Here is a 266883-nt window from a genome sequence, read left to right as displayed (position 1 = left end):
CATCCCTCCATGTACTGTTGCAGTGGTCCGTTGCTACTTCCTGATTCCTTCATCTTTAAGGAAGTGGATGGCAAAGCTATGCTAAATTTCTGCTTTTCAAACTGAACATTTCATTAATGTTAAACCTACCCAGTCCACTACTGACTGTAAAGTCTGAGAACTTCTTAGTGGAGGTTCCCTCACCTTAGTCTGAATTGCAATTGTCATGTACATACATGCACACATTATATAGTTTCACACTTTAAAATCAGGATTGATCCTTATATATACACATTATTTCTAGCCCTCATTCACGTAAGTCACATAAACCTAGAACTTGAGAGATATGGCTATTTTACTGCTAAGAGAAACACCTTCAAATACAGTGGGCCCTTGGTATCTGGTGGGATTTGTTTGCAGGCCCCCCCCCCCCACCAACCGCGGATACCAAAATCCATGGATGCTCACGTCCCATTATATACAATGGCATAGTAAGATAGTGTTCCTTATATAAAATGGCAAAATTGGGGTTTGCTTTTGGAATTTATATATTTTAAATAACATTTTCAAATCGTTGATGCTTGAATCCATGGATAAAAAAAATATCTGTGAATATGGATGACTACTGTACACTAAAACTTAAGGGAATACAGGTTGAGTCACCCTTATCCATAATTCCGAAATCCAAATTCCAAAACTGTCCACATGAATGGCTCAGATAGTGACACCTTTGCTTTCTGATGGTTCAATGTACACAAACAGTTTCATGCACAAAATTATTAACAATGTTGTCTATAGTGTATAAGTCAATGCATATAAGATATATATGAAACATAAATGTTCTCATTATGTTTGTGCAAATATTCCAAAATAAATAAATAAATAAATAAATACTCTGTAGCTTGGGGAATATGTTCAGACTATTGGACCTGGACCTGGGACAAGTACAAATATCTACTTATTTATTGAACTAACCATATTACTGTGGGCCACCAATATCTCTCAACAGACTTACCTTACAGGATTATTGTGGGGAATAAAAGGGGAGTGGACGTGTACATTCATAGTGCATTACAAATAAAAGAAAAACAGTATTAACATTTTCACTATGCACAGCCACTTCCAATGATATTCTCATCAGGCTACTATTTGTTTTATATTGTTTTGTTTTATTGTCATATGTTTTTCATTAATGGCAGCAGGCTACAGATCCAAGAAAATGTCACAAGAAGCCCTTCCTCCATCCTCACTTTTGTATCTGCTATTCCCATCCCCTCAGTAGAGTTTACATTGTAGTGGTAAATGGTATTCTTTTCTCATCTACATTTAACTTAGTAGTGCATATCTGTGAGTAAACAGTTCAAATGTCAACAACATACTCCCAAGACAAATACATGTGTAATGAATTCGTCAAAATGTTTTTATCTTTTCTTCAGAATGTTTGGATTCATTTCTCAATACTGAAGATCCACATCAAGCATCTACCTCATTAAGTTTCTATCTGTGCTCTCCTGTTGCCTTATCCCAGGTTCTTTTCCCTTTCAGGTAGCATCATGGCTTTTCAGGGAGCAGAGAACAAGAACAATGAATTGCAATGAATTGCACTGTTTTCCTCTTCCTGTGGGACCTCTACTGCTGTTTTCTTGCCTCCATTACTAAGCTCCTAACTTGCCTCATCCTTGTTATTTCTGGACTCATCTCAAGCTTGTTCTTTACACTTCGCTGCTGCATCTCCTTGCCTTGTGACACTACATCTCCCTATGTTGCACCTTGCCCCATCATGCCTAACTTTCTTGCTCCTTGCACCCTTCCACTTCTATTGTCATTTTCCCTTGCATCACCTCTCTTTCCTCCATCTCCCTTCCTCCATCTAACTCACTTCCAACTGAACTCATCTCACCTCTAGGAATGCACCCTTCCTTCCTAATAGGCCCAGGCAAAAGAAAACTTTGTATGCTTCTCCTAGCTTCCTGTACTCTGCTTTTTGGACAGGTAAGTATAACCCCCACCCCCACCCCCCTTCAAGTCCTGTTATCCAGTTTTCATGTTTCCTTTTTGGTTAGCTCTGGTTGCTGTTTCTGTGTAAATTGGTATTGTGTGTGTGTGTGACTGCACTCTGCATTGAAATAAAAACCAATAATTCACCTAAACCTGGAGTTCTCCTCAGTTATTACTGGCATATACAGGTGCAATCCATTCTAAAGGTTACACACCCTTTCCCAAAGCTAATTTCCCCAACATTTAAAACACCATAGAGATAGGTGGTGGGGACCTTCCAATCCCCCACTTTGATTTGGGTAACAGAGGTGGGATACAGACCGCCCCTTTGGGGTGGCCTGCACCCGCCTCTTTCCCTGATGAATCGGGGCCTCAGCTGCCACAGCGGCAGCCCTGAGGCCCCAATCCGCCACTTTTCCAGGCTGCAGTGAAGTGACAAAAGGCCACTTCCCCGCAGCCTGGAAAGGGGTGTCCTTGGGACTTCAAGCCCCAAGGAAACCCCGACAGTGGTGGGGAAAGGGGCTGCTCGGCCCCTTTCTCTTTGTATCACTGGCGCGGCCGTTTAAAGGCTGCACCAGCGATACTCACGGCCAAAGGATCTCCGAAACGGAGCTCCTTCTGGCGCTGCTGAAAGGGCGCCACAAGCGCCCTTCAGCGGTGCCAAGACGTCACGTCCACGCTGCCCCATTTGGAGGCGGCGCGGCCATGACGTCGCAATGGCGGCGCCCATGTAGAAAGGAAAGGACGCCCCGAGGCAACCCTAGTATGTGTGCAGGCTTTGCGCCGGTCTGTACAGCACCATTGTTGCAATGCAAATGCATTATTCCCTACCTTGGTCTAAATAGTACAAAATGGGAGACCTACCATCTGTCTTCACATCACTTCAGGCTTTTTGTTGCATCAAAGTTGCTCAGGTGCCACACATACATACACCTTTGTGCTCAAGCAAACAGCATTGACATCAGTTAGGAGTGTGTGCCCAAGGTTAAAAGCCTGAAAGTGCTTTATATACAAAATTCAAATTATTTCTGCCTCTGGTTCCACTTGTACCATGATTTCTCTCCCTGCCTGGAGACAGAAGGAAGCACTCCTAACACTGAGTGCAGGGAGGGGAAATCTAGTACAATAGCCTTGGATGCTGGAACATATTACTGTAAATGTGTTCTTGTACAAGCTCTGGAATTCTTGCACCCAAACCAAAAGCTGTAGAAGTATAATAAATCATGGAGTTGTTTAATTTCTTTCTTTTGCACATGGAAATCTGTCTATACTAAGAACTCAATTTTAAATAAAACCGGTGCTAAGCCTTTCTCTCCTGACTGCTCAACTGGAAACAATACACTGCACCAATTCATACATTATTTACTGGGCCATGTTTTGCTAGAGTTTCATATTGTAAGGACTGCCATTTCCTTATTACATTCAAATAGTAAACCATGATGATACACTATCCACCCCCATCTTCCTAAACCAATAAATGTTACACGAGGCTCACATTAAACTAATAACTGTTGGAACAACCATTTCACCTCCAGTGGGAAATCTAACATTGTTTTATATTAATTATGTCTTTTTGCAACTGTGTTATTATAATAAATATATGAATATATCTTTCTGCATGGTTTATTTATATTGACTTTACTCAAAGGAAATAAACGTCGCAAGAGAACACAAGGGGACACTTCCCATTAAGGGAATTGAACGTTGGTTTTGCCCTGCCGTTAAGACTGAGGGTCACCTCAGGTCTCTTAATAATTAAGTTGCTGGCTGTGTTGCATATTATTAATTAAGAATTGTATGTCTGGAACATGTTTCACATGATAGCAACATGGGGACTAGTGTTGCACCCAACAACATCAAAGGGGACAGGCTCTATACAAAGAAAAGAGCCCAATAAAAAGCAACTTTCAAGGACTTCACTACTCATTACTATCTTTAAGCAATTCTTTATAAATTAGGCAGTTACATTGTAGGATACTTTGTTTCTTTGAGTTTTTTGCTGTTTTTAAAGTCAAATCTGAGTTATTGAAGCCAGTGGAAGATTTCATGCAATAAGCTTTCTAGGTTGTTAATTGAGGCGCATTACATACCGCCATAAAGTGGCATACCAGCGGCGATTCTAGGGTTAGGGACTGTGCGGCAACCGAATGGTCCCTAACCCTAGAACATACAGGCAGCATAACAATGGTGGTGCCCTGTGTACACGGGCACCACCATTGTTACGTAAGCGCCGTGTGGCATCTGCACATTGCTGTGTGGCGATTACTTAATGAGTGCGCCAGTGGCGCACTTGTTATGCCACCCTTGCGGCTTAAAAAGAACCTGCTTTCCTTGGGTTCTTTTTCCTCCGCAGGGAAGCCATGTGGTTTGGCAGCTGCGGCTTCCCTCTGGAGGAAAAAAGGCTGCCGGCAGGCCGCCCTTTTCAGGTGATCTGTTTCCAGGCCTGAGACTGCTATTCTAAATACAAGGGAGTTAGCCCCGTTGGCTACAATGCAATTTGCTCCTGAGTAAACATGTACTGGATGTTGTGCTGCATTAAAATGACAAGACTGTGCACACATACTTGGAAGTCAGCTCCCCTGAACACAGTGGGATGCCTGTTTGATTAAACATATAAGAGACTGTTCCTCAAAGTTTCAATCCCATACATTTTTATTGGATTTCAGCATCCTCAGTATATGGGTTAGCTTGGCTCATTTAGCTATTTATAATCCAGCCACTTATTCAGAAACAGAATATTTAGCTATATAGAATAATGCAGATTGTGGGAAGGATTGGGGGGCATACTCCAGTCAGAATAAATCCATAAATACCACTAGATCTTGGGGAAAGGGAAAACCAATATACAGTGGACCCTTGTTATATGCTGGTCTTTGGTTCCAAGATCCCCCATGGGTAACAAAATCCGTGGATGTGCAAGTCCCATTAAATATAATGACATAGCAAAATGGTTTCTCTTATAAAAAATGGAAAATCAAGGTTTGATATTTGAAATTTATACTTTTTTTGAACATTTTCAAACCGTGAGTGCTTCAATCTGTGTATAAAATATCAGTGTATAAGAAGGGTTGACTGTACTTAAACATTCTTGTTTAGGTTAAACAAATCCAGTCATGGTAATACATACCGCTTATGTGTATTTACTTGTTAGAATGTAATATAGAGTTCAACAGGGCTTACTCTCAAGTAGATATGCATAACATCTCAGCTTTAAAATATTTTCAAGATAAATATACAGTGTGGCAAAATTATCAGATAATTCATCTGCATTTTACTATAAAACATGCAATCTCATTTTAAGAACATTCAGCTTTATATTACAGGTAGAATAAACTAATTTCCTATTCGTATCACATTGTGGTATATGCCTTGATAGGCCAAGATATTTTAAAAAGAAATGCAAACATCACATTCACATAAGAAGTTAAAAACACACTACTCTCAAGTAACACAAATAAGCTCTGGAAGTAGAGGGCAAACATACCTGTTTCTAAAATAGAGTCCAGTAGATGCACAGATGTCCCATGGAAAGTTACTGTATCAATTTAGCATGTTAAAACCCTGATGATAGTCATGAAAAACATTTTTATTTATTCTGAGAGAAAGAAGGAGAGAAAAGTGAGGCAGAATAAAGTGAACATACTAGCTACCTGAACTATTCTCCTATGAAAAGAGGCAGCTGTTTTTCTTTCTTCTTTCACATATGGGGTTAAACAGGTCAGTGGGGTCTGGTTACTTTTTGTTACTCTAGTAGCCCATTGGTGATTCCTTCTGAAGGCCCATGAAAGGATGAATAAAACATTAATGAGTATAAAGGTTGCTATAGCATGATAGCTAATGACGCCAAAAATGCATCACATCCCAGTTTGATTATGTTTCATTCTGGGCTCTTTTTGTCTGTCTCTAGCTAACTGAATAGACTTTTTAAAAACTTTGTTCATTTTTCTCTGCTAATATGTGCATAGCATTCATGAGCATTAAAGTCCTCTTTCTTAAGAAAATGAATAGGGAAAATGATTTTATCCACAGAAGACTAGAGAGGAGGGAAGTTTAATTAATAGGGACTTGTATACTTCAAGAAATGATAGAGCTAGGTCCTGGCTCTTCACTGAGACTTAATCCATCAGTGTTCAGAACCTGTCATTTACAATATAAATGAATCAGAACAGGAGCCCACATGACTGTTTCTAGTGCAAGGTACAAAGCTGCACATTGGTGTAATTTGTGCACTACAGGTATGCTTCTAATGCTGGCAGCCTGGGTTGCCATATTTCCTTATTGGCTGGATTTGACCTGATTCTTGACATTCTGGCCAGTAGACCATTACATGGCCTGAATTCCAAGTTTTATTTTTTATTTTTTAAATAAAATATAAGCCTTTCTGGAAGTCAAGTTATGAGGCAAAAAGTACAGCCCTATTGACTGGGACAAAATAAGCCTATGTTTAGCCAATGAGTGAAGTGTCACAGCTTCCATCGGAAAGATTTAAATTTTACAGTGAAAGTCTCCCAGTTCCCCAATAAATGTTGCAGTTCTTGGGGAAAATGTAGTCTGCAGAGAGCAGAGATCGGGGGGGGGGGGGGGTTAAGTGCATAAAAAGCAGCATAGTCTAGCCATAGTACCGAATAAGGAGACAATGCAAGAAAACCAAGTCACAGGGAAAGTAGAGTAAAATATCATAATACCATAATATTAATGTTTAAGGTTAATACCATAATATTAACGTTTAAGACTCTGTTGCTGGGAGAAGTGCTACTTCTGCCTCCATCTCTGAGCCACCTACCATTTCTTTTAAAAAGCGTGAACTGGTCTTTTGCCAAGTCTAGCATTCTCATACACTATACATTCAGATAAATGCTTATATAAATGGTCTCATTTTATATAAATGGTGTAAATGTTTCATGGCTGAAACACTGTAATAGAAAATAAATTCAACAATTAATGTGCATAATTTGCAAATTATAGAGATATATGATACAAAGTTGCATAATATATGGATTGGGCTACCTGGCTTGGGAAACTAGATTATGGTAAGCCTAACTACAATTCACTAGTGCACTTTTCTTTTGTCTATCCACATGCATTTTCATTTATTTATTAATTTCCTTTTAGTCATTTCATCAGTGCCAATGGCAAGTTTCCACTTCCTCTATGGTCACAGTTGGACGTATGGATAAATGCTGTAGCTGAATGGTAAAGTACTATTCATTTATTAATTTATTTGTATTTTTTACAGTGAGAATTTGTGAACCAAAGGTTATAAGCTTTGAAAATCGTATTTCTTGAGAAATTATATTAAAAGTCTGGCACGTTTCATATTTGTTCTATAAAGACAAAATAAATAATAGATTAGGCTACATTGTTGTGCTATATTGTTAATAAATTGTTTTTAAAAGGCTTATATTCTGCCCTTGTTTTCATACCAATTAGAACAGCTAACACAGAATTAAATATTATAAAATTATAGAGCAATAATGTAATAAAAGTAGACAGAGGGGGCTATAGTCAGCTGTTTCTTTGACTCCCTTCATTCCTAAAGCAGTCTAACATGCCTTAACACCACACCTTATTAACCTTTAATAAAAAGGGAGTTAGAAGAGTAATGTTGGTGAAGATTGAAGGAGATTTTTTTTTAAAAAAGGTGGAGATGTGAGAAAACTTGAACAGGTTGCAAGAAGAAATCCCATATTTTAGGAGAGAAACAGTTTCCAGGTGTGTTCAAGTCCCACCATGCCCATGGCACAATAGCATCATTGGCTTTATGGTTCATGGGGGGTGGGATTCCAGATCGGGAGAAGGTAACATTGAAATAAGAAAAGGAGATCTTATGAATGTGCCAATCACAAAATGCTCCTCTGAGATCAATGATGACAATGCCATTTTCTGCAAATTATTATTATTATTATTATTATTATTATTATTATTATTATTATTTATTAATTATTATTATTATTATTATTATTATTATTATTATTAACCTTTATTTATAAAGCGCTGTAAATTTACACAGCGCTGTACATACAATCTTTTTAATTGGATGGTTCCCTGCCCTCAGGCTTACAATCTAAAAAGATACAACACAAAAGGAGAAGGGAATGGTGGAGGGGAAGGGGATGAGGGCCAGCAGTTCTTCTCTACCTCCAAGGCCTGGATCAGGGGAGATGGACTGGAGGGAGGGCTTGGCTTCTTAATGGATGGTTAATCGTCTTCCAGGGAGGCCTGTTGGAGCTAGCCTGCCTCTCTAGTAGGATAATACATATAAAATATATAGCAATACAGGAAATGATTCAATAAAATAGGCAACAAAGAACATCAAATAGCAAGTGACAATTATGCAATGCCTGGGAACGCTACCCTGAACAGGATGGTCTTCAACTCCGTTTTGAAGCTGGTTAAAGAAGTGATGGTTCTTGCTCGCGGGGGAAGAAGGTTCCAGGAGTGAGGGGCAGCGAGTGAAAAGGGCAAATCTGACAGTCTCTTCCAGAAGATAACATTTTAAACAATGAATTAATCAGTGACAACTATACGTATTAAAGGAAGCAATTATTATTCTTTATAGTAATTAATCAATTTCCCAGTTCCTAACAATATCAAATTTATGTTCAACCTAGCATTCCAAACTGTGTTTTGTACACAAAAATGAAGCTCTGTTGCTTTTTAAAAGAAAAAAAAATTGTAAAGGAAAACAATATTTACATAGGAAATGTGATGTAGATTTATATAAGAAATATAATTTGCTTAATTAAATACTTTATTAAAATATATATTTTTTAAAAATCGAAGTTTCCAGGGAATCCCCTAAACATGTTGGGTATGCTTTGATTGAGAGTTCCCGCATGGCAGGGGGTTGGACTGGATGACCCTTGGGGTCTCTTCCAACTCCATTATTCTATGATTTTTTATTTGTTTTTGCTATCACTTTTCAAAAAAATTAAACATATTCTAGAACTGTCAACCAATACCTATTGTGTAATTACATACTGTGGGCCTACAGCTCCCTCTGGTGTCATACCATAGCAAATTACTTATGTCTGATATGCATTTCAGATTAATTTATGAGTGGACATTAATATTCAGTGTGGATCAATAGGGAGAGGAAACAACAATATGTGTTCATGTGTGTATTTGCTTCTCGCTCTCTCCATCCCATAGCTGCAAAATAATATGTTCTAAGTAACATTACCTGTATCATGTTAGATTGTTAGTTTTGGGTTTAACAATGGCTGGCATCCTGTATTGGAGTTATGGATTCATAACCTATGGATCTGCAACTACTTTGTATTAAGGTGTACTACATATTTACATGGTGGCATTATTGCCACTGTTGCAAATGCCTTCTGAATCCCACTTTCAGGGAATTACACTGAGGGATGGAGTCTTGTTCTGCTGTTGTTTGGAGTTCAGCAGAATAATGTTTCCAGCACACTCCCTCCAATGAGCAAGGCTATGGCAATCGGAAGGTGGATCTCTGTCACAATTCCTTGTCACACCACAGATTGCTGGTGGGAGGGGACTGGAAACATTAGTCTGCTACACCCCAATAGAACAGTAGAATAGACCTCCTTTGCATGGTGCAGTGGTTGACTGTTATGGTAAGTTTGGAGCTGGGATCAGGCCAAGAGACAATACATACTTGTACATTTGTAACAAGGGTCCAAAATGCATGGGTCAAAAGTGCCAGCTTCAGGCTGATCTGGGGGCATGACATACAGATGATGCACACCCCTGGATTGGGCCAAAGCTGCACCACAGTTGCCTAAAGTGGCCTGGGGCTGTCAGCAAAAAAAGCACTCCTTGTTGGCAACCAATCTCAGGACCGTGACATCTGGGCTCCCTGGTCCTGCACCAGTCAGGGGATGACCAAGGCTAGAGCGGTCAGAGGCCACACCAAGCAGCCAGTCTGCATGACCCCTAAGTGAGTGATGTAAGACATTGGTCATGTGGGAGGGGGAGCAATGGCTAGTAAAATTATGATTTTTGCCTTTGTAGCAAATACTATTTACTTGTTGCTCTGTCTCATTACTTTCAGGGTGTGTAAAATACTTTCAAGAGCATTTTGAGTGGAAAAATAACAAGCCACATACAAGGGATGCAAAGCTTTGCTTTCGTCATTTTTGCATGCAAGGACAAATGGTATTCATTCCACTTCAGGATAACAGGAAGATCTTTCTGCACTATTCACCAGATATTGCACTTTAAGAAATATTCTGGGAAATATTATAAATATTATTAATGAGAAACATTCTTCTGTACAGAAAGAAACTTAAAGCATATAGATATGCTGCTAGACTGTTTGCTACACAGGAAAATATGCCATTTGAACTGCTTTCTCAAGATAAGGCCATCTTCCAACAGTTCCATTCCTGGCATGAATTCAACAACTGACATACTCCACTTCTCTATAGTCCATCTTGATAGTTGCCTTTCCTGACATCTGACTCCCACCAGCTAGTTGTGTTTTTTAGCTCTTTCAGTGCCGTCACTCTGTTCATGATGATGATCCAAATGTATACATGCTATTTTAATAATCTCTTTGGATTTAATGGCTTGGATCTAGATGGGGGTAGTAGTGGTGGGAATGGGGGCAGTGTGAGTGAGTTTGTGAAACAGAGGACCTGGAATGATATTCACAAAGCCCTAAAAAGTAATATAAACCTGCAGAAAAAGTATATTTCTGTGTTGCTTTTTAAATGGGGAGGGGGAAGAGAAATATTAATTACTATTTATTTCCCTTTGAAATAATGGGTTTCCCAATGCTCAAGAAAACCCTGTGAGAAGATCAGAACCGTGGTGAACGTTCTCAATCAGTTTGCTCAGTCTTTGGAGGAATTATAGTATTTTACAGAAAAATGCACTTGTGTTTTCATACACACAAAAAATGTGTTTCCTGTACAGGAGACAGTATGTTCCTAAAAATATTCACAAAAATATTCCTAGGAACAGAACACACTGTCTCCTGTGGAGGGAAAATATATATATAGGATTGTAATGTGACTGCTTTTAAGAACTCAGTCTTAAACGTGTTTTGAACACCTTTTGTTCCTGTTTGTTCTCAACAACATGCAGAAATGGAGCTATTTCCCAACAGCCTGGAATGAAAGGGCCCAGCTGCCGAGAATGGTTTTGGGTCCCAGTGAATTGTTTTCTCCTAGGCTCTGAGGTCTGCTCATTCTTTCAAGGTCCTTTGAGTCTTTGTGGGGAGGGGAGAACAAATATTATTTATTTATTTATTTATTTATTTATTTATTTCAATGATTTATTAGTCACTGCCAACCACAACCCAAACCATTTATGGTCACCTACCCAGAGACTGCTCCCCTCCTGCATCACATGCCCCTTGGCAGCCTATCTGGGACAACCAGGAGGGGTCAGGAATTGCCCTTGGGAATTGACAATGCACCCACCTCCATTCTCACCATGATCATGTTAACGAACAGGAAGTGCATATATACTGGATTGGGACCACTCTCTACTGCACATCCCTCCAATAGTGTGACTGGGCTGTTGCTGGTTTGCTTGCTCTCTTCTGCTCTTGCCCTTAGCCCTGTCTCCCTGCTCTATGCCCTACCCAGCATACTTTGTGTGTGTATGTATGTTTTTAACAGAATTCTGGAGTTTTGCTAATGCCGTTTTTTTAAAAAAGGTAAAGAAAGTAATCAAAACAACAACAACAACTGGCAGTTCTGGAATAGTGAAGTGGAGGAGAAGAGGAGGAGACATTGACACTATGTGACCATGCAATCCTGGAATGTCCGCAGGATAATTTACCACATTTACTGTGGAGTAGTGATTGGGAGCTTATTGGTGGGTTTTCCCCATTAGTGAGAAGAAAGAGATAATGTTGTATGATAGGTTTTGACAAAGGTGCAATTACTAAACTTTTATGACAATTTAAAAGCCAGGTGTGATAAAGCCTTGGGGGCCAAATTGGCACAGCCCAGGCTGCGGAGTGGGAAAAGCTGCCACTATCACTGCCACTGCTACCACTGCTGCTTCTGCAGCTGTTCCTCATCTTTCTCCAGGACGCTGAGGCTGCAGAGGGCTGACACCTCTGGATCCCTGCTTCAAGCCACCATCACTATCATTGGAGGTCTTGTATTTTATCTGTGGTAGACTTACATTTTATCCACCTACCTATCGCTCCAGTTACTTTCCTACCATTTACTGGTGCTACTGTATCCCTTTGCTCATCTGCATCTTCTCTGGGTTTCACTCCTGCTCTCTCTTGCAGCAAGGTTTGACTTGATAGAAATCTTTAATATTCTATAATCTAGAATTTTGTATATCATTATTATTATTATTTTGAAATTCACTAATTTTACAAGGGATTTCAAAATCATTTGGGAAATAATGATACAGTTGAGACATAATTATATTACTGACAAAGACAAAAACATACACAACAGAATGAGGTCCCAGGCCCTCTTCTAGATGGCTGCAGTTTGTTAACAGCTGTCCCTACCTCTCATTGGCTCTGTCCAAGGGTCAAACTACATGGTATATAATTTAAATATGATCATGCAGCTAAGCCTTCATTTCTATAGTACTCCAGAGTAAGCCGGCATTGATAGTCTTAAATTATATTTTCTTCCCACTGCATTTCAAGTATGGGCCTACTGTTAGTTCAGTATGAAGTGGTATATTAATGAAGCTGTTTGTTTGTTTCTAATTTTTGCAACAGGGTAAACAGCAGATTTGTTCTTGCAAAACTGATTTTCACAAGAAAAAGACTTTTCTTATTATGCTGTATCTTTTTGCTATTTATTTAGTTGTTTATTTTAGTAATCTATATCACAATAATGGGATTCAAGGAAGCTGACAACACATTTAAAAACAATACAAATCAAAGGCAAACAATGGGGCCATTCTGGTCTCCCTAGAGAAGGAATTCTAAAGTCTGGGAGCAGCCACCAAGACGTCCTCTCTCTTGGGAACCAATAAATGAACCAATACAATATAATACAGTCAGTAAAATAGTGTAGTGGCAAATAGTCTCCCAACCAGTGCTCTGTTTCCCTATGCTTTTAAGGAAAAATACATATCTTGAAAGATTCAATCATAGGTTTCCCACATAATGGACAGTTTGACACCCACTGACTCAGTCAGATGACCAGATAAAGAGAGTCCTTTGCTCTATAATCTGAGCAGTTGTACTGACTTGTTAAGTGCCTGAGAAACATATAGATAAAAGTGTGGATGAAAGAATCCAAACATACTTCTCTAAGAAGCAGTTTTCCCATCAGAAAGGCTCATATTTGAACAACATGGAAGGAAACTTTTTTGTCCACACTGTAGATTTCTTTGTTTAGTTCTAAGGGACATTGCTCATGTTATAAGGTTTATCAGAACCAAATTAGGACTTGTGATATCTTCTAATGCCCCCCCTCCTCACATCTATTTGGCACTCTGGACCATGCATTCAAGCAGCTCATTAGACATGGACACATAGGACTTGAATACACCATGTTTAGGCCACATTCTTTGATAAATTGCTGTATAATTTGACTTACAAATAGCTACAGGTATAATAAATATTTCAGACACTTAGTGAACTGTTTATGTCTAACCTTCCCCAGGTATTACTAAGGAGGGAAGAACTAGGAGGGACTCTTTCTGTGTTTTTGCATGATAGCTCACATAACATGGAGAGCTGTGCACACACACATTCCTCATGGCCAACAATGGAAGAATTCAGGGATAAAATGTGCCCAGGAGAATGAAGGGAGGCAGGACTAATGAGACCAGAACATCTCTAATATGGCAGAAAGTCAAAAGCAGCACACGTTTGGGGTACAACAAAACACATACTATAGAGAGGAGGTTGCAGTTGAAACAAATTTAAATTGTTGGTTTTATAGTGCTAAGACAAATGTACTGCTGATGGTATAGGTGCATGAGAATCGTTACACATTATTTTGGATGTATGTGTAGCCCTGTCTGCGTGGGCCAAATAAAACAGCCTCCTGCCATCCTCTTGGCAGGGACACCAGATGACACATGGCCCAGAGGTCAGTTCTGCTGCAAACAGACTGGATGTCTTATGGCCCATTCGGCACCAGAACTGGAGTATACTTCTCTTAAATTGTACTAAAATACCTGCCTGTTTGCTCTGGATCTTCATAGGCAATCCAGAGCCTTCCATTCCAATACTGAGTGGCTGTTTAAAATGCATCCTGGTTCCTGCTGAACTGCCCTGCTCCACACTGAACCACTACTGCTCCAGTTACTTGCTCTGAGGTCAGAACAAGGTGCCCAGCCATGTGACCTGAGAGCAAAATGACCCATGGCAGCAAGGGACACAAAAGGTGGCTCAGTGGAATGCATGTACAAACAGCCATCTAGCACTGGAGCAGAGGGCCCTTGTCATGGATTTGGGTCAGGGCAGTTCTAGGGACAAGCTATCCTGGGCTGCCCCCAGAGTATCCTGGCTAGTGCAGACAGGACCTGTGTGTTATGTGAACAGAGAATTTAAATGTGGGAACAGCTTTATGCTTTAAGACATAGGGGTTACATTCATCCCATTTGGGCTCACCCAATAACATCTGCAGGCCTTTCATTAAAATTCCATTTTAAAAGGTGAAATCCCACTGCTCACATCATGTGGTGCTTCCTTCTCCTGTTCTCCGGATTTGATGAAGACTATGCATAGTGTGAGATGACCTTAAAGGAGGCTGGATGGACATCTGTCGGGGATGCTTTGATTTAGATTTCCTGCATGGCAGGGGTTGGACCGGATGGCCCTTGGGGTCTCTTCCAACTCTTTGATTCTATAATTCTATGAAAGGCTGTTTCTCTTAAGGTCAAAGCAGCTGCAGAAGTTATGGGAGCTTCAGTACTTTGTTTATTCAGACAACAGATATCAACTAACAACAGAACATAACAGAGTTTTGCTATAAAGGAAAACATATCTTAGCTGTAACTTCCTCAGCCAGGTCCTCTCTAGACATATCTGACTCCAACAGTCAACAGCATGGTCAGGGATTATGGGTGTTGTAGGCTAAACATCAAGAGAGGGAAATGGTTGGGAGAAAAGCCTCCCTAACAAATTCTTACTAGACAGTGGAGAAGGTTTTACATATTCAATGTAAAAACGTAGTCTCTGAAGATGTCAGTCGCAGATGCTGGTGAAACGTCAGGAATAAACTCTTCCAGAACATGGCTACATAGCCCGAAAAACTCACAAAAAAGCTATGAAAACATAGTTATCATTACATCCTAGCTCTCTCCTTTAAAGAGAAAGGTCATACATAGCACATAGCTCAATATGCAGATGACACCCAATTCTATTTCTCCTGCCCACCTGATTACAAGGAAGCTGTATCAGTACTGAACCAATGTCACTAATGGATTGGATGAAAAAACCTGAAACTTGATCTAGACAAGACAGAGGTGCTCCTGGTCAATTGAAAGACAGATCTGAGAAAAGCTATGATGTATTTTGGCTGTGCCGGATGGGGTTACATGTCCCTGAAATCTCAGACTCACAGCTTGAGTGTACTCCTGGACTCAGTCCTGAGTCTGGAAGCTCAGGTTTCAGCAGTAGTGCATTTGCGCAGTTAAGAGTAATGCACTACCTGCACTTGTTGTCTGAGAAGCCAGATCTGTGGTAACACATGCCTTGGTTACATCTCATTTGAACTACTGTAACATAGGCCTGATGCAGATGGACAAAAAATGCTATCCTGAGGCCGAAATTAGGGCTTGGGAGAGTGGAGCGACCTCACACTCCTGAGTCTTACCATGCCATAATGGCGTGCCCCCATCTACACAGGGGCCACCATGATGACATATGCATGGTGCAGTGTCCAAATGGTGCCACGCCACATGGATGTCATCAGTGTGCACAAGGGCGCCAATGGTGCAGCACGTGCACCCTAAGGCTCCCACAAGCTGTATCATTTGGTTGCTGCGGCCTCCGTGAGGGGCAGAAAGGTGTGGCATCTCGGTGCTCCTTTTTGCCTGTCTGTATCGGGCATAATCTATGTGGAGGTGCTTTTGGAAGCTATTTGGAAAATTCAGCAGTCTCAAAATGCTGCAGCCAGAATGCTGACTGGATCCAGTTATAGGGAGCTTATAACTCCCTTGTTAAAAATCTTCACTGGCTACCAGTTCATTTCTGGGCAAAATTCAAAGTGCTGGTCATGACCTACAAAGTCCTATAACTATGTGAAAGTCCCTATCTGCCCTATATGAATCTGTCAGTTTTAAGACCCACAGGAGAAGGCTTTCTCTCTGTCCAACCACCATCACAGACTCATTTGATGAGAATATGAGTGAGAGCCTTCTCAATGGCTGCTCCCACCCTCTAGGATTCCCTTCCATGAGAGGCTAGACCAGTGATGGTGAACCTTTTAGAGGCCGAGTGCATAAACTATAACCCAAAACCCACTTATTTATTGCAAAATGCCATGTCCCTCTGCCTTTCTAATAACAAACTCTGGCAAACTCTGTGCTGGGGCGATGGCATGTCTGCCCACAGAGAGGGCTCTGAGTGCCACCTCTGGCACTCGTGCCATAGGTTCGCCATCACTAGGCTAGACTGTCACCCTCCTTGCTTTCCTTTTGCTGGTAGGCAAACACCTTTTTGTTGAAGAAGGATTTTAACGAGTAACTGTTTTCAGGGAGTCTTTTAGTGAGTGTTTGTGTGTGCATATGCTTTATTGTAATTTTAGGGCCCGAACAGGCAGGCCAAAATAAAGCTGCATCGGATCACTTTTGAGGTATGCTGTTTAAATGACACACACATCTTTAGAGACCAGAAGCTGTGCCAAACCTGCACTCCAGCAGCTTTAAAGTGAGCGGAAGCTGCTTTAAAGTCCCACTCCAGGAGAAATATGGCATATAAATAACACAGATAAATAGATGGATAGATAAATGGACAGACAGACAGACATTCTATATCACTTAGGGGCTGTACAGTCTACAGTTGTACAGACCTTGCTAGATCAGGGCCAAGGCAACCGCATGCTGTGGCCATGATCTAGCTTTTCCACGGTGCAAAAAGGGCACCATAGCTGCTGGTACCATGGCATTTCAGCTCTCCTTTGGTGCAGTACATGTACACGCTGCACCAAGGGAGCGCCATGACACCTCCTGCTGTGAGATGGGGTGTGCGGCATCATGCTGGCATGGAAGCAGAGTTGGGGCGCACAGCATGCAGTCGCCATGCCCCCACTCTGCCCCAATGCCAGCGTTTATCGTCAGTCTGTACAGGGCCTTTGAGAGTGCTGAGTTCACTAGTAAGTGGTACAGAAATGTAAATGCTAAATGATAAATAGATAAATGTACAGATACCTAGATTGTACTTCTTTGTATTTTTGCATAGCTTCTGGCAAATGTTTTAGTTTGTAGGTTTGAAATCAATATTTTGTTCTGTTATCTAATCTTTGGTTTTCACTTTAGCTATTAAAGTGGGAAAACAGATACATAGGGAGAACCTGGGAAATGCAGGTGTCTGGCGGTTTAAGACTGCTTTCCGTTATAGCGGTTCTTACATTTTTACATGATCAGATAATTCATGGCCATCACTTTCTTTTGTGTTTACCACCCACATTTGTTTATCACCAACATTTATTACATTAAGAAACTGTGGCTGGAGTCCTGAAAAATTATTTAGTTAAGTATATGTAACTAAATAGCTGATAGCGTGTGTATCAGCTATTTAGTTACATATACTTAACTAAATAATTTTTCTCGGCTTAGTCCCCATCCCCATTGGTGCTACATCCGCACTACAGAAATAATGCAATTTGACACCAAACTGGGAACTGTAGTTTGTTGTGGTACCAGAATGCTTTGACAGAGAAGGCTAAATGGATCACAAAACTATAGTTCCAAGAATTCCATAGCATTGAACCATGGCAGCTAAAGTGATGTCAACCTGGATTATTTCTGCAGTGTGGATGCAGCCTAAGTCATGATTGTGTGTCACAATTGCTACTTCATCCCCAACTTTCTTTACTGGGAATAAACTGCAGGGGGAGAAAGTGGTCTATTCTGTCAGTGATTGAAACATAACTGAATGACATTTCTGTAAGTTTTGAAGGGTTGGGCCAGGAGAAGCTACTTAAGTCTGAAACACAAGCCAAAAGGAATGGTTTTTGTCCGCTTTGAAGACATGGTGTGCAGATGATGCATGCCCCTGGCATGGCTGGAAACTGCTCCGAGGCCACCTAAGGCAGCCCGAAGCCACTGGTAAAAGGAGTGGGGAAAATCCACTCCTTGCCAGTGGCTTATTTGGGCATGTGGCAGTGGCTTGCTTTCAGAATGGGCTGTCCAGTCCTGGGCCCATTGAGGCTCAATTGCAGGTAGAGCAGCTAGAGGTCACTCCAAGCCACCCATCTGTTTAGCCCCTTTGTTAAGTATACTTAACTAAATAACTGACACGATTCTGGCCATTGTTTTCATACAATACACACATATCTGTTTATGTTTGATTATCCCTATGAAAACTGGAAGATTATGGACAGAATTGTCTTAATTTAAAAAAAATGTTTGAGATAGTCAGGGACCACAATTGGAAACTATTTATGTTATATTTGTTTCTTAGACTGCTTTGTATGTTTCCAACAGTTTTAATTCTACTGAGTAGAATTATATTTTCTGATACATAGTAAAAAGAACTTGGAAAATTACTTTTCTGGACTACAATTGCTAGAATGTCTCTGCTATGATGGTGCAGAGATTCCAGAGCTGTAGTCCAAAACGTAACTTCTCTAAGCACTGGAAAAATACTCACTGAGGAAATTCTCATTAAGCGGTAGTCTCATTAGAAGAACTCTGGTTATCTTTAATGCACCATATTGGTGTTATGACTCAATTAACCAATAAAAATAATCTAAATATTGGCCTTTATCCTGGGATAATGGCTTACATTGGATAGATAAATACATGCTATTTCAGAATCATAAAGATACAGGTGGCTAATATTTAGTCTGTGATTTGGCACATGGTGCATTTTTGAGATTTCTGTTTAGCTATTAGAAGCAATTACAATGATTCAGTTGCAGCTATTGAAAAACAAAGAAAATTTGGTCCCTGATGAGGAATGCTTACATAAATAGCTTCACAAGGGCTTGGGGAAGAGTGTCTTTTTCTTTCCCACAAATAATGCCTGTAATGGGAAATATCATTGCATTGTGTCCTAAGTTTGCAGATATGTGTTATGAACCAGCCAGAACAATATTATAGCCTAATAAATGTAAAGTTACCTAACTTTAACTGTGCAATTAAGAGGCATTCTGCACTCACATTTTCCCTTATATCTCTTTATGAAAAATTGCTGGAGGCTCATTGGATTTTAAGTTAAAACTCACCACACAAAGAGGGGCCCAGAATATTCTGGAGGAGCTTTACATCTTGTGGTAGTCTACTTTGTCCCAATTCATCCTGAAGTGAGACATATGGTACAAATTGTTTGCATGTCCTCCTTCTGCTCTTGAAACACATAACTCTCCCTTAAACATATGTCAGACCCCAAATGTGCTTGCATTTGACAGCAAATTTAGATGACCTTTGGTTTCATGACAATCTTATTTCAAATGGCTTGTATTCTCTGTGGGCTCAAAACACGTTAAGATGCTTGTAAAAGTGACTTGTCATGAGCATAAATGATGACCCACTTTTGGAATATCTTGACAACATGAAAAACTGAGGTCTGTACTTGTGATAACAGCAAAGGAATGCCAAAAAACATGTAAGGGGAAAAGTATAAAAAATATGAAATAAAGTTGCTAAAATAATACCCATTTAGAAAGCAATCAGAGCAGCATTTGAAACTCTCAGAGCTACAAACGCCCTATAAACCAGGGCATACATTGAGATCTGTAGAAAAGGGCTTTCTGACAGTCCCATCACCCTCGCAGGTGTGGTTGGTAAGGACTTGGGAGAAAGCTTTCTCTGTGGCTGCTTCCAAGCTGTGTAACTCCCTTCCATGGGAGGTCTAGTTGACCCTCTCCTTCCTGTCTGATGGATGAAGACATTTTTATTTTAGCTCTTGAAGACAATAGATGTGTATGGCTGCATTTTTACCATTGATACAAATTAATTTTCAACTTAGTGTCATTAATTTGTTTGGAAATTAAAATCGCAAGATGTAAGAAAAGTGCATTTACATTGAGAATTCATCTACACATACAGCATGGATAAAAACACTACTGATAATGGTCAAATTTATCTTTGCATCCAACATTTTACCATCCATTACAGATTGAAATCATAAATCTGAATTGTTTTCACCCCTTCTTTGATACCTAACACTTCTTTAGTACAAATTTTTTTTTAGGTACTGACAGTATTTCATGCTCATGTCCTAATTAAGTATCTCTCTTCCAGTCTAACATACTAATGCTCCAATCTGAGCTTTAGCATACCCATAATGCACAAGTGGCTTGCAATTCAGTTTATTACAGTGACGATCTCTACAGCAACAGCAAGGAATGACAATGAAAAATTGTCTTGTGCAAAATGGCAGTGTGGTTTTAAAACAGGACTATGTGAAAGAGAGGGATTTTAAAAGTTTACTGAGTAACAGTAAAGGCTTGATTACTTTTCATGACTAGTATCATTATATAATCCCTTTTAGGTCATCTTTAAACTTTAAACTCTTGGAGTTTAATACAAGAAACTGTGATTATAGTGACAACGTAGTTTTCATACAAAAGGAAGAGAAATTTGAGCAATACATTTATACATTCTGTGAATACCTCAAGTTTTATATATTTTCTGGCACATGCAAAATTTGGCAGTTTCTCAAACATTAGGTGAGAAAATTGTTCTGACAAAGTTTTACTACTTGCAGGAGACAATCCTCTATAGATTTTATATATATTAAGAAGAAAGTACTATTAAAATAAATTATACATGTTTTAATATTATATCTTTAAGATTGATGTCTTAGCCAAGTAGTAAACTCCTGTATCATGGGAAACACCTTTTATTTGAAAGAACAAAGAATCTTATGGTACCTTAAAAAGTGCAAGTTTTATTTTGCTTTTGCTTTCATGGACTGATGCCTACCTCACCAAATCTATTCAGTAACAGAAAATGAAAGGTGATACAAAATAAAACTTTCTACTCTTTAAGTTGTCTTTGTGGGGTTAGTGTTGATGAGCAATAAACACACAAAGACCATCAGAACTTGGAGAGAAATTTGCCACAACCTTTATTGACTACAGCTGAGAAATGTTGGCATAACTTGAGGCAGAGATCCAGGCATCATGTAACCCTCCTGTTACATGATGATCCAACTCCCCAGTCCACTTGCCAGGGAAAGAACTGGTGGGGTGACAGATTCGAAGCCACATGGGTGCACAGCCTCTATGTGGTTTCTGCCATTTGGGAATGAGACTGGCCCCAATGTCCGACCCTGTATACCTGCACTCCCATGGTCCCTTAAGGGAACCCCCTAGAGATTCTGGGTGAGGTTAACTCTCCAGCCTATGAAACTGGATCTTGCATTATGCCACACTGCCACCAGAGGCAGATATTCCATCCCAGCCTCTGCCTCCTGCCACCCTATCTCAGCTATAACCGCTGGTAAATCCCCTAGCAGATCCCGTATGACTTGTATCCTGCCCACAGTTCAACAAGAACAGCCCATATGGGCAGTACAAGGCATTTAAACTGTGTGATATGTCACTGTACTAATACATCTACCCATATGGAAATGTATGGAATGGACAGTACCTTTCATTTGCTTTCTATTTATAAACATATTATACTGATAAAGTATAACAGTGTCTGTAGAATTCGGTGGCTAAAAATAAAGGTTTTAACCACTGTCTTTAAAAATTGAATTTTGCTAATTAATTCTGATAAAGAACAGAATTTGATTTATCATAAATAGTGCAATTTGTGACACATGAACCAAGTTCTGAAATATTTTTCATAAAAATGGTAATTAAAATAGAAAATGAACATGCTACTTTGTAAATAAGTATTTCAAATTGTGTACTGTAATTTCCATCATGCATATATTATGAAATATTCCCAATTCATATGAAAATTAAAATTAGTGGAAGAAATATACTATACCCATTTGTGTATAGAAATTGTACAGCCTTCAGGATATAAGGCTACAGATATTTATTATGCTGTATGAAATAAGACATGTTATTCATTTTTGATTGTTCTAGTAGATAAATATAAGCTAAATGTTGAGATCCCAAGCATATTGTAGGAGTGAATTATTATTGCCTATCATTTGAAGCAGAGAGCAAGGGTGATATTCTCACCCAGGTTGTCTTTATAACTCTGCTGCTATAGATGGAAGAAAGCAAGCTGGCACAAATGAAATGGTTTAAGACACATCAGGAAGAAGGGCCTGCTTTACATTTTAGCTACTGTGAAGTTAGTTGAGTCATTATGCAAAACATTACTTGTTATTTTGAGTCCTTGCTGGGTCAAAGTAAAATATCACAGTTTCCTAAAGTTCTACCAGCCTGTGCATAGACTACTCCCACTTTCTGTCTCCACAGTTTTATAGTGACCTTATCACAACTTTGCTTTTCAGTATCAACTATATCTCTACCTTATTTTATCAATTTATTACTTACACTTCTTTCCCACTTTCTGCTAATGATCTCCAGGTAACATACATAGTTTCTATCTTTTTCATAACTGTGCTCAGAGGTAGTGCATGCACACACAAACACACACTTCATCCAATAGGTTTCATGGCTCAGGTCTAGAATTTGGATCTTCCAAGGCCCAGTCTGTCACTCTAACCATTTTACTACACTGGACTTTCAACTATATCTCTGCCCCTTAATTGTTTCAAAGTCAGTTGTCAAGAGTAGAACTACTGATCTTTCCTCCTAAATCTTCCTTTTCTTGATTAAATTCTGTCTGTTCACAGCATCACTAAGTGTGCTATTGACTAAGTATATGAAGCTTTGATTCCCCCTGGCTCTTTGTTTTTAATTGCTCAGCAGATAACATTGCCTCCTCTGCATAACATTGTGGGAATCCAGCTTTTCTTTTTCATTTGCTGAATTAATACTTTGGTTTTATTCTCTGGTCGTCTCCTAGACAATAATTTTAGGACACGATCTGGGCTTATCTGCCTGGCCTCATGCCGTGATGTTCTGGTGATGTGCTTTCAAGTGGCTGCTCCCATGCTTTGGAACTCCCTCCCTAGAGAGGTCAAGATGGCCCCATCTCTGCTCTTCTTTGAGGGGGCAGGTGAAAACATTTTTGTGCTATCAGGCTTTTTAAATCTGACGAGTGTTGAACTTTTAAATGCTGTGCAAGTCAGACCAAGGTTTGTATATAGCTTTTAATACATTTTAATATTTTTAATGTATAATTTTTTTAAAAAATTGAAAATTAATTGTTTTTTAAAAATTTATATTTATAATGCTTTGTATTGTTTTTAAATTGTACTAGTTTAAATTTTCTGTTAGCTGCCTTGAGTAGAAAGTAGGAATATTGGGAGAATGGCGTGCTTTAAGTAAATTATTATTCAAGTCACCTGCCAATTTATGGCAACCCAACAAATTCCATAGGGTCTTCTTAGGCAAGGAATGCTCAGAGGTAGTTCTGCTGGTTCCTTCCTCTGCAATATAGTCTACAGCACCTGGTATACAGCATGGCAAATTCATACAATGAATCATAATTATTAGCTTATACACCACAGTCTATGCCATAGCAGGTGCAATGTGGCAAGCATATACAAGCAGAGAAGAGGAAATGAAGGAGGGTGGGGAAGAGGTTTGTGTCGGCTGAGTTAGTATTTTCCCTTACTATTACTGCTCTCAGGTTGCAAAGAAAAATAATCTGGAATTCAGTTCCACCCTCCTCAAGTTAATACTTCCACACCTTCCATTGTGCAAATTTGTTTTTTATGCTGTGCAAGTTTTGAGGCTGTTCCCCCTGCATATTTGTTTTGGCAGTAGAAACAGGAAGCAGATGCAATTCTTTGGTTTAAGTGCCTTTTGTCCTTTCTATTGTCTATATTTTGTTCTGTGAAGACCCTCTCCAACAAAATGTCAATATAGTTGTCATTTCCTGAACATTTATATCAGTATGACAGCTGTCTCAGCATGATACAATTTTATGCTGCAGGGCTGCGCATGGAAATATGTCATGATTATGATGTAATCAGGGCTAACTGTATAGGCCTTTTCAGCAGAAATGACATCTTGCCAGAGGCAGGGTTCCAAATTCATTGAGAAAAGACCCCTGTAATTGGTGCCACACTTGTGGTCATATTATTTATATGTGCTAAGTGATGTTATGGATTTTTTTTGGGGGGGGGGATTAAAGTCATATGATCATGTATATCCCATGTTGTACAGGTTATAAAGCAAGGATTTGTTGGAAGGTGAGTGAGAGCTGAGTCTGTCAGGATTAGGAATTAGTTAGTGGGGTAGAGGAGTTGAGTGGATAAGTTAGTCAGAGATAGAGAAGAGTTAGAGTCAGTTAGGATATCAATGAGTAATGTGCTCAACTAGGGAGCTTAACACATTACTAATAAGCCTGATTTACCTCTTCCAAGTTACATTCGAATTTGGGATGCAACCGGGTATTATTTCATGGAGTTTGCCACCGTTGCCGCCTCCCGATTGCATCCAGGCAAAAATCCGGCTAAAATCCTCAGATGGCCAATTTGCAAAGCCAGGAAGCTCCTGAAAGTGAAGATCAGCTGGTTGAAGGGGATTTTAGCTGGATACAGCTCCAGAAATGGGTAAGACTTGCAATAGTAATGTTGTAATCTGGGAACAATTATTTTCCATCTCTTCAAACTTCCAGAAATGTTACATTTCCAAGTAGGCTTCAATTTATGGTGGTGACCCAATGAATGCTCTGTAAGAGACACTGCTATTAACAGCCCTATGTAGGTCCTGTAAACGTTATTGATATTTTTTGTAATCTATACTATCTGCAGAACTCTCCTTCGACAACACATTTCAAATAGCTTGCTTTTCTTCATTCAGCTTTCTTCATTTTCATATCCATATTCATAGAAGTCAGCTTTTACATCTTTGCATAATCATAAATACTTTAATAGTCCTTTATTTGGAATTAAATGACATATCTTTACACTTAAGCTTCTTACCTAAGTCCTTCATAGCTATCCTTTGAATGCTTGTCTTCCGATTCCTTGACTACGGTCTTCATTTTAATGACTCAGGCAAGGGATAGAATTTTTTTAACTATTTGTATGTCTTGATCCTTCACTTTAAAATAATGTAAATCATCATTGGTCTTTATTTTTATTTTGCTGTATCATACAGTATATGCATGTTTCATTAATATTAGCTGGATCGTAATCTGGACTATGGCTTCAATGATATAATTATATTGATTGTTGATATGATTTGGTCAGATTTTGCATTGCAGACTCTGATTACTCTTGCTGCATCATGCCTCACTACTAATGCCATCAGGATTTCTTTTATACTGTTATTTCCAGAGTAGAATCATGTAATTATCTTACTCAAAACGACCCATTCCTCATCCAGTTTCACACTTTTCTTTCACAATGGAGCATATCAATGGTTGAAAATTTTCCACATTGAGTCCAGCATTTCTCCTCCCATTTGTACTGCCCTTTTTATCTTCTGCAGTTGCTGGCTGAGAGTTTTCTCATTCGGGGGTTTCATCTTCCAGCATTGTCTTATCACCTAGCTTTCAAGGTAAAAGACCTTTAGAAGTGGTTTAGCAGTGCTTTTTTTCTTTAAAATAATGACAAAAGGTAAAGTGGCAGTGCTGTTGTCTCTTATAGATCCATCTCCTGTCACTACAATTGCTGCCTAACTTTCCTTTCCATAGTTTCTCCCCTGCCTTCACCTACCAGTTCTTGTCCGTAGCCATTATACCCTCACATATTAGGCTGCACCCACACTGCAGAAATAATCCAGTTTGATGCCACTTTAACTGCCGTGGCTTTGTCCTAGTGCCACAACAAATCACAGTTCCCAGAATCCTATAGCATTCATGGCAGTTAAAGTGGCATCAAGATGGATTATTTCTGCAGTGCAATTGCAGCCATAGTCTGGTATCTTCACTTTGAGTATTCTGTCCTGGGTGACCCTACTAGGAATCTGGTCCCTTGATGGAGACTGCTCTTTCAATGATGTTACTAACAAATTCTGGCACGGTCATAGCGTCTCATTGCATTCATAAAGGCATTTGACAAAACAATCTTTATTTATAACTCCTTTCCCTGTAGCTGTAACTCTAGGCGGCTTATACACTGAAACAAGTACAGCAGCAATAGTAGTCATCGCCAAAGGATGGAAGGTGGAGGAAACTCCTAAAATAAAGGACAGGAAATTTAAAATTGAAGAAGTGAAGAATATGGACAAGCTAACTCACATGATTAATAAAAATAACTGATCCAAAAAACAGAAAAAGAATGGAGTTCATTTGAAGACATTTTATAAGGGGAAATAAAGTAAATGAATTGGACATACTAATCATACTGTTATCATATTGTAAGCTAGGAAAATATAGATAAACATCAAATAAGGCATTGCTTGGAGTTTATACATCAATGAGTTTCTTTAAATAACAGATAATGTATATGTTTATATATAAATTTAACTTGCAGTTTAAAGAGAAAGATATAATAATGCTAAGAATTATTTTTTCATTAAAGAAAGACTAAGGTTTCGTTTAGCCAAGAATCTTTTGAGAAAAAAGGACTATGGAAAGCTATTTTAGCGGACAATTAAAGGCTATGATAGATAAGAAGCCAAATACACAATGGATGGTGTAATTAATATTATTAGGAATTAATGCGAGGTACAGGTAAATGTAACAAATATTTTTTGATTCACGGGAAGACAACAAGGAAGTCTGTCATATATATATATATATATATATATATATGTACACACACATATATAAATATATTCTGAATACCGACAAGATTATTGTATCATATATACACGTTTATACTATTCTTTTAAAAAATGTATATGTTCTATTTTAAAATTAATAATACATTATAATAAAAAGTACAGCACTATATAGTTAAAACTTGGGAGTTTATCACACGGAGGAAATCTTGTACAAAAACAGGGGTTTGTTTGAGAGGGACATAAATATGGCTGAACTTATGCTTTCTGCTTCTGTGCATAGCTTTTGCAAAAAGCAGTGATTTACAGTAGACTCATTGGTGGGTTATAGACTGCCCATTTGGGGCGTTCTGGACCTGCCCCTTTCCCCGGAGTATCGGGGCCTCAGTGGCCAGAATGGCAGCCATTGAGGCCCCGATCCGCCACTTTTCAGGCTGCGTGGAAGCAGCAAAACGCCACTTCCCCGCAGCCTGAAAAGGGGTGTCCCTGGGGCTTCAAGCCCCAAGGACACCCCGCGGTGGTGGGGAGAAGAGAAAGGGGCCGCTTGGCCCCTTTCTCTTTTAGTCCACTGGGCGCAGCCGTCTGAAGGCTGCGCCCAGCAGACTAAACCAGGAAGGAGCTCCGAAACGGAGCTCCTTCCTGCTCCGTGTTCAGGGCGCACTAAGCGCCCTGGCGCGGAGCAAGGACGTCACGTCCGCGCCGCCCCGTCTAGAGGTGGCGCGGCCGTGACGTCCTCACGGTGGCAGCCGTATGGAAGGGCTGCCGCCGTTTAGTGCATGACGAGCACGCACTAGGGTTAGGGCAGTGCGGAAGCACCACCCTTTTGTAACCCTAGTGCATGCTCGTCACGCACTAAAGTGCTGGTCTGAAATGAACTAGAGAATAAAGTGCTTGGGCTACAATGCCCCCCCTTTTTTCCCTGTGTCTTCACCCCCCTTGTGTTTTGCTCTGGACTTTTCGGTCTCCTGTGGCCTTACTTCTGGGCTCCCTTTCAACTGGACTCTTGGGAATTTCCCTTTTCACACAATGTCCTTGTGAAACTAATGCAAACCTGAACAGAAAGTGGAAGGAAAATAGACAAAAGCTGCTCCTTTTTTACTATTGGAAAATCCTCCCGTGTGATAAACTCCAAACAATATGAGTATTGTTTTTTGTGGGTTTTTCAGGCTATGTGGCCATGTTCTAGAAGAGTTTCTTCCTGACGTTTTGCCAGCATCTGTGGCTATGGGCATCTTCAGAGAATGCAGGAAGAAACTCTTCTTGAACATGGCCACGTAGCCTGAAAAACCCACAAAAAACTATGGATGCTGGCCATGAAAGCCTTTGTCTTCACAATATGAGTATTGGTTGGGATTGGTTAAGGCTAGCCTTTGAGAATAAGGTTTCATCTCCAGCAGCAAACAGGCCACTGCCGCTGGCCTTATCCACCGATGGCCTCTCTCCATGACGCTTTCCATTAGTAGTGTGGTGTCATCTGCATGTCTTAAGATTGTCGGTGCTCCTTCCTCCTCTCTCTGAGGCTCCTCTTTCTTCCGAGTCTAAATGCGTTCTCCGTGTGATATTTCCTCCATACAAGTCGAACAGATACGGAGATAGGCTGCAGCCTCGCCTGACCCCTTATTTCCCAACAGCTTCAGCTTAACGCTGTGCGATTTGAAGGCGCAGAAACAATGCTGCGTGTCTACCTCATGCGTGTCTACCTCAAATAAAATGGGGTTACACTGAAGTAGCTTGGAAACAGAATATATTCCAAACACGTTTTCAAATCTCTCCTCCTGCTTTGGGCTCAGGAGAGAAAAACAAGGCAGGCTTAACGCTCAGGAAGGCCGGGGCTTTGGCAAAACGAATAAAGGAATGCCCCAGCTCCTTTGACGCACAGAAGAGGAGGCTGGAAAGTCTTGGGCCTGTCAAGATCTATACCTTTATATATCAATATATATTAATATAGACACACTCACTATCACGGTCCTCCTAACTGCCAAGGAGGCCAAGGCAGTGCAAAATGGAGGATGGAGGACGTGACCAAAATAAAAGCTCAGAGAAATGGAAACTCATGCTCAAAATGGAGGACAGATAAAAAATGGAGGACGTGACCAACATTAAAATAGAGCTCAAAACACAGAGAACTGTGCAGTTCTTTTAATACTAACCACCTTGACACAATTAAATATAATAATAATAATAATAATGTCAATTCATGCTCAAAATGGGGGACATTTTGGTTTTGGAGGACGAGTCCGGGAAAAAGAGGACGGTCCGGTTAACTTTGCGTCACCGACCGCCTCTGTACAGTACTGGTTCCTCACCGCAAAAAAAAGCGGGAGGGAGTGACGTCACCACGCACGGCTGTGTCGCCGCGCATGGCCACGCCCCCACCTATATAACCCCTTCCCCATTCCGCTCACTCACTCCTCCTTACTATGCCTCCTTTGGTGAGTAGGGCGGGGTTGCGCTTATTGTGGAGGAGGAGGAGGAAGAGGCACTGGGCGCGCACGCGCGCGAGGGGCCCTTCTTCTTCCCTCAATTCTCTCTTTCTCAGCTTCCGGAAGCTCCTCCCAACGGCAACGCCCCCCTCCTCCCACGATACTACTATCATCGTTGACGTCATCGCCACCACAACGGCTACCTCTGCTTGGCCACGCCCCTCGCGCGCTCTCGCGCCCAGAAGGGGGAGGAGCCAGGCGGGCGCGCGCTCGCCTCGTGCCGGACAATAGCGGCGCTGCCGCAGCGGCGGGTTGTCTCTCGCTGTCTCTTTTGCCCAAAGCGGGCCTCGGTTCAGGCAGAGCTGTAGGAGCGCAGCGAGGGAGCGGCGATTGCACCGGGCCTCGCCTCGCTTCTCCAGCCGGGCCTGGCTTTTGTGGGCGCCCCGGGAGACGAGGTGGCGGAGGCGAAGGGGGCTGGGGCTGGGGCTGGGGCTGGGGTGGCGGGGGCAGCAGCAGCAGCAGCACCGCCGCCGCCGCCGCCGCCTCTCCCGCTTCCTCCTGGGCCGCCTCCTCCTCCTCCTCCGCCCCGATGGAAGTATGCTACCAGCTGCCGGTGCTGCCCCTGGACCGGCCGGTCCCTCAGCACGTCCTCAGCCGCCGGGGGGCCATCAGCTTCAGCTCCAGCTCCGCGCTCTTCGGCTGCCCAAACCCCAGGCAGCTCTCGCAGGTGAGGAGGCCAAGGAGGGAGGGAGAGAGACACACAAGCATACACACACACACAGACACACACAACATAGACAGACACACAGATACATAAGTATACACAGACACAAACATGCACACAGACATACACAAAACATATACTGTACAGACACACACACACAAACATGTGCACACTCAGATACACAAACACACGCAAAATGTACAGTCACACACATGTACAGACGCATAAACACACACACAAAACATGCAGACACATAAACATTCACAGACATACACAAACATCTGCATACACACAAAACATACACAGGCACATAAACACACACACAGACATACACAGAAAGACAGACCTACAAACGCACACACACAGTACATGGACACATACACAGGCACAAACATTCACTCTGACATATGCAAAGACACACACAAAACATACAGACACATAAACATAGACATATACAAATGCATGCATACACACAAAACATACACAGACACATAAACATTCACATGGACACAAATGCAGACATACAAACATGGACAGAGACAAACACACACAAAACATATTCAGACACATAACCACACACAACATACACAGACATAGACACACACACACACAAAAATCATAGAGACACATAAACTTAGACAAGACACAATACATGCATACATACAAAATACACAGACACATAAACACACGCACAGACACAAACACACACAAACAAAACATATCCAGACACATAACCACATGCACAACATACACAGACACACAAACTCACACATACAACACATGCACACATACAAGCATTCACACAAACATATGCAAAGACACACACACACAAAACATAGACACATAAACACACATGACATACACAGACAGACGCATACTCAAAACATACACAGACACACAGGCATGCAGAGACAGACACATGCAAACTTACACACACACAAACAGGCACATAGACATACAGACAGACACTTCAGTGGCAAAGGGAATGGCTCTGCCTCTGGGGACTGTCAGGCCCTTCTCTTCCATTCTCCATCCACTTCAGGAGTGATGCTGGAGGGGGGCTCTGGTCCATTTGGTGCATTTCTTTACACCAAACTGGGGCAGTGTGTGGTGTGTTGTGTGTGTGGTTGCCAAGATGCTCTGAACCTCTTCTGGGAAAGAGCCTGGGAGCGATTGGGGCTCAGCCGCTTCTGGTCAGGACACCTGCAGTCCTCCTTTTGCTAGTTAGATTTGCCAATGTCAGGGCATCCCAGCACAAGGCAGGCTTTGTATATGTGGGGCTTCTAAAGTTGAAGCGTTAGCACATTATTTATCGCACTGCCAGCTTTAGGCCAGTATGAGAGAGCATTATTTAGCCTCGTTCTTGGGAAATGGGAGCGAGAGGGATGATGAGAGAAGGCTGACTTTCTTGTTGCCAGGGCTCAGCCCCTTTGTGACTGGCAAGGGTCTCCCTTTTTGCTGTCAAAGCAGCCATCCTGAGGAAAAGGTTGGCCTGGTCTTTTTCTTGCACAGAGGGATCCACTGACCCTTTTATGTTCATTTGTTAGAATTGTGTATCATTTATGGTATTTCATTATTTTAGCTTTTGCTGTTTCGAAATAGTTTGGAAACTTAGTCAATAAAGAATCCTTTCACTTTGATGTAGGTCCAAAACACATTGCAGAAATAATCCAGTTTGAGACTGGTTTATCTGCCATGGCTCAGTGCTAGGGAATCTTGGGAATTGTAGTTTATTGTGGCACCAGAGTTCTCTGACAGAGGAAGCTAAATGTCTCACAAAACTACAGTTCCCAGAATTCCTTAGTATTGAGCCAGGGCAATTAAAGCGGTCTCAAACTGGATTATTTCTGCAGTGTGTTTTGGACCTTAGTTTCAGCGAAGTGAGGCCTTTGGCATTTTCAGTATTTTTTCCTGAGTCGTTAGGAGGATTACACAGGTTGCACTTTTGCTAAACTGAAGTATTTTTATAGTTTTTTGTGGGTTTTTGGGCTACATGGCCATGTTCTAGAAGAGTTTCTTCCTGACGTTTTGCCAGCATCTGTGGCTGTGGGCATCTTCAGAGAATGCTTGCCTGGAAAGGACTGGGTATATATATTGTGTGGAAAGGCAGGAGTGATTTGCATGGTCACACACTATATATACCCGACTCCTTTCCAGCCAAGCATTCTCTGAAGATGCCCATAGCCACAGATGCTGGCAAAACATCAGGAAGAAACTCTTCTAGAACATGGCCACATAGCCCAAAAAACCCACAAGAAACTAGGGATGCCGGCCACGAAAGCCTTCGACTTCATATTGAAGTATTTTTGAAAATATTTAATGGGAGAACTCAGTGTTTTGCAAAACCATGGGTAGATTTTCTTGGGCTCAATTGGGTGGTTGCACCAAGTCAATTTTGATGCATCCCTTTATATCCTTTTTCAGCTGCCAACTCTTCTCTGATGGTGATAAGATTTGTTGCATTTTGTTTTAAAAATAAACTCCATGCTCTCCAGCTTATATTAAAGGATTCCAACGTGAATGATAACAGTAACAAATTAAACCATAATAAATGTAGGTAGGCGGTGGAATGTGATAAAATAGATTTTGTTGCCATTTTTGGCGCTCATTGCTTCAAATGTTTTGGAGGACCAGGTTGCCCATCTGTTGTTGCCCTGATAAAGTCTTCCGAGATTTTCCTGCAAATGGTAACAAACTGTTGGATTTGAAGGCATCTGCTTAGAGTAAGAAATAATGTAATTATTTTTTTCCTTGAGTGTTAGTAAATTGTGTTAGTGACAACTTCCTTCAGGAATTGAAGTAATGAGATATTCTCCTAGTTTTGAACATAGCCTTTTTACAGGATGATGTCAACTGTTCCTGCAAGTAAAGAGGGAGGTCTTCTGGTGTGTAATCTTAATCTGAAGTTGTTTTGGAATATGCGTTGGTTATGGAATATTTATTTTGAAGGCGAGTACAGACTGCATCTTAAAATGGTTGACTCAGACTTTGAAGAACTGTAAGAAATAAAAGTGGGCCTTGCTTGTATTTGCTTTGTTGTAGTTTTGTTTACATGCTTAAGACATCTAGTTAGAACAAGCACAGTTTATATTCAGTGATAACCTTCACTGAAGGGGATTCGGAGCACCTGACAGGTAAACATTGTACAGTTCTGCCATTTCTATTTTTAAAAAAAACACAGAAATTTGTTTCAAGGAGTGGGTTTAGTGGTGAAGATGCTAAATGCTTGGTCTGCCTGTCTGCCATTTGTATTATTATTATTATTATTAACCTTTATTTATAAAGTGCTGTAAATTTACACAGCGCTATACATACAATCTTTTTAATTAGACGGTTCCCTGCCCTCATGCTTACAATCTAAAAAGACATGACATAAAAGGAGAAGGGAAAGGTGGTGGGGCTAGTAGGCTAATACATATAAAGTACATAGTAATACAGGAAATGGTTCGATAAAACAGGCATCGAAAGAACATCAAATAGCAAGCAACAATTACGCAATGCCTGGGAATGCTTCTCTGAACAGGATGGTCTTCAACTCCGTTTTGAAGCTGGTTAAAGAAGTGATGGCTCTTGCTCGCGGGGGAAGAAGGTTCCAGGAGTGAGGGGCAGCAAATGAAAAGGGGTGAATCCGAGATGGGGCAGAGGAAATCCTGGGCTGGGACAGCAGACCTTGACTACCAGAACGGAGGGCCCTGGTGGGAAGGTGAGGAGAAAGAAGGTCTGATAAGTAAGGAGGGGCCAGTCCATGGAGGGCTTTAAACGTCAACAGCAGGAGTTTGTACTGAATACGGAAAGGGAGGGGGAGCCAGTGAAGGGATGCCAACACAGGAGAGATGTGGTCAGCGCGGTGGGTGGAAGTGATAATTGTTGAGTTTTAATATGCTGTTAACCGCCTTGATCTCCGGAAAGGCGGTATATAAATAAAATATTATTATTATTATTATTATTATTATTATTATTATGCATGCAGCTGAATGCTGGACAGAGAATAAAGGACGGAGGTGAGAAAGAGGAAGCCCAGCCAGGAGGAAGTTACAGTAATCAAGTCGTATTCCTCAAGTTTTATTTCTTAAACCCACTGAGTGGGAAACAAATGTAGGCAGATAATGTAACTAGGGGAGCCAATGTGGTGTAGTGGTTTGAGCATTGGGCTATTGTTCAAAACACACTGCAGAAATACGGTAATCCAGTTTGAGGATGCTTTAACTGCCCTGGCTCAGTGCTAGGGAATTCTGGGAACTGTAGTTTTGTGAGGCATTTAGCCTTCCTTGTCAGAGAGCTCTCATGCCAAAATAAACAACAATTCCCAGGATTCTCTAGCACTGAGTCAGGGCAGTTAAAGTGGTCTCAGACTGGATTATTTTTGCAGTGTGTTTTGGACCTTTGACTCTGGAGACCAGGGTTTGAATTCCTGCTTGGCCATGGAAGCAAGTCACATTCTCTCAGCCTCAGAGGAAGGCAATAGTAAACCCCTTATGAACAAATTTTACTAAGAATACCCTGTGATAGGGATTTCTTGGGGTTGCCATAAATCAGAAACTACTTGATGGCACACACAACGAAATGTAGGTAGATGGACATTTTAAGCATGCAGGTGGAATCTGGTTTGTAGAAGAGAAGGGTAGTACAGTATACAGAGGAAGTGATTTTCTTCTAAGCCATCTATTCTCTGCTCAAAATTCCACCAAAGCTTGAATTTTCATTGAAGGCATTTGTGGGGGGCTAACAGCAAGGTAGGCCTACATGTCAGTGAAGTGCTTGGTGCGTGACAAAATCATGGTTTTCTATTTGGAGTTCCCCTCTTGAATATTTGGTTGACAGGTTGGTTGAATCTGTGGGTGTGGAACCCATGGATATGGAGGGCCATTGTATTGTTGTATAAGCCCAAATATAATTATGAATACCTGTACAGTACTGTATTATAAGCACATAACAAGACCACAAATGACTTCTACAGTATACAGTACATAGGTTGAATGAAAAGATGGTGCTGTATTGAATAAAAAGCGCCATGTGTACCCAAAACCTTTGTGCAAAGTACCATCTTTTTGTTCAGCCTGTGTACTGTATATTGTAGAAGTTGTTTGTGGTGTTGTCATGCCGGAATCAGTGCCATATTTTTATCCATTGGCTACAGTTGTTTCTCTCCTAGAAACTTGCCAGGTCCAGTAGCCAGTGTTTTGGGGACTGGCACTGCTCCATGGATCACATGTTGATTAGCACTGTCCTAGGCCTCGATAACTCTTTAGCGAGCAATTAGGCAAGTTCTGCTTCCACGAACATTACAACTGACAGTAGTTCTACTGTCTGTTCCATACAGGAATACTTTGAGACTCTGAATCAGGATAATAAACCTCTAATATTGATCTTAAATAAGTTTTACTAGTTCCTTTAGAATATCATTATGTGTATATGGCCGAGTGACTAACAAATAAGCAATTTGTGGGGAAGTTGCTAAATTTTGGAATGTGAAAAAGTCAGCCTAATATATGGCTACTCTAAAATGAATTTCATTGTTGGACATAATTAGAAAATGACCTGAAAACTAAACTACAGTACCATTTTCTTATACAATTCCATGATGTGACCACATCTGGAATATTGTATACAGTTGGTTCACCATACTTATAAAAGGATATTGTGGAACTGGAAAAGGTTTAGAAAAGGGCAGTTATAATGAGCAAGTGGTGGAACAGTATTTGCCATTTGGCTTAGAAAAAACTAATAGAGGCGTATATAGAAGTATGCATGATATGGGGAAAGTAGTTAGGAGGGAGTTTTACACCCTCTCTTGTAATACTAGAACTGAGGGTCATTCACTGAGGGTAAAATGGTTGGCAATTCAGAACAGATAAAATAAAGTGCTTTACATGATGCATAGTTAAACTGTGGAGTTACATGATATAGTTACAGCTGCCAGTTTCAATGGCTTTAAGAGAGCATTAGATAAATTTATGGACAATGTGGCCATCAGTAGTTGCAAATTAGAATGGCTGCAAATCATTTTCATAGGCAGTATGGTGTGCCTTTGTATATCAGATTTGGGGCAAGATGAGATGGAGGGTGCAGCTGTACTCATGTCTTGCTGCAGGGCTTCCCATAGACAACTAATTGGCCTCTATATGAACAGAATGGTAGCCTACATAGCCCTTTGGTCTGATTCAGCATGACAGTTTTTATGTTCTTGTGTGTTGAAAGTCACATTGCAGAGATTTTAGTTTCATTCATTAGGCTGTTGGGTTAACTTTTCTTCTTGTAATTGTACTGGTAATTCGTTTTACCTAAAGGATTTTCAGAAGATACCTAATGTGAACTTATAATAATCAGTTCTGTACAGCTGAAAGAAATAATTAGACTTTTTCAGTAGTTCCACTTTTTATTTTTAATAAAGCATGGTGTTTTCAATGTATTGTAAGGGCTTGCAAGTTAAGGAGAAACCATTGTTACAAGTGTCTCTGGTTTTCTGCTTACAAATTTGTTTGTTTGGTCATTCAGATCATCAGAAGCACTTTATTAGCTGCTGTTTTGAGCGTGGATTGATCGTAAATGTTACTTTCAGAAGCCTTTCTAATTGGCTTGAGTGCCACTCTGAATAGAAGAGTGTATCAACTGATTCCAGTGAATCTTCTGAATTATGTTTTACATTTAGTGCATCAATATCAATTTTATCAACCATTCTTACATGAAAAGTAAAGATTTCATAATGTGTAAGTGTTCATAAACTACCCTGGTATTATTTGAATTGTACGTACACTGATCCCAGATGGTGCCTTGCAAGATCCACTGTTTAAAATAAGTGGACTTCTAGATTTATACTTGTGTATTGACAGTCTTCAAGAAGAATTTCAACCCACTCACAGCTGTGCCAAAGCAGAAGTGAGATGATATAAGCAGAAAAAAGGAGGAGCTAATTTCCACTCACTCTGTTTCCAGAGTTAGATTCACTCCAGAAAGACAGTGTACAAATATATAGAGGAAATGGTTTACTTTGAATCCAAACAGACCATAATATTGGATCAGTTAAAATTGCTTTCATGGTACCTTGATTTTTTTCTTGTCTGAACTGGTCTTTCTTGTAGTCATCTTAATGGGGCACTACATTTGTTTCAGTCTTTCGGGATCAAATTGTCTTGGGTCTTTTCCCCCCTGTTTGTCAGAGCAGATTTATGCTTTGATAGTCTCTCAGTCTTGATTATAGCATTGGCCTAATGTCAGATGTTACAAAGCCTTTATTTGTCTTACCTATGTATCTGCAGAGCTTCACTGTAGCTTTTGTGATCTTCTAAATCTTATATACCACTATCCCTCCCTGCTCCATCCCCGTTTGAAAATACATATGCAATTTGGAGGATACCAGGTTGACAAAGACTGACACAGAGCATTTACAGATATTTATATTTCTACTTAGAGTGCAAAAGCTGTTGTCAGTGTGCCTGTGCATAATTTTGGAGATATGTATGCAAGGTGTTCCCGTGACAGATTAGCACTTCACTGCTAGGCTAACTTGTTTTGGCAATACTCATTAGATACTTCACATTTGAGGGTTCAGCAGATAAATATTCTAACTAAATTAATTTGTATCATACTCTCATTTGCAAACCAAAAAGCTGTACCTGAGTCAAAGCAATAATTAAGGTTGCTTTTTGCTTGAATTGTAAAATATTTAAAATTGTAGCAAATTCACATTGCAGTATGCTGGATATTCTCATGTTTTAATGGAGAGGAACATTCTTGAACTACATATACAATTGCTGCAAGGTCATTTAATAAAAGATAAAAGACCTGGGACCTTCTGCCATTTCTTTTGGTCCCCTTGAAGATCCATGTTTCTGAAACATTGATTAGACCTGTTTGCTGCTGAAGAACATCTGTTTGAAATTTGTTGTTTTGAAAATCAAGGTTATGATTTAAAAATCTGAAAGGAGACCAGTATTTACTTGATTGAATCTGTTGCTCTTGATTAGAATAAAACAAGAGAGTAAGTTATATCAATGTGTGAAAGTATTATTTTCTGATCTTTAGGAGAACTCTACAGTCTTGCATGTTTCTTGCTTATCTTTTCATGAAAATTCCACCCCTAATTCCAAGCATTAACTACTGTATAGCAATAAATCTGTGCTGATTAGTTTTAAGCCAAAGTTAATTATGGTTAATATTAATCCCTGGTGCAGTTGTAATTCTACGCCATGGCTAGTAACGGAAAAGGAGGGTGAAATTTATGTGGGAGGGGGGAGACAGAAATGGAAAGCATATGCAAGCTTTTCCCAGTCTTTTGACTATGGTTGAATTTCAAAAGTTTATGTCAAAACTAGACAGTGAGACTGAACACATGTAAAAAAGGTGACTTTGTAACTTTAACCATGGAATGTCTCTACTGTATTTCTCAGCACTATTCCCCCAAGTATCTTGTAAACAATGGGGTGTTCTAAGTGTTGCTGTTAGAGAGCAGTAATCTCTAAATGCTGCATCTACATTTTTCAGATAATAAAACTGAAACTTTATTCTGAGTTACTAGTGAATTGAAATATGATTGAATTATAGGGGCCACTGTCTTCTGCCTTTCTAGTTTGCAGAAGTTTGGTGTTATCCTCCACACTGACACTTGGCCTAATTTTGGGTAAGTCAGGAAGATGCAATACTGTTTTCAATACAGAGTGACTGCCAGTACAGACAGATGTCCTGTGGGCTGCAAGGACATTGTAGAAATGAACTTCATGGCAGTCAGTTTGCACTGTTAAAACACATGTTAAAATTAGTGCTGAGGGTTCATATAAACTGCTCAGTCTTCATACTGGCTTTTATAATGACATTTTTTTTTAAAAAATTGAATCAAAGAATGCAGTTTTGAATTAAATCTTTTCCTTGATAAGCCTGAAATAGTTACTGATTTTGTTTTGTTTTTTACATAATGTCCACACCATTTTGGCCTGAAAAAATATTTCAGATCTTAGCTGGCATGAGTGCTAATTTCTTTGAGTAAACAATAATGCAGAGATTATTTTAGACATGTTAAAATTCCATTTTCACTCAAATTGGTTTGCATATTGTATGATCTGTTTGTCCAGATAGTTTTTGTTAAAAAAAATCTGTATTTCTTGGGGTAGGCAATTGGATCAGCAGGACTCTTAAGCACATTTCACCCGATTAAAGCAAATGAGGCTTGTGACAGTTAATTTGCCCACTATCAGGCACCTGCATTCCAACAAACCAAATATTAGAATATTAATTTCTAAATTTGTTATGCTTATAGGGAGTTCACTCTTCTTTCTCATCTTGCCACCCCCACACATCAGGAGTAAGACTTGTACCAACTAGTAGGAAGACTGTAAATAACACTAATTCTGTGTCAAATTGATTTTTTAAATTTTTTTAAAAAAATCATTTTTAGTATTCCTTCCCATCACCTCTTTTGGTACCTTTGATAGGACCAACTTCTCTCCTTTGTGACTAGTGTCAGTTACCTTCATAAGAGCTCTGAACATATTTATCCTCCCTTGTCCCACAAATAAACTGTTAATTAGATCATGTTGGTTTTTTTATATATATATGATAGAATTCATTTCTATGAAGCAAATGGAGTTCCTATTCATATAATGAACTGGAAGTCTTAAGTATGGACCTCAATATGTGATTTCATTTCTTATAGTCTGTGAAAGTCATTATATTTTTGATATGCATTTTTAAAACATACTGACATAATACAATTTCTTCTTCAGAACATTAGACTTCTGGGAAATATTAAAACAGTTAGTGTGCTATTTGTCTCATTAGAGATTTGTTACTTAATGAACCAGAACATTAATGGGATTGGAATTTCTGCTTGGCAGGAATTTGTTCTTTTCCCACATGATTTAAAATATGAATTTTTAAAGCACATTTCAGTTAGCTTTTAGAAGCTTCTTTTGCATTTGTTCATGAAGCAACTTAACAGATAATTCCTGTTAATGCATAAAAACAGCACGTAGCTTGTCAAATTATATAGCATTAAATTGTGATAATCTAACCCTGTGGTTCCTAACTTATGGTCTGCAGACCCCTGGTAAGCCCAATGTCCAGATGGACCTCCCCCAACAGCAGAGCAACTGTGTGACAGGAGCCAAGGCAAGGGCACAGGATGGCTGCCTGCCTCTCATGTGGCCACTGTGCTATGGGGAGGGGGTGCGCTGAGCGACAGCAGAGCTCCTTCCCTTATTTTTTGCACCTAAAACCAGGACCTAAGGCAATACCATGGTGGGAGGAGCACTAACCTTTTCTTCCAGACTTTCTCTTCAAACACTGACACCAACAAAAACACTTCATGTCTCCAGCCTTAGGCTGAGGCAATTATACCTCCTTCACAACTCCACCACCATCACTACTACAACTGCTCCCACATTCCTGAATTCAAGTTCCTAAACTTTGTAATTTCCTCCTTCACACTGAAAGGGGGACAGAAGATACATACATTTCTTCACCACACTACCTGAATGTGTGAGTCAGACTTGCTACACTTTCATGGTGTCCATGCTTCCTAAAGTGACATGTTAGGTGTTTGCAAAGTGTTCACACACAGATTTCCCCATTGAAGGATTCTTGCTGGGGAGAAATTGGAAAGGGGGGGGGGGGAAATTTCACTCGTTTTGAAAAATTATTGACAGATACATTGCTATGTATGTAATACATACAAATAACTGCAACTCATAAGAATAAAGTTGGCCTTTTGAAGTGAAGGTGGCATCCTAGGGATAGTATCTTGTTCCTTAAATTGTTGAGAGCCTGCAGGCTGGACAGAACACCTGGAGCGCAATTAAGCAGGATGATGTTGCATCACGTGTTGACATTTACTGCACCTTGAAAGACAAGGAAATGCTGGTATGATTGCTGTTTAGCAGAAGTCCTGAATCTCCTAGTGAGAGAGAGAAAAGAATAGGGAGGGAAGGAGGGACGGGCAGATAGCATGTGTATTATACGAGGTTTATCACTGATTTTCAGTGGTCACATTAAGCACATGCTTCATTCTGTCTCATTTGAAGGAATCGTACATACAGGTGCTTATCATAGTTCTTGTGAGAAATGCTGCAGTTTATTGCTGTATGCAACATGTCTATCCATTTCTTCTTTTTATTTCATTTAGAAATTGCTCTTCCACCATTTGTCCACTGTGGGGCCACAAGATAACTCTTAAAAATTGGGTTTGGGTGAGGAATGGGCCAAATATACAATATTTCCTATATTTCTTTAAAATGTATTTCGTGTGGTTTTGGTCTTCTAAAGTTTGCAGTTGGCAAGTACAGTATGTCACAAATTCATGACGGAAGAAAAAAGTGTTCTGCACTTTTCCTTTGATCATATTGCATCCTAAGAGAGTAGCCATTTGCAAACAAAGTTATAGCATGAGAGAATTGGAAGGAACTCCCAAGGGTCTTGCAGTTCAGCATCCTGCTGTGCACCAATATACCGTGAAGGCATTAATGAAAGATGGCCATACGACCTTTTAAACATCTCCAGTGAAGGAGAGTCCACTACACTTCAACACAGTCTTTTTCACCATCAAACATCTCTAGGTAGATTCATTTTTCTTACAATTTGAATCTATTACAAGTTGAGTCTCCCTTATCTGGAATCCTACAATCCAAAATATTCCAAAAACTGATTTATTTATTTTTTTGTGGCAATGTTGGTGACATCTTTGCTTTCTGATAGTTCAGTATACACAAACTTCCTTTCATTCAAAAAATCATTAAAATATTGTATAAAATTATCTTCAGCCAGTGTGTAGAAAGTGTATACGAAACATAAAGGATTTTTGTGTTTAGACTTGGGATCTATCTCCAAGATACCCCATTATTTACATAGATGAAAATACAGGCGTTCCAAAATAAAAAATAAGTACTTTTAATAAAGAGACTTAGGCCTGTTAGAGACAGCCAAAATAAAGCTGCTTCGAGTCACAGTGGAGGTATGGTGTTTCAATGATGCATACGTCCTAAGAGTCCAGAAGCCACACCAAAGCCACGCTCCATTCCTTAGGGCTGGAGCGTGGCTTTGGTGCGACTTCTGGACTCTTAGGACACATGCATCATTGAAACACCATACCTCCACTGTGTCTCGAAGCAGCTTTATTTTGGCTGGCTGTAACAGGCCCTAATCTGTAGTTTGTCTCTTAGTCTCTGGAGCTGCAGAAACAAACTTGCACTATCTTCTACATGACGTCCCTTCAGGTATTTAAAAGATGACTGTCATGTCATCTCTCAGTCTTCTCCAAACTAAACAGATGCAGCTCCCTAACCTGTTCTTCATAAGGCTTGGTTTCTGATCTCTTACCATCTTGGCTTCCCTCTTCTGGACATATTCTAACTTGCATCCTTCTGTGGTGACATGTTTCAGATAAAACAGAATAGAGTAGTACTCTCATTTCACCTACATTTACTTGCAGCCTAGAACTGCATTAGCTTTTTTGGCTGCTGTGTCACATTGATAATCCATGTTTAGCTTTTTATGTACTAAGACCCTACTGTTACCAAGCCAAATGTTACCATCCTATATTTATGTATTTTATTTTTCTTTCCTAAATATAGTACCTTATATTTATCCTTATTTACATTAATCTTGTTTTGGTCCAGGTTCCAATCTGTTAAAATATTTTTGAAATCTGATCCTGTCTGCTGGAATATTAATTACACCTTCTAATTTGGTATCATCTACAAATCTGATAAGTATGCCCTCTGTTCCAGCATCCAAGTTATTTATAAGGATGTTTCACAACATGAGCCTGGGACAGAACCCTGTGGCATCTAAATAATAACTTATTTATGGGTTGAAAGGAAACCATGAATGAGCAGTCTTTCAGTTTGGTTTGTTAGAAATCCATTCAACAGTAGCAATGTCATTTTATCAATTTTATCAGTTTGTGTACAAGAATATAATGGGGAATCTTTTCAGAAGCCTGGCTGAAATCAAGATGTATTTCATCCACAGCATTCCCTTAATCCACCAAGTTTATAACTCTCTATAGAAAAGAGATATATGATTAGTTTGTGCATTACTCATTTTGAAAAATACGTGCAGGCTCTGAGTAATCACAGCATTCTTTTCTAAGTCCTCACAGCCTGGCTGTTTTAATGATCTAATCCAGAATCTTTCCTGATATTGGTGTCAAGCAGACTAGTTCTGTAATTGCTTGGGTCTTCTTTTCTCCACATTTTGAAAATGAGCATACCATTCTCCGTTCTCTAGTCTGCTGGCACTTCTGTTCTGCTAGAGTTCTCAAAGGCTATTGGTAAAGGCATTGAGATTATGTCTTCGAATTCCTTGAATGGCCTTGGACACTTGAATTTGTTTAGAATAGCTAGATATTCAGTGCTGTTTTTAAAAATGAATAGGTGTTGATGCTAATCCTCATCTGTTTCCCTACAGAGTAGCAGTCACATAGTTATCTGGGAATGTGCTAATATCATGTTGGTGAATTTATGGCATGCAAAGCCATTTTCCATGGCACGTGGAGCGAGGAAGAGGAGGAAAAGGCACGTGCCTGTTCCTTCCCCTCCCAGACCTTCAGCTGCCTCTGGAGAGGTGGCTGAATGCCTGAAAAGGTGCAGGGGGAAGAGGTCCCACCCCAGAAGTCCTGCCCCCATAGGGAGGAAGTCCCGCCCCAGAAGTCCTGTTCCCCTGGAGTTCCTGCCACTGGCAGGGGGTAACATCTGGTGCCAGAAGGCCGTTTAGTTTGGGCACTCAGTGCCTAAAAGGTTTGCCATCACTATGCTAATATGTCACTTTGGGGCCATAAAGTGATAGACCCATTTATTTATTTGTGAAGTGTCATGATGTAAGGTGCTTTACATGGTATAAGAGAAAAGGCCTCTGTCAGTTGGAACTTAAAATCTAAAATTTGACATTGTGATCAGAGGAAGGGGAGGGAAAAAGAAGTAAGCATAAACAGGAAACTGTTTCAGTTAAACAGGCTTAAGCTTAGTCATGGTCTTTGGATGTTTGCATAGATGCACAGGTTGCAAATAAAATATAGGCTTCACGTGGTCTTGTGCAGCACAAATTAATTGAATTCCTCTATTTAAGTATAGTACCAGGAGCATAGAAGAAGGCACTGTATTTGTGGCTAGCAAGTTAGCTTTAGTATAAAGACAAATCTGTGATATATGCTAATGATCTTTTTAGTAACAAATATCAAATGTTGCTTTCTATCTGGGAAGCTATTGGCCCATGTAGCTTAGTATCACTATTTGGTAGCAGTTTTCAAGGGTTTCAGGCAGGGGTCTGTATCATTCTTTCCAGTAGAGGCTAGGGACGAATCCATGACCTTTTGTTTACAAATCATGTGCTGTTCCACTGACATACAGTTTACAGTCTAAGTAGAAATTCAGTTTTCCTCATAATTTGAGCCTTGTCAAACTACTAGTAGTAGAAGTATTAAAACAATGTCCAACTTTTCCTCTCAGGTTAACTATTCAATTTTATTTATAATTTCAAAGCTAGCTGTAGTATTTTTTTATGATATAGTGACATACTGCGGCAATAACTTCTTTGATTATGGGATATAAAAACAGCTCATTGCTGCTGTGATCCACTTTAGGCAATATTATGTGCCTGGTTGCTTTCACCATTGTGATTGTGAAAAAAAAATTCTGTGAACATCTGGAGGTCAGTCTGCCAGAGTTACAATGGCCTGTTACAGACAGCCAAAATAAAGCTGCTTCGAGTCACAATGGAGGTATGGTGTTTCAATGATGCATGCGTCCTAAGAGTCCAGAAGCCACACCAAAGCCATGCTCCAGTCTGGAGCGTGGCTTTGGTGCGACTTCTGGATTCTTAGGACGCATGCATCATTGAAACACCATACCTCCACTGTGACTCGAAGCAGCTTTATTTTGGCTGTCTGTAACAGGCCAATGGGACTCCTGAATATGCATAATTATCTGGTTTGCAAAGTTAACTCTTTAAATACTTTAGCAGAAATCATTAATTAAAATGCATACTCAATCTCTAGTTCCCCTGGCCTCTATTCTTTTTACATCCTTTCTCAGGAATAAAAGATTAAAAGCAAACACACTTGCTCTTTATGTTCAAAATTGTTACCCAGAGAACAGATGAAAAAGTGGTTTGATTGATGAACAGCTATTTCTGCATAGATAAAATGCAAGTGTATACTTTGCACTCATTGCATAGGGATTATGAACAACTGTAGTAGGATTACATCCCTATTGTTTATAGCTCCTTAGGGAAATATATAGGTGGTGATGGTGGTACTATTATTGTTATTTATATGCCACTCCCATACCAAACAATGTTCAAAGTAACCCCATGATTGCACGTTAGTTTCCTCTGCCCTCTGACCTTAACCTTGGTTAAAGACTAAATCAGTACAGACATTAACCAGTTTCTGAACTACAGTTTGAAGTGGCCGACAAATTCTAACCCTGGTCAGAATTAAAAATATGAATGTTTATTATTTTTGTGGTTTGCTGTCAGGTCAATTTTGTTTTACGGCAACCTGTGAATGAGAGACCTCCAAGATCTCTGGTCAGTAACAGCTCTGCTCAGGTTTTGCAAGCTCACTGCCAAGGCTTCTTTGATTGAGTCTATCCACCTGTAATGAATGTTTATACAGTCGGCCTTTGCCTTATGCGGGGGATCCGTTCTGGACCCCCCCCCCCGCATAAGGCGAATTCCACCTATGCTCAAGCCCCATTAGAAACAATGGGGCTCAGGCACGGTGGCACGCATGCCCATTCATTTGAATGGGATGCACCACCCCTTGCTCCCCGCACGCTCCCCGCGGCTTGAGCGCATACGCTCAAGACTGCGTAAAGCACGCCCGTGTATAATATACAGTATATTTTTAAAAACCACATATCCTAGCTTCCACCCCCCCCTTTTTTTTTTTTTACAAATTAACTCAAAGCAGCCAACAAAATGCAAAATCATTAGTTGGAAAAAATACACAAGAGGTTAAATTGACAAATGTGAAGAACAACATAACAGCAGAAACAAGCTTGATTATTATTATTTTTTTAAAAAAGAAACTGCAAATATCCCACAGCAGTTTGACCTTATTTCAATCTCTTGTTGAAAAACTGGATTTTCTTTGCTGCCTAGAACCAATGTGGCTCTGAAATACGGTTAGGTCTGGGGACAGTTGAGGAAATGGTCCATTCATAACACAGCCGTAATGATGTTGCAGCCTGACATTTTTTGTTTTACTTTTATTTGAGAGATAACACAAGTGAAAAGGTTTTCTATATTGAGGAAAACTAATGAGATAATTTATGTCCTTGTGGAAACATTCCCATATGAAGAAAAAGTTGTAAAGGGCTGTGATTTTAGAAAGAACATTCTTTGTTGTAACAAGTGGTTTATAATGGAAATAATGAGATTAAGTTTCATTAAAGAGTAGGAATAAAATATTTTGTTTTTAATTTTCAGAGACGTGGTGCAATTTCCTATGACAGTTCTGATCAAACTGCGCTGTACATTCGCATGCTAGGTAAGTGTGGCCACCTGTTCAAACTCTATAAGTCTGGCTGTCTGATATTGAGTAAATGGTGTACATTTAATGTATTTAACACCTTTGCTGTTTTTATTTCTTCCTTTTCCACTACTTTCCCTCTTCCTTTTCGTTATCATAGTAGTTCTTGGCTCTGCTGATTGGAGTTTTCTTTAAGATATTTAGTGCTGAGTAAATCAAAACATGATGATCACAAAATAGGAGAGTGCAGCCTCCTCAGTCACACTGGGAAAAAAGGAAGGGGTTGGAGGAAAACTCAAATGTTTGGAAAAAAAATAGTAAACTTTATATTGGCTGTATGAATAAAATGTGAGATATGATCACAGAATGAAATTCTTGAATTCCTACTGATCTTGTCTCGCTTTTAAGGTTAGCTCCTGTAGCTGTGTTTCTTGGTTCAAATGGTAATTACAGAAGATAGTTGGTACATATGAGATTAAGAATTTGTTTTGTTTAAAGCTGAGTCTGAGTGACTCATATGAGCAAATATTTGTATAGGAAAGAGTTTCAGCTTAAGTTGTAAACTAAACATTATCATGAGCTAGCAATCTTGAGATAGCGTGACTGCAATAGATAGGAAAAAATGAGTAGGAGGAGTTGCAGTGTAAATTATTCAAATTGCTTTCCATAAATGTTAATCAAACTTAAGAGAAAAATAGGAATTCAGCATTATATTATTCTCCTCTGTAACGTTTAATTAGTAACTTTTGCTCAAGTCATCGACTCATATATGTTTGTCTTCAAGAGCAATGAGTGCTGAAGTCAAATCTTGACTTGCCAGTACTGAAAGTCTTGTAGCAGTCACAGGTGCTGGACAGTCAACTTGAAAAACTCTCCCTTTGTCACCTATCTGAATCTCCCCAACTTAAAAAAGAAATGTAGACTTGCCTCATTGTTAGTTGCTTTCCTATTTTTCCACACTGGAAAGCTGTAGTAGGCCCAGGTAGCTAGTGACCTTCCTTTTTGCTTGCTTTTAAGAGTGACACCAGGATGTGGTCTTATTTCCTGTTGTTGGTCTCTCTATTTTGCAGAATCAGGACAAGGAATTCCCATTTTATTTACTTAAAATAATCTATAAGACACTTTTTTGAGTCATGCTGTCCCAAAGTGACATATGTTATAAAACTTGTAAGATAAAGCAGTAAAATTTAGGCTGTATCAAAGGCATCAGTTCTGTAGCCTTGGGTCTCTTGCATGCTAGTAAATAGTGGCCTTGAAAAGCTTTATAAGACTTGTTTCAGCAATTAAATAGCAGAGGCGAGGCACAATTCCATTGGGAGGATATGCAGAGGTGAGGAACTATAATAGATCAATTACTATCTTTTGTGCCCAATAATTCAACTGTTCTTCTTCATGTTCTCTGTGCCTCACACAATTGGGTACTGCACCTGTGCAGAGACTCCGTTCGTAAGCTGAAAAGCTGAACAGATTGGCAGGAGCCCCGCCTACTCCCATGTACTGAGCATGCCAAGTCCCACCAATCTAGCTCCTCCTTCAGTTCTCTTTCGTCCTCTGCAAGCGAAACATCTCCTTCAGTTTGCTCCTGAACTGAGTAGATTTCTACTGTACGGTAGACTTTTTGTCTTTCTCTTTTTTCCTTTCCCTTACTGTATGAAGGTGTTCTCCCCTTGCCACCTTTTTCAAGACATTGTGCTACCCAATTTCTACCCAGACCCGTGTACACCTCTGGAAAAGACTATGCACATGCTGGACGTTCACCGTGCTTTGGCTTTTTATGTTCAACGTTCTGCGGAGTTCAGATTGACCAACAAGTTGTTTGCTTGTCATGGTGGTTACAGGAGGGGTCACTCTGTTTCTTCACAGAGATTTTCTAAATGGATTGCTCAGACTATTTCTCTGGCTTATGAGTTGGCCAAATGCCCTCTTCCTGTTGGTGTATGTCCTCACTCAACCAGGGCTGTTGCTTCTTCCGTTGCCTTCCTAAGAGGTGTCCCTCTGCCTGATGTCTGTAAGGCAACCACATGGTCTCAGCCTTCCACTTTTGTTCAGCACTATCAGCTTGATTCCTGGTCTCGTCGAGATGCCAGTTTTGGTCGTGCTGTCCTTTCCTCTATTTTGCAGTGACCTTCCCACCTCCTTAGGTTAGCTTTTTAGTCACCCAATTGTGTGAGGCACAGAGACCACGAAGAAGAAGAAGAGGTTACTCACCTGTAACTGGTTCTTCGAGTGGTCATCTGTGCCCTCACACAAATCCCGCCCTACCTCCCTTTGGTCAGATCCCTGCCACGTTTTTGCGGCAGACTTGAACTGAAGGAGGAGCTAGATTGGCAGGACTGGGCATGCTCAGTACATGGGAGTAGGTGGGGCTCCTGCCAATCTGCTCAGCTTTTCAGCTTCTGAATGGCGTCTCTGCTCACATGCATTACCCAATTGTGTGAGGGCACAGATGACCACTCGAAGAACCACAGTTACAAGTGAGTAACCTGTTCATCTTTAAAAGATGGAGTCATGAGCAGGATATCTGAAGCAGATTTCAGCATGTGGACAGAATGATATAGTTAAAGTGATCCTTTTTATATACTGTAAATTAGTCTCAAAATGTTTAGGTTTTTGAACATTCCTAACATATTCCTTTTAATTTGTCTCTGAAGCATATAGACACCCAGTGAATTTGTACTTATCAGCATGTGGTGGTGGTGGTGGTGGGAATTTGCTTCAGTTGAAGCTTCCATTTTTGTAGATAGATTCACTCAAAAATATACCATTTGATGGTAATGTAGATAGCTGAGGCAATGTCTGCCTTATAGATAAGGCTACAACTGGTGAAGCAAACTCAAGACATGAAAACATTCCGGCTTCCATCCAGCCCTCTGGATGACAATTTTCAGGGACTTCATAGATTCTGAAATATGTGGATGGTAGTGTGGAATTCAGTGGCATCCCGCAGGGTTGATGCTGTGGAAAATCTAGGTCCATTTTCAGCAATTTCTGCTAGCAAGTGTCACCTGTCTCAGCTGTAACAGTTGAGGGAGCTGGCAGGTTTGGGGAATCAAAGAGTCTCAGAGGGGCCGAGGCACCTCTTGCCTTCTCTCCGATTCTCTCCTTGCATTTCCCAGGGAAAGGATTGGGGAGGCAAAAGGTCATGGAGGGGCCAAGGTACCTCTTTCCTTCTCCTCCCCATCCTCTCCTTGGGCTGCCCAGGGAAACGATGCAGAGGAGATGGGTCTCGGAGGAACCAAGGCACCTCTTTCCTTTTCCTTCACATGCTCTCTTTGGACTTCCCAGGGAATGGATGGGGAGGAGAAGGGGCAGGGAGCCAGTTAAAGGGACAGGAGGGTGGGAAAAAAGGATTGTACAGCGCTGCTCCTCTTCCCTCCCTCACCCTTCCCTTTAACTGGCATCTAAGTTGGGGGTGGAGTTATTTGCAATTTTTCCATTTTTTCTGGGGTCTCATTCCCCTAACCCCCATGAATATGGAGGGAGGACTGTACTCTAGGGAGCCTTGGAATTGGAGATTGCTGAGCTCGCATACCCTGTGGTCATCTATGGCCTGTCTCTAAATCAAAACATGTTTCTTGGATTTTTTATACAATTACTCTCTTTCGAGATGAGACTGACATTTGAGGTTTTGGAATATTGCCAAGAAAACTTTGCAATAGGTTTGCCATAACTCAGAAATGTCTTGGAGACACATAATAGCAACAGAATTTGAAAACATAATTCTTTCATCCAAAGTACAGACCATTTAAATGCATAGAATTAGATGCAGTTAGTAAAAGAGACCAGTGTATTATAACAGTTTGACTAGGACTCTGGGAGACCATGGAAACCTGTTGGGTAACCTTGCACGAATGATATTCTTTCAGCCTCAGAGGAATAACAAAAGCCTTTCTGAACAAATCTTGCCAAGAAAATCCTGTACAATGGAACCTCGGTATCCGTGGACTGGTCATCTGCGCATTTGAGCATCCACGGACAGCAAGCCCACATTGTCCCCAATAGTGGTGCATGCATGTGGCTGCTCCGCCATTAGGGACAACGGGACTTTGGCTGATGTCCTGTTGTGCCTTATGGCAGCGAGGTTGCATGCTCGCAGCACCATTGGGGACAACAGAATTTGATTATCCACAGATTTTGGTATCTACTGGGGGGTCCATTCTGGACCTCCTGAAGATACTGAGGGCCCAGTGTAATAGGCTTGCCTTATGGTTGTATTAAGTCAAAAACAGCTTGCAGACACACAAGAACAGGAATAGTAAAATAGGCAGTAAATGAGGTCTCCCCCCTCCGTTTTGTAACATGGCACCTTTCCCTGTTTCAGTTTATCTTGGCTTGATATAATGTCAAGCTTTAATTTATATGTGTCAGGAGATAATATGGAATGGTTAAACTTAAAGGTTTGTACTGTCAATATTCTCTTTTCAGAAGCTATACTGTATAGTGAAATTGTTCCACATTTTCCCACTTCTTCACCCCTGCATGTAGAATTTAACAGATGAACTGGGAAATCCTGGACCATATTTAGTATTCTGTAAGATGATTTCCTTTTCCTTTCTTCTCTCTTGCCCCCAGAATGGCTTTGGAATAGCCCTCTATTCCTCTAGAACTGATTTTGGGCTACATTGTGTACCCACAAGTGGAAACCACTGGAAACAATCCCTGTTTATTTCTGTTAATTTGGAGAAGGAGAGGTCAGCCTGAAGCTGATGGAAATTCTTTGATGAAAATACACTGAGACTCAATTGGATTCCACTTTTAATAGGCAAATGCCATTTTATAAAGAAATAATAACTTACAGTATAATATCAGTCTAAAGTTTAGAGTAGGAAGAATGAAAGTTATGCAATGAGCAACTGTCTGTGTTACATAATATAAGTAAAATGTAGAATCACTTTTAAAATGCAAAACATGGAAAAGTAAGATATGTGGGAAAGCATTTAATTCTCTTAATCAAATATTTGCTTTCTAAAGCTAATATTTTCATGTTGTTCAGTTTTGTGATATCAATATGTTATGCAATGCAGGTTGAGTCTCCGGTACCTCAAATGCTTGGGACCAGAAGTGTTTGAATTTTTTTCAGAATTTGGAATGTTTGTGTATACATAATGAGATGTCTTGGAGAAGGAACCTAGTGTAAACACGAAGTTCATTTATGTTTTGCATATACCTTATACACATAGCCTGACAATAATTTTATACATAATACGGTACTTTTAAATAATTTTGTTTGTGAAAGTTTGTGCACACGGAACCATCAGAAAGCAAAGGTATCATTTTCTCAGCCACTCATGTGGACAGTTTTGGATTTTGGAGTATTTCAGATTTTGGAATTTCAGCTAACAGATACTCAATCTGTATGTGAATTGCTTAATAATTCCAAAAACATCAGAGGAAGTAGACTGTAGTCTACGAAAGCTCATGCTACCAACTTCTTTCTTTCAGTTAGTCTCAAAGGTGCTACAAGATGTCTCTACATATTGATTCTACAGCCTAACATGGCTATCTTTGAATTCTTGCTTAATAATTGTTATTCTGGCTACTTGAAATGAGTTTAAAATATTTTCTAGCTTTTCATAAAATGGCATTGTTGCTGCACTTACTTTAGTCTGGTTGTTGGTTTTTTTTATCCATCTCCGTGGAACCCCCTTTTTATAAACCGTTTGTTCTTTTATCCAGTGTTCTTTGGGCACCTCTTTCTTTCTCTCTGTCTCTCTCTCTCTCTTTGATGCTTTAGTGGTGAGTTTTTATGCCACACGTTTTTAATGCCCCAGAGGTCTCTTTTTGGATCTTTAATCCAACCGTTATGAATGAATATTTCAGATTTCAGCACAAATACAAATTGGGAATGAATATTTTCTAAACAAGTCTCAGATATGCCTTCTCTTATAAATAGTACCCAACCAATTGGCATTTTACCTGATTTGCAGATACAGTTGGCCCTTATACATGGCTTTTGTATACATGGATTCAAGCATCCACAGTTTGAAAACGTTCAAAAAAGTATAAATTTCAAATACCAAACCTTGATTTTCCATTCTTGTAAGGGACACCATTTTGCTATGTCATTATATTTAATGGGACTTGAGCATCCACAGATTTTGTTATCCATGGGGCATCGTGGAACCAAACCCCAGCGTATAACAAGGATCCACTTACTTTTAATGGAAATTCATGCTTTATTTATTTGTAACATAAGTGATAATTTACTCAGTATAGCTTAATTGTTTATTTGCTTATACTAAGCCATAATACAGATAAACTATTATTTGTCTTAAAACACAAAGTGAGGCATAAAAAGTTCTTATTGAGGTGTTAATTTTGCTGCTTTGCCATGCCTAAGATATTTGCTATTTTAAATAAGGAGGCAGTGGTTGCTTCTAATTTTAAAGGACAGAGGGTTGGCTCTCCACTGTACTTCAAAATAGTACAGGCATATGTGAACTCAAAGGCTTTCATGGTTGGAATCCATAGTTTTTTATTGGGTTGTCAGGCTATGTGGCCATGTTCTGGAAGAGTTTATTCCTGGTGTTTCGCCAGCATCTGTGGCTGTCATCTTCAGAGATGCCAGCCACAGATGCTGGTGAAACGTCAGGAATAAACTTTTCCAGAACCCAAAAACCCCACAAAAAAGAACAGGCATACTTTGGTTAGTAAAGCCTCTGACAAAGAAGCTCTTTTTACAAAGCCTTTGTTTTTACAGGAACCCAGCCTAGCCCCACCCCCTTCTCTTATCTTCTGTCTAGGTCAATGGTGCTAAAACCTTTTACCCTTGAGACCCCCTTTATATCTACATGCAAATCTTGCACCCCCACCCCTTGACGTAAAATACAAATTAAAATATTTTGTTTATTTAATGTGCATATTTTCATTTGTTCATTCATGTATATTCATATTTTAACATTTTATAAGGAAATAACACTGTTCAAATTTGAACAGTTCTATTAAACTCGGTGCATGTGTAAATTTTACACATAAATAAGTTTGGGAAGAGGAGGAAGAAGAGGGACTAAGGCCTGCAAGTCTCGCAGCACCCCCTTGAGTAGCTCTTGCACTGCCACTCCCCAGGGTTCCCACTCCATGGTATGGAACCACCGTCAAGCTAAAGGTTGGGATTTTGTTTTGTTTTTTGCAGCCTTGGCACTAGGGGGATGGTAAAGGAGGGTTAGAGACAAGACTTTCAGCCTTGGATTTTAGCAGCATATCTGAAGTAAACAATGCAGTAAAACTTGACCTAGGAAAGAATGGGATTCTACTCTAGGTGATTGCTATGTGTGTGTACCTACAACAGGCAAGGTAAACAGATGCCTACAGTATCACCTATTGAGCATGTGTAAAGAGCAAAACAGAATGAAAAGGAGAAAGCAGATTAGTTTGCCTGACCAACTACCCTGGTATGTGGAAAAAGCATATAACGTTATGGAATTCATAAGTACAGTGGAGGCTGATGAAAGAAAAAGAAAATTACCCTAGGATGCATTTTGGAAGAACCTTTCAAGTGATTGCTAGAAGATTAATAATGCTTTTGTTTATTTATGCAAAACGTACCTGGCCTGGTTGTATCATTTTACACGTGCATAATGTTAGTTGTAAATTAAAAGTTTGCTGTAACTGTTGAACTGCTAATCTTTTTTGCTGTGTAGGAGAAACCCATTCATATTACAATGGTCCAAAACAGACTGCAGAAATAATCCAGTACTAGTCTGGATTACCTATCTTGGCTCAATGCTAGAGAATTCTGGGAACTGTAGTTTTGTGAGACATTTAACCTCCTCCTGTCAGAGAGCTCTGGTGTCATAATAAACTGCAGTTCTCAGAATCCTCTAGCACTGAGCCAGGAAGGTTAAAGTTGTTTCAAAACGGGATTATTTTTGCAGTGTGTTTTGGACCAGTGTTTCTGTTAAAGAAGCCAAGCCCAGGAATACATCTATTGCATTAACTGCCGTATACTTGTATTTTCAAAGATCAGTTGTAAAGATAGGCAAAATGAATGAGATGCTTGGCAAATACATGGATGCTCTGGACTCTCTAGTTTGGGGATGCTGAATTCTCTGCATTAATCTTAAATATTTCTATTATGCCACTTTAGAAAACTCTAAATAGTTAATTAATGAAGAAATTGGCAAACTGCATTTTTTAAAAATTAAAATGAAAAATATTAGTATAAATAACTTTGTAGAACCAATTAAAAAATTACCTTAAGTGGGGGGAGGGATAGAACTAGATTTCTAGTAACATAGTGTTTTGTGGCATTGACTTTAAATGCCTTGCTTTTTCATTGGTGACCTTAATATTCAGCGAAAGGAGTCTCAACAAGGTCTTTCCAGAAGATCTTATTGGACAGAAGATTTGGTCATAAAGAATTAACATTGCAATCAGAACCTTCTGAGAACTCTGATAAAGATGTACAGCAATTTTGAAAAAATTAAGGGGAATTTGATGGCCTGGCTGTGTTCAGAAAATGAATGCAGTATAATGTTATCTGATTACTCATGAAAGGACAATATGATTTTATATAACATGATTAGTTCACTAATTTTTGGGAGCACATACCTCTAAGTTTGTTCTAGGGCAGGGGTCGGCAACCTCCGGCCCACGGGCCAGATGTGGCCCGCGGAGGCCTGGCGACCGGCCCCTGGCTGCCGTTGCCGCGGCCGCCTGTCACGGCTTTTTGCCGCTCTGGGCGCCGCCATTTTGGGCGGCAAAATGGCGGTGCCCATAGCGGCCTTTGGGGCTATGGGCGCCGCCATTTTTTTGCCCAAAATGGCGGGGGAGGTCGCGCGAGACTTCGCTGCCATTTTGCCACCCAAAATGGCGGCGCCCAGAGCGGCGAAAAGCCGCGACGGGCGGCCGCGGTGGCAGTGGCGGTGGGCCTCTAGGAGGCCCGCTGCCGTCTCCGGGGCCCAACAGGAGGGCTCCGAGGGCGGCAGGAGGCCTCTGGGGGGCCCGCTGCCGTCGCTGGGGCCCAACAGGAGGGCTCCGAGGGCGGCAGGGGCCCTCTGGGGGGCCTGGTGCCATCACTGGAGCCCTCTAGGAGGGCTCCGAGGGTGGCAGGGGGCCTCTGGGAGCCCTGGTGCCGTCGCTGGGGCCCTCCAGGGGGCCCTCCAGCGCTGCCGGCGCTCCCCAGCTTTTTTGCCGGTCTCTGACGGGGCCTGGGGCCCCGTCAGGGGCCAGCAAAGATGGGGAGGCCTCGCCCCCGGAGAGTGGAAGCTCCGCCCATGGCATGCGGCCCCGCCCCTGGAGGGTGGAAGCTCCACCCCCGGCATGCGGCCCTGCCCCGGAGGGTGGAAGCTCCACCCCCGGCAGGTGGCCCCGCCCTGGAGGGTTGAAGCTCCACCCCTGGCTTCGGCTCCCCAGTTGCCTGAGGGACAGCAACCCGGCCCCCGGCTCAAAAAGGTTGCCTACCCCTGTTCCTAGGGCAAGGGGTCTTTCTGGGCTTATAGTAGTTCTGCTAGTTCTAGTTGGTGAAAGTAGTCCTTTTTGTATTACTTCAACTCAAGGTGTATTTTCTGAAAAGCTTGAACATAAGCATTCCAACTTTGTAACCCAATTTGTGGAATAATTGGAAGGCTGTAGCAATCAAACAGCCACATATTCCCAGAGTCTGTCGCTAAAGGGTTTGGATTTATTAAATGTAGATGAACTCAATTCTTATAAAATTAAAAGATATAGCCATGTTAGTCTGTAGAATCAGTATGTGGAGAGATTTTGTAGCAACTTTCTGATTAACTGAAAGAAATAAATTGGCAGCATGAGCTTTTGTAGACTTCATCCTACTTCCTCATCTTGTAGCACCTCAAAGGTGCTATAAGATCTCTCCATGTATCAATTCTTATAGAATCATAGAATTACAGAGTTGGAAGAGACCAATTTATAGAACTGGTTTGTTATAACAAGCCACAGAAGCTCTTTGGCTTATGGGTTCCTCCATTGGGTGATGGCCCTTCCAGGCTTTTCTTTCCATGTTAAGTTAATGGTAGCTTGTTGAGTTGACTGACCACAGATAAGCTAGCTTATCTTAAATATAGTTAGTTGAAACAAACCTCCTTTACCTTAAAGGAGGTAAGGTGTAAATGGCTAATGTTAATTTCATCATAGTTAAAATTAACCATATTTTAGTATTTGGATATACTATGATTGATCTAAAATGGAAGCAGTAGCTTCTAGTTATCTCATGGCCTTGCTGGGGGGCGGTAGGTGTAAACTCAAAAGTTAGTGGATGCTTGCTCTTGTATTGTTACCACTTGTTTTAGCATCATGTCTGCTGATACAAGCCCTCCACTCTGATACTTAAATTCAAGTCAGATTGGATTCCGCTGGCTTGCTATCAAACCCAATATCAACTACTCGAGATGTCCATCAAGCACCAGCATTGTTTAATATTTATGTTAATTCATTAATAATGGATTTAAGGGATAATGACAACTATATACCCCCTAAATTGGGACCCAGGAAAATATCAGTTCTCATGTATGCAGATGATATTATTTTACTGTCACAATCACAGCAAGGTTTAAGGAGATTATTAAAAGCTTTTAGTCATTTAGTAACTCAAGACAAGCTGAAAATTAATCACAAAAAGACAAAAATACTACTCTTCGCCAATAGGTATAAGAAACATATATGACGAATTGACAGGCAACCTATAGAATAAATGAAGTTCTTCAGATATTTAGGACTAAATTTTTCCTCAACTGGATCTTGGAGTTGTCATTTTGAAAATACAAAAGTAATTGCTATTAATGCAGCCAACTCTGTATTAAGATTTTACTGGAACAGAGGTGGTAAACAATTTCCTCCGGCCATCTAAATTTATGAGGCTAAAGTTATAGCTCAGATGCGTTATGGGGCTGAAATATGGGGGCCTAGGATAAAATCTAACTTGGAGACGGTCCAAAATAATTACCTACGAGTAATCTTAGGTCTGCCCAAAGCAACTGAGACCTCTATCCTTTGGTTGGAAGGGGGACTCCGTACTGTAAAGGATATAACTCAGGTTCAAGCCATTAAATACTGGCTGAAACTCACTAATGAAACAGTCCTTGTATAGATTGTTTTCAAAGAAAAGTTGAAATCTGAAAACAAAACACTTCTATCTTGGAATCAAGAAATTTTACAACTTCTTGATTCATATGGGCTCTCAAAGGACTTGCTGCGCTCTTTAAATTATGATAGAGCTGTAAAATATATGAAGTTCCATATTTTGAAACATGACTTTCAGCTATATTGTACCTCTGTTGGTCTATCAAAATGTGCCCCTTGGTATGCCAAACTCCCTTTCCAAAAAAATTACCCACAATATCTCAATAATATAGTTAATTTAAGAGATATGCCTTCACAGCCCTACATTGTCAGTCAGTGACCACAGCTGTGGTGCTAGGGCGTTATCAAAGGACCATCTGGGAAGAGAGAGTTTGCCCGTGTGGCTCCAACTCAGTTGACGATCTAAGTCATTACTTATTAGAGTGCCCATTTTATAAAGATATAAGAAAAGTTCTCTGAAGATGCCAGCCACATATGCTGGCGAAACGTCAGGAAGAAAATCTTCTAGAACATGGCCACTTAGCCTGAAAAACCCACAAAAAATATAAGAAATGCTTTATACAAAGACTTAGTCTCATATCTGATCACTCTTTTATTAGGGGATACCGAAACAAGCATTTCTGAAAAGGAAGCCTGTTTTGCCTTTAAAGCATCAATTATAAGGAGGAAGCTCTGTAAAGACGATGGCTGGGCTACAGGATAGTTTTGAAGCCCAATTATTTTTGAATATCCTCAGCTCTGCAAACCAATGTTATATAGCTTTAGTGTAGCTGGCCCCTTATGCCTTTTTAGATTCATCTAAGCCCTTGTATTGTTGTTTTTTAAAGACAATGTTTAACTCTGTAATGTAATTTTACAATGTATTTGTTTATATTTATGTTTTATATGAATTACTTTCTGTAATGGTGTACGCTATACAAAATAAACTTATTTACTACTACTAGCATCATGTCAGGATGCAACTGCTGTATACGAATTGATTGCTGAATGTAATGGTGTACGCTATACAAAATAAACTTATTTACTACTACTGAGTTCATTATTTTTAAAGGTAGTTGTACCCAGTCTTCCACAATGATTCTGGAATGCAGGCAAAATTATTTTCTGGGGGAAAAAAATCACCCACACAATCTAAGATGTAAAATAGAATGAAAATATATTCTCAAATACATGTAGTCTTGAGCATTATTATAAAGTTTTTTTCTAAAAGAGCTTTGTAGAGACATAAATTCATAAAAGAAATTGGGCAGATAGAGTTTGAATTTGGTAGAATAAAATCAGTCATTAATCTGTTGACTGGTCCATAGTTCAGTTTAAAACTATAATATTTAGCTTTGAAAATATTTTCATATGGAATGGGCTACAATGTGTTGAGGGCCAGAGGTTTTGCTAGTCTCACATCTGAGTAGGTTTGGACATAATTTGAAACCATAGGTTATTATAGTTTGAATAAGTCAGGGATTACTTCCTCTCAAATAGCAACTATAATATTCATTGCTGTTTAGGCAGCCGAACTAAGGCCAGTTCCGCACGGGCGTAAAGTGTCCCGGGGACGCACTAGGGTTAGGGAAAGTGCATACCTTACCTAACCCTAGTACGTCCCCAGGACGTACAAAATGGCAGCGCCCGTTCCACACGGGGGTTGCCATGACTATGTCACGACCGCGCCGCCTCCAAACGGGGCAGCATGGAAGTGACGTAGTGGGACTGTGCGAGGGCACCTGGGGCACCTTTTCCGCGTCTCCGGAAGGAGCTCTGTTTTGGAACTCCTTCCATGATTTGCGTCGCTGGCGCAGCCTCTACACAGCTGCGCCAGTGACGCAAATGAGAAAGGGGCCGAGCGGCCCCCTTCTCCGTATCCCTGCCGCCATTGGGTGTCCTTGGGGCATGAAGTCCCAAGGACACCCCTTTCCAGGCCTTTTGCTGCTTCCCTGCGGCCTGGAAAGCGGCAGATTGGGGCCTCAGAGGCTGTCGCTGTGGCAGCTGAGGCCCTGATCTGGCAGGGAAAGGGCCAGTCACAGGCCGCCCGAAACGGGCGGTCTGTAACGCGCCTTAGATATGATAATAGTTTATTTATTAGTCAAAATTGGAAATCATGATCACAATGGTTCCCAGTTCTGGTTTGCTGTAAAACTACAGCATGTAATGAGGGGACAAGGAGATGATAAATCTGAGATTTCTTCATGTGACATCAAACCATGGATGGATATAATTTCTAAACTGGTCATACTATAAGTTGTTTAATATAAACATTGTCCTCATGAAAGACAGTTAATTTGAAACAAAGTTTGGATGGTAGATAAGTTAAATTTTACTTTTCTATATGAAATTTTCAGTCTTTTTTAAGCATACTGTTCATTGGTGACAATATTATAAACTGGACTTTTGATATTCTAACTCAAGGATTCTCAAACTTTGGTCCTCCAAGTGTTTTGGACTTCAGCTCCCAGAAGCCCTATTAGCCACCTTGGTCAGCAGTGAGGAATTCTGGGAACTGAAGTCCAAAACATCTGGAGGACCAAAGTTTGGGAATCACTGTTTTAATTGCTGGGAGTTAACATTTAAAGTAATGAATGACTGAATGTGACTCCAAAAACCTACCTTTACAAACTGGCCTGACTGTAATGTTCCCCAAGACAGTGGAGATTGGAACTCAGGGAAATGATGTGAAGTTGAAGGCTTTCATGGCAGGCATCCATAGTTTTTTGTGTGGTTTTTGGGCTATGTGGTCATGTTCTAGAAGAGTTTCTTCTTGACGTTTCGCCAGCATCTGTGGCTGGCATCTTCAGAGAATGCTTGCCTGGACAAAGGTATATGTGTGTGTGTGTGTGTGAGAGAGAGAGAGAGCCTGGAAATGCAGGAATTATTTGCATGTGTATTGTTCTGTTGCTGATGGCAAGCCTCAGGCTGGGAGGCTAATGCAAAAGATGGTTAGTGTCTTGCATTAGCCTCCCAGCCTGAGGCTTGCCATTAGCAACAGAACAATACACATGCAAATCACTCCTGCATTCACAGGCTCACACAGTATGTATGTATGTATGTATGTGTATACACACACAGACACAGACACACACACACACACACACACCTTTTTCCAGGCAAGCATTCTCTGAAGATGCCAGCCACAGATGCTGGCAAAACATCAGGAAGAAACTCTTCTAGAACATGGCCACATAGCCCAAAAACCCCACAAAAAAACTCAGGGAAATGATGTCTCCAGCATGCTCAGGGTTGTTGGCTTCCTTGAGATAAGCAGTTTTGGTAGGTGTAGACCACAAGGAACTGTCCCACTATCTGTTTCCAAGGCACTCTGCAACTGGAAAGATACTGACGATATCATTGTCCAGTGCTTCAATCTCCAGCACCTCAGAAATGCTTTAATTGGGGTACTCTCAGGCTATGAAGTTAGGAGTGGGAGTCTTTGTAGTTACAGTGACAATGCAGGGTCTTGCCCTCTGTGTTGTATTCAGTGGTATCCTTCTCCCAAAGAAACAGACACTGTTGGCTGGCTGAGTTTCCCCATTCCTATCAGTCTCATTTTATCCACCCCAGATCTACTCTAGAGCAGGGCTTCTTAAGCAATTTGATGTGGGGGACTGGCAGGATTTTTCCCTTCAGTGTACCGAGCACAGTACCATATTTGGGCCAGTTGGCTACAAGTGTTTCTATCTTTCCTGGAAACTCTCCATGTCAGTTACCTTGTAGTCTGGTACCAATCTATTGACCTCCACTTGGAGTTGCACTGCTCTAGAAGGTTAGAGGGGGGATTCCCACAGCAGATATTGAGCATTGGAGATCTACCATGCAGAGGAAAAGAAATTCCTTTTGAGCAGGTCCACCTTCTCATCTAACATTGGCTGTAGCTCTATTTATTTGGTAATTTCAGTTAACAACAGTATACTTTTATTCTAATAGAGAGGGGAATTGTTTTAGCTGAAGTGAAGAATACAGTCGGCCCTTTGTGTACACAGAGGTTCCATTCTGGGACTATCCACGTATGCTCCAAGACCACAGATAGGAAGAGTTGACTGTGTATGCATTTTTATCTACCTTTTAAAATAAGTTTTAATATTTTGGTAAGGGTTTGCATAATCAAACAACTGTGCACAAGTAAGTAAACTATTCACAACAGTTGTAATTGTATACATAAGATCATTATAAATAAACTGATCTTGAGCAATGAATGTTATGGTACTAGAGAGCAAAAGAAGTTCCTTTATGTTTACCCATTCCTTTGTCTTACATCATGGTAGTACAGCTTAGCCTTAGTGTATGCAACATGATCTGAGTAGTTATACATGCATTTGGCTGTGTATATAATGAATTTTATGAAGAGCATGCAGATGCATGTTTTAAAAGTCTTCAAACTTGTTTTGAAACTACCTCTGAAATGAAAACTACTGAGTAGGTTCATTGTATGCTTGTTACACTACATGTATAAAGTCTACACCTTGCAACTGTACTCAGTTGCAGTTTTCTCTATAGCTCTTCGACACAGCATGTTTCACTCTTGACCCTATTTCTAGGAGATGTACGAGTAAGAAGTCGGGCAGGATTTGAAACAGAGAGAAGAGGTTCTCATCCATACATTGATTTCCGTATTTTTCACTGTAAGTATTTAAATAATAGCAGAACACTAATGAAGGATTCAATTTATATCGAGCTGCTGGGATTCAAGTAACTGACAGCTAATTGAAAATGGAAATTAATATTTTCCTTGCAAATAAAAAAAAATCTGCTTGAGAAATTACGAAAATACACAACATGCAGAATAATGGTTTATTTTCCTCAACCTATGATACTGACACAAAACTAAATTTTTGTTTTAATACATGAATGAAGGGTTCAGAATTTTCAGTGTGCTATACACTTGAATTAATAAGAAACTGGTCTGATTACAGATTAATCTTATTTAGAAATACCTGTATGTAACATTATCCCAACAGGACCCATGCATCACTAATTTCCTTCTGGTATATTAACTGAAGGAATAAAGTCCATGATAAGTAATTCATCTCATAAGCTATGTTATTGAGTGTTTGATCTCCTTGCTGTATCCTGAATCTAAACAGAATGGGTATTATGTTGTGGTAATTCATTCTAGAGAGCGTGGTTGAATAATTGAAAAGTCTAGCCATAAAGCCCTTTATGGCAAAGCCTTCAGTTTTTACCTATTTTTACTTAGCAGCCTTATTCTCAGAAACTACTGCTATTCAGGAGATTCTCTGAAGTTTAGCTAGACCATTCCCTCCCCTCCCTAAAATCAAGTATGATATCATAAATCTGAAAAGAAAATTACTTCAGTGTTGTCAATGGATTCCTCACATGTGGAGGTTATCAGTTCTAGCAGTTTTGTTTGAAGGACATTTTTTTCTTTCTGTCTTTCTGCCAAGAAGGGAAAAGTATTATGGCAATGAAGGAATGATCTTAGCTTCTTTAGGCAACTGCTGAATTTTGTTTATATGATTGAAGTACTCTGTGGATGTGGCATAATGTTTTCATAATAAAATCAACATGATTCTTCGGAAGGACAAGCTAGACTGACGATCTGTGAGCAGTAACAAAAAATAAGAAAAAACTGGGGAAAACATTTCATATATTCCTCTGTAAGACATCCAAATTCAGCATCTTGGTTCCAGTGATTTTCTTTTGCTTTACCCATGTTCCACAAATACTTTTAAGTGCTTAGATTAGTCTAAAGTAGTCAAAAGAAGCTACATTATGTTTGTAAGGGGTTCCCCCCCACCCCCAGGGAGTACTGTTTTTTAAAAACTTGCTTTAAAAAGACTGCATAAACCATGACAAGATATCCATAAAGGCTTTTTGGGGGAACCTTTATTTGCTGATGCTAATAATCAACTGGGATGGTTCATTTGAAGAGAATTATTTAAATATTCTGCCATTCAATCTCAGTTTGAATGTCCTAATCTGTAGATGCATCAAGATGGTTGCTCATTGCTTGGTTATATTTTGACTTAACAAGTTGAATTATGGACAACAATTTTGTTACTGCCCATACTTCCTTTTTTGCCTTTATATGTGCCAAAATTAAACTAGAAGTACACTAACCCAAATTTTGTTTTTTATTCCACCCGGGAAATTAGGAGCTAGCCTTGGAATAAACCAGCCTTTTAAATGATAGATTGAGGTTGATTTAAGATCTTGGCTTGTTCTAAAGCTTCTCTGATTCAAATGAAACATCAAGACTTCTTGCTTTAATTGGGGTTGGTACAAAGGGGCACAGTACTGGCTATGAAGATGATTGGACTGCTACCTCGGTCACACCATTGCTCACACCAGGGTTGGTCTGGTTGGCTAGGAGGACCCAATGTGTGAAGAGGGCTAGTATTTTGCAGGCTGTTGTCCATGCTTTTCAATGACCCTTTTTTCTACTGTATATAACCCTCATTTAGTAGAGCTGAACCAAGGATGCCTTGGAATCATAGACTGGAATTCATGCATATTATGTCATTTTATTTTGTTCTGGTCTGGTTAGCCCCAGTGTGGAAGCAGTGCTAAACTGGCATTACAACAAACATAGGTGAAAAGGGGAAGAAGGGAACATGTAAATCTACATTATGCTTCTGATCTCCTAAGCAGGGATTAAAGATTTAAAAGCAGAGCTTCACTTCACTTTCCCATCCAGAATAATATTTTTATCAGTCTCTCATGTTGGCAGTGAACAGAAACTACTTTGAAGAGGGTGCTTCATTCATTAACAATGATAAAAAGACCCCTGCTGAATCAGACATTGTAGTCCAAAAATTGATTTTGAGCATTTAGTCCATGAATCTAATTTGAAAAGCCTCTACTTTCTTTGCCTCCAGCAACACAGGCCTTAGATGATAAGGTATTGATTGAAAGTAAAGGAGCTAGGTTAGGTATTTTATCACTTTTAATACCTTTATTCTGACTTATTGAGTGATTATGAGAAACAGTCAGGATCAGGCACAGCTTTCCAAAATTGTCATTTAATTGAGTTTAACAGAGGACTACTCCCCCCCTCCAAATGTGACCCACAACCTGGTCAATGTTAGTTTCATTTAAAAGTAAGGCAGTGTATGAGTATCTATATGGAATGCCAATATTTCCCTTCTAAAATGAATGATAAGCAAGATTTTAGTTTTGTGAGGTATTTAGTTCAAAAGTGCAAGAGTTTTTTCATGCATCCCTGTAAAATAATGGTGTCATTTCTGTGGCCTTGAGGACAACCAGTTTGAGAAAAGGTTGAAGAAATGTCATATTTAAGTCTGTGGCCCAACTACTTGCCTACTGTAAACAGCAGTGCAACCTTTCTCTGGGGTTTTCTTTCACACTTTGTTGCTTACTCCCTGTGCAAAGCAAGACAAGCAAATGGAAGTGAGCAGCTGAGGTAGGCAAAGGGTAAACACTAGTAGAGCCAGTTTTTCTGTCCACATACTTTGGAGTGGGTAGGAATTGAAAAACACTGGTCTGCTGCAGTGCATAAGGGTATAGCTTCTATTCACACCAGAAATCAGCAGTTTAGAAAGCCACTGGGCAAAAGCTTTTCAGAGACTGAGTGACTGAAGTACATCATAGGGGTTATGTGAACTAAGTGGAAAGCGCTGCACTGCCAATGACTTATCCTTAGTCCTTTTAGATGCAGATTTTGCTAGCCCATTTGTTCACAGGAAGCTTAACTAGGAGTGAGGTATGTGTAGCTCTCCAGTCCAGTATTGTACAGTCTAATATTGGATAGCTGTCCAGTAACTTCTGGAGGGTCACATTCTCCACTCCTAATCTCTGCCAAAAAGGAATGTTTCTCTATGGTTTTAGAGAAAGGGATTTGTAAGCCCTTTTTAGAGATGGGAATTTAACCTGGGCTTTTCTGCATTCAAAGCTGGCGATCTCCACTACATTCTGTCTCTTTTTGGTACTGACAGTTACAGAACACAGTATCTACGGAACATTAATAAGCAGAAGGTAAATTTGTCAATGTTCTGTCTTGAATATTACCGTAAGACACTTCCATGACACAAATTGAAATGTTAGAAGAACTTTACCTCTAGCTGCTCTTGGGATGGACAGGATTTCATCTGTATTTCATTATGATGAACAAATGTAAAATTCTCACATTTTATTTCAGTGGAAGGGTAATTCTTGGTATCAGCCTTGTTAGGAGAGTGACTAAAATGGTGAAGTATCTGGAAACCATGCCCTATGAGGAACGACTTAGGGAGGTGGGGATGTTCAGCCTGGAGAAGAGAAGGTTAAAAGAGGTGATATGATAGCCCTGTTTAAATATTGAGGAGGGAGCAAGCTTGTTTTCTGCTGCTCCAGAGACTAGGACCCAGAACAATGAATGCAAGCTCCAGGAAAAGAGATTCCACCTCAACATTAGGAGGAACTTCCTGACAGTAAGGACTGTTCGGCAGTGGAACACACTCCCTCGGAGTGTGGTGGAGTCTCCCTCCTTGGAGGTCTTTAAACAGAGGCTGGATGGCCATCTGTCGAGGATGCTTTGATTTGGATTTCCTGCATGGCAGGGGGTTGGATTGGATCGCCCTTGCGGTCTCTTCCAACTCTATTATTCTATGATTCTGTGATTTATTTATTTAGAATATTTATACCCCACCCTTCAGCCAAAAAGGCTTGCAGAGTGGCTTACAAACTATTAGTTTGACAGTTCCCTCCCTCAGGCTTACAGTCTAAATAAGAGAGGATACACAAGAAAAAGGGGAAGGCTGTGGAGGACAGGGTTAAGTCCAGAAGATGTTGGCTGCTCTTCTCTCTCTCGTAGACCAGGACAGTGGTAGTTGTGATAGAGGGAGGGCCTTCTCTCAGTTGCTGGGTTCAGGCATGATGGAGCTGTACCTGCCTGTTCATATCTTCCTAAGAGGTCACAGCAGTAGCAGTTGGGTTGGAGGGAGGGCCTTTTATCATCAGCTGCAATCAAGGAATGATGGTGCTGTGCCTGCCTGCCTGCGGTTCCCTCCTCAGAGGACAGAGCAATGGCAGTTGTATGGAAAGATGGCCTTTCATCGGTTGCTGGGCCGATTCACGAGGAAGCTGTGCCTGCCTGTTCTTTTCTCTGTCTGAAACCATAGCAGTGGCAGTTGGGATGGAGGGAGGGCCTTTCATCAGAGGCTTGTAAGATGGGATACAGCACTAAAACCACTGGTTAGACTTTGTCAAAGGGAAAAAATGAGATGTTCAGGCTATCAGTTTCTTACATAAACTTTCAGCTTGAGTGCAACCTCTGGTGGTTTACTTTCAGTATGCTTTTAGGGCCTGTTGGATATGGGGAAATAAAAATCAGAACTGCAGTGACATGTATGATAGCCCTGTATCACTAGTGACCTTATAAATAATAACATATATGCTACTTTTGTGATATACTTCACAAACCATTTTTTAAAAGGATTTGGAAGTTTAATATTGTTTGGAAGGTAGAAGCAAATTCACCCTGTAATTAACTGGTCAGAACAAGTTGTGGTTCCTCTTATTTCTCCAGTTTCTTCCTTTAAATCAGTCTGTTACAACATCGAAGAACATGTGCATGTATTTACACACCTACTCCACTCCCACTCTTGCATGATTCAGTCACTCCTTGATAACCCATGACAGCTTAGATTGTAGGAATCTTGGCAGCAGAAGAGAGCTTAATGCCCCCACCATTCTTAGATGAAGTTTCGTAATTTATCTGTGAAATTCACAAGGAGCAAATCCCCAGTGTATAGCTATTTCTTTCACACATATATACTTAAAATTGGACTGAAACCTGTGCTTTACATTTCTACTTTGGTTTTCTTTAAGAAGCAGTTGAAAGGAGAAATAGCTATTTCCATGTTCTGTACTTCATATTCAGTTGTTTGCTCAGAAATTCAGAAAGCCTATAAGCCAGTTGACTAAAGATCAACAAAGCAAGATATTACTAACCTCTGAAGTCCATACTCTGTTCGTCTAAGTCACTGATTCCCAAACTCAGATCCTCCAGATATCCCAGAATTCTTGATAGTTGGCCAAGCTGGGTGGGGCTTCTGAGTGTTGAAGTACAAAACACCTGGAGAACCAATGTTTGGAAACCTCTGGTCTAAGTAGATTAAATGTTACAGCATGGAACCTCTATACTTTAAAGTGTGGCTCTTCTTATGTATGCCTGCTAAAGGAGCTCTTCTCTATGTCCCTCCAGTGGGAGAAATATAGTGTGAGGTTATAGGAGAGGGATGTCTGTGTTGTGGCACCCAAGATACGGAGTTTGGATTGCCTTCCTTGGGAAGCCTTACTGGTAATTATGCTGGCTTTATTCCAGGGTGAAGTTAAAACATGGCTATTTAGCAAAGCCTTTGAGGTCTAACATTTTACCTCAGATCTGTACAGGTATAGTGGGCCCTCCACAGTTGCTAGGGTTAGGGGCACAGGACCCTTGTGAAGGTGGGAAAACTGTAAATAAAAATTAATTTACCAAGTAAATAACTAAATAAAAAATAACTACTTTTTTACTTGAGAGAACACCTCCCTAGGAATCTCTAGGTCCTCCAGTGTAACTCTATGGTCAACATTCACCTGAATCCACCAGAAATTGACTACAGGATCATGGTGGAGGATTTACAAATGGCTAAAAAATTGTTTTCCTAGGAATCTGTAGGTCTTCCATCATGACTTTATGGTCAACTTCTTGCAGAGTCATACTGGAAGGCCTAAAGATTTATTTTTTTTGAGAGAGAACATACTAATCAAATAAATCTGCAAAAATCAAAGGCACAGATGTGGAGGGCTGACTGTATATGGTTTTAAGCATTTTTAATTTGTTTGAATTCTTAAATTGTTTAATATGTTTATAGACTTGAATGATTTCTTACCATTTTATATCTTTGAACTGTTTTTCGGCTTTATCTGTGTACCACTCTGAGATCTTGTGATATATAATGGGATATAAGTATTCTAATAATAAATATAGACTCATAGAATTATAGAGTTGTAAGAGACCTCAAGGGGCACCCAATCCAGTCTCCTGTCATACACAATCAAATTGGTATCCACATGTGAATGTTTAGGCAGATTTAAGCCAACCTGGATGGCAGTGTTCTAAATTAAATCTAGAGGGAGAGAGGAAGAAGGCAAACCTGCCAGTAAACTATTGCAATAATCCAGACAGATGGGAAATCTCAGCAGTCATGGGTGTTCAAAAGATGAAAATTACTGCTGTCATTCTGATGAAGGGGCACAGGAACAGACAGTCATCCAACAGGACTCTGAGGTTCCTGGCAGCTGGAACAGGAGCCACTGGGCAACTCTAAACACAGTGGAGGGAATAAAAGAGGGGCTTCTGGATGGTCAGGCTGAAATACAAAGATCTCCGTTTTTTTTCATATGCAGCTTAAAATAGTGAGTGGTCATCTACCAAGAAACAATCAATTAACAGTCCATCACAGACTTCCACACAGGGGTATCAATTAATTTAAAACTCTGGAAAAAAAGGAAAAAAAGGTGTCATTTGGATGCATCTCAAACTAATTAATGCAGCAGTCCTTTGCTATTGGAACACAAGCCACTCTTTTCTGTGGCTTTTTAAAGAGTTTGTTCTAGAATAAAAGAATGAGAATGTTTCAAGTCTTAGATTCCGAAAACAAAACTGCCTTTTCTTTCTGGTCAGGATCATGTCATCTATAAGTAAAGGTGATAAATTTAGTCCTAGGAAAATTTCAAAATAGTCTCTTAAACAGAAAGTTGAGGAAAGGATGAGAGATTACAGTCTGAAGACAACATACTGTATCTTACTGGCTCTGAATAGCTTTAGCAGGTCAATAACACATTGTCAGGAACATGCTTGAGGTTTGCAAACCACTGTATGAATAGCTAAATGTAAAAGGGGGTTCATACGTAAGTACAGTGAGGCCTTGCCTTATGCGGTGGATCCATTCCGGACCCCCCCCCCACGTAAGGCAAATCCCACATAAGCTCAAGCCCTATTCATTATAATGGAGCTTGTGCGTGCGGCGGTGCAGTATGCGTGCATGCCATTCATTTAATGACGACGCGACTTTTCGTAAACTTGAAGCTGCATATGGTGCGCCTGCATATGGAGCAGGTGCACTGTATGACGAGATTAGAATTCTGCAGTAAAATTCTTCATTTTTTGGTGAAGAATGAAAACACAGACTGCATATAGTTTTTCACACATGAAAAGGTGTACTTATTTGAGAAGCTCTGATAACTGATTTCATTTTCAGCATTTCTACCCAATCTTTCTCTAAAATATGCTGAAGGCTGCAGCCACAACATTTAACAGATTCAGTAGCCAAAATTAGAGAGCCAGTGTAGTTTAGTGGTTTGAGTGTTGGACTATGACTCTGGAGGCAAGGGTTTGAATCTTTACATGGCCATGGAAAACCACTGGGTCACTTCAGGCAATTCACATTCTCTCAGTCTCAGAAGAAGGGAAAGGCAACCCCCACCCCCTTTGAACAAATCTTGCCAAGAAAACACTGTGATAGATTCACTTTAGGTTTTCCATAAGTTGGAAATTATTTTATGGCACACAGGAACAACTAGCCAAAATGAACAGTTCACAATGTGGAAATCAAAAAAACAAAACTGATAGGTAAAACAGAATAAATATCTAGTAAAGAAATCTAGTTGGATTATCATGTTTTCAGTTGCTTTATGTTGGTAATTGTTCCATGTGAGGCTTTAATACTGAGATATTGATATCTTGGCCCTTGGTTTTAAAGTCAATTTTGATGCTAATTGGGTTTTGCAATTAAATGCTGATCATGTAATGAACAATTGCCTGGCAACTGTAGTATGCGGTGTTTCCAAAATTATAATCTTAAAAACTTTTAGAATTGTTCTGATGATTTTAACATTTAAGAATTGAAGGAAGGTGTGATCCTGGCATCTGTTTACAGAAGGGTGAGAAATTGTTTTCATTGGTTCCTCTTCTTGCAAATCCTCACATTTGCTGAATATTTCCTCCAAAGGCCTGGGAGACCTTTCAAAATAGCATGGGGGTTGATGAGGTGGAAATTGGGGTGAAGGAAAATTCACAAACATTTCCTCCCTCCCCTTCTTTTAGTGAAAGGCTGCTGAAAGTTACTTCAGGAGCTAAATTTAAATACTCATCATTACTTTGAGTTATCATATTTTATTTCAGAACTGGTTAGCAGTTTGATACTATACAAAACTGTAAGCTTCAATTCAGAGAGGGGAACATAAAAATCATACTAAAAAATCCATGAAGGGTCAGACCAAGGCCTACCTAGCTCAGCATTCTCTTTCTACAGTATACACCGGATACCTATGGGAAATCTATGAACAGGAACTTGGTGGCACTCCACATCAGGGGTGAGAATAATGAAACCTCCAGATGTTGCGCTGTGAGACCCCAGCAGCCCAAGTGAGCATAGCCAGTGGTGATAAGTTACGGGAGTTGTAGTCCAGTGAGATCTGGAAGGGCAAATGATTCCACCTCGACTCTAGTTGATGATGACCAGTTCCCAGCAGCCTCAGACAGCAAGGCCAATTGTAAGAAATGATGCACATTGTAATTATGCAAAATCTGGAGTGTGACAGCATCCTCACTTCTACCGTAAACATTTTCCTCCTGGATCTTGTTTGTAATGTTTTTAATAGAAGGATTGTGCACCTTAAGGCTCTTTATTTCCCCCTCAGCAAATTCTGAAATTGAAGTTTCTGTGTCTGCAAGAAATATTCGAAGGTTACTGAGTTTCCAGCGGTACTTGAGATCTTCCCGTTTCTTCCGTGGTATTACTCTTCCAAATTCTTCAAACTTTTTAGATGATGATTACAACGGACAAGCTAAGGTTTGTTTATTATATTACATTATAATTTTGCCCTGAACAAAAACAGTACTGTCATGATAAATGTGCAAGTAACTTAAGTGTTCCCCACAAAATGGTAGTATGAATATACTTAAAACATCTGAATGTGACATTTATCTCCTGTATATGCTGATGACAAGATTGCTGCAGTTGTCAGTAAGGATGCTGGTGGTATCTTTGAGCGGTCAAGAACTTTTGTCATTGTGAAGGCAAGATGAATCTGTCTTATTTTATGAACAACAGGTGATGTCAAGTTGTCAAAAAAAATCTTCAGAGATATCTTGAAGTATTGTGAAATATAACATTGGTTCGCTAATTAAGCCAAATAATGTTTGAAATATCCTGACGCTGAGCACCAGAAGAGGCAGTGGCGCATGTGCCCCATTGTTTTCATGGGACTTGAGCATACACAGTATTTCCTTTATGTACCGGGGGGGGGGGGGGAGTCGGGAACGGATCCCCTGCATAAGGGAGGGGCCCACCGTACTTGCAACTTTGTTATATAAATCTATTTAAAATTTTTATTCATTTTCAAGAATTAAAAATGTTTATTTTAAAATTCTCAGCCTAGAATTAAACTGTCTTGTAATTTTTAAAAGTGGACAGCTTTAAAAAAATGAATTACTTCTGAATTTCTGTATGATCTGTGGGAAACCAGGTTTACCATGAATAAGTAATATGCTGCTGCATGCTGCTTGATCATTCACACTTCAAGTGGGAGTGACTTAACAAATTGCAGATTTTTTTTTGTTGCACAAACCCATGTACAGCTGCCACTCTTCCCCTCTGCCCCCCAAACTAGAAAAGAAACCCACAGTTTATTTCAGACTTGTTTCTGGATTTGTTCTCATGTCATGTGACTGTAAGTAGCTTGATTTTTTTTGTCTCCCCAGATATGGATTGTCACAGCATGAGGCTGTGTTCATTCTTTGCCTAAAGATAAATAAAGGCTTTAACACAGGGTTATATGCTTCTACATAGAGCTGCAGAAATTTTTTTACTAGAGTTGCATAACAACAACTCTTCTGTATGAAGTACTCTATTATTCCATGCAAGCGAAACTTGGTTTTATTTTATCTGTTAATTTTTATCTCTCCTTTTCTCTAAGATATGGCATTCAGGATGCCACATGCAGAACAACAATCAGACAAAAACGTACGACTAAAACATAAGAAAAGGCTAAAACACAATTAGAAGTGGTGTCAGGGGAAGAACCTGTTTAAATAAAAATGTCTTTTTACTTGTAGAAAGACAGCAGAAAGGGATGATGCTAGTCTCTTTTAATGGAGAGTTGTAGAATGTGGCCACTAAAAATGCCCTCTCTTAGATGCTTATCAAAAGTGCTTCAAAGGTGGCGGGATCTACAAAAATCTGAATATTTGGTCTCACAAGGGATGATATATAGCCTCTTTGGAAGTCATATGCAGTAGTTTGCATTGTGCTTGGAGACAGACCTTTGAGCAGTGAAGTGTGGTAATGGGCGCCAGTCAGCAATCTGTTTTAAGACTGTGGACCAGTGAATTTCCAAATGGTTTTCAAAAGCAGCCCCTCATAGATTACACTGCAATCTGGGTTGTATAGGGTGGGTGCCTGAGGAACAAATATGGATTGAAAAAAGATAATTACATCTCTGTAACATCCTTTCTAGTATCATGTTTATTATTATTAACCTTTATTTATGAAGCGCTGTAAATTTACACAGCGCTGTACATACAATCTTTTTAGTTAGACGGTTCCCTGCCCTCGGGCTTACAGTCTAAAAAGACATGACACAGAAGGAGAAGGGAGTGGTGGAGGGAAAGGGTAAGAGGTCCAGCGGTTCCTCTCTACCTCCAAGGCCTGGACCAAGGCAGATGGACTGGAGACCCACGGAAGAAAGGATCTTGAGTAAAAGCAAATACGATTAATAAATGGACATATATTTGAACTCACACTTTCCCCTCTTTTCTTTCAGTGTATGCTAGAGAAAGTTGGAACCTGGAATTTTGATATCTTCCTTTTTGACAGGCTAACAAATGGTAAGATCACAGTTTTGTTTTTTTAAACTGATCTTTAAATCAGTTGTTATCTGTGGACACAGTCCCCTGTTCCTACTTTGCTTTGAAGTAGCAGTTTTCCTGAAGCTGTGAATGAGTGATACATGCAACCTTTGACTGCATTGCTTATGACTTCTGCAAACATTCTTCTTCTAATGATTAAGTAGGGTTCATTAGTTAGGTACAGATAACCCATTCGAACTTGTTGTCTCTAAGTATCTTAACTTTCTTCTTTTCTGCATGAAAAATAATTACAAAGTTCTTAAATGGAATCTAGTAATTTGATTGCTGTTTGTCTAATGTAGGGTGCATCTACACTGTAGAAATAATGCTGTTTAACATTCCTTTATCTGCCATGGCTCCATCCTACAGAATCCTGAGATTTGTAGTTTTGTGAGGTACCAGCATGCTTTGGCAGTCATATGGCTAAAGACCTTGTAAAATGACAAATCCTAGGATTACATTGGATGGAGCTGCAGCACTTTAAGTGTGTCACACTGCACTATTTCTACAATGTAGACAAACTCAGAGACTTATATTTGTAGTATAGTGTAGTGAACAACTCTTTTTGTTTGTAAAAAGAAAGTCATATAATTTTAGCAATTTAAAACAGCCAGTGTATTCAAGTACTTTAAATTTGTATGATAGCATATAGAAAAGTAAAAAAAACCCTAAGTTGGCTATTACCTTTTGGGACCATTAAATTGTAAAACTGGTGTGAGTTTTCATGTTCTTCAAAACTCTTCAAGAAAGGAATATTTTTACTTAGAGCATGGTTACTATGATTCTGTTTTAAACATATTGCTAAGTGTTTAATTATTTTAAAACATTTTCATCACACCAAAATAATTGTTGATTGGTTTTATAGAAAGTTATTGCTTATACTGCCTAGAGATTGAGGTTTTTGGGAAAGAGGAGAGGGCTATGGAAAAAGTAGAGTGGTGGTCCATTCCACTAAGGCTGACTTCAGTATGGATAACAAATAAACTAAAAGGTTAGACAGAAGGGATGAATGGGACTGCATATAATCATAGAATCATAGAGTTGGAAGAGACCACAAGGACCATCTAGTCCAACCCCCTGCCATGCAGGAAATTTCAATCAAAGCATCCCCGACAGATGGCCATCCAGCCTCTGTTTAAAGACCTCTAAGGAAGGAGACTCCACCACACTCTGAGGGAGTGTGTTCCACTGTCGAACAGCCCTTACTGTCAGGAACTTCTTCCTAATGTTGAGGTGGAATCTCTTTTCCTGGAGCTTGCATCCGTTGCTCTGGGTCCTAATATCTGGAGATGAGCTGTAGACATGATGTTGCAAGTTTGTATTTAAAGATTTGTTAACTTATCTAGTCAGTGCAAACAGAGTTCATTTATTTTCTGAAGAATGCGTCTGCAACCTTACAGTATTCATATGAGAGAATATTTGATTTTTCCAAAGAAAGTGAGGGATGGGTAGATAAACATTAAATAAAGAAGCTGGAACAGTCACATAAGCAAACAAGCAGTAATGATAGATAGTAGTTAGAAAGACCAACATTTGTCTTCAAATGTAAAAGAAGAAATGCAGAATTATATCTTACAGTTGTACAGTATATTTACTGTGGATAGCTATGGAACTGATTTTCTAGTTTAGCTAGTAGTGGAGTTGCAGCATCTCTATAAATGTCCGGGAATTAGTGCAAGCTGCCACTGTATACTGCTTTTCCTTTCTCAGATTATGGTGTTTGGAGAAAGAGCAGATGTTTTACTAAAATTTAGCAAGAGGATAGAAGCAAGCTAAGAGAATGCTTGAATGACTATGATGGGATTGTCCTGTGTTGGCCAAGCTGGTCTCATCTCTCTTGTACTCCTTCTGACTATAACAGATGGTGCTTGAATATTATTATATAAAAAGTCTACTTCTAATGCTGTGGATATTACTAGGCTTTGCTTGTTTTTTGTAACCTGTGCAATAGAGGCTATTTCTGCCTGTCTGTAACTATTGAAAAAGAAATTGTTTTGTTGTTTTCTGTAATACTGTTTTAAAATATTTTATTAACAATTATACATACCCAAGAGAACTTTTGTTACTATATTTTCAATGAACAAAATAAAATTTGATAAATTTAGAAGCTTATTAATAGTCAAAATTTGCCCCTTTGGCTCACTGGATGAGGCTGAGTCAAGCAAAAGAGTGCCAAACTACTGTGCTTGCTGTAGCCATAAGCTAACACTCTCATACCTGCTCCCTATTTGGCTCACAAAAGTGAATGTTTATTTCACCTTCTGACTATGTCCATAGTTTACAAATGATCTGACACTGCATCTTTTGAAAATCTAAATGGGATGTGCAAAGTGCAGTCATGGGGCTGACTTCAGCCCCAGGGCTGCTTTTGTGCCCCTCTTCCATTTCACTGGCAAAAGAAGATGAATAAATTGCCTATATCTGAATTAAGCCCTACTTAATTATGAAACAAACCAATTTTTCAAAACCAGAAATGGACTTCTGGCCAAATCCAATTTTGATTTGGCTTTTTTGGTAGTGCCACTGGAAGGTCCCAGGGCAGAAAAGTGGCCCCTGAACTTCCTAGAATTGGCCGCTTCTTCCATCTAGATCTATAATATTTTTGGGTATTGAGCCTCTATCTTAAGCCTTGGCTGTATGTGTTACAGTGACAGTTACATTAATAGGGAGTATTCTATCAAAGCTTTGAAATTGTGGGAAAAGAGTACTGTGTTCTAGCTTTCGGTGAATTAATTGTTTTACATTTATCAATATCTATACAGTACCTTTTTGTATGTAATAATTGCAGGTAGTTTCATATTGCCAAGATACAATAGAAAAAGCACTTTTCCTGAAGGTTTGGAATATGTCATTTAAAAGTAATGATGAATTAATTGTTTTGTTAAATTAGATTAACCAAGATATTTTTAAAATGATAGAACTAGCAAAACTAGAATCTGAGTGGGGCTAGGTCCAAAATAGAGAGGCCCAAATTCACGGGCCAAGTAAGGCAGCTTCTGGCCACTTTGGGGGCATGGCATTTACATGACCCACAGCCACAAAGCAGCCAAAAGCTGCTCTGAGGCTGCGCTAAATGGGGAAAAGCCAGCCCCAAAGGAAGTGGATTTTATCCGTTCCTGCTGGTGGCCACTTGGGACTGAGGCGTTGGCCTGCTTTGGGAGGGAGTTGCTGAAGTTGTGGCCTGATTATGGCTGGAGTGGCCTCTGGCCACTCATGGGCTGTGTGCTTTAGCCCATAAAGTTTAAAATTAAATTTTTTTAAAAAAAGATTCTGACCAAAAATTAGCTTTGAATACCAGGGTTAAGTGGTATTCATAGTATTTCTTTTATCCAGGATTATTTTAGGGAAATGGGGCAGGAAAAAAGGAATGAATTTGTTACTGCTGTTGTGATATCATTGGGAATTGGAAATCCCTGATCACCCATAAACCTAATATTTTAAATCTCCCTTCTGTTTATATCTGGTATAAGCTTCTCCCCAGCTGGATAGGTGGAAAAGTATGTGCCGGCTCAGAAGATTGCTGAAATCAGAGAGCATTTTCCTGAGGGAGGTGCAGCACAGACAGGTCCTTAGAATCACCATCATAATAATTGATGCTGTACGTTGATTAAGTTGTCAGTTTAGGAGTTGTCTGATAACAAGCTTTCTGTGGCTTGTTTAGAAATAAAATGTGTGAAAAGAAATATTGTGGCCATACATTATTTCCATATATTCATATAAATGATAAGGACTAATTGTAAGATAGCTAATGGTGTACTTGTCATAGCTTATTTTAATTTTCCTATTCATTATCATATATTTTTAAAGTCCGTAATTGATACATGTTATGTTCTAGTATAGAAATGGTAGCAATATGAAATTATTATGTTACAAAGGAATTGATAAAATGTCAAATGATGTCAAATATTTGAGTTCATTTTGTTGTACTACATGAGTTGGTAGTGCAGATATCATTTAGGGATTATGGTCTAGATATGAAAAGCAGGAAAGATGGATATGAAAGAACCAGATTATCCTATGGGTAAAAGTGAGAGTGATAATTCCTCCACAGCCTCCAGGAATGGATTCTGTGGCTCTGGAGGAAAGGTAAAGTGATGTGGTCTATAAGGACATGCTACTTCACATGTCTAGCCAAAGAATATATAGCTGCCTTTTTTACTTAGCAAAAGTAGGAAGTCAGATTTCTTTTCTTGCAGCCTCATGGTGTGGAACTGTGTGTGCTATATGAAGGACTGAACTTCAAATCAGTATAGTAGAAGTCATTAATCAATTCAGCCACTATGCATTTGGATTAATTGGTTTTTAATATGTAGTTTTTAATCTTATACTGTTTAATCTTGTTTTAAGGGCAGCATTATATATATATGGATGTTAACTTGTTGTACGCCGCTTTGATTGCCTGGCAAAAAGCGGGATAAAAATTTAAAAAAATATTATTTATTATTTTTTAATGCTTCCTACTAAAGAGCTTTCTGTATTTTGTTTCCATTTTGCTTTTAGGAAACAGTCTAGTCACCTTAACCTTCCACTTGTTTAATCTTCATGGACTTATAGAGCACTTCCAACTAGATACAATGAAGCTCCGCAGATTTTTAGGTAAAAAGCTTTCATAAGTTCATTTCAAACACTTCTGGTAAATGAGTTTTGCAATACAAGATTTCAGTAAAAGCTTTCCCAGATATTTAAAATATTGTTCACATGAACAAACAGTCCCTGTGCAGAGGATGAAAGGAACACCCAGACAGTGGACCCATCACCACTTTCAGTTATTTTCTTTTACAAAATGTTGAAAAGAAAATTATAGAACAGAAGCCCTAGAAAATTTGGGAAGGAAGTGGGCATGAAATTGTAGGTATTACTTTACAGGAACAAATATATATTTTAGTGGCTGCAGACCTATTTGCTAGATTTTCGATGCTTTTTGCTTGATCTTGGTACAAGTGAGTGCTCATTCTCAAAAAGATTTATTGAGACATAAACTAAAAACATCTTAAAGGTCACAAAATTCTATTTAGGAGTGGGTGAGAAGAGAGCTTATTGCTTATTACTGATGCTAGCTAGTAGTGTGACCACCTTCTCTCACACCCATGTTTCATGCAGCTCTCCCAGCTGTAATAGAAATACTAATTAAATGGAATCTTGCATTTTTTAGTTATAGATTTGCCTAAAGGCATTTTGTATTTTGGAATTTTCTTGACATAGAATAGCTCTTTGGGTTGGGGGTGAGGAAATCATTTATGCGAACATATGAAGCCAAATGAATTAAGTAACTCTTTATGGTTTAAAGCAAATAATGAAAACCTAACTATAATCAATTACCTTGTTTATAAATCTGCATTTCATATATCATCATTGTCAATGTGTATCTGCTATAGGTTACAGTAATACATCATATGACTAGAGATATTTTTATGTATTGGTGTTCAAAATAAAGAACAGAAATTATTATTTGCCTTGCGGTTCAGTCCTCTCTGTGTGATGTTCTAAGTCAAGAAACCTTCTTGTTATAAGGAAGAGGGCCTAATCAGTAGGCTACATTTTGCCTCTGATAATGTTTCTTTTGGAGAGAAGCTGCAAGGTCTAGAATTTTTTTTTGGTAGCACTAGTGAAGATCAGACATCGCTTGATCTTGGTAGATTTATTTAGGTTACATTTCAGTTACCTTTCTTGATCCAGCTGTTGTACCATAGTCTTAAGTTTTTTAACATTTTTGAGATAGCTTCAGGGTTTAAAATCATAATATGCAAATCTCTTTCCTGATTTATTATTAATCCTGTTCTCCACAAGCATATGTAAGTTTTTAAGAGTACAGTTGGCCCTTCTTATACATGGATTTTTTATACACGGATTCAAGCATCCATGGTTTGAAAATGTTCAAAAAAAGTATAAATTTTAATATCAAACCTTGATTTTCCATTTTTTATAAGGCACACCATTTTGCTATGTCATTATATGTAATGGGACTTGAGCATCCACAGATTTTGTTATCCACGGGGGAGCTTGGAACCAAACCCCAGCGTATAACAAGGGTCCACTGTATTATTAAGGAGACCTGGGACAGGGCACTCACTACTTAAACAGTGGTTTAGCTTGGTCTAGATATTCTACTCTGTAGTATTTCAAATACAAAAACCGTATGAATGATGTGGTTTTATTTAAGAAGATACCTTTAACTGAGGGTGGGCTGTTGCAATAGCATTGCAATGCTGTGGCACAAGAACAGTTGGTTAAATGGAGGGGGTAATGTTCAGATTGTCAATTAGACAAAACAGTATAAGCATCTGATTGGGCAAAGGCCTAGCTTTATATGGTTATTATCTGTTTTTGTGGGGGGAAAAACAGTGAATAGGGTCTCCATACTGTTACGTGCTGCTGCATAGTATGTCAATTCCATAGGAAGATCTTATTTATATTGAAGATCTGCAAATGGAAGGGATAACCTGACATCATACCACTCCTACCTGATGGTGATGCAGCAGTCCTGCTGGCTAGGTGATTGGAGTAATTTGGGTATTTAGTAACATGTAATAAAAATAAAAGTGTAGAAGTAGATTAACATAAGAATCTCTTTCCACTTGTAGTAATGGTCCAAGAAGATTACCACAGTCAAAACCCATATCACAATGCAGTTCATGCTGCTGATGTGACTCAGGCCATGCACTGTTATTTAAAAGAACCCAAGGTAAAAAAAAAGTCATTAAGTATCTTCAGCTATTTATTGCAAAGTATTTGTTCAAAGTCAATTGATAATGGACAGTGACTTTAGTAATAGTTTAGTTCTGATTGTATTGGAGCTGTCCTCCATGGTATAATAGGCTGGTTCGGAAATTCTTTGTGGTGTGGGGGGTTGGTATTTTTTAAACTCCTAATTTTATTGAATAAAAAGTATTCTGCCTTTCTTATTGCTTTGGTATGGTTTTCCCTACAAATTGCATTGTGGCATAAATGCAGTATGATGCTAGTTTCCAACTTGCTAGCATAATGGGACTTCTTCTGTGTTTCCTGCACGCTATTCACAATCTACTTTGGAAAGTTTCCCATTCTTCTAGATTAGGTTTTGAAGGCACACATAGATTGCAGATGACTCACCCTGGCTTTGCTGATGTAAACAGTTCCACTAGTAAAATCACTCTGTTTGATTCTGGCCTCTGAATCCCATAACCTAGCCAAAAATATAAAGTATTGAGGTAATGTGTTGATGCATTAGATAAAATTCAGTTTTTGCTTTTGTTGGTCGAAAATAATGGTGGCCAAATTTCTTGGGACAATCAGTGAATGTTCATGTTTGTTTACTTTACATATTACAGCTTTCCCAATCTCTGACTCCATGGGATATTCTGGTCAGCTTAATTGCAGCTGCCACTCATGATTTGGATCATCCAGGTGTTAATCAGCCTTTCCTTATTAAAACAAACCATTATTTAGCAACTTTATACAAGGTAAGTGGAAGAACATAGTTCTGCTGAAAAACAAAAACAAATATTACAACATTTAGTCTTAGTTGTGATTCATGATTTGTAGAAGGAGAATGGTTTAAGAGCTGACCCCCCCCTCTGTTTTAGCTGTTTACAATATATAATACAATTTACTTAAAATCCAAATACAATAGAGTCTAAAAGATCAAACAGTGGTTAAGCAGCAGCAGATGCATAACAAATCAAGTTTTCCTAATGCCCAACTACTAGCATACCTCTTTCCTACCTAAAAACAGGCACAGAAGAGGCTGCTTAATATTTTGGGACTCTTTCCTGAATAACTTGCTGGTCTTATGTGCTGTGACAGCATGGCACAAAGAATGGCCTTCACAGCAGAATAAAGGTTTTTGCCAGATGCAGGAGGGGGAGAGTGGAGGTTCATAGGAATTCTGATCCCCAAATATTTAGGGCATTAAAGGTTGAAGCCAGAAGCTAGATGTGGTCTGGTAATGAGTGAAGCCAATGAGGAATATATGGAATATGATCTAAATTGGTTTGTACTCTTGAAAATATACTGAAGCAATTGTTTCTGGAACATCTTGAATGGTAGGCCCATATTACAGCTTGAAGTGACATGTGTAAGAATAACAGGAGTGAGATATGCTTTTGAGGAAAGGACACAGTTGGCATACAAGATTATTATGGTCACTGTCCTTATTTAGGAATAGCAAGTTTGGGTTGTGGTCCACCAGCCTGTTTAGTGAAGAAACATTAACACAATTAGTTGTTTATTCAAGAAAACAAGGTCAGGATTTTAGGGATGCTTGATATCAGTAATAACTTTTTAAAATTTATTTTCAGAATACCTCAGTATTAGAAAATCACCATTGGAGATCAGCAGTGGGGTTGTTGAGAGAGTCTGGATTATTTGCACATATGTCACTAGAAAACAGGTAAATATGTGTGTTTTGCTGTCCAGCAGGCTTTCTCTGCGCAGTTCTGTATACATGGCAGAATAAGTATTTCAGCATGGTATGTCAATGAATATTAAGACTTTCCCAGTAATATATTTATTGCAGTTTTGCTTGAAGACATAGCAAAAGTGTAACAGATTGAAATATAACATTGTATAGTTGACTAGGTATGGCTGTAAAATATGCATTTTAAATGTACATTACAATACATTAAAAAGTAGTTGCACTATAAGGTTAAATCCTTGCACTACTGGATTGAGACTTCCTCTTTCTAAGAATCATCAGCTAATAAAACTATACAGATTTCATCAGGATTACAGATTTAGAATTTCTGTTGACTTGAACTTTGTGTAAATGATTCAGAGACATCACACTGTTGTTCCAGTATCACTGACTATACTACATTTCTCTGTCTCTTGTTTTCTGTCCCCATTTTCAGGCAGCTAATGGAAAGCCAGATAGGAGCGCTGATTCTTGCCACTGATATAAGTCGGCAGAATGAGTATCTTTCTCTCTTCCGCACTCATTTGGACAAGGAGGACTTATGCTTAGAACAGGAGAGTCATCGTCATCTTGTACTTCAGGTAAATTTTCTGATTACTTACCATGTATACTCAGCTATAAGTCGACCTCATGCATAAATCAAGGTTAGGTTTTGGGTCAAATAATGGATTTTACCATGACCTGTGGATAGATCGAGGTTAAAACTTGGAGACTCCTTTTGTGTGGATGTGTGCATATGGAAAGAGAGACTCTCATTGAGGCTTTTTGCTTCATTATTTCAGTTTTTGTTTCAGCCAGGCTCTACTACTTGGCTCCAGAAAGAAAGAAACTCCTCTCCACACCTCAATGGGAAATCTGAAAGACCTGCTATCTCATTCCCATAGTGACCAGTAAATAAGTCGACCTGGGATTTTGGGATCAATTTTTGAGCATAAATTTTTAGACTTATAGATGAGTATATATGGTACTTGAAAAGTACAAGAATTGACATTAAAGGTCTGCTGTAAAATAGCTTTTGACTTCCACACATGAACTTGAAGAAGAAGCCTAGTTGTGTTCTCTAGATGTAATTCTTATAAAAACACAGTTTGCCGGTACTGAAAACTAAGGTCTTCCATTTGATTACGGAACAGGTGCAACACAGTGGTAAAGAGTTCCCCTATTCCTGTGTTGGCGAACCTGTGGCACGCGTGCCCCCTCTGGCGTGCAATGTTGTGTCTGAGAGCACATAGCAAGGGAGGCCCGGTTCAGGGAGCTGGAGGTGGCCACAGCAAGTAGGGGCCAGTCCATCTTGTTGCCGCAGCCTGGTTCTCCTGCGGAAAATTGAGCCATGACAAAGAAGGAGGGCGTGTGGCCCTTCTGGCTGGACGCCCTGCTCCCTCTGGCTGGAACTCCTGCCACTGCACCGGGTGATACCAAACCCTGGTACACCACTGGTCTACATAAGTCAGAAATGACTTGAAGGCATACAATCACCACCACCACCGAGTCCCCTGGAGTTCAGCAGGGCTGACTTTTCAGGTGACTGGTGCCACACAAACTGGCTTTCCTTTCCTGTAGAGGCATATAGTTACCAACAGGAAGGTGTCTGGAGTTGTCCCGAGCTGGTTCCCTGAGGCACAGTCCCCTGGGGAATGCCATTTCCTCCTCCTCCTCCTCCTCCCAGAGCCTGGAAAGTTGTGTGGTGGTGGTGTTGTACTCTGAGGTATGTTGAATCGGGTTAGTTTCCCCCCTGAAGACCCCTTTCATGTTGGCTGCCAGGGTTGTGACTGACATGTGGCAAGGAATGTTGCCTTCTTTACCTCAAACACATTTTTACTTGCAGAATTGGTTTTCTGAGCTCTCTCTTAGGCTTCATCCACAAAACAGAAATGATCCTGTTTGACACCACTTTAACTGCCATGGCTCCCTGCTATAGGATTCTGGGAACTGTAGTTTTGTGAGGAGTAATGAGGCCATCCATACTGCAGAAATAATCCGGTTTGACACTAGTTTAATTGCTGTGGCTGCATACTGTGGGATTTAGGGATTTGTTGTTAGTTGTGGCACAAGAGGTTTCTGCAGAGAAGGCTAAATACCTCACTAAACTGCATATCTCTTAATTCCAAAGCATTGAGCCATGGCATTTAAAGCAGTGTCAAACTGCATTAAGTCTCCAGTGCAGTTGTGGCTACATTCTTGCCAAGATATGCTTTTATACTTGCTCTCAAGTTTCCATGTAGTGCAATATAATTGCAGAGGAGACTCACAAGTCTGCGGATAAGGAGGGCCAAGTGTAATGTAGTTGTTACATTACATTCATTTTATTGTTAAAGTCCTGTTTCTAGTTTTCATTCTTAGTCTTGATTGTCACTTATATTGTTCTCTCCTTAACAAAAGGTTTCTATAAGGAAGCACAAATTATAAATTATCTCTTTTTCTTACAAATTATCTCTATTTCTTCTTATTGTTGCTTGCCCCTTTTACAAGGGGCTCTTCTTATATCAGTATGGTAAATCGCTTCAATTTACTGCTTTCCTTAAAGCTAAAAATAAAAGTCGTTGGCAAGGCTAGTACCAATATTGGAATGCACAAACATTGCCTGGCTGCTCTGCAGCTTGTGGTTCCCTTAAATTATTCCACCTCTGTAATAGGTGAAACAAGAGAGAGAGAACCACCAGTGAGCCCCCTCCAAACCCCAAAACCTCATGCTTCACCAGTGTGAGTACAACACCCTGAACCACCTGGTTAGGGTGAAATGCAGTGTGGTGAGTGATAAGTGAAGGTAACCACCTCACAATATTGTTTGCGTCGCTGTCCCAGCCGGAAGTCAATGGCGGTTTGACAAAAGTTTATCCGCTGACACTGTTCAGCTGCCGCTCTGGGAGGATGGTAGGTGGGGGGACGGCTTTATAGGGCCGCCTCCGCCCATGCCTTCACGCCTTGACTTCTGCAATGCGCTCTACATGGGGCTACCCCTGTGCTTGACTCGGAAATTACAGCTGGTTCAAAACATGGCAGCCAGGCTTGTCTCAGGAACATCTAGGAGGGACCACATTACTCCGGTTTTGAGGTCCCTCCACTGGCTGCCTATCAGCTTCCGGGCCCAGTACAAGGTGTTGGTTATCACCTTTAAAGCCCTAAATGGCTTGGGTCCAAGCTATCTCAGGGACCGCCTCCTCCCGTACAGTCCTCCCCGCGCTCTCCGGTCATCTGGGAAGAACTTACTGCAGCCTCTAAAATCTAGGCTTGCGGCGACCTCCCAGAGAGCATTCTCTGCTGTCGCCCCCAAACTCTGGAACGACCTGCCAGATGAGATCCGTCAGTTGACATCATTAGACAGCTTTAAAAAAGCTGTCAAGACGGATCTCTTCCGGCACGCCTTTCCAGATTAACCATCCCGGCCCAGGTTCCCTGATTCCCTCATTCCTCCCGTGGCCCCATCTTAGTGATGGTTGAGGATCAACAGAGGGATATCAGGGGTTTTAGTTTTTAATTGTTGTTTTTATGCTTGATATTGTGTTTTTAATATGTTATACTGTTTAATACTGTCTTAAGGGGGGGAGGGATAAAGTGTTTTTAATTGTTGTATTTTATATTTTACTGTTGTCAACCGCCCAGATTGGTTTCCCATAGGGCGGTATACAAATAATAATAATTATTATTATTATTGTTGTTGTTGTTGCTGCTTTGCAACCTCTTGGGAGGGTGATATAGGAGCGCTGCCTCAGAGAGACACTTCCTCCCACATTACTCCGCCGCCGCTCTGGGAGGATGGTAGGTGGGGGGACAGCTTTATAGGGCCACTTGTGCCTGTGTTGCTCTGCCACCGCTTTGGAGGATGGTATAGGAGCGCTGCCTAAGGGAGACACCTCTGCCTGTGTTACTCCGCCGCTGCTCTCACATTAAATTTATTTTATTGGCTCAATAAATTTAATTGAGATGGACAATTGGGTTTAGGACATACATTTGCTGTTAGGCTATTAAATAGATTTAAGAAATATTAATACACTCGTCTCTCCGCATTTGCGGTTTTGACTTTTGCAGATTTGATTATTCATGGATTTTATTAATATGTTCTCTCTAGGAATCTCTAGGTCCTCCAGCGCAACTCTATGGTAAACTTTAATCAAAAGTCACCCTGAAGGACCTAGAGATTTCTTGAGAGAACACTCCACTAGGCATTTGTAGTTCCTCCAGCGTAATTCAGTGGTCAATGTCTGGCCGATGTTGATTTCAAAGTTGCACTGGAGGACCTAGAGATTCCTAGAGAGGTGTTCTCTCAGGTAAAAACATAGTGGTTTTGTTATTTGCAGTTTTTCTACATCCACAGAAATGTGCCCCTAACCCCAGCGAATGTGGAGAGATAAGTGTATTTTCACAATATTCCAAAATTGCACTAATCTTCTTGAAGAGATTAACTTCTGTTTGACTCCAGCTTGAATGGGTGAATCCCATTCAGCTACTCACATGTTTAGTTGAATTTAGCAGACATTTACAAATAATTAATTGTGTGGAGTTTTGTAGTCTGGCTTGTCACTCATTCTTACTTATCTGCTACGTAAGCTAGAAGGTTTAAAAAGTAATATTTCATGCTATATATTGCAAGGAAAGTGTTGTATGTTGTCTTGCCAAATATTATCAATGACCTTTTTTTCTTTTTGCTAGATGGCATTGAAATGTGCTGATATTTGCAACCCCTGCCGGACTTGGGAACTAAGCAAGCAGTGGAGTGAGAAAGTAACAGAAGAGTTCTTTCACCAAGGCAAGTAGTGAAAAATGAAGTTAGTTCTCCATGAAATATGAACTAAAAATTAAAAATGTATTGTAGATGATCTTAGCTGTTACAAAGAGCGGAATGGTTTGCAAATGCTCCTATCAAACTCTGGAATGTTTCTTGAAATCATTATTCCTAGAAAGATTACAACTTTCCAGAAGATTTGATTTTTCTGCTTCAGTTTTCCTAGATAAAAATCAGTTTCGTATTAACAGCATCAAAAATAACAACAAAGCTGCATGACGTAATTACTTTGCCACTGTGTTTTCCATAAATGATTTAAGCTGCCTGTCAGGTTGAGAAACTAGACTTGCAGTGCAATTCCTATTCTTTGTCCCACAGTTGACAGTACAGTATGTCTAAAATTTTTATACCTCTTAGGATCTTCATTATATTGGCTATTTTCTAAACGATCAAGGGCATTGTTAGCAGTTTTCTACAGCCATTTATCATAGCAACCCTTGGGGATAACAACTTGCCTTTTTTACATTTGATAATTTAAATTGCTAGAAGATATTTGCTTCATGTCTTCTTCTTTCCTCAATTTGACATTGTCTCTTTCTAAATTCATTGATATATTTTAGCAATAAAGGCTTTAAGGCAGGGTGGAAAATTTGTGACCCTCTAAAGTTTGTTCTATTGCAGCTCCCATTGTCTCTCACCATTTCCTAGGTAGCTAAGGCTGATGGGAGTCACAGTCAAGCATCATTTAGAGGGCAACACATTTTCCACCTCTGGTTTAAGACAAGAGATGGGATATTCAGTTCTATAGTTTGCTTGTACTTGTGTTTTGGATCCCCTTCCCTTAAGTTCAGCTGTTTGCAAGATATCCTTGCATACTGTATTATTCCAGTAATGCTACTGGCTATGTCCTGTTTCCTATAATACAGGTATGCCTCAGTTAATGAAGTAGATGTGTTTCTTACAGAAAATGGGGTACCAGAGACAGAAATAACTTGGAAAGAATAGAAATGGATATGCTTCTATACCAGAAAAGAATAGCAATTCCATGTTTCAGGAAATTTTTATACTATATCCATTAGACAATTAGAAGCTCATTTTCAAATGATAGAAATACAAATATTCCAGATTTATTGAACAACTGAAGTTGCAAGTTTCAATGCTGTTGTATATTTTAATCTTTGATTATATTTGTATCTTTATTATTTTTTGGAACCCACCTTGATCTGAAGGGAGAGCTGGGCTAAAAATAAATCATAGTAATAATAATAATAATAATAATAATAATAATAATGATAAGCTACCCTTTTCAGGTTTTTTTGAATGGTTGAGAATTAAAAAAGTATTTTTTTGTAGGAGATGTTGAGAAAAAATATGGCTTGGGTGTGAGTCCACTGTGTGATCGACAGACAGAAACCATTGCAAACATCCAGATTGGTAACTACAGCTCTAAAAATGTTTACAGTTTTTGTTAATGTATCATTTAGAGAAGATAAAGTGTGTGATCACTTCTAAATCTTTTGGGGATTTTTTGAAGCATTTAAGGATGTTTGGATGCAGTTTCCATCAATTTTTTATCTTTTAGTATCTATAAAATGGCAAAATCAGAGCTGTTTTCTCATCTAGCATTTGTATTTCTTTGCCTAGAATGGTTGACGAGGGTTCTACAGGTTACTGTGACTTGACTTGAACAGGGAGACACATTTTTACCACAAATACTTTATTTTTAAGTTGTATACAGGAACTTTTTTTGTGTGTGTGCAAATCAAAACTGTTAAGTTAGGCAACACTGCCTCTTAATGGTTTGAACATGAAAAGTATGCTGCAGGTTCACATGCTGTATTGGCCATTTACTTCAGTCCATTTCTGCACATCTGGTTTGAAGTAACTATAATTTGTTGTGATGTAGAAATAAGACACATTTTTATTACATTGATTCCAGTCAGAACTGGAAACGCACTTTAAACAACATACCGTAGTTGGAAACAAGCTGCTTATCAAGTCATGACAATTAGTCTATTTGGACATCACAGCAAATTATGCTTTCTTCAAAACAGACTGTGCTGGGAGGGATTGACATGCGTATTACAATAGTTTTTAGCTATTTGAAGCAAAACTAATAATAAAAGAATGATGGACCAAAACACACCGTGGCAATAATGTAGTTTGAGAGCAGTTTAATTGCCCTGGTTCAATGCTAGGGAATCCTGGGAATTATAGTTGTGATACCAGACCTTTCTGACAGAGAAGGCTAAATATTTCACAAAACTACAATTTCCAGAATTCCCTAGCATTGAGCCAGAGCAGTTAAAGTGGTCTCAAACTGGATTATTTCTGCAGTGTGGATGCAGCCTATCTTAGGGGCGAAATAGTCCAGCAGAAGGGGCAGCTTGATTGGGCCTGCAGCAACCACACGCAGTGGCCCCAATCCACCTTGAAGTTTCCCAAAAAAGGAGCAACAAATAGCCGCTCCTTTTTCAGGCTACAAAAAGGTGGCTTTTCCGCCAGCACCACGGCCAGAAGCCGGCTTCATGAAGCTCTGGCGGTGTGTAAATGCTGCGTTGTCAGAACATCATAAAGATGTCCCCCTGTAAATGGCTGGGTGGCTTCTGACAGCTTGGGAGCGTCTGGCGTGTAAATGCCGCACTCCTATGTCATCTAGAAGGAGGCACAAAGGGGCGATCCCTCTCACCCTTCAGCCTCCTGGTCAGTATTTTTCCAATTTTCCGATTCCCTCATACAAAATAATTTTCTCAAGGGAATATTCTTATTCACTTGATTCATAATTTCATTGCCACATTTCAATCTATCTTTTTCAATCCTAAATATTTAAGTTTCCAATGTTAGTGGCAGAGTGATATCATAGATTCTTTATCTGATGGTTTTAAAATAGTTCTTTAAAAAAAACTACAAGTTAGTTTTTAATAGAATATAAAAACATTGGTCTACTTCATTATAGATTTTTGTGTCCTGCTGTTGTGTACCTTCCAGTAGTTTCTGAGTTATGGCAACCCTAAGGTTGCTGTAACCTATCATGGAGTTTCCTTGGCAAGCTACCTCTGAGGTTGGGAAAGTGATATACCCAAGATCACCCACTGGGTTTCCATGGCTGATCAGGGATTTGAACCCTGGTCTCCAGAGTCATAATCCCAGCATTCAAATCACTACACCATTTCTGTGTCTGCTCTTCTGAATTGTGAGATCTTAATGGCTAACGCCCTTCTGATTACCAGTTTGTGATAGACAACAACTTAAGACACAATTTCTTTTTAATAACTTACATTTATATTAAAATTCATATTACCATGTTTGTCTTGAAAATGTATACATTTACACAAGTGTTCAGGGAAGTATACAAAAGATTAAAAACTAATTATAACTTCAGTATTGAAAAGTAAAGCTTCAGGTACCTATTTTTTCCTTTGTTGTTCTAACTCCAAGGTACTTTTCCCTCTTTAGGTTTTATTACCTATTTGGTGGAACCATTGTTTGCAGAGTGGGCCCGTTTTTCGAACACCAAGCTGTCTCAAACAATGCTTGGTCATTTAGGACTGAATAAAGCTAGTTGGAAAGGAGTACAGAGAGAGCAATCCAGCAGTGGTGATGATACTGATCCTGCATTTGAGGAAATGGACTCTGATATAGTACCTCAGGAACACTGACTATCCTGACCCCAGGATCCATTCAACAAACTGCCTCTTGCCTGACATCTGCAGAGCAAGGTTTGAGGATACATTTTGTCTGACTGCCAAGGTTTCAGTGTAACCAATGCCAGCATTATTTATTTTCAAGGTTTCCCTTTGATATATCATTTGAACTCAATTTTCAACTACAAGACCTGAACATAGCAATATGTATATGCCTCTCAGTTGGCTTCTGCATGGAACCTTGAATATGCAAATGAGAGAAGTGAACCTTGACTGGGGAAAATGTACAAGATATATTGTTATGTGCCACATTGTTTTATTTTTATTTGTTTTTAGAGGAAGTTTGAAATAAGGCCTTCAAGTCACCACATGACACGGATGATTCCATTCTCTAGGAATTTCTTAAGACTCCATTCAATCCCTGTCCAAAATGTGGAAATGTGAAGTGCCCATACTTGGCTGCCTTGGGCAAGAACTGATGTTTACAAATGTACTTTGAAACTATAGACTCTAAACTAACTTTTCTGCATGGCTGTGGAAGGAACCACTAACTCAAAACGATCAAATCTGAATCTGCAGCTTATTTTCTTCTTAGCAAGAAATTATCTAATGTAAAGCACAGCCAAACTTTACTCCAGTGCAGAAGGGAATGCAATTTTAGCAGGCAGAAATACTGAATTTTGAGGGAAGTGGGTTGGGTTGGGAAGAGAGGAAGTGTCCCAATTGTGTTAAGATTTTGCAGTGGAAACATTTGCATGTTGTTTTCACTATTGTACACTTGAACTGCACATGCAAGTAAAAAAAAAAAAGGTGGAATGACTATGAACACCAGAAACAGCTCAGGGTATTTGCCGATTGAAAATAAAGTGGGATGGGAAGTGTGTCCTTCAGAACAAGGGTACAAATGCCCCTTTCGCTGCAGTGTGTGTGTGTGTGTGTGTATGTGTGGCCGTGTGAGTGAATATTTGGGGGGAGGGGGGAAGGGGATGATGGGACAGATTTGAAAGAAAATTTTCTTTTAATTTATTCTTTTTTAGAATGTGACATTTTCATGAGCAGCCACGGGGGGGAACTAACAGGTTGCTACAGCTGCCTTAAACTATGCACAAAGCTAAGTGACCAAATTTTGTGTTGATTGAAAAAGTGCATTGTTTACTTATTCCTCCCTCTACTGAAATGTTACCCATTATGGGTTTTTTGATGTGAAAAGGAGAAATGTTTTTAAGGACAAATTTTAAGGACTAATTTTTAATCTTCAAGCATTCCTTTTTTTGTAATTTTTTTTAAACATTGTTTTAAGTACTGTAAGCACAACTGTAATCTATTTTGAGAAACTGGTGCTTTCTTTTTGTTCACTTGTATTTTCCTTGTTCTTACTGTAAAGACTGTTTATTCCATTCTGTTTACAGTTTGCAACAGCCATTTTTGGGAGAGAGCTTCAGTGTAAAGCCATTTGTTGAAGGCTTTGCCATACTCATTTTAATGTGCCTGTTGCTGTTAACTTTTGATTAATAATAATAAACAACTTTTCACATTATCTCTTGAGCCTTGCCTTAGACACACAGTAGTTGGAACCACTTTGGTAATAAACATCCTCCCTGTAGCTCCTTTGAGTCTTACTTGACCACATTTTTACAATGCTTCAACCTCACTTTCATAGTAAATGTGTGTGTGTACATGTGCCTTCAAGTTGCCTGTCAACTTATGGCAAGCCCATGAATTTTATAGGGTTATCTTAGTCAAGAAACACTTAGAGATAGTTTTGCCAGTTATTTCCTCTGAAATATAGCCTACATCACCTGGTATTTCTTGGTAGTCTGTCATTCAAGTACTAACCAGGGTGATCCTGCATAGTTCAAGATCATCTGGGATATGTTACCTTTAGGGTACTCAGTAGAAATATTTCAGTGGGTTGTATTCAGTTTCATCCATGAAACTGGATAACCTTTCATCCTGTAGCTCTATGTTTTCCAGAGCAAATGCAGGGGTATGTCAGTGATGAGTACAAGATAATCTCCTGTTGCACAAATTAGAGTTCTTGTGTGATGTTAGATACAACCGAATGCCTTTTCTATTCTTCTCTACCATATTTAAAAATCTAAAACACCAGACAACTTCTTGAAGTCAGCTATACTCTTTCTCCTTCTCCAGATTTGAGGAATACAGACCTTAGTAAGGTCACCAGTTTTAATTCTGGTGATAAGAACTTTTTTGCATTCAGGTCACTGTAGCATAACAGGGCAAAATCCTTAAGGGCTCTGAGCTACAACAGACAAAAAGAAGATGGTTGAGCTTTTGAGTATGTGGGCCCAAATTTAACCCCCATCTTTATTTTGATTTGAAAAAATTTGCCCTTGTATACCTTAACAGCCGGGAAATATTATACACAAATGTGAGACAGAAGGACAAAGGCATTTCTGGTAATCAGTTTTCCTTGTGTGATTCCTGTAGTTGACCAACTAATGTAACCCACCATCCATCTAAATTAGGTAGCATAGGCCCACTTGCTTCCAAATTGTTTGTGACTGCTCAGGTTGGTATGTGGAACAGGTGGGATACAAAGGCACATGAAAGGGTGTTAAGGTGCAATATATGACAGTTGTGCATGTCTTCAAAATGAACCTTGCTGAATTCTTAATACATCTCGCTGTGGGGAAAAGTTTCTCCTGTTACAGGGAAAGTAACAAATACTTGATTAACATTTTTGGTACTGTACTACCACACTATAATGTGTAAATCTGTCCAGGTTGACCTAAAATAGGGTATCCTGTTCAGCCTTATCAGCTGATGAAGCTGGTAGCATGGCAGCTAGCTTTGTAGTCTTGTGCCTTGAATCTAAATGTGCTCTGTGAATGGAAAAGCAAATAGACAATGTTTCTAACATCTTTACCTTACCTCAGTCTTTCCATACTCTAATATCTTTCCAGGGCAGAATTTTAGAGTGTGTAGGAAGGTAGAAGAATCGTCTCCCTACAGTCTGCCAGTCAAAGCATCCCAGGCAAAATTCTGCTTGCATGAGAATATGAGCTTTCAGTATATGCTTCTTTGCACCAGTACAAGGCAAGTTTTAACTTGCCAGTCTTAAAACAGCAAAATAAGGCTCAAGTATGGCTTTGTAGGCCTTTGGTAGAAAGGCTGTGGTATTTGTTATCCTTGAAATTCATTAAAGTACCACGATAGGTTCATTAGAGTAAATGCCATATTAAGCTCTGTTTTGCTTTACCATATGTTGAATGCTGTATCTTAGCATAGCAAGCAAAATTATTGATCTTTTTTATCTTCATGCCCCTTTTGAAGTACATCATTCATCATAAGCCTTGACCCAAAGAGATAACTGGGCATTGCAATTACCACTCAATTAGCTAGTAACACAGGCCTGCAATGAAAAACTCACCCCCACCCCACACCCCCCAGTATTGGAGCTGTTTTTAATGTATTTTTAAGTGCTGAATTTGAAAAACACAGTAACAAATGTCATACTGCACAGTTCTTTCATAGTTTGATATTAATAATTCAGTTGTTGCTCAGCTTTAAGTGAGGATGCTGATGTTCCAGTGTGATTTTATAGTGTTTAAAATGGATTAATAATAATAATAATAATTTATTTATATACCACCTTTCCAAGAAGATCAAAGCGGTTTACAAAATTACATAAAAATACGTAATACATAAACAATTTACATAAGCAAATAAATAACATACCTAAACAGTACATAAGGTATACAAAGTATGTATAACTAAAATACACCCATCATTAAACATTAAACAAAATTACACAAAGTAATATTAAATAAATTCAAATTACAAACATAACATACTACCAAGATAAAAAAATATGAATAATACAAAATACAGTACATAATAACATAATCAACTAACAATAATCAACTCTACCCTAGGGAGAAAAAAATGTTAACAAGTACATAAAATACATAAATACATTATGTATTATGCATTTACATAAGCAAATGCATAATAATACATAACCTATACAAACTAAAATCCCATCCCTCATCCCTTGACTAAAATATAATCATTAAACATTAAACATAAAAATAGAGGTATTTTCCTTTCTCTCAGTCTGGATTCTAGGAGCCTTCTGGCCTCAGCTTCTCTTGCCTCCTCAGTCTCTTCTGCTTGCAGGTTTTATAGCAGAGCAGAAGGGTGGGGCTGGTGGTAAGTGCTGGTCTCATAGCCTTCCGGCCTCAGCTTCTCTTGCCTCTTGTTTCATATCAGCAAATCGAAATGTTTTGATGATCTAATAGACTTTAACCCCTTTCTTGCTCTTTGCACAATCATTTCATTTAGTCACATATAACATAGAAACATCAAAGCAGGTTGTGAAAAAAACTGTACGCGATGGAGCAAATCTGAGGTCATTTTTGGATTTCATAGAATCATAAAATCATAGAGTTGGAAGAGACCACAAGGGCCACCCAGTCCAACCCCCCTGCCATGCAGGAACTCTAAATCATAGCATCCCCGACAGATGACCATCCAACCTTTGTTTAAAACCTCCAAGGAAAGAGACCCCACTACACTCTGAGGGAGTGTGTTCCACCGTCGAACGGCCCTGGAATCTCTTTTCCTGTAGCTTGCATCTATTGTTCTGGGTCCTGTTTACTGGGGTAGCAGAAAACAAGCTTGCTCCCTCCTCAGTATGACATCCCTTCTAATATTTAAACAGGGCTACAGGCTAAACATCCCCAGCTCCCTAAGTCGTTCCTCATAGGGCATGGTTTCCACACCCTTCACCATTTTAGTCGCCCTCCTTTGGACACACTCCAGTTTCTCAACATCCTTTTTGAATTGTGGTGCCCAGAACTGGACACAGTATTCCAGGTGAGGCCTGACCAAAACAGAATACAGTGGCACTATCACTTCTCTTGATCTAGACACTATACTTTTATTGATGCAGCCTAAAATTGCATTGGCCTTTTTAGCTGCCTCATCACACTGTTGACTCATGTTCAACTTGTGGTCTACTTGGACTCCTAGATCCCTTTCACATGTAGTCTCCTTGTGATGATTTAGAATGCCGAATCTCTATAAATCCAGCACATCTTAAAAATGCTTTATCACCCTCAATTGTGTAGGTGTGTAATAAGGTAGGATAATTTTAGGCAGGCTAAATATCAGAACTCTTAGCTAACGTTGAGGTACCTAAAGTGACCATCACCCAATTGTTTTGGAAAGCTGATCCATTCTCCTCGCATTAATAATCACTAAGCACATGTGCTTCCAGAAGCTAAGTAGCTAGGAAAGAATGCCATCATGATCACTTATTGCTGCTTAATCTACAGTCGGCCCTTCTTATACACGGATTTTTTATACATGGATTCAAGCATACACGGTTTGAAAATGTTCCAAAAAAGTATAAATTTACCTTGATGTTCCATTTTTTATTAGGGACACCATTTTGCTATGTCATTATATTTAATGGGACTTGAGCATACACGGATTTTGTTATACACGGGGGATCTTGGAACCAAACCCCAGCGTATAACAAGGGTCCACTGTATAGTCTTAGTTATATATTAAATATGAACAGTGGTAATCAACAACAAATTCTTCTTCAGTAGCTGCAACAGATAAATCTGATCCATTGTACATTAAGAATTATGTTGCAATGTTATTCTAAGAAAAATCATCATGAAGAATGCAGTTACAGAAAAGTACCTCATGAGCTAGATTTTGTACAAGAGCCATCTGAATGTTATGTTGACAGCTTTACAACTGTGATCTTTAACATACTGTTTAGAAACTTAAATTTGCACAGCATGATTGACTATGTAGGTTTTCATGACTGCCTTTAGCTATTTTAAGATATTTTCTTACCTCAGTTTGACAAGTTGAAATGTGTCTTGTGCAGTTTAAAATGAGAAGGACTGATGGTGACAAATAGAGCAAAACTTACTGAAAAGCCACCAACCAAGGAATGTCATAGCTCCATATGCCTTGCTTGAAGACAGCCTTAGCACATAGTGACTAAAGACTATGAAGCTGGCAATGTCAAAGTTAAATTACTGCTGCTGAACACTCAGTAGGTGATTTTAGGTCAGTCAGTGCTTCCCTCCTGCAATACTGGTGACAGCATTTCTTTAATGTTAGGATGAGGACTTCGGTCTTCTGGCGTTGGACCTCCTTCAACAGGAGTGTCAGGGTGGCTGGCCTGATGTGTACTTGATGCTTCTTAGTCAGTGTAGAAGTAGGTCCCATGTAAGACTGCCTGGAGGCAAATCAGTCTGACAAGTGCATGGTATCAGTACCAAAGAGGACTGAAGTGATAGGGTCAATGATCTGTCAGATGAGATTGTTTCCCAAATGCCTGAAAAGTCCCAAACAATCTTAGCTCATACATTAGCTTTTAACCTTGCCTTGGTACTTACAAGTGGCTTAAGTCAAGCACAAAAGGCAAGACAAGCAGCCATTTAACTCTTAGCATTTCACCAGAACTCCTGGTACACTTTAAAAAGTAGCAGGGGCACTATGATCATTGATGAATGACAAAATAATCACCAGACAAACCAAGTTAAACATAGGAAAAGTAAACTCTGAAGTGTTCCTGAGACGTCGCAGCTGCTGCAGAAAAAAAGAGACTGTGGGCTTAGGCAGAAAGTGAACTGGTCGGTCATTTGGAGACTGAGTGGGGCTACCATGAAAATACTTATGTAATACCTCTAGAAGGTTATGAAGATGCAATGTGCAGAATAAACCCTTTGTGTCATTGACAGAGACCAAACAGGAGAATCTATAATTCTTAGGCTACTGGACAACTAGATTCCATGACATCTCAGCACAGTCAGCATGGGAACTATATAACAATTGCATTGTAGGTCTATTAATGGGCTATTGCTTATTTAACATTCCTTTGAGTTCAAGGGGTCCCTGTATTTAGGACTGCAGCCTTAATGCATCAGATAGTTTTAGGTGCTACGAGGGCTGTGGAGTTGGTGTTTGTTGGTGGCTTCAAAATAAAAGCATAATATAACAATACAGTTGCCCTTCTGTTTTCACAGGGGATACATTCTGTACCCCCCCCTGTGAAAATGGAAATCCATTGATATTCAAGTCTTATTGGTTTGAATAGCAGCACGCCCCTACAGGCGCCCCCCCATTTTAAGTCTCTCTGTTTGCCCTTCGCAAGTAAGCGAGTGTAGCCAAGGGTCCGTTTAGGGGAATTTTTATTATTATTGTTATTAGCTCAAATATTGCAAGAGGGCCTGCTACGACGGCCCTTGCAGAATCGTCTCTCGATATGTATACAGAGTAGACCAGAGGATTCCAGTAAATAGAGCTGAGATGGATTTCTAGAATTAATAACCAATTTATTTATAAGGGGAAAAACACATACGATTCACTAGCATACACACACACATACAAGGCTCAGGAAAAGCATAGGTTAGCATGGAATAGGATTTTAGGCATCACTGGGGTGATACGTACCAGAATGTAGACTCCCTCCAGGAATCCAAATGGAATATGATGAGGATGGCATGAGGCTCAGCCATGGAATGACTGGCCAAGAATCAGGAGCCAGGTCAGGGTTCAAGGGGACAGAGCTTCTTCCTGAAGTCCAGACTGGCCCAGTGAACAGGCAAACTTGATGATATTTATAGGCAAAATCTTGCCTCTGGCAAAGGTGCTTGATGGTGAGAACATAGGTGTTTAATTACTTTCTTTTCACCTGGATATCCCTGTCTGATTGTCTTAGTGGTCTTAAGCTGCTCGGACAACAGACCCTGGGAGGGGGCAAAAGCCTCAGGCAAGGCAAACATTTGCTCTTCCTGGTCATATGATAATCCTCTTATGCGACTCTCTAGATATGATGATGTAGGTGCCCCTCAGGGGTGTGTGTACATGTCCTCATGCCTTGCTGGCAATGGTGGACAGGCTATTAGAGTTCATCTAGGGGTCATTAAGGGTTATCATTTATACCAAAATTTATATGGAGCAGCATGGGTAACACAAGGGATGCTGATTCAAAATCTACGCAAACAGAGGGGCTACTGTTTTATACTTAAGCATATTTTATATTCTCTCAATCTAGGTAACTAATGACTCAAGGTGGTGATGAAGTTTCTGGTGCTACCATTTTATTACAGTGAATTTGTTATTAATATAAATTTGCCATTTATGAAGAAGTTGAAGGTTTGGCATACTGACTCCACACACCTGGGTGAACCATGAATTAACCACATATGAGGGAAGCATGTGTGTTAAACTCAAAATGAAAACAATGAAAATAATTCAAGTGTCTGATTTCAATTCTGTATTAGTCATAGGATTGAACACAAGTTTTTGAGGATAACAGCTGACATCAGGGTTTTTTCCCCATGAACAAATTGAAAATAGTCCATAAAACCATATTTTATAAAATGCTTTAAAATGAATGCTTTAAAATGTTTCTGGAACATTTCAGCACTTGACACCTAGATTAAATTCTTAATAGCAATGCATTCTGTTTTACCATATTATAATTCAATCTGTTTAAGAAATATAAATGCTTAAGAGAACAAACCAGAAGACATCAAAAGGAGTTGCATTTCAAAAACACTCAGTTCTGAAAGTAGTATTTTCCCTCTTCCAAAATCAAATTCTTTTCTGATATTTTTCCCAGCTTCTTTTCCCCTCTACTAAAATAGGCAGCAGTTCAAGAGTATTAGTCAAGATGCTGCTACAAATGGTGCATTCCACAAATAGCAAACATGGGGTGTAAAACGTTTCTAACCCAAAGTGCTGGACATTATGTGGGGCTTTGGGCCAGGCAGGTCACCACCTAACAGATTTATTTATTTATAGCTGAGATAGTGAACAGTCATCCCTCCCTTCACATTCTCAGTAAAGATCAACTCCTTTTTCACTTCTAGCGAAAGCATGATGTATGAAACTGGCAAGAAATCAGGGAGGATGGGTTTGGTAGCTGTAGGAAACAATAACCACACCAGGATTTATCACAATAAACTGAAGAACAAAATGCAAGCTGGTGCTGTTCACTTGGTCTTTACAGTCTGATTTCAAGTATCTTTGCAAAGTTTAACATACATTACACTTCACTGGTAACGTTTCATCTGCTCTAGCTTCTCAGATTTTGCTAATGCAAAATATGCAGCATTCTAGATCGCCCATAACAGCATTATTGCCTGGGAAAGAAATCATGATTATTGTTTTTGGTCCTATACGTTGGCTTTTTTTACAGCTTATAAGTTTGCTGCCAATGCAGCTTGTGTTGAAGACTAGGTAAGTCATACTAAATGCTGGAGTCTGCATTGCTGAGCATTAAGTAAGAAACAGCCTGTCTCATTCATAATGAATGAATAAGAGGCAGAGTAGCTTCACAGCACAAGAATGCTAGAGCAGTTACAAGTGAGAAGTCCAAGAAGCTAAAATGAAGTGCAGAAGACTTCTCTTAGATAATTCCAGCCATTACACTGGAGCTATGACTTAAGATAAATACTATCACATTGGTCACAAAAGAGTAAGGATGTTACATCTTGTAAGAGTTTGTACAAATAAATTAGTGTTAACAAACCCAGCATCATATGGACATTTTTCAATGTTTTACCAATGTTCGGCATTTTCTAAGAATGAGTACCAGTGGAACTTAGAGGCACATTTCAACTCAGGTCCATAGAATTAAAGAACTGATATCCTGAGAAAGTCCTTTTGTAGTGCAGCAAATGTTTTCTGCTTAGCAGTTCTCAAATTAGAGTCTTCATTTTTCCTGTAGACTTCAGCATGTGTGGGCCAAACTGAAAAGAAAAATGAAAACATTGAGAATATATTGAGAAAACACTGAGAATAATTTCAAAGACCAGGCTGGTGCCTTCAAGATGTTTTGGGCTAGTTGTCATTTAGGATTAATTGTGCTAGTGTAGTCTCTTGAATCAAATAACCTATAAAATCTGGATGTCATCAGGTTGAGGTATGCTGCTGCATGCTACAGCAATATATGAAATCCAAAAAAACTTCCACATGCTGATCATAAAAGTAAGCTTTAACGGATGAAAATGCTGGTTTATCAAGCAGCATGTTTCTGTATGCTGATTGACCACCCTTACTTGGCTTGTTATACCCCTGGGAGAAACTAAACCAAGGGTTACCAACCTTTGTAGCCCTGAGAGTTGAATAAATAAAAATAAAACTTTAATTTATATCCCGTTTTTTGTTTCCACAATCAAAGCGGTGTACAACCTTTTAAAAAAATACAATATATACAATTCCCCCCCTTAAAAAAGGATTAAACAATTCCATCCATTAAAATTACGGACGATAAAAATCTAAAAACAATACTACAATAATAACGGTGGGCAGAGTCTTTGCTTGTATATGACTGTGGGGGGAGCGTTACATGGTTGGGATCTATTCCGGGAAGGCCTGCTGGAAGAGATCTGTCTTGACAGCTTTCTTGAAGCTCTCATGGTTGGCAATTTAACGGATCTTGTCCGGCAGGCCATTCCATAAAGTGGGAGCGATCGCGGAAAAAGTCCTGTGGGAGGTTGCCATCAATCTGGTCTTTGTGGACTACAACAAATTCCTCCCAGAGGATCTGAGGGTACGGGGCAGATTGTATGGAAGGAGGCAATCCCTTAAGTAGGTTGGGCCCAAGCCATGGAGGGCTTTAAAGGTAATGACCAACACCTTGTACTGTGCCCGGAAACGAATAGGCAGCCAATGGAGTGATTTCAATATAGGTGTAATATGGTCACTCCTAGTTGTTCCTGTAATCTATCTGGCTGCCATATTCTGCACCAGTTGAAGTTTCCGGACTAGGCACAAGGGTAGCCCCATGTAGAGCGCATTGTAAAAATCAAGTCTTGAGGTTACCAGTGCATGTACTACCGTTTCAAGGTCATCCCATTCCAGGAAAGGGCACAGCTGATGTATCAGCCGGAGCTGATAACAGGCACTCTTGACCATTGCATTCACCTGATTTCTCATCTGAAGCGGCGTGTCAAGAAGCACCCCTGAGCTGCGAACACAGTCATTTGAGGGGAGCGTGAACCCCTCTAGGACTGGAGGTTGCAGCCCGATACCTGGTTTGGGGGGCCCTACTGTAAGTACTTCCTTTTTGTCTGGATTCAGCTTGAGCTTGTTTTCCCTCATCCAGTCCATTACTGCTGCAAGACACTGATTGAGGGGAGAAATGCCATCTGTCGTCATTGCTGATGACCGAGACATGGAGAAGTATATTTGGGTGTCATCAGCATACTGATAACACCCTGCTCCATCTCTACGGATGATTTCTCCCAGCGGCTTCATATAGATGTTGAATAACATCGGGGACAGGATGGCGCCCTGAGGGACGCTGCAGTTAAGCTCTGTTTTTGAAGAGCAACTGTCCCCGAGCATCACTCTCTGGAATCTACCTGAGAGGAAGGAATGGAACCACTGCAAAGCAGTGCCTCCAATTCCTCACTCTCTCAGGCGTTCCAAGAGGATGTTGTGGTCTACTGTGTCAAATGCCGCTGAGAGGTCTAATAGCACCAACAGGGTCACGCTTCCTCTGCCGATGCTTAGATGAAGGTCATCAGTTAAGGAAACCAGCAGCCACTCATGTACACACGTTCTGCCGAGATGGTGAGAAGGCTTTAATCCAGTAGTGGACAAAATGTAGCCCCTGGTGGTGCTTTGGCCTCTGAATGATCTCAAGTTGATATGAGGGACAGTGTCATTATCCCCCTGCCCCCAAGAGCCATTTCAGGCCCAGGTAAGGCTTGCTGTTAAAAACATGAAATTTGGGCTGATACTGCAGCATTTTTTTCAAAAAAGAGTGTCAGTTATTAGTGCTGCATGATCAGTTGGGTCAGCTGTTTTATTTTGCCAACAAAGACCATTCCTGGACAAATGGCCCAATGAGACCCCAAAATGTAGTGAAAATCCCCCACACTCCCCAGAGGCCTTTTGGGGGGGCATTCTGTGGCAACAACAATGGTGTTGAGTAATTGTTCTGTGTGCAGCCAGGCCCTCCCAAGTTCTCCGGGGGAGGGGGGGTTATCTTCAAACTCTAGTATCAGACTCTGGTTTAAGTTAAAATAATTCAAGGGAGAATGTGGGCAAGGGGGAGGGGGGTCTACTATTTGCCACTCAGTTTAAAATGATGAGTTGGTTTTAAGTGAACTGCTATTTGGACACAGCACTTACCGGCCTTGCTTCAGATGCTGTGGTCTGCTTTTCACTTTCATTTGGACTGTCACTGCGGTATCGATATGCAAATTTCTTTTTAAGAGCTTCAGCTATTACTGCTGCAGGATCAGTTGGGTCAGTTTTTCTTTTTGTGCTTTCGTCTGGCCTTCAAAATAAGGAAGTAAAACATTGATGTCAAAGAAACTACAATTAACTACATACAAATAGGTTTCATACAAATCTTTGTCTAACTACCATTCTCCTCCCCATCTGACACAAGGGGAGAACCAGCAACAGTCCTTTCCCCCGTTCAAAGCCTTTTTTCTGGTGTAATACCCAGTCACAGAAAATTTGGAGAGGAGTGCTGCCATAGTATTTGCCACCTTAAAGAATAGCTATCTTCCCTTATGGAATTGCCCCAGTATTTTTCTTGGATTAAAGGGACGGAAAAGGCTACTATAATTACCCTAATATGAAAGTGTGTGCCAGACAAAATTTGCTTTGTGACAGACCACTGTTGTTTACTATTAAGACACAGATGAATGGCTGCATCCATCTCTATGCTAAGCCACATTCCAACTGGATGTAATTCCTCATGAACTCCTACAACAGCTGCAGAAAGAAGAAAACAGGCATTCACCTTTTCACTGATCGCAGCTTTACATTGTTCATATCTTTGAGGATATCTAGCATATTTGGTATTTCAGGCTTCTTTGGATCATTATTGATCAGAGTATGACCAGACTTTATTCTTTTTCCTTTGCGTTCCTTAATAAGGTCAATGGCAGTGATACTCTTCTGAAGCGGTGGTGGTGGTGGCAGAGGTGGTGGTGGTGGTGGTACTGCTGCTGAGACAGAAACTGATTCTGCAGAACCGATTCCAGCTGTAACAACATTGCAAACTTAAATAAGCAACAATATCTTTCCTTAGAAAACAACAGCTAACATTTCAAAAGTAACCCCTCAGCACAGCAATGTAGTCTTTTATTAATCACTTTGGCATCTTGCTAAATGCCTGTAAAATCTTAGTACCTCTACTCAATATTATTTCTTCCCCAGTACAAGCAGCTATGGAAAGTGGCTGCTAAACATTTCTTGTAGTGTATTAATGATTTGGTGTTGGAGGAACATGTGACAAAAATCATTCCACTGCATATTGTTGTATAGCAGTTATGTCATTCAACATTATGCAAACAATTCCCTGACTGAGCACCCAGAATAGTATAGATCTAACTCTGAAACTGAGCAGATGACAAATGTACATCATCTTATAGATCTGTCCTCAATAGGGGGGGGGGGAACCTTTGGAAGACTAAAGGATACCCAAATTGCTTGAAACACCATTATCTGGCGAAGGCTTATAGAGATTCAAGAACATTTGCAATTTCTGTCTAAATGGCGTGGATTATGTTGAAAGTCAGTGTGGTTTGAGTTCTGGATTATGACTCTGGAGACCAGGATTCAAATTCCTGCTCAGCCACTGAAACCCACTGGATGACCTTGGACAAGGCATACCCTCTCAGCCTCAGAGGAAGGCAATGACAACCCCCCTCTGAACAAATCTTGTCAAGAAAGCCTTTGCCTTAAGAGTTGCCATAAATCAGAAATGACTTGAAGGCACACAACAACATGAACTGTGTTAAAACTACTATAATAAAAGGAAGAATAATGGAATACATGTGTGACAATCATATCATAAACAAAGAGCTTTCAGTCACCTTATAAAGCAAGCTGTGGTTCTTGGTGAGGCCCTGTAAGACCCCCCCCCCAAAACAAACAAACAAACAAACAAAAAAACCAGGAGGATCCCATCAAATCTTCTCCCAAGAACAAAACAACACTGTTTGGCTTCCAGGTTCACCACACTCCCAATGCCAGGGCAGCAGTAAAACAATAATCCTTGTTGTAATAGCTGGGGGATGAGACAGGGCTCTCCTTCTATCAATTTGCCACAATTCTTTAATTTCAGCAGGCAGGGAATTTTAAATCAAAGCAGGCTAAGACTGCATCTGCACTGCAGAAATAATCCAATTTGATACCACTTTAAGTGCCATGACTCAGTGCTGTGGAATTCTGGAAATTCTAATTTTGTGACATATTTAGCCTTCTGTCAGAGCTCTGGTGCCACCACAATCTACAATTTCCAGAATTCCACAGCACTGAGCCAGTTAAAGTGGTTTCAAACTGATTGTTCTGCAGTGCAGATGCAGCCTTAAATGTGCATGTCTAAATGAGTGTGCATATTCATAGTGCTTAAGAACCTACAACTATAGGATATAGTGATTTTGGCAGTGGTCTCAGACCACAGGCAAACAATTGCACTGAAGTCCTTGCTAGGTGAAAAACAAGGTTTTCCTTTCTTATTGTTCTCTCAGGCCCTATACAGACAGGCCAAAATAAAGCTGCTTCAGGTCACTTTGGAGGTATGGTGTTTCAATGATGCATGAGTCTGGAAGCTGCACCAAAGCTACACTCTAGTCCTTAGGACTGGAGCGTGGCTTTGGTGCGGCTTCTGGACTCTTAGGACACATGTATCATTTAAACAGCATACCTCCAAAATGACTCGAAGCAGATTTATTTTGGCCTGTCTGTATCAGGCCTCAGTATCATCCACTGTCATATGCAGTTGCTGTGAAAAGGTATATTATTAAAAGGGAACAAATAAAACAAAGGAAAACAAATTAAAAATAATTTAATCTGATTTCTATATTTCTTCCCCAAGAGAACTTGTCAGCTCATGTTTAGGGTCACTAATCAGAAGTAAGTAAATTAAAATAATATGGAATTATTTGCCATCAAGGGGGTATTATAACAAAAACGTTTTGAGTTTTCAGATACTGTAATAATAATCAGATAAGTTTAACTTCAGTAGCTATAATGTCAATAGAAGTCTGATAACACAATGAAGTTTCAAGATCACCTTCATTCTGCAGTTTCTACAGCAGCTTAAGAATAAATGAACAGTCTAGTCTATATGTAAGTGGAAACAAGAGCAAGGTGCATGCTGTTTTTTCAACCCGGTGAGATACATCACCATTCTTTCATCACAAGCAAATTAAATAAGAAGTTGACTACCGTAAATCATTTTAATGCTAAGATGCTGCATCAAATCAATAATATCCCCCAGAATGAAGGTTATATAAAGATAACATACATAAAAGTACTTTGGTTATTAAAGGAAAAAAGGAACAATACCTGCCACTGAATTCTGTTTTTCATGCAAGCTTACAATTTTGGCTATTTGTGCTCTTAAACTAGCAAGTTCATTTTCTAATTCACTGATCTTCTGCAAAGCTGTATCATTTGTGGCCACTGCAGTCTTGGAGTCTTCTTGTTTCTGTGATTGTTTTGGTACTTGAAAACTTGGGCCTCTTTCTGAACAGTCTTCATTTCTAGAGAATGATTCAGTTCTGGGCCTGATTTCTGATCTGCAATCAAGAAGAGTATGGATAGCGCTTACTAATGTAAAACCTACTATAAAATAAATTAAGAGGAAAACAATGCTAAGGTTCATTTAGCAACTTTTTACTGAATACATTCTCTAAAATATTTCCACAGCAGTTTTATAAGAGCACCTTTTGACGTGCAGTAGTAAACAATATTTCAAGTGTCATCATCAATGTAAGAACACAGACCTTCAGTCAGGCATGGTCCGAGCAGGGACGTAGCTAGGATTTTAGGAAGCGGGGGTGGGGTGGGGTGGGGTGGGAGGGGTCCAGACTAAGTGCCACCATTATAATGGGGCTTGGGCGCGGCGGCGCAGCAGCACACACCATTCATTTTCTAATAGAAGGCGGGGGGGTCCAGACCCCAAGAACCCCCCCTCCCCCGGCTACGTCCCTGGTCTGAGCTACTTTAGAAAAGTGACATACTGACATTTCCAAGGGTGGAAAAGGCGAGTAGCATCCTGGCAGGTTTCTCCATAGCCACTTCTTGCTTAATGGAACAAAGAATAACCCTAGCCGTCCCACATGCATGCCACTCTCTACTCTCTCTACTAGCAGTTGTATTTCTGGCATCCCAGATACATTACTTTGGGCCTGAATCAGATAACAGATCATGCCTACATAGAGCAACTGAAGTAGCACAAGTGCCTATCTTACATTTTTCATTTTGTGTCCCTACAAGAGCTCTGGTTGCTAAAACTTGTTACTGCCTTCTGAAGCCTATGGAACTGTCATGGTATGCTTTCCTTAGAAACAATACTTAGTAGTATTCAAGTGAATCTAGTTGAATTTAAACACCTTGGTCACAACATGACTTGAAAAAACACAAAGAGAATGACTTGAGAAACAAACCTGAGCCGTGTACAGACTTCACCTTCTTCTTCAGCAACCCATCCTACATCTGCAAGAGAAACTATGCCATCTTCTCTGAGTTGGGTAGAATGACTGCCTTCTGCAGACTGAGAAGTAAGCTAGACAGAGTAGATAATATTAAAAATTAGAGTAGGTTCTTGGGCTTAACAATACCATATTATACTAAATTAATGTTCACATAGGCTTACTTCTGTGGGAGTAGTGGAAGATTATAAACAATGTTCCTTTCATGAAAGAAACAGGTATAAGTTATACCAAGGAACAAGGTTTCAAAGCAGACTGCAGGAGAACTACTGTAATATGTGACATTTAATACCATCAATGAATTAAAGCACGTTGCATAATTTCATAATCAGCTGTTTTCTGATGTCTTGTCACTATATGCAAAAATTTGCAACTAAAATGTGCAAGAACTAACTAGCTGTTAATTGGGAGAGTTAATTAAGCTATTTGTTGTATTAACAAATTTACTAATTTCACTAGATATCTAGCAATTCTTTCTAAAGTGTTGAAAATAGTATTTTCAAGCAAATAAAGGTTCATCTTAAGGAGTCATACTACTAATTTTCTTTCAACACACAGTAGAACTACCTAAGAAATTCCTGGCCTTCTCTCAGAGAATGCTATTCAACTTGCTCTATTGGTAATACTGTATTGAAAAAACAGGGATAAAGGAATTAAGCCCCAAGATATTGCAGGTACAAAACCTAACTACAGAATATAACACATATTAATTTCAGTCTATGACCAGCAAAAAGAGAATAAAACAGGACAGACAAAATGCAAAGCAACATATTAAAATACAATCTTAATCACATTTTAAAATGGGATTAAATATAAAATATTTGTGTTACAATGATTTTAACTACAAATGCAGTTGGTCCTTCATATCCACAGACTCAACCAACCATGACTTTAAAATATTCAGAAAAAAGTAACCCAAAAGGTAAATCTTGCCTTTGCCACTTTATATAAGGGATTCTATTTTACTACACCATTGTATATAATGAGATTTCAACATCCATGGATTTTGGTACCCATGGGGAGAGGGGCGGTCTGGAATCAAATCCTAGCGGATACCAAGGGCCTTCTGTATACATAGCCAACAGATGGATGTGTGTCTATGTGCACTGATTATGATGCTAAAGTATGCATGCATATTTATTATGTTGCCCAAGTATATTTATTTCCAGACATACCTACATACTAGTAGCAGTAGCTGTTGTTAAATGCTGTGATGCTGACCTCAAATTATGGGGATCCTATGAAAGAGAAACCTACAAGTCCTCCTATCCTTAACTACCCTGCTCACGTTTTGCAAACTCAAAGCCATGGCTTCCTTGATTGAGTCTATGTTTCTGGAATGTGGCCTTCCTCTTTTCTTGCTGTCTTCTACCTTACTAAGCATTATTGTCTTTTTCAGTGAGTTATGTATTCTTATGATAAGTCCACAGTACAAAAGTTTCATTTAGGGGCTGTCCACACAGCCCAAAAGACCCATGTTCCCCCCAGCTTTGCATTGTCCAGTTCAGATGATACAGGCAAAAATCCCAGGGGAAGAATTGGGTTCGATCCTGCCAGACCAGACACAAATCTGGTGGATCTGGTTGCATCCTGGGAAAAACAGCTGTTACCCTGGGTTAATTTTTGAAGCCCTCCATCCAAACAGGCAATTACTCTTGAAGGAAAGGTTTATGCAAGCACTGTGACAAGACTAGTGTCCAAAGTACTTGGCAAATACCTTTAATATCTTCCATCTTTTTTATCTTGTCCTAATTATACTCCGAAAGCCAGTGTGGCATAGTGATTTGAGTCTTGGACTACAACTCTGGAGACCAGGGTTTGATTTTCAGCTTGGCCATGAAATCTACTGGGTAAACATGGACAAGTCCCATGCATTCAGCTTCAGGAGAAGGCAATGACAAACCTCCTCTGAACAAATTTTGGCACGAAAACCCCATGATAGGCCTTAGGGTCACCATAAGTCAGAAATGACTTGCAGGCACACAACAGCAACAACCATTATACTCTAGCCTTCTAGTCTCTCACACAATATTAAATCCATAATCCTGTGCCCAATCCCAGTGAACATAGCAGGCTTTACTTCTGAGTAGCTGTGCATATGATTGGTATGACAGTCTCCACAATAGCAAAACAAAGACTGGTAGCAAACTTGTTCTAGTACAATTTAAACTTATTATATAACCTAAAGAAGAAAACAAAATAAATAATAAAATTAAGGCCAATAAAATTAATTCAATCTGTAGCTATTATTGGCAATTAGGCTAAAACATAAACATGCATTAACAGTGTGAACAAGTTTAAAGATAAAAGACAAAAAGACTTACAGCAAGTTCAGTGCATGATCCTTTGATACAATAGTTAAAGCTAGCAAGAAAGAGAAATGGAAAAGTTCCAGTGTAGGAAGAAAGTAGAGAACAGCCAACACATATATGAGTTTGTAGAAAGTACCAAAAGTCGATTCTATTATTGTGTCATAAGAACACTGTCCTGTTCTATTCAGAAAAAAAAAGATTTGAAATCATTTTGGTCTAAAAATCACATTATTTATTTTAGATGGCAACTAAGCAATACCTACACATCAAACTTGCATACTCTCTCCTCTTGCCCCTAACCAATTTGTTGGAAACAGTTTTATGGGTCTACAAATGCTCTTTGTTTTTAGTCTTTGAAGCAGGCTGAAGTGAACCTATTCTGCTATTTCTCCCTGTTCCAAAGGTCACCTCACAGAGAGAACTATCCTCTCTGGTCCTTTTTGTAAGAGGCCTTTGTTTAACCAAGCCACTTTTGTTCATTTTTAACAGAAACATCCAAACCTGACTGGTATTTCCCTGAAGCAGATCAGAAACAGTGTACCAGGTAGATACTAAGGCCTACGGACCAATAAGGAAATATTATTTTACCTTATAAAAAAGATGCAATGCTTATTTTAATGGATCATACAGCATACTGCTGAGTTGCTCAGACTGTTCATTACAAATTAAACTTTATATGTATGACTTGATTCTTACATGTATTATTCTGTCAAAAACAATTGTTATAACCCACATGATTCCAGTAAAATTAAGTGCTACTGTCATATAAGTACAATAGAAACAAAGAGTTCATGACTAATATAATCTTCACTGAAAGATTTTCTCCCTCCCCCTTTCAAATCTGAAGAATGAGTTTTTTACTGTAAAATCATATTAATTAACCATCACTTCAGAAGTGCCTGCTTAGCATTAAAAGGGAACAGTTCTATTTTAAAATTGCCATCAGAAATGCATGCAAAATCAGACCTTTTGATGATCAGTAACACCCATAGTTTGCAAATACTGTGGAATTAACTAAAATCACAGAGACTTGTTTTACAAAAGAATTAAGATCTCAAATTTAATACTGAAGATATAATTTTATATTTTCCTTAAAAAAACCCAAACGGTGCTTCATTTCGAAGAGATATTTCAGATTAACTCATCCATCTTTAAAAAGGACAACTACTACCATTTTCTGTGCACAGATACTTGTTACTCAGGCTCCAGACTATATCTGTTTGCAGTCCTGCTCAGGCATTCTGGGGAGAGAATGTATAGCGCAGAGAATTGGGAAATGGGGTTACACTTATGACTCAACTCTCTCCTTCTAGGATGGTACTGTAGTTGCCAACTGTTAGGCACATTATTCCCTTTTTCAGTTTTCCTTTTCTCAACACACACTTCATAGGCATGCATTGGTTAACAAAGGCTCTTACAAACAAGCTTCTCTTTAAAAAATATTTCTATATACCCAGCCCTTTCCCTCTATGTCATCTATTTAGCTGAAGACCCCACCCCCATTAGTATCAGCATTGGGAGGATAGTGAAGGAGGGCTGCAGAAATACAGAGTTTTGGTGCTGGGTTGCAGCAATGTTTCTGAAAAAATTCAATACATAAAGCCTGAGCTAAGAAAGAGTAGGACTTGACTCTACCCAAATTTAGTACAGCCCTGTATACAACAGGCAAGATAAAATAGCAGCTGCCTCCAAAATCTCTTACCGAGCATGGTGTGAACAACAAAACAGAATTAAAAGGAGAGAGCACATAAGCCTGCCGCACCAGCTATCCCCCCCCCCCCCCCCGCTCATGTTAAAAAACAGTTCTGTGAGGGTGGCCACAAAAATAGAAATCATAAAGAAGTAGAGGTTACCGGGGGGGGGGGGGGAAGAGACAGTCATTACTGGATGCAATTTTTAAGGAAGCCTTCAAGTGGTCTCTAGGGCCTGTTACAGACTGCCAAAATAAAGCTGCTTCGGGTCTCTTTGGAGGTATGCTATTTAAATGATGCATGGGTCCTAAGAGTCCGGAGGTCGCGCCAAAGCCACACTCCATTCCTAAGCACTGGAGTGCAGCTTTGGTACAGCTTCCAGATTCTTAGGGTGCATGCATCATTTAAACAGCATACCTCCAAAGAGACCCGAAGCAGCTTTATTCTGGCAGTCTGTAACAGGCCTAGAAGTCTAAAAATGTCTGTTTACTTAGGCTACACTTATCTGACCCAGCTGTTTCATTTCACATGTGCATGTTGTTAGTTCTGAATAAAAAGTTGAACTGCTCTTTTTTCCCCTAGTGCTGGGACATATCCCTGGTCTTTTCATCTTATTTTTGCCTCTAGTATCAAAGTAACGCCCAGGAACTGAGGTGTACCTGTTAACAGAATTACAGTGCGCCCGCATCATATGCAGCTTCCAGCATATGCCGGAAGTCGTGCTGCCACAGCCCAGAAAGAATGGGGCGCGTGCAGCCATGAGCATGAGCCCCATTGACTTTAATGGGGCTCGAGCATACATGCAATTTCCTTTACGCGCGTGTGTGTGTGTGTGGAATGGATCCCCTGCGTAAGGAAAGGGACCACTGTATACACCCAAGAAGCTGATTCCAGATATGTTTACAAATATTATACCTATCTGAGGAATTTACTGGTATATAGAAACTGCTTCCTTATTTTGGTGGGCTGTTTCGTTTTCAAATTGATATCCAGCTCGGATCTCAAGTTTGCTATTAGAAGAAATAATAACCGTCACATGAGATATTTGGCACTGCCTTCTAATTAACAGGTGCTTAGGCATATCCCAGGCCAGACTAATCATTAATCCAATCAGAACAAAATAATAATAATAATAATAATAATAATAGTATCATCTTACCTGGAACTGAACCCTTGGGCACTGTATCAGAGAGAGGTTGGTGCCTATTTTCCTTACAATACTTCTATTTGGGCCATAAGGTTTACTTGACCAAAGAAGCTGAAAAGGTTAAAAAGGTTACTTTATCATGGCCTTACACTATTTGCTCAGTTTTATAAAAACAATTTATGTATTTATGCACAATCAAATTAAGGCTAAATACACTGACATTAACATTCATAAGTGGATACAAGACCAGAGTTTCAACATGCTGTGAGACCACAACCAAGTCTGGATAGAGACAAAGACAAGACCATCTCTGTTAGAACTTGTACGCATTGTTACTATTCAGAGGTATGTCTTACATTTCACAGGCCTAAAATACAATGGCTAATTCCAACTACAGTAGATCAATGGAAGCAAGACGAATTATTTTAGTATTGGCTTATCAATTCAGTAACCGATTTAGTAGATCTATTTGCTGGATCTTGCAACTAGGTTTAGGCTAAGGGAAATCATGTGACTCTACAAATGTTGCTCAGCTGCAATCCTAAGAAGCATCATCATCAGTTACACTGGCTGGGGCAGTCCAACAAAATCCCAGGGATGCAAAATTTGCAGATATTTTGAAGCCACAGTTAAAACAAAAAAGAAGATATTTTTCCTGTTATTTCCAGGGGAAAACCATAGCCTTTTTTCGGAATTTCTTTTTAAAAATGCAGTATTAGTATTTTTACACACTGTAAGCCAATTTGTTATTTTTGAAACACAAAATGTATTGTGTCTGACCTGGTCTGGCATATCCTTATTATGTTTGGAGTATTAAAAGTACTTCTCATTCAGACAATATTTGCACTTGGAATTTACAATGTAATTGTTTAACATTTGTTAGAAAATGAGCTACGAGATCTTGAACTGTAAGGCAAATGTGAACTGCAAGGAACCTCTCTAGCTCTGTCAGTTTGGTTGGTTCTGCTAATTTGGTTTTACCAATTTATGAGGATCAGGCACCCTCCCCCCCATACCAATTATTGAATAAATAATTAGCATTAGCAAAACAGAGAAAATTATTTTGTCTCTTCCAGTCCAACAATGGGGTGGAACAGACCGCCTCAAAGAGGAGGCTTTAAGTTGCCCCTTCCAAAGGTGGATTCAGGCCACGGCAACCTCACGCTGCAGCCCCAATCCACCTTGAAGCCACCTGAAAAAGAAGAAGCAAAGAACTGCTCCTTTTGGGTGCAGCTAAAAGCCTGTGCAGAAACCAATGCAAAATATAAATACTGTGGCACTGGAACATCTTGAAGAAGGCGCCTGTGTGGGCAGCTGACCAGCTTCAAGATGTCTTGGAGGTGTGCAGCGTATAAATGCCATGCCCCAAGCTGCTGGGAAGCCAGGTTTTAGAGCTGGTCTGTTCTGACTCGATGTCAAGCAGATATAAAACACTTTCTGTCATAAAAGGAACTGAGAATAGGAAATAAAGACCAAGAATTGCAATGATCTGATCCTGTACAGCTTCATATAAAAATCTGCCTACTGTATAGCTTTAAAAAATAATTTTGGGGGAACACCTTGTCCTAAAACATTTTATTTATCACTGTAAAAGCATCCTGTAGGCCACATGATTCCCACTTCTAATTTAAGCCATGCATTTTAGTGGTACCTAAGTACCAGTTTTTGAACCTCTTTTTACTCACTAGGATGAGAAGCTATGCCTATCTTGAGTACAATACTATTGCTTCCAAATGTTTAAATATTTCACTATAAGCATCACACTTACTGATTCCATAGTCAACCCAACTTGTTCTAACATCACTCTGAACAGGTTTATAAGCCAGCAGATCATCTAGAACAACAGAGTCTTCACAAACTTGTCAGTGAACCACCTTAGCTTGTTGGGATGCAGATGTTCCATAGTCACTCTGGGAAAAAACATTTGCAAACAAGAAATGTCCATATGAGACTCTCAAATCATTTAAAAAAAACCCTCTCTCAAATGACACTTATTCAATGTAAAGAAGGGAGGAGTAACTTCTAGTGAGGAATCTCCACTGGCTCCTCAGGGAACTCTGGAGGGTTATACCCCCCCAATCCAATTTTTTAAAACTTGCAATTTACTTCCTAGTTAGAAAATGGCTTCTCCTGGACCTCCCAGGGAGATGGTTGAAAACATGGTGAACTGTTGGAAATTTTATGATTGCATTCTCCTGTTCTTCTTTATTTAGATAGGGATTTCCTCTCTTGCTCTTCTATCATTCTAACATTCTAATTATTAATGGAATTAGAATGTTAGAATGATAGAGGAGGAAGAGAGGAAATCCCTATTTAAATAAAGAAGAACAGGAGAATGCAATCATAAAATTTCCAACAGTTCACCATGTTTTCAACCATCTGCCATATTGTATTTTCCTATATAATTCTAAAAGAAAAAAGAAATAATGCTAATAATCCATTACTATGATTCATTGAAAGTAATGCTCCTCCCCGTTTAAAATATTTAAAATAGATCTCTTCTAAAAAGAAGACCTGCCATTCTACATGTCTTGGGAGCATAATTTTCCTTTGACGCAAGCAGTGTGTTTGCCATACTCCTTTATTTTAGCAGTAGGTTGACATAAGCTTGTGGTCTTCCATAGATTGTACTGTGACTAACAGCACTAGTCAACATAAGCCAATGGTGAGGGGAAGCTTGCAGTCCAACAGCAACTGGAGAGCTCCAAGCTGTAACCTGTTTTAGAAAATTGCATATGATGGAATCGCTACAACACTGTCAAACTGGGAGGCAGCCAGGATCAGGATGTGTATTGCCCACCACTGACTTAAACCAATTACATAAAGAATGTGATCTCGTTCTGTCTTCTCAAATTAAAAAAAAGATGACCTAACCAATTATAAAATTATAATTGCAATAGTGTGTAATAGTATGCAATAGTATGCAAAGGATGTAAGATGGTCATGAACTGAGGTTTTTTAACGTGCCCTAGAATTCTAGTTGCCCATATTTGTTTAAACTACCAAAACTATCCTGAAACCTTTCCATTTTATTTAAACATTTAATATACTTAAGTACTTCTACAAATAATAATGTTGATGTGAAAAAAATTCATGTTAGATGAAGTAACATCTTCTGCTACTCTGTGTGTGTCTGTGTATCACCAACAAACAAAATATCTACTGCTTTCATTTTAGATTTCCTTCATAAACAAGAAAAATGTGCTCATACCAACAGTAGGGATTACTTTGCTACTTAGTGAAATTTCTAAGGTGCATTATGGAAAAAATGAAACAGAACAAAAACTGACATGTTAATATAAATGGAAGTCACTTGGGACATATCAAACAAGAATGTTACAGTTCATACAAGAAAATCCAAAATCCACAAGCAGCAATACCTTTATTGGGTAAACTCCAAAGCATAAAATACATCATGCCAGCTGATGTACAGAAACTCTTTCAGAAATTCAATGTCCTTGCCTAATAAAGGTACAGTTAGGTTCAGGCAGGACAGGGACACCTGGATCTCAAGAGAAGTTACTTTTATGTTGCTAATGGAATAGAAAAGTTATACCTCTTTTTTATTGCTCTTTGTTTCTAGTACTCACATGGCCTACAATGGCAGTGATCTCTGCCTGCACTGAAATCTCTCAATACCTTTTTAATGGACAATGTCTCACATTTTTTTCTTGAAAAAACCAACCAACCCAATAATAACTACCGGTAACATTATTCAGTGGAGCTGTTCCAACAGTATGTACACCAGATAAGCCAAAAAGGGAACAGGCAGTGTTCAACCTGTCTTAGAGACATGCTGGGGATCTGGATTCATTTTTAGTAGCATTTGATATCACTTAGCTGTGGCTGAATGAAGCAAATGATCTAGCTAGAACTGGGAATCGTTTGTTTAAATTTACCAGTTCAGCACATCTCAATTCTTCTTTGCTGAAACATGAGTTTGACACATACACTCTTCTGTTCTCCTGAACTGTTATTTAATTTGGCAAGAGGATTTATTTTCAACTAGATGCCTATAATTATAAAAAATCCCATTCCGACAAGCTTAATGGACGCATTTTAAAGTTTCTAACTCTACCGCAACACAAGATGTAAGGGTTTTGTGTGTGTGTGCGCACCTTTAAGCCATCTGTCGATTTATGATGACCTCATGAATTTCAGAGGATTTTCTTAGGCAAGGAATACTCAGAGGTGGTTTGCCATTTCCTTCCTCTGAAAGATAGTCTACAGCACCTGGTATTCCTTAGTGGTTTACCATCCAAACACTAATCAGGCCTGGTCCTGCTTAGCTTCCAAGTTCAGACAGGATCTGGTGCCTTTAGGGTTAGGCTTAAAAATACATTTAAATAATAATGTGCCTAACATATAATTGTAAAAATATGCAGAGCATTTTCATTTGTGCCACACAACAAATGGACTGCCACAGCACACCTGATCCTTTCACCTGCAAGAGCCATGGAGTTAACCAGGGACTTCCAGCATACAAAACAGGAACTCTACTACTGAACTATGGTGTCTCTCACACAAAGTGCTGTCTGAACTCTGAGGGAACACAGGACCCACATTAACATGTAGAACTAGAACTAAATTATTTTCCTATTTCTAAATATTCATCTCAAAATGCCTGTGTCCACTGACAAAATAATTTCAATTTCTCAAGCATTAAAGCCTTGATATAACTCAATTCTTATAAACAACTTTCACAAGAACAACAGCATAGTAGTATTCTCTCTATAACCTGCTCACACAAAAAAACCCAAACAAAACTATTACCTGCTTTTACATTTTGTTGATACATCAAAAGGACCATTTTGAATTTCTGTGGCCTTTCAAGTTCAAGCTTTTAAAAGAAGGACTGACTTTGCTCAACATAAGTTTGTTTTTCCCCCTCAAGCATAAACAGTCAAATGGGGCAACAGCTTCCATGCCTCAGTATTAATGAGAAAGTCCTGTCAATATTTACCATACTTTCCATTCCTCATGTCTGCCTTTTGTTTACAACCTTAACCCTAAAGTTGATGCCGACTGCAGGAGAAAAGGCCTACACTGTTGTTTGCAACAGATCAGGGAACAATCAGTTAGGAAATAAAACTCTCAAGGTTAGCCACTGCCCCACTGGAAGTACAGAGCAATGTTTCTGAAACAGACAGAAGTCACACAGTGTAACACCAGCAGATATAGAAAAACATGTGAGACTAGTTGCTTAAACTTCCTTATTAAATGTTTGTGCATTTGCTGGCTGGACTGTAATACACAAACTGCATATAGAGGAGAATCAGATAAGGCACCTTTTGATCCTTTTCACGGCTCCTGCTGAAGAGCCAAGCATAACCTGTAACTCAGCAAGGGCTTAGGCCTAACTGGAAAGCAGGCCTTTTTGCCTATGGGTGAGCTCTTAGGCTGCATCCACACTGCAGAAATAATCAGGTTTGACACCACTTTAACTGCCATGACTCAATGCTATGGAATTCTAGGATTTGTAGTCTGGTGCCACAAGAAACTACAAATCCTAGAATTCCATAGCACTGAGCCCTGGCAGTTAAAGTGGTGTCAAACCAGATTATCTCTGCAGTGTGGATGCAGCCGTTTCCATCCTGGGAATGGGAGGTGGGCTCTAGCTACTCAAAACAGAAAACTGCTGCACATGCTCAGAGGAACCCTCATCCCCAGGTCATTTCTAACTTGACTGCCATTGGCAGCCCCAATTACAGCAGACTCATTGAATCAATAGGATTTACACAAGTATGACCATCTGATTCAGTGGGTTTGTTCTGGATGGGAGAAAGCAAGCTTGGTGCACTGGACTACGATTTTGGAGACCAGGGTTCGATTCCCACTCAGCCATGAAACTCACTGGATGATCTTGGGCAAATCACATGCTCTCAGCCTCAGGGGAAGGCAATCAGGTGTCCCTGTCCTGTGTGAAGCACTGCTCCTTTCTTACCTTGAATTTCTCAAGGAGTCTCTGTACATCAGCTTGCAGTACATATTCTATGCTTTGGAGTTGACCCAGTAAACGTATTGATTGCTGGTCGTGGATTTTGTGGTATGGACTGTAACCATTCTTGCTTGATCTGTCCCAAATGACTTCCATTTACTAACATGTCAGATTTTGTTCTGTTTCATTTCCCCCTCAATATTGCATTTTAGAAAGCCGGCCAGGCACAGAGGTTTGAGTGTTGGACTATGAGGTTTTAATAATAAAAAGCATATTAAAAAGTGTTTTCAGCTTTCATTTGGCCATGTCCTCCCTTTTTATCTCTCGAACACCCTCTATTTTGCAGTGTCTTGTCTTCACCCTGGATCATAGACCCAAGGGCCATCCAGTCCAGCCCCCTGCCATGCAGGAACTCACAATCAAAACGCCCCAGACAGATGGCTGCCTAGCCTATCTTTAAAAACCTCCTTCTTGGGCAGGGCGGCCAGACTGAGGTCCTCCTTTTCCAGGACACGTCCTCCATCTTCAGATCCTGTCGAATTTCAAAAGGGCCTCCATTTTGAGAAGGACTAAGAAGCACGACTTTACATTTATAGGAGTGTTTCTAGCTTTTATGTGGCAAGTGCCCTCCATTTTGTCCTCCTCTGAGGTTAGAAGGAGATCAGGGCTGCATCCACACTGGAGAAATAACCCGATTTGGCAGCACTTTAACGTTTTGTCTGGCTTAGGGCTATGGAATTCTGGGAGTTGGAGTTCAACTTCCAACTCCAACTCCCAGAATTCCATAGCCCTGAACCAGACAAAGCGTTAAAGCGCTGCCAAACCGCTTAGCCTTCCTCCCTACTTGGCTTCCCAAAGGCAGAACCGCCACATGGCCGCGGAGGGCCTCAGGGTTCCCACTCACCCGTCCGCCTCTCAGGCGCAACGCTCCTCTCTTTCCCCTTCAGACCCGACCGGCTCATCTTTTCCCTTCTGGCACCGTCTCGCGCAGCAGCAGCAGCCAATCCCGCACCGGCGCCGGCTCTCACTCTGACCAATCAGCGTCGCTCATGGAGAAGGAGGGGCGGGGCCAGGCTTTTAGTATAGTCTTCACGCAACGCTCACATCCGGGACACTGGAAGGTCGTTTGGTCATAGATATAGTAAAGATCATAGATATAGTAAAGTTCAGAGCGTGGAGTTGTGGTTTGAGCGTTGCACTGGGGCATTCCGCACTGCAGAAACAATGCATTGTTTGTTTGTTCAAAGATATAGCCCTGGACCTGGTTAGTCTATGGAATCATAGACTATGATTTGAGACTAAGGTCCAAAACGCACTGCAGAATGAATCAGTTTGAGGCAGTTTTTAACTGCCTTGACTCAGTACTATTAGGGAATTCTGGGAACTGTAGTTTTCTGAGGACATGGGCGACAATCTGCAACGTTTTAACAATAAGTTCCCAACTCCCCTTTCTTCTTGGACTACCAAGATGTAAAGTTACTATATAAAACCCCATGAGACACTGTGAGACATTTAGCCTTCTTTGTCAGAGAGAGCTCTGGTGCCACAAGAAACTACAGTTCCCAGGATTCTCTAGCACTCAGCCAGGGCAGTTAAAGCGGCCTCAAACTGGATTATTTCTGCAATGGGTTTTGGACCTAACTGAAAGAAAGAAGCTGTCACAGCATGAGCTTTCGTGGACTTCTGTGTCCTTCCTCAGTTGCCATTTTGTTTGTTGTTAGTATGCAGAGAGATCTTGTGTAGCCCCTTTGAGGCTAACTGAAAGAAATAAGTATATCTAGAGAGATCCTTGTAGCCACTTTGAGACTAAGGTCCAAAACACACTGCAGAAATAATCCAGCACGAGACTGCTTTAACACCAGAGCTCTCTGACAGAGGAGGCTAAATGTCTCAGAAAACTACAGCTCCCAGAATTCCATAGCACTGAGGCAGGGCAGCTAAAGTGTCAGAGTGGATTATTTCTGTAGTGTGGATGCAGCCTATGACTCTGGAGACAAAGGGTCGAATCAACTGGGCAAGTCACACTCTCTCAGCCCCAGAGGGTGGCAAAGGCCATGGCAAATCCCCTCTGAAGAAACCTGCTAAGGTAAAACAGGTTTGCCTAGAGCTGCCATAATGGAGGCACAACAACTTTGAGGAAGGACTCTATAGTCCTAGGATGACCAAGCTCAAGGTTCTGTCCAGTCTTGCCTCTCCACTCTATGGTTTCAATAACATTTGAGGCGACTCTATGGTTAGGAGAAATGAAGCGATGAAAGGATGTGCTGCAGCGCCACCTGCCGGTGAGGCTCCCTCAATGCAACAGTCGAGGAGGAGAGGTTGGACAAAGTGGAAGGCAGAGTGGGGCAAATGGAAGAGTTTGGTCCCAAACACACTGCAGAAAATCCAGTTTGGGACTGCTTTAAACCCCCCGCGAGTCAATGCTAGGGAATTCTGGGGACTGTAGTTTTTGAGACATTTAGCCTTCTCTGCAGAGAGAGCTCTGGGGCCACAATAAACTACAATTCCCAGGACTCCCTAGCACCGAACCAAGGTGGTTAAAGCAACCTCAAACTGGATTATTTCTGCAGTGTGTTTTGCACCTTTATTACAGCTGGAGTGAGGAGTACAGTTGGCCCTCCGCATTTGCGGCTTTGACTTTTGCAGATTAGGTTATTTGTCGTTTTGATTAATATGTTCTCTCTAGGAATCTCTTAAGCCCTCCAAGCACAATTCTGCTGGCAGCTAAAGGCGAAAGATTTATATGATCTGAAGAGATTTATAGATGCATGCGATCTGGCCAGCACAATAATAATAATAATAATAATAATAATAATAATAATAATAATGTTTTATTTATAGACCGCTATTCCGCAATGATCATAGCAGTGTACAGTAAAAATTGCAATACAAAATTAGCCCCTGCCCACTCCCTCCCTCCCTCCTGGCTGGATGATGACAGTTTTGAATTGAATTGAAATAGTCAAGAACTGGAAGATGGGTAGTTTATCAATGGAGAAATGGTGGCATAAGCTATGGCAGTGATGGTGAACCTTTTGCAGACCGAGTGCCCAAAGTGTAACCCAAAACCCACTTATTTATTGCAAAGTGCCATGTCCCTCTGGCTTTCTAGTAACAAACTCTGTGCTGGGGCAATGTGCCCACAGAGATTGCTATGTGCCACCTCTGGCACGTGTGCCATAGGTTTGCCATCACTGAGCTATGGGAAAGTCTACTAATGGAAAAGTTGTCAGACAGGATGGATAACCTCTATTGTGCTTCTTTTTAGGAAAGATGGTATCCCTTTTTTGGAGCGCATTAACTATCACTCAGGTCAGCTAAAACCACCAGATCAGTGTTTGAATTTCTGGACCTTTATGGAAACCTAATGACAATGATGACTTATACTTATATGGCTGTTTGTTGTAGACCCTCGTGTATCCCTCCTTAGAGGTATTTTGCCTTTATCTCACCTCTGTCTGTTCTATTGCAATTTCTTGCAAATTATAATAAAGTATATATAAAAAAATTCTGCTGGAAGTTGACCACAGAGTTGTGCTGGAGAACTGGACGTTCCTAGAGAATACACTTCTCTAGGCGAGTGGTTCCCAAATCTTGGTCCTCTGAGTGTTTTGAACTTCAGCTCCCATAAGGCCCAGCTAGCTTAGGCAACCTTCTGGAATTATGGGAACTGAAATCCAAAACATCTGGAAGACCCAAATCTGGGAACCACTGCTCTAGGCATTTGTAGGTCCTCCAGCATGATTCTATGATCAACTTCTGGCAGATGTTGACCATAGAGTTGCACTGGAGGACCTGGACATTCCTAGAGAGGTATTATTTTAGGTAAAGATAGTGGCTTTTTATTTGCCCCCCCCCAATTCACGGGGGTCCTTCACCCTTAACCCAGCAAATGTTGAGGGACCACTGTAAATGCTACTAACCTTTGGGGAGGCTGGGGAGAGAAATGTAGCACCCCTCTCCCCAAATGCATTTGCGTCTCAATGGCATCACCGTTCACGAAGCATTGCTGTCCTTTTCGCACTAGGCAATTGTTATAGACTTATATTCCACTTTAACTGCTGTGGCAACATTTTATGGAATCCTAGGATTTGTAATTTGATGATGCATTGGAGCTCTCTCGGCTGTCATTTCTAAATGCTTGTCCCTAAACTGCAAATCTAAGGATTCCATAGAATGTTGACAGAGCAATTAAATGGAAATAAGGAGCTATAATTGTGTAGCATGAAAGGGCAGGTCAATTTCAGCAACCCTCATTTGCTTTATTTGCAGCACTGACAATCCAGCCTTGGGTGCCTTTGAGTGCATGAGAATTGCTGGTCCTGCATGTACTATTTTTGTAAGGAAAAGTACTCAGCAAACCGTTATCACTTCTAGCATCGCAGCAGCCTGTAAAATGACCTATTATGGCTGCAATCCAGTAATATTTGCCTGGGACTAACCCTTCCTCCTTGAACCCCATGCTATTTACTTCTGAGTATATATGGGCAGTTCTACCCTGTGGCTGTATCTGAACTGCAGAAATAATCGTTTGACACCACTTTAATTGCCATGGATGCTGAAACCTGCAGATGGCAAGCCTGCAGATGGCGAGGTCCCACTGAGCACCTAGGTCAGAATCATCCAATTCATTGTATTTATTGGTTTATTTGGAGCATTTATACCCTGCTCTTCAGCCACAAAAGCTCTCAGAGCGGCTGACATATTATTAATTAGACAGTTACCTGCCTTCAGGCTTACAATCTAAAAAGACATGACACAAAAGGAGAAGGGAATGGTAATGGAGAGGACCGGGAACAAATCCAGTAGTTCTTCTTTCCCTTTGAGGCCAAGGCAATGGCAGATGGAGTGGAAGGAGGGTCATCTTATTTCTCTGGTTTAGGCCTGATGGATCTGGGCCTGCCTTTTTCTCCCTCCTTATCTTGCCTTCTACAACATACTAAACCTTCTGGTATCTAACCTCCTCAGTCTTCCAGTCCTTGCATCTCATTCATAACAACAACCCAAAAATATTTTTAATTTTTTAAATTTATTTTTTTATCTTTTTACCTGTATTTTTATCCTTTCAATAAATAATCTGTTTTAATATTCTAACAATTTAATTCTGTTGTAATGCATCACTTTTCTGTTTTTTTACTTATATTGTTTTTTAAATGTTTTGAAGCCACTCTGAGTCCCAGCGCTGGGAAAAGAGCATCATACAAATAAATATTACATATATATATATATATATATATATATACACATACATATATAATCATAATTATTATATTATTTATATAATATAATTTATTATTATAAATATTATTATTATTATATTAACAAAATAATAAATAAAAATAATAAAGTAAATAAATTAAATAAATTATTACTATAAATGTTTGTTTATTATTATATTGTTAACAATTATTATGTTATTGTTATAAATAATAACATATATAAAAATAAATAACATTATTATTGTTGTGAACATTATTTATTTATTATTATATTATTAATTATTATTATATTATTTATATAATATAATAAGCATTATGTTATTATTATAAATAATAATAAATAAAATAATAAAATAAATAAAATTATTCTTGCCATAAACATTATTTATTTGTTCTATATTATTAATAATTGTTATATTATTTATATATATAATATTATTTATTATTACAAATATTATTATAAATAATAACAAAATAAATAAATATGAATAAAATTGTTATTATTACAAACATTATCTATTTATTATTATATTATTTATATAATAGAATAAATTATTTATCTAATAACAAAATTATATTATAGTTATATAATAATAACATTATAAGAACGGAGGTGTCTCATCCACTGGGTCGCCTTGAGTCGGAACAACAACAAGCATTTATTCTTAGACCTAGGGTTCGTAGTTCCCTTCTCCTCTTCCTCCTCCTGTTCCCACAATGCCTTGCGCGGCAGCGTGGGAAAGCCGGCCAATCAGAGGGCGGCGCAAGAACGCGAGCGGCGATTGGTAGAAGCGGCGTCCGGCGGCATCCAATGGGGAGCCAGGAGCAGGCCTAGGCGGCGGGGCGCCTGCTTTGCTGCTCGATGTTGTCGCTGAGGGAGCCAGGTCCCAGCCCAGCCGACCTCTGCACCGCGCCTCCTCCTCCTCCTCCTCCTCGGGCTCCTTCCCCGCGAGGCTGGTGGCAGTGACCAGGAGGCCCTTCCGGGGCCGGCCCTCCTCCTCCTCCTCCTCCTCCCTAAAGCCAGGCGGGTAAGGGGGGACTCTGGACCGGGGAAGAGGGAGGGAAACAGCCCAGTTTGACCCCGCTTTAACTTTCCATGGCAAGTTATGGGACTCTGGAGACTGTGGTTTTGGGAGACATTTAGGCTGCAGAAATAATCTGGGTTGACACTGTTTTAATAACTGTCTTGGCTCCATGTGATGGGATCTTAAGGACTGTGGTTTTGGGAGACATTTAAGATGCATCTGCACTTCAGGAACAATCCCGTTCAAGACTGCTTTAACTCGCTGTGGCTCCATGTTATGAGATCCTGGGGACTGTGGTTTTGTGGGACATTTAGGCTGCATCCACACTCTAGAAACAGTCCAGTTTGACACTGCTTTAACCTGTCATGACTCAGTGCTGCGGGATGTTGGGGGTTGTAGTTTTGTGAGGTGTTTAGGATATATGCAGTTTGACACCACTTTAACTGCCATGGCTCAATGCTATGGGATCCTGGGAACTGTGGTTTGGTGAGACGTTTGCTACAATAAACTACAATTCCCAGAATTCCATAGCACCGAGCCAGGGCAGTTAAAGCAGTCTCAAACAAGATTGTTCCTGTAGTATGGATGCAGTCTGGGTTGACGGTGCTCAATGCTATGGAATTCTGGGGGTTGTAGTTTTGTGAGACATTTAGTCAAGAAAGAACTGGACAAGATCCTAAAGTGTAAAGACATAATTCTCAACATTAAAGTGAGGATCATCCAAGGCCATTGCGTTCCCCATCGCTATGCACAGGGGCCATGCAAAATGCCAATAGAAGGAAGATCGGCTGATTGAAGATGTGGTGCCAGAGAAGAGTGCTGAGGGTATCACAAACAGCCAAGAATAAAAACAGGTGGGTTCTACAACAGATCAAAGCAGAACTATCCCTGGAAGCCAGGATGACTAAATTGAGGCTGTGGTACTTTGGCCACATCATGAGGAAGAATGAATCATTAGAAAAGACAACGATTCTAGGAAAAATGTAAGGCAGGAGAAAGAGGAAGGCCACATGTCAAATGGTTAGACCTGATCAGGGAATGTCTGGGCCTGGGCCTGCTCCTGATCAGAGAAGTTGAGAAGAGAGGGCCTTGGAGAAGTCTCATCCATAGGGTTGCCATGAGTCAAAAGTCAACTTGAAGGCAGTTAACAACAACAACAACAACAACAACAACAACAGGACATTTAGACTTCTCTGTCAGAGAACTCTAGTGCCATGACAAACTACAGTTTGCAGAATTCCATAGCATCAAGTCATGGCAGTTAAAGCGGTGTCAAACTGGATTATTTCTGCAGTGTGGTAAAAGCCAAAGAAGGGGCAAGCTTCTGCTAAGAGAGGAAAGGACCAGAGAGGTGGCCAAGGATAGGGAATAGCCCCCTGACCTCTCCTGTCCTAGTGCTTTAAACCTTTCTCTTTTTCAGCTCTGAGGTTCCAGTGCCTGTCCTTGTAATGACCATGCCACCCTGAGCATCTTTACTCTGAAATAACTCCCACTGGATTCACTGGGTTTACTTATGTAGGATTTCACCTTCAGTCGTTTTAACCCTAAGTCAGTGCTGATTCTTTTGCAGGAGTTGGGAATTGTTCCTTTATTTGAACTACAATTCCCAGCTTGTTTCACAGTCTTTGTGGCTTGGGGATTCTGGGAATTGTCATCCAAAAGGCAGTACTTCCAAGAACGGTTTTTTATTCTCAGACATTGCCCATTAAAGCTATACTGTCAGCCCTCCATATTCACGGATTTTGCATCCATGGATTCGACCATCCACAGCTTGAAAATATTTTTTTAAAAATTAATCCAAAAAACAAACAAACAAGCCATTTTATCTAAGGGACACAATTTTACTACCCCGTTTTGTACAATGGGACTTGAGCATCCATGGATGTTGGTATCCATGACAGTCCTGGAACCAAACCTCAATGGGTACCAAGGGCCCATTGTATATCTGTTTGCGCTGCCAAGGCCCAAAATGTATGTAATGATTAATATTGGTGCAATTCAAACAAATAAAATGTTGAAAAGACCAGCAACATAAATGGATTGTGTGCACTTGGAAACAAGTCCCCAAATGCTCAGTTTAATTTATTTCTGGGGATACATGAAGGATGTTGGAGTGTTTAGTTAATAGTTTGCTCGGTTTTTTTTTTTGGGGGGGGGAGAGAAGAAATAGTTGTGCCTATTTCTAGCTTATAGTTTTTGCATATAATCAGAATACTTCAGAATACTTCACGATCAATTGCTGTTCTTCCAGGTGGACATTGAATAAATATTAATACAACCAGTACATTTCAACTGCATTCCTGTATACATTTACTTGAGAATAATTCCCATTGACATATTGTTCTTTCTGAATAAACATGCCTAGGAAGGTGCTGTGGGATCCTTTCAAGCACTGGAGTAAAACCTATGAACAGTGATTTAGCTGGGAGTATACTGGTTGAGATGAACTGTGTATAATTTTTAAATTCTTTAAATTAAAGTCTTTCTGGAAACGTGTGGTTTCTTCAGTGCTAACATACAGCAGTTGAGAAGCTCTGTCTTTCTCACACTATTATTTTCCAGAACGACTCTTGATTAGATGATGAAACTGTTACCGGCACTAGGATTAATTTATTTTCAGGATATTTATCTTAATATTATTTCCAACAGCAATGGATGCATTTATGATACTCTTTAGGAACAAGTCAGGTTTCAAAGAATCACAAAGCTGTGTCCAGCTATCCATAGAAATTTCTGGCTTATTTACTGCACAAGAGTCCACCTCCCTGTATCAGACCAGTTACATTGAAAAGTTATATCATGACATGGGACTATGTATTTAGAAAGCTGACTGAAGACTTGACAGTATTAAAAATTCAGGGGCAATTCTCTCATTATCTTTTGTACTCCAATATGTGCCCATGCAATGTATATACTGTAGAAGATAGGACTTCTTTTTCTTCTTAAGAAGAGACATGTATCTCAATTGAATAATTCTATATGATTTAATTTGTTAAATTTGTGTGATGATTTGGGGTTGATTTGCAAATAACTTTAATATTTATTTTGTTTTCACTGGATGCAGGGTTGAATTCCCATGCTATGCAAGAAGAATCTTCAAATTTGAACAAACATGTTTAAATAGAAATAAAAAGAAATATCTGATAAAGAATACTGCTGCTGTTGCAATAATATAATTATAATCTTTAAATGCTGGGGAAACTTAAAGTTCTAGCCAGTCTCAGAAAATATTGTCTTATAGATAAGGTTGCCAGCTCAGCCTGTTTTGATAGCTCCAGGACAGTGAGATGTCCAGAAAATTGCCTGGTGTTGGATGAAACTAGTAATCCTTGTAGTAGTAGGTGGTCCAAATGGCTTGCCTGTATAATGTTCTGTGTTAACAAGGTGACAGTGGGTGTGTGTTTTGTAAATACATATATTCCTCATTGAATAACTATTTGCAGAATTGTAAAGTTGGTAGAAATATGGAACATGATCACAATGAATTTTCTTATGTTCTTGGACTGTTCTTCATTTTTGACAAATCCAAAAAGGTCCTCTGAAAACATTAAAGTGAATATGCTTGTACTAAGAATTTAAAAATGCATGAAACCTGTAGAGTTTTTGTAAAGTGCACCTGTAAACGTGTTACTGTGATGAGTTCACTTTATGAAATGATTACAGTTGGTCCTCTGTATCCATGGAGTCACCTGGAAAATACATTTTTGTTAAAATCTAAAAAACAAATTTTGATTTTGCCATTTTATTTAAGGGACAACAATTTACTACATCATTGTATATAACGGGACTGGATTTTGGTGTCCATAGGGGGTCCGGGAACCTAAGCCAGTGGATACCAAGGACCCATTGTATTAAACAGAACTGATTGTTCTGAAAGATCAATCTTATATTTGCCTGCGCTTAGATACCATAAAACTGCATAAGTAAATCTAATATTGTTTAGCTTCATTAACATCTTGATATTACTAATGCCATCTTTCTTACAGCAGAGTCTTATGCATGAGAAGGAAAAATGAACAGCACAATGAACGAGGAACCTGATGCGTTGTCTGTAGTTAACCAGCTGCGGGATCTGGCAGCTGATCCTTTAAATAGAAGAGCGATTGTCCAAGATCAAGGATGTCTACCAGGCCTTATTTTATTTTTGGACCACCCCAACCCTCCAGTTGTCCATTCAGCACTACTAGTAAGTATAATTGATTTCCTTACCTTACAGAATGTTGTGTGGGTTTTCATTGTTACTGATTTACAGTTCATCTATGTAAGCAACATTTCATACTTTAATTTCTAATATTAAATGGTCATTTGCTAGCTTTTAAAACTTTGCCATGCCTTAATGTACCAATTTCAATAAAAAATCAAAACAAAATATCTCAAGTGGAAAGCTCATTTGAAAGAAATGGGGCACAATTTCTTTTTCAAAGTAGGTCGCCTGAATGTGAGAGTTTCAGATGCAGTCAAATGCCTTCTCATAGAACCTTTCAGTTGGTCACTAGGGACAGAGAAACAGGTGAGAAAGTGACTAGAACAATGATGAATAAAAATACACAGTGAACATGGTTAAATACAACTTAGAGTTCGTCTTTGTGTCTATTAGTTTTTTAATGTTACCATTGCATCTTGGTGCGTTACTTCCAGGAGAGCTGTTCCATGAAGGACCTGTTGCAACTGGGTTCTTGAAAAGTTTTTTAGAAGTCAATTGTTATGAAGTTGCTTGACATTCTGTAGACAGAATTACTATGATCTGTACTGGACCTCAATTTTGGCTCATGGTTTTTTGCTCATAGTTTTGAGGATGCTGTCATATTTGCTTATGGAAAGCCTTTCACCTTATTTTCCTAAAGTCATAGATGGAATTAATGTAGCTATTCTTCAGTTGGTTTGTGTGTATACCAGAGGTTTTGAAAATATATTGTTGGGACTACAGCTCCCAGAAACTCCCTAGAGTACATAGGCACTAGAGTATTCAGGAAGTTGTGGTCCCAAAAACTAAGTTTTCCAAGAGCTGGTATGGATTTTTGCCCAGTCTGACTGGTTAAATCTGTCCAGCTGAAAAAGTAATATTTGTTCAAGGCTGAGGTGTTCAATTATTCCTTTTTTATCTATGGTGTGTAAATATGGTGGCTCAGGCCAAAGCATGTCTAGATGTAACTGGCTGTCTATACCCTTCTCAGTTAGAGTTTTGGCCACCTTTTGGGTGAGGAATTGCCTTGTTGGCCCTACTGGATGACATATGCTGGAAAATGGACATGGAAGCTTTTAGGAATGGGCCTGAGGGCCCTATGTTTAGTTGATTCCTCTCATGAAGTAGGAATCAGAAGGTAGTACAAGGACCACTGGACTTTCACATTCTTTGGAATTCTTCAAGGTTTGTTATTTTATTAATTAGCTATATTTATATCCCACCTGTTCTCTAATGAGTTTGAGGTGGTGTACCTGGTTTCCTCATCCACACGTATATCATCACAACAGCAGCCATGAGAGGTATGTCAGTCTGACAGATATCACCCAATGAATCTGATAGCTTAGTAAGGACTAGAACCTGGATCTTCCTTACTGACAAAGGCAGACCACTGATGGCTTACTGACATCCAGTTGATATTGTATTGGGAATTGTACTTTAAAAAATCCAGAAATTTCTGCTGCAAACTTCTGCAGCCAGGTTGTTGATTTGGAACATACTATATGCAATTAGTTTGAGTGGTGGGGCTTGCTAGTGTGATAGTGTTATTCTGACTTATAAAACATCAAGTTTGGTGCTTTAAGGACTGCCTCCTTCTATACAGTCAGCTCTCCATATCCACAGATTCTTTATCCATTGATTCTACCATCCACGGCTTGAAAAATATATATTGTTCTTGTTGTTGGGTGCCTTCACATCATTTCTGACTAATGGGGAGTAATGGAAAGTGAACCTATCACTGTGCTTTCTTGATAAGATTTGTTCAAAGAAGGTCTACCATTACCTTCCCCTGTGGCTGAGAGAATTGCCCAAGGTTACCCAGTGGGTTTCCATGGCTGAGCGGGGATTTGAATCTTGTTCTCCAGAGTTGAAGTCCAACCCTCAAACCACTACACCACACTGGTTCCATTACAATTCAGAAAATATATAAATTCCAAAAAGCAAACCTTGATTTTGCCATTTTATGTAAAGGAAACCATTTTACTACACCATTGTATTTAATGGGACTTGAGCATCCATGGATTTTGTTATCCAGGGGGGTCCTGTAACCAAACCCCAGTGGATACTAAGGGTCCACTATATGCTCTTTCCCATATGTATTGGTCAATGCCTAAATTCCTGTTCAAAATTCCTGGCCAATTGGTCAGCTATCAAGGGCAGGACCCTTTCAGTAGTGGTTCTCACTCTGTGATACAGACTTCCAAGTAGAAACCATCATGCCCTGACATTGTTTTGTTTCAGGTGCCTGATTAAAAACATGGCTGGCTTTTGGCTGAATGTTTTCAGCTGCATAGCAATACCAAGTATATTTCTATACCACTTATCAGTGCTCTTAAGCACTCCCTAAGTGGTTTACAAAGTGTAAGCTAATTATCTCCAACAAGCTGGGTACTCATTTTAGCGACCTACGGAGCCCCGGCTGATAGTGAATTCACAGTCTTGTGGTTTATGCGTGAATGGCTGCAGTACGGGCATTTAACCACTGTGCCACCAGGGCTCTAAGCTACATATGTTCCCCTACAAGGTCTTCTTATACAGGTTGTCATGCCATTCTTATCTGCATGCTGATTGGTTTGTACACTATTGATCTTGTTTTTAAAGTATTCATTTTGAGAGTTAGGTCTATTAGGATATAAGCAACACACATATATATAAATAAATGCAATATATGCTTGTGTTTGACACATTGTGAGAAACCATGGGTTTCATCTGAATTAGTAAACTTTTAAAAATATATTTTTAACATTTTTATTACAAGTTATTACAAGTTTTGAATGATATTAGAGTTTAACAATGTATGTTGAATATTATGGTAGCTTGGGAATGGTGATACATTCCCCCCTTATTATCAGAGAGACAGATCACATGTAAGGACAATACTAGGAGAAGTATCCTTTCCCTGTCTATGTCTGAACTATAAAAATAATGTACAGGTTTACCTAGTTTATAGCAAGCTTATACAACTTGGTCAGTCATTTCACATAAATTTGGGTTTTAAATAATAATTTGCTTTTTAAGATTTAGGTCCTTGCTGTTCTGACTCATAAAATAAAATACAGTGCACCTGCATCATATGCGGGTGTATTATATGCTGCTTTCGGCATATGCTGAAAGCAGCAACGGAAGAAGCGGTGCCGCAAACTGGAAGGAGCAATGGTACGCATGCCCATGGTGCACACGCGCTGCCGCAAGCATGAGCTCCATTACTTCTAATGGGGCTCAAGCATATGCAGAATTTCTTTTACATGGGGGGGGGGTCCAAAACAGATCCCCCATGTAAAAGAAGGGACCACTGTATGTAGCAGGCCCTACGGGAGCTAGATTGGAAATCCATTTTCAACGTCTGGGCTTCTGATTGGTGGAACAGCAGCCTAAACCCTGGATATTTTTCCAAACAGAAACCAATGTAAGACCAATTACAGTAATCATATTATTGTATAAGTATGTTTCATGAAGAATAGCGAGAAGATTAGAAGCAAATATTTAAAAAATTTATTTAGTAGTTCAGAATTTCTAGTAGCATGCACTATTTCCTAATATGTTTGGAGCTTTGAAGTGCCAGTTACTGTTTTGATGGGATTCCAAAAATATTGATAGCAGATTATTACAATTCAGAAATGAAAAAGAATGTAAATTTGTAAAGTAACCCACCACGTGAGTTTATGTGAATTATATAATGTTTTTGCATCTTCAAATAGTATATTTCAGATATTGCAAACAGGTAATTTTGTACAGGATATGCTGGTCAATCCTATACATAAATGTTCTTGAGAAAGCTTATCCCAGCATCAGTGGAGATAGGATTGTAGTACATATCAGTTGTTTGGTATTCCCTAGTGCAGTGCACACCATTGTTATCTGTGGGGTGAATCATTAACTACTGTTAATGATCGTTCACTTTCAGTTGCCCTAATAGATGTCTGCATATTTCTTTGGGTGCTTAAATGTTCGTCATGTTGCACATCAGCTTCACTTGTTCTTGTGAGAACATGCCTCTCGCATTCAGCTGCCAAACATATTATTTTGTGTGAATGAAAAAATAATCGGGGGGTTCCCAAGTGAATTTTGTGTGTGCTACATAGCTCATATGTTAAGTCAGATCATCCCAAACATTAACTACAAATTTGGCAAACATCCCTCCAGCTGTTTATGTTTTATACAGTAATAAAAAGACAAGTCCAAAGGCACATATTTAAATTTTATTTATATAGTTATGTCAGGAAGTGGGCGAACACATACACACACATATATAATTTTTAAATTCAGTTCATTAAACTCTTTCAAACGATGTACCAGCTAGACTCCTGGGACTCCAACAGTGACTTTCATGTATGCCATCTAGCCTACATATTAAATAAGGCCATCACAATAAAATGTATGAAAATCCATCTAGTCACTTTTGTGTGATACAGTAACAGACAAGCAGCTAATTTTATTTGTTTAGCTTATTAATGATTTATGTTAAGAATACTGATTGAAAAAATAACACTGCAGATATTTTGGGTCTACAATGCTATATCAATGCAGTTAGGAAATGAGTAAACATTACTAAGTAGGCAGCTGACTGAACACTGGTGCAAGGTCCTTTGGTATCTGGCTGTTCTTTAAATGCTATATTTACTGCTCAGGTAAAATGTAATGCTAAATAGAATGGTAGAAGACCCAAATTGCTAGTGTGCAGCAAATGCAGTGAAAGTATTCAGACTTTTCATTTTTTAAAAATCATGCAAAAATACCAATCTTTTCGAAAACCTAATGAATACACCCAGAAACACACATTTCATAAAATAGAAATATTGCTTTAGCAGCAAAAATACAAATTGAATACTTAGGGCAGTCTTTATTGACTTTTATCCTATATAAACAAGTCAGTTCTGGAAATGATCTGTTTACTATAATATATAAATCACTTAAAAGTCTGTGAGTAGAATTCCAATAAAATTTGCAGTGCAATCCATGTTTAATCAGAACTTAGTCCCATTACGTTTTCTGACAGGTGGGTATGTATTAGATCACATCGTTTAGCTTTAGACTTTGGGTGCTCAAATTTTTGGCTCTTAAAGGCCCGGTACAGACGGGCATGTTGTAGCGATATTAGGGTTCGATAGGGCTGGGCGTCCAGATGCACCCAGCCCTAATGATGTCACAGGTTTGCATGCCCATCCACACAGCTGGTGCCACAGCTGCGCAGCTGTGGCACTGCATACAGATGCCTGTTGGCAGAAGCAGCATCATAGGGCTGCGTTGCAACACTTATAACGGCGCAAAAAATGAGCTGCCTAGAGCGGCTCCTTTTTGAGTGCGCATCTGTGCAGCCACATGTGGATGCTGCTGCATAGCTGCACAGCAAAGAGGGGCAGCATTTCGCCACCCATGTGTACCGGGCCAAAATCTTACATTTTTGACAGGGAGTAACAAATCTTTCTTTTTCAAGGATAAATGGCTAATTTTAAATATCTATTATAGCACTTTGGAAGTTGAAGTTCTTTCTGAACATGCACACACATACATACCCATCCACCCATATGCGCGCACACACACGCACACACACAGGGAAGGCAATGGCAAAAAATCCCCTCTGAATAAATCTTATTTTATTCATTTATTTATTTATGGTATCTTACCAAATCTTACCAAGAAAGCCACATGAGAGATTTGCCTCAAGGTCGCCATATGTTGGAAACAACTTGGAGGCAAACAACAACAACAACAAACTGACTTCTTTTGGGGGCTCAAAATGAAGCCTGCTTCAAGCATTGTGAGACCAAAAAGACCACAATCCTAAACACATTTACCCAAGATTAAGTCCTATGGACCTGAAAGGGGCTTCCTCCCAAGGAGACACACAGTGGGACCGAGCCCCAAAAGGAGGGCTGTATTCCCCCCAACTCTTCTGCAAAGCTGCAAGTGCTCCTTGAGGGCATTCATCTTTGCCCCCTTTCCTTTCCTTTCAAAATTGCTTTGAGGAGGGGGTGGATGGGGGTCATGGAGGTGGTGGACTGGGTGGCCCTTGCAAGGACTACTCCCAATCAGACCTGCTTGGCCAGGGGGGCTGAGGGGTGGGCGACCCAAAGGGATACAGGGGGTCCAGCCCTAGAGCTCTGGCTCCCTCCCCACTTCCCCCCAAAGAAAGACCAGCTACCCTCTGCCAGAGTGGCCCAAGGGAGCCCAGGGGCACTGTGCATGTCCTCAGGGGCTCCTTCCTTCCTTCCTTCCTTCCTTCCTTCCTTCCTTCCTCTTCATCCATGCCTCGCTACTGCCATCACAAACCTCTAAACAAATTGTGTCAAGAAACCCCCATGATAAGTTTGCCTTAAGGTTGCCATATGTTTGAAATGACTTGAAGGCACACAACAGCAAAGACTACAGTTCCCAGACCCCCAGTTGTGAGGGGCGGGACTTCCTGCCAGCTCCTTATGGCCCTGTTCCCCTGGGGCAAACTGGGCTGAGAAAAGGAACTGGGCCGCATGTGCGCACTCGTGCCCCATCCTCTGCCCTTTCTACTGGTGGCTGCCGTGTCCATGTAAACTGGGCCACTTGCCACTTCTGGCATGCGTGCCATAGGTTCGCCAACACGGTTCTAGGTCTACAAGATGCTTGGACTTTGCTGTGTTAACTTAGTTTATATTTTATACATTTGCTGACAGAGCAATATGAAAAGGCCATCCCTTTGTAATTTTTGTCTCATTATAGAGAGAGTCAACACTGTTTCTTGTAGTGTTACAGGCAAATATATGCCAGATGTCTTTGGAAAGTTAAGCTTACCATTTTTTCATTTCTTTTCTAAGTTTCACAGATGTTACAGTCTACTTTTGAGAGATGAACAAGAAAAAAAAATAGAATAATGGAAATGAGTGTAGATTACTATAACCCACCCTTTCTTACAGGCTCTTCGCTATTTAGCAGAATGTCGTGCCAATAGAGAGAAAATGAAGAGTGAGCTGGGTATGATGCTAAGCTTACAGACAGTTGTACAAAAGTAAGTACACATGCCTTGTGTAGTAATGACACATAATTAATGTTATCATGCATTAATGTTGCTTTAATATACCTTTAAATCAGTCATTGTTTTGAAAATAAAGTGCCCAAGGGGCAAGAGGAGATGAAAAAGAATACCTCAACTGAAATAGTTTGATAATGGTAAATCCAGCCATTGGTGCATGCTAGATTGAATGAATAGAATTTGTTAAGTCAGCATGTATGTAAGTCTCATTCATTCAGTAAGAGTATTCTAGCTGGGCCTAAAACTAGATTTAGCTTCCTGATTCTAGTGGCTCACTGGTAATGAAGTAAGTGGCTAGCTGTAATTCTGAAATCTTTAGAAGAATGTTCTTTTTTTTTTTTTTGGGGGGGGGGTGACTTTTCAGTTCTCCTGGCAGTTAAAGATTTTGTTCTGTTACACAAATGCACTTTAAAGCTGCAGAGACAGCAAAAGAAGACTTGGATGCAACATGTTGTAACTTTGCAGATGGCACCAGGAATATCCTAACAATATAACTGTACATGTATACCTCAGTTAATGAAATGGATGTGTTTCTTGGCATCACTTCTTTAACAGAGGCAGAAATAACATGAGAAAGAGGAGAGTATGTTCCTCCACCAAGGGGGAACAAAAAGGACAGCAGACTTCAACATGATTCAGCAAACTGTGTTTCTCTGGTCCTCTTTCCATCCTCCCACTGTCAGTGCTGCTAAAAATGTTCCATCTAAAGAGAGGATGAGGAGGAAATAAAAACCCTTTCTATAAAGCATTTTCACTCACAGAATCTATGTTAACAGAGGTATACTTTCATGTCATTTGTTTTGAAATAACTCCTGCTGCATTCAGTACGGTTTTAGTCCTGCGTAAATGTGTATAAGATTTCAGTTTAAATGTTTCCAAGTAAGTAGTTGTATTGGTGCTGTGATATTGTGCAAAAATACAGGTGGGTTAGTTTATAGTTTGCAGATAAGTATTCCCATTTTGTGTTCATAGGAAAGTGATTCATGTTGCAAATCAAAGTGTGTTATCATACATAACATTAAACAGCATCATGATGGCTATTTTTGCATGTAAAAAGAAAAATACTGCCAGGGGACTGAGATATCAGTAGCTCTTGATACTGAGTGATGAATTAATGAAAGTTAAATTCCAATTACTTAACTAGAGGCAGCTTTTTTACAAGAATGTCTTGCCTTTGCCAGTGTCATGTTGAACTAAATCCAGCACTCCTTTTTCCAATTTATTACTTGCCTAAGATGATCAGCTCAATTAATATGTATTTAATTGCATGGGAGTCCCTTGCAGGTAGGATAAGACACACAGACTTCAGTAAAACTAACCATCTCCATCAATTTTAATTTCACACAGTGTTAATTGCTTGTAGCTCCCATTAATAATTAAACTTTGAGCATTAGACAAGTTTTAAATAGATGCTGTCTATTTTTTTTAAGTTACTACAAGTATGTGTGTGGTGCAGGAGATAGAGATAGGTCATATAAGAAAACAATTTGAATCTGGAATGTCTTGCTGGCGCATAGTTGCTTAAAATTCTTCCAAAGCATGCTGTCTCTCTGTAACCCAGCTCCAGTTTCTGAAGCTGAAGGACAAGGCAACAGAGAACCCCACCAGTGGGTGGTAGGAATCTCTACTACTATTTTGGATCCAATGACTGGATTACGAAACATAAGCCTGATGAAGTGGTGATGTAGTTCTGAATCCTCTTGGTTATTCCCAACTAGAGGAGACCTGCTGAATCAGTTGTTGAATAAGTGAGTCAACACATGGGTAAATACTATTAATTTACTAGGTCTAGTTAAGACACAACAGGATTCAAGCCATGATTTGCTTTTAAGATTGCACAAAAATATTGGGGGGAACTATAACCCAGGTTGCTCCACTGACTGAAGGAGAATTTGAGACCACCTCCTTGGATCATATATCCCAATTTGTTACCATAAGTCAAAGCTCAATGATCTCATTTTTAAAAATGACAATAACAATTAATAAAGTATCCAAAATGTCAGCACACTTTGTGGTTGATTTTTGAAATTATCCCTGATCCCTTTAAAAGTAGGCTATTAACCAAAAGAAATGGCAGGAAATGGTTGATGCGGGAAACTTGAAAGGCAATCATAACGTTCGCACTTCAGAGCTACCAGAGGATATTGAAGAAAATAATATAGTAGTACCTATTGTTAATAATTAATGGAATTCAGATTGTGCAGCATTGTGATCAGAAAGGATTTTGAAGAGAAAGCCTAGAGATATTCTAGCATGTTCAAATGTAAGAATGTACCTTTTAAAAAAAGAAAAAGTATGGCAGAGATATTAAAGACTTAAAACATAGTAGACAATGTAATCTATTGAAACTTAGAGAAGAAATAATTTAAATCCATGATTAGAATGCTTGATAAGGAGAGCATGTGGTTATTGATTACTGTTGGGGAGACTACATAGAGATCTTGAACTGTAAAAGCATATGTTGATGGTGATGAAAAACTGGACAGTGGGTGCATCTAAACTGATGCTAGTTAAGGGCTGCAGCTCCTTCCTATAGAGCCCTGGGATTTCTAGTTTTCCAAAGTATTTTTAGTCTTCTCTATTATTATTATTATTATTATTATTATTAAACTTTATTTCTAAAGCGCTGTAATTATACACAGCACTGTATAAAGTCGGTAAAATTAAAGAGTATATAAAAGCCTGCCCAAGGCGTACATTTTAAGATAATAACAATTAAAAGAGGAATAGATAAAATTACCATATAGAAAAGAAAATCAAATTAAAAACATCAAATATAAAACAAATCACATCACATCAATTATTATCAGACAGCCAGATGACAATCACAAATTCCCTGAGAACACTTCCCTAAACAATATGGTTTTCAGCTCAGCCTTAAAGCTGGTTAGGGAAGTGATGAGCCGTGCATTCAGAGGACGAAGGTTCCAGGAATGAGGGGCAGCAAGAGAGAAGGGACGGATCCGGGACGGAGCAGAGAAGATCCTGGGTTGAGAGAGGAGACTTTGGCTACCAGAGCGGAGAGTGCGAGTAGGGATGTAGGGAGAGAGAAGATCGGTTAAATAAAGAGGGGCCAGCCCATGCAGGGCTTTAAAGGTGAGTAGCAAAAGTTTGTACCTGATGCGGAAAGGAAAAGGGAGCCAGTGAAGGGAGGACAACAGAGGGGAGACATGATCATAACGGCGAGCGAGTGAAATAATGCGTGCAGCTGAATGCTGAACAGAAATTAATGGGTGGAGATGAGAGAGGGGAAGCCCTGCCAAGAGGAGGTTACAGTAGTCTAGTCGTGAGACCACTAGGGCATGGACCAGTGTCTTTGCGGTAGAAGCTGAGAGATATGGATGGATTTTGACGATATTATAGAGAAAAAAATCTGCAGACTTTGGCTGTAGTCTGGATCTGAGGGATAAATGACAAAGAGGAGTCAAAGATGAAACCAAGACTGCGGGCTTCCTGGACCGGCTGGCTAGAGATGTTATTGACAGAAATAGAAAAGGAGTAGTGAAGGGTGGGCTTAGGAGGGAAAACATGAAGCTCAGTCTTGGACATATTGAGCTTCAGACGCCGATGGTGCATCCAGTGGGAGACAGCTGTTAAACAGGATGACACTTGCTGCTCTAGCTCTGGCGAAAGATTAGGGGTGGAAAGGTACAGTTGGGTATCATCGGCGTACAGATGGTAGGAGAAACCAAAAGAACTGATAAGTTTGCCAAGGGAGAGTGTGTATAAAGAGAACAGAAGGGGACCCAAAACAGAGCCCTGAGGAACTCCAACAGATAAGGGGACAGAAGATGAGGTCTGACCACCCGAGACCACTGAAAAAGATCGATCTGACAAGTAAGATGTGAACCAATCGAGATCAAGGCCCGAGAAACCAAGGTCAGAGAGTACATCTATTAGGAGACAGTGGTCCACGGTGTCGAAGGCCGCAGACAGATCGAGTAGGACAAGGATAGAATAAAGGCCATTCGCCTTGGCCCGCAAAAGATCATTTGAGATCTTAGTAAGGGCCGTCTCTGTGGAGTGCCGTGGGCGAAAACCAGACTGGAAGGGATCCAGAATGGAGTTGGTTTCAAGAAACTCAAGACAGTGTGAATAGACAACTCGTTCCAACACCAACACCAGTACTAAAGAATACTGATGCCTCACCAAACTACAAATCTCAGGGTTTTGCAGAAAGGAGCCATGCCAGTTAAGGTGATATCAAACTGTATTATTTCCACAGTGTAGATGTACTCAACAACAATTATCTGGTTTCTCTTCAAATTGTGTAAATGTATAGCCCTTTTAGAGAGCCAGTGTGGCATAGTGGTTTGAGCGTTGGACTCTGGAGACCAGGGTTGGATTCTTACTCGGCCATATAATCCACTGGGTGACCTCCGGCAAGTCACATGTTCTCAGCCTCAGAGGAAGGCAATGGCAAACCTCCTCTGAACAAATCTTTCCACGAAAGCCCCATGATAGGTTCACCTTTGGATTTCCATCAATCAGAAAGGCACACAGCACACTTTTACCTGCTTTGTTTTATTTTTAGATGTCAAAGCATTTGACACAATTTTTTATAAATACCTGGAAGAAAAAGTGGGAAACATTGCTGATAACAGTACTCATTATATTCTGTTATGGTAGAATAACTTCTTATAATCTGACACTTTGGCTGGAATCCTGTTGGAGCGTTGTGCTGTTGTAAAAATGATGGTACAGGTAATTGCATTTTTCTCAGACGTTGCTTAAGTGCACTCCTGCACAGTCACATGCACACACAGCCCTCTCTTTTAATTTTGACTTGCTGGGCCGGGCACTAATAGATCATTGCACTATGAGTGAGGTTCCGGCCTTGGCGCTTGTTGTGTAGCTGGTTACACAGCTACAGGCCCCAGTGTACTTATGCTGATATATATTTATTCTACTGAAAGTTTATAGGGTCTTGACCCAGATGTGAAGTATTAAGTCTGTGATATGAATAATCACAGATTGATAAGATCAATCACTGATTGATCAGATTCGAGGACAGTGGTGGCTAAATTTTTGCCTTTGAGATCAAAATTGGTATGTGGGTATGGGTTTTTAGTGAGCTCACTTGGGTGAGGGCAGAGCTGATGCTCCTCTTGCTGTTCCCTTCTCAACTGCTATTGAGGGACACTTCTGACATAAGCAGTGGTGAAATAAAGGTTTTCTAAAAACATTCACTTGTGCCACATAAGCATCCTTAGCAGTGTTGTTCCCCATCATGAATTACAGCAAATTCACATACCCTACTGTTCAGCATCTGTGAACAACATGCTTCTCCAGACACTTATATTCTGATATATACACATATTATATACATAGAGAATCATATCAGTAGCATATCTTGGCAGATTTGTCAGGGAGATTTTTCTTGGAGGGATTATCTTTAATGTATAAGAATTAAAAGCCACATTAAAACTGAATTAACTAAGGACCACATAAAACACACACTTAAAAGACTTTAAAAACAATAAATAGCACAGTTTAAAATAATGCCACACTTAACAGCCCCTTTTCAATTTTAAAATCCTGTCTGAATAAAACGTTTTGGCCTTCTGATGGAAGGACGGACAGAATGAGGCCATTCTAGCTTCCCAAGTGGGAGGGGAGTGTTGTAAAGTATAGAGGCATCTGCTAAGAATGCTGCACCAACCCCGGTTGCTACACATTCGGTGCATGACTACGGTGACCAACCATCACAGGCCTGGGGTGGCCTGCTGCAGTGGACTGCCAGCAAGGAGCATTTTTTGTGTGTGTGCTCCTTTTGTGGCTGGGTTTGGGCTACCTTATGCGGCTGCAGCACAGCTTAGGTCTGATCTGGAGGCATGCATCACCTGAATGCCATGCCCCGGATCAGCCTGAAGGTGGCTCTTTTGGCCCATCCATTTCAGGCCACAGTCTGTCAGATAGCCTACCTCAGTGATGGAGAACCTTTTACAGACCGAGTGCCCAAACTGCAACCCGGACCCCACTTATTTATTGCAAAGTGCCACGTCTCTCTGGCTTTCTAGTAAGAAACTCCGGCAAACTCTGTGCTAGGGCAACAGCATGTGTGCCCACAGAGAGGGCTCTGAGTGCCACCTCTGTCACGCGTGCCATAGGTTCGCCATCACTGGCAGGCTTTTAAGAGTTTATTGATCATTACCAATTTACTCTGAATTGCACCCAGAAGCAATGCGAAGTAACCAAGGCATGTGGTACCATGGAGAAATTTGGCATTATGAGGAATGAGTGTGGTTGGTGCAAAAGTTTTAAATGTGCATGGTCACTCCTGGCTACTGTAGAAACCTGGGCCTTCAGGTTCAGGGCAGCATCCAGGTGTATACCCAAACTACAAGCCTATCTCTTCAGGAGGAGTCTAACCCCATGTAGCCCAGGCTGTATCCTATTCCCTTGTCTATCTTTCAACTGACTAGGGTCATCTCTGTCTTGTCTGGATTAAGCTTAAGTTTGTTTACTCATATCCAATCCATTACTGATGCCAGGCACAGATTTACAGAAGAGACAGCTTCCTTGGAGTGAGGTGGAAAGGAGAAATAGAATTGGGTGTCATAAACATACTGATGGCATTGGACCCTAAACCTCTGGGCAGTCTCTCCCAGCAGTTTCATGTGGATATTGAAAAGTATGGGGGACAGAACTGAATCCTGAGGGACCCCACAGGCAAATGGCCAAGGTGTCTCCCAGCACTACTTTTCTGGGTTCACACCTCCAGAAAGGAACAGAGCAGCTGTAAAACTATGCCTCCAAGTCCCATCCCAGTCCAGAAGGATACCATGGTCGATGGAATAGAAAGCTTCTGAGAGGTCCAGTAGAATCAACAGAGTCACACTCCCCCATCTAGTTCCTGGTGTAGGTTGTCCATCAAGGTGACCAAGGCTGTCTGCATCCCATAACTGGGCCTGGAACCAGACTGACATGGATCTAGATAATCCATTTCATCCAGGAATCTGGAGCTGGGAGGTAACCATATCTCTTGTTACCTTGCGTAAAACTGGATTATTGGACACTGACCAATAGTTGCCTATTACATATGGTTCCAGGGAAGGTTCTTTTCAACAAAGTCCTCAAAACTGTCTCCTTGTTGTAAGGAGGTGTTGACAGCTCCCTTCCCCGCTTGGTCAGTTTGCCTGTGGCCTTTCTAATGAGTCAGGAAGGGTAAGGATCACATGGTGGCTCTTGAAGGATCCTGTCCATATCCTCAGGCAGTACTAATAGAAAAGAATCCGTTATTGGACAACCAGAGGCCATGGTTAAACATCAGACTTGGTAGTTGGATGTGGTCTATGTTCTGAAATGTTAAAACACCGTAGTTTTCCATGCAGACTGAAAAGCTGTGGAAGGAAAAATGCTGAAACAAGCTCTTGTGTGTTGCGAAGTTCTTTTTGACAGCTTGCTGGAATAAAAAGCAAAGATAACTCAAGATGCTATTTTAAAAAGAGACAGCATATTTTAATGTGATGTTAGTGTATGTGAGAGATGCCAGACTGACAGTTTTGTGGGTGGAGGTCAGTACCTAAAGGGGAAAATATAGGAGGATTGGCAGTGAACGGCTTTCTTTTTTCTATTTCTTTGTGCCAAAGGGTATGCTGATACCTACCCTAAGGAAAATAATGTTGTTTGGTCCCTCTGTCAGCTAAAGCATTGCTTGTGTCACTAAATGTTTCTTTCCCTAAAATGGCATAAATTTCCATATACTGTAGTACAATAAAAAATTAAATACTTCTTTTACAAACAAAGGAGCCAACTCCTAGCATTCCATCCCATTTCTCCGGCCAAGAAATGGCCTCTCCAGGCATTGATTGTTGAATGTATGAAGGGGCTACAAGAATGTGTGTGATTTGCTTTGCTCCCTTGATGTTTTGCATGTTGGCAGTTTTCCTGAGCTGACATGCAGTTGGCTTGACTCTGGAGTGGGTTGGTATCTTTGTGCATAGGCTTGATGATACAGTGATGAGAATCCTATCCCCATTTTCTAAAGCAGTGGTTCCCAACCTGTGGGTCAGGACCCTTTTGGGGGTCGAATGACCCTTTCACAGGGGTCGCCTAAGACCATCGGAAAACACATATTTGCATGTACCAATGAAAATAATTGCATGGTTGGGGGTCGCCACAGCATGAGGAACTGTATTAAGGGGTCACGGCATTAAAAAGGTTTGGAACCACTGTTCTCAAGGCTATGGGTAGTGTGGCTGTATGGTGCTCCTTTGGAGTCAGGCCGCTGGAGTGGCACACAACATCATGGGCAAATTCAGGGCATGCTTTGTCAGGACACTGCACCCCAACTCCTCCCACAGGCCAGCATTTTGGGTTCATCTGTATAGGGCCTAAGTCTTCATCAGTCTGGGCTCTTTGACTGGTATGGCCATGTCTTCCTGGCTCATGCACCAAGTCCAAACATGCTAGGAAATTTTGCATGGAGGAGGAGTCAAAGCATAGGGCGTTCCACTGTCCAGTGATAATTTGCTTATGCTGTGGCGTTGAAAGGGGCAAGCCTGGAGCTTGGAAGGCATGGATGTTTGCTACTATTATTTCCTAATTTCTGTATTGGAGATATAAGAAAGAACTAATATCCTAGGGAGCCTCATAAAGGTTTTCATGGTTTATATTTGGAAAATGAAATGAACTGGGAAATAAAAATACAATTGTCAATTTTCTTTGCCTTAGGACCACAACACCAGGGGAGACAAAATTGTTAGCTTCTGAGATCTATGATATTCTTCAGTCTTCCAGCATGTCTGACATTGACAATGTGAATGAGATGAATTCTCGACGTCGGAAAGCTCAGTTTTTCCTGGGAAGTACAAATAAACGTGCCAAAACAGTGGTTTTACACATAGATGGCCTTGATGATTCGGTAAGGAATTCTTATGTACTTTTTAATCTACAACCCACATAGGGAATTGATGGTCTGGAAGAGGCAACTGTTTTCTGAAGTGCACCTGAAATGTTAAGAATCCTATACACTAAATGTCATATAAGTAGTAATGTTTATTAAGACTGTTTTACAAACAGCATGTAGGAATTGTTTTTAATTATTAATGAAGCATAGTTTTAATTTTTTCCACTGAACTATGGAAAGATCTTGTGATTTGTCTGTATGGTTGAGTACATTAAATTTCTCCACCTGTACTGAAAATGTTTGTTTATTATTTTGATTGCTTTTGAATGTGGAAGCAAGTAGAACTCCATATTGGAATTGGTGTATCTTTCTAGCTTCAACCAACTGATGAAAGAGTAATTTTTCCTCACTATTTTTTTCTTTTCAGAATGATGAAACATGCAGAATAATTTGTTGTTTTATAGGTTCGGACCTAAGGAAATGTTGGCGTTTCTTACTGGCTTTTCCTGACATCTTTTCTCGTTGTCTGAGATTTCTTTGGCTATCAGACAACCGTTGTGATAATGAGGTCTCAGTGGAGTCTTTATGCATTGTCAGAATAACTTCTATAAATTTATCCTCCATTCCCTTGTAGATAACACCCCAGGGCCATGTTTGCCTTTTTATGGCTGCCAAGCAGCATGTAAGACTGTTTGAACATGTTATCCACAAGTGCCCTTAGGTCTGCATGTTTCAGTTTTGTAGCCATTTTCAATGATCAGACCTAATGTACTGCTACAGTGACATACATTTTTGCCAAGTAAGTATGTTAAAAGAACCAGATTTGATGGTATCCCATCTTCTCTAATGAAGTCATTGATTGTTAATCTAATGAATAATGAGCATATGCACATCTCTCTTCTTCCAGAGTTAACTTTCCTCCTTGCTCTATCTATCTTTCTTCCCTCCCGCCTTCCTTAAGCCAGGTCTAATCAGTTCCAGCAGTCCTGTGCCTATTATGTTTACTGACTGGGTAGTTCATTTGTTTGCCCATCAATGTCTTGTAAGCTTTTCTAAAAGCCAGAAAAATGCTGCCTGTTTCTCTTTTGCCTGCCAGTTTAAATACACATTAAATGCACATTGCTACTGTAAATGTTCTAAGGTCAGCAAATCTTTGGGTTGCTTGTACTGTCTCGTAAACAGAGCTAATGCAGATTCTTGCAATTTCACTCCATTATGTTGAGGTAAAGATGTTCATTCCTAGTAAGCAGTCTTAGAGTATGAAATGCAGACATGCTTGATTTAAAGGACTTCCTTATTGACCTGTGGCTTCTTCAATGTGAAGGGGGTTATACTTCTAGTAAAAGGTTCTTAACATATGTTGTCCTCAACACCATCTTGGTTTCTGGGAAGAAGACATCTACACTTGCATCTTAGTTTTTATGCAAACTTTGACAACATGTTCCTTTAGTCTTCAGAGGAGGATGAAAAACAGTGTTTGTAAATCATTTTTTACTTCCAAGTGTTGGTGCTCAAACTGTAGTTGGCACTTAAGCAATTTAAGATAGAGAGGAATGTTTCCATTTATCCATGAAAGTGTAGCATCTTAAGACTTAACAATATTTTTAATTGTAAAAAATTGAATAATGTTTTTTTCCTTTTCCCTGTTTTTTTTAAGATTCTAGGTATCTGAAAAATCAAAGTAAGCTAATGTAGGTCCACACTGGTTTCCCCTCAAAGTGCAGTAATAGCTGAACATCTGTATTTTGCATTTTACATGGTAACACTTGATGGTCTTTTCATTTGAAAGTTAAATAATTCACACTTTAAGGCAGTCATGGACAAAGTGCAGCCCTCTTGATTTGGCTGAACGGCAGTTCATGTCAGCCTTAGCTGGTGTAGCGAGTAATGACTTGCAGTCCAACAACATCTGAACAGCATCTTTGCCATGCTTTCATTGAGTTTGTGTATTTGGGCTGTCTTAAAACGTAAAACTCATTAGCAGAAATTCCACCACTGCTTCTTCCAATAAACTTCCTCATGAAGTTCATTATTTCTCTATCATCCTGCCAGATTATTGTGCAGCATTTGAAAAGTGGAGCACATAATCTCCAATCCTATTTCATTGGCTTTAGTTGTGTCAGTGTTTTACATAGAGTGCTGGTATGGGCCCTTAAAGCCCTAAACCACTTAGGATCTGATTGTCTCATAATAATCTGCCTGATGCTATATGAGCTTGCCTGATCAGCCTTGCTCGCTTTGCTGTCTATGTGTGATTTCTGGTAGGCAAGCAAAGGAGACAGGGTCTTCTTGGCAGTGACCATGGAAAAGCTTCCTAGTGTAAATTCAGCGGGCTCCTTTTTTACATATTTAGAAAGATGTTGTTATTGTTGTTGTTTTAAAAATGCTAATGGCTGCTGTTCTTGCTGAAGTTTTACTATCACACTGGCTTTTGATATTATAAGTATTGTGTGTGTTTTAACGGATGTATTGTTTTCTTATATTACATAGTATTTTTTCCCTACTCTGCACCAGCTGCTTTAGTTATTTTTTATTAGAAGAAGTAGATATAAACATTATATAAGCTAAACTATTAAAGCAGTGATTCTCAAACTTTGGTCCTCTAGGTGTTTTGGACTTCCACTCCCAGAAGCCCCAGCCAGCTTGGCCAACAGTCAGAAATTCTGGGAACTCAAGTCCAAACATCTGGAAGACCAAAGTTTGGGAACCACTGTATTAAAGTATGACATTAGTATTTTATACACTGCTTTTAGTTTCAGCTCTGGGAAGACAGTAGGATATAACCATCATCATCACCATCATCATTTTTTTATTTAAAAAAAACAAACATCTGCGGACTGAGCATTATGGTAGAAGAAAAAAGTGATGCACAATGTAGACTGAGAATACTTGGGCCTGTTACAGACAGCCAAAATAAAGCTGCTTCGAGTCACAGTGGAGGTATGGTGTTTCAATGATGCATGCGTCCTAAGAGTCCAGAAGTCGCACCAAAGCCATGCTCCAGCCGTAAGGACTGGAGTGCAGCTTTGGTGTGGCTTCTGGACTCTTAGGACGCATGCATCATTCAAACACCATTCCTCCACTGTGACTCGAAGCAGCTTTATTTTGGCTGTCTGTAACAGGCCTTGAGGTCTTTGAAACACGTGTAGTAGGATTTGTTTAGAGAGTTACCTCTCTTGAAATAGTAATCAGACTTCCTAATGATTTAATAGCTTAATGTATGGTTAAAGTCATAGAAAGCTACCGACCAGGATATTGAGTTCTACCCCAACATACACAGTAAACACTTATTCATGGCAAACAACTGCAGTTTCCAATTCCACCAAATTATGATTTGCACACTTCATAGCTTAGCCAGTTTGGCTGTAAAAGCAAACTGCAGTTAACCAATTAACTGTGTATCCAGAAGAGGAGGTGCCTGACACTGATGCTCAATCATGTTATACAAAATAATTTTGGATGTTACTTGTAAACAGAGTAATTGGGCTGATTCAAATGTAGTAGGAAACTATTTTCCCATTTCATGAACAAATCTCAGGTTAGGGTGATCCCTAACTAAGAATGGTGAGATAAGAGGTTTCTTCTTCAAAACAAACCATGGCTCACTTGGATAGTTGTAGTCTAGATGTCCTAGTTTCTAAACGAGGATCATACAGGTCATTTAGGTACCAGAAAACCACACTGCCCCAATGCATGTGAGCCAGCCTGTGTTCTTGATCATTAAGTTGAAATTATTGACAGGGTGTTTATGTTTGTGCACAGGCAGAGTTCAGAATTTAGTGCAAGCTGAGAAGAACTTGTGAATGACCTCAAATCAAGCAAGCAGCTACATTCCAAGCTCAATAGGATTTACTGCTTCTGCAAACAGCAAGCTCTCAGCCAGCCTGACTTGTGTTGAAGTAGTGTTCAACAATCTGGGAATGGGGAATGCTGTGTGAAATTCTCACATTATAGGGGGTGGGCAAAGTGTGACATTGGAGCTGCATCCTATTGCTTGCCCCAGCATCTTTTTTGCCCTCCCCCTGCATCAAAGAAGTCTGGGAATTTGGGAGACAGTCCAGGTTGTCTCAGAGTCAGAAAGGTGGCCCCTGTCCCCAGCATAGTTTCCCATCCTGAGATATGGCCTACCTAAAGTATTTATTCTGAAATAGAAGTCTGCTTGGGCTCCTAAGATATTTGAGGGAGATTCTTATTTTGGTCCCATTACCCTCTGAGGCAGGAGGGTGGGATGGTTGGATTGACTTTCTGAATGATCCTGAGATTCCCCTGCCGGGAGCAAACTGACACTTCCCAGTTGTCCTCCTTCTGGAAGATAAAGACTGTTTAGTTCCTATGGGGTTTTCGTATTTGATTGGTTTCTGAGGAAGGAGTTTTTTAACTGCTGAAAGTTCTACTTTCTTTATCAAAGTGCTTTTAAAATGCCTTTCACTTCATTGTATTTTAGCATTATAACTTTTTAAAAATAAATTCTCTGTATATTTCTCTGCATCTGATTTAATCTTGTGGCAAGCCACTTTGAGACCCCGCTCTAGGAGAAAGGTTTTGATATAAATCAAATAAATGCTTGTGCTAGCTCTCCAAGACAATGTACTGCTTTATTGTCTTGCAGTGTCGTGAATGCATTAAAGCATGCTGGGATAACTCAGAGCAGGTGCAACCAGCACAGTTCAATGTAGTGTTGTTGCACAGTAGGCACTGTCACTTGCTTTAAAGATAACATTTGCTTGTGTGTTTGTGAGCAGACATTTTCCTTTGGAATCAGAGTTCAGTTTGTGCAGTGCAGTGATGTCCATGAGCTGCCACAGATGAGATAGCTGAAGGATACAACAGCTGCTTTGATGCATTCAGTCAGTATGGATACAAGGTGTCTGATAAATAGCAACTTAAACACTAACTGCTCATCAATGAGCATTTCAGTCAGTCAGAACTTAACCACAGGGGACTGTTTAGCTGATCATACGGAGAAAAGCTTTCTTTGCTTTTCAGCACTTTCCCTTCATTATTCACAGTTGATTCCATCCTGGTTGATCTTCAGAATGTAAGCAGAAATGTTATTTTTAAATTCTTCATGGCTAAATTTAGAGCAATACTTCCTCTTCCACTTCTTGTAAAGTAGATCATTGCATTTCATTTTGTTTGCAGTAGTGTTGTCTTACAGGGGGAAATTTTTCATGTACATGTGTCTTTCATATCTAAGGTTATTTACTTAGTTGTTGTACATAATCCATATTTTTTACATTTTAGTCTCGGAGAAACTTGTGTGAAGAGGCCTTGTTGAAAATCAAGGGGGTCATCAGTTTCACGTTTCAGATGGCTGTTCAAAGATGTGTAGTCAGAATCAGATCAGATTTGAAAGCAGAGGTAAGCACCAGGTGTAGCTTGCTGTCATAGTCTTTGGTATTAGGCAGAGCTCTGTTAACCTACTTTTAATCTCTGTTCTTTGTGTTAGGCACTGGCAACAGCAATAGCATCTACCAAAGTTATGAAAGCCCAGCAAGTTGTAAAAGGTGAAAGTGGAGAAGAGGTGAGAGAAGAATCTGTCAGAACTTAAAAAGCATGGTCTTAGTAGTATTGGCATTTAAAAAAAAATAAAAACAATCCATTTATTGATTCCATCGGTAACCCAATTCCTACAGGTAATGGAGTCCCGTGAAGAGAGAGGATCTTCTAATTTAGGGCTGGGGAATCTTATCATCCCAGTACTGTTAAACTACAATGCCCAGTATCTGACTGTTAGCTTTGTGTGGTGATGTTGAATTGCTTTCCTGATTCTGGCTTCTCCATCACTACTCTAATGTTTGTTTTGACTCAGGGCATAGAATAGCTGCATAATGTGGGAAGCAGTGTATGGGGCACTTCTTTTACTTAAATAAGAGAACAGAGAATTTATGCTTATGTTGAACTCCTCATGCTAACTTTTTATGTAAAGCCTGGTAGAAGTTAAAGATCTGGCACAGATTTAGCAATATACAGTTGTGGTTCCAGATAGTAACTTACATAAAACATAATGCAGTACAGTATTTTGAAAACATTACCTAGTATTCTGTTTTTAAGAGAGTTTGCACTAACTGTTTTAAGCGGAAACTTGGGTGAAACTGTCTAAGAAGTTACATAAGTCTCTGTGAGATTTCTATCCCAAACTTCATACAGTATAGGTAAGGAACATAAGAAAGGTCATGCTGGATCATACCACAGACCCCTCTATCTAGTCAAGCATTCTGTGCCCATGGAACAGTTGCCCATGGAAGGCCTAAACAGCAGAACATGTGAACATTTGGTTGTCTTGCATTTCTCAGCAAAAGATATACATAAGCATACTGTCTCTGATACTGGAGGAGATAGAGGACTATCCTGACTAATAAACATTGATAGATTAACCTCTATGAATTTATCTAATTCCTTTTTAAAGCTGCCAGACAGGAATAGGTTAGGGAACAGAATGCTGGGCTGTTTAGGCCTTTAGCTATTCTTATGATGTTGAAGCTGAGGGGATTCGGCACAAATGTCTCAGGTACCTGTTTAGTAGGACAGTTTCCCTAAAGTTTCTGCTTAATATAAAAGGCGAAATCTTGTAAAATGGTGTATCTTATTCTACTTGATTGGAGGAATTGAGTGTGTCTTTTTAAATGAATCTAGAAGGTTGTATTATCTCATGCATCACTCTAAACAACCTGGGCTTTTGTGACTGTTAAAATTCTTAATAGGTTTGGATAGTGTCTTAAACAGCACTTGTGGTAATGTTAGCTCAGTAGCAAGGCTAAATTTTGAAAATCTCTTTATAAAATGTCCTTTCTTCTAATAAATGGGTGTCCCATATTCCTATAAACAGATGCTGGTTCCATTCCAAGATACGCTGGTAGAAGTGGAACAGAACACTGACCTCCCTGAGTATCTGCCAGAAGACGAAAGCCCTTCCAAAGAGCAAGACAAAGCAGTGTCCCGTGTTGGGTCGCATCCAGAAGGTGCAGCCAGCTGGCTGAGCACAGCTGCAAACTTTCTTTCTAGGTCTTTTTATTGGTGACTGCAAATCAAGGCTAAAAGACTGTGTGAACCAACAGGGGGCCAGTTTTCCATTGGTGTGGTGAACTGCCAAGTGCAATTTGCAATAAGTTATCACAACAGATTTTTAGACTACACAAAACATATGCTGTGTTTTACATTTTATTGGACATTTGGCCTTTTGGGCCAGTCAGAAGGATGGAGGCCTCAAATCAAGGTTTGTTCTTTTTCTTGCCCCTACCCCTGCTCTTATATATTTTATTGCCTCCTTTTTTAATATGGGTCCATGATCAACCAAACATTTTTGAGTGTATAAAGCTTTAAGTTAAAATTAATGATAACTACACATAGAGCCCATTCAGCATAAATCTCAGGACATCTGTGCCAGGAAATAATTAGTTTGAGTTTTGCATGGGTTTAAATGCCTTTTTTTCTTCAACTTGCCTTATTTCAGATTATATTTTTCCTCTGGATGGTTGCTCTAGAGGGAATATCCTGATTTCTTTGCCATTTCATTTGGGTTTTTCACCCCAACTTTGTTCAGAGCCAGTGTGTCTATATTCCACTTGTTGCTTTGCAAGGGAATACGTCCAATGAGGTTAATACGTCCTTAGTGTCTTGGAGTCTTCACCCCTTAATTGACAGCCTATTGCCACTCTCAGTCTGAACTTTAGTAATAAGAAATTAAGATGAAAAATATATTTGCATATATTTTACAGTAAATAACTGACTGTAAGAAAATGCTTATTAAGGATGGCCATGATTCTTTAAATATGATCAGAAATAGCTGTTGGAAATTTAGCTTGGTTTAGGAGCTCTGGTGTCAGAATTTGCAATCTGTGCCAGTGATACCTTGTTGCAGATTTTGTCTGTGGTAGAAAGTGTGGTGATGGCCTTGTTTAAAAATTATTTTCAGTCAATGATGAGTACTGAAAAAAACATTGTGTGTGTGTGTGTGTGTGTGTGTGTGTGTGTGTGTGTGTGTTGGGGACTAAAATGCTGAATATGCCATAGTGCCACTGCCCTACATGTCAAACATTGATGGCTTGGTGGAAATTTGACTATTTTCCTTGTTGCCTTTGACAGAGTGCTTTTATATTCCACCTCCTTGTACTGTGGCAGGTGGCATGAGATGTGGAACCGTGTGAAAGCTGGTTGTGGAGCTGGGAATAGTGCAGGAATGTGCCTGATGTCCCCAGGGTAGCGTTGGCAACCTACAAAAGAGGAAGCAATCCACAAAAGTGCACTAACCTGGTCTAGACAACCAACAGACCAACCCATAGCTGCATAGTTGGTTTCATCTCATGGTGATGCAGACATAGTAAATGTTAATAGGTGCCTGGATCACTGCATCTTGTTTCTGCTTAGTTGCCAGAAAGTTTAATACAGGTGAAATTTCAGTAGGTAAATAAATAAATATTAGACAGAGCAATTTAAGTGACTGAAATCTAGGCTGAGATTTTTCTTGATATGTTAGAACAACTCTAATAGTGAGTCTACTATCTTCCATTTTGTGACTCAATCCATACAGATATTGACTACATCAGTGAGTTAAATGTTTTGAGGCACAGCTTTGCCCTTTTGATAGTCTTATCTCTTGTGACTTGCACAACAGCAATTAAGTAGCATCAAGTAATTGTCAGTGTAATGAAAACAACATGCAAAGGAGAGAGGAATGTAAAATACCAGTAATTAGTCAAAGTTCACTTAAATTCAGTGTCCATTTGAAATAACAGAATTTACTTTCAGATTTGTTTTCCCCTCTTTTTTTTAATACTGTATCTAGGGTTTTTGTTTTGAAGTTTACACGCACAGAATACAAGCTTTCTAAGGCATGTATTGTATTAAATATGTATTACTAAGCATATTGCTGTCTAGAATGTTACAATACCAGACGTGTTTGCAAAGCCCCTGTTAGATAGCCATGGACACAATGTTTACTTTTAACATCTCTGTCTCTTTCTCTCTGTGTGTATTTTGCATTGCCGCACACTCACTGCACTACATGACATACCCCTTTGGATATTAATGGTTCAGTACAAAGTAGATATTAAAAACTCATGTATTCAATTTGTAGGTATGCTTTTTTGGTCAGTATTGCAGCTCTCTCATTTGAAGTGTCTGTAAAAGAGCTTTTCAAATACTGTAAAATAAAAGTGAAATATAATGAACCATCACTCTTCTGGTCTTCTAAGGATATTTGCAGGGTATTGGTCTCCTACGCATGAGCTTGTTGCTTTCGGAATGCATAAAGATCAGCATGGTGTCCTGGTTATAACTGGGAGAGCAAGAATTTTCACAGCTGCAGTTGCACCAGGGGGCAGATGTGTATACTGAAATCTGGTCCCTTGCAAAACTGCAAGGGACTTTTGTTTTCTATGGAAGCAGAATCCAAGCTGCCATGACCACAGACCCTACATTCAAAATATACTGCTTGTTAACAGAAACTGAGGCTGTAGATTATAGTGTGTGGTAGATGAGCTTTGATTCAGTTTTGCTGATACAGTTGGCCTTCCATATCCACAGACTCAATCATCCATGGCTTGAAGCTATTCCAAAATATATAAATTCCAAAAAACAAACCTGGATTTTGCCATTTTATGTAAAGGAAATCATTTTACGACACCATTGTATATCATGGGACTTGAGCATCCATGAATTTTGATATCCATGGGGGGTCCTGGAACCAAACTCCAGTGGATACAAAGGGCCCACACTACTACCACATGGTGCTAGGGTATTGCCTCCTTGCCCTACTGTTCTAATTAGGTGCCATGGTTGGCATCAGATTCTCTCTGCTCTTACATTCCCAGTCTGCTCTAGTAAGTTGCTAAAACAAGATGCTTATATGGTTTTGTAAATTTCTAGATGCTTGGTATGCAGGGACTCAATTGTTTTTCCAAAGCTTCTGTTGTTTTTTCTACTCTTACCTGTTATATCATTACCAACCACCCTGTTGGATAGGCATGAAGCCTTGGTTTTTTATCTTTGACTTCCTCACTTCCTTGCTCCCATGGTTAGTCTGTTTCCAACTCATGATACATGTCCCTTTACAACAGTGGTAGGAATTATTTAGTCCTCCGGCTGTTGAACTGCAGCTTCCAGCACCTCACACTAACATAACCAGTCGTTAGGAATTCTGGGAGTTATGATTCACTAACTGGAGGGCTGAACAGTTCCTATCCCTAGTTTTTTTGTGGGTTTTTCGGGCTATGTAGCCATGTTCTAGAAGAGTTTCTTCCTGACATTTCGCCAGCATCTGTGGCTGGCATCTTCAAAGAAGTCCTCTCCCTGATTTCAAAAATTACAGGAATATGGCCTTTCCTCTTGCTCCTTTTAGCAGCCCCCCACTTTCACACTCTAGTAATCTGATCTTTGCTACTATGAGTATCTCCTCTCTCTTATTATGCTGTATTTCACCAAAGTGAGGTGCCTTGCAATGCAAACAGATTTAAGAGGATGCTTTTAACTTGAGTTGTAGTAAAATTAAATAGAATTAAACTCTTCCTTCCTACAGAATGTGAATTCAATAATTATTAGGTGCTATTTGCATTTTTAGACTCTGTCCACATTAAATCCTAAAACATATTTAATGGTGTGTTTAGTTTTGTCCCTCTTGGAAACTCCTTGGGGGCAAATGTTTTTTTCTTGTATTTGATAGTGCTATGTGCTTTGTTAGTATTATATAATTGAGTTTATATTGGTGTTTTCTTGTTACACACACACACACACACACACACACACACACACACACACTCTAAAGCCTCCAGAGGAGGAATTTTATTATACACTGCTGAATGAATTATTTGCCTTGTCATCTGAGTTGAAGAAAAAAATTCACCTTTCTTTGTATGCACAGATAAAGGTGTGCTGTTGTATACTGCTGTTTGTAACTGTACTGATTGATATTTGCTTTTTTAACAGGGGTGATTAGTTTAATTTTTAGTACTGGAAAATAGAAGTGGCTCTCATTATTCATAAGAATGATGGTAACCAGGAGAGAAAGTAATTTATAATTGGTTGAGTGCCTACTTCTCAGGGTTGATATCTAGTCAACATACCTCACAGGTGAAGTGGGTAGGGAGAACCATGTATATTGTCTTGAGATTATTTAGAGCAAGGGTTCCCAACCTATGCTCTGAGGCTCTGCATACACTTCCCAGGTGCTCCGCGGCTGCTTCAGGAAAATGAAAGAAATAAAAATTGAATTAAAGAATAAGAATATATTCTTATATATACTCCTAAACACCTTTAACTTGTAAGACATAGGGTAGGCCTCTTAAGGGCTCTGCCATAGAAATAAGGGCTCAGTAAGTTAAAAAGGTTGGGAACCCTTGATTTAGAGGAAAAAGAGACAATAAAAAACTAAAACAAATGCATAGAAGGTGACAGATAATTTAAAAAATGTATCTAGTGTCTGTGAAATTGAAATTAGAATCTTTTATTCTGAGTATAATTGGAGTTAAGCCCTGGAATGTAGGTTTACATCTTCCATGGTTCATTTATTGAGCTAAAATGGTGATTATGCCTCATCCCAACTTGGTAACAACAACAAGTCCTCATGGATATAGATATAATTCCAGCAGGCAGGTGTCATATTCATGCATGTTTATAACCTGGCATTTTCCTTTATTAGAAATAGAATGTCAATTGAGTGTTGTTGTGTGTCTGCAAGTTGCGTCTGATTTATGGTAACCCTAAGATGTCCTTATCCTGGATTTTTCTTGGCAAGATTTGTTTAGGCGCTTGCCTTTGCGTACCACTGAGGCTGAGAGAGTGTGAGTTTTATGAGATCATCCAATGGGTTTCCATGGCTGAACAGGGATTTGAACCCTAGTTTTCAGAGTCATAATCCAACACTCAAACTGCTACACTATCTTTTTCTATGAACACACTGGCATTTGCAGTGCAGTTGTCTGTTGTGCTGTTAAAAGACATAGCTGTATTTTTTTTACTGTATTTTTGTCCAGGGAGATGAGCAGGTCCTCTTTGGAATTTGTGAATAACATGCAAAATTCTCTTAAGCACAGAACCATTTTGAAAACATAATCCCCCCGTCCCATCCTGTCCCATTCTCTCATCTTCTTTTTACAAAAGGCAGTGAAGCTGCTTCCCAGGTTACATTCTCTGAGCAACTTTTGTAATGATTCCTGTCAAGGATTAGTGCAGCCTTGGATAGTGAAGCAATTGTATAATGGGCTACATAAGTAGTGGAATGAGGTGGTGAGAGTGGACTATACCAGTTTGGATGATAGATGAAGGGACCTCTCATCTGCCTGCTTCTTGTCTATCTGAGGAAAAGGTATAAGGTCTGCAGGTTCCTGCTGGAGTTTAATAAAATAACTTCTGGGATCATCAGTCTCCTAACTTCCTATCCAGTGAGGCCATTGTATTGAAGAATGTAATTCTAAAAGTTTTCAAAAATATAGTTGTCTTCCATAATCCTAAATAATACAGCGTCGCCTCAGGTACTTTATACCACCTTAAGTTTGCTTCTACTTTATTATCCTCCCATGCCATTGGCATTTGTAGGCTGATCTCTTCTGACTGTTTCATTCATCATTTCTTATTTTTTCTGGGCTATGGGAGCCCCATACATTATTCTGATCTTGGATGGACCACTGAGAAAAGCTCCATTTCAGATTATAGAGACAGCTATGGCAAAGATGCTGTCTAGGTATTATTTGGAGGGCCTGTTTCTGATCTAGAAACACAACTGAAGCATTCCAGAAAGATGGATCCAGCTTGCTGTGTGCATTTTCCAGCAGATGAGAGGAAATATCCCATTGTGGGTTGCTCCTTCCATTTGCTCCGATAGACAGATACGGAGTTTGCAGGAATGCCCAGCAGGGGGAGCAATCAGTTTGGAATGAGAAAACAGTAATAGGGTTGCCATAGGTCAGGAACAACTTGAAACCACATAACAACAAATTGGCCTTGAGGAATTACAACTACTTTCTATGTGTACATGCAAGTAAAGCAAGGGCACCCCCGTTAGACTCAGTGGACCTAAGAAAACCCCATGATAGGTTTGCCTTAGGGTTGCCATATGTCGAAAACAGGCATACAACAACAACAATTCCCAGGTAACATCTATAGGTGTTTAGTCTGATTCCCAAAGGAAGATTAAAATGCATAGTATGTAATCATACTATGTAATGTAGGCCAATCCCATCAGGCCTCCCCAAAGGAACTGAGCCCTTCCCAGAAAGCATCTGGCTCCATCCTCCACTCCCTTCCCCTTTTGTGTCATGTCTTCTTAGATTGTAAGCCTGAAGGCAGGGAACCATCTAATTAAAAGATTGTATGTACAGTGCTGTGTAAATTTACAGTGCTATATAAATAAAGCTTAATAATAATAATATATTAGAACAAATTGACTGGAATCTACACAGCTCACATAAAATAATGTTACAGGAACAGTTGCACTTCTTCCAAGGTTGCACAGGGAGGAGGGAAAGGTGACAATGCGAGGGGAGGCCTGTGGGCTCCAAACTGCCTGTTTCCCCAGTGGTATGTCTCACAGGTATGTCTCCGTTTGTCTGTCCTTGGAGCCAAGGGATTCTGGGGAGTGTGACTTGGACAGCTGGTTGTACCATGAATCAAGTGATTTTCCAAGTCCCCGCTACCAGAGTGCTTGGACTCTGGGCCTTCTCCTTCCCTCCCTTAGAAGCAAGGCACTGGAAACAAAGCACACTCAGCTGGCAGTATTCCCCTCCCACACACTGCATCTGCATTGGAGAAATAATCCAGTTTGACACCACTTTAACGGGTATGGCTCAATACTATGGAATTCTGGGAAGGGTAGCTTGTTATTAGGTTATCTAGAGCATGCCGTTGATAGCAAGCCAGTAGACTCCAAGTCATTAGATCTACTTGGGCATCTAGAGATGAGTCTAGGAGTATTCCCAAGTCACACTGTCTTTCATAGAGAGCTTACCCAGTTCCTGGACCCTGAGATCTACCAGTCCAAAGAGTCTCCACTTTATTGGTATTACATTTGTGTTTATTGGATATCTTCGAACCCATTACAGCATCCAGGCACTAAGCCACTATCTGCATGGCAAAAGGTACTTAGATGCAAGCATCTAAAACTTTGTGCAGTTGAAGGCTTTCATGGCCGGCATCCATAGTTTTTTGTGGGTTTTTCAGGCTCTGTGGCCATGTTCTAGAAGAGTTTATTCCTGATGTTTCGCCAGCATCTGTGGCTGGCATCTTTCTGCATTGCATGATTCGTCTGAATTCTTATATTGCTTTGCAGGAATGAACTTGAAACCTAAATGATATTCAAATTGTGTGAGATTATTTTTACACAAAGGTTTTTCTTTGGTTTTGAGTGCAGAGCTATAGCATTACTATTTTAAATGGATATCATTTTAATTATTTTTTCTTGTTGCGTACCCTCAGGACATTTCTGATTTATGGTGACCTGTCTTATGGTGAACCTATAAAGGGGTTTTCTTAGCAAGTTTCTTTGCCATTGTCATCCGCTTTAACTGAAGGAGTGTGACTTTTCCCAGATCACCCACTGGGTAACTAAAAATGCATCCATTTAGTGAATGTGCAGATCACATTCTTTTCGGTTAGATCACAACCCGCTATAACCTAGGCAGAGTTTTCATACCTCTCCTCAAAATACATTTTGCACACAGGAAAGGAGGGAATTCTGTTAAGCATCTTTTAATTCAAAAAGTCACTTTTTGTGTATTCTTTTTAAATAATCTGAAAATCTCATCCCTGTTGTTTTCCAGACTCTACACTAGATGGCAGCATAGAGTTATTGTTTAAATTTCAATATCTGTGGCATACATAATAAGTTTTTGAATTATACTTAGGTTTGATTCTTTGAAGAATTATAGTTCTTCTTCGTGGTCTCTGCGAATCATACAAATGGGTTTCACTGCGCCTGCGCAGTGCTGCTCGGAACCTACTGGAATCACTGGGCAGAGTTTTACTCTGCAACATATTGAAACTTTTTGGCGGTAACTCCGCCCACCCGTTATAAGGCCCCTGCCTTCCCGCTCTTTTCCCCAGTTCCTTTTTTCCGCCGCGCTAGCTGCTTCAGAGGAACCTTCGCTTGCTTTGCTTGCTTGGAATCACTTTCGTTTTGACCATTCTTTGTCTCCTCCTGGTAACTTCGGACCTTCGGACTGTTGACTTCGTTTTCGGATCTCCCATCGACTTGGCGACTTTGAAATGCCTGCGGCTTTCAAGAAGTGCGACATTTGCAAGGGCAAGATGCCCGTTCAGGACCCGCACTCCACCTGCTTGCTTTGCCTTGGTCCAAGCCACGATCCCAAGGCCTGCGCACTCTGCAGATCCCTCTCTTCCCAGGCCCGGAAAAACCGTGAGTCCCGGCTTACTTCGGCGATTGCCCTGGGGAAATTGCAAGAAAGGGGTCCGCGGTCTTCTTCTGTCCCGCCTCTGCCACCCCCCGCTTCATCTTCTCGGGCAAGTGTCTCCAGCGTGGGATCGGGGAGAGCCGCCGTCCCCAGCGTGGTGTGCGTCCCGGCCGGGACTCCTTCCACCACCTCCGATGTGGCCCGTGGCTCCAAACCGCCCAGTGCCACCGACAAACCCTCCAAGCGCCCCCATAAGCCATCGGGGACTGAGGGTACCGAACGGGCCTCCAAGCCAAAGGAGGGATCGGAGTACCCCCGTTCCAAGGAGGCTCCCAAACCGGAGGTCCATCTCGCCTCGCCTTTGTCCTCCAAGGCATCCAAGGGATCACGGCATGCGATGCCTAGCGACCATACCGAACCGGTGCAAGGAACAAGGTCCCCGAGGCCTTCGTCATCGACACCGACTGCTGTCCTCCTGGACCTCCCGGACAACCCTTTCTTCCCATCGGAGGAGACTCCCAAGCCTGGGAAGAAGAGGCACCATGACAAGGCTGACCGTGATCCGGCCCCTAAGAAGGCCAAGCCCTCCAAGGACCGGCCCACCACCGACCCGCTGAGGGCAAAGGACAAGGAGCGCTCCCACTCCAGACAGGCCCGCGCCTCCGCCTTGCCAGCTCCATACCAGGAGCCGACGCCGGTAGACCAGGGGACCCCAGTTACATCCCTGCCTCCCCCGGCCTTGGACTTCATCCACGGGACGGATGACGCCCCTCGCTCTCCTGATCATCGGTCTCCTTCCCATCCGGCGACCGATGATGAAGGTCACTCGGCCCACATACAGGGGATCCCGGACCTCTTCTACGACGTGCAGTCGCGCCGCTACTACATGTCGGTGCCGGAGGGCAGAGCCCTGAGGGAGTTCACCAGACTGAACCCCCACCCCGTAGACCGAGCCGACCCGGCCAGATCGGTTCCCACCGTGTCGGTCTACGAGAGGTCATCATCGCCGCCCCGTAGACGCGAGAGGTCGCCGTCTCCACTCCGTACTCGTGACAGGTCGCCGTCCTCAACCCGCAGACGCTCCCGATCATCAGTGGACTTCGTCCGCCCGAGATCCCAGGTCAGGGTGATGGACCCCCTCTCCTCCGACCTGGATTCTGAGGACGAACCGCTGCCACCTTCGGAGGCACCCTCGGACGAGGATGTCCTCTCGGGTTCGGCCTCCCCTCAGAGGATGCACAACCCAGGGCCGTCTTCGCCGTCGGACGACGTCAGGGCCTTCACAGAGCACGTGGTCAGGATGTCACGGGCCCTCAACATCGAGCTCGCAGCTGCGGAGGACGACGCAGAGGACCCGGTCGAGCGTAGGGTGCATGGACGGGTCCCCACTCCGCCATGCCTTCCTCTCCTCCCCTCTCTCCAGACCATCGTAAAAAGGTCCTGGGATGCTCCGGCCGCCCTATCGGCACCCTCCCGCAAGGTCCAATCCCTCTATAGGGTCGCCCCGGCGAGTTGCTCCTGGTTGGCAGAACACCCCAGACCAAACTCGGCCATTGTGGAGGGGGCCCAGCACAGCTTCGTTCCGAAGCAGGCTACTTCCCCTGTCGACAAAGAGGCAAAGAAGATCGATGGACTGGCAAAAAGGCTTATTCGGCTTCGGCTCTTGGGGTCAAGGCCGCCAACTACACCGCCTGCATGGGGGCCTACATTCAAACCCTCATGGAACGGATCTCTCCCATGGTTCCGGACGTCCCAGATGACATCCAGAGGCAGCTGGTGGAGATCAGAGACGAGGCGCACTCCATCGGAAGCTGGCTAATCACCACTTCCAGGAACATGGCGGACTGCTCCGGGAGGTCCATGTCAGCTGCCATGGCTCTTCGGCGCCACGCGTGGCTCAGGGCCTCCGACCTCAACCCGACGGTTAGAGCGGCCATTGAGGACATGCCGCTCGACGGGACCGGCCTCTTCCACGCCGAGACCGACGACCGCCTGAACCGCAAGTTCAGGATGAAGGCGGCGGCGAAGAAGCACGGCATGTCTTCAGCACCAGCTTCTCCGTTCCGGAAGCGACAGCGCCCGTGGCAGCCGCAAGGTCAGTCACAAGGGATCTTCTCCCGGGACCGACAGCCCCAGCACCAAGGCTCTCAGAGACAGCGCTTCCCTTCGCAGTCTTCCTCCTCCTCTGGCCGTCGCACCTTCCCGCCTCGGTACCGCAAGTCCCGCCGGCAGGATACCGACCAGGGGAAGAAGAGAGCCTGAAAGGACGCAGCGCGCTTCGTCTCCCCTTCACCCCTCTTCTTTATGGACATCTTGAGGCCCTATTTTAACGCCTGGGCCTCTATAACATCGGACTCGTGGGTTCTTAACATCGTCCGTAGGGGTTATGCCCTCGAGTTCCAAGAGCTCCCTCCAACTGGAGCCTTCATGTCCACTCCCCCCTCGGACACCCTTCTCGACGAAGTGCGCACCTTGCTTTGTAAGGGGGCAATCTCCCCTTTACCGCCCGACCAACATCCTCGGGCCTTTTTCTCCAGGTACTTCACCGTACCTAAAGCTGATGGGGGCGTTAGGCCCATCCTGGACTTGAGACAAGTGAACTTGTTTTTGAACTACCGTCGCTTCCGAATGGTAACCATGGCCTCCATTCTGCCTCTCCTCCACCAGGGCCTGTGGTTCGCGACTGTCGACCTGAAGGACGCCTATTTCCACATCGGGATCCGAGAATCCCACCGGAGATTCCTCGCCTTCGCTGTCGGCTCCGACTCGTACCACTACAACGTGCTCCCGTTCGGCTTGGCCACGGCCCCACGAGTCTTCACGAAGTGCATGGCGCCGGTGGTGGCATACCTTCATCAGAAGGGCTTCATGGTTTTTCCCTACCTGGACGACTGGCTGTTTGCAGCCGAATCCCAGGAAGAGCTGCACGAGGCAGTCTCATTCGCCTTGCACCTCTTCGACTCCCTTGGGCTGGTTGTCAACAGGAAAAAGTCCCACTTCACGCCGACCAGACAGGTCAAGTTCATCGGGGCCATCCTCGACTCCGACAACTGCCTAGCCTTCCTTCCTCCGGACCGGTTTCAGGCCCTGGCTACATCCCTCAGGCCGTGCATCTCACACAGAAGGATAAGAGCCAGAGACGTCCAAGTCGCCCTGGGCCACATGGCATCGACGACATTCGTCACCCCCTGGGCAAGACTGCGTCTTCGTCCTCTCCAATCCTGGTTCCTCTCCGTCTTCTCTCCGTTGACGGACCCACCTTCAAAGTGGCTCACGGTACCCAGACCTATAGCCGCTTCCCTCAGATGGTGGCTAGACGGCTCCAACGTCTGCACCGGGATGCCTTTCCATCAGCCTCAGTCACAGCTGACGCTGACAACCGATGCATCCCTGGAGGGATGGGGCGCCCACCTGCTCGACCTTGTCGTCAAGGACAGGTGGTCCGCACAAGACAAGCTCCTCCACATCAACGCTTTGGAGATGCTCGCAGTGGAGAAGGCTTTGAGGGCATTCGAGTTTGCTGTCTCAGGAAGAGTGGTCCTCCTGAGGACGGACAACACCACCGTAATGTACTACATCAACAAGCAAGGTGGTACCAAGTCCAGGACCCTGCTCGACCTCACGCTCCGCATCTGGAACTGGTGCATCCAAAGACGTGTCCTCCTCCAGGCGATTCACCTTCCCGGAGAGGACAACGAGCTGGCAGACCGCCTCAGCAGATCTCCATCGGTGTGCCACGAGTGGAGGCTCCATCCCGAGACGGTCAGCGACCTCTTCGATCGGTGGGGAACCCCCCGGATCGACCTCTTCGCGACCAGCTGGAACAGCCACTGTCCCCAGTTCTGCTCCAGGAAGCGATTCGACGGATCCCTTGGAGACGCATTCGCTTTCCTCTGGACGGGGGAGCTCCTCTACGCCTTCCCTCCGTTCCCTCTCATCGTCAGGGTGGTGTCCAAAATGACAATGGACCGCTCGCAGGCGATCCTGATCACCCCGTGGTGGCCGAGACAACCATGGTTCGCATCCCTTCTCCACCTCTCCGGGAGATGCTTCCTCCGTCTCGACCCGCGTCCGGACCTGCTCTCGATCCAGGACGGACGAATTCTCCACCCGGACATCGAGAGCCTGCCGCTGGTGGCCTGGAAGATCCGGCCCTGACCGCCTTGCCGGAATCGGTTAGGACGGTGATCCTGGCTGCCAGAAAACCTTCCACCCAGCGTTCTTATGCCCTGAAATGGAGGAGATTTTGCCTCTTCCTTGACCAGAAGGACTTGTCTCCTGCACAGGTTTCCACTCCAGTGGTGCTAGAGTTTTTGATGGCGCTTTTGAACGGAGGGCTGTCCCTCACATCCATCAAAGGCTACCTTTCTGCCATTTGTGCAAAATATCAGTTCGGGGGGAGGGTGTCTTTCTTTAAGGATCCCTTGGTGAAGGGCTTTCTGAAGGGTTGTGCCAACCTATATCCTCCTGTGTCGGTACCAACACCGGCTTGGAGCTTGGAGTCGGTACTGTCCGCTCTCCAATCCAAGCCCTTTGAACCCATGGCCTCAGCGGACTTGAGACTGTTGACTTGGAAAACCGCTTTCCTTGTGGCCATCACCTCTGCCCGCCGTGCGGGCGAACTCTGTGCCTTACGGAGGGACGAACCATTCCTGAGGTTCCACAAGGACAAGGTGGTCCTCCGTATGGACATCACCTTCTTGCCAAAGGTGGTGTCTGCTTTCCACATGTGCCAGGACATTGTGTTGCCCACTCTAGCATCCGATCCGACGTCGGACGAGGAGCGACGCCTACACTCCCTTGATGTCAGGAGGGCGCTGGCGTTTTACCTGGACAGAACTGCTGCCTCCAGCCGGTCCGAGAGACTCTTTCAATGCTACTCGGAACCGAAGAAGGGGTTGCCCGTGTCTACGCAGAGGTTCTCCAAATGGGTGGCCAGTACCATCCACCTCTGCTATGAACTGCTGGGCAAACCTCTCCCTGGCAGGGTTCGGTCACATTCCACAAGAGCTGTGGCGGCATCCTCAGCATTCCTGTCTGGGATTCCTTTGGAGGATGTCTGTAAGGCTGCTGTCTGGTCCCAACCTCTCACTTTTATTAAGCATTACAGGTTGGACACCAGGGCCATCCGAGACGCAGCTTTCGGGAGGGCTGTGTTGGTTTCAGGGTTGCATTGATTGCACTACTGATGTATTTGTGTTATACAGTTTACACTGTTTATACTGTTGAATGTTGATTTGCACAACTCCTATGGGATCGGTCTTACATGACCTCTGCTCCCTTCTCAGGTTTAGCAAAGTTGTTGCTATTTTATCTATGCATGAACAAAAAGACTGACTCTTTATGGTTCAGGATGTTTATTTGTAATAAATATACCTTTGGTTTACCATAGCTTTGGTCTCAGGACACTCCCTCCGCCACATACCTAAGCTTGTCAGTCTAAACCCATTTGTATGATTCGCAGAGACCACGAAGAAGAAGGACAGGTTGCTTACCTGTAACAGTATTTCTTCGAGTGGTCATCTGCGAATACATACAAATCCCACCCGTCCGTCCCCTCAGTGTCCTGCTCTCATTGGCTCTCTTCCTTCGCCTGCTTGGCGGAAAAATTGCGGAACTGGGGAAAAGAGCGGGAAGGCAGGGGCCTTATAACGGGTGGGCGGAGTTACCGCCAAAAAGTTTCAATATGTTGCAGAGTAAAACTCTGCCCAGTGATTCCAGTAGGTTCCGAGCAGCACTGCGCAGGCGCAGTGAAACCCATTTGTATGTATTCGCAGATGACCACTCGAAGAAATACTGTTACAGGTAAGCAACCTGTCCTTTACCCTGATATTTTGCAATAAGTAGATTAATCACAGCAAATACTCTTTCTTTCTTTCTTTCTTTCTTTCTTTCTTTTTTGAAGAATGAGCAAATAGATTCTTTATCCTCTTTAAGAATCAATTAGGATGTGAGAGAAGTAGCCATTGGAGCAGCCCTGACAAAGGCTTTGGTGATCCCCTGAAGACTGACAAATGTTGTATGGCATATGTTTTTGTGGACTCTGGTCTCTGAAAGCTTATGGAATAAAATTTGTTTCTCTTCAGGGTGCCACATCATGTTTTGTTTCAGGAATTGATGTTTTCTCTACTTGAGATGATTATCTCATTCATATATATAATGTCCAGTTTTCCTGCGTGTTTGTCTAGGGTCAAAAAATTCTTTTTTACACAAACTTTGAATACAACAAAAGGTGAAAGTGTTGATGAAGGTTTGCCAGTATCTTGAACAAAGATCGTGTGTGTGTGTATAAATATTATAATGTAAATAGCAAGAAACTAAAGATAAATTTGCATATGTTCATAACAAAATTCCAAATGCTTTCTTATAGGTATGTAACCCATATGGTTTATTATGAATACATAAATATTTAACATAGGAGACTTCCATCATTTGATATTGTATGAGAAATCTCAGAAAGATGATTTGATTTTAACTTCTGATAAGAATGATTGTAACAAGTGATTTCTGTTTGGGCCACTGAGGAAGATAGAAAGTGTCAAAATGCATCTGGCTCTTTCATACTGTTAGCTTATTTATAATATTTGTAATCAGGCTTCTGTTATCGTGAAAGTTATTTCTAATTGACCTTCACTTGTACAGAATCTGATGCATTATGTGTCATTTTTTAATAATGTGTTAACAGCAAACTTTATGTATTATGTACTTACAGCAAAGACCATGAATTTTGGACTGGTTGAACTTCTGCAGATTTACCTTTTGTTTGTGTTTACTATCTATGTTTTAAAATATTGTATATTTGTTTTATCTAATACTTCTTGACTCCTTTGGTTCATTGATCTGAATCAAGCTTTTTCCCCCATTTGTCCTCTCCCCAATAATAAGTCTCCATTTGGAAGCATGCAAAATATTTGAGTACTCCAAATGTATTTTATTTTATTTTATTTTATTTATATCCCACTTTTCTCCCAGCCTGGGATTCAAGGCAGTACATAACTCTTAAAAACACAATGCAAAACAAAAACAAACAACATCAACAACAAAATAACCCTCATAATAAAAAAGTTAAAGCAGTCTTAAACAACTTGTATTTTTTAAAATGCAAGATTTTAGAATGGATAGAAAAGGTCATGGAATTAGCTCTTTTAGATAAGCTGTCTAATGTGATGAAAAATAATTCAGTAGAAACATTTAAGAAAACATGCGATGCATTTATAGAACATATTAACTGAAAAAGAGGAGATACCAGTAGTGCTGGATTTGATGTATAAGTTATATTGTGTTTTCCCCCTCTAATTTTATTTGTGGTTAAGAGAGGATTGTTGAGGGTGGATGGGTTGGGAATTAGGAGTAGATAAATAAAGATGAAAAGAAGAATAGCAAGTAGAATTTAATTTGTTAATTTAAAAAGCAGTCAGAGAGAAGTGGGAGATCAATTTTTAGCTTTTATGTGGTTCTTTGTTCTTTGGTTTTTAAGAATATTTGGAGGGCGGGGGTAAAATTTATATATGTGTATGCTTATCTGTTTGTTTGTTAATTCTATGTTTATGTGTTTTAATATTGAATAAAGAAGATGCATTCACAAAATATGCAAGATAAAACACAAGTTGAAACAGTTTTAAAAACACACTTTAAAACATATTAAATTGAAACACAAGACTCCCTCACATTAAAAGTTCCATCTGCCACAACATATTTAAAAGTTTAAATAAAAAAGATCTGTGCTTGCCAGTGGAATGACAGAATAGAGGGGACCAGCCTGCTTTCTCAGAGTAGGAGGCTTCGCAACTTGGAAGCAGCTACTGAGAAGCCTTTCTCCATGTCCTCACTGCCTGTGCCTGTGATGGTGGTCAAACTGAGAGAAAGCCCTCCCCCCCAAATATTTAAGTTCAGGAAGGGTCATACAGTATAGGAAAATACAATCTTTCAGATAGTCTGGACCCAATCTGTGAAGGTCTTTCAGGGTCATAACCAGCCCTGAAATGTATCAGCAGCCAATTTATCTATTTCAGCTGTTTCTGCCCAAGTCTGTAACCTGGCCAAAGCAATTTGAACCTACTGGAGTTTCTGAACAGTTTCCAAAGATGACCCCACATAGAGTGCATTATAATAATCCAAATGGGATGTAATCAAGGTATGTTTCATTGTAGCCAAGTATGATATCTCAAGGAATGGGTACAGCCCAAAAATGGCACAGGTTACCAGGATTGATTTATCCATATTTTTTTACTTAGGTGAATGAGAATTGTGGAAGATCAAGTTGTGTTCATGCACAACTCTGGTGTCTTTCAGTGAACATCTTCCATGGAATACAGCCTTTAGATGCCTGTGGCTGGCAAGTGTGGAGTCACAACAGCACCTCTAGCAAGAGTTTAACCTGATTTGCTCTAAAACCTATTCATTTGTCTTATTAGCAGTCCATGGTTTCCATAGAACTGTTCTCCAGCACTTTATTTCAAACGTTGATTTTCTTCCTGTCTGCTTTCTTTCCTGTTCCTCTCTCACAATTAAATATAGAAATCATAAATACTATGGCTTGGATAATTCTGCTTTGGTATTTAATTATATATTTTTCTACTTGCGGATGTTACCTAATTCCTTCAAAGCTGTTCTTCCAAGTCTTAGACTTGGACTTCTTGGCTATAGTCTCCATTTTGAAGAGACTGAAAAAATAAGAGACTGAGTGTGGACACCAACATTCAGTATGTCTTCAACATCACCTTTGTCTGTAGATAGCAGCAACTCTGCCTGTCCTTCTGCAGTGATAATATTAGCTGATAATGATCTTCTGACATCTTCAAGTCAGGCTGCAGTAAGACAGGCAGGAACAGGATAAGTATTTTGTTTCCTCATCAGTTGGCATCCATATAAATGGCAGTGCCAAAGTCCTTGAAGGAAAGGCAAAGAGATGAACATGTAAGGAGATAATAATGGCATTGCATTGTTTCTAACTAATGCCTTTGGACATTGTAAACTGTTTAATATAATTTCATATCACTGCTAAATTTCCAAACAAGGGAAACACACTTTAAATGAAGAGACTGACAGCATTATAACTATCTGGTAAGGCAAGGAGACTCAAAGGTGTACACTCTAATTCCACTTACTATTTTATTTTATTTCCCCCCTCCCATGGTCTTATTCCATAATATCTAACAGTAACCCTAGTCTGTCTCAGCTTTAGGAGATAACTGTGACCAGATTTTATTCCCCTTGATTTTAATGCATCAGTATTGTCAGTAATGTGACTGTGAAACTTCAGGGTTGGTGTAATGCTCTATTTGTAGAAATGGTTGTTTTGGCTAAATGTCTTGTATGAAGTATTGTATGACCACTCTTGTGACTTCTAGAAATGTTTTTGTCTTTCTTAGTTATAAAAGACTGCAGTAGAACTACACCTTTTCAGCTGGGCTAGACAAGACTGTTCGGCCAACTCAGCATGACTAAAATACCATGCTGGGTTGACCCAACTGTCTCCATCCTGCCTCCTTTTAGTAGCCAGACATGTGCCACAGGACATGTCAGAAACCTGCTGCGAGTTTGGATTTCCTGAGTATTACCCATGATTACAACAGTCCTTTTAAAAAATCAGTAAATTCTGCAGCTTAGTTTTGTTCGTTGTATGAAGAAATATTGTTGACTTATTTGAGGATTTGTTGCCTATCAGTTTTAATGGATGCTACAGGGGTTTCATGCATACCACATAGCTATTTCTTCACCCTTTTAATTGTATACATCTGTATTATTAATGGTGCATTGGTTCTCTTAGTTCAGACATCAAAGTTATAAGATTATTTGTCCAAAGTATAAGATTGTTTTAAGAGCAAACATGATCTACCCCAGTGATGGTGAACCTTTTTTAGGCTGAGTGCCCAGACTGCAACCCAAAACCCACTTATTTATTGCAAAGTGCTGTGTCCCTCTGGCTTTTTAGTAACAAACTCTGGCAAACTCTGTACTGGGGTGATGGCACATGTGCCCACAGAGAGGGCTCTGAGTGCCACCTCTAGCACGCATGCCATAGATTTGCCATCACTGATCTACCCTGTGGAACTCAGTATTCTCCCTCTTTGAAATGACCTCTAAACTTCATGTAGATCAACTTGGAAACAGAGCAATCAGAATCACACTTAATATCAAGAACTTGAGTTTTCCCTTGTTACCACACAGTAAAAATCTACATAGTCAGGTACCCTTGGAAGGCTACAAACATGGTACGAGACTTCTTACCAGTCCTCTTGCTTGCCCTCAACAACTAATAATCGAAGGTAATGATTGTCTTGTTGATAGATGCTCCATTCATATCTATCAGTTAGGAAGGGCATTCCTAAGCCTGAGAGAGGATCTTCTTGGTGGCTGCTCCTAGGCTTTGGAATCTCTGCCTGAAGAGGCAAGACTCTAACTCCCTCCTTGCTGTCCTTCCATTAAAAGGCATAGCATTTTTTGTTTTTTGTTTTGACAAGCCTTTGGGATCTGACTGCTTACAAGAAAACATGATAACATGCTGTACTGTTTTTATTTTGGGTTTTTAAAAGTCTTTTAATTCTATTTGTAGTTCAGTTCTATTTTAACGTTTGGTATGTTTTACTGTTATGTACTTTTGTCTCTATTCCTCCGCCCCCCCCCCCCCCCAAATGCTTGTGAACTGCCTTGAGTTCCAGTGCTGAGAAAAAGGGTGTTGGTGGTGGGGTGGTGACAATATCAGTTTGCAATGTTTTTGTTAAATTCCCTCAAAACGTTATTGACAAATGTCTACAAAATAACCACAACATCCCACACACTGGAACCTAGACCAAGGTCTCATCACACTATTGTGTGTATTGATATAACTATCTTCTAAAGTTTATGTTTATGTTCTAAATATTGTAGGTGTGGATACCTTATAAGCTTAGATCTTGTAATCTTATTTGTTTTCTAACCATCTCAGCATTATATATGAAAATATTGTACATGTAGGTCCTTCTCATCAATCATCTCTCAAGGATAATGTATTATCTTAGAAGTGTACTTGTTGTGTATTTACTGTATGTGCAGATAAATAGTGGTATCTTATTTATTATTTCTATTTTAGGAGGGGTAAGCATGCACCAATTATTTGCAGGCTTTCAGTAGTATAGAACTTTACCATTTTATAAAAAAAATTGAGATTGATAAAAGGTTCATCAGAAGATCCATGTTTCTGAAATATGTACATCACTAGCACTTTTTCTGCTCTGCTCCTGGTAAATTATTGAATATAGGTTTCCTTCCTGTGTTTTTGTTATTGATCATGGCTGCCAGAATCTGCACTTAGATTATTGCAAAGTTTGAAGTTTTACCACAGGTTGTCCAATCACAAAAAACTGTGTGTTTTTTTAGATGAGTCTTCTGTCATGTAATTGTTTTGCCTCAGACGCAGTATTGTATGAGGGTTTATGTGTGTCTATGTAATGTGGTCACTTGTCACACCACTGGTACTATTAAACTCTACTGTTTCCCTGCCCCCCACTGTTTTTCCATTTTTTGTCCTTCCACATAAATTAGATAGATAGATAGATAGATAGATAGATAGATAGATAGATAGATAGATTTTCATCAAGAATGAAAAGATGGAATTGGTGCTCTCTATCAGGAGCATTTCCAAGATATTAAAAACACATTTTCTCTTCATTTTAGAATAGTTGGCTCCTGAATTGAGAGGATGTCAATAATCTCATTTTCTTCTTTCTTCATTTTCTTCAAACTCTGGATATTGGTATGCAGTAAGATGTTTTAATGAGCTTTGACAGTTTACCCCAAATGCCAAGTTAACAAAACATGGTACAGATTTTATGAGAACTCAAAGGTAGGCCAGGTAAGTTGTGTAAGCAGACTTTCAAAGGCTTTAAAGAGTTATTGGCTAACTTCCAATAGGATGAAAGTTCATCTGGAAAATTAAAGAGTACAGCAGGACACAGTGGCTCAATTCTCTAATGAAGCAAAATGAGATGTTAATACTATTGAGTGAGTGGAATGCAAACCTTGGAAAACTTATTTTTTTGGACAACAGCTCCTAGCTAAGAAATGCTAGTTAGGTAGTACAATATGTAATATTCCCAAACTCGGGTTGTATATATATTTATTATTTTATTTTAATGTATTCACCTATTGCCTCTCAGCTCACCCAGGCTGCCCAGATGAGAAACAGTAGACTGAAACATTCTTTTAATAGAGACCAAAACAACATTTTCCTGCTTCATAATGTAAGTAGCAAATCTGCATGAACACTTCCATTATGGGGAGGGGTCCTATACAGCACTGGCACTTCAATAAGTATAAGAATTCTTTTGTGCACTAGCTAGTATGCTACCCTGAGATCTTATGATATAAGCGCGTGCATGTGCACGCACGCACACACACAAATATAAATAATAAATAATCTCATTGAGTGACTTTGGGCCACTTACTCACTCTTAGCCTGGTCTGCCTCACTGGATTGTTGTGAGTCATGTATGCCACTCTGAGCTCCTTGGAGGAAAGGTAGGAGGAATGTACCAAATGTAACAAATAATTAAATGCAATTTTAATATGGAGAAGTGTCTGAATTGCTATTCTCTTAATGTCACATGTAGTACAGACCTGCAACAGGCTTTGGAGTCATGGAACTGAAAGTACCTGTTCTTTAATAACTGCTATAGAAGACCTTCTATAGCAGTTATTCCCAAACTCTGGTCTTTTGGTGCTTTGGACTTCAGTTCTCAGAGGCCTCAGACATCTTGGCCAATGATCTGGGATTCTGGGAGCTAAAGTCCAAAAACACCTGGAAGGTCAAAGTTTGGGAATCACTTTTATAGGGAAGTGAATGGGAAGTTGAACTACAGTTCCTATCATGCCTAGCCAGGATAGCCAGGAGGGATGATAGAATTTTCAGTCCAACAAACCTCTAGAGAACCACATGTTTTGCACCCATATTCTATAACTATTTAATATAAATTAGCCAGTGCCATACAATACAATCTATGAACAATTAAACCGTAGTATTGTAGAAGGACAGAGTTGGATGAATTGCCATGCACAAAATGTGTTTCTGAAACATTTTTCTGCTACAGCTAAAATTTCTTCAACTCAGTCCCTACTGAGAGTGCCTGCAAAGTTTAATATAGCTTATTCAGACAGCTTTCACAACAAGCTGAAGGTGAACCAGCCCAACATAGTTGCTAGTGAAACTGAAATGGAAATAGTTCTTTCCCGATCCTTATTATTGTGCTTAAAGTGCAGAGGAAAGATCTTTCTCTTAGGTTTCATCTAGACTTTTGAAACGTGTTGCAACATGGTGGGTTTCACTGCTGTATTTCAAGAGAGTGTGCCATGCAGGCAGCCACTTGGCCTGGAAAGACTTGAAGACTAGCTAGTCCAATGGCAAATCATTATGAGCTTTGGACCTGAGCTATTTGTTGTTGGAAAACATCTATGGTAATGGGCTAGGCATCTCTTCCTGACACGATTTTCCATTTTGTCAAAACTTGCTCATTTCACCACCTAAAATGGAATTGTCTTAGACCCTTTCTGATACTTATATTTCTGATGCTAGACTTGTGCTGCAACTACTGTTCTCAATAGTGCTTGATATCCTTTCTAAAACATTATCCTTTGGAATAACAAGGTGCCTGTGAAAGTTGCCATTATGTGTAGGCATCATAGAGCTGTACAGGGACCATACAGTGTTGCTCATTCTGCAAAGTAAAGTAAGCCAGCAGCACCGGAAAAATGTGCAAGGAGATGCGAATGTTCCATACTGCCAGAAGGCACAGAGGAAAGTTGTGGGTGTTGTTGATTCTGCTACCAAATATTTTGATACCAATTACAGAGTGGTACAGGCAGGGATGTTTTCAGCACAGCAACGAGACAGAAGTACAAATACTGAGTCAGATCTAAAAAGTGTGGAAAATCACTTGCACCGCAACAGATGTATAACAGAAGACACTTATGTATAGCAGAGAATGAATCAGAGAGGCCAGGCACAACACTGCATTTTATGCAGAGGGTGATGGTTTATGTCTTGCACATGAAGTTGTTGGAATATTTTTGTTTCAATTGCCAGTCTTAAGAGAACCTGTAGGTATTTCCTGTTTCCCATGCTAACATCTGAATAGGCTTTTTAAAAATGAAGCATTTTCCTTATCTTTATGAGTAGAACTTCCTTGGTTGGTCATGTTTGAATCTACAGAAACTGTAGCTATCAGGCCCTTTTCTAAGGTAGATTTTCTTAGTCCATCTATTAATTTAGCTTCATTTGTCCTTGACTCCTTATCATTTTCTTGTTCAACATATCAGTCTTGACTTATGGCATGTTTTAACCCTGGAACTAGCTTTTGTACCACCATAAATTTACTTCTACAAAGGTAACCTATGTCTTGAACTGAACCCTACCTATATTGTATATACTTTTAGTTTGCAAATGCTACCATGTGTGACAAGCAGAGGACATTCACAGGGTAGCTACACTGCAAGGTGACTCAATCAAGGATAGAAATTGGTTTGGGCAGGACAAGGAGTGGTTTCTATCCATGGTATATGTCCCCTGATCTTTCAGGAAAATGTTAATGAGTGCAGTTGTCATGAATAGAATGAAAGAGTGAAACAAAGAACAATTCCACACCGGCTGTCCAAAATTGCACAGCTAGTAAGAAGGACATGGGAAAAAATGGATTAGTTTTTTTTTTCTCCCATTGGAGCTGTTTTTCCCAGCAACATGATGATGTAGCAAAGTACTGGACTGAGAAAACATCTTTCTCCAATGGTGTTTCTCAGATTTCCTTTTCCACTGCAGTGTTTTGTCTATATTTGTTTATAATATTGCAAATTTATCCATCATCATCATCATCATCATCATCATCATCATCATCTTTTTTTATAATGCCCTTTCCACCAAAGAGTAGAACATCAAACACATACTGTATAATTAAAAACAGATGATAAAACACAAGGCCATAAAATGCTAAAATACTAAAATAATATGCTAATATACTAAAACAAACCCCTTGAACAGTTCCACTTAAACCCAGCTATATGGGCTGTGTGGTCCTGTTGCCATTGAGATGTAAGCTGCTGAGCAGAACTGCAGTCTTTCTAAAATCTAAAAGTAGCACCAGCAACTTTCATTATAAGATTTTTGTGCCTGTCATACTTTTTGAAAACTGAATAATCATTTTGGTGTGGAGCTCATGACTGCAGTATATTCAGACAAAAGGGAAAATGGCACCAGCATTTTTCAGGAGGTAAAGTATGTTAGGCTATTGAACAATCAGTGCTTTTGGGGGGAGAGGAGATACCAATAAATAGAGAGAACACTGTTTTGACTCTTTTTTGCCCAACAAAATAATTCTCTATTTTATTTTCAACTATTTATTCAGCCTTGGTGTTCTGCCAGTTTATGATGATTTCTTGAAGTCCCTCTCTGCAGACTGCCTAAGGTGGCTTGCTTTCAATTACATTCTCCCTTGTGAGCCTGATAAACACCACCAGCCTGTTGTATGCCCCAAGAGGTGATTTGTTCAGATTTGGCAAGGTAAATAGTGGCATAGTTGTACATGCATATATACACACCCATATTAATGGATTTATACTCTTGCTGCAAGCAGATTTATTTGGAAACATTCCATTAATTTTAATGCATATTTTCCCATAAGATCCAGTAGCTTCAGTGCCCAAGCTGGAATTTCTTCTGTGAGCAGGGAAAATACTCCAGATTTTCAAAATTACTTGTTGGCTGGGATGTCTTTGGAATGGCAATCCCCCCAAAATAAATTTTATAAGATCATGTGCATCAATGCATATTTGGGCACATCCCACATTGTATGGGATGTCTGAATTTTGACAGTTGTTTATGCACACTAAATCCTTTGTGATAGAAATACATGGAAGAACCCCCATTGCTTGTCTCCAAAAATAGCTGAGCAGTTTGAGTGCTCTGTTCAAACACTCTTCAGCTGTATTCACAGTGAAAAATTATTGATAACATTTTGATCCCATGCTTCTAATCTAGGGAATCTGCTGTTTGGTGTTGTTATAATTTGCATATGTTGGGCTAGGACTCTGGAGACCAGGATTGAAATCCCTGCTTGACCATGGGCAAGCACTGGGCTTGGCTCACTGGGCAAGGTACACTATCTCAGCTTCAAAGGAGGGTTGTGGAAACCCCACTAAGCAAATCTTGCCATTTAGGACAGTCATTGGATGCTCTTCTCAAAGCTGGATGACAGCTGAAGAAACAGGGCCTTTTCAGCTGTGATCCTCTTGGTATGGAACTCTTTTTTAGAGGTTGGTTGCTGCCTTCTCCTCTTATACTCTGCCTTTTCCTGTAAATGGAGACTCAAGGTACTTTATAAATTAAAAGAGCACCTGACAAATTAATACAGTGAGCCAATGGTATCTGCTGGGGTTTGGTTCCAGGACCCCCCATAGATACCAAAATCCATGGATGTTCAAATCTCATTAAATACAGTGACATAGTAAAATAGTGTCCCTTATAGAAAATGGCAAAATCAAGGTTTGCTTTTTGGAATTTATATATTTTTGAATACTTTCAAGCCATGTTTGCTTGAATCTGTGGATAAAGAATCCCTGGATATGGAGGGATGACTGTACTTACAAATTATTAGGCAGCATGAAGTAGCCATCTCAGGCAGTAGAAACTAGCGGTGAAGAGTATTTCTGTGGTGGTGGAGTACTGAGCTGTGTGACTGGTGCATGTTATGCTCAGCCCGTCCTTCACCTATGAACTATCCTGTTGTTATCAGGCATAGTGGAAAAATCTGTCCCATCACCCGCATTTCCCAAAAGGTCATCTTCCAGTCAGATTCCCTGTCAAGAGCTGGCCCTGCCACTTTTCTTAACATGATTGCCATATGTCATCATCTTTTTTTTTTTTTTTTTTTACTTTTCAGGGTGTGGAAAGTGAAGGAGAAGAGGCATTTTCATTGTGCAAAACAAATATACTTACTGTGGCCTTCTGTCTGGAGGAAACATTGGATAACATAAGAATTTTATTGGCCACTGATGAAGACTGTGAGTTGGAATGCGTTTGACTTCTGTTTTTATGAAGAATCTGATGAGACCTTGGGGCATCTATTTTCCTTCGACAAATGATTTATACCTTATAGACCTTCTCCCATATTGCTGTTTATAGTTTGGGCGGTTTAGTTTTAATTTGAAAAATTTATTATTTTAGAAATCTATTTTATTTGTTATATATTGTTACATACACACACACACATACACACATATATTATATGCTTTCTAAATGTGTGGCACTACAGATATAAGTAGAAATGGTTTGGGGATTATAGGAGTTGTAGTCTAAATCATTTGAAGGATGCTGGGTTGAACTGCCTCAAATCCCCACCCCCCCAAAGAGACAGTTGCATTCTTCCTGTCTCTTAAGTGGTTGCCATGTTCTTTATTTTTAGAGATTGAATTGAGCCTCCTAGATGGATGTAAAAAGTTTTGGATTCTTAGTAAAGGGCCCTGCACAAAATGTTGCCTCTTACACAAGTTGTATTAAGCCTCCTTCTCGAGGAGCTGTCAGCCTGAATGCCCTCAAAATTTAGCTTTCACAGTTTTCCATCTGGGTCTTGGATGAAGCCGAAAAACTGTTTCAGATTTGTCTGTTCTTAAGAGAGAAAATTAAAGTCATATACACACACCTGCTAAATTAAAATGTTAACAGTTTTTCCAACAATTCCTTGTCTCCATGCCAAATACTATATATGTGACTACATATGTAACTACATGTCTTCACTAGTGCTTAAAAAGCCTTATTCTGACCCAGTGCTTAGCAGCATGAAATTGCATCCCCAGTATATCATACTCTCCTAGTGTCCCAATTTGGCAGGGACTGTCCTGATTTATCTGACTGTCCCACTTTCTCAGCAGCTTTAAAAATGTCCCAGTTTCATTCTCTGCCTTCCACTTTGTCTCTTTATCTTCAGCTTATTGCAGTTGCTGAAAAATGAGTCCAAAGTAGAAAAGTAGGTTGCACTCAATTAACTCAACAGGGAGGAAGAAGATGGGAGAGGAGACAATCTTGCCCTTCCCAATAGGCTCAGGCAAAAGCAAATTGCTGCAGCCTCTCCTAGCTTGTGTCTTCTTTATCAGTTACTTCTGCCATCTTGACCATGCTGTGATGATGATTGGCCACAGATATCTAGGTTTTCAACTGTGAAATCTTGGCGGATATGGCATAGTGCTTTAAAAAACTTAAAACAAGCAAGAGAGAACAGGAACACATGGGTTTAAAGCAAAATTAAGTATAAAATGCACCCTGTATGTGCATTGTGATTCTCTTGTAAATCGGCACCTGTTGTTAAATACATAAAAATCCAGCATAGTTGCTAATAATAATAATAATAATAATAATAATAATAATGTTTATTTATATACCGCTTTTCCAAATTAGATCAAAGCGGTGTACAACAGGAAGTACAATACAAAGTCAAAATAAAACATAACAGGCCTCTCCCCCCCTCAAGATGGTGGTTGGAAGGAGGGCTCTTAGTCTTTCAGGCCAGGCCTCTCTCCCCCTTAAGATGGTGGTCGATGATCTCTTGAGCACTGCGTAGTTTCATCCTCAATTACAGCTTTCTCGCAGCTATCAAAAAGCTATAACTGAGGAAATTTCTAAATACAATCCAGTGTCAAGAGCAGGCAAACTCTGGCCGTCCATTGTCATAATACCTTCGTTGTTGTTGCATGCCTTCAAGTTGTTTCCAACTTATGGTGACCTATCATGGGTGTTTCTTGGCAAGATTTGTCCAGAGGTTTGCCATTACCTTCCTCTGCAGCTGAGAGAATATGGTTTCATGGGCAAGCTGAGAACTGAACCTGGTCTCCACTCAACCACTATGCCACTCTGGTTCTTTCATAATGCCTTACCATTGGTTAAACTGGCTAGAGTTTCTCAGTAGCAGGGTTGCCAAGTCAGAAGCATTTCTATCTTTAAAGTTTCATGGTCCAAACTAGCAAGTGGGACTTTGTGATGCCATAATGGTGGGTTCTTGAACAGCAGGCAGGGGGCAGGGTAGGAGATGGTTGGAACTGCTTCTGGATCACCTGTTTGGAGAAACAAATATGAAGGCAAATAGACATAAAATCTGGCTGACCCAGTAATATAATAACCCAGAGCTGGGGTGCCCAAATGTTCCCAATGGCCACAATTTCTGTAGTGGCAACTATATGGCTTTGTTACTGACTTTCCCCCCGAAGGTAAAATATCCTAGATTGTAATAAAAGTCTAGATGGTTCTAATGTCTAGCAGTGATTCCCAAACTTTAGTCCTCCAGGTGGTTTGGACTTCAACTCCCAGAAGCCACAGCCAGCTTGTTCAACAGTCAGGAATTCTGGGAGCTGAAGTCCAAAAAAACCCCAGAGAACCAAAGTTTGGGGACCACTGGGTTAGAGTATTGAACTAGAATCTCAAACATCAAGGTTCATAATTCCTACATGGCCATTTGACAGCCTACAGCATTTTGTTTTTCAGATAAAAGCCTTTGTGAAGACCTTGCATAATGCTATATTCTCCAGCTGGGTTTATTTCACCTGGGTGATTATCACAACCATCTTCTATGTGCAGTGAAATTAACAGAGATTTCCATTTGTTGAAATCATATGGAGACTGCAACTGCACACTGCCTTATTACTAAATGAATACAGCATGCCCTTCAATAATTCTCTAAACTCTCAAATGCCTTGGAAATAATATGCTGGAATATTACTGAACTGTGACTGAAGCACCATTTGTGCTAAATGTGACAGTGCACAAATGATATTCCTCAATAAAAGTTCAAACTACATTAATCTTTCACAGAGGTTCATTGACTAGGAAGATGCCTTCGAAATGACTTCTAAACATTTTTGCCGTGTCTATTTTTCAGACACACACCTATTAATTTCCCTCCTATATACATAATTTTACGGGTAAATTATATTGTTTCTATATTAGCATTAGCAAAAACATTATTGGGTCTATGTTTGTAATGCAGAAATCCCTCTTGGAACATGGTATCATTAAATATAATGTGTAATAGTCGGCAATGTAATATAGTTCTTATTTTCATTCCTTTGGGATGAACAGACATAACTCACCAGCAGATTTGCTCTCCATGCCTAGATTGAGTTACAGCCGTTCCAGCAAAGGGGAAAAAAATCACAGTTTACTGCTCTTGCAGCTACACGTTCCTTCTCATGTTTGCTATACAATCATTTAGTAACATACATTGACCATATACACACAGAATAGTAGGCCAGATTTTTGGTCAGTGTTGACATACTGTATATTATTTTTATTTGGTGCATCGGTCCAGCTCACTCTGAGAGCATTTCTAAAGAGTGGGGCATAAATACAATAATAAATAAATAATTCCCTCTCAGCTCCTCCAGCTATTGGAAGAAGCTCAACAAACAAGACATTAGTTGCTTAGTATCTTGTTCAAACCTTGCATCCTAAATAAATCAGGATTTGTAAGTCAAAAGCAAACCATAATTTATGATCCTGGTGTGTTGAAGAGTGTGGAGACAACAGGCAGATTGGCACTAGGCAATGGGAATGAAGCCAGGAAATGGCGGGGACTCCTCCCAGGACTGAGTATATAACAAGGAGGAGCAGGTTTGAAGGGGTTGTTGATGATCAGTATGCTCTGAGGGGTGAAAAGCTGTTGAGCCTAGGTTAGGTTGATGTGAGGGGCAGTTAGAAAATCTTTTAGGTACCAAAGAATGGGACGAAGAGATTATACTGTTGTAGTGTCCTGTGGGAGACATAGTGTTTGGTGACTAGTGGAGTCACTTGTAACCAGAAGGATTATAAGATACAAAAGTTTAATAAAGGTTTTATGAAAACTTAGGGGCTAAACAGACTGGCATAAAAAGCCGGCTTCCAGCTGGTTTGGATACGAGGCATACAGACAATACAAGCCCCCAAGACTTCCCAGACATGGGCTTAGCTTTCCAGACGTGGGCTGGCTTCCTGGTGCTCCAGTGATGTGTTTATACACTGTGTGCCACCAGAACACCTTAAAGCTTCTGGCCATGGCGGGGGGGGGGGGGAGCTGGCTTTTTGCCAGCCCAAAAAAGGAGTGGCTCTTTGCCACTCCCATTTCGGCAGGCAGAAAAGTAGATTGGGACCATGAGGTGCAGTTGCTGCGGCCCCAATCCAGCTTCGGAAATGGCAGCTTAAAGCAGCCCTTTTGGGGTGGTCTGTTTCACCCCTGTGTCTGTAAGGGAACATCTATAAAGCTATAAAGAACCAGTTACAAAGACAAACTAAACAAATTGTCAAAATGTATAACTAATAAAGTATTTATACACTGTATCCATTGTGAACACCATCCACTAAAAGAAATACTGTATTCAGCCTGACTTGCAAATAAATTTCTTACTTTGTTTCAACAAGCAACTGTCTGAAGTGATTTCAGAAACACATTAAAAACGCTACCAACATTGAAAAAAGTCTTTTAGATTTGAGACACATTAGAGAGTGGGTGTGTGGCTGTCAAAGAACAGTTGGTGACAAGCTGGGGGAAAAATGAAACCCAGAGTGCTGTCATCTAAAGAATTTTAGTGCAGGACACACTTAAGAGAGTCTCAGGTAGTGAATAATTGGTGGGACAGTGGACATCATGTTCACCTAATAGGTGGCATTGGTGGCACACATTAAAAAGGAGTGGAAGGTTTTCAGAGCTTTTGGCAGTCCCATGTTGTCACCTTCACAGAACTGATGGCAGTGGTAGGATCAAAAAGACCCATTGTGCTGCCATCTGAGTAAAGAGGTTGGGTGGGTGAGTCTCACCTTCACAAAGAGCAACAAGCCAGGATCCCAGGTTAGGATGATATGCCAACCCAACCACCTCTGGCTGGTTTATTGGGGTTGTCGTTGTTGTTGCTTTGTTGTATCCCTTCAAGTTGTTTCCAACTTTTAAGGTGACCCTAAGGCAACCCTATCATGGGTTTTTCTTGGCAAGTTTTGTTCAGAAGAGGTTTGCTCTTGGCTTCCCCAGAGGCTGAGGACATATGCCTTCACCATGGTCATCCAGTGGGTTTTATGGCTGAGCTGAGAATCGAACCCTGGTCTCCAGAGTCATAGGCCAACATTCAAACACTGTGCTGGCTATCTATTGAGGTTGTAGTGACTATCAGTAATTCAAAATAATTTCTTCCTTTCTTTCCATTGTATTTGCTACATAAAGACATGGGAGCTGTACAGACAGCCCTGTTTGGGCGATTCTATGCCACCCCTGGAAGCACTGGGTTGGGGACATGGCCTGGTGTAAAAAGGACCTGCAAAAAGGACCTGCAAAACACGGCTCCTATTTGTGTTGTATAAGGGGTGCCATAAGCACCCTGGCACAGCGTTATGATGCCCCTCATGCACAGTGCCATTTGGGCTCTGCATACGAGGGTTGTCACCATGGCGCTGCTGTCTGGATGGGCGCACACCAAGATGCCGGCCCGCAGGCGGTGGTAGGGCTCTGAGCGTGTGAACGCTCAGCCCTACTGCAGCCATATTTTGGGTGCAGGCCAGTCTGTACACCCTCATAGTGGTATGTCATGCCTTAAAAATATTGGAACACTTCAGTTACATATCTTCCCTCTTTTGTATATTAAAATGTCTTGACCATTTACCAGGAATTGATAGACTATTTTAAAGCATTCACCTATTGCTTGCAGCTCACTAGGATCCTCCAGGCTGTTCACAGCATATAAAACATTTAAAATATTAAATACATAGATAAAAACATATAAAGACAGACAACTTCCTGAAAAATAGTTTGAAAACTACATATAGTTAAAACAGCCAAAGCAGCTATCCCATTTTAAGATCCAAAGGCCCTGCAAACAGTTTTAGCAGCCCACTGGAAACTCAAAAGGGATAAACACAGCCTGACTTAACTTGGGTGGGAATTCTATATTTTGGGTGCTGCTACGGAGAAAGCACTGTTACATATATCTACCAACAAAGCTTGTGGGGTTAGTCTATGTACATAATTTTATCTTTCTGATGATATATTACACCACAGACTAATTTTTCAGGGAAGAAAATTGCTGTAGAAAGTACTAATCTAGGGCAAATGTCTAAATAAGAGAGAACTAAAAGTGTATTACTTAAATGTGCATACATGTTGCTGTTTTGGATTCAAAAGTACCAGCACTCTTTTATTAAAGACAGGAATGGAACATATGATAATATTTATTTCAGTGTATTTCATCCAAACAACATGTTAATAGAATGGCTGGTTATAGCTGACTGGGACTAATGGGAGCTGAAGTCCAACAACATTGGGAGGGTCACGGGTTTTTCTTCTCTGCAGTGTCAGGTCCGATTGAAGCTGACATTTTACCATTTATACACATTGTTTTGTGAATTAATGATGTGTTATGATCATTATTTAACTGTGGGACTTCAGTCAGGATAGGGATCCATTTTGTTTACAAGACTTTTTTTTTTAAGTGCAACAGTATAGCAGCTCTTTCAGGAAGCCAACTGATTTGGAGATATTCAGCTGCTCCTAATAAAAATGAGTAACAACATATTTGTCCACACATGGGCTTTACTCATGGATTGTTGCTAGTAAAATACAGACCAAACACATCAGTTCCTACACTCTGTGTTATGAGCTGTACTGAGAAAATTATTAATATGCTTGTGGATGAGGAGTAAATATTTAACAAAATTTGTCTGGGTGAGCCTTGTATGAACAAGTGAGAGATGTTTCTCTGCAGACTACTTCATTTCCTTTTATTAATCTCACTGATGATCCAAACAGTTCCCTGTGCCTAACAGAGTTTTGTGTTTCTGTTTCATTGTAAAACAGCCCCAGGGCCAACTCTGCTATGAGAAAAGGTAAGGTGGTTGCCTCAGGCCACAGTGGTGGCCAATGACATAATCTCCTTTTTCCTCTGTTGAAGGACAGAGGTGTTTGTTCCATAGCCAACCTGTCCTGCATCCTTTCAGTTTAGCTTACTGCCCTCAGATGTGATAGGGGATGCAGAGTCATCATCACTGCCAAGATCCACCTGCTGGTTTGGTTGGCTTCTGCTGATGGAAGAGAGGTAAGGAGGCATCATCTTGTCTAACACCCAAGGAAGCAAAGTATCTTGGGATAGTTATGATTTATTTAGAACAACTCATCCTGAATATTTTTTTTCCTGCCTATACATCTGGGAGATTCTTTAACATGTAATCCAAAATTAAATTTTCCCAATGTTTACTCAGATGTGAACCCCACTTTTCATAGGACTGAAGCTGCTGCAAATAGACAAGCATTGGATTGTGTTGTTAGCACTGCCACCACATTCCTATACAATTGTTATTGTTGTTGTGTGCCTTCAAGCTGCTTCTGACTTATGGCAATCCTAAGGCCACAGGGTTTTCTTGCCAAGATTTGTCGTGTGTGGGAGTTGCTATTGTCTTCCCCTGCGGCTGAGAGAGTGTGACTTTCCCAGTGGGTTTCCATGGCTGAATGGGGATTTGAACCCTGGTGTCCAGAGTCATAGTCCAATGCTCAGACCACTACATCATACTTTTCCATACAATCTACCCGCACAAAATTAACAAAAAAGGGTAAATTTCTACCTATAGTGATGTGAGCAATGAAAAGAGGATAATGACAGCTCATGAGGCCCTAACAACGTCATATGAGTGCAGAAAAAGTGTTTTTTGTATGTTTCTGTTAAGGAACCATCCCAGGTAATATCTGACCTGAGCTTTTGATAGACAGAAATGTGAGGGGGAAGAGTTTTCTAAGATTTCATGTTTTTGTAATACGTTTTATTTTTTAAGGGTTCCGACCGAAGAAAATAAATATGTTAGTCAGTTAATTGAGCCACCTTTCCAACTGATTAATCTAACTCCTTAATTGACATAACAGTACAGTCCTAGGCTGAATCCTTTGTTCCTGCAAACAGCTAGGGAACTGAACGTTTTGCTCTTCATTATAAAGCAGCAGAATTTTACATGGGCAGGCTATTATATTGACATTGCCTCAGACCGAGTCATTGTAATAAGAGCCAAGTGGTCTTTAACAATTTAACGCAAGATTTATTTATTTCTTTATCACTGCAAAGGGAGGAATTTGATATGATATGTCAGAGCTTGAATAGAAAATTATAGGCACTGGCATAGACTTTCATGAGGTCTTACTTACAGAAAGCATAATTATTTTTTGCATTTTATGAAAACCAGTGATGTGACAGCATGGAAAAATCAGTTTGGGTTTGGTTGTTGTACTTCATTTTATCTACATCATATTATTATGTGGCAGGTCCACAATTATACCTGTATATATAAATACATTCGGTGACTGACTTTGGTACATGCAAAATACAAGGTGAGCCTTAAGTTCTGGGTATGCTATTTTAGGAGGGCCATGTAGAAAATTTAAGCAATATGGTGCTCCCTCACATTCTTCTCTCCCCAATAGGCATTTGGACCTTGCCATATCAATACCTTACTAATAACAATACCCTATCAAAAGCAGACTCTGCTACTCTACTATTCCTGTCTTCCTCTTTGGAAAGAAATGTATGAAAAGTTGCAACAATATGTTGCAGTATATCCGAGTTTACAAAAAGGAGTATTTACATTGAAAGCCTGGAATTCAGGCCTTTTGAAGGAGGGAAATAAAATAACTCCTTTTCTGAAGGAAGGAAAGGAAGGCCCTTTGAAGGAAGGAAATAAAATAACTCCTTGCAGATTTCTCCACCCTGTGCTATTTGACTTTTGGCTCTCCACCTGAATATTTATTATATAGATATATAATGTGGAGCCTCCCTCCCTCCCTCCCTCCCTCTTCCTCTGCTTTCCCCTCCCCTTTTGTACATACACCGTTTGGAGTATAGGCATGGGAGACTTTCCATATGCCCATTCTTTTCTCTCCTTCTGAAACATCTTTTTCTAATGGTAGTGACCATGGATGATCTACATAAATTCAACCTACATAATGAAGACATCAAAATAGTTAAATATTTCCTGTATCTTGGATCAAACTCTGTCCACAATGGTAACTGTAGCCAAGAAATAAGAAGAAGACTAATAATTGGAAGGGCAGCCATGAAAGGACTAGATGTTAAAGAGTAAAGATATACAACTGAGCACTAAAGTTAGAATCGTCCAATCTCATCAACATGTATGGATGTGAGATCTGGACAGTGAAGAAAGCGATTAAAAAGAAAATAGATTCATTTGAGATGTGGTGCTGGAGAAGAGTGCTGAGAATACTGTGGGCAGCCCAAAAGACAAACAAATGGATCCTTGAACAAACAGATCAAGCCTGAACTCTCCCTGAAAGCCAGGATGATTAAATTGAGGCTGTTGTACTTTGGTCACATCATGAGAAGGTATGAATTGTTGGAAAAGACAATAATGCTAGGAAAGACAAAAAGCAGCAGAAAGAAAGGAAGATAGTAAACCAGATGGCTAGACTCAGTTAGGGACCTGAGTCTACAGGACCTAAGCAGAGGATAGTGAGGCTTGGAGTGCTTGGTTAAAATATATCTAGTATGCTCCTGTGATTTGTTATATGCTGCTGTATGATTGCTGGGCAGATTTTCCAAAATGGTAAGGTGTATGTAGTTGTTGTTTTGTGTCTTCAAATTTTGTTTGATTCATGATGACCCTAAGGTGAGCCTATCATAGGGGTTTCTTGACAAGTTTTTTCAGGATGGAAGCAAGTATTTATTCGTTTGTTGTGTTTATGTGTAATGGATAAAAACATTTGAAACAATGTTTAGATAAAAACTTTAAAAAACAAAGTAAAAATACTACATAAAATTATTTTGAAAATCAAGCAGTTAAAACAGTCAGACCAGTTTCAAGGGCGAAAGACCATGTGGAACAACTCTATTTTAGGTGTTTATTGAAAGCTTGGAAGAAATGGAACCAGTCCTACAATCAGGGCTGCTACAGAGGAAGCCCTGTCTCTTCCTGTTTTCTAAGGAAATGTAGAAGAGTGATGATGTTTATATAAACAAACAAACAAACAAATATTTGCCTCCCTTGATGGGGGGAGGGAAAACCCTGGGGGAATTATCCCTAAGCCAATGAGTCGTGTAAACAAAGCCTTTGAATGAGAGACAAATTTCATCTGCTATTCTGCCTCTTGATAAATTTACAAAAGAGTTCAGTATGTTTTTCTGATTGAGCTGATATCTATGATCTCTTAAGTCTCAAGTCTAATTGATCATAATGGAATATGGGACAAAATTCTTTCCTTTTGGAAACATAAGTAAATTGACATAAATTGAAGTAAAGGGTTGGAGGCATGAAAGTAAACATGATTTATTGGACTGCTTTAGATGATGTCTCAGAAGGTAAATTCAGTACTTTCATTTAAAAGATTAGTCACCTAATCCTTGAACAGCAATTACAGCATGAACAACCTTATTAGGCAAAACACGTTACATAATTTAGAGTGCTAACTCTATTGATAAATCTATTCAGCAAAGCTGAACTCATGGCACCCAACTTAGATGGGCACGTGGTTAACCCTTTTCATCTTTGGACAATCATGAATCAGTGGCCCAGTATATGAACCAATTTGCATGTGATATAATTTGCTTAAAGAGATTCTTGGAAATGTTCTACCTTTGCAAATGCAAATCCTTTCTTCTATAAATTTCAGGTCTGAAATGCTTTTTTCTCTATGCAAAGTGTTTTCTACATCGCAATAATGAAATGATCTTGGAAGGTAGGCCTTGTCTGTTCTGTGTAAATTCAGCTATCATGATCTTCTCTTCTCTGTTTCTTGCCTTAAGAAAGAAATGAGAAATTGGAAAAGGGGATAGGACCAGGGCCAAGCATATTGTGGGATGTTACATAGGCAATATGGGAGAAGTCTGTAAATATTCCAGGGTATACTATGTATATGTGGTGCAGAGGGAAAATTATGTGGCAAGAAATGCTGGAAAGAAGTTTCAATCTGAATTTTAAAGAAAATATTGGGGGGGCTGAACCTATTTTCAGGATAGCATTAAAACCCAGATCAGATTACTATCCAGTGCCTGTAAGCCACTAGCTGCCAATGATTACAATATGTAATTTTATGCGAATTAAGTAGAGGATAATGTTTCTGCTAGAATGTCTCACAAGGCCACAGTGGGGTGGATAGGTAGTCCAGGTAAGTGTATTTGTCTGATCAGAATGAGTATATCTGTAGGCGTGAAAGAGAGAGGATCACCTGTGAGTGTGCAGTCTGTTTCTAAGCATGCTTTAGTGCTGGCCCTTGAGTGTTTATTGCTGTAATTCTGTTTTACACATCTGCCTAACGTTAATTGTATTTTATCCAACCCTTAATTAAAGGTAGCATACCTGGTTCTCCCCTGCCCATTTCATCTTATCTAGATAAATTAGGCAGGGATAGAGAGTGAGTTTGTAGTCATTCAGATGGCATGTTGGGATTTGAACTAAGGCAACCTTCCCCAATCCACAATTTCCAGATATGCTGGATTACAGTTCCTATCATCCCAGCCAGCATGGAGGGTCCCAAGTTTGAAAAAGGTTGAACAAAGATTTTCTTTTCTTTTTAATTTTCTTTTTAATTTTTTGAATTCAAAAACATACTTTCAAATATATGAAATAACTTTAAAACAACAAAAACTGAAGCAACCACAGAAAACATAACCTCCTAACATAAAATACAAAATAAACACACAAAATAAACATTACACTTTGACTCCCCTCTAGCTGAAAACCTTTAACTCAAATTATATTAAACTGCCTAAATGTTATACCCAAGTTATACTTCTACTATAAACATATTATTATTACCTTTATCTTATGTTATAAAACTCCAAACTGATAAGTTTCCCTATTGTTGTCTCAAAAATTGATAAACACGTGCCAATCTTGTTTTAAATTAACCAAATACTTTTCTTTAATCAACATTGTCAGTTTGTCCATTTCAGCAAGTTCATAAAGCTTCACCAACCAAATTTCTATTTCTGTTGGAATAACAGTTTTTCTTTCTTTCTCTGAGCAAAGATTATTTTCACTGTCGTAGTCATGTATTGTAGAATTCTTCCATATTTACTTTCAATATGTTTTTCTGTCATTCCCAATAGGTCAAATTCAGATATCTTCTGAAACTTTATTTTGACAATGTCCTCTAACTTTAGATGAATCTGAGTCCAAAATTTCTGAGCTTTATTGCATGACCATGACATATAATAAATCATTCCAACCTTTAGATTCCATTTCCAGCATTTGTTAGTAGCTTTTCTGAAAATGCTACTAGATGTTAAACAACATAAGTGTTAAATACCATCTATACATTGTTCTATAGAAATTTTCTTTCAGATCATAACTCATAGTAATTTTTAATGATTTTGTCCAAGCTTTTCCCCACTGTTCTAAATGTATTTGAATACCGATATCCAAACAAAGCAGTTGAACAACATTTTCTGAGCCTGACAAATGGCAATTGTGTGCACTCCTGCACATTGCCTGTTTCCGCCCACAACCAATGTCCTTGGAAAGCAGAGACAGACAACACAGGAGAAGACAGAAATGAAACTAAATGGGGCTTTCCCCCTCTGTGTCCTTTCTGTGTAAAACAAATCTCTGCTGTGTTAAATAATTCCCTAGTGGCATGTCTCTTCTCCTGTGTAACTCCAGTTCAGTAGCCTCAAATGATGACATGTGTCCCTGTCTACGAGAGCTTTTGGCTGAGGCTGAGTAAGCTTTCTGGTAAGACAGATGTTCACCCTTTGGATATAAAATAGGAAATTCATCTGATGTCTCATCAGTACAAAAGTGATGATAGGCCTTGTCTCCTATGTAAACATCTACATCTATTATTTTGAATCTGTAATGATAGTTTCAAATCGGACTATAAACTCCCTACAAAACAAATATAACAAAAATAAATGAAAGAATACCTGGTTGTAATTGATAAAACTAGTCTCATACCCTCGAATAATTCACATATGAAAAGTGAGGCAAGAAACAGATGTGAAAATCATGATAATGACTGAGCAACATCAGTGAGTAAGGAAGATGGCAAAAATTATTAATGAGAAAGAACACACAAGCCAGGAGAGGCTGCAGCAGTTTGCTTTTGCCTGAACCTACCAAGAAGAGCCTACCAGCAATTCTGCCCCTCCATTCCCTCCTTTTCAGTTAACTAATGGCAAACTGCTTTTGTACCTTGAACTGCCTGCAGTAGTCAAAGTGACCTGAGGACAAAAGGAGAGGTGGGAAGAGGAGAGGGAAACTGGGACATTTTAAAAGCAGTTGAGAAAGTGGGGTGACAGAGGATTAACTGGGATTGTCCCTGTGAAACTGGGACAGTTGGAGGGCATGCAGTCCCTGCATTGCCTTGGATGCAATGTAATGTTTCTCTTTTTCTGAATGGTCCTTTTGTAGCCACTTGACTATTTCTTGGTCTTCCCCACTGGGAAGAAGATGCCACCAGCAGACATGGTGGTTCGCTTGGGCTCCATTGTTGCCCCGGACTTGCAAACCAGCTATGGATAAGTGTGCACAGCCTCCCTTCTTAAATTGAACCTGAAACAAATCCTTTTCTGCAAACTTGCAGATGATCATCTTAAGTCACATTGTAAGTTGTCTATAAATGTATTATTTTCAAATTGTCCAAAATGGAATTAGAGGTATGGTGATAAATTGTGATGTACAGTCATCAAAACAGTCCTCATAGCCATGCCCCCCAAAGCAAATCCCAAAATGCAGGCAGGTAACAATACATTTCAACAAACCTGTTACACTATACTAGTTTTCACCTCTACTGTTAACAAGGCTTAATTTTTTTTTAAGAAAAAGCTTTTTAAAAAATCTAGATGTTACTTTTTAAATAATAAGCCATTCCTTTCTCTGCCAAATAATTTGCACTTGTAAAGGAATAGCTCACAGCAATATATTGTTGATGAAAAGATCAGTTTCCCCCAGCAACAAAGATTTCAGCAAAGCTCAGAGGAAACAGAGAAACTTGAAGGTGGTGTGATGTCGAAGGCTTTCATGGCTGGCATCCATAGTTTTTTGTGGGTTTTTTGGGCTATGTGGCCATGAGATTTTCATCCTGACATTTCACCAGCATCTGTGGCTGGCATCTTCAGAGAAAGGAGAAGATTGATGAATTCCTCACAGCTAATCAAGAACCTTGGAACTTCAGCTCCACAAGCCCTGGATCCACTACCTAACTGATAGGAACCAAGGAGAGAGAAGCTTACTGCAGACATATCAATCTCTATTTAACTAAGTCAGGAGTTTAGGATGGGGTTAATTTTCATCCTCTTTGCTGTAAAAGTTTAAGGACAGACTGCAAAATTTCCAGAAGAACTGGACTTCAATGTTGTCAGTTGGAGGATTAGTCACATATGCCATGTCACCTTATGCAATATTGAGCTGGTTGTTCAGTACTGGTTCTCTATCAACATTTAACTAAACTGGTTTATGTTTATGATGAATTGCTATAATTTATTTACAGAGTGTCATCACTCTAAAAACACCATATATAAGGCTTTATAAACAATGAAGACAGGTTCCTGCCCTCATGGAGCTTCAAATGTAAATGCTGAGAGTGGGGAAGACAACAAGGGAAGAGAAAGGAAGGGTAAGAATGAAAGAGTCAAGAGTAATGAAGGATAATGGTGAGCAAATGCAGTTATATGTACTTAAACCTGGCTGTATTCTTTGAGGATAAGAATGAAGGCCTTGTTTCATGTGTTCTTTTTGGTACTTTCATGCACCAAAATGAATTGCAGAAACATATTAAAATGTTGGACTAAAAAGGTATGTAGCTTCAGAAAGAAAAAGTAACACCTTCGTATTTGGATCCACCTGTGTTGGTTGTCCAAACCTTATTTGTCAAATTTGAATAAATGTGAGGTTTACATCTGTCTGACTGGGCTTGCCTGTTCAGTACACAACTTGGTAATACTTGCTCCACTTCAGAACAAAGGCTCCCTGTAATATAGAGCCAAGCATGCTAGCAAGCATATCATCCACAACCAAATAAATTAAATGTTTTTGACAGTAACTGCCTGCAGAAAAGGCTGAAGATAAGCTAGTAAAACACACAAACAAAATAACAGGACTAAGTTCCTAACAGCCATATGCCAATGTTATATTAAGAAACAATGCCAAGCATGTTCAGATAACAAAAAAGAAGAAGAGAGAGACACATTTTTTAAAAAAACAAACCCTTGTTCTGGCATTTGAAATAGTGTTTTTGTGAGAATGTGAATGATCATTCCAGTTCATGATGGATACTAACCGAGGAAGGAAATGTGAAAACTGAAAATCCATTCTTTTTTCCCATTTCTCAGTCTACTTAGAAGTAAATGATGCTAATAAAACAAGTCATAGTTGGCTAACAAGGTAATTTCTCCCCGTATAAATCCTGACTTAGAAAAGATTTGTATCACATCATGCTCACTCATCTCCACATCTCTTCTGAGTGACAAAATGTTGTGAACTGGATATTTTCTCACTGGTCGTGAAATTCTTATAAAGCGTAACATGACATTGGTAATAGATTTATGAATCTTGTACTTCTGTATAAATTACAACTTATTTTTGGTCTCTGAAAAAAGTTCAGTTTCTTTCATGTGTAGAGGATGAAGATGCCAAAGAGAAGATGGAACTGCAAATGGGAACAAATTTTACTAGAATGCCTGTTTGGACCAAGGCAGAGGCATATAGACCAAAAGCAAATCTTCTCATGTTACTTGTCTTTTTGGATCTTTATTTCCATTGCCCACCCAATTGGTAGAAAAGGTTACCCACGACTAGTTTTTGCAATTCTTGATGTAGGAACAGGAGAGGGGCTAAACTACAAGGGTGCAGAAATGTGTAGGTAGACAACCCTTCTCTCTTCTTCTCACTTGCCACATTTCTGATGCTACTGATGTGTTGCCTTTTGTTTTGCTACCCAGTCACACAGCAATTATCAACATATTAACCCTCCCTTTCAGGGCTCTGCAAATATTGTACTGATAATGAGGAGAGAGGATTGGATTATTATAATCTGCTAATTTGTCAAGTGTTCTAGAGCTCTTTTTAGGTTGTTGGAAACTTGACTTCTCTTTGTTGTTAGGTTTATATCCATGGTTGGGTGTTTGAAATGTTGGCCTGGGATTTAGTCCAGTTTCTCTATTATTGCACTCTGTTGCGTATGTATCTTTTATTGCTGTTTTGTGACCCAGTAAATCTTTTATTTCCTTGCTCTTTTTTTTTCCCTTTGGTGGGTGAATGGGTGAGAAATTGGGTTTTCAAAAATTCATGCTCCTGTTTCCTTTTCTCCCAAGAAACAAGAGAGGAGGAGTAAAATCATGTCTGGGATTTTTCATCTTTGTTCTTGTTACCTTTTCAGTGTAAATTTAAATGCCAGTTTAGAATTAACATTAAGTATCATGAATGTCCCTTTCCAATTAAACATAATTAATAAAAATATAATGCTTTTTAGTGTCTGCTTTATGTAGTGGCATTTTTCATTGTCTTTTCTATCTTTGATTATATCTAGATTCATTATTCAGGGGCTGGAAGTGCATAGTGTTCAGTATGCTAACTGCATACAACTTCAAGAGACTTTTTCTTCTCTTGAGAGCCAAGTAAAACTATGGAATTGCTGGGCTCTTGTCTGGATTCTGTAACTGGATGAGGGCTCAAAAAACCTGAAGCTAGGATAAAGTACCACCTAGTGACTCAGGTTTGGGCTGCAGACCACAGATAGATTAAAATTGATAAAAAGGACTTAAAATGAAATAAAGATACGTGCCCATTGTTGTTGTTTACCTTCAAGTCTTTTCTGATTTATGGAGATCCTAAGGTGAAGTAATCTCAGGGTTTTCTTGGCAAGATTTGTTCAGAGGGAGTTTGCCTTTGCTTTCCTTTGAAGCTGAGAGAGTATGCCTTGCCCAAGGTTGCCCACTGGGTTTCCATGGCTGAGCGGGGATTCAAACCCTGGTTTCCAGAATCTTAGTTCAACACTCAAACCACTACGCCATGCTTAGTAAGACATGCATCCACATCTACGTTTATGGTATTTTGGTCTTATGGATAGATGCAGACGTTCTTTTTCATTGTGATAGATTTCACTAATAAAAACTAATGCATAGCACTAGATGGAGGAGGTAGGTCTTTACTTTACTGAGGAAAGGAAGTTACCATGCTGATTACCTCACCTTGACTTGGCTGCACCATTTCTTTCCTTCAGAGTTTTAGTGTAGAATTTTTATTTTGGATTCCTTTTAACTTGCTGTTTGGCTATTAGCTATGTCAGTTACGTGGATGGTCACTTGGGAATTGCCAGGGTCTAATGCAGCTTTTTGCATTGATTGAACACTGTATACTCTTGGTACTGCCTTACTAACAAACATTGCCTTGATTGAATTTTTGTACAAATACTTATTTTGACTGGAGAATTCCACTAGATAACCTGGAGATGAGCAAGGTTAGATGGATACTTGAGTATCCCTTCACTTAATGCTGTAAAAGAATGAAATTATGTAGGTTTATATTATAATTCATGCATGAATGAATTTATCTCCTCATCCCTATACCACACTGTACCTTAGCTTCTTGTTCTTTCTTTTACTTTATTTAACTGGATCCAATAATCTATCCCTATTCAGGTGTTATGATGGATAGAACACAAGTATACACACAAGAAGCCATGCATGATAGGCCCACCCCTCAGTGTCACCACCCTTCCTGATCTGAGTAGGGAAGTTTGTAAGTGGGGTCTACTTGTAGTCAGCTTAACATGAATAGAAGCCTCCATGGGGTGACATTGGGGTGTGGAGGTTGATGCCACTGGAGGCTGGTCTGATACACTTGAAGATATTGGGCAGGACTCTTACATGTCTTATTTCTGTTGCATTCTATTAATTATAGGGATTATATGAGTTTGATTTTGCTTCCTTTTTTCAAGCTGTAGGGCTAATAAGACTGAAAATTGAGACCATGACTAATTTTACTCCCATGTATACTTTGGAGTGCTTGTTTAACAAACATCAGAGATTTTATTTTTGATGCTTTGTTTCAGAAATTACATATGATACTAATTGATAACAAAGCTGCTATCAAATGCCTCCAAGATTTCTTTGAGAGGCTGGACAAGTTTAATGAAATTGCCATTTTTAAAACAACAACAATAACAATGTTCAATAATTCAGCTTTTAACAGTTCTTGCAAAATGTAGACACAATATTTATGAACAAGATGGCAATTTGCTTTCTAAAAGCTTAGAATACAATTACATGGAATCCAAGAATTCAAATTCTAGCCATGTTGGGGCTTTTATGTTTGAAATCTATCTATTAGTTTGGGTGGAAGGGTCATAAAACATTCTGTGAAATTAGACACTGATGTATCACTTTTGAAGGGTGTTAATTTGGTTCTTTAGCACTGATTTGTTTAGGAGAAGATATTAATTGCTTGAAGGATAGAACAAAATCATTTTGTGCTCTAGGAAAAAGAAAAAGCACAGAATCACTCAAAGTAAATTGCTGGATCCAAGATAGGTAATTGTTCTGTTTGTAGCACTTTGATTTGCGAATAGTAAAATGTGAGTCTTCAGCATTTAAAAATGATCTAGAAAATTCTGGCACTTGGGGGTTTTGTGCTGTCCACTCATCAGTCCGAACAAAAACTTGGGGGTAATGCAGAAATGGACTTGCAGAATACAGTGTGAGGAATTGCAGTTGGAAGAAGCCCCCCTCCCCCCCAAACAGTACAGATGCAGATGTGAAACGTATCCATGTAGCTAAAAATGCTCTCAGGGTTGGATTAAAAAGACATTAAGATCAACTACTCAGTCATAGTCCAAAGTACCGTATTTTCCAGTGTATAAGATGACTGGGCATATAAGATGACCCCTGACTTTTCCAGTTAAAATATAGAGTTTGGGATATACTCGCCGTATAAGACTACCCCTCTTCCAACGCACACCAAATAAAAATTTAAAATACATCAGATTTGATTTCAATATGCTAATTTTAATTCAAATGCTTATGACATGCAGGTACTTAGCAAGAAAACTTGTTGTATACCAAGCCTGCTTGGACTGATCAGCTCTCCTTGCCTGCCCAGCCCTCCCTGTCTCCAAGACTATCAGAGCGATAGTGCGAACACGGCTCTTTTTTCCCATACTCCAGGCATCCTGGATGCCTGCAGCTTGCTCCACCCTTCAATTACACCTCCCTGGTGAGGCGCCTCTTCACCTGGTCATCAGGACCGTGTTAAGTCACTTCTTTCCATGAATCCGGGTGAATGGATTTTCTTCTACTGTACTTGTACAACGCCACCCTTGCTGCTTTCATATGGTCGCCAGATATGGCGGGGATATGGCCTCAGCCATTTTTGAGCTCCCCCCACCATATGCGGCAACCGCAGATTCTCCACTCTGGCTCGGAAGTTTCAGCACCTGCCCTATAAAACAACACCCAACGTATAAGACGACCCCTGACTTTTGAGGAGATTTTCCTGGGTTAAAAAGTAGTCTTATACGCCAGAATATACAGTAGTCACAATCTAGGAATCTCTACTTTGGAAACCACACAGATTGTTGTCTTTTCTGCCTGGCTCCCATAGAGGCAGTCACATAGACCAACCTTCTCCAAGCTGTTGCCCTCCAGATGTGTCCATGCCATTTGGGAAAGATGAGATTCACAGTCCAATATATTTGAAGGGTGTCTGGTTGTAAATATTTGTAAAAATATGTGTAAAAGTACTGTAAAAATTATTTTTAAAAATACAAGCATTTAAAAGAACTTAAAGTATTTCAGTGTGTTAAAAGTAAAAGAATTATCTCCAAGCCATTTTTTTCTCCAAGCCATTAAAAAAGCACCTCATGGCCATCATGGTTGTAGTGGAAATTAGGAAAATAAAAGTATTGTGTGAGCTCATGGTTAGGCAAAGCAGAAGTGTCTCCAATCCTGGAGTGGGGGTGAGGGGCCAGCCTGGGACCCTGGAGAGCCATTTACAGACAGAATGAATTATACTTGTCTAGATGGAGACATGGCCTGATCTGATAATAGGTCAGCTTCTGTTGTTCTTGTTGTTGTCATCAAGTTCACTTCAATTTGTGGTGTGTGTGCCTTCAAGTTGTCTGTCAACTTATGGCGACCTCATGAATTTCATAGGTTTTCTTAGGCAAGGAATACTCAGGGGTGGTTTTGCCAGTGCCTTCCTCTGAAATGTAGTCTACAGCACTTGGTATTTGTTGGCACTCTCCCATCTAAGTACTAACCAGGACTGACCCTGCATAGCTTCCAAGAACAGACAGGATCTGCTGCCTTTAAGGTATTTAGGCCCTCGATGTATGGTGACCTGATGGGTATAAGGCAGTCAAGACGGATTTGAAGGCAGTCAAGACGGATCTCTTCCGGCAAGCCTTCCCTGACCAAAATAAAAGATAACCCTATCTGCCCATAACTATTAACAGTTTTAATTTTAATTTTAATTTGTAATTTGATTGTTTTTTCAATTTGTAATTAAGTGTTATATTTTATGTTGGTGGTGGGTTGGGGGATTGTGAAATTTTATGATTTATTGTATGTATTTTATTATCTTTTACTGTAACCCACCTCGATCTGCAGGGACAGGCAAGTTTATTATTATTATTATTATTATTATTATTATTATTATTATTAATATTAATATTGATGATGATTCTATGAATAAGAGAACTCCACGAGTCCTAGTTATCAACAGCTCAGCTCAGCTCATCCCTTGCAAACTCAGGTTATTGGCTTCCTTGTATCAACCTGTCATCTGGTCTGTCTCTTTTACAACTGTCTCACATTTTACCAAACATTATTGTCTTTTTCAACAAGTCATGTCATATATGTCCAAAGTATGACAGCTTTAGAATAAGTTTCTTGTCTTTTACTGAGAGCTTCTGTGAGTGTATGCAAAAAAGGAATTGAATTTCATTGGACAAAATATGGCTGTTGGCTGAAGATACTGGATGATGCAACACAAGTGAAAGGTTGCAGCATGGTGATTGAAATGGAGTGTCATCATGCAGGATACACCCAGGATGACACAGCAGACACGATGCAATAGCAAGCAAGTAGCAATAGCAAGTACATTTCTATACCACTTATCAGTGCACTTAAGCACTCCCTAAGTGGTTTACAAAGTGTAAGCTAATTGCCCCCAACAATCTGGGTACTAATTTTAGTGACCTCAGAAGGATACAAGCCTGTGTCGAGCTTGAGCCCTTTTGCTGGTATTGAACTTGCAGCCTTATGGTTTGTGAGTGAGTGGCTGCAGTACAGGCATTTAACCATTGCACCACCAGAGCAAGTGGTTAAATGCAAGAGGACTATTACACGTATCTGTGTGAGATGATCATTTCATGGACAAGATGTATCAGTTTGGGCATGACCTACATTCTGTGTTGGTGGCTGTTGTTAATGGATGGTTAATTGGATAATTGTTGGTTTGTGTATAGTGTAGTAAATACTCTGTAGTAAAGTTCTGTATATAGAATTTGGAGACTCTGAGATATTTTATAGCACCTTGCACAGTTATAAGTGCTGACAGTACTGCTGAGTATTAATACTTATTTGCTTGCACTCAGACAGAAGGCCATGGGTAGTGCATGGCTATGAGAGTTTCCTGTGTTCCTGAAGCTTAAATACAGATGATAAATATGAATTCAAACTATTGCTTTTATATAATAATAATAATAATAATAATAATAATAATAATCTTCTGATGAATATATTTCAATTTTGGATAGAATTCATCCATCCCACTCTCTCTTTCCCTCTCCACCCCCTTTCTTATTTCTGTGGATATGGATCACCATAGTTTTCAGTGAATGGCAGTGCCAAACGCTCTGCAATATAAATAGCTATGACCTTGCAGGCCTATGCTTGTCTGCAAATATAACCATTTTGGTCTGCCATGTTGAGTCCATCTCAGCGTACCCAACTAATCCATGTCCTGTACTCTTGAGTGTCTAATTTAGTGGGACAGGGTGACCCACAGGCCAAATGTAGCCCCCTGAGTGATACCATCTGGCAGTTTTCAACATGGAGGAAATAGAGAAATTGATTGTTGGCATCTGTGTCCTTACCAGCAAGATAAGAATGGTCCAAAATACACTGCAGAAACAATCCAGTTTGAAACCATTTTTACTGCCCTGCCTCAGTACTAGGGAATTCTAGGAATATACAGTGCTCCCTTACTTTACACGGGGGATCTGTTCTGGACTCCCCTGTATAAAGCGAATTCGCCTATGCTTGAGCCCCATTTAGATGAATGGGGCTCATGCACATGGCGGCACGGTGGTGTGGTGGTGTGCGTGCGCCATGGGTGCACACCCCATTGTTCCCTATGGGACATGCTGCCCCTTCTCTCCACACAGCTTTCAGTGTATGCTGAAAGCCGCGTAAAGCGTGCCCACGTATGATGCAGGCGCACTGTAGTTTATTGTGCCCCCCAGAGGTCTTTGACAGAGAATGCTAAATGGCTCACAGAACTACACTTCCTAGAATTCCCTAACATTGAGCTAGGGCAGTTAAAATGGCCTCAAACGGGATTAGTTCTGTGGTATGTTTTGGACCAGTGTAAGAGTGGGTAGGAGTGTAAAATGGAGGTTGGTTCCATCCACCCTCCTCCCTACAATATGATTCTGTCCTCAAACTAGTTGCTGATCTTGGGCCTTGTTTATTCTGTGAACTCTGTGGCAGGTTGAAAAAAGTATGAATGGTGTATCAAATGTAGACATTTATCTGTGTGAATGCTTAGTATATTCATTGAAATGCATGCAAAGGTCTTTCCCATGTGGTCATCCATTATTATTACAATGGGGGTGAACATGCAATGGAGTTGGAACAGTGTTAGCTGGTGGCTGCCAGTGTGGCAGTGATTTGGCTATGGGTATCAGTCTCCACTTTAAAGGAAGTTACAGAGAGATCCTTTAAAATTTGGATAAAACTCTACAGTACTGAGAAATAAGCCATCAACTACCATTGAGTTGAAGGAACATTGCACCTACTCTGTAGCTTCTTTGCCTGCATGAAAACTCTACACTATATCTCTGACTTCTACAGTATAAGCAGTTACATACTGAACTCCCAACATACCACTCTTGTTTAGTCAGCTTAAATATGCTATCAGGTAGCCAAATATTAGGCAAAAAAGTTTGAAAGCTTTGGATAATGATATTTCACACTGTTAGTATTGCAGATCATTGACCTCATTTTAAAATGTGCCACCATGTCTCTGTGATGCAGGAGCTGTGAAATATCAGAGGGAAAATTGTTTTATTACATTTTTATATGCTATCTAGATGGTGCAACTTTTATAGGCTCTGTTTTAAATTCCTTAGAGGTTTCCCTGTTTGAAAAATGTGAAGACTTGCTGCACACCAGCCCCAGAAGGTCATAAAGATTAGAAGGACACCATACACATTTTGAAGGAGGGCACCAGAATGAACAGGAAAGTGTCTGGTAGCCAGGATGGCTTTTCAAAATTAAGCAAAGCTGGTTTGCCATTTGACCATTAAAAAAAAGTGAGAAAAAAGTGAGAAAAAAGTGAGGTTTAACAGATGAGTGCCAAACTAGATGTTATGGGCATGTTATCAACACAACAAATCCTTCTAACGTATCTTACACTGTATGGTGGAGTGACTGATGTTTTCATAGTTTTATAAAAACATACCTGCAAGTAGACAATATTAATAATATTCTTGCCACTGTTGATGGCAGTCATTGTCATCCACTGTTGACCCCCTAATCTTAAAACAGTTTTGAGGGGTTGGCATTTAGACAATACGTCAAGGTACATGTCTGTACGTAGTAGGTGACCTATATGAAATCATACCCTTCCCCAAGGTAGGATGCATGAGTGCATTTATGTTGTATACAGAACTCTTTCCCTTTCTGGGATAGTAACCACTAGCAATAGCAAGTACATTTCTGTACCACTTATCAATGCACTTAAGCACTCCCTAAACAGTTTACAATGTGTAAGCTAATTCCCCCCAACAAGCTGGATACTCATTTTAGCAACATACGGAAGGATCCAAAGCTGAGTGGACCCTGGAGCCCTGGCCGGGATTGAACTCACAACTTTGTGGCTGTGAATGGCTGCAGTACCACTGCACCACCAAGGCTCTTGAGAGGATCACCCTCAAGGCTGCTGTTTATTCACTGATACCACACTACACTGTTATAGCACTATTATTCCACTTTTACTGCTACAGATGCTTCTTGTGGAATACAGGGATTTTCAGTTTAGGGAGGGACATTTAGAATTCTCAACCAGAGAGCTCTTAGGCCTCACTAAACTACAAACTCCAGAATGCAACAAGCGGCATCTCATAGCAGTAAAAGTGGAATAATAGTGCTATAACAGTGTAGTGTAGTAGTGATGCACCAGGGGCTTTACTGTCCCAGATAAGTCATGTAAAACAGTGTTCTTAACTTGTGAGTCAATATGTTGTCATCTTCTTGTGTGCCTTGAGGTCATTTCTGACATATGGTGATCATAAGGCAAACGTATCACAGGGTGTTTTCAAAGGGGCTTTGCCTTTAGTTTTTTGTGGGTTTTTCGGGCTTTGTGGCCATGTTCTAGAAGATTTTCTTCCTGATGTTTCTCCAGCATCTGTGGCTGGCATCTTCAGAGATGCCAGCCACAGATGCTGGCGAAACGTCAGGAAGAAAATCTTCTAGAACATGGCCACATAGCCTGAAAACCCCACAAAAAACTATGGATGCCGGCCATGAAAGCCTTCGACTTCACATTGGGCTTTGCCTTGTGTGTGACTTACCATGGCCACTCAATTGGTTTCCATGGGTGAGTGGGGATTCAAACCCTGTTCTCCAGGTTCCTAGTCCCACACTCAAACCACTATACCATGCTTGTACTTATATGGGTAAGCCATCTGCTATTGGTATACAGGGTATTCACTGAAAACAAAAATGAAAAAAAATGCATAGTTGCAACAATCCAAGCTTTAAAACAAAAATCTGAAAACCACCCAAATACTTCTCTAATCTCGCAGCTGTTACATCACAACCATATAAATACTACAAAGTATGTCATGTCCACATTACAAAATTTTAGCTACTTGACTCTATTTTAACCGTCACGATTTCATCTTATGAAATTCTGGGATTTGTAGGGTATTTTATAGGTACTTGGAATTCTTCGTGAGAGAAATTCTAGCCTATTCTCCTGCATCACAATTGCTTAACAAATTGCAAATTTAAGCATCACAGAAATAAATTTGCCACAAAAAGGACATTTATCCTGAAATCAATTCCAGATTTTAGCATGTCAGGAATAACTGAAATGATACACTCAACCAGAATTGGAAAGAGTTGTATACTTTAAAAAGTATACAAACATAGTTTTAATCATATTATATTTACAAAATTGTTATCAGTGTTTATTAAAAAATAATAGTATAGTCACATCTTTCAGAAGTACCTACGTAATTAAAAAAAAAATCTATTTGCTACAAGTTGGTGGTCCACTATCCTATGCCACTTAGGTGAATGTCTGAACACCCACATCACACTTTGAGGCAATACTAGAACAATGTATGATATATTCAGCTACAATTTAATGAGGCAACAATCCTGTAACTTACAGTACTGTAAGTAAAGATTGAGATATACTCCTAACATTTGAGATAAACTTCCAATGGCCTGAAATGATTTCTTCCTAAACTATCACCATAATGTAACTTATTTATGTCTTAGTTATTGAAACAAAGAATTAATGTCAAGATAAAAAGATAACTTTTTATCAGTAATTAGTTACTTCCAAGCATTATTTTCACCAGTATTTAAAACTCTTTTGTAATGTCTTTTAATATATAAAATAATATGAAGAGAACGAGTTCCTAGTATTATGTATAGAGATAATCATGTGATGGGATGCAGCATTCACCTAGCATTAAAAGGAGAATCTCTTTTCACATATTAAAATGCCAATTCATTCTGCTTTTAAGACATAAAATGCTAATGGTAATATTGCTTTCCCACTTTTGTCATGTCACACTAATCATATCCTTAGATTGATGGCTGAATATATACTTTATCTTGCTGTTTTATGGTGTTTTAAACTGAATTCGTACCATTAATTTGAACTTTATTGCTTTTATACTATGTTACAAACTGTCTTGCACTATTTTTAGGGAAAGCAGGAGGGGAGTTTTCTTTTTTAAAAAATAAAAATCATCCTGAGCCTTGCAAGTTAGCCTTTGCCACATGTAATGGCTGGAAATTTAACAGGCAGTCTTCTACAGTGATATTATTAAAAGACTTTGTGTGGGGGTGGTTGAAAAATATGGTCCTGCGTCTTTGGTGCCAAACTTTTAAGCAATATCAGCTGTCTCTTTACACAGAAAAATAACTGAGTATGTTGCTTTAATATTCAGAAGTGATCAAGTCTTGAATAAGAACATCACAAAAGTTTTCTTGAGTTTCTGTGGGTCACTTTGGCAGAGAGGCTCCAAACTGCTCATTCCCCTTCAAATGTCCTGATTTGGCAGGACAGTACCAGTTAATCCTCTGTTGTCCCTCCTTTTCAGCTGCTATTAAAATGTCCCAATTTCTCTCTTCTCCTTTCATTTCCGCCTTTGTCAGAAGCTTACTTTAGTTGCTGTGAACTGAGTTCAAACTACAAAAGCAACTTGAACTCAATTCAGCAAGGGGGAGATGAGAAAGAAGGATGGAATCTTGCCCCTCCTAGTAGATTCAGGCAAAGGCAAACTGTTGCAGCCTCTCCTAAATTATTTTCTCTCTCATTAATAACTTTTGCCATCTTAATAGCACTCTGATGTTGCTTGGCCACATACGCCCCACTTTTCATATGTGAATTGGTGGAGGATATGGCATCCAAAAGAACCAAAGTTCAATCTCCAGTCTCTCTGAGTTTAGTTAGCAAAAGGTGAAACCCTTCAGAGTGACTGCCAGTCAGAATGAGCTAGATCTCTGTATTATTTGCAATAGATTGGCAAAGAATTCTGACTCTGAATTGTTAAACAATCCAGTAACAAAACACCCTAACTTTTAAATTACACAGTTTGAATGAAGAAAGTGTGAAGTAACCATGAGTAGCTTTTTATGCAAAAAGATTTTTTTTGTCAGTATTCAACACATTACATGTTTCTGTCCCTGACATTTGCTTACCACTGGTGCAGCTAATATTGAACTAGAGGGACCAAGATAAGGCAGCTTTCTGTATCTTGATGATTTCACACAAGATTTTTTTTCCACTGCAGAAGGAAATGTTATGGAGATCAGTGTGTGTGCCAGAAAGTAGAGACAAGGAAAATATTTTGCTGACTGGTACAGTTGAAGTTAAATCTGAACCTCTGTATGTGACTTTTTAATACTCTACCATGAGAGACCTTTTTGGAGAGTACACAGAAATATGCTCCCCTTCAGCCTGAAGTAGTTCAGAGCAAAAAATATCTACTTCTGGAGTTTGCTGATTGTGTAGACTGGTCCAGAATCATCAAGCTTTGAAAGCATATATTTAAGGAAATTTATTTTGTATAATGATGCTACTTCACTGTTCAAGCTTGGGTGGATATTTCTAAGTATTTTAAGAAATCTTTGGTGGAAGAAATCCTTCTGCAGGGGAAAAAAACCCTAGTCTAATGAAATAGTTTGGGAAGCCTAGGCACTTTACAGACCGCCCAAAAAGGCCTCCATTTCCGCCGCCAGGAAGCCTCAGCCTCCAAACAGGGAGGGTTCCCGATGGCGAAAAAAGAAGCCACAAAAAGCAGCTTCTTTTTGCAGTGTGGTAATGACACCGCAAGGCGCCAATGGTGCACTTGCGGCATCATTTCTGCGCTACGATGTTCGGACGCTAAGTGTCCGTGACATCAAAATGGTGGCACCCATGTGTATAGGGCACCACCATTTTGTATGTACTAGGTACGGAAGGGACGCCCTTTTGTAACCCTAGTATGTACTTTTTGCCCATGCGGAATGGGCCTCAGTTATCTCAATGAAAGCCTTTGAGACTTGGTATCAAATTGATATGATTAGAATTGCCTCAATATCTCAATAGCTCGAAATAGCTAGCTCAGTAAACTTAAGACAGATGTTTGCTCAGTTAAAACAAAAACTGTGTGTACGTGTGTTAGAGATTTGTTTCCAGAGGTATGTGTGTAGATGTTACCAGGTGAACGTTTATCCTTTTCATCTAGTTTCAGTTTGAAAATGTATAGAAGAAAATTTGGATTTCTGGGTGAAAATATTGAAAATGCAGACAAATAAATAAATAAATAAATATGACAGGTCTCTTTTTAGGTAGGATGTGGTGTGGCAGAGTTAGAGGAGAACTTGAGTCTGTTCAGATTTTTAGTTTATCACTCTTACAGTTTCTATGAGGATTTGGTGGAGCAATGCTTTGTATGCTCAAGTTCTTAGGTTCAGTCCTTTGCATTTCCAGGAGGGCTAGGAAAGAACTTTGCCTAAAACCTTGGAGTGTCACTACCATCTGGGTTTGACAATACTGTGTTGGATGATCCAGTGGTCTGACTCAGTATAAAGTATGTCTTATGTTCTTTAATGGATGAAAATTGGGTTCAATAAAATTCCCAGAAATATCTATTAATTAATAGTTAAATAGTTTGGAATCAGTTTCTAGAGAGGCTCAATAGACTTATTAAAGAAGCTTCATCCTACGTGTTTTATACATTTCTTTCATTTCCTTTCAGGAAACTGCATATGCCATACATGTCCATCATTAAGTGTGACAAATGTTTATATTTTTTAATACAAAAGCAATACTATGAAACCCAAGTGTGAATGAGAATTTATTTACATTATTATATTTGGCAAATTAAACAAGTGCACTTGTCACTTGTGATATTAAATACATACAGCACATGCAGTTATATACATAGGAGTGATCTCCATACTGAAATTTCATAAGATATGAAGCAATATCGAGACTGAAGTTGCAGACCCAGGAAATCAAACATGGCAGATATAACTACCAATGGTTCCAGCACCTCTCTGGTCAACCATTCATCATTAGATTTATTAGTTCTTTGTGTCACTGTAGTCAGGCAGATCATCTAGTGAAAATGAGAAAGTAAAGAGTATTTTTAAAGATCTGTGGTTATTTAGAAGAGAGATTGTTGAATGGTATGTACATGAGTGCAGGGCACCTGAAGAAATGAGGAAAATATGGATATGCTGTTTAGTACTATAAGGCAACTACACAGAATGAGGTTTTCTGAAGGATCTGATGATGAAAGAACATGCATAATGGATGCACAAATCCATACCTTTCACACAAATAGTCCGTTGGTAAACATGACATGTCACAATTTTCTTGAGCAATCTGTCAGAACTTTATAGCCTTCCTTTTCAGCTGGCTTAATGTACAGAGGAAGTATTATGGTCCTTCATAATGAAGGTGGGTAGAATATTTCCCAAACAGCAGCATTGTCTCTAAAATATTTCATGTACAGTATACAAAAAAGAAGGAATTTTTTTTTTGAAATCCCATGTAGGCGAATGTGCATAACATATATTTTAAGAATAAACTGTGTTTTATTTCTCTCTGTAGGAAACCATATTGCTGATTAACCACTGCTTTCATAAACTACAAGTGGGCCATTTAAACTGTTTCACCGCTGGTTAATGTACTGTATTGTGATCATTTCCCCCTCCCATAGTACCTAGCTAGAGTTTTGTTTTTATTAGAAATTCACCTACCCTTGTCTGCCGAGGAGAAAAGAAATTACAGGAAGGAGCCCCATAGCACATAAAACAGCAGAGATTCCTAAATAAGACTAGCCTGAAAAGAGAAGCCTCTGCCTGCCTGCACTGTAATGAAATGCATGACTACAGGAGATAATAATAATTGCAGCAATAGCTCGTTACAGCTCCCAGATGATTTGGTGCTGTCAGGAGTGCACTGTCCTCTTGACATCCCAGGAGGTGAGAAGCATCACTGACTGCAGGCCCTGATTGGTGCAGTGAAATATTGCTGGCAAAAATTAAAAGGTCTTGGTGTCAAAATAATTCATGATATGCATATCTTCCATTCTGATGAAACGGCTGATATCCGGATTAGCAAGATAATAAAACTGATCAGGCTACAGTTAAACAATTTAAGTTGGAGGGCTGTTCATTTTGTAGGTGTCACTTGTCAGATCAAGGGGTCAAAGCAGAATGAAAAGCTCTCCCCAATAACCTTCTGATGATTTGGATCTGGAATGTTCTTCATGATTTGTCCAAAGTTTTCATCACGGCACTGCCTAAGAGCATTACCGCAGCAGGCTGCATTCTGACATTCAAATCCCAGGAATGACAGGTTATTAGGAGAAGAGAACCGGCTGTACATACATTAAGCTCAATATCTTTGACCTGTAATTTGAACTGATAGTGATATTGTAATTGAGTGAGTAAAAAGGGGGGTATTCTTTATTAAAACACAGGAAGATGAAGAAAACGTTTATTTTCCAAAGATTTATAGGTTCATAAAACAAGCCTTTTGATGATGATTTATTTTACAATTTTTGAAATGCTTAACTGTGTGCTTAGTATTTATTTGGCTGAACAGCTATTTAAAATAACACTGTCTCTCGTCTTATTGCCAGCTTGTTCTCCAGAACCTGCGTTTGCACAGATGGAAAGATATTTGTGTAATATGGGAGTTCATGTAGTGGAATAGTTCAAAGATTATTCTAATAAAATAGACCTATAGGAAACATTGCACACATTTAATGGCTGCAGCATTAATGGTCCCTCTTGCCCTTTCTCAGCACATGCTTGATGCCTTTAGGAGCACTTTTGGCTATGGGGCAGTTGACAGGGAATGTGGTGAAGAAAAAGGAAGTGATTTCCTCAATCCTTTTGCATGGACATACTGGGCTTTTCTGTTTTGTAATGGGCTGTATTTTCAGCCCCGTCCCAAGAGTTTGTGCTGAACACTGGCACATATTATTGCTATACGATAAGCTTTATTGGTGGTAAATGATCCAGAAGATGGTATACTGCAGAGAAGCATTCCAGCTCTTTTGCTGATGAGGTCCAAAATTCCCTTGCATGCCATGGTAGAACTGGGCTCTTAAACAACTAATTCTACCCAGACTATCTCCATCTGACAGTTCAATTCCCCATCGCTGGTTACATGAGATGCCTGCACTGAGGTGCACCCCTGCCAGGCGAGGCCAGTGGAAGATGGCCTCACCTGGCAGGGTTATACAGTGCAGAAACATACAAAGATAATCAAAGTGCTCAAGCAAAACCCATTTCAGTCCAATAGAGAACTGTGCAAGCAGGAAGATTCTCTTCTCCAGTGGGTTCCCATGCTTCCTATCTTTTCCCTGGCTCCACCTGTCTTGCTAATGCAGAAAGTATAAAATAAGGTAACCAATACAAATGAGCCCTTTCCTTGTCACTGGATAGCTGTTGACATTTGGCCATGATGCTAACATGGGCTCTAAAACTCATCTGCCTTGTGGCAGAGGCCCAATTGATGACATGAGCACACAGCAGAGTATAATGAGACCAGATCTAGGGGAAGATACTTTTGGGACAATAATTCCCAGAATCCCCTGGCTGGGGTATTTTAGGTGTGACAGTCCAGAAAAGATGACCTTTCCAAGATCTGAGATTCCTTTCATAATGATTTGGCCGGACCAGCAGATCAGTGTCAACACCATGGTTTTAGTGTGTCTGTGGGGACAGATCTTTGTCGCAATGTCCTTTGGGGTATCCCCCTTGATTAGCCACGGCTCTTCACTGCTGCTGCCTCCTGGCTTACTCTGTTCCTCTGCGCCCAATCCATCCAGAAACACAGAGGAAGGGGTCAAGAGCAGGCCCAGATGTTCCTCTTTCTTCTTGATCATGTCACTATGTGTTCATTTTGAGAGGGAACATAAACAGGTTGAGACATAGGAAAATCGATTAACAGAATGGGGGAGATGGGCTGGTGTCTGGAGGTTGGTGAATCTCTTGCTGGAGTATGGGCCTAGGCAAGTCCATGATACTGCTGATACCTGACACAGGTTACTGCAGGACTGACTTCCTTCTTGTATAATGTCTGAACATTTACTTTGGCTCTTCTTGCCTGGTTATAATGGTTATGTAGCATTCAGCATAGTTATATTTCAGTGTCAGGACAACTGCCGTTATATAATGTGCATTACTTTTGGATATTTTTATTCAGGAATTCACATACCTGGGATAGTTCCCACATCTAAAGACAAGTAAGTGTCCCAAAGTCTTGTATTTCATGTTATTAACTCTTAAGGATGTTCCAATATTATGCTAGTGACAGATAAAAAGTGATTGAAATGTTGCTGCTTTCAGCTGTCCTTTATGTCTTCTGGACATAATAGTTACATCTCTCCCTTCTTTGTGTGATGTCTGATTATACAATCCATGAGATAAAACCTGCTTTAGAACAAAACTGTGGATACAAAGGCCTGCCCCAATTAAATGCACTGACAATTATCCCTTTCCAGCCTTGTATCATAGCAAGATTTAAGAGCTTCTTTAATTACATCCAAGAAAAGTGGAACCTGAATATTAAATGTCTGAGTATAGCAAATATAAGAGCCATATTTGAAAGTTGTTAACAGGGTTGTTTGATCAGTATGCCTATGTCAGCTTTTCCATCCTGGTGCTGTCCAGATGTACTGAACTGTAACATCCACCATCCATTGGCTGGCTGGGGATGATGGAATGATGACTAACTTTCATTAGTCTCTGCCAGCTTATCTGCTATATACCGTCATTTCATTTGCAATAGCTTACCCTACTTTGTTTTAAAAGCTAAAACCACATTTTAATTCTGGTTAAATGCATACTGAAAAAGCATAATTGCCCTAAAAGGTGTTGTCAGCAGTTTAAAATGAGTATCCCTAGCATATCAAATGTCAGGTGGTGCATTAGGTGATGACTATGATGACTATAGCTGACAGGTTGGCTTTGACATATAGCAACCCTATGAATGAGATACCTCCAAGACATCCTGTCAATAACAGCCCTGCTGCAGTGTTGCAAACTCATAGCCATGGCTTCCTTGATTGACTCTTATCTACCTGTAATGTGGTTTAACTTTTTTGTCACTGTCTTCCACTTGTCTTTTCACACTTATTGTCTTTTCTAATGAGCCATATCATTTTATGTCACCTCCAAGGTATGATAGCCTCATTTTAATCATTTTGGATTCTAGCGAGAGTTCAGGCTTGATCCCCCCCCCCCCCCCCGGACCCATTTATTTGTCTTTTTGGCAGTCCATGGTATCTGTAGGACTCCTTCTCCAACACCATATTTCAAATGAGTTAATTGTCTTCCTGTCATTTTTCTTGTTCTGCTTTTACATGGACACAATAGGACACTTTCTTGTTCTTCTTTCACATGGACATATGAACAATTACATAAATAGTGTGATGACCTAGTGGAGTGGTTTTTATCTTTTGCTCTCCAGCAGAAATGTTCAGAACTTCTGTTCTCAGAAGCCCCAGTCAGCATGATGGATGATCTGAAATGCTGGGCTGAAGTCCCAAATATCTGGAAGAACAAAGGTTGGGAATTACTGCTATAGTGCATTTATTGTACTTGTTTATAAATGAATCTATAGCAGAGAGCAGATGCATTCATATTATGTAAAATCCTTCTTTTGGGGGCACAGTGGGCACCAACATTGTTGCTGTTTACATATTAAGTAAAAACATCGTGATTCATGAATATTTTTGGGGTCTAATTGGTTGTACATGCACATAGTTTTAACAGATTTTGAACTATTTTAACCCCTTTTACCTGTTTTTTTTAATTTGTTAATTGCTGAATTTTTTATTATTAGAAAATTATTTTAATTGTGTATACTGTTTTCAGTGTGTTAGATTGGTTTTATTGTAAACCATCATGAGATCTTTGAATAAAGAGCAGGACATAAATATTTTAATAAAATAAAATAAAAAGTTGCACTGCCCACTTACACATTGAGGCCGCAAACATATCTACTTTCAAGGATGTAACTATATATATAGGTAAAGGTACTCCCCATTGACAAGATTGTCAAATCGTGTCCGACCATAGGGGACAGTGCTCATCTCCTTTACGCCAAAGAACCAGCGTTGTCAGAGACTACTCTGTGATCATGTGGTCAGCATGATCGTATAGAACGCTGTTTACCTTCCCGCTGAAGTGGTACCTATTAATCTACTTGCATTTGCATGCTTTCAAACTGCTAGGTTGGCAGAAGCTGACACTAGTGATGGGAACTATATGTATATTTATGTGTGTGTGTGTGTGTGTGTGTGTGTGTGTGTGTGTGTGTATGTATATATATATATAATAAAGATCCTGGCTGGCAGTGCAACCCCAAACCTCTACATTAAAACTTGTCTCATTGAATTCAGTGCGGCATATTACTTAGTCAGTGTGTGTAGCATTGTAACTTCAACAACGGAATACACTACCTGCAAGTATGTGTGTTTGAATCACTCTCACTGCAGTTGAGAATCTTGATTGTGCTTGATTGCATTTAGCGATATATGCCCAAGATTACATTGGATCTATTAAACTGGCTTAAATTGTGCTATAAAGAAAATGTTGATTCAGTCCTAAACTTACCAATGTCTTTATCTCCTTTAAAGACTATAGAAGGATTCATGGACCACAGGCTGCTTCATAAGATACAAGTGGTCATCTGATGAAGTGGGCTGCAGTCTATGGCTGTATCTGCACTGCAGAAATTATCCAGTTTGACACAACATTGGCGGGATACAAACGGGCAGGGGAAGACGTCTTGGAGGTGTATTCTGCTGAATACGGAGCCTCCAGACCGCCCACCCCGGGGGCGTGGCTCAGGAGATGGGGCTTCCACATGGGGGCAGTGAAGACGCCTCACCTGGGGCCGTTTCTGACCCGCAGTTTCCAAACCGCCGCCTCGGAGGATGCTGCAAAGAGAGAGGCAACTTCCTCACGGGTGGCCAAAAACGGGGCTTTTTTTTTCCTTTGCCGGCTGGCGGATGCGCAGCTGCAGCGCTAAGCAGCGACGGCAGAAAGCCTATGTGCACATTTAAAGTGCCCAAGCCCCTTTAAAACTTTTTCCCCCACTCTGCCCAAGAACAATGGTGGTCTCCTGCCAGCTGGTGATCAGCTGGTGTTGGCATCCTTGTCCTCTTGCACTTTGCCAGTGTCACCAGCATCATGGATGCCTCCTCTCCTTTGGTCCCCGCGCTCTTGCTGAATCTGCAATGCACAGCCACAGCTGTCGCCGCTGCCACCGCTGTCCCCCTGCCATCCCCCATCACCTCCCTTGTATATATGTAAATATTTACAGTTTTAGCGGTTTTTATTGTTAGGTGAAAATGGCACAGGAATGTGTGTAGGGGCTCACTTTAAAGTCCAAACTTTCCAAGCAGCGCATGCGTACATGTTGCTCTAGGGTTAGGGTTAGGGTTAGGGTTAGGGTTACGAGTCTTAAAATGCGCTGCAGCTGTGCTGCAGCTTCCACACCTGCATGGCAGCTGACGCTGCAATTAAAGCTTGACTGCAAACTGTGCATGTTCCAGGACCCCGACTCATTATGCGACGCAGCAGACACGGAGCTTTTAAATGGGCAACTTAAATTAGCGGCGTAGCAATTCTGGCGTACCGGTGCAGCAGCTTACAGACGGAGCTGCGCAGCTGCGCATCAAACGGAAAAGAAGCGGAGAAAAGCAGCACCTTTTTAATGCCGCTTCTTCCCGCTTGGGGCGTGCGGGGGGCGTGTTCATGGCGGCATTCAGGTAAGGCCCGTCTGAAGGCTCTACCTTCATGACGTCATGAATACACCCCTTTTTGCCCGTCTGTATCCCGCCTTTAATTTGCCATGCCTCAGTGCTATGGAATTCTGGAAATTACTGTTTTGTTAGACATTTCTCTGTGAGGGAGCTCTGGTGCCACAAAAAAACCCCTACAATTCCCAGAATTCCATAACATTGAGCCATGGCAGTTAAAGTAATGTCAAACTGGATTATTTTGCAGGCTGGATGCAGCCATAGAATGCTTATGCCAAATAAAATATGGCAGTTTTTAATGTGTAACAACTTTGCTGTTTTTTGGTGCAACAAATGACCATAGCTACCCACTGATTTTTTAAAAACCTATTTTGTGGTTTGAGCACTTTCCTGAATTAAGCAGAACCTTCTCCTAGTCATGGAATCAGCAACCTCTTTGCTTGATTACCAAAATGCAAAAGATTTACAAGAAACAGCTTATGCTATTAAAAGTCTTATGTTTATTCATGGCTGTATTCATTTTAGCATAAGTTAATATTATATGAGGAATAACATTCTTGGATTTTCCAGTTTAAATACAAGTTATAATTTGGAATAATTCACATTTATTGAAAGAAAACCTATAAGAGTATTTGCTTTAGCTCAATAACCACTCATTAATTTTATCATTTATGAACTGCTAATAAAGGTAAAGAATGAATGAGGCAATTTATTATTTAGAAATTTCTCAAAATGGAAAATATGTGCATAATTTTTTAAAAACATAACTGTGTTTACAATAATAGATCTGCCAGAAAATAATATTCATTGTAAAAACAAATAATTGAAACATAATCACACGCTTGATGATAGTCATATTTTTAATATTAGTATGATTATCCTAAGACTAGTTTAGAAAAGAGATTAGCAAATAAAATTCCGCTTAGAAGCACTTACTATTGATACTACCTCAGTTATTTCAGTGATCCCGGATTTGAATTGACTAGACAATTTATTATGGCTTAAAGAATTCATACTGCACAGTAAAGCATGTTTTCTGATCTCCATAACATTTCTTTAATCCCAGCTGCCTGTTGTTGCTTGTTTTAGCAACACTTTAAAAATTTTCTGCTCTTAATATCATTATTGTATTTGATTCAGTTTTTCTACTTGGAACAGTTGGAGTAATTACAATTAAGAAAACTAAAACTAGTGGCATCCTATCTGTAATATCTGCTGAGTCATATTCATATATGGAAGAAACATCAGTACAATATCTTATTTTAATAAACTGGAATTGGGCAAAGACAACTTCAGGAAATAGCATTACGAATCATATAATTCACTGTGAATCACAACTGCCTGGTGTAAATCTGTGTATTCCATGTATAAGTGGTGCAATAGAGACAGCTACAGTAACCATCTGTGATGCTTTATATGCAGTTTTCACAGTATACATAAATGTAGTTTACATACTAAATACCCTAAAGGTACCTTATCCTGTCCAATGTTGGAAGCTATGCTGAGTTAGGCCTGGTTAGTACTTGGATGGAAGACAGCCAACAAGTACTAGGTGCTGTAGGCAATATTTCAGAGGAAGGAACTGGCAAAACCACCTCTGAATATCCTTGCCTAAGAAAACTCACCATAAGTCAACAGACAATACATACACCACACAGCTGACATACAGAAAACAAGGCATGTTTAAAGTAGCACTGAAATTTTGTTTCATGTTTAAAGGCTGGAGCTTATCACTTGGACTTCAAAACTGTCCCAAGCCGCCCCCCCGGGCTGCAGCTGGGATGCGGGATGGAGGTGGGGATTATCACATGCTAAATCACCGCCTAATTGCTGCCTGCCATCAGCCTGGGTCCAAGCCGGGTCCCAGCCATACTCTGCCAGCATGTTTTTGAAGTTGGAAGCTTTCCAGCTTCTAAAAAGTGCTGACGGAGCATGGCTGTGACCCAGGCTTATGGCGGGTGGTAATTTAGCATGCGATAATTCCCACCTCCATCCCGCAACCTGGCTTCAGCCCCGGAAGCTTGAGATGGTTTTAAAGTCCATGTGATAAACTCCACTGCTTAGAATGTTCAGAGATCCATTACAGAGTTTCAGGATGAACCTGTAGTTTCTTGTGACAGAGTACATGACATATTGACTACAGTGGACCCTTGTGATATGCTGGGGTTTGGTTCCCTATGTATAACAAAATCCATGGATGCTCAAGTCCCATTAAATATAATGACATAGCAAAATGGTGTCCCTTATAAAAAAGAAAAATCAAGGTTTGATATTTGAAATTTATATATTTTTTGAACATTTTCAAACCGTGTATGCTTGAATCCATGTATAAAAAAGTCAATGTATAAGAAGGGCCGACTGTATTTATTTTATGTGGGAAAACCCCCAAAGAATGCTGTGGTTGAGATCTGTGTGGAAGCTCTGCCATTTGAACTAGAAGTTCTTTCATCGCTGTGTGGGGACTTTCTTGAAGTTACTCAGCAGTGAAGAAAATAAAATGCATTCTGGGAGTAAGCCCTGACTTTGAAAATAGTTTGTGAATTCTAACACAGATCAAGATATTGTGTGTATTCACCCACAATATGTTTGACCTGGAGTGGTATTCTACGTGGGCATCCCAAAATGGTTAGCTGTACAAGATAGAGAAACAAATTGCACCATGATTCATCTTAGTTAAGGTGCAGAGTACCCAAAGCCAAGTGAGATGGCATATCACACAAATAGTCCCCACATCCCTGGCAGTAAAACAACCAATTAAATGATTAAGCATTTTGTACCCTTCCATGATATCCCAAATGTTGCCTGAGGTGCGTGCTTCACTCTACCTAATGGTAAAACTCATCCTTCCATTTCAGCCATGATTCTTGAACTAGTTTGAGATTCCTCCCTTTACAATACAAGTACTGATTTCACCTAGAAAATAAACCAAATTGTGGATGTATCAAGCACAAAGGTATGTCTGAGGGTAGTGGTAGTGGTCTAGTCCCATTGTATTAAAGAGGTTTTGTTTATTTGCTATTGGAAAAGCCATGTTTTCCTTTATATATGTTCTGGTTTTTCACCCACAGTGTTACTGGCAAAATTTAGTGACAGTAATCCATACAGCATTTCTAGGGAGTCACACAGTATGGGAAATAAGCTTCTATGCAGGGATATTTTGAGGGACCTACAGGTCAACATTGTAAATAGGAATCCGTGTAAACTATTTCTTATACAAGATCTGCTGTTCAACCATGCTGGATTTTACTGAACAAACAAACAAACACCTTCCAACTATTTAGGAAGAATTTTCTTTTAAGAAGCACAGTATAACATATACTTGAGCATTTTGATAGGTGACATTGTCAAAGGGATAGGGAGAACAGTCACAGGGATGTAGCCAGGATTTTAGGAAGGGGGGGGGGTCCAGACTAAGTGCCACCATTATAATGGGGCTTGGGTGCAGCAGTGCAGCAGCACGCACCATTCATTTTTCTAATGGAAGGGGGGGGGTCCGGACCCCAAGAACCCCCCCCCCCCCCCCGGCTACGTCCCTGACAGTCATCAACCTAGACTGAAGCATAGTGTAAAAACGGAAAGCAACATATTAAAGAGAGGGGATCATAAGTTTTAAAAAAGATCAATGCTGAGGGGGAGCAGAGAGGGCCTTCTCTGATGTGGCACCCCAGTTACGGAACAGTCTTCCCTTGGAGGCCCAATTGGTGCTAACATTGCTGTGGTTAAGACAACATGTAAAAACATAGTGGTTCATGAAAGCTTTTTGGGCTTAAATGGTTTTATAAAAACCTTCCCACATGCATGGTTTTCATTTATTTTAAACTATTTTAACTTTCTTAATCTGTCTTTTGATTTATTCATTGTTGGATATTTTTGGCCTAAATATTATTTTAAATTGTTTATACTATTTTACATTTATTCAATTTTTTTAAAATTGTACGCTGCCTGATATCTTCAGAGAAAGGGTAGAGTATAAATTGTTGTTGTTGTTATGTGCCTTTAAATCATTTCTGATTTACAGTGTTATCACAGGTTTTTCTTGGCAAGATTTGTTCAAAGGAAGTTTGCCACTGCCTTTCCCTGAGGCTGAAAGAGTACAACTTGCCCAAGGCCACCCAGTGGATTTCATGGCTAGGGCCAGACAAGGGGAATTGGAAGTATAATCCGATGGCAATCTGAATGCAATCATGGGGTTTAACATTATTGTGTGATAACCCACTACACACAAATTCAGGCAATGGGAAGTCAGTCCGAACACAATCATAAATAAAAAATAATGTGGTTTCATGTTGTTGCATGATAGAGTGCCACATGCAAATTCGGGCAATGGCATGCTATTTTCAGGCAATGGGGAGCCAGTTCGAATGCAATGCGTATTCACGTAATTGTGCGAAACTAGCGACTTTAAGTGAATGCGTTTTGGCTCCACTTTCTTTTCATTCGAATTTAAGAGAAATTCCTCCTGTTTGATAAACTCCTGATCCCACCAATCAACTTGGATCCCAAGTTTCAAACCACTATGCAGCACTGGCTCTCAGGATATAAATAAAAATAAATAAATAATTGTCCCCATGGTTTGAGGGCACATGAGATAGCTACATCACTGGAGCTGTACCAGTTCAAAATCTGCTCATTTTCTCTATGGAAAATCTCCTAGGAATCTCTTATACATTGCTATATCTTTCATAATCAGAGTAAGTATAGGATATTATAATATATTAAATAAAGAAGATTAAGCAGCAAGACACTCACAAAAGTTGGTTGAGTCAAAAGGTCAACTCTATTCTTAGGTACAGTAACCCTTAGGAGGTTTTTGTCAGATCCAACATTTGAACTCTCCCTCACATTTTCCTGTCTATATAACCAATGGTGTAGCTGAAGCTTGCAGGGTTGAAGCCCTGCGACTTTTTAATTATCAGGGACTATGACTTGCCCACCCTCTATGGAGTCCCTCTTTCCTTCTAGTTTAGTTGCAAACCTCACACTAGCTTGGAAGGGAAATGGCTTTTCTCATAAACAATGTCTTGTTATTAGTTTTAATTGTGTGCTTTCAAGTCATATCTGATTTCCAGTGACCCTAAGGCAAGAGTTTTCATGGGGTTTTCTTGGCAAAATTTGTTCAGAGGGGGTTTGCCTTTGCCTTCCTCTAAGGTTGAGAGAGTATGACTTTGCCCAAGGCTACCCAGTGCATTTCAATGGCTCAGTTTTTTCAAAATCCTAGTTCAACCCTCAGCCCCCTACAACATACTTGGTGTAAGCTATCCTGCTGCAATTCAAAGTGTTTGGAGGTAGCTTGGTGTTGGGTGGAAAAGACCCATTAATTTAAGAAAAGACATGATACTGATGGAGATGAAAACTGATTTTAAAGTGTCCCCCCCTTCTTTACACAGCCACCTACATTTTGGCACTCTCCTTCGGGCTGTTGCTGTCATGGACTGTAATGATTAGGGCCTGCATTTCAAAATGTCTCACTGCACCACTGAGAACAACAGAACAGATTGATGCAGCAATGACCTGTTTTGCAGATAGATTTCCTCTCTTCTTTTGAACCTACTTTTTCTGAACAGTGCATGCCAGCTGTTCTGAGGGTGGGACATTCAGGAGGCCACTGGAGAGATATTCTAGTTCATTGCCAAAATTGTGGCTTGTCTTTAGTCCCAATGTCATTGCATCCCAAACTCTAGGGAAGAAAAGATTATAATGAAAAGAGGGAAAATGTCTTCACAGTTCAGTAATTTTATGTGTAAGACAAAAATGTAGTTTTAAGAAAAATATAAATTCCTGCATTGTTGATATATAGTACAGTGAACCTTTGGTATTCACTGGAGTTTGGCTCCAGGACCACCCATGGACAGCAAAATCTGTTCATGCTTAAGTCCCATTAAATATAGTGGCATAATAAAATGGTTCCCATTATATAAAATGGCAAAATCAAGGTTTGCTTTTTGGAATGTATATTTTTTGAATATTTTAAAGCTGTGAATGATTGAATAAGCAGATAAATAATAAATAATCTGAAGTTACAGAGGGCCAACTGTACCTGGGAGGGAGTGAAAAGGCAGGCCCATCTCCATCAGAAGAAGACTGTATTTTTATTTTTATTTTTATGTATTTTATATTTATGTATTTTTATTGCTGTAACCCGTCTGGATTCATTGTGATTGGGTGGGCTATAAATAAATAATTTATTATCATTATTTATTACCTGGAAAATTGTAAATAAAGAAACAGAATTCATGTTTGGTAAGCAAGCAACATTTTCAGTTTCATTTTACCATACACCAATTTTCATATGCCATATGAGTTTGGTTAAGATGGAAATGCAGGAATACTGATTTAAGATGCAGGTGTTCCCCTGCCTTTCAGTGGATCACTTTTTGATTATCTGTTCCTTCAGTGTATTAAATTACAGTGGAACCTCGCCATACGCGGGGGATCCGTTCCGGATCCCGCCGCGTATGGCGATTTCCGCCTATGCTCGAGCCCCATTGTAAACAATGGGGCTCGTGCACGCGGTGCAACGGGCGCGTGTGCCCATTCAATTGAATGGGACGTGCCGCCCCTTCCGCCCCACGCGCGCCCAGCGGCTTGAGCCGCTTAAAAAAAGTCCGCGTATGCGGAGGCCCCACTGTATTACCAGAACCTATTTATTTGATGTGTGGTCCATTCTTTCAGCAAATATAAGGACAAATATAAGTATGACTACAGTTGGCCCTCCACATTCATGGATTCTTTATCCATGGATTCAAGCATCCATGGCTTGAAAATATTAAAAATAATAATAAAATAAATAAATTCTGAAAAGCAAACCTTGATTTTGCCATTTTATATAAGGGGTACCATTTTACTAAGTCACTGTATTTAATGGGACTTGAGCATCGATGGATTTTGGTATCCATGGAGGGTCCTGGAACCAAACCTCAGTGGATATCAAAGGCCCACTGTACATTGCTGTATTATAAGCACGCAACACCACCATAAATAACTTCTGAAATATACAGTACACAGGCTGACCAAAAATATGACACTTTCTACAATGCTTTTGTGAATATGTGCTGCTTTTTTTTTTTAGCTTGGCCCCATCTTTTCATTAAGTTTGTGTATTATACAGTCACCCCAATAACTCGAGATCTGCGACCTCCAATATCTGCAGAGGGGTGACCTGCTCTATTTCCAATGGTGCATGTGAGCGGGCTGGACACATGGGAGCCTGCATGGGGGTGTTCCCCATTCAAGTCAATGAGGCTTGAATATGCGGGAGCCTCAGTTTTCATGGGGGGGGGGGGTCTAGAACGGATCCCCCACGAAAATGGAGGGCCAACTGTATACTGTAGACATTGTTCATAATGTCATCATGTACATGTAATACAGCACTGTACAGAATTTCATACTTATATTTCTGCTTATACATTAATATTATAATATACTGTAATATAGGTTCTGCATTTCAACAATTTCTACTTTTTGACAGTGCTCTGGTCCTTAACCTGTTGAATAAGTGGGGACTACTGTATTCTATTCATAACAGCTATGCAATATATCTGATAAAACAAGGCTATTTCTTTTTACATAATCCATACTTTGTCCATATTCAGAATATCTTCCTGGCTGAACTGGTCACATGATATCCACGTACGTGATACCTATATGTAGTTTCTCCACTCACACATGTTAATATATATGAATATATATTGTGACAAGCAGCAGATCTTGAAATGGTTTAATTATGTGACTCAAGTTGCAAAGGTTATTTGATTCCCTTTGCAGGGTCTATGCTTTTCCCCATTTTAATTTTTCATTAGGTTATAAAAATAGTCATGGGAATGTGATATATTTCATTATGTTCTTAGAGTAAGGGGAAAATCTAAATTGGGATAGCATCACTAATTTTCAAGCAGAGTAATTTATTCTACAGTATTTAAATGCTGCAATTTTTACACTCAGGGACATGCTGCCACATCTATCTTTCCCCGGGACCAGTCTCTGTCTTGCTCGTTCCTTTTCATCTATGTTTTTTTTTCTGTGTGCAATTTTTTTCATAAATTCGACAGATGGCCTCTTGATGAATCCTTGATAATACTGTCATGTAAAGCAGCTAAGGCTGGAAATCATCTCGCAACAATTTTTCATTGCTGAGAGAAAATTGAACAGAGACAAACATCGCTTAAGTCCCTAACAACAGCCACCAAAATCCACTTCGTGTAAATAAAGAGGACAGGCTTTCTTTGTAATGCTGAGGCTCAACTGCTGGTAGCCTTGTAATGCTCCATGATTTTTTTTAATGCTACATTTAGTTCATCTTTCAAAGCCTAGGCTTGTTAAGTGTTTTGTTGCTTTCATATTCAGAACATTTTCCCAGCTCTTAATATGTTCTTCCTCCCCATACCCCCTCCTCCTCGGTCTTTATAATTGTGGATCAGGTGAAGTTTGCTTCCCCTCATTTCAAGGTCATGCACCACTAGGACCATTTTCCTGACTCAGAGGGCACGTAATTTCACAGCCGTGTAGTCCTCATTAATCCACCCTGAGTGGGTGCTCAGGAAGTTCCAGATCACAGATTTGTTTTTGTCTTGTTCTCTGACTCAGTGCTTCACAAAAGGATTAGATTAACCCCCTCTTGATTGTATTTATATCTTACGGCATCAGGGTAGAAATAAAGTGATTTCTCCTCCTCGTTCCTTCTGCCCAACTCCTTTCTGCTTCTGGGACCAACAAAAGTTCCATTGCAAATCACAGTCAGTTGAACTGAGCCTCCAGCAATTACTGAAAATGTAGCCTATTTGATCATAGGGTAATTATTGCAGCTTTAATGCTCGGTTTATCACCCCCACCCCCTTCCAGCCTCCTACTGTTTCTTATGAAAAGGCTACTCAGTCCAAATGAGGGCAGGGCAGACCTATCTATCCACTTGTCCTGTGCCAAAACCAGAGAATATGTGCATTGCAGGTATGGGGCCAATAGTTCAACAACCTTCTTGCAAATGTGCCAAGCTATACTTTTTACATTTATAGCAACAGTTTAAAATATGCAGATACTAGCAGAAAATATCTAAGACTTGGAACAATTACTGAACAACGTCAAGGAAGAAAATGCAAAGGCAGGTTTACAAATGAACATTAAAGGGGGGGGGGGACAATGACCACAGAAGGTTTGCATAACTTTAGACAATGAAGAAATAGTTCAAGATTTTCTATACTTTGGCTCAGTTATTAAATCGGAATGGAGATTGCAGTCAAGAAATCAGAAGGCTAGGACTTGGAAGGGCAACTATGAAGGAACTAGACAAGATCCTGAATTGTAAAGACAGACAATTAAATAATAAAATTAGGATGGTCAATGACATCATATTTTAAATTTCTAGATATGGTTGTGAAAGCTGGGCAGCGAGGAAAGCTGACAGAAAAAAATGCACTCATTTCAAATGTGGTGCTGGAGAAGAGTTCTATGAATACCCTGTACTGCTAAACAGACCAATAAAGGGGTCCTAGAGCAAATCAAACCTGAACTCTCTGAGATAGTCATGGTTTGAACATATCATGAGAAGACAGGACTCACTAGAAAAGAAAATGCTTGATAAGGCAGAAAGCAGTAGGAAAAGAGGAAGGACACATTACAAATGGAAACTGCAGACCCAAAACCCAAAGCAGCTCACATTAAAATACTATTCCAGTACCACTTTTTTTTTTTTAACTTTTGAGAATTCTTGAAGAAGATGTGATGTATTGGAAGAATGTAGAAATGCAAATATTCTATTCAAAAAGGCAGGGGAAGGAAAGTGGCAGATCTGAAGAATTAAAGACAGGTCATGCAAGCCCAAATTATCCTCCCCCCCCCCCTTTGGATATATAGTTATTACTCTGGTAGATCATGTGAATAATACTTATGTATCTTGAATTCAGCAAAGCACTTGACAAAAATCACCCATGATATCTTAATTGGCAAGCTGGAGAAACATGAACTGGAAGTGACAACTGTTAGGTGGATCCACAGCTGGTTGAACAACCATATCCAATGAATGCTCATTATGTATTGTGACTGCCCTGTTCCCTGCCCTGTTCAATAATGATGTGGATGATGGTGTAGCATGGATGCTTTTGAAGTCTGCAGGCTACACAAACTGGATAGTGTGTCAGCAGAAGGACAATTACAGTGGTTAGGAGTTTATAGGCCATACCTAATAAGGAACAGGGTTCTTTTAGCATGGAGGGTAGAAAATTAAGGAGAAACAGGATAGCTATTTTCAAATATCTGAAGGGTTGTCATGCAAAAGATGGAACAGACTTATTATCTGTCGTTTCAGAGGTAAAACTAGAACAAGTAGATATAAATTGCATGGACATTTATTTCACTTAAATATCTGAAGAGAATGGGACATGATTAATTAACCCAAGAATACCATGGTCATATTCTGATTTCCACATACAGTTGATATATTGAGAATAGGGCTCAACTACACAATATTCAAACTTAGTTTTATAACACTTTAATATGGACATCTCAAATTCATTTTCTATTCTCTGTCCATCACAGCATAGGAGAAAAAAAACCCTATCATTGAAATCTGGTTTAGATGGCCTTTAAGAAGGATTAAATTGTTTTACATAGGATAGATCTTTCAGTAATGATTAGCTATGATAAGCTCAGAGGCAGAGGGCCTTTATGTATCAATAGCATGATAGAAGGCTCATCAGAAACATAGAGTGCCTGGTCTGGTAATGCTGGAACTAGATCAGCCTTGGGTAAGATCCAGCAGGGGTCTTCTGATATCTCTACATTCAGAGTATGTTCATAGTAGTTCCTGAAATCCTTCTTGTGAATTCATACTCCAGAGGAGTTGCTCAACAATATTCTCACCACTGCTAAAATAGGTCAAAATTTTTGACAAAATGAAAATAAAATAAAAGCCTTTCTGATATAAGAGAAAGGATGACTAAAAAATAAATGATTCACATCAAGTATGCTTCTAAATGCCTCTTGTTATCTCCTGTCTGGTAAAGTGCTAGATGACTAGGAACATATTGGTATCATTATGAGGCAAGATGGCAGTTACAAAAAAAGTTCAGTCAATGTGAATGACATTACCACACATATTTTGATATTTTTCTGTATAAAAAGTAATAGCAATATTTGTTTCTTTTAAGTTTGCAGCACAGTTTTTTAACTGAACATACCTACACTCAATCTATAAATCTTACTCTGCTGGTTTTTTAAAAGTCAGGCTGTTGGTTTTTTGGATCCCAAAATAAACAAATGAAGGGTGAGTATGTAAAAGGATCGTGTACCACCTTTGAGACTAAGGGTTGGAATACATGGCCCTTTAAAGCTGCTGTCTGGGAGGCTTCGGAGCATGGCACTTATACGCCACACATTCCAAAGCTGCCCTGAAGCTGCCAAGAAGTTGGGTGGCTGCCCAGATGTGAGTGGCTTTAAGGTGCCCAGGAGGTGCAGTGTTTACATGCCGCATGCCATGGGGGCGTCTTCAAGCCAGCTTTGGGCTTAGGTGGGGCTGGGAAAGCAGGCTTTTTCTGCCCCAAAAAGGAGTGAGTCTTTTCTGCTCCTTTTTGGGCCAGCTTCAAGGAGGATTGGGACTGTGCTGTGTAGCTGCCATGGCCCCAATACATATTTGGTGGGGGTAGCTTCAAGCTGCTCCTTCTTGGCAGTCTCTTCATGGCCTAACAGAAAGAAGCTGGTAGCATGAGCTTTCATAGACTTTAGCCTACTTCTTGAGAGACATCTGAGGAAATACGTTCAAGTCTATGAAAGATCATGCTACCAGCTTCTTTCTTGCAGTTAATCAAAAAGTTGCTATAATATCCCTTTGCATACTGATTTTCCAGACTAGCACAGCTATGTGTTTGAATTCAATCAAAGGTGAGCAACTTTGGGAGCCTTGGGGGGCATTTTTATTCCTGGAGCTCAGACAGTTGCTGCGGGGATAGTCAGTTTAAACTGGTCAGTGATGGCCCCAGATGCTTCCAGGATTACAACAGGCCATTTTGAGGCTATTAGTTCCTTTAAAGACTCCAGATAATGTTTTTAAAGTATGACATTACCTCCAGGACATACTTTGTGAAGCCTTGCTATAGAAGTCAAAAGCTGTAGAGAATAACATACTCTCCAACATTTCACAGATGATGATGATGATGATAATAATAATAATAATAATAATAAATTTTTATTTATATACCGCCCTGTGGCGAACCAATCTGGGCAGTTTACAACATTAAAATAACATACAGCATAAAAACAATATATTTCCCTCCCCCTTAAAAAGTTATTAAACAACATATCTAATTTAAAACCACAATAACTAGTTAAAATAACAATAAAATAAACAAAATAATACCAACCAACAAACCACTGCAACTTCAGTTCTAAAGAAAAGGGGGCTTTGGAGACATTACTGAGGAGGGGGGAAATCTTGAGATCCTGAGGCCGGGATATTTCAGTCTGGGAAGGCCTGCCTGAAGAGATCCATCTTGACAGCCTTTTTGAAGCTGTCCAAAGATGTTAATTGATGGATCTCATCCGGTAGGTCGTTCCAGAGCCTGGGGGCGACAACAGAGAAAGCCCTCCGGGAGGTCGCCGCAAGCCTCGATTTTTGAGGCTGCAACAAGTTCCTCCCACTAGGATGCATGTGGTCAAGTAATGTCAGAGGATAGTCAAAATGGGGAAATTTTTTAATGAAGAAGAACACACAAGTTAGGAAAGGATGTAGCAGTTTGCTTTGCTTGAGCCATCTGGGAATGGCAGGATGTCACAGCCTTCTTTACTTTCCCACCTGTTGAGTTAAGTGAGTACATACTCACCACAAACTATTTGCAGTGGGACAATGGATTCTACTAGCAGAGAGATGGGGTAACAATGGGAAGCCCTCTAAGCCCTGTGATAGCAAACTTTTACATGGAACACTTTGAAAAGCAAGCCCTGGAAACAGCACCGAAAAAGCCCACAACTTGGTTCCAATACGTGGATGACACTTTCACTATTCGAAGCCACGGAAAAGAAGATCTGGCTGTGTTCCTGAACCATCTGAGCAACATCCACCTCAACATCCAATTCACTATGGAAAAAGAAAAGGAAGGAACACTGTCTTTCTTGGATGTCCTAGGCAGGATACAGACTGCCCAAAAAGGGCGGTCTCCCGCCGCCCTGGCTTGCTGCATGAGGGAGCCGCAGTGGACAAACCGCGCGGCTCCCTTGCGCAGCAAAAAGAACCCACAAAAGCGGGTTCTTTCTGTGGCGTGGTTGTGACGCCGCAAAGTGCCAATGGTGCACTTGTGGCGTCACAAAGGCTCCGGGACGTACGGACGCTAGGCGTCCATCACGTCAAAATGGCAGCACTCGTATGTACAGGGCGCCGCCATTTTGACACCCTCATCACATGCAAGGGGCGAGTTGCATCTGGAAGCGTTGCCCCTCGCACATAACGACGGCGCCCCATAGGGCTCGTCTGTACAGCGCCCTAGTTATCCGCAAACCGAACTAACATTTGGGTAACACAGTATACAGAAAACCTAGACATACAGACAGATTCCGACACAAGAACTCCAACCGTCACCCAGGACAAAAAAGAAGCACAATCAAAACACCAGTTGACTGGGCAAAATGCATCTGCGAATGCGATTTCTTGGAAGATGAATTGAAGCACCTAGACCAGGCTTTACAGGCTAATGGTTACTCCAGCTCAGACATCAGAAGGGCTGCCAAGCATAGAAAAATCCAGAGGAGGGAAGACAAATAACCACCCAAAGGGAATATATTTTTACCATACATCAAAAGAGTCACAGACAGAATAGGCAAAGTGGAGAGGAAACACAACCTTCAAATGTTTTACAAACCAACAAAGGAAATCCAGCTAATGCTTCACTCAATCAAGGACCAGAGAGACCCTCTTACAGCCACAGGAATTTACTGCATACCATGCAGCTGTGGACAAGTCTACATAGGGACCACCAGATGCAGTGTGCAAACAAGAATCAAAGAACATGAGAGTCACTACAGACTGGGCCAGCCAGAAAATTCAGCAGTAGAAGAACATGTTACAAATCATCCTGTTTGAAAACACTGAAATTCTGGACCATGCCAACCACTACCATGTCAGGATGCACAGGAAAGCCATTGGAATCCACAAACACCTGGATAATTTCAATAGGAAAGACGAAACCCTTAAAGTAAACAAGGTTTGGCTACCAGTCCTGAAAAATAGCAAGATGAAGACTCAACAAATGCAAATGAGAAATCTCCCAGGGTCAGGGGTTTCCCAGCAAACAATGAGCACTAATCAAACAGACACTAATCCTCTTTTGCAGACCCTCCCACCCTGTGGCCTGCGATTAGCAACAGAACAATACACATGCAAATCACTCCTGCCTTCCCAGGTCACACAGTATATATATACCCAAGTCCTTTCCAGGCAAGCATTCTCTGAAGATGCCAGCCACAGATGGTGGCAAAACGTCAGGAATAAACTCTTCTAGAACATGGCCACATAGCCTGAAAAACCCACAAAAAACTATGAGTACAAACTATTTTTACACTTTGATCTCAGTTTGCAACAACTGAAGTGAGCTGAGGACAAAGGGGGAAAGTGGAGAAGGGGAGAGAAACTTGGATATTTTAAAAGTAGATGAAAAAGTGGGATGGCAGAGGATTAATCAGGACTGGCCCTGCCAAATTAGGACAATTGGAGGATATGGAATAAAGTCTCAGTCTTCCTGCAATATTCATTGGTGAGCAATATTCCTTATGCAAAAGATCTTGGCAAATAGCAACTACAGCGTGGAATAACATGCTCTCTTTTTTCCTCAAAGACCACAGTTAAAATGGGTATAGTTCCCATCAGAGAGAATTCAGAGGCTGGTGTGACTATCCTGGGTCTGTCTTCTGCAAACATAGCACCATTTTTTTTTTTTTGAATTCTAGAAAACTCTTTAAAAGCATTTAAATGCAACTGCTAATGGAAATTCGTGATTTTAAATAATTTACACTTCCATCTGGCTAGGAACACCAGGTGGAATCTGCAGATCTGGATGAGTCAAAGTAAAGTGAAATCTTTGTTTAAAATATTAAAGCTAAAAAGCAAACATTTTTATGTCCACTGCAGTGGCTCCTTATGTCTTTTCTTGAAATATATTCCCTGAAAAAGGAGTAGTTTTTCTTCCTTGCCTGTAGTGTGCAGAGTAGGAATCTCCTAGTAATCCTGAGCAATTATCTCTCTGTGTCTATATGTATGTGTGTGAGGAGATCACAGTAAGGGTGGAGATTTCTTCAATGAATTTTTGCTATGTAGATATTCTCTAACAACCACCCTTCCTCTTTTTAGACTCTAAATTTATCTGCTGATGCTAGCATAGTTCTGGAGAAGTCAGTAGAGCAATCTCTGTGGAATTAATATTATGGACCTGCAAGCTACCAAGGTCTATAAAGGAAGCAAACTGTCAAGGACAACTAAGAGAATAAAAGACTTTAAATTTAAATGAATTTAACAACAATTCATTGCAGAGCTTGGAAATGTTACTTTCCCCTGTTTCAGCTCAAGAGTCCCTCAGGCAGCACATGCTGACTGGTGATTCTAGGATCATGTCAAAAAATAACTTTCCTAAACTTTATCCCTTTGAAGCACCTGATTTATAATTTAAGTTCTCTCTGTGTCATTGTGTCAGCCTTCTTCCTACTGTCCCTCATATTTGCACTTTTTGTAGTAAGGCCTCAAAATTCAAATAATGGAGATACTCCACCCACTGTTTCACATGACCACAAGCCCTAATTCTCAGATCCCTTGATATTATTTTGGACTTTGTTAGGCTCTCCCCTAGTCTCCGTGGTTATTTCTGAATGATATTAATTAATATAAAATTATATCAAAAATATTCAAACAGGCAGCATTCTTTTCCCCATAGTAGAAGATCTTCAAGAGTGGGAAAAAGACAATTAGATAAAGAGTGAAAGAGTCTATATTGGAAGAAAGATATCTTAGAAGACTACCATAGCTTTTTACCCATAATTATTTTATCCTGGCAGCATAGACCACTGGTTATTTTTAGGCTTCTTCTTTTAAAATAAATAAATCACACATGCAAGATATATATCAAGATGCTATTGACACAGTTTAATTGGTTTTCTTTGTAGGGTAGGGATCCTATGAATAAATAGGTTAGTTAAAGGTGGACAGGATAGCCACATTATATTTCTTTTACAACATGGAATCATAAAATCACAGACTTGGAAAAGACCACAAGGGCCATCCAGTCCAACTCCTTGCCATGCAGGAATACACAATCGAAGCACTGCTGACAGTTGGCCATCCAGCCTCTGTTTGGAAACCTCCAAGGGATCATGTTCCACTGTTGAACAATCTTTTTCCTAATCTTTTTTCTTGTAGTTTGGATCCATTGTTCCATATCCTAGTTTCCGGAGCAGCAGAAAACAAGCTTGCTCCATCCTCAATATGACATCCCTTAAAATATTTAAACATGGCTATCATATCACTGCTTAACCTTCTCTTCTCTAGGTTAAACATACTCAGCTCCTTAAGCTCCTACTCATAAGATATGGTTTCCAGACCTTTCACCATTTTGGTGGCCTGTCTCTGGACATGTTCCAGCTTGTGAATGTCCAGTTTGTGAGCGTCTCTTTTGAATTGTGGTGTCCAGAACTGAACACAATGTTGCAGATGAGGTCTGACCAAAGCAGAATATAGTGGTACTATTATTTCCTGCAATCTAGACACTTCTATTCCTATTGTTGTAGCCTAAAATTATATTTGCTTTTTTACCTGTTGCCTCATGTTCAACTTGTGATTAACTAAGGACTTTATCGCACCGCCTCTGGTACCTGACTTACCTCTTCCAAATTTGAGACAAATTCGGAAGTTAGGTTGATTTTATCACACAGGCTCCCGCACCCAGCCAAAGTAACTTACAGGGCCTGAATTCAACACTGGAGGCAATGGAAAGCCATTTTGAGGGAAAAGTCCATGAGATAAAATCAGCCTAACTTCCGAATTTGGCTCAAATTTGGAAGAGGTAAGTCAGGCATCATCAAATTCAGTGTGATAAAGTCCCCAAACTCCTAGATCCCTTTTGCAGGTACTAGTGTCAAACTAGGTGTACTGTTGTCAAACCATCCTATACCTGAGCCTTTCATCCCCCCACCCCCGTCTCCCCCTTTAGGAGATTAGTGCATTGGCTTAAAAGTGCCTTTTCCCTGACAGGATAAAGGCACATTTAACTTTTAAAATGGGTGTTATTGCATCCACCCATGCAGGGGCAAATGCAACCCATATACATTTATACATTATTCTGAACAAGCCCAGCTGGCATCTGGGCTGTATACAGGTTGCATTCGCCCCCGCATAGGTGAATGCAATAACACCCGTTTTAGAAATTAAATGTGCCTTTATCCCATTGGGGATAAGGTGCTTTAAAGCCAATGCGCTAATCTACATGCATTTCTCCCTGTTGAAATTCATTTTTTTTAGTTTTGGCCCAAATCTGTAATCTGTTAGGATTGTTTTAAATTCTGATCCTGTCATCTGGAGTATTAGCTACGCCTCCTTATTTGGTGCCATCTGCAAATTTGATAAGTATGCCTGCTTTTCCATCATCCAAGTCCTTGGTAAAGATGTTGAATAGCACTGGGCCCTGGACAGAACCCTGTGGCACCCCACTGGTAACTTCTCTCTAGGTTGAAAAGGAGCCATTGGTGGGCACTCTTTGGGATCCGTCTGTCAACCAACATCTTCTTCCCATGTCAGGTTAGCTAGATTTTACTCTGATAGCTAGACTTAAGACTTGCTACTCCATTTCCACGCATAGCAAACTCAAGGCAGCATACCCATGTATTTCTTTTACCACTTTGTCATCACAACAGCACAATGATCAGGCTGGAAGACAGAGAAAGAGCAATGGTCTAAGACATCCAAGTCCCCACTGGCACTTGGTTATATCTTCCTTCAAATCTTTTGTCAAGCTTTGGAGGTGCTGATGAGAAAGTGTTTCTAAAAACATAATTCCTCATTCCCAATAGCTTTTTAAAAATTATTATTATTATTATTATTATTATTATTATTTAGTAGACCTTCCCCTATCTCATTAATAGTAATTCCATTGTGGCCTTGGGAGGCTGAGGAATAGCTGAGAGCTCTTCATCAGTACACATGAAAGAATGTGTGTCTTTGTACATTTGCATCTTAAATTTCTTTATTATGAGGATATACAATAGGTGACTTTAAATGACCTTCTTATTTTCATCTGCTTTGGGAAAACAAAGAATAATCTTTACTCCAAAATTCAGTCTACACAATATCATTAAAGGAAAGTAAACTAATAACACATAGATTTAAATGTTTACTGGTTTGTGTCAGTGTTGGATAATACAATGAATAATTCATATCAAACTAGTAGAATGTAGCATTTACATAAAATAATACTTTGCAAATATATGGTAAGTACTAATTACTTGCCTTATTTGCCATGACTATGATATTAAATATTCATAAAAATGTGATTATTTCTTTGATTTGGCAGGCATTTAGATTTCTCTACAGCTTTTCACACTGCTAATTTTAATCCAGTAAATTATCTGGAAGAAAACAGTATGCAGCCTAAAAACTGTTCAAAATTCACTCCCAACATTGAGCACATTATGGACGTAATGATCCATTACAGCCAAACTTCAAGAAGGTCTTGCAAGAAACTGAGAATTAAACAAAGAAATATGGATAGCATCATCATTATTTATCAGATATATTTATTAGCAGTTTTATTTTCTTTTGTACTCTTTTACAAACATCCAACCACAAATATTTACATCACCTAAACTTTCAGTAAATTTATATATAGATAAATAATTGACAATATATCTACATTAATTTCCATAGCTTCATATTTGATACATTAATTTTGTCAGTTAATGAAAGAATCATACAGATTGTGATCCATGCAGTACATTGATACCTCTTCTGACTTTTGCACAGTGACAGTCTGACATTTTTCATAGTATATCATATGTTCTTGACCTTGAGTCAGGTGCCACATGATCTGGAGGTGAGATGAATGACATCAATTAGGAAACAGATTTGGGCTGAGAAGTTAATAATAATAATAATAATAATAATAATAATAATAATATGTTTTATTTATATACCGCTATTCCAAAGATCATAGCGGTGAACAGCAAGTAAGCTAATTAGCAAGTAAGCTAAGTTACTTCTGCATGAGATCCACAAGAACCCCCTCCACTAGAAATTCCTGTTCCATGATCATTCCTGAAGCTAGTCTTGCAAGTTCCTTTGTAGCACTGCAAGGTTGTTTTGGCCTGTTTGTCAGACTTCAAAAATTCAGTTTCAGAACCTTCAAGGAAGCCAACATTTTTCATCTAGGCCTGTCAAGAGACAGTATCCAAAGAATTCCACTCTTGAGGCTTCCCTAGATGTAGGGAGAGCAGAGCTAACCATTTTGACAAGGTCATGTGTGGTGGCTTTTTTAAAAGGGTGGGATATGATTATGGTAGATTGACTTGGACTCTGGCCATTTCCCCCCTACTTATTCCATATTGAACCACCAGGATGAATTGGTGGTTAGTTAGGTGGCTATGCTTTTAAATGAATTAATTGGTTACAACAGAGTGGGCAGTGCAAATAGGTGACATAAGTAGAGAGTTATCAGTAAATATCTGGAAGTGCCATAAGGCTAAAGTGGGCTTCTGGGACATACCACCTAAGGGATTTGGGGTAGAGAATGGATACTCCTTTAGGGTCTGAATGAGTCACATGTTAATCTTGGGACTTGGGGACCTGGCATTTAGGAGTGTAGCTTTAACATTTAAAGGTGTAGCCAGAGGACAGGAAAAGCTGATTGGCTATCTCTAACCTAGGACTAGATCAAGCCCAACCTTTTTAGCTAACTTTAGTAAGGCTTGATCTATTCAAGGTTCCATTTGTTTGTCTTTTTGGATGTACACAGTATTCTCAGCACTGTTCTCCAGCACTACATCTCAAATGAGTTGATTTCTTTTTATCCACTTTCTTCACTGTCCAGTTCTCACATCCATATATGGTGATAGGATTACAATGGCTTGGACGATTCTAACTTTCGTACTCAGTTGTATATCTTCACTCTTTAGGAACTTGTCTAGTCATTTCATGGCTGCCCTTCCCATTCCTAATCTTCTTCTTCTATTTCTGACTACAGTCTCCGTTCTGAATAATGTTTGATCTAAGGTATGGAAAATCTTTATTGCAATTTCCTCATTGTCTAGGTTGAATTTATGTAGATCTTCTGTGGTCATTATTTTTGTTTTCCTTATGTTCAACAACAGGCCTGCCGTTATACTTTCTTCTTTTACCTTACCATTAGTGAAATGAGTCACTGTCCCTCTCAGCTCAGGTTAGGGCTGAAACAGATGGACCTGAAGGGGCGGCTTGATGCCTCCCCTCTGAATGCTGGATTGGGACTGCAGCAACCACATACCATGCCCCCAACCCAGCTTTTTGCCAGCACAAAAAGAAGCCATGGCAGCTTTGCATCACTCCTGCGGGGTGCAGCTTATTAACATCATGCTGCTGGAGAACTGCAAAGCTCTGCGCCATGTTTTTGGTGAGTCAGTTGGTATGTTGCCAGCATGGCATCTAAATGCCACACACTGATGCCGCCTCCAAGCTGGCTCAAAGGGGTGATCTGTTTTGTCCCTTAGTTTCCTCCCAGCTAGCCAATTCCTTTCTTCCTTCTTCCTGATCTGCTTTTTTCTCACCCTATAAGAAAAAATTGTGTTTTTATCTTGTACTTATCTGAAGAGTAGAAAAGATTATCTGGCTAGAAAAGATTTCCATTTAGCAGGGAAGTACAAAGGACAGTGTAAAAACCTATTGATCCAACAGAAGACACTGTTCTTAAATGCTAAACTTTAAGGAGTTGTACTGTGTTCATTGTAAAAGACAAGGAAGGGGACACAGCTAGAATGAGTTGGCCATGAATGCTACTGATTTGGGTTTCATCTGCTATTGGTCAGCTGGACCTACTACTCCTGAGGGGCAACAGCCATCATTGGTTGGATTAGCCTTGTAGCATTTCAGATCAGATCAGGTCAGTCCAAAGTGATTCAGACTGACTTGGCAATCACTTCCAACCTAATTAGAATAAAATTCCATGAGTGAAAGAAAATGCCAGAATGGAGAATGGGAGGAGAAAGGACTGTTCCTGGGCTTTGTTTACACACACATACACACTCACACAGTATGTGCGTACAAGCATCACAGAAAAGAACAACTGCAGAAATAGCAGATATTTTCTTGTTGCTAAGCTCTTCAGTGCTGCAAGATCTAGCTCTGAACCTCAGTCTTTTTAGGCCCCCAAAGACATAGGGTTTCTACAAAGATGCATCCAATGCTCTGGGATTGTGCCAGGACAAAAGTAATATTGTATATACTGGTGAGACTGAACACCCAAATACTTATAAAAGTACATGCTTTGTTTTAAAAAAATGGATTAAATATCTTGGAAAAAAGAAAGAAACAATCTGTAGAGTTACCTACCTGCAATTTGGTAGGGTTTAACTTCTAGGAATAAGCTATCATGTGTCCAAATGTCATGCATTTGTGTGAAACAACATCAACACCAACAAAGTTATAGTTGCTTTAGTTTCTCAATGCAACCCAATGAACAGTGCAAAGATTCGGATTCCCAAATTTTGCTCCAATTCAGGATTTTGCATCCTAACTGGTTTCATCCATATTGGACAACATCACAATTGTTGTGAACTAAATTGGGACCTCCTTCTTGTTATGGCTTTAGATTCTTATTTGTTAATTCAGTATCATGGTCCTGGTTTAGACAATCCTCTCCATGTGGTATCTTTATTTCAGGATATCATCACCGATGATAGGGAAGTGGTGGCTTAGTGGTTAAGATGTCAGTTTTGATGATCAGAAGGTTGGCAGTTTGAGGCTTGAGTGCTGCATGATGGCTTGAGCGCCTGTCACTAGTACCAGCTTTTGCTGACCTAGCAGTTCGAAAGCATGCAAATGCAAGTAGATAAATAGGTACCACTTCATTGGGAAGGTAACAGGGTTCGGTGCAGTCATGCTGGCCACATGACCTTAGAGTCGTCTTTGACAACGCTGGTTCTTTGTCTTAGTAATGGAGATGAGCACTACCCCCTACAGTTGGTTACAACTAGACATTCAGGTCAAGGGACTTTCCTTACCTTATAACCTAGCATCACAGATAATAGCTGTAATTGAAGTAGATATACTACTTTAAAAAAACCTACCAAAAAAATCTATGGCATTTCCACTGTGACTTCAGTATTCAGCTGTGCATACTCACAGGTATATAGTGCAGAAAGTGTGCAAGTTTTGCAAATGAGATATTTCTGAGAATTCCAAACTATGCAAAAGATTGTTGGCAGTTATCCCACAAACCCTCCAGATGCCATTCAAGTGCTGAAAAGCCTTTCATTGTTTTACTTATCCTTGGATTAAAGAAGGCAAAACAACAGCAGCACCAGCAACAGCACTAAAACATAAGGCACTTACAAATCTATCTTTAGTTTCATCCACAGTTTTTCAGGGATCTGTTTCAATACTAGTGTAAATCCTAAAAATGTGAAATAGTGATAAGGCAGGGAGGGCCTTTAAGTCTGTGAAGAAAGCTGCTCTGTCACCATTCTATTAATGCAGTCAGTGACAGTAAAGATTTAAAGGCTAAAGGATATTTTTCAGAGGATGGAACTTATAGGCAGATTTCCCCCTCAGATTCTCATTTTAAATATGAAGCAGCACTGTTTGGCAGAGGAAAAATAAGCACTACAGCTATATAGAACTCTACAGAACATGCTTACAGTTGTTTTTTAATTTTGGAATGCTGACCTGCAGTAACAGCCCTACAAGACCCTTGCAGAGGAAAGTCAAAGCCTTAGTGTAGTTACAGGCTTAACATGAGTTTTGAACTCATGAGAGGCGATATGTCCAACCAAATGCTATGGCATAGAAAGTGAAGCAAAATACAGCTTGTTGAGGTCAAGCCCAGATGTCTGGCAAGACTAGAACTTATGGAAACCCTCAATTCCTTTTCTTTAGAAAGCCATACATTTTAAAACAAGCTTTTCCCTTAAACTGAAAATAATTTGTCCTTCTTCATGTTCTCTGGTGGGTGTGACTGCAAGGACTGGGCAAAGAAAGCCTGTGTTGTGAACCCATAAGCTGTGTGTGGGAGGCCATATTCTCAGCATCAAAGAGAAGCCAAAGGAAAATGGCAAAGAGGAGGTCAAAACAGTTCACATGGCACACAAGCATCTGTGCATGCCATCTGACAGATCCAAAGGCAACTTCCGAGCTGTCTGTACAATATGTGGAGCTTACCAGAGATCTAGATGCTGCTGCTCATAATGCCATTTCCCATAAAGAAACTTGGTGGAATTGGCACTGTGCTCACACATAGATTGCAGTGCCAGAGGTAGGCTTTGTTTGGGAAAAAATGTGGGGGAGGGGAGGAGAAGAGAAAAAGAAAGAAAGAAAGAAAGAAAGAAAGAAAGAAAAAGGGATAATGTAACCACAGAAATCACACAAGGCTTTAAAACCACTATTAAAGCTAAAAAACAACAACAAAACTAAACAAAACTAAACTAAAAAAAAAAAAAAAGCCAAACACCTTTGACAATACTTATTGCAAGTTGTCATCCCTGTCTCATCACTGCCTTGCAATCAGGCATTGCTAGAACATCCCTTTTCATTGTCAGGAAAGATCCATCAATAAGATCCTAATCACACTGCAAGCCCCCCTTTTATTCATATCTATACAGAAACATAAACATATATCATATAGCAATTACATATATTTCTTTAAATACATACAATCCACTATTCCCCTCCCCACTTATTTCATTATTTTTGGGTTTATTCTTAACTTTTAAGCTCAACTTTTCTATTCATTAACCCTTTTTATATATTACTCTATAGCTCTATAACACTAAAATCCTCTTATATATCATACAACTGGAAATAAAACTTATCAACATTTGTGATTTATAACTTCTGCAGCTTTAAGATTTTTTTTACATACCACTACATTATTTCGTATTATTTAATATTCACATCCATGTCATTATTATCTTTCATCTGTTATACCTTGTATATTTATATTTATCTATTTATATTCCTAATACTTTATACCCTCCTGTACCATTTCTTGATTACAATAATCATATTATTTCCATTAGGTTGCTTTGAAAGGCCTATCTAAGTTGTGTGGGCAATTATTCCTGTGTTGCCCCATTTCTCTTTCCAGAAATGTATCATATTACTCTACTCTTCCTCATATTTCCTTAATTATATTTATTATGTTAACATTGACGGGTTACAGACTGCCGAAAAGTGGCGTTCAGCCGCCGGTGCCGGTTGCTGCATCCGGGAACCGCAGCAGCCAAACCGTGTGGTTCCCGGACGCAGCGAACAAGAAGCACCAAAATGGCGCTTCTTCTTGCACCCTGGATGGGATGCCGCGAGGTGCTACTTGCGCACTCGCGGCGTCACATTCGGGACGCAACATACGGACGCTAGGGCACCACCATTATTACACCCCCATCACGTGCTAGGGGTGAGGCCGGTATGGACACTAGGTCCTCGGCCAACCCCTAGCACATGACGGGGGTGCCGCAAAGGCTATTGTCAAGTTGTCCATTTTCTCAATATTATAGCATTTCAGTAACCATTTGTCTACTGATGGAACATTACTTTCTTTCAATTTTTAGGTGTAAACTAATCTTGCTGCTGAAATCAGATATAGCATGTTTTTGGTGTATTTCTTTTCAATTTCCCCTTCTACCATGTTCAGGAGGAAGAGTTCTGGTTTCAGTTCAAATCTATTTGATTTTTTTTTTTTTGTATTCCATTATATATTTCTATCCAAAATTTCTTCATTTTAGGACAAGTCCACCACATATGGTAGAAAGTCTCTTTAATCTCAAGAGTAGATCCATTGGAGCTGGGATTTACATTGATTTTACACTAATTTATTTCAGTGGATTTCATTTAAGCATGACTAACATCCCCAAAGATGATCGCTGTAATCTAATATCACCTTTTATTTAACATAACGTTATGTATACTTAGCTAAGTAGTGGTGGCACTAAGAAACCATATTAGTAAATTGCAAAGATGCACATGGGACACTGACAAGAGTGCCTGGTGTGTATTGGGACCATTGTGCAATGGGCTTCAAGCTACTGCTGGCTCTGCTATGCAATAATGTAACAGCAGCCCTCTGTTGGATATGGATATTGAAAAACTGATCAATTCTAATTCCTGCATACATAAGGCCACTTAAGAAGACATAGCTTCCAATACATGATTCTGATTGATGGATTTTGGTACTAGAGCCCTGATCTATCCAAAATCCTTGTCAATTCTTGCTGGCAGGGTGGAAATAATAAGGGAAGTGTTTGTTGGTTACTCCTACCCCACAGGACTTTTAAAATTCTAAAAACAAAGTTCTTTCCCTTTACAAAGCATGGGCTAAATCCTACTGCTAGTCCCAACTACAGTAGAAACACTGAAAATAGAGTATGTACATATACACTGACTGACCATGGAGTAATTAATTCAGTACACTTGGCCCTCCACATCTGTAGCTTTGACGTGAGCAGATTTGATCATTCATAGGTTTGATTAATATGTTTTCTTTAGAAATCTCTATGTTCTTCAGGGTGCCTCTGAAGGACCTAAAGATTCCTAGAGCTTTATCACACTAGCAAGATCCCGCGGGCAAACAGGAGTTAAATGCGATTTAAATTAAATTCAAATGTAAACAAAACTTACAAATTCGGGGAGTTTATCACACCAAATTGCTTCCAAAATGAAATAACACAAAGTTAAACCTCAGTTAAAGTGGAGAAAGCCGGCAGTTTTTTACTTTTGGGATGTTCCGGAAGTAAAAAGCTGCCAGTTTTCTCTGCTTTAACTGCTGTTTAACTTCGCTTTATTTCATGTTAACTGCGACACCGTGTGGGCATTTCTGGGTTTTCTTCATGTTAAATCGCATTTAAATCACGTTTGCCCACAGGATCTCACTAGTGTGATAATATCTCTAGAGAGAACACCCCTCTAGGCATTTGTAGGTCCTCTAGCACAATTTAATGGTCCAATTCTGGCAGATATTAACCATAGAATTGGCCTGGAGGACCTTGCGGTATTCTCTTGCGTAAAAAAACAAAAGTTTTTTTTTTTTCATTTGTGTTTTCCCACTTTCACGGGGTCCTGTGCACCTAACCCCAGCAAATGTGGAGGTTCTACTGTATTTCTATTTTACTTGGGAATAACCAACAGGATTCTGGCCATTGAGTGGAAACCCATTTTGAAAACCTTCACAAAAGATTTCTCAGTATGGAGGCTGAGAGGTTAGTGTCTAGTGCAGTGGGTCTCACTGTCCTAATGTTGCGACCCTTTAATACAGTTCCTCATGTTCCGGTGACTCCCAACCATAATATTGTGGTGTCGCGGTTTCTAAGACAATCAAAAATACGTGTTTTCCAATGGTCTTCAGCGACCCCCGTGAAAGGATCATTTGACCCCCAAAGGGGTCGCGACCCACAGGTTGGGAACCACTGGTCTAGTGGATCCACTTCCTCTTCATCCTATGTTCAGTATTGAAACCTAGAACACATACATGGCTTGGGCCCGAGTTACTTGAGGGACCGCATCTCCCCATATGATCCGCTCCGCACACTCAGAACATCTGGTAAGAATCTACTGGAAACACCATCTCCAAATATGTCTCCACATCCCAAAAGGCCTTTACAAAAATGGCCCCGAGGATGTGGAATAGTCTTTCTGAAGAGCTCCGTCTCACGACCCTCTTGGAAACATTTAAAAAGAGACTTAAAACCACGCTCTTTCATCAAGCTTTTCCCCCCGAGGAGTGATGACCAATATGCCTGTCTGACAATGATATTCGGCCTTGCCCGTGGATGTCTGATTGTTGATGTTTTGATGTAATATTTTTTAGGTTGTCTATGTATCGATTTTAGTAGCGTGTAACCCCGCTTCGATCCATTGGGAGAGGCGGGGAAACATAAATAAAATTTTATTTATTATTATTATTATATTGTGCTTTCCCTCTCCTATGAGGGCAGAGTTCTGAACCTGGAAAGAGGAGGACTGTGGGATGTCCTCAGAAGGGGATTTTGAGGTTGGATCCACCTCTCTGAGGCTGTCCTTCCATTTCATGAAAAGGAAGATCTGATCTATGTATGGCCTTATGGCCCTAGGTCTACACCCTTTGGAGTGTAGGAATAATAATAATAATAATAATAATAATAATAATAATAATAATAAATTTTATTTGTATTTTGCCACCTCTCCCGATGGATTGAAGTGGGATTACAACCAATACATTCTATACAATAATAATTACAATAACAGTTGTCTAAAATACATAATTTAAAACAATATATTATCTAAAAATACTGTAATACAATATTTAAAAGTATCATTACATCCTGAGATGGAATTATCTTCAATTCTCTATAGAATCAGGAGGTGACTTTTCTTCAGATCTTTATAGAAAATCGGGAGGGTATGCTCGCCGAAAGAGATCAGTTTTTAATGTCTTCTTAAGGGCGTCTAAGGTAAGGATGAGTCGGATCTCTTCCGGAAGGTTGTTCCAAAGCGTGGGGACCAATGCCCAATCCTGTTGGGGCACTACCCTAGGCTGACTATGCTGATGTAGGTGGTGGGGTTAGAATGAAAAGGGCTGCCACCTTGGTTAAAGTAAAACTGCAACAGGATTCTGGCCAATGTCTGGGCCCAATCAACTATACATGATAAAGAACAGTGGCAAGAATGAAGAAAAGAACATATGCTATTATGACAAATTAAAAAGAATTTTTTGGAAAGGTTTCTATTGAGTCTAACAAGTTGCATAAGGGCTTTCTCTCAGTTCCAGCAACTTCACAGGTGGTGGTTGGTGAGGACTCAGGGGAGACCTTTCTTCATGGCTGCTCTTACACTATGGAATTCCCTTCCATGAGAGGTCAGTTTGGCCCTTTCCCTGCTCTCTTTTTACTGGCAGCTGAAGACATTCTTATTTAGGCTGGCTTTTAGTGTGCGAATTTTACTTATGTGGTGTGTGTGTGTGTGTGTAACTGATGAGCTGTTTTTAATGTTTTTACACCTTTAAAAATGGTTTTAACTATGCTGTGTTTTTACCTGTTAGGTTTTAATATTAGAATCATAGAATCATAGAGTTGGAAGAGACCACAAGGGCCATTCAGTCCAATCCCCTGCCATGCAGGAACTCTCAATCAAAGCATCCCTGACAGATAGCCATCCTGCCTCTGTTTAAAGATCTCCAAGGAGGGAGACTTTACCAACACTTCTATTGATGCAGCCTAAAATCACAGTAGTATTATTTAATTAATGTTTTAGTGCTATCCCTTTTAAATTATTGTAAGCCACCTTGAATTCCATTTTGGGAGAAAGGCAGAATATAAATCCAATAAACAAACAAAGAAACAAATAAAGTGTATGTGGTTCAATTTTTTTGCCACATCCAATGAGGCATCCTGTACCCCATTGTGTGAATGAAGGTTGTTGTTTCTGAATAGGTGTCCTATGCCTAGAGGTGGCAAGTGGCAGGAAAGGCCAGCTATATTAGGGACAAGCAGTGACAAGGTCTGGGCCATACATGGATAATCTAGAGAGTTCCTCAGAGGTAAAGGAAGAAGCAGTAGCAAAGTCTCAATCATCCCAGAATAAGTCATGAGATATCAACAGTCATGATAAGCAAAGCCAAAAGGGAAAGATAATGAGACATACCACTTAAGCCAGTACAGGAATCAGTAATCCTATTAAGCCATCAGAAGGAAAATCTAATTGCTGACCTCTGAACTTCACCACAGTTATTTTATTGTTTTTAAGTGTTTTTATGTTTTAAATTCTACATTGTTTAATTGTATTTTAAGGGGTGGGTAGGTTGAGGGTTTGGACTCTATATTTTAATATTGTAAGCCACCCCGATTGCATTTTGTAGAGTGGCGGGATATAAATAAATTTTATTATTATTATTATTATTATTATTATTATTAAATCCAAGAGCATGGATGTGCTGTGAGATGGGTAGGATGAGGTATTCCCAGATGTAATCAGAGATTTTGAGCCCCTGACCTTGAGACACCAGATGCTTAATTGCTCAGCACTTCTCATTTAAGCTTCTGCAGGAGATGATGTTGGTACTTTTGATGCTGCTGCTTTTCTTGTTGATAAACTACAAGTGATGGAAAAGTGTCCTTTGTATACCTCAATTCAAGCAGAAATGGAGGCTGATCTTGTTGCTGAAAGTCCTTATCAGCTGTATTTGTGAGTACTGGCCAGATTCTGGGTGGGAGCTGTCAGTGGGAACCAGAGTACTTTCTAAGTCTGATTCCTCTGCACTGTATTCCTCGGATTCCACTGGTTGAGTAATTATCATAGGGACTGCTATGTGCTCCATGGCAAGCAATGGTAATAGACCATTCCTTTGCTGGCAGGACATTCCACTACATGGGTGCTCCAAAGGTTCCTTGCTTTTGATTCAGTAGCACATTTTTGGAAGTGTAAGGAGCATTGCAAAGACAGGGCTGACTAAACTGTTTAGTGATGGGTGACAAATACCAGTTCCCTAAAAAGGACACCTCTGTCTAATTAAACACAGCAACAATAGCAATAACAAGCCCTGAAATAAACTGTTTCCCCAACTGATAAATACTGAGAGAGAGATTAGGTGCAGAATAATCCAAATAGTTGTAGGTCAAACCCAGAAGCTTCAATTCAAAAGCTTGGTACAAGATTGGGAATTTGTGATCTTTAGAACTCATCATACCAGGCAACAATCTGGCTGCCACACAGTTAACACTGAACAAAACTATTCCAACAAATATAAGTCATTACCAGCTCTCCACCTTTTTATATAGTATCGTTACGGCAGAGAGATTATAGAGCACAAGAGGTGCTCTTTCAAAGCTGGTTGCATTTAAATCACTCCTTTATCAGAATGAATTAGGATGTGAGGAAAACCTTGCACAGCTGAATAAGAAAAAGAACAAAGCTGTGAGGGATGGTTGGCATGATGCCTAACGCATTGGTCTGAAAGATCAACTTTGACTCTACTAAGTCAAGGAGCAACTGGAATTCTTCTGTTTATCAAAAGAATGAGTGTCCCCAAATCCCTTGACTCTATCTGACTTAGTCTGGGACATCAGGTTCCCTGGCTGCACAAACCCATAAATATCCTCCTGATTTCCTTCAATAAGCATGAGCTGGAGGTTAATGCTGTGGGGATGTTTGATTCCCTGCTGTTTTAAATAATTTCATGGGAAACGTAATGCAGTAGGACACTACTTTGGAGAGGTTATTACCCTCATCAGATTACAGCACTTTTTCCCTATTATTTTCTACCAATTTTCTGGCCTCATCGGTCCTCTCCCTTCATTTACCACAAATGATTCTTCAAAACGACATTCCGTGGTTGGGTGGAGACAGTATTGGAGAAAACTTAATCCCTAATCAGTGGCCTGTCAATGCTAGTAGTAGTGTGAATCTTTCTTCCACCTTCTGCTTGCTTGGATGTAGAAATTCATTGTGTTCTGTTGTCATTGAAAGCATATTTCCTGCCCTCTGGCTAAGATGTCCAGAACTGCAATCCATTGGAACACAGGCAGCCAGCACAATATTGTCAAGAGTGCATGCAAAGTTTTCAAACCTATCAAAGGCCAAAGCACCCTGAATAAAAGCAATGTGTAAAGAGCTACTTGTTTAAGGCAGAAATTATGCTTTTTGGGAAGCTTGGAAATATTTCTTTTCTGAACTATAACACCTAGATTCTTTGAGTCAGGCTAGGGTTGGGGGGAGCTGTAGTCCTTCAAAGTGATTCTCCCCCTTGGCAAATTTTGTACACTCTGACCATTATAGTCTATTATGTATGAAGTATCCAAAATAAAGATCCTTGATCAGCCCTACTATTAGGCATAAAGAAGCAATCAACATAGGCATCAGTGTATGTGCATGTCATCAGAGCCATTCACCTTCCTTCTGAGCACTCAGTGTTCCCCTCTGTTGGATGTACAATGTACAGTGAGCCCTTCCTGTCTGCTGGGATTTGGTTCCAGGACATCCTGTTAAAATGGAAAAATAGAGGTTTGCTTTTTGGAATTCTTATGAAAATTTTCAAGCTATGGATGATTGAATCTATGGATGCAGAATCTGTGGTTATGGAAGACCAGCTTCATGTCACTTGGCTTGTCCTGAGCCCCCTAAACTGGCCTGTGGCTCAAAGTACTGTAAGGGATGCTAGACATACCAGTGTTGATGTTAGATTAATTTGCCTGTTCAGTCAGCTTCCTTACTTGGAAAAGAGATGGCGCACCATTGTGTTCTTTGCTTCAGGCAGCAATTTGTCTTCAGCCTGGTCTTTGAAGAGAGGGCAGACAAGCAAGGAAATTAACTCTGTTGGCTTCTAAAACACTTCCTGTCATGACCCTGTGGTCTAATTTCTCAACTTCAGGGGATACTGGAGCCAGTCTGATGGAAAAGAAGCTTTGTTCAAAGCTAAGTCCCTAAAGTAACACTCGAGGCTGCTTCTAGTGCATTTTTCAGTGTGTTTCCCTCTTGGCTATTTGCGTTCTAAAACCTTGCCTATGTAATCTGGATCTGGACTTTGCTTTACTTTGCCTGGTTTTGCTCCTTTACATCAGATGGCTCTGTTGTGCTGTTTTGGAATTATGATGGTGAACTTAGGACTGAACCCTCTTAAGACTATGATGGATCAGGCCTAAGAATCATGTAGTCCAGTATTTGAAGATGAGTATGGGAAGCGGGCAAGCAGGACATACATCCAACAAGTTTGTCAGGTTAATGTTTCCCAAAAAATAATACTGATAAGAGACACACATCCTCTTACCCTAGAAGTATTGGACCACCATCATATCTAGTAACTGTTAGTGGATGTATCCTCCATAAATTTGTCCACTTGGTAGACTATATATGTGATTAATAATAATTTCCCCACATTCCTGCTTTGATTGTTCCATTGCACTTTCACTGAGCTCTGGTGTGGATGCTTACTTGCATTTCATGCACTGCAAATGGGGAAAGATACACTTTTTTAAAAAAACACTTGTATTTTACTGTTAACATTCAGAAAACATGAGGTTTTGTACAATCATTGGAATAATCCAATGAACAGCACTCTCATTCATATGAAAAAATAGGATATAGACTAGCAGTTGGTGGCTATTTTCATGCACTGTATTTTTTAAAATAAAAAACCAAATGTCCATATATATATATATATATATATATATATCCCAGTATTCTGTGATTTCCCCTGACTTAATGTGTGGTTATAATGCTAGTAAGAAGATTACTAGCAAAGCACCAAAATCTCTTTGATCCAGAGGAAATCTGTATGAATTCCACAAGGGGGTTGGGAAGGAAATGAAAAGTGGCGGGAGGGAACTCTCTGAAGTATGATTGCAAAAGCTGGTTACAATTAAATGATCTGAAATTTTTATGAGGTTCTACTTGGAGGGGCAAGTAAGAGGTGGGCCAAACTAAACAACCACTCCCAAGTGATATTAGGCAGAGGGAAAACGGGTGAAGATCTCCCTAACTGTTTTGCCTAAAGGCACATTTAACTGGCAATAATATATAAAGGGTACTTCATTGGCAGTTCTTGCTGCAGTGCTAGGGCTGATATGAAGAGGCAAAAAAATACTGTACTTTGAATACCAAGAGTATCTGTTCACAGGGAGCCACTGCTCTACCTGTGATGAACTATATTTTCAAATGCATTTGGAGAGTTGAACTAATAATGTGAATGACATTCAGTGAGATTGCCAAATGCTGGTAATTTACTTTCATCTTCACATTAATGTGGGACCACCTGTGATGAATTGGAAACTAAATAAGCACATCAGTTCTAATTAGATATGTCACAGGCTGGATTTAGTTAAACGGCAGCATTCGGTTTTACCAGATTCTCAGATTTACTATGTTCTTCATAATGCAAACTTCATAAGTCACCTTTTTATGCTCTTTTAAAAACTGAATATCCATTTTTATTAGAACAATTTAGGGTGCATAAAGATAAAGGTAAAGGTAGTCCCTTGACATGAATGTCTACTCGTAACCGACTGTAGGGGACAGTGCTCATCTCCGTTACTAAACTGAAGAGCCAGAATTTTCTGAGGACTACTCTGGGGGTCATGTGGCCAGCATGACTGCACTGAACACCATTACCTTCCCACCAAAGTGGCGCCTATCTATTTACTTGCATTTGCATGCTTTCAAACTGCTAGGTTGGCAAAAGCAGGAACTAGTGATGGGAGCTCACCCAATCATGCAGTACTCAGGCCTCAAACTGCCAACCTTGTAACCTTTCAGATTGTCAGAACTGGCATCTTAACCACTAAGCCACTGCATCCCTGTGTGCATACTATATATATATATATATATATATATATATATATATATATACACACACACACTTCAACAACCCTGTTATACTCATATTTGGATAGGTTAAAACAGCCAGTCTGTGGATTTGTTCCACTTCATCAATGCATGCTTCCGGTAAAGTATGTGATAATGTTTACTGACTCTGGGTTAGTAAGCAACAATGATACCAGTATGAGTAGATATGTAGTAACAAATGGGTTAAAAACTTTCTGCTGATACTGGCAGTACAATAACAACACCTGCCAGAGCTGCTTAATGGTGTGTCTGATACTTCAGCAAGACAGACGACGCTTAAATGTGGACTCAGAGCTGTCAGGTAACTACTTTTTGTTCAAATAGAAGATATTCATGATGAAAATCTGTCACTTGCCCTTGTAAAGTCATCATGATGATGAGATGTTTGTTCCATCTTGATTCTTCATGTGACCTACTATATGGCAATTAAGGGCAGGAAAGGATCTGGAAATAGTCAATCTGAAAAAGGAAAGCTCAACATTGATCCACTTCATTTAGCTATATGTTACAATAAATGCAGAGCAGAAACCAAATATACAAATGGTAGTGCAAGCAGGGCATATTTTAACAAGGGCTTTTTCTAAAATAGCAGCCTTCTCAGATATTGTAGTGCCAGAATGAATGGGAAATTCCTCAAAGGAGAGGCAATAACTACTGAGGAGCTTTGGCACTATACAATGTTTTTGACCACCAAAGTTGGAAAACTGCTCAGTGGATTTGGAGAGTTGAAATTTCTGGCATTAAGGTGCAGTTCATACAATAGCTCTGGAATTTCCTGTAGATTGTCTTCATATAGAGCTAAGCATGGTGTAGTGGTCTGAGTGTTGGACTGTGACTCTAGAGACTAGGATTCAATTCCCAGCTAGGCCATGAAATCCACTAGGTGACCTTGGGCAAGTCCCATGCTCTCAGTCTCAGAGGAAGGCAAAGGCAAACCTGTTATTAACAAATCTTATAAAGAAAACCCCATGGTAGGTTCACCTTAAGGTCACCATATGTTGCAAATGACTTGATGGCACACAACACCGCCACCATCGAGGAAGACTGGGTGTGCATTTCTTCCACCAAAAATTTAATGTAAAATTTAATAGTAAAAAATCTATATGTATGGCTTTGCATGCATATGGATGGATGGATGGATGCACACAATCACGTGTGTGCACAAGCTTTGAAAAATTAGTTATTTGGGCTGTAACTCACGCAATCCCACAACTACTGGCCGTGCTGGTGTGAGAGGAGAGAGGAGGTGACTGAGAAAGAGGCAGGGCATTATGTATGTAGTTTTGTGTTAGAGGTTGAAGTGTGTGTGTGTGTGTGTGTGTGTGTGTGTGTGTGTGTGTTGAATCCACTGGTCAGTTTCCATAGTTTAGGTAAGTGTGTAAAAATTGGATTGTTGAACCCTTCCACATGAATGTTTTCTAAGATCATCTTCCTCTGAAATAGTTTGTACCCAGAAACCCCTCTACCTGTAAACATTACAGTGTTTCTTTTTAAAACTCACATGGACTATCTGTGATTGCTCCCCAGAGAGCTACTGCCTTCCACCATTGAAGATTGTAGCACTGGTAAAGGAACTATGCCTGCCAGAGGGCCTTGCAGCTGATGGAGGCAAAGAAGTGCCACACAGACTTACGTCTACTGAATAGGAAATAATGTCCATCTCTGGCACTACCCATGATGGCACCAACACACATTGGGCATGCCTACCTACTCACCTGATATACATTAAGAAAGGACAGTAGTTCTCATGTCTTTGGTTCCATTGTTTTAAAGAGGCAGGAGGTGTATAATGTTCCCCTCTCTGTGCTGTGGAACTTAGAGGTGAAACTTAGAGCCTACTAGCAAACCACTGCAAGAACAGTTGTGGTAAGAGGGAAAATAAAGTGAATAAATAAGTCATACATCACATACCATAGGAGAAAGACATGTGGTGCTTGCTATTAAATACATGATTCCTAAGGAAATTTTATATGACAGCAGAGTTGTTACTTCCTGCAACTGAGGAAAAGGGGTGCAGTCCATGAAGACTTATGCCAAATACAATCTATTAGTCTTTAAAGTGTCACAATACTGTTGCTTAGACTGTTTGATCACCTATTTCTGTTCATTCAACAAAGCAGTGAGAGCCAACATGGTGTAGTGTACAGCATGGTGTAATTCTGAAATGACTTGAAGGCACGCAACAACAACGCACCACTGACTGTTTGTTCAACAGTGGTGCATTTTAGTATTCATCATGTTATCCAACATGTTCAGTAAGAATCTGTGCTGTGCAAGAGCAGATCAGTTTCCATCTAATGCAGCATTTTTTTTTTGGTTTATTGCTTTTGCTTATTGTATTGATGGTGATGGTGTAATCATGTTTGTGGGAATACTGTCATTGGGTGGTGTATGCACCACACTAGTTATGGGCTACTGTATTGCTAATATCATCTATTCAGCTGTATGCAAACATTCATTTGTATGCTTGATAACCCTCTGCATCTAATGAGAGGCTATCATCACATTTTATGGCAGTGAATTCCACATGCTTATTATGTGTTATACTATCTTTCTCTGGTCCTAAGACTACTGCCAATAAAACTTGTTACTGTGTGACCCTGGTTTTTAGTATTAAGATGGAACGTAAGACAGAAAACATCATTTTTGTTCTCTTTAGTGCAATATTTTGTACTGTAACACGATTCTTCCTTTATTTACTCAGAAGATCCTAATGGGTTTTTGGAAACATATTGTGAAATAAGCATTGCTCTCTCATTCTGACTTGACAGCTTTATTATCTGGTCAGTTATTGCTGGACAAATTTATGTATTTGTTTCAATATATTTGCACTGGTTCACTGCAATATATTTTAGAGTACATTCTGGTGACTACTCTAAAATATAAAAAAGATTTCAGCGTGCCAATGTAAATGCTACTAATTTCAAATATATTTCAGAGTACTGTAAATAATACACATTTAAAATGTTTTTAGAGTACTGTAGCTTAGAAGATAATTACAACTGATTGAAACATTTTCTCAGATAAATAGTCTCTGAAGTTATATTTTTTTACCCATCCTTGTTGGTGGTTTTAGGTGCCATTGTATCTATAAAGTCATTTTTTCTTTTTCTCAGAAATAGGCTTGGCCTACTTCTTGTGTAGGGTAATTTTCTTGTGTATTATAAGGCTGAAATGCATGCTGAGGACGAGGATATAAAAACAAAATCCACTTATACTCTTCATTGTGTATTACTAGTATTATAAATGAATCGTATTTTAAAACAGCATCTATCTGAATGAATACAAGTTCTCTAAGCAGAAATACATCATAGTCGATTTAGTACCCAGCACTCTCAGCTTTTCAATTAGAACTTTGAATCACATTCCTTGATTAGGAACAAGCAATCAATCATAATTAATTAGTTAAAATGTTCAACCGTTAAAATCATTACCATTAATTAAAATAATTATCTCTATTTTGGCTGCACTTCATTACCATTTCAGTGAATGCCTTGGTTAACGGTACCTTTTGTGAAATGAAGGATTATACAGAATGAAAGGCACGCTGTAGGTGGTGTAGTTACTCCCATTAGTGAGCTCTTAATATCAGATGTCTAGTTAGTATTTTTGTTTTTATTATTAGTTCCATACTGAGTACAAGAAAATAAAAACCATCTCTCCTCTGATGAAAAACAAAACACAACAATATAGCATAGTACTTTTTACTCTCCTGTCATATTGTAGTGCTTCCTGATATTATTTTAGACACACTTTAACAACTTCTAGAATAGTTTCAGGAGGGCAATTGTTGTTAATATTATTTTACAAAACGTGTTTATTAATAAAGTGATGCTAGATACCTAAATGCATGAGGCAAAGATCAAGACAGTACTCTTCCTCATTTATAAAAGCCAACTGGATTGGCAGTGGAATCTCATGACCACACTACTGATGAAACATTGGATGCATCTGCATTAAACAGTTGTATCAGTTTCATACCACTTTAACTCTTGACCACATTCTGCAGAATCTTGGGAACTGGTGAAGTAATTAGAATGCTCTGCTAGATACATCTAGTGCTATAGCTAAGTGGAGTGGGCTAGCAAAGCTTCCTGCAGTGGCTGTCTTATTCTCAGTGGTCCCCTCTTATTTTATGTAGTGCCTTATCACCAAAAAAGTAATAAAGGTTATCTATACCACTAATATAGTACAGGTAATCTTATTACTTATAACAAGCTCTACACACAGTGTCGTTGTGTGCCTTCAAGTCATTTCTGACTTATGGCAACCCTATCATGGAGTTTTCTTGGCAAATTTCTTCAGAGGGGGGTTTGCCACTACCATCCTCTGAGGCAGACAGAGCCCAAGGTCACCTCTGGGTTTCATAGCTTAGCAGGGATTTGAACACTGGTCTCCAGAGTCATAGTCTGACACTCAAAAACCACTACACTACACTGGCTTACGGCACTGTACAGGCTTTAAATCATCTTAAAAGCTCCAGATGCTTTTGATGATGCTTCTAGATCTGTGGGCAAGAAACTACAGGGAAACCTTTTCCTTTTTAGTGGGCATCTCCTTTGCCATGCTGGCCTAGAAGGCAATTGCATTCCTCTTAAAGAAATAGGTGTGCAGCTTGAAGGTGCTCCTTGGACTCATAAGCCTCTTGTGAATGGCTGTGGCCAGGTGTGTTTTTTATAGACTCCATCTTGTATGCCAATTGTAGCCCTATGGGGAATGGTTGGGTCTAATCTGAATTACAGTACATGCACAGGTTACTGCCAGACTAGATAACTGCACTATACTTTACATGGTTCAGAAGTTGAGTATATAATATGGCTGTACAAATGCTGATGAGCAATAGAAAATGAAAAAATAGAACTCAATTTTTGTGCAAAATGCACTGGATGCCAGTAAGCTCCCAGTCCCAGTTCAAAGTGGACTCCAGTATTTTAAGGGCAGCTTCCAGTCATGCAGTCTTACCATCAAGTTATTTAGAGGTTTTACTAGAGTCCTCTTAGATTATGGAACATTAGAGATAGGGTTTTTTGTCAGCAGCTCCTAGCACTATAGATCTTTCCAGTTGATTAGCACTGGTAGCACATTTCTGTTTAAAGCTGCTAACAGTTGAATTTTTACTTGGCTTGTGTGGTCAATGTAGCTTTGTAAACTACTAATAAGTTTGCTGCAGTGGCTGTTGTATCTTAACTGGGCACTTCTTTGTATGCCACTTCATGAAGTTGTGGCCATGTGAAATATCCCCCTAATATCCATATGTGCCTAGTTTTCATTTTCACATTTATTCCAATGGTAGTAGAACTGGTCCTTCAAATCTGTCAGAATTTAAACTAGAATTAAGAGCAGAATTTACTTGATTTAGGAGCAGAGAAGTATCATACCCTCCAGTAATGCACAGACAACTAGGACACATGTGACAAGGCAGCATCAGAGTGTGATCAAGACAGGAAAAATTATTGATCAGGAAAAACACACAAACTGGGATTGGCTGTAGCAATTTATTTTTGCCTGAGCTACTGGGAAGGACAATATTCTACTACTCATCTACTCTCCTCCCTTGCTAAGCTAATTGAGTAAGAACTACCTTTGAATTTAGTTTTCAGCAGCTGAAGTAAGATGAGGACAAAAAGAGAAAATGAGAGGAAGAGAGAGAAACTGGGGCATTTGAAAAGGAGCTAAAAAGTGGGATGATGGAGGATTAATTGATACTGTTGCTACCAAATCAGGACAGTTGGAATTATGTGATACCTACAGCATGAAGCTGGAGAAGATACACAGATATTATAGAGTTTTGTTTTCTAATATACTCAGGCTGTACAATCAAGTTTAAAAGTTCCTGAGGTATATTGATTTCTGGTTTTCTGTGAGGACTATCAGAGCCTGGTTTGTTGGGAAAATTTCTTGCACAGTCTCCTTTAATTTTACAGGAAGAGACCAAAATTTGTAATGTTATAAACCATGAACTTTTAAGTTTATCGCATGCCATTTCCAAACTGATCTGGGCATGGGTAGGGATTGGCATGGAATGGGCGAGAATGGGTGTTACCACACAGGAGAATGTTGCCGATACCACAGGGAGTCCCCAAGCTGTTCCCCATTTGTGCTATGGTAGCCAATTTTGAAGAACAATTTCGAACCGTTCTTCAAAATCAGCTACCATAGCATGGATAGGGAATGGCTTGGGGACTCCCGGTGGCATCGGTGGCATTCTCCTGTTTGGTAACACCCATTCTTGCCCATCCCATGTCAATCCCAGCCTGTGCCCAGATCAGTCTGGAAATGGTGTGAAATAAGCTTATTTATGTGTACATGTTCTACTTTTGTCCAGGACTAAAGTAAATATCTTTATAAACTACAGCTGGATATTCTTGGATTCACAATTTAGTTAAGTTCAAAAACCTATTTCAGAAAAGGATTTCAAACTTCATTTCCAGAACAAATGAATTTTGATCAGCCATCAAGGTTTTGATTTTATCAACATCAAAGCGTATATCAATAAGACTGGCAGACCTTGTGCAGTTCACCCTTCTTTCTGAAATGATCTTCACTCATTCTGACTTTGCAGAATTTTGAAGTTGAGAGATGTTTCAGGACCTGACATATACTTATTGTGAACTCAGAGAAATGCCTGAACTGCCAGGCTCAGAACCTGTTTCAGATTTGTGGAACTCTCTTTTGAGAACAACAGTTTACATTTTGTTAAAATGACATTCTCCAATATGTGGCCACAAAAACTATTCCACAGCCACTTATAAGCCAAACGTGATCCTATATTTGTATATGTGTGTGTGTGTCAGAGAGAGAGAGGATTATCCATTAAATATAAGGGTAATCAAAATACAGCTTTCTCCCTGATGCTTGATTTAGGAGCCAGTTGCTATGAAAGTTAGTGGTTGTTTCTGCTGTTGCTCTATTACTTTCTTCTGAAGAACAGTCATGCTGGATCAACCATTATCTTCCCATTGTGCCCAAGCAGAACTCACAGGCAGGAAATGAGCTAAATAGCACCATCCCACATACATTCCCTAGCTCCTGGCACTCAGAGATCTATTGAGAGGTATTATTACTAGCTAGTGATAGTCTTATTCTTCATTAATTCATCAAACCCTCCCTTAAAACCTTCCAATTTGGTGGCCTAGTTAGGGAACCAGCATGGTGCAGAGGTTTGAGCATTGGACTATGAATCTGGAGACCAAGGTTTGGATCGCTACTCAGTCATGGAAACCCAGTAGGTGACCTTTCCTAGAAAACCCCATAATAGGCTCCTCTTAAGGCCATGAAACTCACTAGGTGACCTTTCCTAGACAAACCCATAATAGGTCCCTCTTAGGGCCATGAAACTCACTGGTTGACTTTGGGCAACTCACACTCTCTCAGCCTCTAAGGGAAAACAATGGTAAACCTCCTCTGAACAAATCTTGCCAAGAAAACCCTATGATAATTTCACCTTAGGGTCACCATAAGTCAGAAACAATTTGCAGGTGCAAACCAACAACAAGGGGTACCATGACTCGGAAATGACCTGAAGACACACAACAACAGTTGGTGGCCATCTTTTGCTACATTCTGTGGTAGCAAACTCCAGGGTTTAACAATGTGTGTTGTGTGAAGAAATGGCATGTTTGTTTGTTTGTACATTCTGTCTTTTCCTTTTGTCTGTCCTGATTCTTTCACCAGTCAGCTTTCTTGGATACAACAACTCATGGATACACAACTTCACTTCAGCTGTGATTTTGTATCACTTATATAGCTGTGTAACATCTTAGTTATTCAGCTCATTAGTGTCTTGCAGCTCGATGCTCCCAAGCCACACTTACTGGGCAGCAGCCACTGGGAATGACAGAAGTTTGTTTCCCTGTCAATGAGGAAGCATTTGACTGACATTTCTGGTGCAATAGTTAGAAGAGTCCCTTTCACAATTCCCCATCCCACCACTCTTAGGAATGAGTGGAAACATCAGTAGGGCTCGTGAATATGAACCAGTCACAAATGTGTAACTCTAGGTTACACACAGAGTTACACATTCATAACGTTCTTGGTACATTTTAAAATTGTCATTTCGTTTTTAGTCCCTTACTGTTAAAGCTTTCCATGCAGTCATAACATGCTATTTTTCCCCATCCTTAAGGATTTTCTCAGAGTGCTATAATTGAAAAAATGTTGTATCTTCAGTCCCTGGATTTGATTTGGAAAATTCAGGTGGATTCACAGCTATGCTTGGAAAGCTTATTCTGTTAGTGTTGAAAGCTGATGTTAGGTTGGCCCATCTTTGTTTATTTCTGCAAAATTATATTTAATCAAGATTCAACTGTCACCATCACCTTCATCTCCCTGTTCCAAAGCTTTGTAAACTATTTCAGCAGACCATCATATGTTACAGATGCTAACTTGCTCCCTACAAATTTCATTATTAGAGGCTTAAACATGACATGCTTTATAGCTCTGCTCATAGGGTTTGATGTATATGCTGTAATGAAAAGAGCTACTTGAAGAATTAAAAGTACTTGTGTGTCAGTCTATTAATTGAGCCTCATGTCACAAAGAGGCAAACTGTGAAGGTGACAGTGGAATGAGCATTTCATCTGTACATACAGAATCAGGTTCACTATGTAGCCTGTTCTTTTCCAATTTTTCAAATCAAAATCCATGTTAAAAATCCACCAATAATTCTGTGCAACATTAAATTATTACTGAGAGGAAAATATATCCTTAAAAACAAAACATACTGTCGCCTCTAAGTACATCTCATTTACACTTAAGAGCCTTGTTTCTTGTATGAGTTCTTTTTCTGAGCTTTTGTCCATTTGATTGTTATTGCAAACATTTACATTTGTCATACAATCACAAGAATCTTTGGCAGGACCTTGGTGTTAAGGAAGGTGAGGTTAAACAAATATTCTAAACACAGTTGACACTGTTTGACCATTTATTCAGTGCCCTTCAAACAAAAATGTTGGGATGCTTGAACTTAGACACTTTCTCCACACTTCAAAAGTTAAATCTGTCTTTACCATAAGAGGCTTTATGAAAACATAACTTTTTAGAGGTAGAATCATCAAGCTACAAATATATGTTGACACATAAGATTACCTCTCTTCAACCATGTCATATAGTGACAATGGCCTGTCTGTTTCACTGAAAAAAAATTCTTAATTTAAGGATTTTAGAAATATTCTAACACAAAGTGACAAAGACCAGTGAAGTCCAAAAAGAAGACTGCCATGTTGCCCTTACCTTTCTGCCACTCCAAGAGAAATGCTTGCCCCTTTGGGGAGAAAGATTGCTGGAGTCTGAAATTGGTGCCCAGTGTGGAACTACAGTGAATCAATCAGTGATTGCAACACAGCATTAAAAACCTAACTGTTACATGTTATGGACATCTATTATGTATGTAATAAAGACAAGAAGAGCAGCACCCATTAATGAACTTTCTAGGTTAAATTGATGATAGCCTCTGTCTAGTAACAACATGGCATATTATCCCAATTCCATGTCATGGAGCATGTACAGTACACATAGAGTTGGGGAGTGGGGTTGAGCGAGACACAGCAATGAGTTAAGTCAAAAACTTTAGAAGACAAAAATCCATCAAACTAACCTCTTTGCTGAGTATGCTACACAACCTGTAAAACAGATTGTTCAATAAAGGGTGACCTGTGAATATTCAGCTCTCAGTCATGGCATTTCATTTTCAAATACCAGGAGAAGAGGTACATCAAAAACATCATGAGGTGTTACAAACCGCCGCTTTGCGGCGGTCTCCCGGCACTGCTGTTTGCTCCGTGAGGGAGCCGCCGCAGCCAAACCGCACGGCTCCCTTATGGAGCAAAAAAGAAGCTCCAAAATGGAGCTTCTTCTGGCGGCGTGCTAATGACGCCGCGAGACACCAATGGCGCACTCGCAATGTCATTAGCGCCATTTGTTACAGACAGAGTCCGTAACAGGAGTAGGGGCGTCTGGAAGAGACGCCCCTTTTTTAAACTGGGACGTCCTGAGGATGTCCCAAGTGGCGGTTTGTAACCCGCCCATGTCCTGGAGATGAGGAGAGGAGAAGAACTCAGGAAAACAAAAATAAAAGAAGAGAAATAATGGAAAGAAATAAAGAGGCAAACAAAACAATACAATACAGCCTGGAAAGAGTGCAAGATGTAGTGCAATAGTGAGCACAATTGGATGCAGAATCAATATACAGTATTCCCATCTGGAAACCAGAATGGGATGATTCATCACAGCCAGATGATTGTGGCCACTTCAGTACAGGCATTTCAGCAATGCTATTTCAGCATGGCTTGTTTAGTATGGCCAGTTGATTGTGGCCATTTCATAATGGCTGACTACTCAACACAATTCTTAGCATGGCAGCTGTTTCAGCACTGGTGGGAGTGGACAATTCAATCCTATTCTGTCAGCATGGTAATTTAAACAAGCAGCTGTTTCAGCACTGCCAAGCCCATTTCCACATAGGCTCCTGAGTGGCTGAAGGATAGGATGTGTGTGGGGAAAGTGATTAAACAAAAAGTTCACTATCAGGTGAAAGGAGGGTGAGTGGCAAAAGTGATCTGATGAAGGGGTGACTGCTTTCCCCACTCACCTTTTTTTAATTCGATCATCTTTGGCCACTCCAATGCCTGTGTTGAAATGAGCTTGGTGGTACACCAGTGCTGAAATAGCTGCTTGTGTGAACTGCCATGTGAAAAAGCATCATTGAGTTGTCCTTTCCGATCAGTGCTGAAACAGTTGCACTCAGTGGTCCAATCTTTTTTTTAATATTTTAAAAACTTTATTTAATTTTATAATACCATACATACAATACAATACATACAACATAATCTATTTTTCACCAAATTATTACACAACCGCAATCCTCACCCCCCCAACTCCTTTTCTTGTGTTGGTATGTCCTCTAGATTGTAAGCCCTAATTACTGATTTGGTAAACTGCACTCAGAACCTTTTTGATTGATGTGTGGGAAAAGATATTTTAAAAATACAAGTAAAACCTATGGTAGCCTCTATTTCACCCAAGCGGATTGTAAGTATTGACTTAAATGCAAATAAGGGCATTGCTGTGGGAAAACGTATTAGATACTTTTGCATTCCAATTGCCTATGATTAACAAGAGGATCAAATTCAAAATGACCTTAATAGATTAGAAAGCTGGGCCAAAGCTAACAAATGAATGTTAACACAGAGAAATGTAAAATACTGCACTTAGGGCAAAAAATTTGAAATGCATAGATATAGGATGGGGGAAACCTGTCTTAACAAGACTACATGTGAAAGGGATCTAGGAGTCCTACTAGGCCACAGGTTGAACAGGAGTCAATAGTGTGATGCAGCAGCTAAAAAAGCCAATGCGATTCTAGTCTGCATTAATAGAAGTATCGTGTCTAGATCAAGTGAAGTATTATTGCCATTCTGTTCTACTTTGGTGAGGTCTCATCTGGAATATTGTGTCCAGTTTTGGGCACCACAATTCAAAAAGGATGTTGAGAAGCTAAATTTCTGGGTTTTCCCTGAGATTTTATTGATATGATTCAGTCAGATTTTGCATTATAAATTGTGACTGCTTTTGCAACATCTCTCCTCACTAGTAATTCTACCCCAATTCTTACATTTTGATTTCCTGAATAAAATACTGTGCAACTATCTGATTTAAAATATCCCTTTCCTGTCCACTTAGCTTGCTCACCCACGACTGTAATTTTTATACATACTGTTTCTTGCTTTAATATGTCTAGCCTCCCCTGATATATACTTCTTCCCACATTCCATGTTCCTACAATATGAACTGTGCAGTTTGGACTTTCCTTTCCCTCTGAGCATGTCAACAGATGAATGTCCTTTCAGCTTATCCAGTTGCATCTTTAGCCACAGTGCTACTTGTAGTTGTCCTCTGCTTTACCCTAGTAGCTCATTGAGTGCTTTTGTTTATTTTTGGATTGTCTCATCATAGGGTTTTCATGGTAAAAGGTCTTCAAAAGGAGGTTTACTATGCCTCCCTCTGTACAGTACTAAGAAGCGTTAGTTATGGTGCCACTGGCTTGTCTTGGAGAGGTCCTCCACCAGTGTCACCCTGCACTACTGCTGCTGCCCAGTAGCTGTTGGTACAATTCATCAGCTTCTTAGCAAAAGCCTGTCTGACATGGTAAACCCTACGTGCAAAACTGCCTCTGCCAGCATAGCCTCTTTTCTCACAGAAGCACACAGTCCCACCATCACAGAAAAGCAGTGCCATGGTGAGAAATAACCAATTGCTTGTATTTATTTCCCTTTTGCAGTGACTAAGGTATGCCAACAATTGTAATGTAACATTGGATAAATTCACTGCTTTCTTTTATTGTATAACTATAATTCCTTTTATTGTTATGGGGTGTGGAGGCGGAATATCACATGTCTGAAGTACTTTTCCTCATGCTACCAGTGAGTAACAATGATGCTAATAGGAGCATGCTTGTTTTGATTTATAGGCTAGTGTCTAGTAGTGTGCAGATTTTTTAAGAGTTACATAAGGTAACTCTTAGTTATTTTCATGAAACACAAAAGTAAAGAGATACTTATAAAAATAGCAACTGTAATAGTAATTAATTACTTTGGAAGAACATGGAACTATAGCAGTAGCTAGCAATTATTTTTAGAGTGTCTCTCTGGGCATTAACACAGTGTGAGAGGGATTAGACAATGCTGATCATTCCTTAGGCTTCTCATTCTGGCTTCATCCCTTATTTCTTCAGTCTAATTATTTAGTGATACATTTATTTCATCCTTATGCCTTGTGGTAGAGGGGAAAGTCAAATGCTGCTATGGACATTTAGAAAATAGCGCTCAAGTACATTTTCCTAACATGTACCAATAATTTCTATATGGCATTCAAACTAATGCACTTGTATTATGAAACATTCTGGACAAAAAATTACACATCCTCACAAAATGTTGAAATAAATCTGGCCATATATATATATATATATATATATATATATATATATATATATAATGTGTGTGTGTATGCAACGAATTTCTATTGAATCAAAACCATATTATTAATGTCCTTAAGGCTACTTCACAAGTTTAATGATTTTTTTTAAAAAGTATGTGCTGTGACAGACAAGTGGATTGTAATATTCAAACAGGAAAGAAAATAAGTGGGTGGGTGCATATTGGAGTGAGTAGAACATTTTGTGCAGCAATGTGTTCCTCCTTGCTGAATTCACAATTCATGAACAAATACTATAATTAACATATTGCCATTATCAATCAGTGTAACTGAACGCAGGATTAGAATAACTGGCAGAGTGGCAGCATACTTGTATGGAGTCCAACCCCAGCAAGTACAATATGGCTGTGTTGCCAAATGACCGTTACAGAGGGCAGAACTTGGTATTCTGGGTAGAGTCTTCTTTCTCCTCTTAAGCCCTTTGGTTTCTATTGATTCCATTGGCTTCCATTCAAGTTAAGTTGGCATGTGGTGTTGCTTAGCAACAGCATGCAGTCTACTTTTGTACTATCCCATGGAAATGCTGCCTGTCTGGAACGTGACATTCAACAGTATGGCTCCATTAAAGAGATCCTTGCAATAGTACTTCCCACTTCCACCACTCAGGTGGCAGAACAGTCTCTAGGTAGAGACTGTTCTGACATCATGCCCTGAAATGACCCAGATGTGCAAAAGAGGGAAGGCAACATTTCTTCTTGAAACCTTCATCTATTGACTGAAATACATGATACTGCAATCTAATTGTTACAGCAGCAGTTTATTAGTTCATCCTTCCCCAAAAGGACACTCTCTGGATGCATAAGACTAAAGCTCCCATGCTCTCTACTGGCTCATGCTCATGTTGGGAGTTGTGACCCAAGACATCTGGAGAAAGATGGCTATAGTAGTTTAATGGAAGGTACTGAGCGTTAGCATGGTTCAGTGAATGGATAGTGGTGACATGGTATATCTCTAATTGCCTAATGAACCATAAAATTATAGAGTTGTGAAAGGCCCTATGGGCCAGCAGTTCCAACACCCTTCTTGATGCAAGATCCAGAAAAGGGGGCACATGGCACCATCTGAATGATTGGTGTATCCTAGGCCTCATTGACCAGATGCAGTGAGTTTAGAGATGCAGTGAGCCTTCTGACTGAACCAAATTGCTTGGCAGATATTTCTCTCTATTCTGAATCTTTTTGTAAAATGAAACATTCTGAATAAATATCTGGAGTTAGCTATGTAGTACCTCCTTTGCTTTCAAAGTTGTAAGGCCACACTAAATGTGACAATACTAGAAACTGCCTGAATATTTTAAAGACTACTACCTGGTGTACAGCCCCTAATCTGGATTGTGGTTTTGGATAGGAGGGAGTTTTCATGGTTTTTTAAAATGCCCCTGTTACAGACTGACAGATTAGAACATGGGTTCAAATTCCAAGGCAGCTATAAAAGCTCAGTGGATGAAGTAGGCCAATATCATCACAATGGGCAAATCTACTCCACAGGTTTGTTAAAAAATGTTAAAAAGAGTGAGTGACTGCAGCTCCTCTGATATTTTGGTGTAAGGGTAGGATAGTGTGCACACACAAAAAATCAGCCACAATGACACACACACACACACACAAAATTGCATGCTACTTTTGTCAAAAGTTATATTACAGTTCTTCAGCTTTATGTTTGGAGTGAATTTATATGACTTTTTCCTGACATAAGAAGCTCTGGTGCAGGACAGACACCCAGAAAATGACGGTCTTCAGGCACCCATTTTAACTCTGGAGGGACGCCGCTAGACTGCGTGTCATCCCTCTGGAGTTAAAACAACCCGGTTTTTAAAAGAATCTGGTTTTACTGGTGCCTGGGTTACGTCGTGAGTGCGCCAATGGTGCACTTGTGATGTAATGAATGCACCACGACGTGCAGATGCTATGCGCCCATTACGTGAAAATGGCAGCAGCCATGTGGATACGCCGCCGCCATCAGGCCACTGCCATTACATACTAGGGGGCTGGCCCATACGGAACCCTAGTATCACCGCCACCATGCCCCTTTTGGTGCATCTATCTTGGGCCTCTATTACCCAAATAAAGCACTATTGTTAGCATCTTTGGATCAATGCCAAAATGAAAGAAGTTTTGTATTACAGTCCATCCTTCCTATCCATGGGGATCCATTCCTACCCCCCCCCCCCCCAACTAGATAAAAAAGAATGCAGGACCACAAGTCCCATTGTCTTTAATTACAGGCACCGTTAAAATCCATTGAAATCAATGGGGCTTACCATCTGTGGATGTTTAAATCCATAGATGACAAGCCCATGGATATTAAGAGCCCACTGTACAGCTGATCCCGTTTTGGGACACCCATGTTTGGTTTGGTTTGTCACAACCCATGGTTTGGTTTGCCTCAACAAACTAAAGTTCCAGAATTCCATAGCACTGAGCCATGACAGTTAAAGTGGTATCAAACTGGCTTATTTCTGCAGTGCAGGTGCAGCCTATGTGGCAGCCGATTATCCTTATTCAATACTGGAAGTGATTTTAAGGCAGGGGATGAGTAGACCTCAAGTCTGTAGTCTACTTTTTTTACTCAGAGTTCCATCAGTTGGAGTTTGGTCCATAAGACATACTTTTTATCACTGAGGAATTCTGAGCCCAGGAATCACTTTTAAATATTTGAAATGAACTGAGTTCAGAGTATTTCCACACAATAGTCCAAAAATGGGAAAAACTATTTTTGAGTTCATATTGGCATTAAAAATTTTGAGAGGTGCAGTTCAACTCTGCAACAAACTGCTCTTTATTATACCATACTTTCTTCATTTCAGCAGTATAATTTAGTGAGTATTGGTGTGAGAGGAACATTTTCTTGCTGTTATTTCTAAGTAAATTTGCTAAGATTAGGGGATCTGGGGATTACGATTTAGGACAAAGTCATATATAGCCTCATTTTTTAAATTTTTTTTAAGCATATATGGGAAACAATACTGAGGGTTCCTTAAAACCAGAGCACCTTGCATTGCCTCCTGAAATTATGTGATTTGTCACTGCATTGATGTATCATCTAAATATATGCTAAGCAATGAGGAATGTTGAACAAATCCATGTGTTTGTGCTAGCAATGAGGAAAACATTGTTAATTCATAAACCCCTAAGTGACTCACAAAGGTTTTCTTTACGGGAAGGCTAAAGCTAACAGCTGGTCTATCACATTCTGTTTGTTCAAGTCAACAGACCTGTGTTAATAGTTTGTTTATTGTTGTCTATTTGGCAAATATTTTGGTGCTATTACTATGTTTGCATTTTATTACTCAGAATGACAGTTTTCCATCTGAGAGTTATGAGATGCTAAACTGGATATCCAGTGCTTCAGGATTTCTTACATTTATTTGGTTACAGTGTTAGTAAGTATTTTTCTTGCGGTACAGCAAGTATCATCTAGTGTCATATGCATCTTCATGGATTCTCTGTCCTCCATCTGTGATTCTTTTTCTCTGAATGTAGTGATTTTAGCTAGCTAGTGAATTCTCCTGCTTATAAAGCTAGGTACTTATGGGACAAAAAGTGTGAAACCTTATGAGTGTGAAACTTGTGAGAAGCCATGCAAGGTCTAGTGGCTAGAGCCTTGGGCTAGGACTGGGAAGACCCAGATTTAAATATCTGCTCCACCATAAAATAATTGGGTGACCTTGAATCAGTCATTGTGTCAGAACCTAACTTGCCTCACAGGATTGTTTTGTTGTGATAAAAATAGGACAAAAGCCATATATGCTGCCTTGGCCTCCTTGAAAATATAAAAGCTTTGATGCTGGACTAGGAAATGGGTGATAAAGTACTACACATGCAGAACTACAGAATGTCTCTCTTCAGACCCCAACCCACATTTTAATTGGGAAGCTCCCACACAAAATGCGCGTTTACTGGCTGGTGGAGAGTCAGGGTGCAGCAGAAAAGCAGCTAGACACATTCCTACAGCTGGACGTACAGCAACAAGGCATCCTCCAGGACTTCTAGAGTGACCACTGGAAGACCTGAAGGATTATGCTTGACACAACTTTCCACCAGACAGGGAATTGATGTTTTGGAGAGGCTACAGTAGTTAAAAAGTGGGTTAAGACATTGCATATGGGTGGTAGAGAATTCTAAGCTCTGCAGTGACCAAAGAATTACATACACAAGTATCAGTTGGCCTTACACTGGGGGAAGTCACTAACAGGATGGCAACCAAAGATTGCTGCTGCTGCTGCTGCTGCTACTAATGGTACTAATAGACATGATGCTTAAAGTCACATGCCAAAACAAGTTCCTGAAGCTCACCAGCCAGTCCAGATACACAATCTGATTACAGAAATGTTTGTTTATATAAATGTAAAAGTCCCTCCAATTTTTAAAATATTTTTTATTCTTTTGTAATCATGTAAATTTTTACATGATTGTTACAAGAGAAAGCTCTGCAGGTATCATAGCATAGCACAAGAATTCAAATTATGGGATAGATTCATAAAACAAGTTTTGTGAAAAGCTTTGGAACGTTACCTTTAAAAAATTACATCCCCTTCCCTCCACCTTCAAGGATTAGCATCACTGGTTAGGCTATCTGGGAAATTCTGGAAGCTGTAGTTGCAAAAAGAGATTTTTTTTCCCTAGCTCTCCTTTGCACAGGAAAACATTACGATGAATAAAATAGAAAGAATTTGATGTTTACTTTTGGGGAATGTTACGTAGCTGCAACATTTTTCAAGTTGTATTCAAGGGAACCTAGGACAGACCCCCCTCACCCATATTTTGTCATAGAATCTTAGAATCATAGAGTTGGAAAAGACAACAAGGGGCATCCAGTCCAATGTCCTGCCATGCAGAAATACACAATAAAGCACTTCTGAGAGATGGACATGTAGCTTCTGTTTAAAAACTTCCAAAGAAGAAGACTCCACTATTCTCCAAGGCTACATGTTCCACTGTTGAATACCTCTTATCATCAGGAAGTTCTTCCTAATGTTGAGGTGGAATCTCTTTTCTTGTAGTTTGAATCCATTGCTCCTCAATCTCTCAAGCAGCAGAAAACAAGCTTGCTCCTTCTTCAACATGACATCCTTTCAAATATTTAAACATGGCTATCATGTCATCCCTTAACCATCTCTTTCCCAGGCTAAACATACCAACATCTCTAAACCACTCTTCATAGGACTTGGTTTCCAGACCTTTTGCCAGTTTGGTAACCCTCCTCTGGACACACTCCAGCTTATCAACATCCTTCTTAAATTGAGGTGCCCAGAAATGGACAAAGCATTACAGGTGAGGTCTGACAAGGCAGACCCCAGAAAGCATTCACAAAGCATTTTGTGAATGGATCCTTACAAAGGTAAGTGTATGTTACCTAAAAAGACGGTTCTGTCCAATTTTGTATTTATAGCTTTAAAAATTCAGGCTTATGGATCACAGACCTATTTGTGCTATTAATCATGACAACAAAATAGTGCTTCTATGTTTATTTATTAATTAAACCTATTCCTTTCTTCTAAGATGGGGTTCAAGGCATCTTACAATAATTTAAAAAAGATTAAGCTAAAACTGGCCCAAAGAGAAACAAATCAGATATATCAAACTGGTTTTTAATGTTGAAAGCAGTAAGAAATATTCAAAACGTGGTATGCTGCACAATGTGCTTCATGAGTAATCAAATCTATAAGGAAATAAGTTCAGTAATAGGACTGGGACACATTCTCAGTGTCTGCCATGCTACTGGCCTGTCCTCCAGCTAGAGAAAGTTAACAAATTACACCTGCAGTGAGTTGATTGACACAGAAGAAGGCCATGTCTGTTATCAGTCACACATCTACAGGGCATGTTGATAACTTCCTCCAGCTAGAGAAAGTAGAAGAGAATAAAGCAGTAAAGAAAGCATGAAGCAACACTAAACTTGTTCATTAAGTTTATGGGCAGTATAGCCCTGAATTCCAGATTCTGGTAGTCAGCAGGGAAAGAAAACTATTGTCTTGTTTCCATACTTGTGGGCTTCTCAAAAGCATCTGATTGGAAATAGGATGCTGGATTAAATGAAACTTAATCTGATGGTGCATGGTGCATGGTTGTACGTATTTCTTATCTTGCTATATTTTTGATGTGGTCTAACAAACAGAGAACACCTCAGATAATGCTCATTCATTTCTGGTATTCCATATTGCATCTTGGCATTACAAGTCCTTAGATAGATCAACTTCTGCCCTCGCTTGCAGTGTGACAGCTGCTTGTTCAATTCAAGTCTGAAATTTAGCTGGACACTTTCATTGAGGCCATACCCTTGCATTGGACTGGCACTAATTCCAGTGGTTGCTGCTCTAATTGGATATAAACAGTGCTAAGGCAGTCCAGGCTATTCCCAGTTGAGGTGAATGAATGACAGAGAAATAGAGGCAAAAAATAAAATTGGGAAGACAGGTAATTGTGGAACAGGCCCACATTTACCTTGGAGGAATGTTGGAATAATGCTGGAATTGGTGTTGTCTTAAAATGATGGGAATGGTTATTAACAGGAAATTTCCTGAACAAACACTGAATTGGGGCACAGTGCAAGTAAGCCACATACAATATGTGAAGTTGAAAGCTTTCATGGTTGGATTCCATAGTTTTTTGAGTGGGTTTCAGGATCTGTGGCTGTGTTTTGGAAAAGTTTATTCCTGACGTTTTGTGAGCATCTATAGCTGGCATCTTCAGAGAATGCTGGCATGGGAGTGAATATACCCCACTCCCTCCCATGCCAGGATTCTCTGAAGATGCCAGCCACAGATGGTCACAAAATGTCAGGAATAAACTCTTCTAGAACATGGCCACAGAGCCCCAAACCCCCACAAAACCCACATACAACAGTTTCCTTTAACCTGATGACCTCTAGATTTATTGGGCTACTATTCCTTTTATTCTCAACACAAGGCCAGTCACTTCTTAATTGCTTTTTCATGGTGGCAGAATGCAGAATATTGGTTTCCAGATTTTATATTTTTGCTTATAAGCTCACAAGGCATCAATGTCAGATTTGTTCAGCTGTGAAGAACTTGTTGAGGAAATTAGAGGGGAGTTCATTGTCTTGTGTCAATAACTGATTTTTTTAAAAATAAAATGTTAATAACACTAAAAAGTATAAACTTAATTGAACAATTCTGTCATGTTTATTGTTAAGAAAATGTTGGTTTTCAGCTTTGTAAGAAATTGAAAATATGTCAGATTATATTTTTCCACTGCCTCCATTAATATTATGATTTTGCTATGAAAAGGTATCGGGGATCAGAAGTTGTTGTGTTGCTGTGTGCCTTCAAGTTGTTTCTGATTCACGGTGACTCTAAAGTGACCCTAGCACAGGGTTTTCTTGGTAAGATTTATTCAGAGAGGGATTTCGCCTTTTTCTGGGGCTGAGAGTGTTTGACTAGTCCAAGGTCACCCAGTGGGTTCCTGTGACTGAGCTGGGATTCAGAACCTTGGTCTCCTGGAGTCTTAGTCCAACACTCAGACCACTATACCATTCTGGCCTGATGGATTAGAAGATGTGGGATTAATAGCACATTTATTAGCAAATGCACAAATGTGCATTTCTAATCAATTGAAAATCCTATCTCTTCAAGGAATATAGACTAGATGGTGGATTAATTTGACTACATTTATAGAAAAGTGGCCATTATTCATAATTAGGTTCAAGATACATTTGATCCATATACATTGAGTATAATGCAACCAGTTTGGAAATATGTTTGTCTGTCTTTTTGTCTATCAAATTACAATACAATTGGGAAGAGGTACAAACTTTGTTTGCTGTGGCTTTTGAACACCTTCTCATCACCATCAGATTTATGTTCTTTACATTTCCATGCTTGCAACGATAAGAGATGTAATGATTTACTGTAATTAAATCTCCTTTTACTTGCTTTATCATGGCACATCTTAACTATACATTTTCTCTTTTCCACTGTCTGCAAGATGATGGAGATGACAGAGGGGAAAGATATTGCTAGAGAGAGGCACAAATGCCTGAAGGCATATTAATCTCAAATTAATCTGAAAAACATTAAAATTAATCTCGACATCTAATGAAACGCTCAGTCTTTGGACCTGAACATTGTCGGTAAGGTGAAATGTATTTTTTCCCCTGGAATAACTTCTGTTGCTGAAATAGAAGGCATGTTTGTGAGTTCTCAAAGGAAGAAATAAGTAATTTTAAATTTCTTCCCACAGTGAGAAAGTGTTTGAAAACTGAAGTTTTCAGGATCTGTGGCTGTGTTTTGGAAAATTCAAAACTTATTCTAGGAAAAATTCACACATGGGTCATTAAGATAGGAAACAACATTTTTTCCATGCAGAAGATAGTATTTTTGCACATATGGTATTTCTGTATATACATAGAAAATGCTATTTCCTGGACAGAAAATGTCGTAGCTGTTGACTTATTCCAGGCAAATTTTGTATGTGTTTTTTTGTGTCTAGAAAATGCTGTTTTCTGTATTGAATAGAAAATCA

The 266883-nt window shown here is 39.9% G+C and overlaps 3 protein-coding genes across 5 annotated transcripts; 2 read left to right on the top strand and 1 right to left on the bottom strand.

Annotated features, from left to right (window-relative positions):
• Positions 1 to 29722: 29722 nt before the first annotated feature.
• On the top strand, positions 29723 to 91566 carry PDE7A (phosphodiesterase 7A). Of its 2 annotated transcripts, XM_089517379.1 has the most exons (13): positions 29723 to 29933; positions 46347 to 46407; positions 61956 to 62039; positions 71065 to 71216; positions 73189 to 73252; positions 77774 to 77869; positions 79855 to 79955; positions 80581 to 80712; positions 81550 to 81641; positions 82102 to 82246; positions 86313 to 86409; positions 87739 to 87819; positions 89842 to 91566. In XM_089517379.1, the coding sequence occupies exons 1-13, from the start codon at positions 29796 to 29798 to the stop codon at positions 90042 to 90044; spliced, it is 1446 nt and encodes a 481-aa protein (XP_089373505.1). In that variant the 5' UTR covers positions 29723 to 29795; the 3' UTR covers positions 90045 to 91566. The 2 variants fall into 2 exon arrangements, with proteins under 2 accessions (XP_089373505.1, XP_089373506.1); XM_089517380.1 differs by lacking the exon at positions 61956 to 62039.
• A 6712-nt stretch (positions 91567 to 98278) lies between these two features.
• Positions 98279 to 118575, bottom strand: LOC149317373 (mitochondrial fission regulator 1-like). Its single transcript, XM_089517381.1, has 8 exons — positions 118491 to 118575; positions 113417 to 113558; positions 111661 to 111759; positions 106454 to 106572; positions 105351 to 105583; positions 102796 to 103039; positions 102174 to 102321; positions 98279 to 99781 (listed from the first exon to the last, which is right to left on the bottom strand). The coding sequence occupies exons 2-8, from the start codon at positions 113480 to 113482 to the stop codon at positions 99731 to 99733; spliced, it is 960 nt and encodes a 319-aa protein (XP_089373507.1). The 5' UTR covers positions 113483 to 113558; positions 118491 to 118575; the 3' UTR covers positions 98279 to 99730.
• A 5048-nt stretch (positions 118576 to 123623) lies between these two features.
• On the top strand, positions 123624 to 153042 carry LOC149317372 (armadillo repeat-containing protein 1). Of its 2 annotated transcripts, none has more exons than XM_089517378.1 (7): positions 123624 to 123833; positions 127820 to 128016; positions 134901 to 134992; positions 143693 to 143882; positions 149112 to 149228; positions 149317 to 149391; positions 150697 to 153042. In XM_089517378.1, the coding sequence occupies exons 2-7, from the start codon at positions 127843 to 127845 to the stop codon at positions 150886 to 150888; spliced, it is 840 nt and encodes a 279-aa protein (XP_089373504.1). In that variant the 5' UTR covers positions 123624 to 123833; positions 127820 to 127842; the 3' UTR covers positions 150889 to 153042. The 2 variants fall into 2 exon arrangements, with proteins under 2 accessions (XP_089373504.1, XP_089373503.1); XM_089517377.1 differs by having other exon boundaries at positions 127817 to 128016.
• The last annotated feature ends 113841 nt before the right edge of the window (positions 153043 to 266883 follow it).

Source organism: Sceloporus occidentalis, unplaced genomic scaffold (genome assembly GCF_023333645.1).
Source record: "Sceloporus occidentalis isolate IW3139 unplaced genomic scaffold, rSceOcc1.0.p SCAF_3, whole genome shotgun sequence".
NCBI classification, from domain to species: domain Eukaryota; kingdom Metazoa; phylum Chordata; class Lepidosauria; order Squamata; family Phrynosomatidae; genus Sceloporus; species Sceloporus occidentalis.
This window is presented reverse-complemented; position numbering and strand designations above follow the sequence as displayed.

Coding starts and splice junctions, on each gene's coding strand:
- LOC149317373 (XM_089517381.1), bottom strand. CDS start 113,482: ATGATCTGCTGGCTTATAAACCTGTTCAGAGTGATGTTAGAACAAGTT. Junction 105,584..106,453: donor GAAGTCTGTACACGGCTCAG/GTTTGTTTCTCA, acceptor TCTTGATTGCAG/ATCAGAAATCAGGCCCAGAA. Junction 103,040..105,350: donor AAAACAGAATTCAGTGGCAG/GTATTGTTCCTT, acceptor ATGTTGTTACAG/CTGGAATCGGTTCTGCAGAA.
- LOC149317372 (XM_089517378.1), top strand. CDS start 127,843: ATGAACAGCACAATGAACGAGGAACCTGATGCGTTGTCTGTAGTTAAC. Junction 134,993..143,692: donor TTACAGACAGTTGTACAAAA/GTAAGTACACAT, acceptor TCTTTGCCTTAG/GACCACAACACCAGGGGAGA. Junction 149,392..150,696: donor AAGGTGAAAGTGGAGAAGAG/GTGAGAGAAGAA, acceptor TCCTATAAACAG/ATGCTGGTTCCATTCCAAGA.
- PDE7A (XM_089517379.1), top strand. CDS start 29,796: ATGGAAGTATGCTACCAGCTGCCGGTGCTGCCCCTGGACCGGCCGGTC. Junction 71,217..73,188: donor ATTACAACGGACAAGCTAAG/GTTTGTTTATTA, acceptor CTTTTCTTTCAG/TGTATGCTAGAGAAAGTTGG. Junction 77,870..79,854: donor GAAGCTCCGCAGATTTTTAG/GTAAAAAGCTTT, acceptor TTCCACTTGTAG/TAATGGTCCAAGAAGATTAC.